At 41.3% G+C, this 230857-nt stretch overlaps 3 protein-coding genes across 9 annotated transcripts; 1 reads left to right on the top strand and 2 right to left on the bottom strand.

The window, feature by feature from the left end:
* Window positions 1-31771: 31771 nt before the first annotated feature.
* On the top strand, window positions 31772-66879 carry arhgap15 (Rho GTPase activating protein 15). The gene is made up of 14 exons (XM_083537375.1): window positions 31772-31930; window positions 39031-39187; window positions 40574-40630; window positions 41349-41410; window positions 41839-41926; window positions 42782-42871; window positions 49022-49120; window positions 50375-50513; window positions 50825-50947; window positions 52035-52133; window positions 52225-52302; window positions 52589-52723; window positions 59116-59221; window positions 65782-66879. The coding sequence occupies exons 1-14, from the start codon at window positions 31923-31925 to the stop codon at window positions 65963-65965; spliced, it is 1425 nt and encodes a 474-aa protein (XP_083393501.1). The 5' UTR covers window positions 31772-31922; the 3' UTR covers window positions 65966-66879.
* gtdc1 (glycosyltransferase-like domain containing 1) lies at window positions 66115-110552 on the bottom strand. 3 transcript variants are annotated; one of them, XM_083537386.1, is made up of 11 exons: window positions 110479-110552; window positions 101708-101917; window positions 94493-94660; window positions 93776-93949; window positions 85449-85538; window positions 83920-84036; window positions 78314-78423; window positions 76319-76463; window positions 74345-74415; window positions 73893-73984; window positions 66115-73487 (listed from the first exon to the last, which is right to left on the bottom strand). In XM_083537386.1, the coding sequence occupies exons 2-11, from the start codon at window positions 101884-101886 to the stop codon at window positions 73404-73406; spliced, it is 1230 nt and encodes a 409-aa protein (XP_083393512.1). In that variant the 5' UTR covers window positions 101887-101917; window positions 110479-110552; the 3' UTR covers window positions 66115-73403. The 3 variants fall into 3 exon arrangements, with proteins under 3 accessions (XP_083393512.1, XP_083393513.1, XP_083393514.1); XM_083537387.1 differs by lacking the exon at window positions 110479-110552 and adding an exon at window positions 110116-110460; XM_083537388.1 differs by lacking the exon at window positions 101708-101917 and having other exon boundaries at window positions 110479-110507.
* Window positions 110553-113524: 2972 nt separating this feature from the next.
* zeb2a (zinc finger E-box binding homeobox 2a) lies at window positions 113525-158941 on the bottom strand. Of its 5 annotated transcripts, none has more exons than XM_083537287.1 (10): window positions 158587-158941; window positions 156788-156893; window positions 125371-125544; window positions 122502-122567; window positions 120999-121193; window positions 120643-120857; window positions 119179-119287; window positions 116982-118945; window positions 116617-116719; window positions 113525-114602 (listed from the first exon to the last, which is right to left on the bottom strand). In XM_083537287.1, exons 2-10 carry the CDS (start codon window positions 156858-156860, stop codon window positions 114007-114009), a joined length of 3495 nt encoding a protein of 1164 aa, XP_083393413.1. In that variant the 5' UTR covers window positions 156861-156893; window positions 158587-158941; the 3' UTR covers window positions 113525-114006. The 5 variants fall into 5 exon arrangements, with proteins under 5 accessions (XP_083393413.1, XP_083393412.1, XP_083393410.1 ...); XM_083537286.1 differs by having other exon boundaries at window positions 116539-116719; window positions 158587-158897; XM_083537284.1 differs by having other exon boundaries at window positions 116539-116719; window positions 158432-158876.
* Between the last annotated feature and the right edge of the window lie 71916 nt (window positions 158942-230857).

The following is a 230857-nucleotide window of genomic DNA, read 5'->3' as shown; positions in this document are numbered from 1 at the left end:
AATTGTTTGTATATATTTAATATGTCTGGAAGTGCCACAAACTAATAAAAACCAAGACACGCTAAAATATACCTCCTCAGTGCGAGAGCTTTTAAAAGCCTTTGAGGTTAAAGGTAACGGATGGCTGGCGGAAAAGTCTACAGCAAAATCCACAGTGTTGAGTGACGTGACCTGATGTAGGCTTATCTTCCTATGCTAAGCTACCAACAAGTAGAACTTTAAAAGACGACCGGAATGCGCCATGAGTGACCCTCGGTTCGCGGGAGTTAGCACAAAACCCTTGCCTTTGAAGTCAGGAGGCTTGCAAGGCCCGAGCCACAAACCCGCATCGACGCAGCTGCCATTCCATTCGACTGCAGTCACAGGCGGTCCGCAGAGGCTTTGGGGTGGAGCCAAGCGGCTCAGTTAATCAAAAAGACACCTTAAAATTTGCCAGTCATTAGCTGTTCCTGGAAGGCTCTCGTCATTGTTCTGTCTCTGATTGAATTGCGCATTGCTGTTAAAACTGTGATATCCCCTTCCACTTCCAGAGACTCAAAGACTGAAAGCACTTTGGCCTTGTACCAGTTCCCATCCTTGCGCTAGCTCTTGTTGCCTTAATGTGCACCTTCTCACTGCTGAGAGCTTCACAAGTGATCCGTTTTGTTCTTGTGTTGCACAAGGGTGCTGTCGAGGAGCCGCAATGAGCCCTTGAGGTGCCCTTCCTGTCGCAATTAGACCACATAAAGCAGAGGGGTATCACCCATAAGCCCCCGCAAGGTTTGGATAAAATGACTGAGGAGTCAAGTTGTAATTTTATGAAGATGCAGAACAAATTAAATAGGAAATATTTTAGCATATTTAGAAGCCTTGCTTAATGTTGGGGGAGAGCTTTTATCTCAATAGGTATCTAGAAACTTGTTCAGATCATTTTTGGTACCCCACTGTATTCTGCAAATCGTTACAGTCATAGATATCATAGTCTCCTTCAGAGAAGGCGTGAAACGACCCTCGTTTTCACACATTCGATTGCGATTATGTTAGAGTTTCTGTATCAATTCTGAGGCGGCTGCACCCAGAAAAGTAAAACATCTCGACAGATGTCCCAGTATCGCCCAAAAAAATTGTCTGCCAAAGTCCATTTTTGAAGACAAAACTTTTATTTGGAACAAGGCCTCCAATCCTGCACCACTACCTGGCAACTCTAGCCCATGGGAACAGCTGAAATAAGGGTGTGTATCGCATGTGTGTGTCAGTAAATGGCTTGTGTGCATTAAGCCTTCCCTTCTTGGAGCGGTGTGTGGGAAGCGAGCCGCAAGCTTTTCCACGCTGTTTTCTCAGCGCGAGTCATTACCACTGCGGAAATGCTAATGGCTGTTTGGATAAGGCCCAGAACGAGGGGGCACCGGGGGGCTCGGAGGCTGTGTTTGACTTGCTGATCCCATCTGCCCGGCGGGTCCCGCGCACTGTTTTTTTTAAATTATGTGGGGGTATCGGCTCCGAGGCTAAGGTACACAAAAGCTTTCAAACGGAGAATCAGAAACGCTGAATGTTGCAAATTATCGCTCGGTGCTTTCGTCCCTGGCGGCGTATTGCGGCTTATGATACGCTCCCGCTTCGCGCTCACGTAGCTCAGAGCGAGATGACCGGAGAGGTTGCGGTTTAGCAAAACACAACCCACAAAGTCCCTGGTGTTGAATTAACACCTGAGGCAGTGGATTTTTTATTATTATTTTTTAGACTACGTTTTTAGTTAAATCAGATGTCTTCACTTTCTCGTGGATTGTTGTGACCCGGGACGCTAATAGGTTTCGAAAGGGTCATTCTTTCGGGGGAGGAAACCCCTCAGGCAGTCGCTCAACAGAAAAACACGTTAAACACCATGATGAAAGACTAGTCAGGGACGGACCGACAAAATCGGCTTTTTACCACATACAACATTTATTATTGTTAATAAGAGCAAAAGAATTCGAATTTTCACTCAAACTTAATGCTGCACAATTCAATTTATTATTTCAAAGTTAATTTAGAGGTGTAACGGTACACATATTGATACCAAACCTGCATTTGGTTCAAGGCTTTTGGTGCACATGTTTACTGGATGCAATCCTTTATAAGTGCGTATTAAGTTCTTTTATATTTTTATAATTATATAATTTTATTTAAAATTGTTTAAAAAACTTCGACTGCTGATGTTCACAAACGGAAATTTTACGCACAGAACCGTAAATTTTGTTTTACTGTTACACCAGAAAACAGTTTGTGGACACCTGACCATAAGTTTGCTATAATAAGCTCCACTCTTCTGGGAAAATGTTCTTCTAGATTTTTGTATTTTTGATGTAGGTGAGGTGAGGAGGCCTGGGGTGCAGTCTGCGTTTACATCTTTGTTTTCTTCAATAGGATTTAGAGCTCTATAGCAGGAGCTCTTCCACTCCAACCCATGTAAAACGTATCTTCATGGAGATGGCTTTGTGAACAACTTTGGATCTTCTAGTGCATCCAAAGACGTCCTATAAAAATGTGTACTTCCATCTTTGTGGTAACATTTTGGCAACATCCTGCTAGAAAAGCATTGAAAACTATTTGGTTGATGACTGGATGAATAATTTTAGAGAGATCAGTTGGCTATGACGGACCTTCAACACTTTTTTTGCTCTTGTTTTTTCTCGTGAGCTTGTTTCAAACCCAGGACTAAGACTAAGTAAGGATCCTAATAAAATCAGGATTAAGCAGTTTGTAAGTTCACAAAGACAGATGTGTTCTCACTTGCACTCAAGGCTCGGGCTAGAGTCAGCCCGTCGGTGGACCCGAACAGATGTTTATGCTTAACCGCCGCAAACATCAGGTTAGTAACGCTGGGGTAATGCGGAGAGAGGATCAAACGCTTCCTTCCAGCAAATTAAAGCCTCCCACTTCACATTTCCTTACAGATAATGATAATTACTTAATAGAATTAGCAAATTCTCCACAGCTCTATCTGTTCGGTGTGTGACGGCATGGACTTTAACATAGCTGCTTTGAAGGACAATCATGCCTCGTGGTTCGGTATACAGCTTTAGTGGACAGATACACTATACGGAAAAATCCCCAAACTGTTACCACAGAGTTTTGAGGCACACTATTGTGTAGAAGGTTTTTGGATGCGGTAGCACAAAATCTTCCCCTCGACTTTTCCCAAGGAGAACCAAACCTTTTCCAGCTGTTTGTTCACAAAGCCAGCATCATGAAGCTCCTTCTATAAACCCTAATGAACACCTTTAGGATGAACTGAAACACTGACTCCACCCCAAGCCCCCTCACTTCACCTTCATCAGTACCCGATTGAATCTCCACAAAATCTAGAGGAACATCTTCTCAGCAAATAGGGAATGTAAAATGGGACGTCCCCCCAAAAAAAATCCCACAGACGAATCTCATGCTCAGGTGTCCAAAAACTTTATGCAATACGCAGATATAATCACGGCGTAATCTATGACGTCTTCCTCTCGCTCGTTTCCTCGCAGGCTAATCGCCATCTGTTTTTGAGTAGATAAGTGAAAGGAGAGCTATTTCGAGCCATTTTTGTTGAGTTTCCCCTCACACACCCGTGTTAATGCGTTAAAGTAAATCCTAAAGTATTTTATCTTTACGTGTGTGTGTGTGAATGTGTGTGTAAGGCCCCGTAAACACAAGGCCCCGGGTCTTCTTGCTATTCAGGTGCAAATGGATTTGTTTTTACTGCAATGCTTTTACAGGCCTTCTCCCCCTCTCTGGGCCTCACTGGGTGGTACAGGAAAACATCTGGAGGCTACAATGGCCTCGGCTGATGCCCTCTGTCCTTTTCATGATGGACACATGCCGCTGATCAACACCCCAACACCCCCAAAATGATCCACATCCACAGATGCACCCGCACAGTGAAGCATGGCCTCTGGTGGTGCTGGTGGTGCTGACATCATCATCAGTCAGTGTCATCGGACAGGCTGAAAAGTGCAGCAGTGGTAGCTTTCAGCCTCAGCAGATCATCGATGTTTTGTCAGAAAATGCCGCAACGCAACTGAGACTTGTTCCTGCTTGCTGCGAGTTCATTTTGACAACCCTTGTTGATCCGAGAGGTCAGATTTGAGCAGAAAAGCATCACCAGCATCAAAACACCGTACAGGGATGAGTTAGAAGAGCAGGAAACCACATCAGGCTACACACAATGCTTTCCTATCAGTGTATCTGTGTCTTCAAGAAGTTTTTGGCTAATGCTAGAAAACTGATGAAGCCGTGAAGATGACGAAAACATCTCGTAGGTCTCTCGTTTCATTCAGAGCCTCTGAAAATACATTAAGTATTAAAATACTGCGTTTTGTACATGTAAAAGTTTTGCGTATAGATTACTGACCTGGCTAAGCAAGACGAATGATTCCACCCACTCACAGAGGAAGAACGGGAGTTCCCACATCGCCGGGGCGAGTTCCGGGGGCCATTTTTTTAAAAAGGATTGTCCCGAACAGGGCTACTTTTATGTTAGGATGGGGAACAGAGAGAGAGAAATAAAGAAAGGACGGGATTGATTTATTTGGTCTTTGAGTGGTAACAGTTCCATCCACAGGGGAAATTCTGAACACACACATGTTGCAAATACACACACACACACACACACACACTCACATGTGGAACACAGTTTTTCAGCATCTGCTTTGGAAAACATGACAGGGCAGCAGATAGTATCAGACTCCGGGGTGTTCGGGGCAGAAGAGAGGGCCCGATTCAGCCCTGAGTGTTTCCTACGTATTAAGCCTGTGTCATTCGATTAGGGAGGAAGAACTTTGTTGAAAAACCGAATCTCGGCAGAAAATTCTATTTCATGCCGGAGTGGAAGCGGAGCTCCACTAAAGCTATCCCTGTTCTCATCTTGCCGTCGCACACACTCAATCTTCTTTCCTTTATCTCGATTCAGTCCTTCAAGCCAGGCTCTTCTATCCACTGGACCGGCGGCCATATTGACTGTGACACAGAGGTCGGAATAATCTCTTTCTCCTGCTTGCTTTCTTTGAGTTCTTTAAATCGTTCTCTGCTATTGTTCACTGTCGTGATGATGTGATGCCGCAATTCTTTTTTGAATGACTCTTCCATAAGGTTTGCAGCAGCCTTAAGTTTGCACGTCTGCGATTTCAGCAAGTTAGAACAAAGAGCGAACGTGAAATGCTGGCTGAAACTGGGAAAATCTGCCCCGGAGACCTTTGACGTGATATATGTTTTACATACTGTACGTATATATGAGGTGTTTCGAGTGGCAGGCGCGCTTCAAAAGAACATCGCTGGAAGAACGAGCTCAGCCCCCCCCTTTCAGCAACTTGTGCATGATGATCGTCGGAGAACAATCCAAATGATCTCACTTCCGCCTCCACCCTACACGTCAGATTTGGCGAACTCCGGCCTTTTCTCCAAGATGAAAATGCAGCTCCAAGGTCATCGTTTTGACACCATCCTGGGGATCCAGCACGAATCGCAGAAGGTGCTTAATACGCTTCCAAAAGAACATAATCCAGAAGAGGCAGGAATGCTGGGAGCGCTGTATTGCTGTGCAAGGAGACTGTTTTGAAGGTGATCGTGTGTAAACATAGATTAATAAATACTTTCTTGTAAACAGATCGACCAGTATGGGCTTTTCTGAACATCCCATTCCACATGTTGTGTTAGTAAAGTCAGGTAGGAGATAGGAGAGAAGGGCTTGCTGTAAGCATTCCAGTTCATCCCAAGTGTGTCCAATTTGGCGTAAATTTCAACAGCGAGTGTTGAACGATTAACAAAATCAGGCTTCGAAACTCTTCCACTCTCTTGACCGGGATTTCAACGTTTATCCCTTCTTTTGGCAGCAGATCAGTAACATCAAATACGTACCATGATGTTCTAATGAAACTGACCCTTAAGGGCTTCCATAGTTGGTGCCGAATTTAGACGAAGCCATGTGACTTTTGTGACCATGTGATATTAAAGACTTTTAAAAACCCAAAGGCTCAAAGCATTTGATGAATGCAATTTGTGCTGCATCACACACACACACATACACACACACACACACACACACACACACACAAAATACTGAATCTAGATTTGTTGTTTTGTATAGGCACACATGTTTATATATTCCTGTGTTTCTCTCAGTCTCCCACTGAATCGAGTTTATTTTCCCCCAGCATGAAATTAAAAGCACATCTGGTTCTTCGCTTCTTCGCAAATCTGACATTCACTGTGTCACTCCGGGAATAAAGCCTCACACGCCGTTCTGGTGGAAAAACTCAGCATTAGTGCAATAGTTTCCTCTTTAAAACCCAACACTGCGAAATGCTTTCTCACAAGACTGATAAACCCCTGACCTGCTGACAGACAAAAAACATTTTAAGCTAAAACTGAAATTCCCAACATAAAGGACTTGCAGAATATGGAGAGGTTTGAGGTATGTGCATGTTTATGAACATCCCGTTCCACACTGAGTCTCCATTTCCTCTTGTAATAACCACCACTCTTCTGGGAAGATGTTTCATTAGATTTTGTGGGTGGGCTGAGGGGGCCTGGAGTGCCGTTTTAATTCATCCCAAAGGTGTTTAATAAGGCCAATAGCAGGAGATCTTCCACTCCAAATCATGTAAAGTAGAGATGTGCATCTCCATATTTAAGGCTGATTCAATTCTCATTTCAGTAAATATGATACATTAAAGATAAGACATCCTTTTCCTGTTGTGTCTGCAGGAAGATGCAGCTCTACCTCTGCCATGTTAATCTGTATTCTATGTGAACGCGCTCGAGAAACAGTTTAGCGAAGAGAAATCAAACTACATATCAAATATTGGTCACAAATTATTGATCCCCTTCTATATAAAAAAAGTAAAGCACATCTACTAATAATTATATGTAAATAAATAGTTTTTTACTAATGCAAATGTAAAAAAAATTGATGCATCGTCCGATTGCACACTTTTTTAAATCGTTAACTCGTATTTATATAATTATTTCAAATAAATAGAGAGAATAATAAAGAAGGAGTGAGAGAGAGAGAGAGAGAGAGAGAGAGAGAGAGAGAGAGAGAGAGAGAGAGAGAGAGAGAGAGAGATGGTTTGGATGCATGTAATAGAGAGGGAAGGTAAACAGATCCATCATTGATTTATTGATTAGTATTAAGGAGACCTCAGGGGGGTTTGATCATACACATCTCTAACATCTAATCCCATTACCCAGTAGACTCTATATGTGTGTGTGTGTGTGTGTGTGTGTGTGTGTGTTTTTACGATCCACTTTATCTTGACCATAGTACCAATACCAGTCGCAACATCATAAGAATTACTGCAAGCACTTAAAAAAAACCAAAAAGAAGAAGTAAACCTCTAGCATCCTTTCATTCCTGCCAGCTCTTTTCTCCTTTCAGCAGCCTCTCAACGCTCCATTCTTCGCTCCCCTCTGACCCAGAGCGGAGCAAACAGATTAAAAAGAGAGGCGAAAAGAAAGAAAGCAATAAGGAGAAAGAAAAACACGGACGGGCGTATCCCGTGCTCGGGGTCAATTAAATGCCCTTATAGCTCAGGATCGGGGTGAAAGGAAAGAGGGAGGGGCGCCGACTTGATTGACAGCTCCGAGTTAATCCCCTATCAATGAGTCCTGGAGAGGAACGATCATTAGCCTGGTTTCACATGAGGGACGCCGAACACCGTTGTGTTAACGATCTGGAATCCTTAGCAGGTTCATTATGCAGCATATTTCGCATGTCATCGGGTGCCACAATCAAAGGCCGCTTACAGAGTTCACAGCGTTCCCTGAAGAACTGCGTACGGAAGCGACGCTCCAATTTTGTACACATTGAACGCTTTGTACACTTTTTCCCATGTTAGGAATTATGTCATCTATAATTTTAATTCCCTCTGGAACTAAAACCGCCATCGCAGAACAAATCCAGCTCCGTGAAGATCTCCTGCTGTAGAGCTCCAACCGTATTGAACATGAATATGAACATGATGACATCACCCCAGGCAGGAGATCTTCTACTCCAACTCATGTAAAGCAGATCTTCATAGAGCTGGATTTGTGCACTCAGACTGCACCCCAGGCCTCCTCATCTCACCCACCTGACTTGTAGCTGAATGAGAACAAATCTCCACAAAATCTAGTGGAACATCTTCACAAGTGAATGGAGCTTATTATAAGAGGAAATGACGACTAAATGTGGAATGAGATGTTCAAAAAGATACCAATCTAATGCTCAGATGTCCATATAGTGTCCAAATATCAGATTTATTTTTTATTATTATTTTTCTGTACACATCACCATTCCTCCCTCTGTTCTCTCATTCCTCCCTCTGACTAATAAGTTCCTTCTAAATCCTTCCTGTCTTCATTAACGTCCTTGGATTGCCTGCTCACTCGTCTACACACTGTAGTTTCAAGTGTCGTGCCGTCTCCATTACGTTGTTAATGCATGAACATGTGGTGAAGTGGAACTCGCAATGCTCACAATTCATCGTCTTTATGCACTTAATGGTGAGGGATGCTGGGTAAAGGGCGCAGGAGCTCAGTGTGTGTGTGTGTGTGTGTGTGTGTGTGTGGGTGGGGGGGCCACACGTCCCATCGTCTCAGTGCTACTGCGGGGAGCAGAAGGGTCTTTATTGCTGCTGCAGACGGCACTAAGAGCTAATGAGGCACCGTCAGTTAATATTTTAGCACTCAGTGTTCTCCAGCGGACATATGGCAGCATGGGGGCCCATAAAAAGAACGAAGGAAAAAGATGGAGAGAAGAAAAGCAGGGAAGAGGGGTGATTGAGAAAGAAGGATGGATGAGGACGGCTGTCCGAGTCGATGACGTGCGGTTCGTCTCTTTGTCCTTAAATCACTCTGGACAGGCTTGGGAGAGAATTATGAACCACACATCAGAGACATTTAGGGAAATTGGATTTCATGCTAAAACCAGACCTCGGGGTTTATTTTTAGTTTGAGTAAAAGAATGTTCAACAAGTTCAACTAGAGCTGCTAAAGCAAAGTAAAATTAAATAAAGTACAATAAAATTTAATTAAATTATCAGCAGGTACAATAGGGAAGATTTAAATATAAAATTATATTAATTATAAAATTCAAAAGTGATGATTGTTATTATTAATAAGATATTTATATTAGTAATTAATACATTAATATAATTTTTTTATTAATTAATAAATATAAAAAAAGAAATTACATAAATAAATCAATATATTTTTCCCCCCCGAATATTTATTAATTCATATTTTAATTATTATTGTTATATATTCCTTTATTATATTCCTACGGGAAATATGATCAGAATCTACAGACTAATATTTTTTCCTTTTTTTTTTGCAAAAATTTAAATTAGCAAATTTTACTGAAAACCAAAAAAAAAAAAATCAATACGAATGTGTTGAATAAAAATGTCAAAAAATATATTTCATTGGGTCGTTTTTTTTTTTTTTATGTTGTGTGATTAACATGTAATTGAACACAGCCTGGTCGAGAGGTAGAACAAAAAGCCCACTTCAAAAAATCAGCGTGTAATTTCCTGATTTTTCATTATCGACACACAAACGAGACGGAGGTGAATATTCTGTTAAAATAAATAAATAAAATAAATAAGTTTAAAAAACAAAAAAAACAGGCAGTTTTGGAACACAATCAGAGAAAAGCCGGTGTAACGGCATTGTTCCTCTGGTGCTATTTTAACCCCAAACATTTCTTCAAAACAAACGGGGAAAAAGAATGACAGAAAGCAGCCCTAGGAGAAAGACCAAAGAATGAAAGACAGAATCTCTCAATTGCATCTGGAGAGGGATTAAGAGCAGGGCCTATCAGACGCAGAGCAGGCACCGTTACCCAGAAGTCCGTGCGGCGCAGAATGGACGTCCGTTGGTGTGGAACGGCGCTCGTGACGACGCTAACGCCCGAGGAAAGCCAAAGGAGGACACCTGGGGCTGAAAAACACAAGCCTATTCAGGTGCACTGACCAGCAGGAAGGAAGGAAGAAGAAGAAAAAAGAAAAAAAAAACACAGACTCACTTTTCTTAAGCTGCAAAACTACAACAATGTATTTAAAAGCCGTCATTTAGATGATTTTCACTCACGTTAATTAACGTCATTACTGGTGGTACCGAATGGAAAAAGGTCCTGTCGAAAGCTATTTCAGGGACACTGGATGGACACAAACTCGTCTCCTTTATCTCGAGATTGATTTATTCACTACGACATCTTATCTTCTAGATTAGTCCGGCTGGTGTAATTCCTTTAAAACTGTTTAAGTTCAGATTAAAATGCTTTCGAGCGACTTTAGCTACGCATTAGAGCTCAATAAGCTGGCTAAGATACAATAGGGAATAAAGTATTTGGACACCTGGCCCAAAACTGGTACCACAAAGGTTGTAACGTGTAACTGTGGATGCTTCAACATGGGGACTCAAACCTGTTCCACAGCACGTTACTGCTCCTCTGCACAAAGCCAGCTTCATGAAGATATGAGTTTGACTGGAAGATCTCCTGCTTTAGAGTTATTGAACATCATTGGGCTGAATGTGAAGGCACCCAGGGCGGATAAAAAAAATCGGATAAAAACTTAAGTGGACAAACACGCAGCAAGTCAGCAATCAGGGTATAATTCTAATAATAGAGTCACATTAGAGTCCAAACTGAGATGATTAAGTGAAGAGTCTTGTGATAAAAAATTCTAATTGATAATAGAAACATTACAGCCAGAATAAATCCTTAAGTACTTTTGAAGGTAAATATTTTTGTCCTTTGACTCAAGAGAAAGTTTAAAGGGACTTTTAGTTTAGTCATATTTTACTGAGTGGATCTACTTTAACTCAACTACATGCTGTGTGTACTTCATCCACTGCTGTGTCATTTCAAGAGTGTTTGAAGGAAACGGCTTTGGAGCTCCACACATGTCTCTGATCTGGTGATGAGGGACAGGGTTGAGACACAACGGCGAGTGTGTAAACTCTATAGGTTTGAATAGGAGTGTCCTGTGGGCTCTGTTTATTACCGTCTGATATTAACCGATTCAAATTCCTCTAGGAAAAGAAAGAAAGAACGAACGAACGAAAGAAAGAGAGAGGTTCAATTTCTAAATGGCTGCAATGTTTTTATAATAATTACACCGTATAGAATTTATTATATGCTATAGAACACGTGTGAAAGCTCATCCATGTCTATTCCGACTGATGTCATGATTCCTGGCGACCAATACGCTCTCAATTACTAAAATATTTCCCCGTCTCCTGTAATCCATCCCTCCGTTTGGCCTCGTCCTCCTGCTTACTGAAGGAGAGACGCTTCTTTTGTCTGCTGCTGTCACAACACTGTTAACCAGCGGTTCGGAGCGGCTCGGCCCCACGGGAGGGAGGGGGGGGGGGGTTCCTGTTACCTGCCTCCTGTTAAAAGCTTTCCCCTTCAGGTGTGTGTGTGTGTGTGTGTGTGTGTGTGTGTGTGTGTGTGTGTGTGTGTAAGTGAGTAAGTAGGCGAGTATGTGCCTGTGGAGGTGTGTGTTGACCTTTGACATCGCCTGGGTTCGGACGCATTAACACTTGCCAGCTTAGGGCGAGTGTTTGAAAACATGGGGAGAAAGAAAGAAAGGGAGAGAGAGAGAGAGAGAGAGAGAGAGAGAGAGAGAGAGAGAGAGAGAGAGGGGCCCTTGGGCAGAATATGTTTCTATTCCCTTTTGTGTAAAGCTTCACGAGGACCAAATTGAAACCTGAGACTGTGGTTTATAGGTAGAACACACATTACCTGGGATGTGTGTGTGTGTGTGTGTGTGTGTGTGTGTGTGTGTGTGTGTGTGTGTGTGTGTGTGTGTGTTCCGCTCCCATTGGGAAAACAAAGCTCTTAAAGCGCTATCATTCCTCAAGCCCTAATTCTTAACATCCCAAACCCTCATTATACAATGAATCACTCTGGTTTCTGATACGATTCAAATCTGATCATTTAAAAAAAATAATAATAATAAATCTGAATCAAAGATTGGACTGATTTCTTGATATATTTTTTTCATATACTGTATATAAATATAGACACCTGACTATAATTTGGGTATGTGCTTCTTTTTGAGCATCTCATTCCACATTAAGTCTTGGTTTGCTCTTATAATAAGCTCCACTCTCCTGGGAAGATGTTCCACTAGATTTTGTGGAGATTTGTAGAAGATACTTTTAACCACAAGGGTGTTTGTAAAGTCCGGTACTAATGGAGGTAAGGTCCTGGGTGAGTCCTGGGGTGCAATCAGCGTTAACATTCATCCCAAAGGTGTTCCGTAGGGTTGGGGCTCTGTAGCAGGTCATCTTCCACATTGTCTAACCCAAGATCAGCAGATCTTCACGGAGCCGGTTTTGCAGGACGGGTTCGGGTCTCCAAGTTCAAGCGAAGGAAAAAAAATTTCACACCCAAAGACGCCATGTGGCTGGAAAAGTCAGGTGTTCGAAAACTTTTGGCCACACCACGTATATATATATTGAAAGAACCCTTTCAGGAACATGGCGAGATCACAAGTCAAACATCTCTCTTTCTCTCGCTCAGCCGCTCGCTCTAATGATCGTGTTTCTCAGCTCTGTCGGATTAGCAGGAGAGAGAGAGTAAGGGGAGGAAAAGAAAATGAAAGAGAAAAGATCTGATTGAAAGGCCGAAGAAAAGGAGAAAAGGAGTGCGCGACGGAGAAAGAGAAAGGCGCTAGCCGTAGGGGGGAGCCCCCTGTCTTTGGTTCCCTCACTGCGGGACTTTCCTCTCTTTCTTCCCTCCCTTTCTGGTGAACAGGCTTTTGGGATTCAAATGTGCTCATTAGTTTTTATCAGACTGAAACCTTTGCCAGGGGTTCGTGCCGAATCTGCCCCGTTGCGGGTTTCTTTTTGCCCCCCCTCAACACCCGGATCTGGGGGTCGTGCCGGACTCGAAAAGAGAGTGCAAAACAACTTGTATCTTTCTTTTTCTCCTTTCTCGGATGTTCTTTCCCACACGGCCCTCTTTTAACCCTCAAATTGTTATATTGATTTTGCACTTACAAAAGCGAATGAACGGGTTTCATCTCTCTCGCTCTCTCTCTCTCGCTCTCTCTCTCTCGCTCTCTCTCTCTCGCTCTCTTTATCTCCTAGTTTTCCTCTCACATCATTCCAGATCTTGGCTTTGCTCCAGAGGATTTCAGTTGGGGGAAAAAAAACTTAATGCAGAGGAACAACACAGCTGTGGGTTTAAATCAGCGAACCATTTAGAGAAAAGTATGTACACTCGTCTGTCTGTCTGTCTGTCTGTCTGTCTGTCTGTCTGTCTGTCTGTCTGTCTGTCTGTCTGTCTGTCATCTGTCTATCATTGCGCTGATTCCTGCTCCGGCTCCTGTTATCAGGAAGGGATCGGCCTGTGGAACTCTGTACAGATGAGAATAAGAGCAAGGAGAATCCTACAGAAAGCAAGAAATGTGAATGAAGTGAGATAGCTAGATACCTAGATAGACAGACAGACAGACAGACAGACAGACAGACAGACAGACAGACAGACAGACAGACAGATAGATGTAAATAAGTAGATAAATATAAGAAACAGTTAGAAAGAAAGAAAGAAAGAAAGAAAGAAAGAAAGAAAGAAAGAAAGAAAGAAAGAAAGAAAGAAAGAAAGAAAGAAAGAAAGAAGTGAGTTCAGACGTCTCTAAACACACACACACACACACACATACGTACATTTGGGCTTATGGAATTCTACTTCTTTTCTAATTTCAAGTCCCCCTGTGTGTGTGTGTGTGTGTGTGTGTGTGTGTGTGTGTGTGTGTGTGTGTGTGTGTGTGTGTGTGTGTGTGTGTGTGTGATTGTGATATATGGGACTAAACACTGATTGTGTGTCATTCTGAAGTGTCCCTGATCGAAAAAAAGGTATTTTTGTCCAAAGATAAACAATGTTCCTTCCCCCACAGTGAAAGATAACACACCTCCTTCCCATGTTGCCCCTCGACCTCGCCTTCTACTCCCCAAATCTGCCCCATTGTGCCTCATTCCACCTATCTGGTCCTGTGTGTGTGTGTGTGTGTGTGTGTGTGTGGCGTGTGTTATCTGCTAGACTCATTATCTCAGAATAGGTCAGAACCTCAGTGTTGCTACTGTCAGCTTTCACTAGAACACACACATCATCTGGTCGAACACACACACACACACACACACACACACACACACACACACACACACACACACACACGAGTGCACTGGCGAGGATTACGTAATGCTCATGCCTTTTTCTTTTTTTTAACAAAACACCCGAATTTGTTAAGCCTCTGTGTCTTTCTGTCTTGTTCTCTAACTCCTAGATTAACCCCTAATCACTCTTTTCTTCTCTCCTCCACTTCTCTTTTCTCTTCATCTCTTCCTTCCACTAATGGGCGCGACATGGCCTAATCTCAGATCAGCTCCTGCCAAACGAGTCTGCAGCTCCATCCTGCTCTTTTTCCTCTCCACTGGATATACACACAGCTTCTCTTTTCTTCTCTTCTCTTCTCTTCTCTTCTCTTCTCTTCTCTTCTCTTCTCTTCTCCCATTTTTTCTCTTCTCTTCTCTTCTCTTCTCTTCTCTTCTCCCATTTTTTCTCTTCTCTTCTCTTCTCTTCTCTTCCTTCTAATTTTTCCTTTCTTCTCTTTTCTCCCTCCTTCTATCCTATTCACTTTTTTCTCCTCTCTTTTCTTCTTCTTTCTTATCTTCTCATCTTTTCTCTTCCCTCATTATTCTCTTGTTTTCTTCTCTTCTCTTCTCTTCTCTTCTCTCCTATTTATCTCTTTTCCCCTTTTTTTCTTGTTTTCCTTTTTTCTTCTCTTCTCGTCTTTTTTCATTTACTTTCTTGTATTCTCTTCTTCTCTTGTTGCTTTTCATCCCCCCCCCAAAAAGCCCCTCTACCAGGCACATTTACAATCGCTCCGGAATGTGCACTTCAACTCCTCCGAGTCCGACCCTTCCCCTCCCATCCTGTGCTCGTTCATCCTTTCATCATTCCTTTCGTTCCCCGTCCCCTCCCCCTCGGCTGCTCCTCATCACACAGGGCCTGCGGGAGAACGAAAACAAGCAACAGGAAATTGAAGAATAATAACAACAATAATCAATAATGCAATCAATAAAAACCGGAGCAAATGTTTTCCTTCTTTCCCTGTTAGGATCTGAAGCATTTTTTACCATCCCAAGAAAACTCATTCCACAATTAGGATTAGAGTTTTAATCCCTCTTACAAAGGTCTAAATTCTCTTTTAAGGGTTTAATTACACTTAGAATTCACAGAATCTGATTGGTCGAGAGACTTGTATTGGTTTTATTCGTGTTGATATTAATTCGCTCGTTCTAACATTTTATTATTGTCGCTTTTGCAGTGGATTGACAAAATGATCAGGGGTGTTTAGCTCATTAGTTCCATGTTTATTTTATTTAGGAGGCCTCCTGCTCCTGTTATTACACTCTTAGTCTTGTTATTGTTCTCACATACATCACTCTTTCTTTATCTCCATCCCTCCATCTCTCTGACAGAACCTCCCTAAACCTCCGTTGTTTAAAACAGAAAGAGAAAAACATCTAAATGACAATTCAGTTCTGAACAATTGAATTTACCAAAACGATTTACATTTATGATTTTGTATATCCAGTATTGAAAAAGAAAAGGGCCTTGCTCAGGGGCCCCACAGTGGCAGCTTGATGGTGCTGGGATTTAAACTTATGACCGATCGGAAATCAAACATCTTAACCGTTGAGCTCACACACAACCAAAGAACCAGCAGTGATTCGGGTCCAATCAGCAAAGATCCAACTAACAGAGCGTAAAATGAAAAGTTCCTCATCCTGTTAAGAGTGAAATAATATCGTTTAGTGCCGTCATACAGACACTTATTTTAATTAGAATCACTGCGCAGGAGGGTTTTGGATGTTGGAGATGTGATGAAGGTGTTTCGGGCGCTTGCTGGTTTTACGGCTGCAGTACAGTGAGACTGAAATGTTCTCCTGTGTGTGAACGCTGAGGTTGCATTAATAACAGCCAGACTCAAATTCAAAAGCAAAAGTCTAATCATAAAATACAAACTAATTCATTATATACCAAAACAGTGCATCTGTAAGTAATATAATGCGACATTGTGGACTAAAAAACACTTAGACGTAGATTTTATATAATATAAAGGACGATATAATGACGTCTCCAATTTCCAGGTTCTATATACCAGTCTATTGTGAGAGCGACTGTAAGAGAAAATGAGTGAACTCCTGACCTTTCAGATTCAAGACCTCAGTAAGAGATCGTCTCGGTGTCTGTTGTATTTTCTGGATCTCCATGAATTACAATATATAGATTTAAAAGATTGAGAGAAAGTGCCAGCAAAACAGTATCCTTCATTTTAGATAAACAAAAATAAAAAAAAATAATAAAGATTATAGCACTTTTCTTTATATGATAAAAATATCTGTTAAAACTTTTGCCAATTAAAAAATTTAAACAAAGTATAACATTTGCTTTGTAAAATTTACAATGATGTAAAAATAATTATTTTTTTTTATTTTAGGATGAGCATTAAGTAAACAAATGTTTTATTGTACTTTTATTTACATGAAAGTTGTCATTTGCAATGATTTAAAAAGGATATTTTGTGGAGATTTTGTAGAGATTTTGGGGAGATTCTGAGGAGATTTTCTAGAGATTTCTTTTAGAAATTTTGTAGAGATTTTTGGAGATTTTGAGGAGAATTAGGGCAAAATTTGTGGAGATTTTGTGGAGATTTGTTCAGCCACAAGGATATTAGTAAAGTCAGGTATGGATGTAGGTGAGATGAGCAGCCTGGGGTGCAGTCAGTGTTTACATTTATTACAAAGGTGTTCAATAGGGATGGAGTTCTAAAGCAGGAGATCCTCCACATTATCTAACCCATGGAAAGCAGATCTTCATGGCTTTTGTGCACTTTGTCTTTGGATGCAGTAACCTGAAAGCCATTTTTTACAACTAAATCTGAACCCCATGTGGTGATTTTTTTCAGTGCTTGGACCCTTAAATATAAAACTATGTAATTCATTATTTTTAAATGTGTGTTTGAATGATTTTGAAATAGGACGTGTGGTTGATGTGTGTGAACAGTTCCTCAGACAGTTCCTCTTGATTTAAAGTAAAGATTCAGAGTGTGAAAAGAGCGTGTGTTTGTCAGCTGTTAGACGGAGACGCCGAGACGCTCCCCCACCGTTTAAACAATTTCAGTAAAACTCGTGTTCTTGCTCATTTACGAGTCATTCCTCTCATTCCTGTGATTAGCGATGCTAGCCAGGGGTCTGGCACGTTTCTCACACTGAGACAAGCGGCCCGTGGTGTCCTCTCTTTTCTCCTTCCCTCGCTCATACCTTCACTGAAGCGCCGGGTGGGTGGGAGTAAAAGAAAAGGCAGAAAGACAGGAGTCCACATTTTTAGGGCTTCTTTTCTTCTCTCCTTCTCATTCCTCCCTAACGCACGCATTCCTGAACGCTCCTGCTGGCAAGGCGGCATTCCGGCATTCCTTTGTTTCGGGATGAGGCCCGTGCGGAAGAGGTGTAATGATGGGGGGGGCGGATAACGGCAACCGTTTCTTTTCTTTCGAAGAAGAGAGAGAGGAAAGGGCTGATGAGGATGACAGGGAGTGATTATCACCAGAGGCAATTGGGCTGGAAGGACACACACAAACACACACACACACACACACACACACACCCACCCACAACACCTAAGGAGATGTCATTATAGGTGATACTGTAGACACACACACACACACACACACACACACACACACACACACACACACACACACACACACACACACACACACATTCGCCAGAGGGATTCAGGTGTGAAAGCCAATACTGCTGTTTGAGATGAGGAGCTTCGAAAGTGGGCAGACACAAACCCCCATCCACCTCCCCACCTCCCCCTACTCTCTCTCTCACACACACACACACACACACACACACACACACACACACACACACACACACACACACACACACACTTCTCACTGCTTGCTCTCCGCCTAAATCATAATAAACAAGGACATTCTCATTTATAATCACTCTCTCACACACACACACACACACACACACACACACACACACACACACACACACACACACACACACACACACACACACACACTCGTTCGGCTGTTCCTGTTACATGCCGGAGTCTTGAGTGTTTGTTATAAAAGTCTTCGAGTCTGGTTCTCACGGCTGACCTTCATCATGCTCGTTCTCACACACACACACGCAAACGCACAGACACACACACACACACACACACACACACACACACACACACACACACACACAAACTTCACATGACCATACAGACGTAAACAATTAGATCATGCCAGTATGCCAGTCCCTTCCTTTGTAGCACACACACATTTGTATTTTGTGATAAGAAACTGGAATGTTGTTAATACAGGGTCTGCCGTGTGTGTGTGTGTGTGTGTGTGTGTGTGTGTGTGTGTGTGTGTGTGTGTGTGTGTGTGTTTCTGTCTGCACTGTAATTCCCATACTCATGTAATCATTTCACACAGTATCCGGTTTCCTGGTGAGGGGCTTTTAGCAGCTGGGCTGGTAGATGGCGACCACGATACCTACATCTGTCAAAAACAAGGTGTGTTTACTTCATACACCCTGAAGAACCTCTGAGGAACACTAAAGTAATACTGTAGGGGGGGGTCAGGTCCATGGATTCATCAAACCATGCTACTCTTTTCAGTGAAGTTCAGCATGGGTACTTGGTGATAAATTTAGTAGATACACAGCGAGTTTGTCCAGCAAAGCCACGTCTTCCAAGTCACATGATACATATATACAATATCAGCTGAGAACCTAAAGGTTTGGGGTTTTGCTCAAAGGCACAGCAGTGGCAGCTTGGTGGTGCTGGTATTTAAAACCATTACCTTTTGATCAGAATTGCAACATCTTGTCCACTGCGCTACCACTTCCCTACTCAGATACATCACAATCAAGCATATGAACAGATTTCAAAAGCCCTGAAGGAACCCACTCACTGGAGGACACAAGGAACGGCAAGAGCACTGAGAATTCATGTCTCATCCAGGAAGTCAAATGATTCCCAAAAGCCCCATCCAAGGCCAAAGGGCAAAAAAATAAAGGTTAGCGTTAGACATACATATATATAATCAATATATATATTTTTTCCCTAAATCAAAGCACCTAGATGATCCAGATAGAATCGTTTTGGTGTTTGGTAAATATGAATTTTAAAGTATGAAAGAAAAAGACCATGGTGAAAAAGAGAAGCTACCAGTTCGACAAATCAATGCAAATTTGGAGGCAAAAAGGGGGCAAATACATTCTCACACCAAGCTGTGGAAGCTTCTGGTCTCTGACACACACCTTACACACATCTGGTGACTTCATATTAACTATCTGTTTATTCACTGCGTGACTGCAGCTACACGCTCGGCTTCAACACATTCCTTTATTATCTAGCGCAGTTTGTCGATATTGTCTGTTGTGTGTTTGTGTGTGTGAGAGTGTGTGAGAGTGTGTAAGAGTGTGTGAGACTACAGGAGGAGAGTTGGTCTGAATTTTGGAGGAGGAGGAAGAAGAGCGATCAGTAGACGGTCGGCGGATTCTGAGGTTCAGTGGATAATATTTAACTTGAGCACTGATCGAGAAAACAATGCTATCTGTTGTTGTTTGTTAAAGACCTGAGAAAGGTGGACACTCCAAACACACACACACACACACACACACACACACACACACACACACACACACACACACACACACACACACACAGTATTTGGTATGAATAATGAACTGTTGACCCAGTTTGGTGTTATATATTTACCACATTATTCATCTGCTGTTGAGGTGGGGGGCCGGGGGGGTGGAGGGGGACGATGACAGTCAGACAGTCAGACAGACAGACAGACATACATATAGAGACAGACAGATATATAGATATACAGACAAGCTGTCATGTCTCTGCCTGTCTCTCTGTCAGCCTGTATTCGTTTCTGTCTCTCTCTAAATCTTTTTCTCTTTCTCTGTTCTCCCTCCATTTATGTCTGTCTTTCTTGCTGTCTGCCTCTCTCTGTTTCTCAAACGCTCTCTCTTTCTTTCTTTTTAAATCTCTATTTGCATATATTTTTTGCTATTAGTCTGTCTTTTTTTCTCCCCCCCCCCCTCTGTCTGCCTGTCTTTTAGCCTTTTAGTCTCTCTCTCTCTCTCTCTCTCTCCCTATCTCTGTCTGTCTTTCTCTCAAACTCTTTCTCTCTCTCTCACACACACACACACAAAACCACCTAAGGCCATTTGTACAAAAAGACCACAATACAGAGTACAGTCCTAAATCTCTCAATCTGCTGCATTTAACAGAACAAAGTGAATCCTAGTTATTTGAAGTGTACAACATTTATCACTCATCACTATCATCATCATCATCATCATCATCATCATCATAATATATATATATTATCTCGCATGGACAAAAGTTTGTGGAGATCATACGATTGGTGTGTGCATTTCTGATCTTCTCATTCCACATTTAGTAGCCATTTCCTGTTATAATAACCTTCACTGTTCTGAGATGATGTTCCACTAGATTTTGTGGAGATTTGTGGAGATTCATTTAGCCACAAGGGGGTCAGTAAAGTCAGTACTGATGGGGTGCAGTCTATAGGAATGAAGTCAAAGCTCTATTGCAGGAGATCTTCCACTCCAACCCATGTAAAGCAGATCTCCATTGAGCTGATTGTCATGCTGGAACAGGTTTGGGTCTCCTAGTCCAAGAGAAGGGAACATTTCATGCTACAAAATCCAAAGACGTCCTACACAATCGTGTGCCTCCAAGTTTGTGATAACAGTTTGAGAGAGAAGAACACATGGGTGGCAAAGTCAGGTGTCCCAATACTTTTGTCTATAAAAGTATGATAGTAGGATTTTGTAGTAAATAAAAAAATATATATATAAAAAAACAACTGATTTATGTTACAAAAATCAATAAATATTCATGAAATGTTTTTCAGTAAAAAGAATTTGTGACAAATATCCCATGTGGTGTTTTTTTTCCCTTGTGTGTTCTATGGTTTGTGTGCGTGTGTGTGTGTGTGTGTGTGTGTGTGTGTGTGTGTGTGTTGGTCGGGGAATGTAGCTCCTGGGTACAGGTGGAGAGGTGGTGGAGTGTAAGGTGATGTGCATTTGTGTAAGTGATACTGCTGTTTCTGCAGCCTGCATTTAAATGTGTTTGACCTGCTGAACATTAAAGGAAGAGAGACAACTGTCCACTGCCTCAGGTGGTCAAGAGAACGCAGGTGGGTTTCGTAAGGCTCTCCATCCCCCATATAAACACACACACACACACCTGGCCGGCCTGTTTGTGTCTCTGAACCTGAAGAACGTGCTGCTGCTGCCATCTCTGTCAGGACTTCAGGCATTTATCATCTTCAACAGTTCAAATCATTTAGCCTTTAAACTCAAGGCCTTCTGAAGCCCTCGAGCAAACCGTCTTTCACCGCACCATCATCAAAATATCATCAGGACCTCCACGTTTGGATTTCTACAAAAGCGGCTAATCATGTCGTCCGACTAAGTCTGAATGAAATCATAGGAAAAAACAACCCTACAATTTAAAAGCATTAGACACACAGTCTAATACAATGTGCTCTCAGGAGCCATCCAGGACCTTCAACAAGCAAAACAGAGATCAGAGAACAAAACACCACTAGGAAAGAATCATTCCTTCACTTGAACTACGAGACCTAAACCTGTTCCAGCATGCCAATGACCCTGTGATGATATGCTTTACATGGGTTGGATGGTGTGGAAGATCTCCTGCTTTAGAGTATAAACTTTACTGCTCATCTTCCTTTGGAATTAATGTGAATGCTGACTGCACCCCCAGGTCTCCTCACCTCACCTCACCTACATTAGTACATGACTTTACTAACAGTACCTTTTAGCTTCTAAAATCTAGTGGAACATCTTCCCAGAAGAATGGAGGTAATTATAACGTCAAGCGGGGACTACATATGGAACGGGGTCTTCAAAAAGCACTTGGTTAGTTCTCCATAAAACTTTTGCCCATATGGTGTAACACCTATAATTGGAGGCCTTGGTGTATTCAAAGCCTCAGTTAGGCTTATTAATGATATTTTAGGTGGAACATAATGCTTGCTGCCATCATCATCATCATCATCATGATTTAATATAGAGTCTGTAATAAATATTAAAAGCTTTTTCAAGTATTTTTTCAAGATCTATTCAAATCTATCCAAATCTATCAATCTCCACATATATTTATGTGCCTATAATTTTATTAATGCATATTTATCAATATTGACCATTGTTATTATTATTATTATTATTATTATTATTATTATTATTATTATTATTATTATTATTATTATAAAATAAATACAAAAATAAAATAAATAAATAAATAAATAAAACCTTCAACACAACATACTCAGATATAAAAATATCTCTCTTAAATCAGACACCAAAATCCGACCATGATGCACACGTCCGGCAATTAATACCGTCCGTGTGGAAACGTAGCAAAGGTTCCGTGTGGATTACTGACGAATTACGTCATTTAAAACGCCATATTTAGTTTCAAACATTTACAATAATATTTAGTCTTCATGCCCTATTTTGAGTTTGGTTTTACGAATAATAAACATACATTTTCATAAAGCATCAGTGTTTGTCCATGTTGATGTTAAAGTATTAAAAACAAAAATTTTTCTTTTTATTATTAAGTTGCGATTAATCACGAGTTAACTCATATCAACCATGCGATTAATCACAATTAAATATTGTAATCGGTTGACAGCCCTAATATATATATTATATACTGAAATATAAAATCATGTTTTTTTTTCTTTTTTACATATTTGCAAATTTCTTTTTCTTTGCTCATGTAACCAAGAAATTTCCCCACTGTGGGATGAATAAAGGTATATTTATTCACCAATACCATCCAGCATTCGCTCTGCTTGTGCTCGTCCCCAGGTCTGTCCTCTGGCATGGATTTGGCGTCTTGTTTATCAGTTAACCAGCTCACATTAACCCCTGAAACACACAGCAGCTTTGCTTCACTTCCTGCAGTCGAGCAGAATCATGTTCTCACTGCGCTTTTTCATGGACACATCGATTTATAAAGAAGGTCTCGATTTTTACACAATAGTCATTTTGTTTGATAAAGGAAAACACACACACACACACACACACACACACACACACACACACACACACACCAATTGTGTTCCAACCAATTACAATATATATAGAGGCAGTAACAAGATGACGATATAGTGTATTAAATATGTATGTGTCCATTTCAGGGCTGAGATCAGCACAATAAACCACAGCACTGTAATTAAACTGAACAGTGTGTGTCTTCTGCGTCTTCACAAGAAACTCAACAAGTAACAAAGAGAAAAAGAGTGATAGAGTGAGTGTGTGTGTTTTTTCTGAGGCGAGGGGTTGAAGGTGAAGCCTGAGGAGAAGGGTATGAGGGGGGTTGGGTTTGGAGGCAGGACGTTTGACCCGGTGACACACAGTCTTCCCCCATCTGAGGACCGCCGTCACACGGTGTCATATAGAGAAACTTTAATAGAGTCTCCAGCAGAAAGAGAAAGCAGGAGAGAAAGAGAGAGAGAGAGAGAGAGAGAGAGAGAGAGAGAGAGAGAGAGAGAGAGAGAGAGAGAGAGAGAATTACATATATAGAGATAGACAGACTGGGAAAAAAGAGAAGGAGTGAAACAGACAATAAAGATAGATAGACAGACAGAGCGATAGTCAGACAAACAGAAAACAGAGACAGACTGGAAAGATAGATAGATAAAGAGAGGCAGACTCAGAATTAAACACACAGAGAGAGATAGATAGAGAGGCAAACTCAGATTAAACACCCACAGAGAGAGAGAGAGAGAGAGAGAGAGAGAGAGAGAGAGAGAGAGAGAGAGAGAGAGAGAGGCAGACTCAGAATTAAACACACACACAGAGAGAGAGACAGAGAGAGAGACAGACAGAGAGAGAGAGCGAGAGGCAGACTCAGAATTAAACACACACACACAGAGAGAGCAGAGAGAGAGAGAGAGAGAGAGAGAGAGAGAGAGAGAGAGAGAGAGAGAGAGAGAGAGAGAGAGAGAGATTTAAGTTATCGTGTTTTTCTGTCCTCTAGTGGAGAAAATAAAACAGTTCACATTTAAACAATCACTCCTGCACTCATGTTACACACACACACACACACACACACACACACACACACACACACACACACACACACACACACACACACACACACACACACACACACATCACATCACATGTTTCATTACAATGCAAGTAGTACTTGTTATTTACAGACCTACAGACTGTTTCACTGTTTCATCAGAAACACATCTATAACCTCCTGACAACTTAACCATCAGCACCTGCCTGGGGTCTGAGGAGCACTGGGAGTCTCAGGCAATCTGAGAAGCTCTCTGAAGCTCTGAGACTCTGGAGAAGCTTAGATACCTGAGCGCAGACACTGCGAGAACTCAGACACAGATGAAGCTCTGAAAATCTGAGAAGCTCAGACCCTAAAGATCTCAGACACAGTAAACAAAACCCTGGAGAAGCTTGGACACTCAAAGAAGCTCTGACACATGGAGAACTCTTAGATCAGATACTCAAAGAAGCTTAGACACTGAAGTTCAGATACTCAGAAGGCTCAGGTTCTCTGAGAAGGTCACAGACTGTGAGAAGCTCAGAGACTTTTAGATTCTGTGCTCTTCGACAACTGTCTGATTAGAGAAGGGTCTGATTATTAACCATCTGCTGATTCACAAGTGCAGATCACTGTCCCACTTTCACAAAGTAAGAACAAGTAACTCTAGTGCACATGTAGATGTAGGTGTGTGTGTGTGTGTGTGTGTGTGTGTGTGTGTGTGTGTGTGTGTGTGTGTGTGTGTGTGTGTGTGTGTGTTGTATTGTGTTCCCTGTTTCTCACGCCGAACTCCACGCTCATGTCTCTGTTCACTGTGAGCTCAGTTTCCTGCTATTGAAACAACAATTTCTATCCCCCTCCCTATTACCTTATCTCCCCATCACACACACACACACACACACACACACACACACACACACACACACACACACACACACACACACACACACACATTATTATTCTCATTTGAGCCACAAACACAGTAAACATTTCTGCGCACGCGCGCACACACACACACACACACACACACACACACACACACACACACACACACACACACACACACACTTGTACTTAACTAGATTTTCATTTCCATTAAGTTTTGTCATAGCAGCTTATTTAAATAAATAAAAACTGCTAAATATATAATAATAATAACAATAATAATAATAATAATAATAATAATAATAATAATAATAATAAATATTAGTAATGCTAAAATAAATTGTAAAAAAGTATAAAATAATGAACTAAATAAAATAATATCAGTAATAATAATAAAATTATAATTTGATATAAATAATTAAAACATTCACATTTATAAACAACATCAAAAACTAAATCCAGAATTATACTTTTTTTGTAAATATCCTGGAAAGAAAAAAAAAGGCTGAAAGTTTTTTTGTTCTTATTTTTGGTCAATTTTTTCTAAATTAAAAGAATTAAACCTGCAGTTTTCAGCTTTTTGTTGGTAAAGAATCCTGTTAAATCGGAGTACCTGCTTTTATAATGATTTATTTTCTTACTTTATTATTATTATTATTATTATTTATAGATTTATAAATGTATTTATTCTTTTAATTTGACTGAAATGAGGAGAATTTTTTCCTGTTGATGCTGAGATTATGAAACAGGCTGCTGCTGCTGTGATAAAAACACAGAACACACTGACCAATATAAAGTAACTATAGATTTAATGTCCGGGGCGTCTGTCTGTCTGTCTGTCTGTCTGTCTGTCTGTCTGTCTGAAGCACAGTCGCTTTATTGAGTCGTTTTTGTCATTTGTGATTTTTGCCTTTAATTTATAGCTTTGTTTTATTATTCATATATATTTTTTATAAAGTGACTTTACAGCACTGAAAACCGGCTCAGAGTCTGATCTCAGAACCAGCAGATTCCTTTTCAGTTCAGAAAAATGTGTCATGATGATCTATACATAGGATTTATTAATAATAATAATAATAATAATAATAATAATAATAATAATAATAATAATAAAAAAACATGAATATACTGATAAATGGATAAAAGTGAAAAAACTGGAAAAAAAGAAGAAAAAGAAAGATGAACAGTGTAAATACACACAGCTTACCCACATCTCCACACACACACACACACACACACACACACACAGTGTTCCAGCATTTTTAACTGAACATGACAAGGCTGTCCTGAACTACCCTGACACACACACACACACACACACACACTTTGATCATCTCCGTGTGTCAGTACTGAGGTGCCGTTTGAGATTAACACACTTTGGGTTCAGAGTTGAACTCACACATGGGAACATGGGAACTAAAGCGAAGGGCCTGAGGACAAAAGTGAAGTAGACCTGAAGGCTGAAAGGGGTGTGTGTGTGTGTGTGTGTGTGTGTGTGTGTGTGTGTGTGTTTCTCCGGAAGCTTTCTCTCTCTCTCTATTTGCCAAAGTCTTTCTCTCTGTAGTAGATTGTTTGTCTTGCGACTCAGATCCTCTGCTTACCATCACTCCATCAGAGAGGATCAGAAACCCCCCTGCCTTCACCTCCTCTCTCTCTCTCTCTCTCTCTCTCTCTCTCTCTCTCTCTCTCCTTCCTCTCATCTTTTCATGCCGTTCGACCTCACTAAGGCGGAGTGACAGGCCGAGCATACATCACATGGTGTAGAGGTAGCAGCATTGGCAGGGCCGACTATTCACACTGTGTGTTTCATAAACATAGGATTAACCGCAGACACACACACACACACACACACACACACACACACACACACACACACACACACACACACACACACACACACACCACCCTGGGTGACACACTCAAGTGTAATAGAAACTGACACTGTTTGCAAAATGGTAGCATTCCTCTCTCTCTCTCTCTCTCTCTCTCTCTCTCTCACACACACACACACACACACACACACACACACTTCCTGCAGCCTGCTTTTGTCTCAAAAATACACAAAATATTGTACTATGTCTGCAATATACTTTAAAATATAAACCATATTGAAGCTGAAGGATATCTTCTGAAACTCTTGACTTGATGATCATCATCATCGTCATCATCTGTGAGACACTTTGCTTCTAAAAGCTCACAGCTGCTACTGAATATCTTTGATTACTTACACAGTATCATTTCCTCTAAACAATAATTCGGATGAACACTGATTAGAAGTTCAATATTACTTAGAAGACTGTATGGACGAAGGTACATGGACACCAGACTTTTCCAGCCACATGTGGTTCTTCCCCAAACCGTTCCCACAAACCTGGAGGCACACACTTGTATATGACGTCCATGGATGCGGGAACATGAAATTTTCCCTTTCCGTCAGATCCGAACCTGCTCCAGCATGACGATGCCCCTGTGCACAAAAACAGCTCCATGAAGATCTGCTTTCCATGGGTTGAGGTGGAAGATCTCCTGCTACAGAGCTCCAACAGTATTGGGATGAATGTGAACACTGACTGAACCTCAGGCCTCCTCACCTCATCTCCATCACTATTCTCCACAAAGCATACTATAACATCTTTCCAGAATTTTGGATGTTATTTTAAAAGCAAATGAGGATTAATTGTGGAATGGGATGTATAAAAAGAGGCACAAACAAACCTTAAACTCAGGTGTCTACACCAATACATCAGCTATTGACAGCAGATAAATTCCACCTGTTGATTCACTACATTTGAATCCAACCCACATAAGCCTAGTTTTCTGGAGAAGAAATCTTATCGCTCGTGGAGACATCTCCATCTCATCTAAAAGATCTGCTGACAGATTACTAGAATCAAGAAAAATCTAAATACAAACTGGAAAGTTATTTGTGTAAAATTGACAAGCACGCAATTACACGGGTTCAAATCTAATCTCAGACCCTACACGGTCTATTCAGGCCATGCTGTGACATCAAACCTTAAACATCGAGATTCTTCTGCACTGAGGTTTTTCTAAACAACGTTCAAACCCCCTTTTGTCTACTTTTTTCCCAGCTGGGAATCTATGCCTTGCTTTATCGAGGTCTTTGTCGCCACCTTGTGGATGCATGCGGTATTACTTATTCGAGCAAGCGCGCTGGAAATAATGACTCGTCTTTGTCTCCATCTGCTGGTCTGATAATGAAATGCATTTCCAAATGCAATTCTGTGCAGCAGCTGTTTCCCAAAACTCTGACCTCATTAAACAAATGAGTTGGTAATATCAAGCATGATAAACTGCTGGTGCTGCTGCTAAGTGCTCAATGGACAGTTCATCAGTCATCCCATATATCATACATCTTACAGGAAAAAAACAAACCACCATGAGATAGATACATTAAATGTTCTTGAACCTAGAAGACCCAAACCTGCTCCAGCTGTTTCTGAACAAAGCCACCTCCATGAAGTTCTGCTTTACATACGTTAGAGTGGAAGATCTCCTACTATAGAGCTCCAAACCCTAAATTTTTCACACTGACTGCACCCCAGGCCTCCTCACCTCACCTTCATCAGTACCTGAGTTTACAGTAGTTACACCCTTGAGGCTGAGGAACTTCTCCCCAGAAGAGTAGAGGTTATTTATAAGGGCAAATAGAGACTAAATGTATTGAATTGGATGTTCAACACACCTTTAATAATCTTTTGCTGATTTTATCCCAGTCTTCCGTGCAAAGAAAATGTTCCTGATCTATCAAAAGTACAAGAACATCTCATAACTGTTCAAGATGTTCCACAGAGTTGGGCTCAGACTCTTCTGCTCCAACATGCCGATCTTCCTCTTCTGAAGTCAAACTTGTTATTGTGCTATAAAGTCAGGTTTTTCTTCATCTTTAGCTTTTCAATGACATGATTTGTGCAAAAATAATGAGCATTTGGATGCCAGGTCTAATTTCACCTCAAGAACATCAGACATCAGAAGAATCCCATCCTAGTGCTTCATTGCAGGTCTGATGTTCTTTCAGTAAAAACGTGATCTCTTGCTTCTGCACCAGAAATCTCTTATATTCAACTTCTAACTTCATTCTCATCAGACCACAACACACGCGGCTTCTGCGGTTTTACAGGTCGATGTATTGCAGGAAGTCTGCAGTACTTCACTGATCTTCATGCAGCTGAAATTCCTTTAATATTTCAGGGCAGCCCCCCGATAAGTTTTCATCTTCTCCTGGTCTTGTTTGGTAGAACATCGTAGTAATGTCACACACCATGGAGCTTCATGAAGTTCTACTCTGAACCTCTCTTCTGCAACCAGGTTACTGGAGATTGATCTTGATTTAGTTTCCCCATGTTCTCAGCGGTGTGCAGATTTTTATAGTTGCTGTATATGTACATAAAAATAGCTGAAAAAACCCAGATGTTTTTGAGAGGAAGAGGTGATGAAGAGGTCATTTGGGTTAAAAATATAACGAAAACAAAAACAAAAAAAAACAAGAGAAAGGAACTGGAAATTTCTATTGTCTATTTACAGCACCGGTATGCAAACGGTCCAGGCAGAAGTTTACATTATGCAAAACACTTCCACAAACCATCTGTTGCTTTCAGCACATTTGATGGTAAGAAGTAAAACAACTCCCCCAGAACAAAGTGGAAGTGAGGTCATATCTAATCATGGCAATTCCACCACTGTTTCCTGTATCAACACAAGGTGAGGCGCTGGAACGCACACGTCTCAGTATTTTTAACCCTGCGCATGTCAGCGTCTAATAATAAAGATTCGATTGTCTCAGTTTTCCGCACGGTGCAGGATGCAGAGTCTGAACAACAAAATAAAAGTAATAAATAGCTTTCGAGGGGTCGTTGTTTATCATCGTTTTATTTTGATTGTGTTCCTCGTTCACAGCTTACAGGAAGTGAAAAACGCATAAGAACAACTCTGTTGTGCAAGATCACTTTCATGGTGAAGAACCGCCAGAGAGCATTAAAATGGTGTAAGGTCTCACATCTAGCTGTGGATTATCACCTTGTACTTTAAAGCATTAAAGAGTTCAAACTGTTGTTGACTGAATGGATTAAAATAACAGAACTGGATGTTACTATGGTTAAGCAGCACATTCCTTCAGAACACTGATTCACCTTATAAACATGAACTTCCTGTGTGAATTCACTGCTCTGAACTCACAGGTGGACTTCCAGCCAATCACAATCCAGTATCCACACCTGAACTCCTTCCAGCCAATCACAATCCAGTATCCACACCTGAACTCCTTCCAGCCAATCACAATCCACTATTTCCCCCTGAACTCCTTTCAGCCAAACACAATCCACTATTCACACAAACTCCTTCCAGCCAATCACAATCGACTATTCACACCTGAACTCCTTTCAGCCAATCACAATCCACTATTCACACAAACTCCTTCCAGCCAATCACAATCGACTATTCACACCTGAACTCCTTTCAGCCAATCACAATCCACTATTCACACAAACTCCTTCCAGCCAATCACAATCGACTATTCACACCTGAACACCTTTCAGCCAATCACAATCCACTATTTACACCTGAACTCCTTTCAGCCAATCACAATCCACTATTTACACCTGAACCCCTTTCAGCCAATCACAATCCACTATTTACACCTGAACTCCTTCCAGCTAATCACAATCCAGTATTCACACTAACCAGGGGATATAAATCGTGGTAGTTCTTGATAATACAAACATGACACCACAATATATTACCTCTTTTACTAAACATCTATAACATGATACAGGGTTCATCAGGTCACGTGACACGCGACACTTCCACACTTCCACCAGCACGTCGGTTCAGAACGTTTCTCAGCAGCATCGCACCACTTCGCTACGACACGTTTAAGTGTTATTTACAAGCGTCAAACTTCATCATCCTGTCAGTGTGCTGATGTGTACGTGTCATAAATTACGACCGCTCTCACGTGATGGAAACATAACGCACGTGACCGTGCAGGTCTTACAACGCGGAATCCAAGGCTACAGATCCAACAGTAAGTCCTTGGTGTAACTGACTGGTCAGTGTAAGCTTAGCGCTGTGTTGTCGTAGCAACAGTATTGGTATGAAGAATGACCATTTTTTTAACATTCCATTCCACATTAAATCCTCATCTGCTGTTACGATAATTTGCAATCTTCTAGATATTCCACTAGATATTTTGAAGATTTGTGATCATCCAGACAGGTAGTGATGGAGGTGAGGTGAGGAGGCCTGGGGTGCGGTCATGTGTTCACATTCATCCCAAAGGTGTGAAACCCAAACCTCTAAAGCAAAAACGATGTAAAGTAGATCTTTATGGAGCTGGCTTCATGGAGGCATCATCATGCTGGAACAGGTTTGAGTCTCCTATTTCAAGTAAAGGGAAAATTTCATGTTAAAGCATCCAAAGGCATTTTTCAATTGTGTGCAATATCAGTTTGAGCAAGAACTAAAAATGTCTGGAAAATTTCAGGTGTCCCAATACTTTTGCCAATTCTCATTGTTCAGCAATTCAACCAACTCGAATTGAATCTGCATCTACGAACCAGGGTGTTGAAGGTAAAACATGACCCTGTTGCTGGATTTCCACATGCAGCCATCTTGAGAGAAGTAAAAAAAAAAAAAATGATAAACAATAAGCTGGCGCAGGCCTACAGGAAGTGGTGAAGCATCATGTCTGCACTGAGACTTGCAGGCAGTGAAAAGTCTGCATCTACCACGTGAGCCAATTACACTTCCTCTAAATAATACTCACTCTCCAACACACATTCTTCTCTTTTACTCTCCCACCATCTCTTAACCGTGGGATTGTCTGAAGACGGAACCGTAGACGTACCGTCAGATGAGCAGGTATGGACGGGTTTTTTTATTCCAACCAGAGTGAAGTCGTGGTGAAAAAAGTGGAAAATGGAGAAATCTTTCATGCGATACAGCAACTTTCTCACCTTTCCGATTTCAGATTGAATGTTTTTTTTTTCTTTTGCAAAACTTCGAGTGTTTTCATTGTTAGTTTAATGAGAAACCTACATATATATTACTTAAATTTACATTAACATACTAATACATATGTATATTTATGTATGTGTATATATATATATATATATATATAAATATTTCTGCTTGATATTCCAATAGATATTGTTTTCCAGGGTTTGTACTTCACTGTAGCCTTAAAGAAAAGTGAAAGTGTTAAACAGTGCAATAATTGTGCACGGCATCTTTTCTGCTTCTGAAACACTTTTATTTAAATAGACATAAGATTCTGCACTCGGCTGGCATTCGGCTTCCGTTACCCTTTTTTTCAAGTGATTTATTTATTTCCTGTTGTGTCAAATGCTGAACTGTTACTATGTAGAGACAGGCCAGGAGTCGTGTGTGCACTCAGTGGGTGTAAAGATGTTTCCTCACATTTCAAACTGAAAATTTTCCATCACTTGGAGCTCGATATTGCATGAAAACTAAACATTTAGAATTTTGGTTTATTCACTGATCATTGACTGATTAGTTGTTTCTGAATAATATTGATGATATGGCTTTGTGATCTTGGTATGTAATGATATAAATACTTACTGCTTGATGCTTGTCTTACACAATACTATGTTGTGATAATCAGTAACTACAATAGAACTAATGACTACGACTAGGAAAAGTCAAATGTTCACGATGTGTAAAGATCATCTACTAATATAGGAGACTTAATGAAATCTGCAAATGGCACCCCAGTTAAAGGGTTAATTTTTCAAACATAATTTCTATTTAAATAAACGTCTGACCAACCATCAGCGTATAATTCATCATCATCCAACAAGCTTCGCTCTGAAAAGTTCAACAAGAAGGTGACAGGAAGTAGGAGTCCACACATGTCCCATTCTTACAATATCATACCATAAACAAAACAATCCCACACTCACTGCAAAAACGACATGTTAGATATAATATATATAGAAAACATCAAACATTAACACTGAAGACATCAAACTATGAAAGAACGTTACCTTCAGCTTTGATGGCAGCTTTCCACACTCGCTATTCTCTCAGGTTGTTCTCTGAAATGGTTTTCTAACAATCTTCAAGGAATTCTCACAGGTGAGAGTTGAGTTCTTTTTGTTGCTTTTCCTCAAACACAATTGGATCTAGATCGAGTGATTGTGGAGGCCTGGTCATCTGATGCAGCATCCCAACACTTTCCTTCTTTGTTCAATTTAGCTCTTACATAACCCAAATGTTTGGGGTCTTTTTTTTATTGTGAATATAACTGTGCAAACCAGATTAGATGGTAAAATGCTGTGGTAGCCTCAGTTTTGACTGGGTCACCAACAGTGTTACCAGCAAAGCAAACCCAACACCATTACACCTCCATCTCCATGTTTCACGGTGGGAACCACACATTCAGGAACCACTGGTACATTTGAAAATGGACATGGTTGTTAGAAGCAAAAATCTTAAATTTGGACTTAAATATGGCCAGTTTTCCACTAATGTCCATTTTTTGTGTTTCTTGTTACAAGCAAGTCTTTTCTGCTTGTTGTTCTTCCAAAGTAATGGTTTCTTTGACGCAATTTGACCAGGACGGTCTGACTCATACAGTCTCCTCAGTGCATGATGAAAAACATAAAAAAAATTATATATATATTATTATATGTATGCTCCAATTGAATTACTAGCTTTTATTTCATCTCTAATCTGAGGTGCTGTAAATCGGTGGTTTCTGAGGCTGCTGATTCCAATAAACGTATCTTCTGCAGCAGAGGTACAGTGAGGAAAATAAGTATTTGAACACTCTGCTATTTAGCAAGTTCTCCCACTTAGAAATCATGGAGGGGTCTGAAATTGTCATCGTAGGTGCATGTCCACTGTGAGAGACATAATCTAAAAAAAAAAATCCAGAAATCACAATGTATGATTTTTTAACTATTTATTTGGATGATACAGCTGCAAATAAGTATTTAAACACCTGAGAAAGTCAATGTTAATATTTGGTACAGTAGCCTTTGTTTGCAATTACAGAGGTCAAACGTTTCCTGTAGTTTTTCACCAGGTTTGCACACACTGCAGGAGGGATTTTGGCCCACTCCTCCACACAGATCTTCTCTAGATCAGTCAGGTTTCTGGCCTATCGCTGAGAAACACGGAGTTTGAGCTCCCTCCAAAGATTCTCTATTGGGTTTAGGTCTGGAGACTGGCTAGGCCACGCCAGAACCTTCATATGCTTCTTACAGAGCCACTCCTTGGTTATCCTGGCTGTGTGCTTCAGGTCATTGTCATGTTGGAAGACCCAGCCTCGACCCATCTTCAATGCTCTAACTGAGGGAAGGAGGTTGTTCCCCAAAATTTTGCAATACATGGCCCCGGTCATCCTCTCCTTAATACAGTGCAGTCGCCCTGTCCCATGTGCAGAGAAACACCCCCAAAGCATGATGCTACCACCCCCATGCTTCACAGTAGGGATGGTGTTCTTGGGATGGTACTCATCATTCTTCTTCCTCCAAACACGTTTAGTGGAATTATGACCCAAAAGTTCTATTTTGGTCTCATCTGACCAAATGACTTTCTCCCATGACTCCTCTGGATCATCTAAATGGTCATTGGCAAACTTAAGATGTTCCTGGACATGTGCTGGTTTAAGCAGGGGAACCTTCCGTGCCATGCATGATTTCAAACCATGACGTCTTAGTGTATTACCAACAGTAACCTTGGAAACGGTGGTCCCAGCTCTTTTCAGGTCATTGACCAGCTCCTCCCGTGTAGTTCTGGGCTGATTTCTCACCTTCCTTAGGATCATTGAGACCCCACGAGGTGAGATCTTGCATGGAGCCCCAGTCTGAGGGAGATTGACAGTCATGTTTAGCTTCTTCCATTTCCTAATGATTGCTCCAACAGTGGACCTTTTTTCACCGAGCTGCTTGGCAATTTCCCCGTAGCCCTTTCCAGCCTTGTGGAGGTGTACAATTTTGTCTCTAGTGTCTTTGAACATCTCTTTGGTCTTGGCCATGTTAGTAGTTGGATTCTTACTGATTGTATGGGGTGGACAGGTGTCTTTATGCAGCTAACGACCTCAAACAGGTGCATCTAATTTAGGATAATAAATGTAGTGGAGGTGGACATTTTAAAGGCAGACTAACAGGTCTTTGAGGGTCAGAATTCTAGCTGATAGACAGGTGTTCAAATACTTATTTGCAGCTGTATCATACAAATAAATAGTTTAAAAATCATACACTGTGATTTCTGGATTTTTTTTTTAAGATTATGTCTCTCACAGTGGACATGCACCTACGATGACAATTTCAGACCCCGACATGATTTCTAAGTGGGAGAACTTGCAAAATAGCAGCGTGTTCAAATACTTATTTTCCTCACTGTAGCTCTTGGTCCTTCTTCCCTGTCTCGAACCCGTTTCTTCATAGCGTTTGGTGATTTTGGTGACTGCATAATTTCTTGCGATAATATGGATTTGTACAGTAGTCGTAGTAGCACTAATAGGGGCAGTTGACTCTGTACTTACATTCAGAAGGCAAGAAATGTCATGAATGAACCCTTGACAAGGTACACCTGTGACCTGAAACCCGTTCCAGGTGACTAGCCTGTGCATCTGATGTGAGAATGCGTTTGCCAAGCTAGCATCAAAGCTACTTTGTACAATCGAAAATATAAAACAGATTCTGTGCTATTTAAGATGTTTTTGCTGACTACACAATTCCAGATCTGTTCTTTCATAGATTGGACGTCTCCAGTATTAATGTGCAATGTTAAAAAATAATAAAAAATGAAGAAGAAAAAACAGAAGCAGAAGATTTGTCCAAACTTTTGTCTGGTACTAATATATATATATATATATATGAAAATAACATGTAAATAAATAAACATTTGTATATGACCAAGTCCAAAATGATCCTAACTCCAATATCCAAACCCAATGATCTGTCAAAATTGGTCTTCATTACGTGTGTAACAATGAAGTCTGTTATTATGAATTTTTTTTTATTTTATTTGATAACTATATAAGTCATAATAACACCTGTAACAGACTTCATAGTTACACACGTTCATAGTTACACAACTATGAAGTCTGTTACAGGCGTTATTATGACTTATAGTTATATATGTATTTCACATCAAAACATGATTACACTGAATTTAAACAAACTTCTAATTATGTTTTAATTATGCACAGAAAAAGTGATTAAGAAGCGACTGTCATATTAACACAATCCGATTACAAAATCTCATAGCAAAATCTATTATACTGAAGCGATTCTAAGGTAACTATATTTATGTAATATAATAAAAAGTGTGCTATAATAACAATTAGATTTTTCCCCAACATAGTAATATAGTAGATCATTTTAATTACAGTAAGTGATAGAAAAGAGCAATGATGTCACTTTCAAGCTTGAAACACCACGTTTGAGTCCCATAAACAGGCAAAAAATGTGGCGTAGCCTCTGAGCTCCTGTACCTGGATATTGTATAATTCTGACTGAAAACAAAAACCAAAAGCATCAACAAAGACTCCATTCATCCAAGCCACCTGAAGAGATGTACAGGACCATCAGGGTTAGGGTTAGGGTTAGGAGGTCATACAAAAGCAGACTGAATGCCAAAGCTGTACAGTAGCTGCCATTACTCTTTTGATCTTGATCTGCAGGTCAAGTACGGTTTCATCTCTATAGGCAGGTCAGCTTATTTTTGTCATATGTAAAGATCAGTGGTGGATAAAGTACACAATCCATGTAGTTGAGTAAAAGTAGATCCACTCAGTAAAATGTGACTCCAGTAAAAGTGTCCCTTTAAACTTTCACTTGAGTTAAAGTCCAAAAGTTTTTGCCTTCAAATGTACTCGGGTATCATGATTTATTACGGCTATAATGTTCCTGCAGCACTTCTTTACTGTTAGAAGATACATCATCTAATAAGTCAACAAAGCACTCAAATTTGCGTTGGCATCTTCAAAAGTAAGCAGCAAGAAAAAAAAGAAAGTTTTTCTGATCTGCACTGCACAATGTTTATATGACAAGCCAGGACTTTAATCCTTTAAAGCACTGGTTCATTTGGCTATTTGGCTGTTTCTTTGGCCTGTTCGATCTGTATTTTGTTGTTCATCTTAGGTTTCTGGAATAAAATCTCTGGATGTTCTGCTCAGTGCATAAAGGCCCAGTGGGAGTAGAATGGTAGTTTTCTGGGGCCGGGTCTGACACATGTAACCACAATTTGATCGTTTTCTTTCAAATTTCATCTAAAAGACGGAATCTACTGAGCTCCATGCTACAAGAAAAGATTAGGGAACGTTTCTGCGTTCCCAAGGTTTTTATTTTTATTTTTATTGAATGTAAAGAAGAAAAAATTCCAGGAATCATAATTGAAGCTCTAGATGTTTATGAATGGTCGCTGGCAAATATTTTAAGCCACAGTTCAACCCTAGAAAACCTTTTTCAAACAACACCTGACCTTTCTAGCAATATACACATTTGTACAGGACGTCTTAGGATGTGTGTAGGACGGATGCTGTAGTATGAAATTTTCCCTTCACTTGAACCAGGAGACCCAAACTGGTTCCATTGCTCCTGAGCACATAACCAGCTCTATGAACATATGCTTTACATGGGTTGGAGAAGATTGTGAAAAATGCTCCTCTGCATTCTCATCTCTGATACACTTTGGCGTATTCCTATTACTCAGTAAACACTTATAGCCGATTTCACAGTCACCTAAAAGGAGTGAGCAATAAAAAAAAATAGTTTTCATGGTTTGATGTTGCAATGATGCAAACCTTCGTTTCAGGAAGCTGACTTGACAAACACATGACACCGGGAAGTGAGTCAAGACCTACTACTCTACATTTCTCTCCACATTGCAAAAGTACACACAGAAACCATGGCACAATGCTGACAAAGCCTTAGAACAAATGGTTTACTGTGCTTTAAATACTGTATGGTGCAGAAATACAGAATTTCTGGCAACCCTTTTATGATACCCTATATAAATGAGCAGGAAATGTCTATATAAAGGAGAACACTAATATATATATATATATACGGGGATGATGTACAGATTTTTTTTTTAAACATCTACAATTAATACTGAGTCACTTCCTGTAACGTCTACCATAGTTGGAGTAACGCAGTTTGGATGTTCTGCTATACCAGAAGTCGTTTTATTCGCTTATATTTTCATGACTTGGTTTTATGTCGAATCCTAGGAAGGTTTTTGGCACAAAAAAAGAAAAAATCATCAGCCAACCAGCATCAATGATCCACCTCCTTGTTTTTCGTTTCTGCTCCTGATATTCCTTGCTGTCTAATTTTCCATAAAAAAAAGAAGTGATATGAGTAATGCACTCCCTCAAAAAAAGAGAAACAAATAAGCAAGTGGGAGTTTGGGAGACATCCATGATCCCACCACACCAAATGGACACAGATGATTGTGTTTTCACTACAAGACGATTCAGCAGTGTCTTTCACAGCAGATATAATAAGCACACAGTGCATCAGGTCTAATAGAAAACACAGAGACTGTGAAAATTAGCATGCTTCACACACTTCTCAGCAGAGGAAACGTCTTCGAGAAACTCGACTGTAATCGCAAGGTTCTGGCCACACAATTGTACAGGATGACTTTAGAAACGCTAGCATCGCTACACAAGGAAATGCCCCTGAAGATAAAACCAGCTCCATATGCTTTAAATGGGTAGGAGTGGAAGATCTCCTGCTATAGAGCTCTGGAACAAATCTCCACAAAATCTAGTGGAACGTCTTCTCAGAAGAGTGGAGGTTATTATAGCAGGAAATGGGGACTACATGTGGAATAGGATGTTCAGAAAGAAGCTAACGTTGTCCACAATCTTTTTTTTTTCTAAATAGCGTATGATTATTTGACCTTGAGATCATTATTTAGCTTTTACTACTATTAGTGCCATCTAATGAAACCTGATCAGTGCTTGTCCACTCTTTCAGCGTTAGCACCATGCAGAATGTGTCGAAAACGCCTCCTACTCTGGTGCTGCCTCAAGGAGCCGTCGCCATGAGGATCAAAAGCTCCGCAAACAGCGGCGAGCGATTGAGCCAAACCAAATCCATGGTCATACCGGACCTCGACACAGCCCCCAAACCAGTGAGAGAGATATACCCTTCTTTTTACACACACACACACACACACACACACACACACACACACACACACAGTTTAATCAAAAATAAATAAATAAATAAATAAATAAATAAATAAATAGCATATTTTACCAATTGTCTTATCGTCATTTGATTGTGATGAATGACCTTGTTCTAGCTATCCAGGTAAACAAACAAACAAACAAACAATAAATAAAATCAATGGAAATTTACTTCAAATATATTTTACTTAACGGTGTCACATATTTAATACAGAATTTACCATCCATCCATCCATCCATCCATGATATAGTCAGAAGTTAAAACAATGCAGATAGAAATGAACATGATGGTCATGTTGGAACAAAAAATTTAAATTATTATTTTTGTATTTGTTTGTGTTTATTTATTTAAATTAAATTAAATTGTGTACATCAAATTATCTATAAAATTTTTTATTTCTTTTTTAAAGAAGAATAAAACTCCATAAAAGTGTTATTCAAATTCTACGTTCATGTAAATCTATGCATAAAAATACATAGTGTGTGTGTGTGTGTGTGTGTGTGTGTGTGTGTGTGTGTGTGTGTGTGTGTGTGTGCGTGTGTAAAATCAATATAAAAAGAACACTGCACATATATTGACGTTGTACAGATTTTGTAGGACCTCCATTATTAATACTAATCCACTTCCTGTAACATCTACATGGTTGGAGTCACAGAGCAGCTTAGATGTTCCTCATGCAAGACACTTTTAAAACGTCTGATTCTCTAACTTGATGTTTTGTGAATTTCTTGTGTGGGGGAATTCAACACCAACACACTCTTTTGTGTTTTATGGTGGTAGTTTTAAAACAGGAGGATAAACTGTTGTACTGCGTAACAGTATTTGTGCAGGTCTACATGGGAATGATGATCAGTTCGATGCAGTACAGCAACGATATTCAGTATTTAAGTTTTGATCAAAATTTTAGTACTAATCAATACAACATTATGGCAGATATTTGGTTCAATGCTGCACTGATAATCCTGAGACTCAACAGTAGAGGGCAGACTCACACTGTGTTACAAACCCTGTACCATCTGCTGCTTTTACAAGACTAAACATTAAAACGTGATTTTACATTTTTTACAAATAAACCCAATACTACTACGCGTATTTCACGCATAATTCACATTTATTTAGTTTGTATGTTTTATGACCAGTACTGGAATTTGGAAACAGATCCATGCAACAACAATCAGACAATCAGTGTGTGATTCAGACGGTAAAGAACATTCATAATCTGCAGCAAGCAAAAACCTCGCAGCCTGTGTGTGATGGATTTCATTGGATTTCTTCACTACCTTATAAAATCACAGATAAAAGGTTCTTTTTTTTCCCCCCCCAACAGCTTAACCGACATCGCAGGAACCAGTCCCAGCACAATGCCAGTCAGGGTTTACAGCAGGTGTGTGTGTGTGTGTGTGTGTGTGTATACACTCATTTCATCACAAAATAAGAATTATCTACACTGAATTTGTTCTAAGGATCTAAAATGCTACAGATCACAATGGACTGTAGGGCCAAAAGTATTGGGACACCAGACTTCTCCAGCTATTTGTGGTGGTTCTGAAAAACTGTAGCACAAAGTTGGAGGATCACAAATGTACAGGACGTGTGTGGATGGTCTAGCATTTTAATCTTATGGTCAGGTGTCCAAACACTTTTGTCCATATATTAGGTATCTATATACAACATATATATATATATACATATATATAGACAGACAGACAAACAGATGGGGTTAACAGACAGAGACAGACAGACAGACAGACAGACAGACAGACAGACAGACAGACAGACAGACAGACAGATAGATAGATAGATAGATAGATAGATAGATAGATAGATAGATAGATAGATAGATAGATAGATAGATAGATAGATAGATAGATAGATAGATAGGGTAAACAGAGCCAGCCAGCCAACCAGCCAGATAGATAGATAGACAGACAGATATGGTGAATGGATGACCGGCAGACAGACAGACAGACAGACAGGGTGAATGGCAGACAGACAGACAGACAGACAGACAGACAGACAGACAGACAGACAGACAGACAGACAGACAGACAGACAGACAGACATTCTCTACTAACCCGTCATGAATTGTATCCCGACTCCAGCCAGGTTTGCATGGAGTTTATCTGAACAAAACCAAGATCTCTGATGGAGGAAAGAAACTCAAGTATGTATAAAATCATTTCTCTATGAATGTAATTTATATATATTTTATATACTTTATTCATGTATTTAAAGAGCCAATACTATAAGTGTATTACAAACACTGCCTTAAAATTTCTTTCCATAGTCAGAACTATGTACAGCCAAACACCTACATTTGAAGTCTGACATTTTGCAGATGCATGAAACTATTAGACACATTAGATGAATTCCCACAGCTCATGCGATTTGATATAACATGTTACCACACTGCTGGAGCTCATTTCTTTATTAACCCGAGATGCACATGAAATGTGCATTAAAGACATTTTGGTATTAAATCCTAAAGCCTAAATAAATCCTTTAAAGATCCCTGATGTAGCTGCAGTCTATGAAATGATCTGATCCTTCTGTTAAACAGCGAGCACTGATTATAGATCAATTTCTCTGCAGGAAAAACTGGACGCTGGCCTGGGTTGTTCTTTCATCAAACGAGCTGCATTTCTACAAGGAGAGCAAGCAAGAAGCAATGCTCAGTTTGGTAAAGTATCTGCATATTCACTAAACGCACCCGAAACTGAACTTCTAACAACCTCGATGAAACTGAAAGCTGTACGAGGAGGTTTTTTTTTTTTTTTTATGAGCATGTTCGCGTGCATGTTCTGCGTTTCTGTATTTGGATCTGGCGCTGTAAGTGTTACCAGAAAGCTTGTCTCTTCATATAGATCGAAAATGTTGACATGGATGTTGGATAAAAAAAGGGTGATTTAAAACAGAACCCATTCTGTTCTCTCACATGGAACCTCTCACCAACACTCACTGTTCTGTTCAGAAAACCTTATGGGCTCTGGGGCTTTCCTTTTTCTAGTGAGCTGTTGGCTCAAAAATAGCTTCTTCATGTTTAGGTTTTTAAAAGGATAATACTAAAATCATTGTATTTACACTTCATGGACAAAAGCACTGGAACACCAGACCTTTCCACCCATATGCAGGTCTTCCCCAGACCTTTAGCACAAATGTTGAGGCACACAATTGTGTAGGACGTCTTTGGAAGCTGTAGCATGAAATTTTCCCTTCATTTAAACTAGGAGACACAAATATGTTCCAGCATGACAATGCCCCACAAAGCCAGCTACTTGAAGATCTGCATCATGGTCAGGTTTCCACAAACTTGTGTCCATATAGTGTAAGGGACGTTACACTATAAGAGTCCATAATTGGAGATAAAAATCTGAAAAAGACCTTTAATCTTTGCCGTATGATGATAGTAAAATGTTCCTTCAATTCAGACTTCAGACCAGGTCAGTGGTGGGATTTGAGTTTCGGCACAGATGTGAATACTGAGCATTAATATATTTCTATATATATATCCTTTGTATTATTGTGGAATCCACAGAAACCAGGAATTAAAGCAGACGGCGTGAACCTCAGTGGCGCCGTTGTGGACTGGACGACGGAGAAGTCGAGTCGGAAGAACGTCTTTCAGGTTAGAAACCTTCCTGCTACTTACTTTTGGAAAACGAATGAGGAGATGGTAGGTCTTCAAACTCGTAGCAGCATTAGAATATATAAGTATAGATCTACATCATGGTCCTGCTGCCTTCTACCATCCCAAAGACCACACTCTGTTATCGAGCTCAAAACATTCAGATCGCTTGTTAAATTGAGATTTAATCAAGAAGTAGGAGTGGTTCAGACCACCATGCACTTAAAATCACCTGAAAAAATGTTACAAATGTTGGACTTTGAGGAATAATTTAATTAAGTATCAATATATATCTTGGTGAATTGCTTGCTATTTGCCCACAAAAAAAAAACAAAAAAGCGTATGCTCAGGTGTCCACAAACTTTTGCCTAAAGATATTGCATATGTACCATAACCACTCATACAAGTCCCATCTGAGCAGCTCTAATACTTAAATAAACGCTTGAGGAAAAAGAAAAAAAGTCAAATCGTTATCAATACACACTCGAGTTTATAATAAAGTGAAAAAGCAGGACTTCAGATCACATCTCATCTTATCATAAACCCACAATTCCTCACTGGCCAGAAATCTTTTTCTCCATGGGAAGATTAAAAAGACATTAAGCTAAACTAATCCTAAACTTGATATATATTTTCTTAAAAAAGTGCTTGTAGAGATATTAGCCTGCCATTTTGTGGTCTGATACGAGCGTCGATCAACTGGCGTGGATTAGTGAAGGGTGGGTGTGGAAACCGCTGGTCAGCTTAACAGGGAAATTAAGATTCCTGTCAGATGAAACACGGTTCAGATTTTGGATAAATTCCTTTTTTACATCATGGAGCCGTTTTTTTTAAGTTCGTTTGACTGTTTCGTTTTTTTCACTCCGCTTTCTTTTTTCAGGATTACGCTAATAGCATTCCTCGCTAAGCCTCGATCTCTGGTAGTTTTTGTCACTTGGTAAATGACACGTCGAAAAAATCAGGACAGCTTCAAACTTGCAACTTTATAATATGAACTTGTACACGTGACTAGAAGGCGAAATATGAGCCTGATGTTGAAACCGGCGGCCCCCCTTTACACGGTTAACGGATAAACCCGAGATCAGGGGGAAGGGAAGCACATTCAGGTGTCGCTTTCAAAGCCGAGTCCAAAACCGTTTCCGTGCCATCGGACATCGTTAACAGTAGAAGCTGGGACGAGAGCAGACTTTTCTTACAGGAAGGCATCCTGTACCACTGAAACAACACAGCCGCTGGCATTACAGTTCTAACGCCTGGATTTACACGGATCGTTTGACTCATCATTCCATTCTATCTGGATGACAGTAGTGAAAAACTCGGCAGGAAAGCGTGAATCATGTACCGTTAACATCATGATCTGGGAGCTCCCTTTGGGATTTCAAATTTGATCCATTTTCCAGTGAGAAATGTGAAAGTAGTGGGTTTAAATTCCAGCACCACTAATCTGCCACTGTGGGGCCCTTCAGCATGGCCCTTAAACCTCAATTGCTCAGCTGTAGAACTGAAATAATTAAGTTGCTCTGGATAATGGTGTCTGGTAGAAAATGTAACGCAAGATCACGTCGTTCACAAAGCCAGGTCCATGAAGATATGGCGTGGAGTGGAACATCTCCTGCTGTAGAGCTCCAAATGTGAATGCTGACTGCACCCCAGGGCTCCTCACCTCACCGACACCAGAACCTGACTTTACTAACACTATTGTAACTCATTAAGCACAAATCTCCACAACATCTAGTGGATCTAGATCATCTTCCCAGAAGAGTAAAGCACACACCAATTTAATCCACTGGTGTCCACAAACTTTCCTCCATATAGTGATGTAATTTATGTGCCCTCACAGATTGTCTTCTTTTTATCTGTCATAATTTTACCCGCGAGCAAGTCCTACTCCGTCTCAAATTAGCTCTCAGACACTGGAGGGTGTTAACCAGCTTTGAATTTTACTTCGAAGCCGTTGCATGTTTTCAAACTGTCACTCGTGCTGTGCAGCTTCGAGTTTCAGAGGGGAAACACTGCTGCTCGGATAAACAGGTTCTTAAACTCTTCGCCACCAATCAGTAAGAACTGGTAAAGAACCCAGTGTGTTCCGGTTCGTCTGCATGCTCCTGATGCCTACAAAACTCAAAAAAAGGTCACGAGCATGAAACAATTGACCAGGGTTTAAAACCAGAAAACAGCATAGACATGCTTATTAAGAGAGATTTATCTGAGCAGTTAAGGGTTAAGGGTCTTGTTTAAGGGCCCAGAAGTGGCAGGTTGGTGGTATTGAGTTTCAACCATCCGATCAGAAGTCTAACATCTTAACCACTGAGCTACCACTTCCCCCTAAAAATGTCTTTTGTCTCTTGAGAACACTTACATATCCGGCATTCGGTAGACGCCCATATCCAGAACTTTCTCATTTACACAACTGAGCATTTAATGGTTAAGGGCCTTGTTTAAGGACCCAGGGTGGTGGTGCTGGGATTAGAACTTGCAACCTTCTGATCGAGACACGACCACAGAGAGAGAAAATCCTTTACTTGTCACATGCACATTACAGCATATCCCAGTTTGTTAGGAAGAAGAGTGGAGGCTCTGCTTATCTACAGCACCCCTCGAACAGAGAGGGTTAAGGCCCTTGACATGAAGGTTCCTGAACCCAGTGTGCTCACAGAATGTTCTCTCACCCTGTTTTAGATCTGCCACCAAAATGAACACAATGCACAACTTGACTATGCTTCTCTATGCTTGACTTATCAACTCAAGCATGATGCATCATTGAATCCAATCCCTGACCCCACCCCCAAACACACACAAACGTATCCTTTGTTTTCCGCCTTATTAACGTTGATGGGCTTCTAAATCCCCTTCATTCCAAACAAGTTCGGTGCAAAAGTGGAGATAATTAATCCTGCCGTCTGCAGCGCTTCAAAGTTGTGTCTTTACAAAGCACTCAGACGAACGGTTGTTTAATAGAACAACACGAACGCGACACTACAAATGGCATTCTGCTCTTTGTACTGCTTCGCTTCGGCTTATTAAACATTAATGAACAGTCCAAGTGTGAGCTCGGATATTAAAAAATTACTCCTCATTAAACCCGGGCATGAAAAAAATGCGGCGTACTCTGCGTCATGCTCCTTTTTATTTCCTCTGCAGAAGTTTCTATGAGTTTGGTGGCGATTTATACGAAACCATTTTAAGACTTTATATTTTCCCATGTTTGACCTGTTCCTGTTACTATATTAGAAGTTTGTGGAGACCTGAGCATAAGATTTGAACATCACATTCTGCGTACTAGTCTCCATTTCCTGTTATAATAACCTCCACGCTTCTGGGTAGATGTTCCTCTAGATTTTGTGATCATTTAGCCTCAAGGGTGTTGGATCTGATGTGGGTAAGCTGATGAGGCCTGGGGTGCAGTCAAAGGTTTGAAGCTCTATAGCAGGAGATCTTCCACTCCAATTGTGGAAAAAGTCAGATGTTCCAATACTATAATGTATGTCCAAAATGTTTCTGGACACCTGACCATCACTCGTGTGAACATGTGTTCCATTTCCAATATGTTGGAAGCAAATATCTGCCACAACACTGTTCTAGCATGACGATGCTCCTATGCACAAAGACAGCTCCATAATGCACGGTTGTTGGTGTTAGGCTTGGAATGGAACATGACGAGTGTCCTGCATCGCCTCCTCAACTCCACTGAACACCTTTGGGATGAACTGGAACCTTGACTGTACCCCAACATAAGTGATCCTATTAGATGTTCTTGTACATGAAGGACCACGAATCCTCACAGAAATGTCCAAAAATCTGATGGAAAGCCTTCTCAGAAGCTTATCGGAGAACAGTGAAGGAGGACTGAATCAGGTCAGGTGTCCATATACTCTGGATGTACTGTAATAGTGTGTGTTCGTCCTGGACTGATCCACACAACAGTATTATTCCCAAGATTGGAGGTAAAAATGTAAAGTTTTCTTTAAAAAGAAAGTTCTAGAAAGTTCCAAACGGCGATACTCCGTTCTTTTCACCTCTTTCGGGAACCGAACGCTCAACTCAAACAACCTCGTCGTCACGTGTCGTCTCGCTTTTCTCCCCAGCTTCATGTTTCGGCCAAAACCAGAGACAAACTAAAAACGGACGTATGTGAAAGCATGAGGGAGGAGCATTACGAGCGTTTCGCCGAAGGATGAGATATGAATATGTATATAAATATTCAAGAGATTAAAAAAAAAAAAGCGCACTCCTTTTTGTAAGAAATGACTGCTTTATATTTCTCTGATTAATCTCCCTGAGGGTCAATACAAACTCAAATGCTTTGATGGGGGTTTTTTTCTGTCCTTTAAAGCTCAGAAGAAGGATTAGTGCCAGGAATCTGACTGGCTATTAAAGGGAAGTTAATAGAAGTTTCATTTGTTAAAGGAATCGTTTACACAACGTGCTAAAGACGAACGAAAGCTTGTGTCGGCAAAGTTGGTTTGCATAGTGTTCATTTTACACGATTCGGGTTTTTAGCAACAGATTTTTCTATCTTTTAGCTTTTTTACTGTAGAGATGATCGATCTCAGATGTGGACTGATTCAGCTGCAAATGGCTTTAAAAATAAAAACAGGAGAAACATAGAAATAAAGGAGGAGTCTATTTTGCTCTCTCTCGTCACAATCTGAGTTCCCTCACAAACGTATTAAGTGGCAAACAGCATGTTTGTTTGGTCTCCGCCTCGCACTAAGCGCCACTGTTTTAGTGTTTTTTATTATTAATAAACTTAAAAACATACACAAGAAGGGGGAGGGGGTATAAAAAAAGAAACTAGAGTTAGCGCAGTGTCACTGTGGCTACTCACTTCGTACCAGAAATACGATTTGTAGAGTGTTGCAAAACTTTTGTTTTGCGAATGCAGGAAACCGCTTCATGCCGTTTTATGTACAGCTTCAGAGATTTCTCATAAAAGGAGAAAATCCTGACAATTCCAAATATTGAGGGAGTGAAGAAAGGAAGGAAGACATTTGTTAAAGTATGTTGAAATAAGTAGAACAGTTAAGTATTAATTTATCCAAAATGGGATCTAACAAATGTAAACTATTTTGTTAAAATTTTCCATTTATTGAATTTAATTTGTGCCAATTTAATTAATATAATAAAATGTATTGCATTAATTAGATTAATTTAAATGTTAATAATATTAAACAGTTTTGATAAAAAGAACAATTTTATGTTTTGCATTTCTTCCTCTTTTACTTTTCCCGAAATCGGATCGGGTCGGAATTTTGTGTACTGTTGCAACATTGACCTCCGTAGACGGTCTCGAGATTTCGAACGAACGCTCTTGCTCATATGGAGCTCGAGCAAACCCGTTCAGACATTCTGCCCCGAATGTATGCCGGCTATCTCCGAAGAGACTGCTCCGGTCCCATCTGCCATTCCCGCTCGGAGTCAGAGAAGCCTCTTTCCGAAAGGCATGAAAACTTTGGACGTGTATGCAGAGTGACTGCGAGAGAACAAAATGCCCTGTGATACCATCTGGTATTTTTAGATACTAGCGATGTTAAAACAATTCTCGCTTTTGTACGAACGTGGTGTCAAACGGCAAGCATCAGGAAATTCCAAGGCTATGTGACAAGCCTGACCTTAGCAAGGGTGTTCGGTCGGATTTTTCTGTGAAAAGCAGTTTATACTGTGTGACGGTGCCATGTGCGGTTACGGCTCTCCAAGAAAACAAGGCCAGCATTTAGTAAGGTATCATGCGAAAGTGCGACGAGCTCGAGGGAGGACGTTCGTTTCTCACGTCCTGTTTTGCCTTCGCCGTGACGGCACAGAGCAGATGTCATGGTTGTTGATTTCAAACGTCTCGAATTTTTATTTACAATTTTATTTTCTGGGAAGATGTTCCACTAGATTTTGTGGAGATTTGTGGTCATTCAGGCACTTGGTAAAGTCAGGATCTGATGTAGGTGAGGTGAGGAGGCCTGGGGTGCCGTTGGCATCAGCAGGCCACTCGAAAATAATACTAATACAACAGGTGTCCGAAACTCTACAGAAGTCGGAAACTGTCATTTCTGTACAGCTTTAAGCTTATCAGCTCCTCACCATGATGTGCTACGTGCACTGGAGACAATTACTGAGCGTTCTTTTTTTTTAAAAGCATTTGTTCTTTATGATCCACAGATAACAACAAGGTCTGGTGAGGAGCTGCTTCTGCAATCAGATGACTATCCTACCATCAGCAAATGGCATGACGCCATCAAAAACACAGCGGACAGATCGGTGAGTCGTTTCAGGAAATTCGAGGGAAAATTGGTGTCTGTCACATAAACAGTTCCTTAATTCATTCAGCGAGTGAATAAACACTATAAACACGAATCTAAAAAAAGATACACAGAGTAAAGAATTTAGAAGTTTGGTCATGAATTCGTCGTGAATGAAAGAAGCTTTCTGGCTGGTTGTGAGATCGTTTCGAAACTGTTTAACTGGGATTTTTCTTGCACAACCCTCTGTAAGCAAAAAAACAAAAGACATCCAGAAAGCACCAATTCTGACGATGGACAATAGCTAATCTGGTCCGATCTCACAGGACAACCACGGTAACTCAAATAGCCACTCTTTACAACCGTGAGAAACAGAAAAGCATCCCAACACATCAAACCTTGAAAAGATACGAGGTGGTATCAAAAAGTTTCGAGACTAGCACTGTTTACAAGAAATGTTATCTATCTACGTTTACACCTTCAAAATAGTGTCCTGGAAGCCTTTCCGAATTCGTGCTGGATCTCCGCAGTGGTGTCAAAACGGCGACCTTTGAGCTGGATCTTCATCTTCAGGAAAAGGGGGAAAAGTCCTCAGGAGCTGAACCTGGTGAGTAGGGTGGGTGCAGAAGTGAGATCATGTGGATCGTTCTACGACGATCATCATTCACAAGTTGGCAAAAGGTCACGACATTCTCGAGCTCGTTGAAGGTCTTCATGATCTCATGTCGTCTTCCAGCGACGTTCTTCCACTCTTGAAGTGCGCTTGCCGCTTGAAACACCTCAAAAGACTTGTTTGTCAAATGTCTCTGTGGCAGATTCGCCCATTTTTAGGCAGAATTGTTGTAACTCGCTGTCCGTGATCACATCACAGATGTGGTCAGAATGGTACCAGTTAGCAGCATTATTCACAACACAATGATACCACCTTGTATATCTTCTCTCTCCAGCTTTGATGATCCTCTGCTCACTGTAGTATTTGAGTTGCTAGAGCCTTCGAATCAGTTCAGTCCAGTCTGGTCAAACTACTCTAACGCCTCTCACTGACGAGTCATTTCCCTCCACAGAACTGGGTGTTTTTTTGCACTATTTTGAGGACAAACTGTTGTCCCCAGAAATCAGCAGTTTTTGAAAGACCCAAATGAGTCATTTGATACCAACAATCAAAAGACAGTGAAGTTTCAGAAGTCGCTGAAAGTGGTGTGACGTTTGGCGAGAAGGTGGACCACACTGGTGATTCACTTCTGACCGATTCTGCCCTGTGTTCCCTTAACAGTCCAGTGCAGACGCAGGATCCGGAGAAGGAAAGGCCATGTTACAGAGGTCCAACAGCACAGAGTGTCTGCCCAGACGAGCCCATGAATCAACAAAATCCAAAGCCAAAGAGCCGAAATCAGAGAACAGACGCTCTCTCAGTGAGTAATATGTTGTCTGTGACAAAATAATGCAGGATCTCCTTAAAAACCTCACTTATTATTATCACTCTATCACTGCTTTTCATGCCCTCTTCATTTGACTTGTTCAATATAATATATAAACCCAGAATAGTATTAGTATAGGGCTAAATTTCTTTCCCCTGAAAAGAAAAAAAAGAATAATCAGTTCTAATTTGAGTTCCTGAGGAGTTCCTCATAACTCAAACATATTCCTTTGAATTTCCTAAAATGCTTTTATGATTCAAAGCTGACATGGTTAATCAAATGTTTCTTTGCTATGATGTGGGCAGTGTTCAAGCTGAACTACAGCGCCTCCGACAGTGCAGATAAGAACGGCGTGAAGAACCGTCTCAAGAAGTTCATCTCCAGACGGCCCTCCATGAAAACACTACAGGAGAAAGGCCTTATTAAAGGTGAAGCTCAAAACACCACCAATCATGTTTATATGCTTCAGCATTATAATTACAACCAGTCCTAGCATGACAATTCCCTGTACCCAAAGCAAGCTCCATGGAGACATGGTTGCAAGGTTAGTGTGGAAGAACTCAAGTCTCCTTCTCTGATACCGGACCCACTGTTCAGCTTTGGGATGAACTGGGACATTTCACAAAGGAGTCTCCAGTGTTTTACTAGCTAGTCCATTTCCTACCACACTATCCTGGTAGCAACCGCTAGCATGAAAGTCTATGTGAAAATCCGGGGTAATGTGAATGTGAACTGAATTTTCAGGGTATTTTTTTAGTATTTAGGACAAAATTGACCAACTCTTTAAAACATCACTGCACTCCGTCCAGAATTAACCGCCTTTAAAGGCATAGTTCTAATTCTTATCTAAGGCTATTGCCCTCTAAAATCTCCTCTACGGCCTTTTTTATTTTAATCATTGAAGAGGACAATGAAAACTAAAAAAGTGGTCTGGGATGAAGAAATAGCGCAGGTGGCCCTTGAACCGACAGCACTGGCGGAGCTCCAAGGCAAGCTAGTTAGGAGAAGATCCCTTCTCACATTACTCTTCTGCCCCCTTCGTTTTCACCGAGCGCACTATTAAAGGGTGATTTATTTAATTAAAGGGCCTCAGCACCATATTTTTCTCCAGTAAGTAGCGCAAATAGAAATGTATATGCAAAGGTGGCTTTCTTGCAGTCATTTATGCATTTAGCGCAGACTCCCCTCTTCTCCTCCTCCTCTCCAACCCTCCCTCCATTTTTGTTTTTTTTTTGGGCTCAAACGAGAGCAGGCCATCTTTGATGTTCCATAAGCCTCGGGGAGCGTTCGGCTGGCCGAGTATTAGTTCAAACGCCGGATGATGAGGAAGTTAATAGACTGTGAGTAACTCCATATTGACAGTCACAGTTTGATAGAACTGTGTCACAGGACTGAGGGTCGTGTCGGCCTGATGGCAGCTTCAGAAAAAAAAAAAAAGCGCTCAAACCATGTGGCGTTCCATGAAGTTTAAATATTTCACTTGCACGCCAAGTTAAAAGAAAAGTCTGCTTGCAGATCGCATCTTCGGATGTCACATCCTGACTTTGTGTCAGCGCGAAGGCACCACGGTTCCCAAATTTGTCCAGCTGTGCGTCAAGGAAGTGGAAAAGCGAGGTACGTAGAAACAATCGTTATAAAGGCGCAATTATTAATTGAACGCCATCATATAATAAATATCTTTTTTTTGGGGAAATAAAAAAAACAGGGCTTGACGTTGATGGGATATATAGAGTGAGTGGCAACCTGGCCACTGTCCAGAAACTACGCTTCCTGGTTGACCAAGGTACCCTTTAGTTTTGCTTTTCTTTATTCATGCAAATGTATGTCACAGCCTTTTCCGCATTTGATGATATTCAAAGGTATTTTTCGGTGCGTTTGTAAGACACTAAAGAGAACAATATCTCGGTTCTCAAGGGGCAAATTAACAGGTTCGTGCCCGACTCGAGGAACAAAAGGAACACTGACATGATGATTAGCATTTTCTAATTTGCTCATCAAAAGCCTGATGTTGTAATTGTTCCCCCGTCTTCTCCTTCTGTTTGGTTCTTTTTCTGTCCCCCACTTTTCAGAGGAGGAGCTGGATTTGGGCGACAGCCAATGGGAGGACGTTCATGTCATCACTGGTGCACTAAAGATGTTTTTCCGCGAGCTGCCAGAGCCTCTGTTTCCCTTTCGCTTTTTCGAAATGTTCGTGGAGGCCATAAGTAAGTGACACTGCATTCTATCACATTGCTCTCATTGGAAAACCAGGGCTGTTCTGTTCAATAACAATTCCTAGGAAATCTGGTCACCATGATGGAAGTTTTTTTTCTTTTTTGTGCATAATTACTTCCCTGGAAACTTTCCCTTTAAAACATATATTTCAATCCTCAATGTTGAAATTACAAACACATATTGAAACATTTAGGATGAATTCCTTGTGGCGCCTTATTCCATCCATGCAGCCATTAAAAATAAACTTTCAAGAGTAAACTTAAAGACAATGACCAGCGGTTGGGAGTTCCTGTAACCCGAGAACCATTTTGTCATTTCTAATAGCGTCTGATTCTGGAAATGGTTCACATAAATGCTTGGCTTAAAGCCACGTAAAAAAAAAAATTAGGATGTTTCGGATTGCCCATACTTCATGGCCATTCTGACGCACCTGCCGGCCAAAAGGGGGCACTCTTTGACAGGGAGGTAGGTTTAGTCAAACTGCATTGCTCCCTTGTTTGGGGAGCAGGGGAATTCCTTAGGCCAGAGGGCATAGCCAAAGCAGGCACTGCAGACTGAAACTGTCACCAGATCAGCTTTAATATCATATGGAACCCCCAAACACCACTGAAGGCCAAACTCTGGGCCTCATATTAGCAGGCCAACTGACGCCATGCCGGTTCTCATGGGCGTTCTACCTCATAAGATGGCATGTTCTTATTTCAGCATGCCTAGTTGACTGCTAAACGTTTACAATGGAATGTTTTTCTACTTTAAAAGAGCGGCCCAGTCAAAAGTGCCAACGCTGTTAACAGTAAATGAAACCGTATAGTCACCGCTTACGGCATAACCGGCGGCTGCAAATTTCCGTCCGAGTTGCAAGAGCTGTTCTTTCAGCAGGACATGTTCGCTTTTTAAAGGATTTTCGAGTGTGTAGATACACAATTTATTAGTGAAATTGCACAGGCATCAGATGCAACTCCAGATTCATTTACAAGACAAACGCAAGCTATGAATTTGAGTATGACGTTTAAAGAACAGTATTGAGTTTACAGCACTGTCCAAATACCGTATGATCACAGACGCTGCTCGTCTTCACGAACAAGTTTTAGCAAAGGATGAAGTTGTAAACGTCACTTAACATAAAGTGTTAAGTATGAGCCCTCGGACAGCTCGGTTCATCAAACCATGACCATGATTTCTTTACAGGAGAGTCCTCGCTGCAACAAAAATTAATAAATGCATGACAGATGACACTAATAATGAAATGGCAGCTGATACTTGGCATCGTCTGGCTTTTTTAAGTCAATAGACTCTGAAGGTTTTTTGATCTTACCATCTCATGGAGTTTTTCCCTGCTACAGTCACGACTGGCTCGCTCCTTATAGACAATGAAAACATATATTAGTGTGGACATGGCCTTGGATGCCCTGCCGTGGATGGCTGTAGCATCGTCATGAACAACAGCGCGAGCTTTGATTGCTTTCCTGTTGTGTGCGAGCATCCGGTCCACAATTTCTCTCGATATTTTTTTTCAAAAAGTCTACGTGCTGTTAAAAACACTTGACTATGAGTCTAAAATCATTCTCCACTATTTGTCTTCTAACTTGAGGCAAATGCTGCTTCAATATCATCTTTTCGAGTTCGTTCATCGCCGATAGAGCGTCAGCTTTCAAAAGACAAACTCCATCCAGAGCCATAGACTACACAATTCCCATTTCCTTTCGGCTGGAGAGCAAGCCTGAGGTGACGCGGTTCTTTGGCAGTAAATGTTTACTTGCGCTGCATGTAGTCCTTCATTCGCTTAATGAGCAGAGGCGCCTGATCACTTACAGATAATGTTTAGTCGACTAATTAATACGGTATAAGGCTCATCACAGCAGGGGGTATAATTAGCTCAACCTGAGACAAGGAGACGGAGAATAGAGAAAGGACGGTAGCAGCGAAAAAACAGGGAAAGTGGGAAAAGACAAATAAACAGCAAGAGACTGATGAGATCGTGTTTGCTTTCAACTTGCATTCCCTCTGATCCACAGATGCACAGTACACTTTTCCCCCCACTGGGCAGCTGATGATCATTGAACAGAACAAGGATATGTTTCTCATAGTGGCATTGGCCTGAGCGCATCATTAAACCGAGCTCACTCCTACTCATGACTGCCCTTTAAATGGGTGGCATTAGCTAAAGGTCTTTGGAAGAGCGCTTTGGATCGCAGTCGGTTCAATTAGGAGCGATGCCCGAAAAGCACATTGTGATCGGAACAGACTGCGGTTGAGCTCCTGCACCGCTGTAACTTTTGTCCATAACCGAACTACTCATTACATCTCGAAAGCTTTCCAGATACACAGTTCTGTAACGCCCATGTATAATGACCTACATACAGTTGCCCTCGATTGTTTACCGACGTACGGTGCCATCCCACTCATTCTGAAAAACATACGTGCGATTATTCCTACGCTTAGGTTCGACGACGGAGGACTTTCCTTTCCTCAGGTAGACAGCTAGTCGAATTTTTCCATTCCCTCATTCTGCGCATGGAGTGCAAAGGTTGGCAAGCGAGCAGTTCTTGGCTCCTGATGGGCTCAAATCTATTATTCATCTTGCCTGGTGTCTTAGCGACATTGTCCCACCACCTGTCTCGCACACAAGCCTGCCTTGTTGTTCCCAGTGAATGTGTGCTCGCTGACAAATTGAGGTTTTGTTCTTCGAGTTGACATGCACAGAATCCGACAAAAGTGTGTGTGTACTCCAAAGTTCCCTTTGTTAGCACAGAGATACTTCAAAAATACCGAAGCACCATCAGTTCATTCCTTCGAAGGTGTCTGATTAAAACGTCCGCGTATAACCGACGTCGTAGGTTTATTCCGATTTTCCTGCTTCTACGGAAGATGTCTAATTTCTCTGGTGCGAACTCATTGGCATGCGAAACAGGCGCGTGCAAAGCCTTTCAAACGCAGAAAATGCTTCTCTATATTTCATCAAGGAGTTTTTCATGTTTAATAAATTACAGCCGCCGATCCGCTGCCACTTTGTTATTCATAAAGCAAAGCATTCAATTGGGATACAAGTTAAAATCTTAATCATTACCTGCAGGACTATTTGCAGCGAGCTAATATTTGCTTTGACGGGGAATACGGAAGTCCGTCAACAAAAGCCCCGAGATGAACCACGGAGTCGAGCTTTATTTCAACAAAGCGGGTCTCGGTGTTTGGGCATGGATTTCTTTTAGAGTTGAACCGAATGTGACGTGTTCCGTCTCTACATCAAACAACCCGAGCATCATATAACACTGCAAATCTTTTATAGACGGTGAACTTATACGTTCAGAGGCACGTTTTAGACCATGCACGCTGATTTCTCATGAACTATAGCTACTAGGGGTGCAACGGATCGCAGATGATTCACGGTTGACTCATTATTGACTCACGGTTGATTCACTGTTGATTCAGGGTACATGCATGTGACCCATGGATTAATTGTTAATTTGCGAAATTAGCCTCCCATATCATTCAAATCGCATGTATGGGAGCGTTTCCTTGCTGTAACTTTTTTTCTAATAAACGTAAAGGGAATTATATTCGTCTCCTCCCCGTTTTTTTGCTGATCCGATCCGTGACTCAAAAACCGTATGTTTTTTGATCCGTTGCACCACTAACAGCTACGTATGCATTGTCAGCCAGGTGGGATTGTGGGTAAGGAGTGATGCTCGGCGTGATGTATAAGCGCACAGTGACTTCGATACGGGCCATTTTTACTCTGTTATATATTAATGACACTGTCCGCACCATCTGTCCAAAATGCAGAACGAGGGATCGTCTCCAATATGCTCACCACCAAAGGCAAAGTAATTAATGACAGCAATAATGCCAGCAATAATGACTAGATTAAATATTTCACAGGCCGACTGCCATGCAGTTGTCAAAGCCAAAAAAGTGTTGAGGCTTTCACAGATTGGGTACAGGCACAAAAAAATATAGTCTAAATGCTTTTTTTTTTTTTTTTTGGTGCTAAAGAATCCGAACATGTCTCATGGGAATCATGATGATAATCAGCCACTCCCGATTCTCTCAACTTTACTACGTTTTCTTTCTTCCTTCTAATCAAATCATCATTATATATCTGTACCTAAACACTGCACTATTGGCACTTCTAGCAGTGGGTCATAGCCACTCTGTCAGTCCTAAAACTTGTTCCCTGTCTGTGCTTAATTGGAAAACCTGGCATCTGACAAGGGCATCTGCTAGTCAGGGCCGTGCCAGCACGGTGAATACATGCAGACATCTGCTCCATTAGTGCCCAGGGGGCATCCCGGGCAGTACAGTAGACCCCCTGATGGTTACCGCCAGCTCTTTTTCATCGCACAAGCAGAAAGAATAAAAATGATTACATTTTATGTATACATAATGAAATGAATGATTGCTGTTAGTAGTTACAGCGTGTAAGAAATAAAGCGCGACGCTCAGAAATCTACGATGCACTCCTGCGAAGAAGCTCGGCAGTTCCTCTTATTCCTCTCATGATTCTTGATTCTGTTTTTTTTCTTTTTTGCAAAAACAGCATTTCTTGAAGTGCATGATATAGCAGAATAATTTGACAAATTAATTCAAGGAGGAAATATTTATCGACCTGTTGAAGAGCTCATTAGCGGTAATCACGTGTTCCTGTATTAGTCCACGTTTTTTTTTTTTTAAGTAAATAAAATGCAGATTATCATGCTACAGACAAATCTTCAGTATTGGAAAAAGTAATTCATTCGAAATTAATTTTATTTAGTTCTTGGTTGCATTTTTTCACAAAGCCACCAATGTTTCACCCAGTTATCACCAATGCACCATCAATTTACCACCAATGCACCATTTAAGCACAACTAAATAACCACTAATGCACAAAAGCACTAAATCACCACCAATGAAACATCAAAATGCCACCAAACTGCACAAACGTAATATCAAAATTGCATTGTCATTATGGATGCATGCATACGTGTGTGTGTATGTGTCTTGAACTAAGCTGGAAAACTGCAAATTTGGTGCCGGCATCTGACCTGCTCATAAGTGGCTCAGCATGTCCGTGTACACACACACACACACACACACAAAGACACAAATACACAGGTGGTGCTTCTCAGCAAGCAAAATCTGTTCCCGAACATCTGCTCAGGGATCAGATGGCCTGTTCTCGAAACGGATGCTGGAGTGATAGGAGATATTATTACATGCATGTACAGTTATTGATCCAAGTGTCCACCAGATCTCCTACGAGATTCTGCATTCACCTTTTTAAGATTTAAAACAAAAAAATGCGCTATTCCATTGTTTGATTGGTCTAAAAGTGAAAAGAAAAAAAAAAAAGAAAGAAAACACAGGTTGGCCTCTTGGTAGTGTTTTTACTCTGAGGTTTGCAGCCATCTGACATGCCTGGAGTAGGAGGGTCACAAGGTGAACATTTAAGGCTAATGTTACATGGCGAGGGCTTTTAAAAAAGGGCCGCAGGTCCATTAACCAAACCACCAAAGCATCAATAAAAAGATCTATGAGCAAAGAAAGAAATCGCTGTGAAAGAAAAAGACTTGAATAATCAGCGTTACATGCTGACGAATGCCGATATGAAAGAATTCGTTCTTTCGAAGCCGATACGTAGTTAATGCCTTCAATTTCAACAAATGACACGATCCCGTGGTTATGCATTATTCACATCTGAATTTGGGAGTGGACTGAGAAATGAGCGAGGTTCACAGATATTTCCAGAATTAATGTTCAGACGGATACTGCGGCAGTAATTCGGGCTGATCGGAGTTCTGGGTGCAAAACTGGCAGCAAAACAGTAGTGCTTTTATTTCAAATATATGTCATAAAGCAAATCATTCTAGTTGTGATAAGCGACATTATGGAACCCTGCCTAATATTGTGTTGGTCCCCTTTTGCTGCTAAAACAGTTGTGACCCATCGATCATCAACAGCATGAAGTTCTTCAGTAATTTGAGCTACAGGAGCTCGTCTGTTGGATCAGACCACACCAGCCTTCGCTCCTCACGTGCATTAACGAGCTCCGGCCGCCCACGACCCTGTCGCCGGTTCACCACTGTTCCTTTCTTGAAGCACTTTTGATAGACACTGACCACTGGAGACCAGGAACATCTCACAAGAGCTGCAGTTTTGGAGATGCTCTGACCCAGACGTCTAGACATCACAATTCATCAAACTCATTCAAATCCTTACGCTCGCCCATTTTACCTGCTAACATCAACTTAATAAATATATCAGGTGCCATGATGTAGAGATCATCAGTGTTCTTCACTTCACTGCTCATAATCATACCTGATCATTGTATAGATCAGTAATCATCATATCATCCAGCCTTTTTTTGCTCTATCATGATGTACTTTTCTTTTCTCCTTAACAGAAAACAGGGAGCACAAGCCGAAGGTGCAGGCGCTCAAAAAGCTGGTCAACCAACTCCCCAAACCCAACCATAACACCATGAAAGTGCTATTTCATCACCTCCAAAGGTTGGTCCAACACCAAAACCCTTTCATTTTCAAACACTACAATCCCTAAATTTTCATTAAAGCAACCCAATCGGTGTTGAGTGCGATTAGAAAACCAATCCATTTGGTTATGTACCCGAGGAAATAAGAAGCCCTGTGCACCAAAAAAAAAGAAGAGAGAGTGTGCTCAAGTCTCTGTCCGTGCTAATATAGCTGGCACAGTCACTAGGCCATATGGCTGGTCTCCATCTCCCAGAAGGGGTGTTCCATCCCACTTTACCCTTCTGCACATTTACCACCCTGCACAGGAGGGCTGGAGAACTCCGATCAGATTGACGAGCATCTCCCCACCCCCCTCGCCTCTAACCTCTCCCTACGGAACCTGCCCTTTTGGCTTATGCTATAAAGTTTGTTGGGTTGCATATGGCAGGTTGAGCAGGTGAAGGTTTTTTTTTTTCAATCTACACTCATAACCGGTTTATTCCACGTTAACAACGTGATAAAGAATTTGGGAAACGGACCACCTTTTATTATTATTGTTGTCTTCACCGAAAAAAATGCATATTAATGAGCATATTGTCTGATATGAAAATATATTTATCCTGTGATCTGTACGCTCGCGGCCAAGTTTCACATGTGTTAATGAACAGTCCAGAGAAGACTGTTAACTCAATGCAATTTACATTCCAATCTAGTGCAGTCACACACACACACACACACACACACACACACACACAGCACCATTACTTCTTTAAAAAAAAAAAAAAACAAGGCCATAAACCGTTGAACTTTTATTTCGCTGACTGACTTGTTACTGGACTTGTGGTGCTGAAAATCCCTGCAGTGCCTAAAGTCTAACCCTTTAGCTGTACACTACCAGGCGTCTCTCGGAGCATTAGCGACCATTCGGAACATCTGAGTACTGTGAGGCCACACCCAGAGCGACTGATGTGGTCTGTACACAAGTCTCACGTGGGATATTTGATTCTTCTACCCATTTTTCTCAGCTTGACGACGCACAAGGAATGTGTGGTTGAATGGCATAACGTGTGTTTCAACGTTGCGTTATCTCAGGACCTATAATCCCACAGCCATCAAATGCAGGAAAACATTGAACCCTAAGAGTGTGTGTTGATTCAAATACACCTTTATGGCGGCGGCCCCCAAATGACGGTCATCATTTAAAAAATTTTCACTAAAATGTCCCTTAGATATTAACAGAGATCAACAGCACCGATAGTCGACTGCTGGAACTGTCGGCTATCAGCCAAAATCCATACCAATAGTTTTTCCGGGCTTACGTTCCGCCGTCATTACAAGAGACTGCGCATCGCACGGAGCGCGCTATATTATATTTTATTATTCATAATTTACTAATTATATAACTATATTTTTCTTTTTTTATCCAGTATCCAGTTTAAAAACTATCGTTTGATTAATCGGGTATCGGTCGACCTCTAGTTATTAACGTAGCTTAATTATTTATTAAATACATCCACCAACCACACGCATAAGTAAATGTTTCGATTTCAATAGCAATGAATATGAAAAAACTATCAATGGTAGTAATAATTCTCTTAATAGGCAATAGATCTCTTGAAAAGTGACGCTGCAGAACAAATTAATAAACTAATCCAGCATTAGGAGGCAAAATAAATACATTTAAAATCATATCATCATCACCACAATAATACTCCAGCTCCTGTCATTTACTGTTACAGACTGACCCTTATTAAAGAAAGAAAAAAAATGATGTGTCCCTCACAGAAAAGAAGTTTGGGGACCCCCTGGGTTAGGGAATAAGTAGCGCTAATTGTATGATTCGTTTGAGTGAATCGGTACCATTTGAATCTCAACTTGTTTGGAAACTATTAGTAGTATAATAAAGTCCAAATGCATTTTTTTGTTGCAGTTATTATTCTAAGCACTGGCATGTCACCGTTCCAAGTCTAACTGTCAATAAAGACACCAAATTTCCCTTCATTTGTAAAGCCCTAAATGCTAAATTGTTTGGCCACAACTACACAAAACCAAAAAAACACAGCCTCCTCGATCTATAAATCGGGATGGTCCCATCAAATAGTAACATGTGCATGGTTTTAAATCTGCTGTAACCAAAAACCCTCTAATATCCATTTAAAGGCAACAGTAAAAAAAAAAAAAGTTGCTTCCAAACTGCTTCTCATCATCATCCCTTTGCTCCTTCGTTGTTTATCATATTGGACTTTGAAGAAAAAAATTCCTTTAAACAGCAAAACAGGTATGCAGCAGCTAAGTGTGACCCAGAATCGCTCGCAGCAATGCCTGTGTTGTGGGCTACATTTTCTCCTTGGCTCGGCTCGTTCGAGGAGTGGCGGAGAGCCTTGTGAAGTCGAGCGCCTTTGTTGTGGGTGCGTGGTATGCCCGTGTGGAACCAATGTTCCCGTTTTCCTCTGGCCCATTGGGGCCTGTGTTCAATAAAGCAGTTGTGTATTCGCATTGTGATGATGTGGTCAAGGCAACCGGCTCTCTCCAGCTCGCATTCGCTCAGCCATGCTATTTACGTCTCTTCTTGTGGGTGTTTTTGTCACCGCCGCTCATATTTCCCATTTGCCGCAAGTGATTTAAAAGATGGTAGGGTTTTTTTTTTTTCGGTTGGTAACTCAAGGTTTCTTTTTGTCCCAAACAAACCTGGATCGACCTCTGTGACCAGAACGAGCTGATCAGCACAAAAAAAAAAATCATCTGGGTTTGATGTTTCAAACGAAGAAGGAATGTTGTTAGGCAAATGAATAGCTCCGAAAAATAACAACATTTGTTCGAGGATACATGTGATGAGACATCCTTGTTTGGAACAAACTTCTCCAGAAGAGTCCATTACACAGCATTTTTAACTAAACAGAAGGAAATGTGCACTGAAACGATACTAAATAAAGCCAGAAAGAATATTAGATAAAAAAATATAATAAAATCACTAGGCCATATGGCTCGTCTCCATCTCCCAGAAGGGGTGTTCCATCTCACTTTACCCTTCTAAATACTTACCACCCCATACAGGAGGGTCTCATCAGCTCAGATTAATGAGCCTTCCCTGCCTTAAACCTCTCCCAAAGGAGCATGGCCTTTTTCGCACAAGTGATCGAGTTCACCAGGGTCGCATACGTCAAATCCACCAATCCAAAAGCTGAAATCATACAACAGGTCAGTGAATTCAGGACGCTTCTTGTTTTAGTGTTTAACTGAACCTCGTTACAGAAACCCATGCTTTCTATTGCAATAAAGGTCACATCTTGAAAAAAAAAAAAAGCGAATATACACACACTGGCCACTTTATTAGGAGCACCTGTACACCCTGCTGACAAAAGCGCTTCGGTTATTGTTCACAGCAACTTTGATCATGGCACGGTTGTTGCCTCCAGATGGGCCAGTTGCAGAATTTCAGAAACTCGAAAACATTCGGTTCTACGGAAAAAACCAATGCATCGTCAATGAAAGAGGTCAGAATACAACGGCCAGATTAGTTCATGCTTACAAGAAGGACGTGGTAACGTAAATAGCCACTCTTTAAAGCTGCGGCGTACTGAAAAGCATCTCGCGCTGATCCACACCGGATTCTGTTCTCATGACGCTACAAGGAGCTCCGCCAAATCGGACGGTTGAAGATTGGGAACACATGACCTGGTTTGATGAATGATGATTTTTGCTGAAGATCAGGAGAAACGAACTGACTGAAACAACAAGGTCAAACAGGTGCTGGTGCTGGAATAGTGTTGGGAATTTGTTCTTGGACCACACTGGGAACCTTAATACCACTCACGCTTTGTACCAATGTCATTTCAATGTCATGTCGTCGGTACTACTTGTACGTCGTACAAGTTCTTAGAATGCAGTACTATAGAGTATAAGGAGCAGTGGTGGACAGTAATGAAGGAAATGTACTACACTGATGTTTTTCCCGTTCAGGGAGACTAAATTTGGCAAAATCAGTCGTTCTTGTTTTTTATGCGTGGATAAAACAGTTCAGCATCAGTTAAACATCAAGCAGAACATTTAGAGAGGAATAAATGGTGAACAAACTCCAGACTCGAACTCACCACAACACACGTGGCCGCGATTTGTGTGCTTTTTTTTTTTTTTTTTTGCAGAAGGTTTTGGGCTCATGATCATTTGAATAAATATCAGTGTTTGATCTATTAATAGAATGATATTAATGAGTGAGTGTGTTAAGAGTTACAGAGTCTTTTGATTTGATTAAGCAAAAATGATAATAGGAACATTATAGTCATAATAAATCATCGTACTTAAGTACATTTGAAAACAAATAGTTTTCTAAGTTTAAAGGGACACTTTTACTGGAGTCATATTTTACTGATTTTATCTCCACTTCAACGCTACCATTAATAAGCAGTCAAGAAAAATGATTTGGTCTTAAAATGCACAGAATGCACATGGACACTATGGCACTGTTCTCCAGCTAACATGAGACTCTTCATGCATCCGTTTTACCACGTGCCTATGTTTTTTTTTTTTATACCGTGATGAGTATTGAGCTACTATATAAATACATATACATAAAGGCTACTTCAAGCATAATAACATGCCATAATCACAAGCCACCTCCACCCACAAATATAACTGAGCATTATTTCAATTTAGAATCCAGAGAAATTTGACTTTGGATTGGAAAGTCATGAGTTCAAATCCCAGCAACACCGAGTCACTCCGGAGCCCTTGATAAAAACTATTGAGCAAGAACATTTACCCTCAATTGCTCAGTTAATTATCAAATGAGATAATTAGTAGTTGCTCTGGAGATGGGCGTCAACAAGAAACTAAATCTCAAAGGAGTCTTTCTAACACCTTAAAGAATCAACGTCAAAGAATTGATTTTTTGGAACCAGAAATGATTACCCAACATTTGTACGGTTTGTAGTAAAGCGACAACAGGTTCTTAAAATCCCAGAGTAAAATTCGAGCGAATTTCTCATTAAACCAAAACAAAAACAAAAAAAAAATCATATGCCAGACGAGTCTACCCAGTGATACTGTCTGGTCTGTTTGCAGTTAAAGCCATATTCTACTAATGACATAATTTAAAGCTTGGAGTGATGCCTCCTCTCCTGCGCCTCATTCCGCCCCTAATTTATTATTTGTCTCGTCCTTAAGGACTGAACAAGGCTGACCCAATTAGCAAGAGCTTCCTAAGCGGGGGGGGAGGACAGGGGGCAATTGTGTGCCGTCCTCCATTTCATGTCAAGCACTGTTCACAAACAAGATGCTAATTAATAACCATTGGCATCTTGAGTAGTGCTTGTTGCCTTTCATGCCGGGTATCTATGATTTGTCTGATTCAATCGAGCGCAGTCACAAAAGCTCCCCCCATAAACCCCCAACCACCCGCCCGCCGGTCAACTGGTCCAAGCTTCACTCGATTGAAAGAGTCTAATTAGGGCAATCTGCTATAAGCTAATATATACCATGTAAACGACTCACTTGAAATCACATATTTAAATAGATTCATATAGTAGCGTACATTCATTATATACAACTTGCAGGTGTGGTTTTCCTCTTACAATAAACAATTACAGAGTAATTGAGAATAAAAACGTGGTCACTGCATTTAATTGAATTCAGTGACAATGAATGCAAATTGCGTAGAGAGACAATGATGGTACGGGGATAACATAATGAAGTAATTACAGAAATAAAATACTACAGGATTAGGAAGAGAGAAGGAAAGAAAAAAAAAATGCTACATATTAAACCTTTTAAAAAATCACTTCGGAAATGAAGTCTTTCCCTCTTTAAGATCATTAGCGAGCCATTAGCAATGGCAGCCAAGATCCTTACATCACACTGTGCTAATTAGGTTAAAATGCTGGTGGCAGGACGAGCGTCTGGCTATGATGTACAAGGGAAACGAAATGGCCGAGGTTAATTATACGCATTAAAAGAGGGGAATTATTGGAAGTGCTCAGGCTGCCCTTTTAGGTTGTGTTGCAACGGTTAAATGGGTCTCTATAGTGCAGGAATCAGGTCACGAACAGCCGTTTCATTACTCGTCTCTCTCATCATTTCAAGAGCGTCAACTGGATATAGAAGAGCGAACGTGTTCGAACAGGCATAACGTCTACAGACAGACCGTTTCTTAGGACCGCTCGCACGATCATCCTGAGCAAAACATTCGCCCCTGAAAGGCCGCAGGATGCATTTTCTTCCGAATGTTAAAGCCCCCGGTTTACCTCAGAGCTCCTAGTCATGATCTCATTGACAACTTGGAGCAAAGCCTTCAGCCACAGTCCCGCCCTCTTTTTCCAAACCCCATCCCGAAAGCTCCGTTCCGAATCATCCTGGTACCCCAGGAGCCATTGTTTGTGTGTTCCAGCCAAACCTCAGCTCAGGAATCATCCATAATACCACTGTTTATGCCTCCAAAAGACTAAACCTGAGTCCTCAGATAAACTTTGCCCTACAGCCATCTTAGATGCCCCAGATGAACCTTTTTGTTTAACGGGTCTATACTGTAAATGTATGGCTGGACAGCTCCATCAATACTAACACAGTGATTAAATGTCCCATTTTATTGATTTTTCTCTTGGCAGGGTTTTGACGAAGTCGAGGCAGAACCTCATGTCGAGTCAAGGAATCAGCATTGTTTTCGGTCCGACCCTCTTGTGGCCCGAGCTGGACGCGGGGAACATGACTGTCAACATGGTGTACCAGAACCAGATTGTGGAACTCATGCTCACTGAATGTGTAGAGATCTTCGGCCCAGAATCTAAGTAACAAGTGCTTAAATATAAAATGCACGTTCTTTTATTATTATTTTTTTTTACACATTAAAAGGAAGTGACAAAATAAAGATGGGGAAAAAAAAAAAAAAAAAAAACTTGCTGGACTGAGCAAACATCCTCGAGAATCCGCGTTTGCTTGCGTTCTTTTTTTTTTTTCCGCGTCTTTGAGGTTACACAGAAATCGCACAATGTAAATAAATTCTGCGGTTGTGAGTTCAGAACATTCTATATCATTGAACAGCTATCAAAAAAGGGAATTTCTTTTGTTTATTTGTTTTACCTCAAGGCCGTTCAGAGGTCATCGTCCTTTTTAAACTCTTTTTTTATTCTGTGTTTTCTCAAACACTGCTACTATTATTCATCAGGCTTATTTCTGTTCTATTTGTGCTCTTTTATTTTTTCAAACAAGAACATTATAATTTTCCCGAATCCAATTGGCAGCCGATCTTTATTGCAAAGTGTTTATTCCAAAGAGTAAAATTTGGCTTTCTGGGTAGAAGAGATGGAATACCATCTGCACCCAAACTGTGAACCACAAAAAAACGAGCCAATCGTATGCGACTGAATGTTGATGTATGTAGAAAAGGGTAAACAGCTCTTTTCCATGTGATGCAACAGGAGCAGCGGTTTGAAATGATTATTCAGATTGATATTTCTTGGAGGGAAGTGTTTTCCCAAACTTTACTGGTTTCGAGCTGGGTGGGAATTTACACGAAATTTATTGTCAGGGGGTCGATATGGTGGTATAGGCTAATATTATATAACAGCATCCTAAAATGGATTAATGTTCTTTTAGGAAGCTCAAAACTATTTGTGCTTTGGTCAGACAAAAGAAGTTCAGCCATTCCTCATCACAATTGTGTCATAACAACTTGTGGACTCTTGTAAATAAAACGTTTTCTTTTTTCCCCTGTGTCTTTTATGATCATTTTTTTCAGGTTCAAGGTAAACAATGCAAGCTAGGCGCAATTTATATATCCATAACACGCATTTATTCTTTTTTTTTTTTGGATGACATGGGTTTGCTGGAGGTTGGAAATCATATATTGGTCAGGCGAGTTAAAAACCCCACAAGCCGGCTATATACAGCCTCCGAGTCGGAACGCTGCGGTGAAAACAGTTCCAGCGATGTTTCGAACATGCGAACGCCGAAATCGCATCGGTTTCTAATCAAACTGCCAAAAGTCCTCTACAATTCCCCAACGGCTGCGTCTTTTTTATTCGCTCCCCGCAAGCCGGCGCCGATACGCTCTTCATGAATGCATTTTTTTTTTTTTATCCCATCCCAGAGATAAGACGGAGTCTGTAATTACGTGGAGAGCCAGTGCTCTAAATCAGACACTTCGTTTTTTGGCACCGAGTCGAGTAAAGATGAAGCAAAGGCGGTGAAATGGTGGTGGGGGGGCGGGGCAACTCAAAGCAGATATGTGAGCTTGCAAGTTTTGCAAAAAAAAAATTTTAAACAAAAAACATTCTGGAAATGAGAAGGAGAAATGATCTGAATGCATGAGGATACCTTCCTGGCATTGCCAGTTATCTCACGATCTGGAATGAGCATGGTCAGGCCATGAGGACGTCCGCTGTTCACCACAAGTCAAACGAAAACAAGGCTGGATGTGCTTCTACTGGATGTGTAACGATTTCGTGGTTCCAGTCAAAGAAAACGAATAAGTTTTAAAACATAATGGTGGCGCTCCTGCTGATCCCATTCACACACACTGTAGAATGTTCTGGTTTCTCACAAATTTGCATTTGTAATATTAGTACATACGTTACATTCGAATATGCAAATTCTTCCGTTTCCAAATGTAGTGTTAAGAGAAGGCTGTAAAAACCCATGCATACTGTTTAAACACTTATGTCTTATTGGCTGGACGAGTCTCATTTCTGTCCAAAAATAACACTGACCTGCGAACCAGCAGAAAAAAAAACGGATACACCATAAAGTTTTGCGAGCAGAGAACGGATCACGAATCGCGGTGTAAACGTCAGAGCCCCGTGTGAAAGCCCAGTCGACGCCATGCAGACTTTTCAGGACGAGATGGAGACTGCGGGCTTGCGTTTTTTTCCCAAAGCAAGCCAAGACGCGGAGCGTCTAACGATTTCATGTTCTAACCGGAGACCGCTGTGCTCTGGAGAACCCACCACCCCCACCCCCTCGCACTCAACACACACTTTTGTTTTCCCCATCCCTCTTGGCAGGGCTTCATGGAAATGGGTGTCTTTGTAAGACTGAAGAAAAAAAAAAAAAAAAAAAGAATGAGAAGAAAAAGACGCAAAAAAGTAAATGAAAGCATAACAATGCTGTGTCCTTGTGAACTGCTTGCCATGTTCTAACCACCAGGCCCTATTAAAAAGGGGGAGCATATTCCAAGAGAACATGGCAGCATATTGATAGCATATGACTGTGTCACACAAGGACAGCGCTCTGCCTCAACCTTGTTTTTACATTAGGAAACACTGGCATGGTTAGCATTCGGTTTTAACGACTTGCGAGTACAAATGTGCACTACAGGATTTGTGATCTGGTCCAACACGATCACTACGTTTCATACATCTGCAAGTCTTCTGATCAACACCTCATGCAGCCGATTGTGTCACGTTGCAGCACGTCGTACTTCAGGTCATTGTGCTGGAACAGGTTCGGGTCTCCGAGTGGCGTCAAACGTCCCAATACAAGGTTTTTGCAAGTCAAATTTAAGAATCATTAAGAATGAAATCTAAGATCTATATTACATCATCCAAAACACACGTTGTTAGCAAACGGCCTTCAACGAGGCCTAAATTATATATATTTTTTGTTTAAGCCAAGTATCTCCAAACTTGCACTTCCCCATCGCTGAAAACGAAAATCCCTTTTCCGTCTGTGGTAGGATCCGAGAGATTCGTCCAAAAAAAAAAAATAGCTCATTTGCTCATTGCTCTCATTTGCTCATTTGGACTAGCGAAAGAAAGAACTACGCCACCAAGAAAACTAGCAGACAAAACCATTTTAAAGTGCTGCGGGAGCATTTCAATAAGCATCACGAGTAGCGTTACATGGACGACGGAAAAATTACGAGCGGTTTAAAGTGATTTAAGAGCCAAAACAGTGAATTTCAGACTTTAGGCAAAAATGTTAATTTGGACTTTTAAAGTCCCTGCGGAAACCCTGCAGTGCTTCTGTGCGTATGGTCTGTTTATATTAAATATCCCACAGTACATAGCTGATCGATTAGAACGTGGTTCTAAGCAGCAGGTAATGTTCTTCTAAAAGCCCTACATGTAGATGAAGTGAAATGTATCGAGTAGAAGAGAACACGCAGCGTGTGTAAAGGTGCTTCTCCTCCTCACACCATACAAAAGGATTCATCAGTGGTTTATTTTTCTCTCCTGAATCGCTATGACTTTTCCACCTGGGCAGTTTTGGAGGCCGTTAACTCTTAACTGCTGAGTTGTACGTCGTTTTGGATAAAGAACGTCTGCCAAATGCCAGAAGTGTAAACGTGATCGCATCAGGAAGTCGTGATCTCGGTGACTTCAGCAGGGGTGTTACTCTCTGAGTATTTTACAAACTGCTGATCTCCTGGGATTTTCACAACCACACCAGTCTCTAGAGTTTTACACAGACATTGTGTGGAAAACAAAAAAAACAAGTGGGAGTAGCGTAGTGGGTGGAAAGGCCGTTGTCGCGGTCTTGAAATGTGTTTCTTCCTGCCACCTGTGTGTGAGACTGTCATCTCTATTTTTCCACATCAGAATGTTGTTGTGTTACTTAGCAGGTAATTACACTTAAATCGGACCTTAAACTCGTTAAATATCAGTGTAGAAACCTTTTTTTTTTTTTACCAAAGCGGCTACAGATTTCATTTCACTTCATATATAATTTATGTATATCTCTTGAAATCTTTATTTTACTTTAATCTTTAGTTTAAATGCGAGCAACTGCAAACCAACGGAATCAAAAAAGTATTCGGATTAACCTTTGTGAATCTTATTTTATACAGTTTACAATACAATTCATTTCACATTGGAAAAGCATCAGATTGGTGTAAACCAACACCTTGTCCACAAGAACAGTCGGTGCACCGTTGGATTGATGACCCAAATAGCACCTCTTTACGTCCATCGTGAGCAGAAACGCATTTAAAACCTTAAGGTGGATAAGAAACCAGCAGCGTAAGAACACATCAAGGTCCATTCCTGTCAGCCAAGTGGTGATGGAAATTACAGATCATTTTAGTAACTTGATTCTTTGAATCTGTAAACAAAACTAAAATTTCTTTTTTTGGGAGCTCATTCGGTTCCTCGAATCACCTTCATAGGGCATATGGGAGTCACGTGACAAAAGACCAGAGTCGTCATGAGATTAACTACTCAATCCTGTTTCCTATCTAATGCACTGCTTTGCTTTTATGGGAGTCACGTGACAAAAAATTGAACGAATCACTTGATTCAGTTTCCTGCTTTGCTCATGCGCATCCAGTAGAAAATTAACGGATTGTTCATGACGTCCCGTCACAAGCCCAAGTACCCGAATCTACAAAGCAAACCTCAGCTGGCGAGGGAAATCATTCGGTAACATTTATCAAGAGTTTTTTTTTTAAAAGTATCTCATTTATAAAGGAAGTGAGGTCATGCTCTTCCAATCAAAAGTTCAGCAATCATCTGGGGCTGGTGAACCCTGATTTCTCATGCAGCATACAGTTCAGATTGGTGTTTTCTGATTCAATTAACTGATTAGAATAATATGACATATGACTAAAATGGTCCTGATCAGAGCACCTTCAGGACAAGGTGGAACTGGAAAAATCACTGATCAATCTGCAGGAATTCATTAATGGACCAGAATCTCAAAGGCATCTTTTACCAAGTCACCAAAAATCTAAAAGCCTGAAAGCAAATAAAGTCAACTTTATACTTCTTAATAAAGTGACTGGAACATCTAACACCAAAACCAACATCCTGGCCTTTGGATTTGCAGAAAAAACAACAACAAAAAAAGATTACTGCTAATCAAAATTCCTATTTCATGCACAACCTAACCTCGATACTCTTTTCATTTCAGACAAACACGCACATACTCTAAAGGTATTCACCGATTTTGCTTTCTTTAATTTTTCTCCTCCAGGTTTAGAACAACAGCCAAACAGACGCAGGATCACTGCTGGGGCGTGAAATGAATGCCACTGTTTCTCGTTGATAATCCATTAAAAAACACACACACACACACACACACACCACCCCCAAAACCTCCTCCTACCAACAATCAACACCTTGCTGCGCAACTCAGGGGCAGCTTTCGCAGTACGTTTTTTTTTTTTTATACTGTAGTCAACATCATTAGAGACTGAGAGCATAAACCTCAGCTGGAGGAAGGTTCAAATTAAACCCCTTTATCCAAAAGGTGAAATGCAATGTAGGAGATAAACAAAACACATTTATTTTTTTAACCACAAGCCAGGAATTTTCTCTTAAGACGGAGAATCTGTGAGGTGGGTAACGGATTAAACTGGCAGAGTTTAAGGGGAGTGGGTGGAAAAGGGACTGGACGAGACGACTCTTTTGTTTCTGCCACCTGTGTGTTTGATCCTCCATCTAGTTTTGTTGCTGTAAAATTACTACACGAATCACACAATCTGCCCGAGTACCGAATTGTTTAATCAGATCATGAACGAGTGTGAAAGATTCCCTAGTATTTATAATAATTATGCATTTGTTTACGCAGCAACGACAAAAAAAATCAGTGGTCGTTTATTGAAAGCCTCCGTTTTCACCTTATCGATGTTTTCACGTTTCTCTAAGCGCCGTCTCGGTGTGGACGGATTGAAAGAGCGGAGAGAAAAATATGCATATTAGTGTGGACATGGGCTCAGATACAGTCAGCGCGAAGCAGGATCACAGATTTAAATAAATTAAAAAAAAAGGCTTACTGCATTTAAGCTTTTATATGTGGGGCGACATTTTGTAAGTGGCGAAACAGCAATAAGCTTTACGGCGTCATTAGGTCCTGACCTCGTGTTGGGCAGACTCGTCTGACGCTGCAGGAGAGGATCATCGAACGACAGCGGGTCGTCACGGCACTCGGGGGTCAAAACGATCCGTCTCCGAGCCTAACGCACCACGGCAAGACGTGGTGTCGGCTTTCGGCAAACAGAAACGTGAGAATTGGCAAAGCCGTTTCTCTCTTTTGTACTAGTATCCTACACGTTATGATACTTTGACTATTGTAGACGATTTCACGAGTGGAAACGTCCTTGAAATAACACATGCGGCACGCTGTTAACGTCTCCTCGTCTTTCCGATGAAGGAAAATCGACGTGGCACGTTAGAAATGTCGATAAAAGATATTAGGGAGCATTTTCCAGCCAGAGGTGAGTCAGTGAGCGTGCCAAAAACAAGAGCGTTGGGCTTCATTTTGCTCGCGGGAAATAAAGGTTATATCACAACCTGATTACATTTCTTTCCCTTAATTCCAATCGTACATCTGCTGCACCTGAATCAAATATATTGCAATCCTTCTGCACCGCAGATTAAAAAGCGCCGTTCCAAGGGTCCAAGCACTCGTCCTGGTGAAGCGCTGACACGCAAACAATCTTAGAGCGAAGTTTATTTCATCTTTCCCCTTTATATTCCTCGACCGCTTATAGATACCTCGTTCTTGAGGCCCCTTAATTACACGGCGGTACATTTCCGAACGCGAAACACCGCGGTATATTTAGACGCCACCGCAGCGCAGCGAAAGCCTCCCATTAACCTTTTCTGAGCCTCGAGGGACTCTGTCACAACCTGGCAACCCCCAGGTGGAGCCCACAAGAGCTTCAAGCCACAACTTTGGCCGCCACTCAGCCCGAGTGGGAAGCGAAGATTCCAGCAATGTTCCAGGAGAAAAAAACGGATAAAAATGGAGCTGAACCCGAAATGAGGTGGCACCGCCTAAGCGGAAAACACGGACGGCGGTCGCAGGTTTTCTAGGTTGTTTATTTTTTTACTTCTTTTTTTTTTTCCCCTTCTCCTCCTCTGCCTTAAAAGTATGCATATAAAAGCGTTCGGCGTCGAGGTCCGTGTTGTTTTAGTGGAGAGGTGGTGAGGCCGAGGCAGGTCTGTGGCTGTGGCAGCTATGAGACTCATGAGTAACACTTTATTTTAGCTGCCTGTAGGACATGAAGGTTCATGAAGGGTGTGTGCATAGTTTTGTGCTCCTTTTCTACTGTTTTTATTTGCCGTTTTTTTGCTACTTACCTGTGAAGTCTCGCAAAACAGACAGGATTGAATTTAACAACGTAGTAAAATGAAATCGGATGAAAACAGTTTTAGTGAAAATCTCGGTCGAACCCAAAGATCGTGTGTATAAAACGCACCTAAAATCGTCTTTTTCGTAGTTATTTCTTTTAAAACAAGAACCTCGTCCTGACTGATGTTCATATTGTACTTGAAAATGTGCACATCTGTCATGACGTGTTACTGAGGCCTGCTGTCAACAGAGATCTGTACTCCTGCCCCAAAGCTTCCCAGGAGAACCTTCTGGTGTTCACCTAAAACAGAGGACCAGGATATGATCAAAATTTCAAACAGAAATCCTTAATGTGATCAAACATACACACTATAGAGTCAAAAGTTTGTGGACACCTGAGCATAAGATCAGTATGTTTTTACGTTCCTCATTTAATCCACATTTTCCTGTTATGACAAGGAATCTTCTGGGAAGATGTTCTACTAGATTTTGTGGAGATTTTTGTCCACAAAATCTAGAAGAACATCTCCACTCCAACTCGTTTGAACTTTCTTCATGGAGCTGGCTTTGTGCACGGTTATGCTGTCATGAACAGGTTTTGGTTTCCTAGTTCACAATTGTGTGACCCTAAATTTGAGGAAGTAGCTGGGAAAGTCAGGTGTCCAAATACTTTTGGCATTACAGTGAACAGGACATTTGGACCTACCTGAATATCGTGCTGTCTCGCTAAATGTGGATGCTTACAGAAACTCTGGAGTTTCTTGAAAAGTTGCTCAGGTGTTGAGTAGAGATACGAACCTACATTTTTTAATTTAAAAAAAAAAAAAAAAAAAAAAAAAAAGAATTAAATTTTTTTATAATAAATTATTATTTTTTTTAAATCAAAGAATGAGTCAGAAAGCAGGCACGCTCCAGCATTAAAAATGCACTCGACTCCACACTGCGTTATGTTTTACATTATTCAACTTGTCTTTTTTTATTTATATAACGAACTCCAAAAAATGTCCGTTTCGGTTTTACAGATAGAATAATTTACAGCTTTTGTCGATGACGATTAGTATTTTTGTGGTGTAGGAAAGGCTACGTCATTCTGCTCCCATGTCAAATTCTTCAACTGGCACAGTAAAGAAACAGAAAAAGAAAGAAAGGAAATCCTACCAGGGAATATTTCCGGGTAGACGAGAGCCTTTGGACACAGCGGGTAGCAACCGCAATGCACCGCTTCCAACCTGGGGAAAAAAACGTTCATTTACTCCTTGATGTACTCATTAGATATAAATGTATTAAAAAATATGCTGAACACCATAAACAAGGAGTCGATTTGTACGGCAGGTCTGTTTTATTAAAATGGTCACTAATTTAAAAAAAAGGCTCTATGGAATTCCGAATTCTGACCCCTATTGAGCAAGAAGAGGTAGTGCATAAGGAGAGCTCCTCCCTCTTTCGTAGATGTGTTTGAGCGACGTTTTGAGCACGGCCTTTTAAAGGAATTCGTGCTGGTCCGTGTCAAAAAACGTGTCCGTGTCCTCAGTGAATAGTTAAATCTGGGGCGAACTCGGCTCCCGGCCGACTCGCCTCATCCGAACCCGTCCCCGATTAGCTGCCAGCCGGAAAATGACCGTCTGTTTAAATATTTTGTAGAATGGGCGTTAATATTTCACGAGTCCATGCATCACTCGGCTCGCCATCAGATCGCCGTCTCATTCCCCATGCTAAAGCCATGCATATTTTAATATCCGATTAGCTCGCTGACTGAGAGACAGGACGACTCTTGGCGAAAAACTTTTTTTTTTTATGTCGATCGTGACAAGCAGGGTGGAGGAGGAGTCACTTCTCCTCTAAGTCACCGGCGCAATATCGATCCATTAGTCTTTTTTTTTTTTTAACCTCATTAGAATCCACCCTATGCGGTGCGATCTCGATTCTACGATCTTTTTTCCGTCGAAACGTTTGACGGTAATCAGAGCAATAAACTAAATATAAACACCGAACGCGACAGACATGGTTTTCCTCTCCGGGTTGAGTGTGGAAACTCGTAGGCGCTCGACTCCAGTCTTACGAAGCTGATTAAGATCAAGCTCCATGTCAGTGCTGGTAATATGCGAGCGACACAAATGCTTATCGGGCTTTTCATCTCGAATATCATTAGCCGAACGCTCTGCTTAGCGGGCCTCGACTTTGTTTTTCCGCCGGGCATGGATGGGTGTCTGCTGACAATTAATTACATTAGGCTAATTTCCACAATAACAAGGCCAGAGCGCAGGGTAGAGAAAGTCCCTTGCACGTGGGCGTGGCGCTCAACAATAACAAACCCAATCAGGGCTGCCGAAATTTAGCCAATTGTAGGTTTAAATGTCTAAATAATAGATATTACCCTCATAGAACCGTCTTTGATAAAAAAAAGAAAAAAAAAAAAAATCACAGCTATAATTCACAGCCTCAAGTACATAAACTCTGTACAAATCCTCTATTCCTAATATTCTTCAAATCTGTAGCAGTGATGTACATCTGCTCAGGGCTGAGAACAAGTCAAGTGAGGAGCCATCAAATCCTCAACCATTCTCCATCAGATCTCTGGGATGTAACTCAGCCTGAGGCTACGTCTACACTAATACAGGAATATTTTTAAAATGGCGTTTTGGTCAGCAAACGAGCCGCGTCCACACTTTTGTTTTCAAACGTTGCTCAGACAGAACATTTCACATTGACATATATGGCACTGGGCCCTTATCCAAAGAGAATTCCAACTGAGCTGCTGAGGGATAAGGGCCTTGCTCAAGGGCCCAGCAGTGGCAGCTTGGTGGTGCTGGGATTTGAGAATGTGATCTTCCAATGTCTTAACCACTGAACTAACTCCTAGAACCAGTAAGTTTTAATGCATTATTTCAGGCATTTATGCCCCGAATTTTGGGGTCCAACCATGACATCATCACGCACCACTCAAGTAATTTTGCTTTGATTCTGACACATCTTATACCAGATACATTGTCGAATGGTCCTGCTAAAAAAAATAATACATTTGAAGCATAAAATGCTCAACAAAAACCCTTCATTAGCTGCTTATGGATGGTTCCTGGTTCTACAATGGGTCCACTTCATTTTTTAGTGAAAAAAAAAAAAAAAAAGACTTACATGGCCACGCCAAAGAACTCATGCTTGGCCGTGGAAACGACAACATCTGCTTGGCACAGCGTTCTGAGGTAGTCCTCCTTACTGGGCATGAAACCCCAGTGGCGGATGTGGCGAGCCAGCCGTTCCTTAGCCTCTGCGAAGATCCCTGTGAAGAAGTCCGAGACGTGGGCGTCAGATGCACGGGTAATTAACGCAGAGAGCCAAGTTTCTGCTCAGGCTACTAGATTATTTTCTCGAATGAAAAACGCACGACGCGAGTCATAACGTCGGGGGACGCGTATAAACCGGGAGGAAAGGGCAAAAATAATCAATAGTGATCCTATTAGCGAAATCAAAATGGATTAAGGGAGTTTTTAGCATGATTGCCTTCCGAGCAACCGTAAAACATCATTTGGAGATATGAGGAGCGTTTACGGTGGCTTTTCCACCCTGTTTATGCTTCTATAAAAGTTTCCAAATCTCGACCGAAGAGATTGCGATTCCTGTAAGAAGCTACTGTGTGTGTGTGTGTGTGTGTGTGTGTGTGTGTGTGTGTGTGTGTGTATAAATTACCTAAAATACCATAAATATCCAAGTCTGTCCAAAAGACATTAAAGCATAATCATCTGCTAATGGAAGCATGTTTTGCCAATGAAAATGGGATGAGTACAAGTCGTACAGGACTAATGGATGATCTCTGACCTTTAAAAAAGAAAAAGAAAAAATGGCGTATTTAACAAATTAGTCAGTGTTTTAGCTACAGTGCAGATGAAGCCTGAAGGGCGAAAGCACAAGGGAACATAAACACCATGTAGAAAATTAACTTTCACACAAAACACTTTTTTAAAGCAATGTTCTTGATTTAAGATTAAAGTAAAGTTCATGGATAAAGGTACTGGAAAATCTGACTTGTATGTGGTTCCTCCGTAAACTCTTACCACAAACATGGAGGCACACAATTGTTAAGGACAAACTCCTGATGTTGGAGCATTAAATCTTCCTTTAACTTGAACTAGGAGACCCGACCCTGAAAAGATTATATTATAATATATAATAAGACCCACAAAGCAACTCCATGAAGATACACGTTACATGGGATGGAAGCCGTGGACTTATGAGGACACAGAAGGTTGTGGGTTCAAGTCCCAGCACCACCAAACTGCCACTATTGGGCTTAGAGCAAAGCACTGAACCCTCAGTTTCACATAGATGTGTGTGTGTGTGTGTGTGTGTGTGTGTGTGTGTGTGTGTGTGTGTGTGTGTGTGTGAGTGTGAGTGTGAGTGTGAGAGAGAGAGAGAGAGAGAGAGAGAGAGAGAGAGAAATAAAAAGCTTGTCTTTCCTTCCTGTTTATTATTATTCATTCATAATTATTTCTTTCCTTCCCACCACTTTCTTTCATTCATTCCTACCTTTCTTTTATCCTCCTTTTTATCTTTCTTCCTTCCATTACCACCTTTCTTTCTTTCATTCATTAATTTATTCATTACCACCTTTTCATTATGTCTTTACTTCATTCCTTCCCACCTCTTTCTACTTCATTTAATTCTCACCTTTCCACTTCTTTCTTTCTTTCTTTCTTTCTTTCTTTCTTTTTTTTCCTCCTTTGTTTCATTCCCACCTTACTTTCTTATTTCTTTTCTACCTCTTTCTCCCTCATTAATTCTCACCCTTCATTCTTTCTTTTCTTCTTTCTTTCTCTTTCTTTCATTTTTTTCCTCTCTCTCTCTCTCTCTCTCTCTCTCTCTCTCTCCTTTCTTTCCTGCTCTCTTTCTCCAGCCAGATGCAGTTCCTTCATAAGCTGGGACTATAAAACTCGAGGCACACAATTCTCTCGAACGTCTTTGGATGTTGGAGCATTAAATTCTTCTTTCACTTGAACTTGGAGGCACAAATCTGTTCCAGCAGGACACTACCCCTGTGCCCAAAGCAGCTCCATGAAGATGTGCTTTACATGGGTTGGAATAGTGTGGAAGATCTCCTGCTAGGAACAGCCACATCATTTCTAGTTTATTTACCTGGTACATGGGTGAATGTTTCCCCGAGGACGGACACTTCGAAGCGCAGTTCTCGCTCCGTCAGCTTAAATAAGGTCTGGAAAAACAGCTCAGGGTCTTTGTCATGTTCCCTTCAAAAACAGAAAGCAAAAGAAACGAATATGAATATCGGTTCTGAATTGGAACAAGACGCGTCAACGTCCACGCCAGAAAGGACTGAAATCGAAATCTGCTTTTGCTGTAGATTGCAGAAACCCATGAATATTAATAGCAACACACACACAGTGTTCTACAAAAGGATCAGCGCATCATCTTTCTCTGTCCTTTAAAGAAATAACTCAAACCATCTCCTGCTAAGGCCACACGCCCAAAAATTTCAGTCGTAACACATGAGCTGGAAATCAATATCAAATGCTCCTTCCATCTCTGCCTGAAACACAGTCCAGAAGTGAGCCAAAGGGCCGGCACACGGGGTTCGACTCCACACTCGCACAAGAGTGCAGCCAAAGCCTTTTCATTTTGCAGCTCATTTCCTTCTTCTTTTAAACAAAAAAAAGGGCCTTTCTTTCCAAAAAAGTGACGTTCGTTGAAGGTCGAAGGCAGATTACTGAAGCGCTCGACAAAAGATGCCACCCCGCCTGGGCCGGAGCGCTTTAGATGAGGTATTAGCACAAAGCTTATTTATCCTCATTTCCGCTTCTTTTATGCCGCCGCGTCCCCCCGTGGCTCGGCGCTGATTCCCTCATTAATTTCGCATCTCTTTTGAATTGGACGTCTGAGCGTAACCCCGACTCCGGTCTAAGCGCGGTTTGACCCGTGCTGAGGTGACACGCCGCCAATTACCCGTCCTGTCAGCGGAGTAAATAAAAGCGTAATCTGGACGCGGCGTGACGCATTCTTCCCTACAGACACCGAAGCCCAGGGTTAATTAATATGTCAGCTTCGCTACTCCGGGAACGCGCCGGGGCGCCGTGTGGTGCTGGAGCTTTGCGAGGAGAAACCGTGTAGCGTGTCACCACCAGGCCTGAACATCAGGAGTTTTATTTGATTTATTTATTAGTCCTGACATTCAGATACTTGCAGCAGCATGTAAAGGCAGCGATTTCTCCAGACCATGGAAGCTCAGTGATTAGGACTCAGAGGGTTGGGGGTTCAAGCCCCAGCACCACCAAGCTGCTGTTACTGGGCTTAGAGCAAAACCCTGAACCCTCTGTGCTCCAGAGGTGCTGAATCATGTCATGAGCTCCCACTACAACTACTGTACATAACCAGCTGTGCAGAAAAAAGAATCAAAGAGGAGAGAGAACAGTTTCCTTTCTGTCTTTCTGCTTTTTCTCTTTCTTTTTGTCAATTTTTTTCTTTCATTCATACAGTACCTTTTTTCCCCTCAAACTTTCATTCAATCCCACCTTTCCTCCCTATTGTTTTTCTTTCCTTCTTACATTTTCCCCTCTTACTTTTTCTAAATTTTCCCTTTCTCTCTTTTTCTCTCCCTTCCTCACTCTCATTATTTTCCCTCTTTCTTTTGCTTGTTTTTTCTCCTCTTTCTTTTTCTTATTTTTCACTATTTCTTTCTTATGTTCTTTCTTCCCTCCCTTTCAGATTTTTCCCATCTTTCTTTCTTTCTTTCTTTCTTTCTTTCTTTCTTTCTTTCTTTCTTTCTTTCTTTCTTTTTCCTCCTTTCCACACAATTTTTTCCTACTCTTTTTCTTATCTTTTTTCCCTTCTTTTCCTCTTTTTCCCTTCTTTTCCTCTTTTTACCTTTTCTTTCTTTCTTTCTTTCTTTCTTTCTTTCTTTCTTTCTTTCTTTCTTTCTTTCTTTCTTTCTTTCCCCTCTTTCTTTTTCTTTTTTTTCCCTTTCTTTCTTTTTCTTTCTTTCTTTCTTTCTTTCTTTCTTTCTTTCTTTCTTTCTTTCTTTTGTTCGCATCTTTCTTTTTCTTTTTTTCCCTTTCTTTCTTTCTTTCTTTCTTTCTTTCTTTCTTTCTTTCTTTCTTTCTTTCTTTCTTTCTTTTTTTTTCCTCCTTTCCTCACTATTTTTTATTTTTTTTCTACTCTCTCTTTCTTTTCTTATCTTTTTTCTCTTATTTTTTCCTCATTATATTTCTCTCTTCTTTTCCTCTTTTCCCCCACTCTTATTGGCCCCCTTTTTTTCTTCCTTTGTTTCTCTGCTTCCAAACATGCTCCTGTAAACACACTTTATTCAAATGCAACTCAATTAGCTGGCCTTTTCTTCTTCTTCTATTCTTTCTCTCTTTCTTTCTCCTTTTTCTCTTTTCCCTTTCTACTCTTGCGTTTATTTTTTTATTTTTCGCTTCCTCTCTCCATCCAAACCCTCCTGTAAACACGCTTCACTCGACCGCGGCTCGTTTATCCGGCTCCTTCTCTTTGCGTTGACACGACGTGCGAAATAAAACAAATGAAGGAGCGTTGGTTCAGTGGAGACCCTCATTAGCAGCGTCCTTTATCACTTAAAAGACCATCAGCATCGTCTCGTTCAGACGGCCTCCATTAAATATTCCGCTTTAAGCCGCACCCGAGAGGTGCATTTTAAATAAAATAAAATCAGACTATATTACAGCCAACATTAAAATAAAGCTAAAATCAGGAGGAAATAAAAAGTGCTCCATTAACAGGAAGTCTGAAAGTCCAGTCACAGGCTACTGAGGGACTCATTATATGGAGAAAAACAGGGGAGTGGAGATGAATGTATGGAACATACGGTGCGTAAAAAATCAGAGGAAATGTACAATGTATTGCTTAGAAAGTTTTGGGATATTTCAGAAGGAATCTGTGCGACTCGATCCGGCTAAGTGCTCAGTGAAAACCCAGTACTGTGCAGTTCGGAACGCTGAAATGTTTTCTAATTGGGGTTTGGGAATGTGCTGTCTAAGCCGTTAGCCTGGCGTGTGTGCGTCACGCTCTTCGATGCGCAGTCACTCCGAAATGGCAGAGTTTTGGCTGCGAGTTCGAGGGTGGTGCCGGAGGAGTGTTCAGGGGCAGTGCCAATGTGGTGCGGCAATGCGTCAGTGCCCACGTCTCTTACACGTGCTGATTAGTGCCTGGAGAACTCACCGGGAGGTTGGGTGGGCGGGGTGGAGGGGCGTCAGGGGGGTGGTAATGAATGAAAAACACAAATATGTCTGGATTTGCTGAAGACATGACGTTTTTCTTTCCGACTTATTATTAGAGTTACAATAATATAATTACCGTAAAACTATGACACTATTAAACTACAAAAAAAGGAAACACGTGGACACGTTAAAACGTAAGTTAAAACGTAAGTTATGGTAGTAATGTAAAGTAACGGTAAGAGTATGAGTTTAGAGCCGCATGTGGAAAAGAACCGAAATCTTGTGGTGTTTTTGGGTTTTACTTCTGTTTCAGTTAAAAAAAAAATATATTTGTTTGTGTGACGCTTCCTAGCATGAACTTTGATTCGAGTCCTGGCTGCATCTAGAACAGTCTTAGTACTTGGGTTGACATTTTGGGGACTGGAAGGAACACGGGACAAAAGGCATGAATGACATTATTAATTATTATTATTTTTTATCCTCATATATTAAATAAGACATTTTTTATTATCAGTATTAATTTTCACCATCAATAGGTTTTGCATGATATAATCATTATGAGTTTTAAATGACCCATATAATTATGATTATAATTATTATTATTACTAGTAGTCTATCATTATTAGGTCTTCGATTGACTTCTATTTTCACTGCCACTTTTATTGGCATAATTATTATAATATATATAAATTTTCCATCATCACAATCCTGGGTTTTTGAATGACGCACATTTTTTCCATCATCAATAGACCTTAAATTGCATCGTAATAATCATCATAAAGTCTTAATTTAAATTTTATACAATTATTTCTATTTTTTTATCGTCATTATTAGGTCTTAAATGAGGCATTTCATTACCACCACTCTTATTATTATAATTATTTGTTTAAATCACCACCACCACAGGTCTACACAAACCTCACCATCACCCACAAACTTATCATTATTAGTAATAGTAATATTATTATATAATCATTATCAACATTATGTCATCATATCATTTTTACCACCACAACACATTTGAATTATTTATACCCTCTATACTATAAATCAGCCTCGTTCCTAAGCAGCTTGAAACGCAATCACTTGCATCGAGCTGTGAAAGAAGCACTGCGTATGTCTCTGTTACCCCGGACAGAGTGTGAAGGTTAAGCCTGACACGATGACGCCGTATCCCTCCCAGACGCTAGAATCGTTTTAGAGCTAGACACCTGCACGCGCAGATCTCCGTTCTGATTGGTCCCTGGGCGGCGCCTGCAATTAGACAGCGGCATAATCCTGAGCGCCGAACCAGGCCACAAACAGATTAACGATCTGTAAGCAGGCGGTGGTGAAAAGAGGGAGGGGGAAATAAAAAAGTGTTTAAAAACAGTAAACACAGATTATCCGACCCCCCCCCGGCCCCCTTGTTACCCCTGAACCGGTTGCTCTGGCCGTGTGTAAACCCTAATTTGACTCGGCTCGCCTTCAAGCGCGCATGTTTTAGGTCCGTAATCCAGCTGCGTGTTTTGCTCAGATTACAACGCGGCCTGCTTTCGTGACCGGGACGAGAGTTAGGTGAGACGTGGAGACCCAAAGCATACAAACATGGCCAAACCCTCTCACCAGCGTCGACCTTCTTCTGCACCAGTGGTCTTTCTGGTTTGTTTTTTTTCTTCGCCGTTAACCTGATTTATGAGCGTTTTTTTTGTGTGTGTTTTTTCTCAGGAAACGTACTGTCCCCGCCAAGAGATGAGAGCGGAGTCATGGGAAAAAAATGCAGCTCGAAAACCCCTTTTTCTCTCCCTACTCCGCAGATGAGGCCGAGATACGTGCCAAGAGAAGCCCTAAAATATGGGGAGTGGAAGACTTGTAAGCTCGGGTAGAAAGCCACACAGCGGGTCCTGCGGGCAGAGAAATATTTTCTCATCCCTGTGTGTGTTTATTTTTTGTTTTGTTTTTCGATCACGCAGCGCGTTTCCGGGCCGTCGTCGGGAGGACGGACGTGGCGTCGCAGTGGGATTCGACCCTTACGCTGTTATTAAGCGCTGGAGAGCTCAGGTTACAGTACAGTATCTCACCCATACTGGTCATTAGTGTTTTTTTTTTTTTTTATGGGAAATAAAACCGGCGTGCAAATAAAAGATCAGAGCAGAACGGATTTAAGATTATACGCCTAGAATGGACTCAATGGACCGTCATTGTTGCACAGAAATGATTTCTTCATGTTGCAGTGAAAAACATGTGGGTTGTTGGTGTTCCATGCCTCCGCCTCGCTGTCCAACATAACGCCGATCCAACCAGCTGAACGATTTCTGTTTGGAAACATCGCGGAGATGCCAAACTGCTAGATTTCAGAGGCCTTTTGTTCGAAGCTACAATGAGAGCCGTTTGGCATTTGCACTTTTGTACCACATGTCCCCTCGGAGGTTACGCAGGGTCCGGTGTGAAATCGGGAATCGCATTATATACAAAAACCTTGTTATAATTGGAAACGTAACAAATTTTTTATTTTCCTGGCAAACTGTGAAGCGAAGCAAATGTTCAGCTGGACATCAAGAATATCAAAACACGTACCAACGATGGGGCCAGACGATGTGCAGGGGCCCTTCACTTCCCAGACCTGGACGATGCTCTGGCTCTTCTGCATCGCACTCGAGTCTTTGCTCCTCCCCGCTTTGAGGTTCTCCGGAGCTAAATGCATTCAAAACCAAGAAGAAAAACCCGATGAGCAAAAGTCTGTGGACACCTGGATATAAAACTTTGTGCTTTCTACACATCCCATTCCACATGTAGTCCCCGTTTCTTGTTAGAATGACCTCCACTCCTCTGGAAAGATGGTCCACTAGATTCTATGGAGATTTGTTCTATTTTAGCTTGTAAAGTCAGGAACTGATGTAGGTGAGGTGAGGAAGCCTGGGGTGCAGTCAAGCATTCACATTCATCCCAATAGAGTTTGGAGATCATCTTCTGCATATCTTCAAGAGTGCAAGTGAAAGTAAAATTTCATGCTCCAGCATCCAAAGACGCCCTACACAAATGTGTGCCTTCAATTTTTGGGGAACAACATATGTTTCAAACTCCTCATCAAACTCCACAATTACAATTACACTGCTTTACAAGTACAGGACAGGAAGAGCTGTATGATGTTATTACCAAAGTCAAATAAACAACATGTCTGTTAGATGCCATTCCAACTAAACTACTGAAGAAGTGCTACATACAGCTGGTGAGCCTCTTCTCAATATTATTAACTCCTCACGATCTTTAGGTCACATCCCTAAACCCATTAAGTGGGCAGTTATTAAGCCCCTCATTAAGAAACCTCATTTGGATCCAAATCAATTATCAAATTACAGACCCATTTCAAATCTCCCATTTATGGATACAATTTATTTACATTTATGGATACAAATCTCCCATACAATTTTAGGATTGTGTCTGCCCAGTTCTGTTCCTTCTTACAAGAAAACAATTTCTTTGAAGAGTTTCAGTAAGGTTTCAGGCCCCATCATAGCACAGAAAGTGCTCTAGTTAAAATCTGCTCTAGTCTTAAAGACTTTCTCTTGGATTGCTTACAGAATTACATCGGTTTCAGGGACAGGCATTAAGCTGGTTTAAATCCTACCTGTCTGATCGTTACCATTTTGTAGATTTAAATAGAGAACTATCCAGGCTAATGCAAGTAAATTATGGGGTGCCACAAGGTTCAGTTCTAGGACCCCTGCTTTTCACAATATACATGCTTCCCTTGGGAAATATTGGGGAACATGGGATCTACTTAAACTGCTATGCTGATGATACCCAGATATATATTTCATCAAAACCAGACGATACAGCTTAATTGACCAGGATAACCGAGTGTGTTAAAAAATTATTAAAAGATTGGATGATGCATAACATTTTCTAATTTAATTCTGGTGACAGATTTTGCTTTTCGGCCCAAAAACCAGTACACAGAAGCTGCAGCATTTTGACCTGCATTTAGAATAAACTTGAATTGTGGGAAAAGTCAGGTGTCCCACATCTTTTGGTCACATAAGGTATAACAGGTACAGTGTTTTTCTTCAATATATACACATGCATTCATGAGATATGTAATTTACCTGGCTGCTGCTATTTCAGGATTTGTTTTGGAGCTGATGTTACACGGAGACTGGGTTTGTCTCAGCCGGAGCTTGTGTTCGGGCAGAAATCTGGGAAAGAAAGTGGGAGGGGAAAAAAAGAAGAAGAAAAAAAAAAAACGGTATAAATAGTTGCAGAAAACAAGAGAAACTTTTCCTAACATGCAGGACATTTCACAACTTCCTTGTGCATCCTTTTTATTCAGTAACGAAGGTACTTTTACAAATAAAGACACTTTTCTCAGAAATCTGTTCCCAAAACAAAACAAACAAAAAAAAAAAAAAAAACAGGTAGGAGTTCGGGTGCAAGTACAAGTTGGTTGTGTCTGTGTATTTATCACTGTGTGCCAAGAGACGTCTCTAAAACGCAGTACAGACCTTTTCCAGCTTTCCCTCAGTCCGCCTATACGCTGCTCGGTTGCATCGGGAGGCCTAATTGCAGGTTGTGCAATGGACTCCAGCCAATTAGCAACCCCAGAAGCAAAAAGATCCCCCCTCCCGTGGCGTCCTGTCGCTGTTATTTTTTGCGGAGAAGCAGAACTGAGGGAGCAGCCATGTGCCCGAGCCTTGGGTGGCTTGAAGGGCGCACAATGAAAGACATCGAGAGTTGTGTCCTCGTAGCGCAAAACAAATCGTAATAAATAACGATTACGCCTAGTCTTTTTTTTTTTTTTTTTGTGCTGGCTCGCACGCTTGGATTCGTACAGATGAGCGCAAGATTTTCTTCTGGCGCAAGTTTTTCTTTACTTCCAGAGCCTTTAATTCCTCTCTTGCCCACTAGCTGCAAATGAATACCACAGGAACCTTGGAGCATGGCAAGCAAAACACAGTCCTAAGTTTCTCAAATAATCTCTACTAGACAGTGCCATGCCTTCAGCAGTCATTTCCCCGAGGAAGAAAGTTCATTATTTTGGCCTGACTGAAATGGATCCTCTAAGTAGTGCCTTCGCAGCGCCAAAAACTTTGCGGCGGAGGGCGACGGCGCGAGATGACTAACTACTAACCGATTTAGCACAGCGGCCCGCAATATGTTTGCAATACACGGAGGAACGTTCCAGTCGCTGGAGATCTCATCTACTTCAAAACGGAATGAGCTATAAAGTTAGGAGTGTAAAAAAATAAAAAAATAAAAATCCTTCTCTTTGAGGAACATGCGAGGACTGACTTGTGGAGTGGAAGCCCTTTTTCGCTTTTGCGGGTCCCTGGTTAGCTCATCGGCTCGGCTGGATCTGTAAAAACTGCTCTTTTTCTAACTGATAATCTGGTGTCCCGGAGAATTCGTGCATCACCTTTTAAGGTTCCAACGTTCAGACATCGACATCAAGCATAGAAAAACGTGTTTATGCTAGGGGTAGGCTAATATGGACGTAACGTACGACTGAACAGACATATTTAGTCTTATAAAAGACCTCCACTCTTCTGCTAAGATGTTCCACTAGATTTTGTGGAGAAGTCCTCATTCAGACACAAGGTCAGGTACTGATGCAGGCAAAGTGACGAGGCCTGGGGTGGATCCCTATAGCAGGAGATCTTCCACTCATGACCCAATAACATACAGAGGCATTGTCATGCTGAAACAGGTTTGTGTGCCTCCAACTTTGTGGAGTTTAAGGAAGAACATCATATGGCTGGAAATTGCATGTGTCCCAATACTTTTGTTCATACAGTGTAGTATTCAGGATGGAGAACTGCTTGTGAATCATGATAAAGGAAGAAAGAGATGGCATAACAATAAAAATGAATCGTAAGAGGACGTAAGCGGCTTCACCCTGCACATCGGAGAATTCAAAACGTCGACACTAATCATTCCGGATTCATCTGATGTCCTGCTTTAGCCTGGTTTCATCAGGGACTTATCAAGTAGATAATCTGCGTTTGTTTAAATTTTTTTTAGCCCTTTCCTTGTTCTGGCTCACTTTTTGGTCCATTTCACTACTCAATCTAAAGCCTGTTTTCTCTCATCGTCTAGAAAAAAAAATAATAATAATGAAGTTGTTGCAGGTTAAAGCTTGGAAAAATTCGTCCTCTTTGAGAGAGCCTGGAGAATCAAAGGCTTTGGTCCGAATGCTTCAGTATAGGCAGAGGGGTCCAATATATCGTTACTGATCCTGAAAATCAAAAGCCACAGATCAGCTCAAGGTATTTGGCGCCACAATGTTTCCGACGGACAATTTTGCAAACGATAAAGACAGAACCGGCCTGGGTAACAGTACACCAAATAGATGAAAAGAACTCAGAGAGGGGCGTGAGCGATGGAGGTGCTTCACGAGCTCGGAGGAAAATTTCATTTCGAGAGCCATTTTGAAAATTACATGAAGCGGGTTTTGACTAGGCAATAAAAACAGGGCCGTGTCCATCGGAGGGAGGGGGTACTTAAAGAGAATGCCGCCAATTAGCTTATTTATAAATCAACGGCAATTTCGGTGATGACTTTACCTCGCGTCTGATTAAATGTAAAAGGATGGCAGGGCAAAAAAAGAGAGAGAAAGAGAGAGAGTGTGTGTGGGGAGGGGAAATCAAAGTAAAAAATCATTTGATCTAATTTCCTTTATTGGCAATAATCACAAGCGGTTCCTCTTTCCCAGGCTAATGAAAAATGCCATTGATCTTGAGGTTGGCCGATGCAATAGCTCAGAAACTGAAAGAGCTGGAAGCGAGTCAGGCTCCGTCCGGGCTCTACGTTTTTGGGCAGCGCTGCAAAAAAAAAAAAAAAACACGAACGAAATTGCTTAGGATGACTTAACGCTCCCTGTGCATTAAACAAAAGAGAATGATCGTGCGGAGGTTGAACACGGGCAAGGGCAGACTGCGACGGCATCGTTAATCTCATCATAACGGGCGTCCGGCACGGTGGCCTGACAGAGGTGGAACGTTACGGGCGCGGGAGACCTGAAGAGAGCTACGGATATGTGGTCCCGAGAAGGTCGTTATTGCACATTAATATCCACATTCATCACTTTGAACTGACCTCATGGGGCCAGGCAGGACTCCCACCCAGAAATCTGGCTCGTAGCCTTCAGTGCTGCTTGTTAAAAGGGGAGAGAGAGAGAGAGAGAGAGAGAGAGAGAGAGAGAGAGAGAGAGAGAGAGAGAGAGAGAGAGAGAACGGCACTACAAAAGTATTGATCAAGATCGATACGGTTCAGAATGAAAGGTCGGTTCGGAACCACGATTTCCAAATATATTACACCAGAAAATTTCCACACTCCCAAAATTCCCAAAACACTTCCTTTTCCCACACACAAAAAAGTTGGAGGCACACAATTGTACAGGATGTCTCAAGATGCCTCCTCACATCACCTACATCAGTAACTGACTTTCACCAGTGCAAGTGCACTCCAAAATCTAGTGAATCACCTTCCCAGAAGAGTGGAAATTGTACAGCCAATGGAATGTGCGGAATGTACTAAACGCATGAACGAGGTGACCGACTCGTCCGACTCTCGTGTATGTTTAATTTTCAGCAGCTGAATAAAAGGTCTTTACTAATTATTTATCTGGCGGTTAATATTATCGGAAGGTGAAATATCGCTCCTCGCTGGACGATTGGCAGCCTGATAGGATTAAAGTGGTGTTTCTGAGGAAGTCCAAACATCCAAGGGAATAAAAATGCCTGATACATTAACACATTGTTGCACCCAAGACTTTTATAGTGGTAGTAAAAATGAGTCAAACGTGAGCTTCAGAAGAAGAAAAAAAGCAAAACAACAAAACCCCCATGACTGTTAAAGCAGCAACGTGAGTGTTACCATGTACAAAGAGGGCAAGTGAGAAAAACTGGTGTTGAGACCAACAGCAGTCAGAAAAGTACAATCCCATAAATATATGCAACATTAGAATGGGAAGAATAAGTTCTGGAAGCTCCAGAGATTCCAGTGGCAATCCAGTGAATAAATGTAGACTCTATGGACAAACCTTTTCTAACCGCATGTGGTCCTTCACAACTGCTATCACAAAGCTGGAGGCACACAACTCTATAGGATGCAGAATTGCATCATCTTTGGATGCAGGAGCATGACATTTTCCCTTCATTTCAACCTGTTCCAGCATGAAGATATGCTTCACAAGGGTAGGAGAGGGAGATCTTCTTATTGAACACCTTCAGAATGAATGGAAATGCTGACTGCACCTCGGGCCTCCTCGGCTCACCTACTTTCTTTACTGAAACCCTTGTGGCTAAATGAAAACAAAATCTCCAGAAAATCTACTGAACCAATTTCCCAGAAGAGTGGAGGTTTTTCTAAATTGGGACTGAATGTGGAATGGGATGTTCTAAGAGAACATGTGTTACGTTCATATGCCCACCAATTCTTGTATTATTGTATATGTAATAGGAACAATGATACAGTACTGTGCATGTGGTGATCATGGAATAGGGAGAAAACCCCTGACGTGGAAAATGAATGAAAAATCTTAGTAACAAAATGATCTTCTGCACTATTGACAGATTTTGCATGCTCCTCCGGGGGTTTCCAGCGTGCTGGAGAAGGCGAAACATAAACAAGCTCAGCAGCATTTTTAGAAAAAAGAAAAAAAAAAAAAACACCACAAGTTCTACATTGATATATTTGTCAATTTCTTTAGGGGTGGGGAGGGGGAAGGGGGTGTGATATCCAAATTACGAGCTCAGATCAAGAGTTTCGGTTCCTACGTACGGGGAAACCCAGAGAAATGTCTTTCAGCGACGTTAAACATTTCACATTACTGAATAAAACAACTTGTCAGAAAATCGCCATAAACAATAAAACTTTTCGATATTTTTTTCACATTTTTTTTTTTTTTTCTCCCCCCAAACCCGTGGCAGGAATCGGACAGAAAAAGTTTTTTCCATCCTTGTTCCTATTCATCACGGTTTGCTCGGAGCACTTCAAAGCACCATATGGACTCGATTGTGGCTCTATCCTGGCATATGCGATCCGCAGATCCGAAGCGCGCTCTACCTTTGGGTTCATACCGGAGGATTATTTTCACAGGGGACATACCGAGGAGTCATCGTGACTCTGAGATTTTATTTTTATGACCGATCCTACAAGAAGGACGAGGTACAATCTAACTTTAACGAAACGAATGAGAAAAGGTGTCTGCCAGATGTTCCCCCGACAAGATTAAACGCTTGACGGTTTGATTAAGAAAGTCCCGGACTCTTCATTTCCTCGCTCCGACCGCATTACGGCTTCAGAGGAATTGAAAAAAGAAAGAAAAGACTGTTGCAAGGATGAGTGATGTGGCGTACGAGGATTTGGAGTTCCAAGATGATAAGTATTCCTGACCTCCATCAGGCCACTCTCTGGTCAGCGTGTTGGAATCCGTCACGGTCCGTGGTGCTCTGTAGACAAAACTGATCAAAGCTGGACCTGATTTTAATGGTGCGTCAAAATCCAAATCATCTTGTTAAACACAGAGATTAATCTGGATTTTTCTAGAGGTCTGATATTTGTGTTTAGATGCACGTCGTTACAACCTCCCGAACGTGCCGCTTGACGTCCGTTCAATCTTCGGCCCACCTTAAACCAGGAGAACTTTTTTCATTAGTGAAATGACACGGTCCAGAACAAGCCCCGTTGCTCCACGCGTCCAAGTGGCTTTGATCTAACTTTGTGAAACTTTGATATGGAGCAGTTTCCTTTTGAACCTCGTTGAAGGAATCTCTGCAGCAGGATATCCTGCCATCTGCTTCGGCAACACAATCGTTCCACGAGTCAGGCATTGGAGGCAGGCCACTCCTCGGAGAGTCACATCAATGGCTTTGGAGGCGCTTTTTTAAAAACCAGCCAAAGAACCCTCTCTTTTCCTCCTTTATGACTTTTTTTTTTATAGTAGCTTCAGTTATCTGCATCAAGTTAAATGGGATAATGAAAACCTTTCCTTGCAGACAATGGAATCCTGCTAAGAGATAATCAAGATACTGTTTCCTCCTGATGAGCCCTAATTTGCGGTGGGGTTTCGGCCGCATGGGAAATGGTGCCGCCGTTAAATCGTGGTCTTCGGGATCCATGGCGGTACGATGGCGGTATTATCCCTCAAAAGACAAATGGGACGGTCATTCCAGGAAACATTTTATGCCGCTTAAGTGGAAACGGCATTTGAAGGAGCAAATTTAATGGAGAATATTTTCCGAAGAAACACTCGGAAATGGAATAGTAACAATGTCCAGTGGGATCGATTAGACCGCTCGTATTCTATCACAGAATTCTGGATTTCTTGCGATTTAGAAGAAAAACGACCACTGGACTGAAATGACTGAAATACAAGCTCATATGCTTTCTAATGAATATTCAGAATCCCTCCATTCTGATTAGAAACATCTATCAAGCTTCTCTACTCCTCACTATTGAGTTTGTAGACCCCTGAACAATGTGTTCTTTTCGAACATCCACATTTGAATTATGCTGTTAAAATGACCTCCATTCTTCTGGCAAGATGCTCCTCTAGATTTTATGGATATTTGTGCTCATTCAGACACAAAGTCAGATATTGGTGTAGGATAAGGAGGCCTGGGGTGCAGTCAGCGTTCATCCTAAAGCTGTTCAATGGGTTGGAGTTCAGAGCTCTGTAGCAGATCTTCCACTCCAAACCCTATGTCATGCAGATCTTCACAGAGCTGGTGTTTTGTGCACAAAAAAAAAAATGCAGGAACAGGTTTGGGTGGAAAATTTTATTCTAATACATCCACAGGCACCTTTTCCTACCTATTGATCATCATGATGGAACAGGTTTGGATCTCATGGTTCCTGGATAATGTATTGCTAATGTATCCAAAGACGTATAAATTGTGTGCCTGCAAAAATCCCAATAGACTTTTGTACTTCGGACGATTGTTTATCGATGATTTAAAAAAACCCACTTCAAACCGAATCTTAAACAAAAGCACCTGCGAACAAAAGACGCATTTCAATTCAAGGCGTGTTTGTCCTTTTGTCCGTTGGCGTATTTTTATTTATATATATATATACGCTTTCCGGAAAATCCTTAAACCGCGTTGGTCGGGAATCCTCGAGGGAATGTTGACGGATGACCGGTCACGCGTATAATCACTTCCTTACACTTTGTGATTTTCCTGTGGATGGGGCAAATTAGCATCTGAAAATGAGCTGAGAAACACTGTAGGCGAGATCCTTGCGTCATCGCTGTCAGTTCACTTACAGTGCCTCATAGCTGTGACACACACACACACACACACACACTCACTCAGCTAGAGCTTCACTGGAAAAGTTTGGGCTTGAGCGTACACACTTTATAAACGAACCGAGAATCGGGTCCAAACTTAACATGGATGCTGATAAGAAAGACACATTTATTGGACTAATTGTGATGTGAACTGATAATCGACACCTAAAAAAGGTATTACAGCCTCAATAAATGTGCAAATGCATCCTGTATGTCCATTTCCCAAAAAAAATTTAAATCCCCAAAAGTATTGGGACACCTAACACACTTCGATAGTTCGGCCTAGTATCTGGTTTTTGCACGATTCTTAACTCTAAGAACTCTTAATACCATGGCACTCGGTACTATCGCATCTTACTTGCGTATCTTTGCGTATTTTTGCACACCTACACCTGTAAGACATACGTTCTACTTGCACACCTCCGTCTTCCATATCTTTATTTAAAAAAAAATTTAAATACCTCATGCAATATTAATATTAAACGGAAATATTCAAAAGATTCATTTAATATATACGCATACACTTTATTATCAAATTTTTTCCCCTTTTTTCTCTTCACTGTTTAATAGCGTTTAATGATATTGATGAAATTCTCCCTTCGCTTGAACTGCGAGACCCAAAGCTGTTCTTAGGTTAACTTTACACTATTGTGGCTGAATGAAATGTCTATATATCAAATCTCTATCAAATCTAGTGTCCACTGGAAGATCTTTCTAGAAGAGCGGGGACTATATAATGTAGGGCAGAGCGAACATTCCACACTGGAGGCTGGAAGAACGAGTGATTTGTCATCCGAGAAAATCCTGCTGCTTGTCAGGATGCTAAAAAAACACTGTATATATTTATTAATGAACTGGTGAAATTCACATAGAACACGAAAGAGGATGTGAGCCATGGCAGAGTGTGTGTGTGTGTGTGTGTGTGTGTGTGTGTGTGTGTGTGTGTGTGTGTGTGTGTGTGAAGCACATGATATTAAGGCAGTCTAATCACCTTCTTATACAACCTTGTCCACTTGCTATTAACCACAACATCAGCAGATGCTGATAAGAAAAAAGGGGATCGTTTTTAATCAGTGCAGCAGTGATAACTAGATGGATGGAGAGAAAGAGGAAGAAAGGATAGACAGGGATGAAAGAACAAACCTTGTGACGTCAGGGAAGCGGATGGGAAAGTAAAGGACCCTGCATTTGGGCCGGATGAGCTGCTCCAGGCCTTTGGGTCGGTGATCAGGCATCGTTTTCATGAAGCTGGAGATGGAGGACAGGAACGATTCCATGTTGAACGCCGAGTTGAACAGGACCACGTCCGCCACCAGGCTGGAGGTAGAGGAGGAAAGAGTCGTCTAAGAAAGCATGGACTGTAAATGCACTCGGTTTTTGGTCTAATCGGACCGAATAAAATCAACACGATGATACATTACAGTATGATACAGTTTATATAAATCTTCACAAAATTTCTAATGAATTCCCAGAAATTCTCATCAATTCCTATAAATTTCCTAAATTTCCATCTTGGAAAATTTCCTAAATTGCCCAGATGAAGTTCTCATGAAAATTTTCTGGAAATTTCTCGAAAATGTTTTTCCTATTTTTCTTCTTCCTGACTCGTGATTATATTTGAGATTAAAAACAAGTTTCAATGTAGAGAATGCTTTTAGCAACATACACGTCCTGTAGAATCGAGTCCATCTGACTGTTAGATTTTTCACTGGAAGCTCTACTTCACACACACACACACACACAATCTGAGGTTGCGGTTTACAGGAAATGCAGCACTTCAAAATAAAAAAGAAAGAAAAATCTATACAAGAACAATGAAGCTAAATTCCGCTGAAGCACATTTCACTCTAGATGAATTACCATGAAAGGATCTGGTTATATCCGTACTGGAAGTCTCTCTCTTGGTTTTTGCGGACGGGGTAAATCAACTGGTTCTCGTGAAAGTACAGGATCTTCTTCAGAGAGCCCAAGTCCGGCCTCAGGGCCACCAGTTCGGCGAGGTTGAGCACCGAGCTCGTTAATAAAATCCTGGAAAAAGGGGAACGTATTAGAAAGTCAGGGTTGCACATGGATAGATTAAATTGTTCTAAAGTCTGAAAACGCTCACGTCCTTGTATTCGACACGCGTCATTTCCGCCTGACGTTTATTTGCTCTCCGGCTCTTTTTCACTTTCTGACGATGTTGAGGAAAAGCAAAGTCGAGTGACTTAAAAACGCATCATCGTTCTCCACACTGCGGCGCGAAAACAACGTCCTCAAATTTATCCGCTTTGGAAACGCGTTTTTAAAATGCTACGTTTACGTTGACTGAAAAGCTGCGTCTCAGCGTGGACAACTTAAAAAAAAAAAGCATTAGCGTTAAACACGGCTTTAGTCGTTGCGACGCCGTTTCAAAGAGGCGGGAAAAGTACCTTAACGGCAGGCGGAAATGGCGGCGGTTAAAGCTCTTACGAACGTGAGCACACGGACGTGAGCGTTTTCAGACGTTTCAATGTGGACGAGCAACATTTGGGAAACGATTGAAAAATGGCCGCAGAGCGTTTTTCCAATTGTATTCGTTTTTTGAATCAATATTTTCAAAAACTAAAATGTTTCAATATAAAGGTTCCTTTTTCCCCTCCGTGCGAATCCTGACCTGGAAATCACTCACATCAAATTCCAGACTTTTTCATACTTTTCCAAAATGCGTAAAAACCCTAGAAAGTATTACAAATATATATATATATATATATATATGAAATATGCTGTTAATATCAAAATGTACTCAATTTCATCCTTGGTTAGAATATAAACCGCTCTAATAGTCACGTGTGAGAGCATAACGTCATTAAAGAAAGCGCTCGTCTCAAAGTGCTGTTAGGTACATTGGATTAATTGGTGACAATCAGTGTTTTGGGACACGAAGAGACGAGAAGAGACGAGAAGAGACGAGACGAGACGAGACGAGACGAGACGAGACGAGACGAGACGAGACGAGACGAGACGAGACGAGACGAGAAGAGAAGAGAAGAGAAGTGGAGAAAAGTGGAGAGAAGAAAAGTGGAGAGAAGAAAAGTGAAGAGGAGAGAAGAAAAGTGAAGAGAAGTGAAGAGAAGTGAAGACAAATGGAGAGAAGTGGAGAGAAGTGAAGAGAAGAAAGGTAAAGAGAAATGGAGAGAAGTGGAGAAAGGTAAAGAGAAGTGAAAAAAAGTGGAGAGGAGAGGAGAGGAGAGGAGAGGAGAGGAGAGGAGAGGAGAGGAGAGGAGAGAAGAGAAGTGGAGAGAAGTGGAGAGAAGAGAAGTGGAGAGAAGAGAAGAGAAGTGGAGAGAAGAAAAGTGAAGAGAAGTGAAGAGAAGTGAAGAAAGGTAAAGAGAAATGGAGAGAAGTGGAGAGAAGTGAAGAGAAGTGAAGAGAAGTGAAGGTTGCTACCCGAAACTGTGTCCCTGTCTGCAGTAAAAGCTTTGGGATAGCTAGAAAGAGGAAAAAGTGTGAGAGAGAGAAAAAAGGAAAGAAAGAAAGAGAGCGAGCTTTGAAGCTGCGTCATTCATCTCCCTAAATGAACCCAACCCCCTATTCGCTGTGCTCCAAGCTCGGCTTCTTTGATGTGGCGAGCCTGCGGCCTCGAGACCACGACGCGCTCTGGGTTTAACTCGTCCTTACGCTGATCTACAAACGCTTTCTCTCGCGCAAATCCTAACCCTCGATCGTTATACCACGAGGCCGCTCTCAAACGTTTTCCTGCAGCCCAACGCACGTCTTTCTGCACTCCAGAATAAAATACGAGGCGAAGACGGAGCCGCGTTTTCAGTTCGTATTCCTGTTGGAAAAGGTCCAGGACACACATTCGACTGTGGTACTAATAAAAACAGGGAAATGCTCTTGCTGACTTTGAACCTGAAACTTCAGTGAAATTCGATGCATCGTTGATGCAATTAGTTTCATATCATATGAGAGTTTTTTGCACCCAAATAGTACCAAGTAAAATAGTACAAAATAAAGTCAAATATGACTCCAGTTAAAAAAACGTCCAAGTGAGTAAAAGAACAAAAGTTTTTGCCTTCAAATGTACTTAAGTATCCAAAGTACTGATTTATTATAACTATAATGTTCCTGTTATCATTTTTATCACTTTTTACTTAATCAGCTCAGTTTAAAGGAAAGACTCGAATGTGACTCAGCACACTGATCTAGTAATAGAATGAAAATAATGACTCAAACACTGATTTCTATTATGTTCTATTTCTTTTCAACTACTTAAAAATAATCGTGTAAATGAGGTCACGTGTGTTGTGTCGAGTTCGAGTCCGGAGTTTCATCATCATTTATTCCTCTCTAAATGTTCTGCTTGATGTTAAACTGATGCTGAACTGTATGTTGGTGATCAGTAGATGCACCGAGCGTCGATCAGAACACGTGTAAAACAGAGCGTGCGCTCGACCCTTACGTTTTTATCCTCGTAAATAGAAAGAAACCAGAAAGCCGCGGAAGTTCACCTGTAAAGAGACAGTAAGCATCTCAAGTTAGCGTCAAGAGGCACAAAATCCATCTCCATCCAATCCAACAGACAAGAATGGCCGAATATTCTATATGGAATACGCTCAATTTTCCGTAATTAAATCATCATGGGAATCGCACTTGCTCCTTGAATCGAGAGAAAAAAAAAAAAAAGGTTATTGTAAGCGGACACTGTGACGAAACCAAAATTAGGCTGGGCGTTTAACATTCCGCAAACGTTTCACACCGCTCCACCCGTGAGTGTGGACTGCTCCGAAGAAATTCTGACTCGAGACAAAAACTAAATCCCACGAGAGAGCGAGAGAAACGCGAACATGCTTTCCCTCCCTCGAATTCCGCCGGCGACTCAACTCCCTGGAATCCCAGGCCTCCGGTCCGATGACCGTACGCCTGCGTCCATAGCCGTGTTGGGACACGCTCGATCGGGTCATGCCAGATCTTTAGGGCGTTTACTGTACATCATTAACACGATTACAGTCCATTCCATACACACATGATCTGTGAGTGCCGGGGGTGTGGCGGGGTCACGGTGCTCCCCTGCAGTCGCTGCTCACTAACAGCCTGCATTGGTAAACTTCTCGGTAAGGATTAGCGGAAAAACATTTTCCGGGACGTTCCGGTGTGCTTCTTGACACCGGCGCGTGTTTCCTTTCACTCCCACTCAAAACACGATCTTTTATAAAGTACTCAAGTTTGGTTTCTCGGTACACAATTCACTGACGCGACATTCGCCAGCGACAAACCTCGCGAGATGATCTGCTATTGGATGTTCTCTTTTGTCACAAGCCCATAAACCGTCGCCCACCATTTGTTTCCGAGCTGCTGACTGAAACCGAGGCAGATGTTTTAGATCCAAAAGGGACCTGTAGGACAGCAGACATGGTGGGTGGCTCTGGTGGAGTGTTTGCTTAGTCATACTCCTAATTGCATAAGAGTAGTTCGAGTGAAAAAGTGCTGTTTCAAGGGGGAAAAAAAATAAAGAAATAAATTAATTAATTAATTAAAGACCTGCTTTGCTCCTGGCTGCAGAAATTTCTCCTACTATATTTAACACGGGGAGCCAACAGTCATCTCGCGATTTATTCACTTTGGCATGTCGCTCAGCCGTGCGCTTTACACAACCAGAATATTGATACGAGACGTAATGTCTAGGGGTGGAACGGTACACGTATCCGTACCGAATCTTTTCGGTATAGGACTTCAGTTTGGTGCACGACCCCAAACCTTTTTACGTGCATAAAGGCACAATCTGAGTTCACTCACAAACGTGTTAAGTGGCAGAATGACAAAGAAATCCTGACAATTCTGCATACTGAGAACGGGAATGAATGAAGGACTGAATGAAGACATTTGTTGTTGAATTAAGCTGAAATAAGCAGAACAGTTAAGAAAAGTTGAAATCAATATTAAATGTAAAACAAACACCCAAATAGAGTCTAAAAAAAAAACTTTTTTCATTAATTGAATTTTCTTTAATCAATTTAATCGATTACTTAATTTCATCAATACAATAAAAAAAAGTGTATTGGATTAATTAGATTTATTCCATTTTCCAAAAGAATATTTAATATAATATTTTAACCAAACATTTTATTTAATTGTTTTAAAAAATTAGTTTAAAAAATGTAAACTGTCGATATTCACAAAATGTTAATAACAACATAACTGCGTTAATGAGGTTATGTTTCACATAACTTCCCCCAAACTGTACTGAAATTGAACCAAACAATGACTTAATTGACGTAATTCAATCAATCAAAAATAAAAAAAAAATAAAAAACACACCTTTGTTTAAGAAGCGCCGTGTTTCCCACGGACCATTATTACTGATGCACCACCTGCTAAACTCTGGATCGCTCTGGACCGGTAACACAGACGACATTGCACAATAAAAAAATGGAGGAATGGACGAGAAGATTCAGACCCAAGAAAAGTTTGGGATCATTTCAAACTGAAACATTAAAGAAAACCCTGTACAGTGCGGTTACTGTTTTTAAAGTAACAATATTGTTTTTTTTTTTAGATACTTTTTAAATGCACTATTTGTATTTACTGTATTTGTATTTATTGATGTAATATGGCTGTTAAATGCACTAAATGGGTCTGGTTTTTGCAAATATTCCCAAATAAAATTTCAGCAATAAAAGTCTTTTTTTTCTATAAAGGAAATATTTCTTGTTCACTTTAAAAACCCCGTCTCATTTTCTCTTTTCGTTTTTCTTAATGTTGCTCTTTAATAAAGAAAAAGTACCGATTACGCGATTACTAAAAGAATCAATAGCAGCAGCCCTTCTTGAAACCAGGTTCTTTGTGAATCGTTACACCGCTAATATTTCCTCGAACACACTCGCAATGTCGAGTCTCTCGACAGTAATGATCCTTTTCCCTTCTCCAGTATTAGACAAATTGACACAATGTTCTGAGGTTTTTCCAGAGAAGGAGGAAAAGGTCTCGCCAATGTTCAGATTATAGTAAATGCCTCCACAACCTTTTAGTGTCTCTGCAACAGATGAGAATCTCCGAAAGCTGAATCAGATTCAGTTCTTGGAAACTCGCTTGTCTACGCCGTTCTCTCGTTTTCCACGCCGTCTACTACCACAGCTTTTCAGGAAGATCACGGCTCGGAAAAAAGTTTGTCTTTATCGTGAACTGTTCGGTGGATAACGTGATAACCGAGGACCCGCTGGTAATCAGCGATCGCAACTGCCCCGAAGGCATTGATCCTTTCCAAATCATCCAGATGTTTGAGCAAAATCAAATGTCGAATCGTGGTAAAGTGCTTTCACTTGGCCATACAGATCAGACAAACATTTATAGTCTGTGTGTGTGTGTGTGTGTGTGTGTGTGTGTATGGTACTGTGAACAATGCAGACACTCCGCCCTGGAAAACGTGGTCAATAACTCGTTTGTTCAACTTCACAATTACCCAAAGAGTTAAACGCACGTTTTGGAGACCCGGGACGACGCTCTGAAACGACTGCGGGTCATGTGGTGGTGCTTCTTATTTGACTAAAACCAAAATAGACAGCGGATTTCCCCCTTGACACAACATGATCCTCTGAGTCGTTCCTGAAAATCTTTAGCATGATTCAAAACTCCGGAATGGATCCAACATGGCGTTCACGTAAGGAATTTTGGGCTGTTTTTAAAACGAGTTCCTTAATACGGTTCATGGGAAAACCTGGTTCTGATCGTTTAGTTTAGTCGAATGGGTGGAAATATGATTCTGCCGTTGACAACGCTTGGATTGTGTGTGTTTCGGCTTTAAGAATTTCTCTTAAAATAAAGAAAATCCTCACAATCCTGTATATTGAAAGAGGAATTGAATGAATGATAGAAGGAATGAAGACATTTGTTCATGACCAATATTAATTAATTATTTTATATAAATATTAAATGTAACACACACACTCCAAATGGGGTCTAACAAATATGAACTAATGCTTTTATGTAAATTATTAATGCAAATGTAATTCTGTAAAAAAAAAAAAAAAAAAAAAAAATGTTCTTGACTTCACGTGAACGGATCGCTGCGTTGTCCCTATTCAGGTTCAGGAATCTCTACTAAACCACCATGAGGTGGAACTCGTGTGTCACACACTCACGCCTGGTTTTTATCTATAACGAGCCTCATTACGCTATTACAATCCACCAGGTAGTCGGAGACATTCAGGCGTTCTGCTGAGATGATTCTGATCTAAAATCTCGCTCAGGTAGAAAGAGAGATTTCCATTATAAGCTTTTTTTTTTTTTTTTTATCATGCTCGTTTCCGGACACGTTTCCCCCGGCTTCTCGAATGACAGGGTGTGAATCACAGCAGCAACACAAAATAACTACCAGAAATATGACCAATACTGAGAACATGACCCTGATGCTGCAGGTGGAGAGCACACGCCCACGCACACGCAGCGAGTCCTGAGAAACGTTACCCTGCACCTCAGCTAATCTGCTACTGGTCTGAGTGGCAGTGATCAGCCACAGTCATGTCCACAGTGAGGGGTCAACGGTTCAAAGGCTGGTTCGAGGATGAAAACGGACCCCGGATTCATTGAGATTACGACTTTAAGACCCCCTTTAAGTAATTAAATAATTAAAACATAAAAAATAAAAAAAAAGTGTTTAAAATGAAATTTAAAAAAAAAAATTCAAATTATTTTGTTTGCTATTGATAATAAGTTTTGTTTTTTACAAGATTTTGTACACAAAAAATGAAATTACTATAAAAAAAATTTCCTTGTATTAATATTTGTATTTTTACATAATTCATTATTTTTATTTATTTTACAAGTGTATATATATATTTTTTATCTACATTTATAAATGTTGTTTTATTTAAAACAATTTAATTAAATTAATACTATTAGAAGTGTATACAAATATTTTTTATAGTTTGTTATTTTAATAATGTTAAATGCAAATTTTTTTTTAAATAATAATATTTATTCCTGTAAATAATTTGAACATGGTATAACCATGTTGTTAGTATGATGATTGTGTGATTGTGTCCTGTATGCCCTGTTTGGATGACTGACACACACACACACACACACACACACACACACACACACACACACACTCACCTGTACGCCTGGCTGCTCTGGATCGCCTGCATGAAATGCAGAGCAGCCGTTCTGGCCCTCCAGTGCCATTTCTTCGCAGGTAGCGTGTACAGCACACAGTCATCTACGGCCTCAACAAGAAGGTCCATCAGCTGCTTGTGAGAGCCGCCATAGAACGCCTCGACCAGCAGCACACTCATGGATGAAGCCAACAGCACGATGGAATTCGACCTGGAACGACCAATAATACGTCAACCTTAAAACACTTTTATATGTAGGACACCTGACTTCTGCGGTTCCTTCCCACAAACTTAAATTGAGCTAGAACGCATTAACCTGTTCCAGCATGACGATGCCCATGTGCACACAACCAGCTCCATGCTTTCCAGGGAAAGGAAGGAGTGGACTGCTGTAGAGCTCCAACCCTATTGAACACCTTGGGGGTGAAACTTAAAGGCGCCCCAGGCCTCCTCACCTACATCAGTACCTGACTTTAATAAGGCTCTTGAGCACCAATATCCACAGTGGAGGTTATTATGATGGATATTTAATAAGTCAATTTGGAATAGGATGTACAAGAAAAAAGTTCAGATGTACAAAAAGCTGTCCATATTGAACTATGCAGCATCAATACAGCAGATATACCTGAAGGGGGGGGGGGGCCTATTGAAACCCAAGCGAATAATTTTTATTATTTGATATTAATGGAAATACCACGATGAGTAATGAGACGTGACGAATAAGGTGAAGTGACGAGACGAGACGAGGGAATAATAAGTGGGATGTCATTAAAGGCTGTATATATATCGAATAGAGAAGAAAAAGAAAAATAATTCGCCTACGTGCAGGACTTTCCCGGCGATGGAGAAGCTCACAGTTGCTGTGTGTGAAATGAAGGGTTAAGTCATAAGTGGAAAGCAGAATGAGGTGTACAGTAAAAACATATCAACAGCTGGAAATGAAATGCTGACTTGGTGATATTTATCAGACAAACAGGCCTGTAGACTCTGCATCATGGAAAAGACATTTCTAAGTGGTTAGATGTCGATTATGCAGTCACTCGGCGGTATTATGGAAAAAACTGTCCGGGATTTGTTTGTGTAAACGCGATAAAATTTATAAATATATATAAACCTTTGTGCATGTATTTAAATATATAACGTGTATATATAAGTGGCTGGAGATTCATTTGTATTAACTCAATGATCACATTATTATATTATATACACTCATTCATATATATATATATATATATATATATATATATATATAAACTATGATTCAGTTTTGCTTAAATAATTTCAAATTTAAATTATTTAAATTCTAAAAACATTTAAATTTAATTCCACTTTGTTTGTTTGTTTGTCTTGTTTCGAAAGAAAAAAAAACGATCGCGATCTACAAAAAAAAACAAACACCAAAAACAATTTAAAAAAAGCCGTTCACAAAACACTTACACTTCTTGGACTGCTACAGCAACACCTTAAAAAAAAAAAAAAAAAGATGGCCGAAAAGATACAGGGGGAAAAAGTGGAAAAATATATATATTGTTTTTAAATGGGGGTTCTCCATATTCGCTGAGAGTGGGCTTTTCCCCCAACTTACACTACTGTACTTACCTTTCTCTCTCTCGAGCCCTCCATCTTACACAGGTAGGACCGAGTGAACATTTAGACCTCAAAATGGAGAGAGGAAAGTGAGGAGTTAACGTCAGAGATCGTACCCACACGCGCTGATGCGAGAGGGAAACCCCGCGGCACCAGATCTCAAGCGATCTGAAGCAGCAGCATCATCTCACCGTGGGTGCTGAATCATTTCTGAACTTCTCTGTAACGAATGCCTCAGCACAACCGCTTGAAAAAAGAAGACTCAAAAAGTTCGAGGGAGTGAGAGAGATGAAAACCTGAGAGTTTAGATGGCACTGATATACAAACAGTCACTGCTATAGTTTTTACATGTTCACTATACATCAGCTACTGTATGTGTATATTGAATATGGTACTGTATTTTAGAGTGAGTTACATGGAAACTTGTCATTTTGCGATTTTCATTGCAAAAATAAAGGCCTCAGAAGCAGTCTACTCAATCTCCATTTCATTCAGAGCTCCAGAACATCATGAATAAACTGTACACACCTGAGCATATGAGCTTTTAGAACATCCCATCCATTTAGTCCAAATTTGCTGTTATAATAACAGCCTCCACTCTTTTGGGAAGTTTAGATCTTGGAGTGTGCAGATTTGTGCAGAGAAATTTATCTAAAAGAATTGAGCTCAATTGAAGAAGCGTTTCCACTCCAACCCATGTAGAGCATATCTTCATGGAGCTAGAACAGGTTTGGGTCTCCGAACTCAAGTGAAGGAAAGACATTTCATTCTCCTACATCAGAAGTCTTCTTACACAGTCATGTGCCTCTAACTTTGTGCTAACTGGCGAAGAAGCACAGAGCTGAAACGGTCAGGTGTCCGAATACTTTTGCCGTACGGTATAACGTGACCTCGGTTCAGCCGATTTGTTAAAATCAGATTGTATGATCTCAATATCTAGTAGAACATCTTCCAAAGAGTCTCAATGTGGAATGCTCAGGTGTCCTCAAACCTGCTGCCCTCCTTCATGTCTCAAAGTTCTCGTTCATTAAAGATACTCACTAATGTAAGATGAGACTACATCTCGTTCCAAAAACGAGAGAATTACGAGGTGGTATTAAAAGGTTTCAAGATTAATAGTGTATCTGGTGCTGTTCTGTCTACGCGCGGTCCCGCGTCTGCGATTTCATCACGGAGCGCAAGTTAAAACAAACAACAAACGTGAAATTCTGCGTGGACGATTCTGCCAAAGAGACGTTTGAAATACGGCAGACATGCTTTAAGAGCATCACTGGAAGACAATAAGAGAGCAGGAAGACCTTGAACGAGCTCAACCCCTGAAAATGTCGAAACCATTCAGCAACTCGTGCGTGATGATCGTCGGAGAACGATCCACAAGTCTTATTTCTGTACCCACCCTGCTCGCCAGATGTGCGGACTCCGCCCTCTTCCCGAGGGTGAAGATGCAGCTCAAAGCTTGCCGGTTTAAAAGAAATCCGGCACAGGTGTTTGACACGCTTTGCACGTATTGCTGTGCAAGGGGACTATTTTGAAGGTGATCGTGCGGGAACATTGATAAATAAAGTACTTCCTTGCAAACAGAGCGAGTCTCCAAACGTTCTATATCACCAAGATACGATTTGGACAGTTGCAGCCTTAACGTTGGAAAAACTCCAAAAACACGTCTGGCAGAGGGGGGAAAAAGGGAACAGTGGAACATCACGTGATCTGTACTGATCGTCCCTGATTAAACCTTAAAGCAGGATCGAGTGTGTCGGTGCTCTATAAGCGGTACGGCGAGCGAGGCACTGCCCAGCGACAAGCATTTCAGAATTAAAAAAAATAAAAAGATGCAATGGAGCATGCCAGCTAGCACTCGACACCTCATTTTAACAGCCTCCAGCCATCCGTAGAAGCCTGTGTGTGTGTGTGTGTGTGTGTGTGTGTGTGTGTGTGTGTGTGTGTGTGTCTCATCATCACAATGGAGTGTGATAAGGAGGAGGCCAAAAATGATATGGTCTTTCTGGAGGAGTAATCCAGCTTGAACGATAGATCTGATTAAACACACCCCCGCCGTCAAGTCGAGCTGAGACTCATAACGCAAAATTACACTTGAAGAGTAAGGAGAAGGAGAACACACACACACACACACACACACACACACACACACACACACACACACACACACACACAAACACACACGCGCGCGCCTACAGCACCGTGTGTGCTGAATAATGCGTTTTCCAGCAGAATATTAAACACTAATAATACAAAAAGCAACACAAAAAGAAATCTTGTTGTATTCTCGATTCTGATTGGTCACATGGTGATGAATTTTACATTAGTGAAATTGCTCCAGTAAAAATTTCCAAAAACAAATTTTACTTGATTATATAAACACGTAGTCAGAGTTATGATGTTCTGACATTTTTAGGCCAAGACTCTACTTATGATGGAGATCTGTTCTGATGACCCCATCGTAACTTGAAAATATCCGATGTCGGGGGACTACCTGTATATATTATATATACCTGTATCATCATCTTTCGGCTTCTCTCATTAGGGGGCGCCACAGCGGATCATCCGTCTCCATACCCCCCTGTCCTCTACATCTGCCTCCTTCACACCAACTACCTGCATGTCTTCCTTCACCCCATCCATAAACCTCCTCCTTGGTCTTCCTCTTTTTCTCCTTCCTGGTGTCTCCACCCTCAGCATTCTCCTACTGACATACCCCATGTCCCTCCTCTGCACATGTCCAAACCATCTCAATCACACCTCATCTCCAAATCGTCCTACATGCGCCGTCCCTCTAATAAACTCATTGCTAATCCTGTCCATGGTCGTCACTCCCAATGAACATCTCAACATCTTCAGCTCTGCTACCTCCAGCTCCAGTATACTACCTGTATATATTATATATATATATTAGGGGTTTAACAAAAATTTTCGGTGAAAGGCTCCAAGTGCATTTTTTTATTATTATAAAACTTACCAGGGGTATAAAAAAAAATGAGTTAAAATGGTAAAGTTATTGAAGTATAAATGTTGATGTGGATCTAAAAATCAATAAAATAATCAACATTAGGTTGGTTACAAAGGCAGCACATCGGGTCGGGTAAACACACTGTAAAATGTTCAGGATCATGAACCCTTGCTTTCCTTCTCCACACTCTTCTATTGCAATAATTCTAGTACAAATAGATCTTAGTTTCATCAATAAATCTTGTTCCAAAACTGGGAGGACTTACAGAGGATTCTAGACTTAAAGGGATTTCATGCAACAAGGCAACCCAACCTACAATCATCACCAGACCTCCGCAATCTGTCAGGAGGAAACAGGTCACACCAGGCCAACTGCTTAGCAATCAAGCCTCATTATTTTATACCTGAGAAAAAAAGGACTGTAATAATAATAATCAAAAAATAAAAAAAAGTCTTATAGATAAATACTTATAAAATATAAGTTTTGGCAAAAAGGACCTGAAGAACATCAGTGTGTCAAATGAAAAGCGCTGCTTTATGAAATTCGGAGTCGTGTTTTGAGTGACCTTTGCATCATGATGTAAAACCGAGACCCTGTGACGTCAGTAATTTCAGCTATTACTTCGCCTGTACAAGTGAAACCCGGTACTCGCACACTTTTGACCCTGAAAAAAAGAAAAGCCTGCACGGGGAAAACACGGGTTCGCGCATTTACTCAGAACTGTAGCAGAGAATTTGCAAGGGGCGACTTTGTGGATCTTTGCTCCCCGGTCTAGATTCACCAAAAACTGGTGTTTCTGTACACTCTCGTGCTCGTGCTCGATACCAGACTTTGGTGTAAGCAGGATAAAAAATAGGTCAAGAAAAACTTTGCTGCGGTGACGTAATGTATTGAATGCCTTTATTGAATGCCGCTAAGACGTCGCGTCTTCAACCGCAAGCCATGATGAGTGGCATCTCAATCAGCTAGAACAGTGCCGTAAGCCTCGTTTGTTACAGAGAAAAAAAAGTGTTCCATTTGTTCCTGAAACCTTCTCATTCAGAGCGACGTTGACATTTCAGTCGGAGTTCAACAGGCAAACCGAGGGCGATTGGCGCGTTTACAAAAACGCTTGATCTCACGTTATAAAAAGCACGGAGAAGCTCATCTTTTCAGTGGATTAAGCGCTCCAAACGGAGCTGTGGGGATGAAGATGAGTCAGGCTGTAATTACGTGCCGACATGTACAACGTTAATCAGTACGCGCTCGCAAAGGTTATCCGATTTGGATTTCATGAGCAAAAGTTTGTGGACACCTGAGCTTAAGATGTGCTTTTGAACATCCGGGTTCCATTCGGAGTTCCTCGATCGCTCTTATAATAACCTGCACTCTTGTGAAATCTGAGAGCATGGAAAATTCCACCAATAACAGGCCTCCCATTCCAAACTCATATCTTCTGGCTTTGTGCTCAGGGGCATTGTCATGCTGGAAAAAAGTTTGGGTCACATAGTGTAATGCACATGTGGCTGGAAAAGTCTGGTGTCTGAATACTTTTGTCCTAAAAGTGTGTATTTTAAAGGAGCGTGATAATCCATCCCAGCACGTGTTATCAAACCGAATTCACTCAAACCGGCATTAACACTGACTGGAGCGCCCGCTCGCCTCGATTAGAGGAATCGCTCGAGACGTGCATCAGGCCATCAAGCGTCTGCACTGCAGCTTTTGTTGTCAGGCTTTGTTCATTTGCTGTTTAGTGTAAATGTCACAGGAAACAGAGTGAGCTCGTCTGTGACCTTCACAACAGCCTGCTGAAAATATGACACGTCGCATCGCCACAGCAGAGGCGGCAATCCACCAAAATTAAACCTGCTCGTCTATAAACATGTCGAACATCTTACACGATCCGCCGTCAGCGAGCTATTAATAGCAAGTGAAGACTTACGGCGAGGCTTCAGAAAACCAGACACATGCCGAAAGCCCTTTTCATCTCTCTATAAACAAAAGCGGTGATATACAGTACATGTTTCTGAGCGTATAAATTAATTTATTTAATAGTAGTTAATTAAACCCCTGTTTATTTATGGGGTTTTGAGAGACATTTGAGAGTTTCTACGCGACAAACTTGGCGATGTAACGGAGTAAAGATTTACATGGAATAAATTTATCAACATATCCAACTTTATTATAATTTTTAAAAAAAATCCTCCCTGAGCAACAAAAACAGCTTTACACACACTCTGTCCATCCCAGAGCAGTGCAGCAGGATTCAGGTGTGGTGACTGGGCAGGTCGTTCCATGATGGAGATCACTCCAGACGTCCGTTTGCTCTATAAATCGTCTCATCGCATCCAAAGTGTGGAATGGGATCCATGTTGGTTCAGGATTCCTCTCATTTTCCGGAACCTTCCCTGCTCCAAAAACAACCCCAAACCATTAAACTTCTACCTTCATGTGTGATTGTGGAGGGTGAGGGAGTCTGATCACATCTCTCCTGTTCTCCATCTCACACGAGTTCTTCTGTTAGAGACACAAATGTCAGGTGGAATTCACAGAAACCTGAACTTCTCATTTTCAGACGTTCTAAACAACCGTTTCCATGTTTTGTGGAAAGACTAACTTTTCGCCAAAAGTATTGAGACACTGTTTTTTCCAGCCGTATGTGGTTCTTCTTCAGACTGTCGCAACAAAGTTGAAGAAACACAACTGTATAATGCGGCATGAACTGATCTCAGGAGACCCGACCCTGCTCCAGCTCCGGATATGCTTTTTATGGGTTGTGGCGTGGAACATCTCCTGCTCTAGAGCCCAGATCTTGACCCTACTGGGATGTAATGTGAAGGCTGAGGAACATCTTCCCAAAAGAGTGGAGGTGTTTGTAGCAGGAATTGTGGAACGGGATTGTGGGTGGTGATTAAGACCATAATCTGTAATATTGCAAATTTATAACAGATTTAAACAATATTGTCACTTCAAAATAATTGTATTGAACTTTCAGAGAAATGGTAAACACATTGTTCTGTCCTCCGTCTCTAATCCTGAGGTTATTACATTTCATTTCCACGCCTGGATTCGACACTGAATTTCCGGAGCGTGCCAAGTCTATAACTGTTCAATTCTTTTTTTTTTTCCTTCCAACTTCAGGAAATTCAAAAGTGACATCAACGATCACTTTATGAGTCATAACGAGAAACACGTACACGTTCGTGCCCACTTTCAATTTGCATAATGCAAAACACCGTGCTCATTTCCATAAAGTATACAACACGATAACATCCAAAGATTGCTTTCAAATCAGGTGTTGAAGCTCTGGGTTGTTGAAGCTTACAGTCTGAAGACTCTTCAGACGTTTCAGGTGATTTCTGACTGAGCACCGAGGGTTTCTCGTAACTTCAATTTCAACGTATACAATTGTATAAGACGTCTTCCGCAAACACGAACCATACGCACAATCATTTCCTAATGTACCGTTATACGCTCCTCTCGTATGGGAAGATGTTCCACCAGATTTTGGAGGGTGTTAGTAAAGCCAGGTACTGAAAAGGTGAGGTGAGAAAACCTGGGGTCTGCATTTCCATTCATCTCAATATGGCTGAAGATGTGCATCGCATTCCTAATTTACTTAAAATAAACGCCACTCTTCTGGGAAGATGTTCCACCAGATTTTGTGGAGATTCATGCTCACTCAGATACATAAGCGTTCTGATGGAGGTCAGGTGAGGAGACCTGGGGTGCAGTCAGAGCTCCAAATCATCTCAGAAGGGTTAAAAGCTCTATCACAGAAGATCTTTCACTCCAACCCATGGAAAGTATATCTTTATGAAGCTGGATATGTGCACAAACAGCTGGAACAGGTATGGGAAAGAGAAAATGACATTTACCTGCACAGGTAAAGTCAAGGTGTAGGCTTCAACATAACATTATTGTCCTACTGGTGCTTATTTATAAAAGGTACTGTATGGGCTGTCCTGAAGTCACTATATGTGCACTTCTTTATAGTGCACATGGATTTGGAACACAGCCACACTTTGACGTTACTCACGGAATTGGCTAATCTTCAATGCTAGGACTCTTCACTACACCATGTTTCTCACACTAATGTTCACAAACACGAGACAATTCAGGTATTAAAGATGTCTAGGATCTGCGCGGACCGAAATAAATATATAAATATATAAATAAAGCGGTAAATAAATGGAAAAATGTCGCGCGCTAGCTACACACCGCTATGCGTTTGTATTTACCTCCTCTCCACAAGTCCCGTCGTCCTCTGGCGTGCGCGCGCGTGTGCTTGAGCGTGCTCACGTATGGCGTGCGCGTTGACGTCGCTCGTCGGTGGGTGGGGGGGGGGGGTAATCACGTGGCCATTTTCCTGCTCACAAACAGCTGTATAACAGAATCTTTTGTTATTATTTTTTTTTATTTTTTTTATTTATTTTTTTTAGAATATGAAGTCACATTCTTGAGGGAAAAACATTCATTTATTCTCCTTAAGAATGTGTTTATTTTGTATTATATATATTTATATAAAAAATATATATAATTTATATATTTATATATAAAAAACTAAAGTTAGTGAAAAGAGGTGTACTCACATATCTTCTCAAGGGACAATACTATATTCAATGTGCAGCTTGTATTACAGTACAGCCATTAATGTCTAAATAACTGCCACCAAAAGTAAGTACACCCTCAGTGAACATGTCAAAACTGTGTCGAAAGTGTGAATATTTTGTGTGAGCACCATCGTTATCCAGCACTGCTTTAATCCTCCTGAGTATGAACTTCACCAGAGCTGCACAGGTTGTTGCTGGGATCCTCTTCCACTCCTCCATAATGACATCACGGAGCTGCTAGATGTTAGACACCACCTTCTGCCTGAGGTTACTCAGAGGTGTTCAATAGGGTTCAGGTCTGGAGGCGTACTTGGCCACTCCATCACCTTCACCTTCAGTAAGGCAGTTGTCATCTTCGTGGTGTATTTGGGGTCGTTATTATGTTGGAAAACTGCCGTTCGGCCCAGTTTCTGAAGGGAGGGCATCATGTTCTGCTTCAGAATGCCACAGTACATCAATGAATGGCAGCATATTATTTTATTTATGCATATTAACTACTCTAAAATATATAAAATTGTAATTTATATATGGGTTTTGTCCTTTTTAAACATGACAAAATTGTAAGTACGTGAATGTAAAATTTATCAACAACTCAAATGATTTAGACCTATCAAAAATATATTTATATATCAAGACTTGTCAAGACTGAATCTAAAACTAATAATTAATATTTTATTAATATAATTATAATAAGTATATATATATATATATATATATATATATATATATATATATATATATATATATATATATATATATATATATAAAAATAAAACTGTGTAACCTCAGCTACATTTTACAATCCATGTAAAAATCTAAAAATGCTGTTAAATATGTATTTAAATTTTACAATTAGTCAAACGAGGTGAACTAGAATTCATATGTTTAAGATGTTAAAAAAACACATACCAAGCTTATGCTCAGGTGTCCACAAACCTACAAAGTCTTACTGTGTATGTTACATGCGAATAATGATCACGTCTAAGACATTGTACATCCTTGACGTACCGAAAGATTTCCGTATTGGTCTGTTCTTCATGATGATTCGACAATTATAACTTGCTGTTCTTCCTTTTTAATTGAGAACATTTTTATGTTAATTTGGCCAAAAACACACACACACACACACACACACACACACACACACACACACACACACACATATATATATATATATATAAACCAATATTATATTACAGATTTTCTAGATTATAAAAAAATTTTTTTATCTTGAATGTAAAATTTATCTTAAACTTTAAATTAATATAAAGTTGTAAAAAAATTAATACATACAAAATTTTATATATGCATACAGTATATATACTGTATATATACTGTATATATATATATATATATATATATATATATATATATATATATATATATATATATACACACACACACACACACACACACACACACACACACACACACACAACTGAAAATTCTACATTCGCACACTGCAAAAACACAACAAGAAAATTTGATCCTCAGTGAAGCATGACACAGGTGTTGAAAATTAAAATGGGCTACGTTTATTCGAGCAATTTCATTTCCAAGAGAAAATACAAATAAAAAAAAAAAAATTAAATTATAATTCAACAGACATTTCAAGAATCCCATTGACCACAGAAAACCTTCATCTCTTCAGCTAAAAAGAAAAACAGACGAATAAAGTGGAATTTTCTTTTTCTTCCTCCTCCTCTTCCTCCTCCTCCTCCTTCTTCTCAGTCAAAAATACAGTGTTTTCACAATATCGTATCAAAAGTTCCCAAATTGTAGAATCTCCTTTCATTAGGTACATTAAGTAAGTAGAACAATTAAGAGTAACTGTTCCAGATACAATAAATGCTCTCAATGTAAAATTTGCTCCGATATTCACTTGTCAGGATCCATTTTTACTAAAATATATCTATAACGAGGAACTATAATACTGTACACTACAGTATGAAATAAATATAATTAGGAAATATAAAATGAGTCACATAAATAAAATGGTAGTTTAAAATAAAAATAATTGGATTTTTTTTTTTTTTTTATATTGAACAAAACATACCATGGTAATACTGACAGATGGTCATGGGGAAAAAAAAAAAATAAAAAATACAGAAAATTGCACAAACAATATGTAAACTAGGAAGTTTAGCTATACTAATACTGATGAAGGTAATTCAAAATATGAAGGTGAATGTTGAAAATGTTTATTTTTTTCCACGTAATACTTAAGTAGCAGGTGTTCGTGGAGAGGACACGCAGTGACTCCACCTTCTACAATTTTACAAGGGTGGATGGCACTTGCAAAAAAAACACAGGTGAAAGGGTTTGCATATAAGGCTTTTTTTTTTCTCGAACGAAAAAAACGAAACACAGGGCTTCCCCGACAAAGTCTCGCGCAACGGAAACTTCGTCGTAACCGCTGTTAATTTATTTTAAGACTTTTCCTTTATTTTGAACCATACAGGCATTATTTAGATAAAGACGCTTCATAAAAAAGCCGTAATGTGATTCCAAAATAAACATGTGGCAGATCAGGTAAAGAAAAGGTAAAAACAAGGATATCACAGTAAGTGATAAAAAAAAAACAACAAAAAAAATGAACACTGACACGCTTACTGCGGCTTCAAGCGCAGTGTATGTACTGTACATATACGCAAATGCTTACTCTTTTCTACAATTTTTATTTTTTTACAATTATTATTCCATGTAGTAATTCATCAGAGTGCAATTCGAGGCTTGTGCTGTGATCACAATAAAAACACAGGGCGGTTATGGAAATAAGCACCACACAGCCTTCACGTTTCACTCTGTACACTTGTGAAACCTTTCCATCGGTTCATTTATTATAATGTACTGTAGATCATTATCACTTTTGCATAATGGAAACTCTCGAAATTTCACCCGGTTTGATGCTTGTTTTATTATTATTTTTTGTTCGTTCATATGTTTGTTTCGTTTGGACCATGGACAATGCCAGCCTGAGTTCCACTCTTTATGTCTCAGAATACAATACTGAATAACCAAGACATGGCAGTGTGGTCACGAAAGTGAATCTGGCTCAATGTCCCTCAATGCGAGGGAAAAGGAGCAAACAATACAAGCAAAAGAAAAACAAAACAAACAAAAACAACACTGGAAGCTTAATCCAAATCGCAGTAGTTAATCGGCATCCTCGTTCTCACCATCTGTCTTGCTCTCCGCCTTCCTCTCCTCCGAGCTCTCGTCTTCCGTTCCTCCTGATACATCATTCGCTTTCTCATCTTTTGCCATACCGTCCAGGCTTCGGCTTTCCAACCTATCCTCCTCCATTTCCTCCTCCTCCTCCCTGAACATTGCCTCTCGTCTGTCCGTCACTTCCGGGTAGACCTTCTCTGCATCCCTAGACCCGTCCTCTTTGCCGTCTCTCAAGATGGCGCTTCCTCGCATCATGTCCTCGCCCTGCTCTTCAGGATCAGAAAATCTCAGTGGTGCAAGTCCCTTTAGGTAAGCGTGGTGCATCAGCAGCTCCGTGGGCTCTAGGAGGCCACCGTTCTCATGGCTCTCCTGCTTGGCGGCCTCACGTTCCTCCGCCTCCCTCTTGCAGTAGGAGTAGCGATGGTTCATGTGCTGCGAGTACGAGCCCGAGTGCGAGAAGCGCTTGCCGCACTTGTCGCACTGATAGGGCTTCTCGCCCGAGTGCAGGCGCGAGTGTTCGATTAGATGGTGTTTGTGCTTGAAGGCCTTCTTGCAGATCTGGCACTGGTGAGGCCGCTTTCCTGCAGACACACAAGGAAAGAAAAAAGCCAACAGGTTAGTGTTGTCATTACAGCAAAACTACAGCACTATTGTTTTGTGGGTGAGAATAAAACCTGTGTCAGTGTGCTACACTTAAATACAAAAGAATAAATTGAATACAACAACCAGCATGAAATCATCCAAATGAAGAACTTTTGAACACACAAGCTTTAATGGACAAAAGTATTGCGGTGATTCTCGCCCAAAATGTTCCCACAAAGTTGGGGAGACAATTATTAATAACTTCCCCCTTCACTTGAACTAGGAGACCACAACCTGTTCCAGCATGACAAATGTCTCTGTGCACAAACCCAGCTTCATAAAGATATTCTTTACATGGCTTGGGGTGGAAGATCTCGTGCTATAGAGCTCCAAACCCTGTTGAACACCTTCGGAATGAATTGGACCGGCACCCCAGGGCACCTGACTTCACTTACATCAGTCCCTGACTTTATGGATGAATGAGCACAAATCTTCACAAGCACACTCCAAAATCTAGTGGAACATATTCCCAGTAAGAGTGGAGGTTATTATAAGACTAAATGTGGAATAGGGTGATCATAAAGCACATACCAAACTTTTGTTTAGGTGTCTGCAAACTTTTGTCCATATTGTGTGTTGTAAATTACTGATTATTATAATTATTATTATTATTATTATCATCATCATCATCATCAATCCCTCCTTAATGAGCTTCTCTGGTACGAGCGTGGAAAAATAACTGATTTTGTGGTGAATACACAACAGGGTTTATTTTTGATTTTATGCCATAAACAGGATAAGGAGTCAAGAGGGAAGCCATGACCCTGACAAGCTATTCTAAGGTTGTACGTGACCTCGCTGAATGCAGCCAAGGAGATCAGGTGATTATCACAGCATACCGCACAAGGTGAAATCGAGGCAGTCAGCATCCTTGATGGAGCATGCTTTTTATGACATCATGTCTCCAGATTATAAATGCTTAGGTCAGACAGCTCCCTCGTGATACTGTAATGGTGGGGGCGAGGGAGGTAGAAACTTCCCCTCCACTGTATTCATTCACTAAGACCTTTGGCAGGAGTTGCTTTGACTCTTGAACCCATGGAAATACAGTAAATCTAATCAATGGCAAAGCATTTGGCTTTTTCAGCTGTAACCCCGTTTTTACTTACGCATACACATCCCACGCACACATTCGCTATCATCTTTGAAAATGTAGCGTATTCTTGGCCACGATGAGCACTGAAATGCCTGCAGCACCTTCCATAGCTGCCATGCTTGAGATGACCCCCCCCCAACACACACACACACACACACACACACACACACACACACACACACACACACACACACACACACACATCCCACACCCACCTTCCCTCATCAAGTTCAAAAATAAACGAGAGAGCAGATTCCCCGCCCTGCATTCCTGGGGAGGAATGCGAATGAGATATGATGCAAGCCTGTGAAAGAGAGGAGTCCCCCAGGAGGAGAGGTTACGCCGTGGCATCAAAATGCCACACAACACTTGTATGCACCTGGCTTACCGTGAAACGCTAGCTTGGTTCATAAACTCTGTTCTCGACAGGCATCCATTTCAAACATTGATTAATATTTTGTGTTCGAGGTGATATGAAAGCGAACGACATTCCTAGAACGTCTGCCCCTGAACTACAGAACATGCAGTTGCCCCTACACTAATGCAAATCAAGCTTTAAATATCTGATCTACTAAAAGCCTGTCAAAAAGGAATCAGACATTTTATTGGTGGTCATGGTTTTAAATGGACAAATAAACAAACAGAAAACAAGATCAAATGGGGGTACAAAAGAGGGTAAATGACGTAAGGAAAGAGGGGGGAATTAAAAAAACAAAAAAACGAAAAGAGATAACTGGGGGTGAGGGTTAAAAAAAAAGAATTGTCTAAATGTGATATACCTGTGTGCTCATATTTGTGTCTTAGGAGGGAACTGGTCTTCTGGAATGTTTTGTCGCACAAGTCACACGCGTACATACCACTTTCGGTCTTCTTAATCTTCTTCCGGGCAAGCAGCAACTCACTGTCTGTCAGGTCCTCCAGCCCTGACAAATAGTCCCCTGTGCTGTCCAACAGCTCCCCCTGAAACAAAGACAAAGACAAATCTAAGACAGAGTCTCGTTTGAGCCCAGGTCTAGAAAGAGCTGATCTCTTGAAGCTGGGTAAAGCCGCCAAGAAAGCACCTCATAGGCTTTTTTAGTTAACCTGAAATGCTTCAGGGAGGTGATGTTTGACCAACAGATTAGCAGCAGAAAAAGGTTAAAAGGTAGAATTATTTCTTCTAGAGTCTGTGCATTTAATTAACCCCTAACTTACAGCAATATTCTCCCGAAGTCTAATTTACCTGGAAGCCTGGTTTCCGCTGGTATTTCCGTCGCTGCTGCATCTCAACAAAGGTGGCTGCTCCTGCCGCATAAGTGTAAGCCATGTGTGGAAGGAAGCCCATAGGATCAAGTCCTGGGTAAGGCCTTAGTCCTGGGATGCTGGCCTGTGCTGGGGACATGAACGTAGATGGAGGGAATGCACCATGTGGTGGTAGAGGGGTATAAATCGGAGCTCCGCTGAAGGGGTTGATGCCAAAGATTGGGCTTGAACTTTTGTCAAGCTGATTTTCGTTGCCGACGCTGTTTGAGCCGTTGAACTCCTTCTTGATGTGAGCCAAGTCCAGAGGTTCTGTTCCTTGTTCTCGCACAGCAACCTCACTATGCATGTTGAAACCATTTGGCTTTGGCTTCTTGTCAGATTTGTACAGATGTTTTGGCAATGACAGGTCTAGAGGTTCGCCATGGGTATCCTCAGAGGTGAGACTTGTAGGGGTGTAGGAGCTGCTATAAGAGTGTTTTGAAGATGTTGAAGAAAGATTCAGGGGTGATGGGGTCTCACCTCTCAAGTGGTCCACTGAGTCAACTTGTTTTTCATGTTTTATGCTTGATAGCTGGTGGTGTTTTGATAGCCGGGGCCCAGTTTCACCATTGGTAGTACCTTGGAGTTCTGCTGTTGAGTCACTATAATGGCCAATAGAAGCAGGCGATCTTGCAAGTGCTGATTCTCTAGCCAAGACATGGTTGCTTTCCCCACTGCCCCATTCGGGAGGTGGAGACCTTTTTCTGGACACACTGTGGAGAGATTGAGCTTTCCATTGAATAAACGATTCCTTGACAAACTCCTGAGGAAGACCAACTGCAATGGAGATTTTTCTCAGTTCTTCTGAACTGGGCTCTGTATTCATGGCAAAGTAAGCTTTCAATACCGACAAGTGATCTTTAAAAGGATTAATTGGGCTAGTAGTATTTCTGTCTGGCATAGAAGAGGACACTGTAATGCCCTGTTGCTCTATGCCGGACACGCCTCTGCGGCTGACAGGTAAACTTTCATTAGGTTTCAAGACTGCTTTTATCTCTTCGTTCATCTTGCAAAGGTAGCGCTCGTGCTGGTGCAATGGAATGGGGCCATTAAATGACTCCTTGCAGTATTGGCAGGAGAAAGATGTATACTGGCTGTCCCTATCCTGGGCCTTCTCATCTGAAATGCCACCAATTATATGACTTGGCCTCTCTTTCTTGATGTCAATAGCTCTTTTCTCTGCGTCTTCGGTTAGACTCTGCAGGGAAGTTTTGGCCTCGTTGACCTTCTCCAACGTGTAGTCAAAAATGCTCTTGCTAGGACTGTTGTGTCCAGCTGCATGAAATCCAGCCTGGGCTGCCAGCGCCAACTTGTGCTCTTCCATCTGGGAGCCCACATCCTTCATGTAAGCCCGCAACTTGGAGGTCTCCTCAGTGTTGCTGTCCAACTTCTGCCGGCACACAGTGTTGTCGACAATCTGGAGGACCCGCTGAACCTTAGTTAGGTTATTGGTCAAGCCTGTGTAGCCTAATGCATGTGAATCCAGTCTCATAGCCAAGTGCTGCAAGGGGTTCTGTGACGAATTGTGTATCCCTAGGGGGCTCCCCCCACGGCCAGTACCATTAAGAAAAGCCGCAGGTCCTCCGAATTCATGTGGTGAAGCCATCATAAGACGGCATTCATTGAAGTCCATGGGCTCAGCCTTTATATCAGGGTGGGCTAATGGGTCCTGGAGACCAGAGCACCTGCTGTTTTCCAGTTTGCTCCTTAGCTGAGCCAAGGCAGGGCTGCCTGGCGATGAAGCGGCAGAGTTTGGGGATGAGCCAGACTTGGTGCCAACCCCATGTCGTACCCGTCCATTTATAGAGATGAGGCCAATGCACTTCTTGCTACTAATGTGTGAACTGTAAGAGCCGGAGTGGGAAAAGCGCTTCTTACAGTTAGAGCATTCGTATGGCTTCTCACCTACGAAGAAAAACATATGAAATAATTAGATCAAACTCTGACCCAAACAAGTGCAAATCTAAAATAAGTAAAGTGTTACGTAGATCTGGTACTTTGTTATTTTCACTGACTTTGTATTAGTCATATTGACATGCAATACCTGATAACAGAAAGTAAGTTTCTTGCTTTGCCGATCATCAAATATCTATTACAAATCCTTACAAAATGCTGACCACTGACTCTTGGCTACTTACCACTGTGGATGCGGAGGTGCTCCTTCAGATGGTGCTTGTATTTGAATGCTTTCCCACATTCGGTGCATTTGAACTTGCGGTTTCCAGCCCCTTCGTTCAGAACCGGAGGCTACAGGGAAAGAGAACAATTGAGAGATAAGTACTCAAGGAAAGCAATTATTTTAAGGACAATTAGTGATATAATTATAATTCCCTTTCTTGATTTTTAGGTAGCAGAGTGTGAACTAAAACCACTTGATCCATGTTAAATGTCAGCACGTTCTCCTGAATTCGAAATTAAAAATGTGGGCGGGCCCTAGCTGCACGAGCAAAATAACTGTACTCACTATTGCACCCCACTCACAGAGACAAAGGTCTATGAAAAATATGTAGGAGTATAGGAGTGTTTATTCGATGGGCAAAATGTACACGGTGCTCAGAACACCTTTTCTCTACAAGTTCAATGTTAGTGGGAGAGCACAGCTCGAACGACTTTACTCTGGGAATTCTAGAGAATGTAAAACATGCGCAGAAGTGTACAGGCTACACACGACTTAAAGAAAACGATCATAATTCAAAAGTAATTTGAAGAAAATATCCCTAGAGAGTGAACAAACCGATTTTGTGTAATTTCAGGATTAGGGTAGATGAGATCTGTGGAAGGAAAGCTATCTGGACATGTTTAAGTTGGAACTCTGGAAAGGTGTGTGTGTGAGAGAACAAGATTAAGACGATAAGAATGAAACGTGGGTCGTTCACATAGTTTCTAGTGCAATGTGGTACAGCAAAGTTTGCTGCTCGAATGTAAAAGATCCAGTTGCAATCCAGTGAAATGATTTACAGATCTTTCTATCTAAAATAATCAAGGTGCTTTAACTGTCTTTTTTTTCCTTCTAAACCTGCTCATGTAACTGCGTTTACAACCACACATGCCTCTCTCCGCCTGAAACCGATTGAGAAAGACTGAAATGAATGTCAATGTTGGGCGCATGTTTGGAGTTTGATTCCACTCCAACAGCAGCTGAGGCAGAAAGTCTATAGAACTCAATGTGCTAGAACATCCCACACATGCCTTACCGTGGGCAGACGACCATGCACAGCTGTGACTCCGGTGTGAGAGATCTGCATTTTTAAGGAGGCGCCGGAGAAACATGTTTAGTACGTGAAGCCAACTACGATAGCAACCGGAGACGGCATATAGTGACGTGGAAACGTGAAATCTATCTGTTTTTTTTTTTTTAGATAGAGACAGCAGACCCTTTATACATGATCAAACCACGGTGATGATCATCCTATTGTCTATAAAAGAACATGCACTGGTTTAAAATCTAATCAAGATTTGTTTTGCGTTCATTGAGCCTACAACGTCTTTAATGTATGACATCAACATTGGTAGCACTTTCTTTTTCGTTCACACACGTTTTGCTGATGATAATAATAATAATACCAAAGTTCATTAATGCCAGTGATTAGCCCTGGACTCACCTGGTCCCTAGAAGGCCTGTGGGTGGCCATATGGCGATCCAGCTGTGTGCGGTAGGCAAAAGTGTCGCTGCAGAGCTGGCAGGGAAAGCTCTCCTCGTTCTTCTCGTGCCGGTACTTGATGTGTTCCTTGAGGGCGGTCAGCCGCTTGTAACCACGGTCGCAGTAGGGGCAGGTCAACAGTTGGGCAAAGTCATCTGGCGTCCTGAGTGTCAGATCTGAAAAAAACCCATTAAGAACTTAGAAACAATTCTACATTTTTGTATATTATAAATATGCAAAATCAAACTACTTATAAGAAGATGTTTTTGCCCGTGATAAAAAATATATATATATACATTGATTTTAAAAGCTCCTACCGTTCTCATTGTCTTCCTGCCCGTTGGCTTCTGGAGTGCTCAGCCTCGTGCTCTCCTCTGGGTCTTCTGGGTAAATGATAGCCGTGTCCCCTCGTTGCAGGTACTCAGCGATGCTGGCAGGACATCCCTCGTTGTCCTCCAGCTTCCTCTTGGTGAAGAAGCTCTCCAGCTCTGCAGTGGCATCAATACCCTTAACTGGAAGCACAGAAAGCATATGTGTGTGGGTGAAAAAAAAGAAATAATAAATGGACCCATTGGTTCAGGTTGCTTGTCACTGGAAAAGCCCCAGCTGGACATTAGGAAAAGCAGCTGGTCGAAATGTGATGTAGCAAAGAACAAACCATTAGGAAGCCTTTAAAGGTGGAAGTATTTATTTAAGTTACAGTGTAATGACCACTTCCAAGACGAATAGGAGCCAGCGTGATCATCATCGAGTACTCTTTCAGCGTCCTCTTGCATGTTGGAAAAGGCTTAAACATTTTGCAGCATTGTGGGTAATTGGTTTATGTGGCAATTAGGCTCACTTGGGTAACTGATCTCACTTTGCACGGCCCATTGTATACTTAAAATCAGGACTTCAAATCTAATAATAAGCCATGCGTTATGTTTCTTCTTACGATAAACAATCAGAAGTAGCGATGATTATCATCAGGAGATAAGACGGCATAAAAAAAAAAAAAAAAAAAAAGACACATATGTTCAATGTCCTAAAAATCAGGAAGATGGATGATATACATGGTCAATTGAGAAAGGAGAGACTAGACGAACAACATAAAGTTGTGCAAACTGTCCTAGCCCCATTATTTTCTGAGCTATGACACAGGGACCTAAGAGAAGGCAAATGAAAATTTTATTGTCTCATTGTAAACCAATTGGAAAGTACATGGACAGAACTAATCGGATTTCATCCCAAACTCAATTTTGTGGCAAAATGTGATTTGCGGTCGGTGCACTCTCGCTCAACTTACAAATGTTTACTTTCCGTCTCCTCTTGATTCGTGCACGTGAAGCGACGGTATTTCGAATGCCTCTGTTTGTGCGCCCTCTGCTTTGTAACATGTAGACATAGACGTTAGGTAATGAGAAGGTGTTGGATTAGTGTTTAAAACATTGGAATTTGGATCTGAAGGCTGCAAGTTCAAATTCCAGCCACACCTGGGGCCCCTGAACTAACCCATAACTGGTCAGTTGTATGGATGAGATACACGTGGATAAAGGCATCTTATAAATGGCCTAAATGTAAAGCTACGATCTCCTACTGAGCATGTGAATCAATATTTAACAAGATCGACTTGGATCTAAGGTTGGAAATGGTTTCGATTCCGTGATAAAAGAAAAAAGGGCAGATGAAAAATCTATTCTGCAAAAGAAAGTAATAAGGGTGGAAAAGAACCGTGTTCCAGGAATAAGCGGAAAAAAAAAAATTCTGGAATTAAAAATAACTCATAGCCACGACACACGGTGTGTTGCGAAAGGTGGGTGGGTTCAGCGATGTGGGCTCACCTGTACCATTTCCAGCTCCATGGAGGGACATGTCAGGGCTCAGAGGATTGTATTCATCTTTTCTCTCTGAAAATAATGAGATAGAGAACAAGAGGAAGGGAGAGAGAAAATGAGAGAGAGAGAGAAAGAGAGAGAGAATATATTAGCAAATGTTGGGCTAAAGACAAACCACAAAGTAGAGCAGCCAAAAAAGCATGACCACAGTGCATGAATCAACAGCATTAAATGTGCTCGCACCAGTCTGCTGGGCTCCTCCATAAACCCCTAAGATGCTCTTTCTTTTCTTCCTCCTTCTTTTTCTTCTCATACTGTGATGACAATTTAGGAACAAAAACGAGGACAAAGCAACACGTGTTTAGTGAAACGAACGTAGAGAACGACAGGCTTGTGGGTTCCTTCTTATCTTTTGGGGCTTCATTAGTGGCATGAATGCACAGCACACGGAAGTTCTCGGTTCAAAATCATTTCTTTTTTCTCGACCGTATGGAGCTGTGAAGAGATCGGGCTTGGATACTGCACTTATTGTATTTGTTACTCCTGGTAGAGGCTCATGTGACCTCTTACCGGCAGTCACAAGTATCACAAGCTTCCTTCTTCAAAAGGAGGATATAGAGCAACTCGACCACAATAAGGACAATGAGAAGACTCCATATTCCACACAAACACACACACACACACACACACACACACCTCTCTACTGTTTTATTTCTGAACTTCACAAGTTTCCTTCCTATTATCTGAAAATGACAACCGAAACTCCTTTTTTCATAATTATTATTATTATTATTGAGAATCGCACTTCTCTATTTGAAAGATGTCTGTTTTTTTTTTTTTTTTTTTTTACTGCAAAACCCGTGTACATTTCAGGACAAATCAAGCACCCCGGTTAATGAACCGTCCTAATAAATAAGGTAAAAGTGCTCCACCGTACACCGGATAGGATTCGACATGGCCCTTCCCCCCCCGAGCTCACTCAGAAGATAAGAAGTTTGCCGATGCCTAATGAATGCCTTTAGCTAGCACTTCAGCAAACACGATCAATGCCATCACCAGCTTATGTAATTTTATGTAAACAACATCGACAAATTCGAAAAGGTTATCGTTTCCTCGACAGATCAAATCACCACAATATTGGTGGCTCAGTTCTGCTTGTATTGGTTGCAGTTCTTTTTTATTATTTTTTTTACTGAACCATCAGGGTGATGCTGAAGTTTAGCTTCGTGGCTCTGCTTTCGTCTGGTGTGAGAAATGTGGCAGCCACATTTTTGCTGGTGTTTGTGTCAGTGAGCAATTCAGACCACCCGTTACACACGTGAATTAGCACGCTAAGTGAAGTAACAGCAAAAGTACACCAAAGCAGCTCTCATTGTGTATCTCCTGGGACAGCGTGTATGCTTCCTCTTATTTATAATTATTATTGCTAACTACTAATAGACCACTTTTGGATAAGGAAAACCCGGAGCACAAACGCTGAGCTGAGGTTTTACTGGCAGACCCATTGTGAAAAAGAGGAAGTTCTACAAAGAGTACGAGTGTGCATGATGATTCATGCAACACTCAAAGCTGTCACACTTACCAGCATGCACACCGCTAACCTACAGTTTTTTTTTTTTTTTACATCCCACTGCCAAGCTATTATCTAGCGCATTCTAAAAGGTTTCACCTAACTTAGCATTTTAGAGCTAATCCTAATAAGATGTCAGGGCTGTATTTTTTTCCCTGGACTTGCAGCTATATTGAGCTGCTAACTGGGATGCCGGAGTGTACATGACATTCGGTAATCCTGCATCCATTCACGTTCGTAGACCTAACAAAATGACACTCAACCAAGGAGATGGAGATTTATCCTTACGCTGCGCTTGTTTTGAGTTTAAAACAGACAAGCATATGAGGTAAATCATCAAGCATGATTGATCGCTAGGGGTTGGATGGCAAAAAAAAAAAAAAATAGAAAATCTGGTTGACCCGTTTAGGTTCTTCCTCCACTCCGTAAATGTCAGCACAAGCGAGGGAACTGTGGTGCCATTATCCATGGAAATGGATATCATCATATCATAATGCTAAAAATTTCATTTAAAGCTCTTAATGAGGCCTCGGCTGTGGCGGGCTCGTGCTTAATAATGTCTCTCAGATCCTAATTAAAGGAATTTGTCTTTTTGAGCCTTGCTAGCACGAAGGCTTGTCATTGAAGTCAATCGTGTTTGAAACAGAAAGAAAGGGGGATGGAAAGAGAGACACAAAAGGAGAGCTGTGTAGGAGTGGGATGATGCATAAGGTCAGGTAACTTCTGAAGCAGATGAATTAGAAATGAGGTTTGACTACACACTAGACAACTCTTAGCCATATGAGGCACGAGCAGTGCAAATTAGGTGACAAAATTCGATTTAATTCTTTAGGTGTCTTTAAATTGAACTTTTAAAATCAATTCTAGATCAATCAATTATATAGTACCTCAAAAACATGCTGTGTTTAACAAATAAATTCAGGAACTGAATATTGCTAATCATGGCATTTGGCCGACGCCCTTCTCCAGAGTGACTTACAGCTGTCTGTTATTTAACCAGCTGTATGACCTTCTAATCAGAAGTCTACTGAGGTGGTAACTTAGTGGTACCGGCTCTGGGTTACTGTTTGGAAGGTTGAGGGTTCAAGCCCCGGTATCTACACGCGGTCACTCTTTGTGCCATTGAGCAAGGCCCTTAACCCTCTGTGCTCCAGGGGTGCTGTAACATGGCTGACCTGCACTCTGACACCAGCTTCCGAACATCACTGGGATATATAAAGAAATACTTTCACTGTGCTGTAATGTACATGTGACAAGTATAAAAGCACCTTTCTTTCTTTTGCTAAGAAATGCTAAGCTTCGCACCTGCACCGTTGAGGTCTGTGTGTTGCCAGATGTCGTGACTCTCGTCCTCCTCGTCTCCCCGGCATGAAAGGAGGGCATGTGCCACTCGGGGCGATGGCTCCAGGCTGGGAACGCCAACCGGACTCCCCTCTCCCTCCGAACCCTGCAGTCTGTCGTCTTCATCGGAGCTCAGCACTGTGGAAAGACAGACAGGAAACCACTGACATTTATCACCAATCATTTATCATTTTTACAAAGAGTGTGCACAGTTTGGCTCTCGCCACCAGTTTAGTGCTCATGGCTCCCGTTCAGGAGTGACAACAAAGCCAGGTCGATACGGATGGAAATTCTTAGACATGCCACAACCGGGCTATGTTTGCATGATGGATATGACAATATGGCTGGTTAGGGAGTATAACTAAACATGAAGTAATGGACCCAAGTGGTCTGCGGAGTTATGACCATGTTTTACACGTTAGTCGCTTGGAACATATTGGATGACACTCCCCTAACACACACAAGTGAACATCATACTTAGTTTGTATCGTGTGAACCCCAAGGCATGGGCCAGTATCCAAAACAATACATAATACAATGTAGGGGGAAAAAAAGCAGTCGAGAATGAAATGAATGCAGTGAGGTGTTAGGGTACAAATGGACATGACTTCATGGAAAGCATGGTATGCCTGTTTTCTCTACTGAGATCTTTCTCTGTCCTCGGCAGCACCTTATCAGTCGGGCACCCTGCCAACCCCGGGGCCAGATTTGCTGGGAAATGGCTGTAATGGCCAAATCGGAGACCTAATTGCTGATGATTGTCTCGTACGAGATGCAGCTTCAAAAAAAAAAAAAAAACGCTCTCCTCCTCAGCCTGCTCGGCCTCATATTCATTTTCCCAGCTTCCCTTCATCCCGTCCGACCCCATCCCATCCCACCCCCTACCCCCTAATCTGTCGGCAGGAGCCCATTCATTTAACTAAACAGCAATGACCTGGGTTTCTTTTTACTCCCTCTCGCAGGTTCCCAGGCGGAAAAAAGACGGCCTGTACCTCTAAGGACTCGCTGGGGAAAGAGGGAAGATTAGCCAGCACGTAGCCGATCATAATATGATCTTTGTGTGATTGGCGGCGGACGCATTTGCCAGGGCCAGGACAACTGCGCAACAGGTGCACATTAAAAAGGGGAGCGAGGGATGGGCGCAAAAACGCGCCGACCGCTGGCTGAATACCAAAAGAGAGGGGAGAGGTGGAATAGAGAAAGAGAGAGAGAGAGAGAGAGAGAGAGAGAGAGAGAGAGAGAGAGAGAGAGAGAGAGAGAGAGAAAGAAAGAGAGGAAGAAATAGGGGGGCTTGAGGAGGGGGCGTGGGACAAAAAGATTTTTTAGTAAGAGGTGTGACCGGTGGGATTATTTAGGGGAGTGGGGGTGAAGACACCAAAGTCCTCTGTCTCGGCTCGAATGAAAGCTCGAATGGAATGGAAAGTAAGACATGAGTAGCTCTTTGTGTGGTCTGGATATATACCTTCAACATATTGCAACTTTATATTGCCCCCCTCTCTCTATATCTTCCAGAGACTCTTCTCATGTTCCATAATAACTCTCAGACTCCCCATTTGTCCAGGTACAACGGTTCACCCGGCCCGAAGTTCCAGAAAAGAACTTGATGGTGGGAGTAGAAAGTCCAAAGGGGAACGAAAGAGAGGGGGAGGGATGGGAAGGGAAGGCCGAAAGAATGAATCCAGAGGTCAGGGAGCTGCATATCAATAATAGGCAACCGCTGAGCTGTTTGAGTTGAAGAGGAACCGTGACACATGCCCACACACAAACTTTTTTTTTGCACCAACCATCAGCCTCTCCCTTTTACCGCTCTCATCCCACTGAATCTTCCTTTATTTGTATTTTTTTATGACATGATCTAGTTACAGAGACGGTGAATTCCAAATGTCAAAGCATGAATGCATGTGTACGAGGAGGGTGTATCCGTATCTCTTTTCTGCATTAGAAAGGAGGGAAAGTCTCGCCAGCTCTGACTATAGTGCTCTGGAGCTTTCTACCACCAAATAAGAATGAGGAAAATGTTCAGGTTTGAAGAACAGCGTTAAGAAGAGAAACATTTTGACTCGTGTCAAAATGCACTTCGCCTGGTGTGAGTGTGAGTGTGTGTGTGAGTGTGTGTGTGTGTGAAGCCATTATCACGTGCACAGGACACAAAAAGCTTGCAACACAAAAGCAATCCATCACACTGTTTACCTCGGAGGTCAAACCAGTCTGGTGGCACGACAGATGGGAATACGGGAGTGTGTGTGTGTGTGTGTGTGTGTGTGTGTGTGTGTGTGTGTGTGTGTGTGTGTGTGTGTGTGTGTGTGTGTTACAGACACGTTTTAATGAAGCAGTGAGTGAGAAAATTAACAGCTATACAAACAGCCAGAATGTCCGAAGACTTTTCTGTCTTCCAATATGACTAGAAGAATATATGAATATAACACGGAGAGCTCAGAGCTGCCAATCAGACAAGCCGTCCTAATGTATGCCCCACCCACGCAGCGATTCTATTGGCTGCCGTATCTATTCTGCTATCCTGCCAGCTGTCCTGCCTTGTAATGTCTGCAGTGAACGGCCCATTGTGCTCGCCCCAGAGACAAAGAGGCCACCTCTCTCTCTTTCTTGAACTCCCCTCTCCCTCTATCTTCTCTCAGTTCATTTTTTTTTAGCCCCAGCCCGACCTATCATCTTATCAGTCGTCACTCTCACCCGTTGCCATTCTTTTGAAACGTCTCCGAGGTCTCCGAAGTGAGCAACCCTGCCTCATTGGTTGTTTGAAAAAAAGCATATGAATTCAGCAAACTCAGATTCAAAGGCTTCACGTCTACCTCGGGTCGTTCCATCGGCCTATGGACTATGACTCACACATGTGTGATGTGTGCGCATTCCATACTTCCACAGCTGTTCACCCTTCCGACAGGTGTGTGTGTGTCCATGTGTGCGACCTATTACATTTTTTTCTCTCCGTGTTCCCGCACGTCTGTGCGTTTTTTCCCCGGAAAGAAAAAGATCCGTCCTCACCTGAGTTCCCTTTTCCACCACCAACGCATTCAATCCTATCCGAACATGGATGCGTTCTAGAAAAGCACGCAGAGGGTCAATCAAAATCCAACATCCAAAGATCAGGTTATATCTCCTTGTGTTCCACATCCGAAGGTCGTTCGGCCGTTATCCGTCTCGTTGTCACCTGGCTCTCCGTGTCTTTCCATCTTAATCTCTATCAAAGCTGATCTTCCTGCTCCGAACACTAAAGGACAAGGCGCTTATCCGTATCAAACGACGCCAGGTATTACTCCTCTTCTCCCCTCGTCCGCTACGGTAATGAAAGCAGCCTGCACAGGCGGTGGAAAATAACCGCTCTGTCTCTTTCTCTTTTTTTCCTCTCTCTCTCTCTCTCTCTCTCTCTCTCTCTCTCTCTCTCTCTCTCCTGTGCATCACCTGAGCAAGGAAGAGAAAGGAGGGGGGAAGGGAACCAACTAGGTGAGGCAGCGGTGCGTTTGAGGGGAAAAAAAAAAAGAGGTAGCAGAAAAAGAAAAAAGGTTGCTGCCTAGTGGCTACAGGCTGGAAACGATCCACATGAATCAAATAAAATCAGGCAGCAGAAAAACAAAGAAGAAAAACGATAGAGCAGAGCTCCACATGACACATTTAACCTGGAGAAGCAAGCATCCAGAGTGAGATCGATCAATGAGAAGTGACCCGAGTGCTTACAAATGTATGGAAGACGGGGAAGTGCTAAAGAGAATGAAACTGGACGGAATAGGTGATGTAGCCTGGAGGTCAAACATCACTTCCTGCCTGGAAGTACAGAATAGTTTTAGTGGAATGTTTCAGTCAGGTCCCTGAAAAGCTTCTCGTGGGAATAATTGAGACACTGGAGTGCCTTTATTGTTTGTGTATTAGTAAGACATGATCGGTCTGGTTTTTGAGTGCTCTCGATCAGCTCATATATCACGGAACAACCCATGTTCATATCCTAATACCGAAACTTTCCCTAAATACTGGAAAAAAACCTTAGACCCACATTTCTCGCTGCAAATTCCTGATTAAACCTCCGATTGATGCTCGGTCAGACCGGCCTCGAGAGATCTAGATAGTTCTTTCCGAAGAGGATCTGTGTGTATGAGGTGAGCGAGAGAGACGTTGTTTGTTTTGTTTGTTTTAAGGCCAGGCTGGCTGAGAGGTCATTGGCCCAAACGAGGGGACAAAAAGAGAGAGAGGGGGAATGAGGAAAAGAGAGACGGCTTTTGTGCGGTCCACAATCTTCAGTGCAAACTCAACTATGCGTGAACCATTACGGAGAACCTGGACAAGGGGATGGGGGGGTGGATGCATCAAGGACAGCGAGAAAGTGGGTAGTTGTGTATATGTGTGTGTGTGTGTGTGTGTGTGTGTGTGTGTGTGTGTGTGTGTGTGTGTGTGTGTGTTTGTGTGTATGTGTGTGAGTGTGTAAGAGTATATTTATATATATACACACACACACACATTTTTATTCTGACTCCAAACCATGTAAGCGGTTTATCTGTGTGTGTATGTGTGTGTGTGTGTGTGTCTGTGTGTGTGTGTGTGTGTGTGTGTGTGTGTGTGTGTGTGTGTGTGTGTGTGTAGTTGGTTGCCATGTTCCCCAGGCCCTGTAGTGAGGAGGCAACAGTAGCCTGCCCCTAATTGAATTAAACTCCCATTTGTCTACTGTAGGACCCCTATGCAACAGGCTGGGGGAATAAAGAAGGGGGAGAACACACAGACAGAAAGTGATAGAGAGAGTGCGAGAAAGAGAAAGAGGAAAAGAGAGCTAGGGGCTCCTAAATTCGCTCATGCCGCCAGACGGCCCACCTTACCCCCCTCTCCTCCCGCTTGCAGACCCACCATCTGTGCCCACCGCATGCACATGTTACCCCTCGCTCTCTCGACAACTGTTCTGGGCCCCCACCAGCCTCACTGTGTGTATCTGTATGTGTGTGTGTATATATGTGTGTGTGTGTGTGTGTGTGTGTGTGTGTTTGTGTGTGTGTTTTTTATGGCCTAGGGACAGATACACAATGTGAAAGAAGATGGGGGGAGAACACACACTACATGGAGGATAATGAAGAAATCGGGTTTCTCAGTGCGTTATTCGGATGAGAGAAGAGAAAACGACCACAATGAGAAAATGGATAGAAAAAGCTATAATTGTGTCTTTGATCTAAAGTGTGGATGCTGTAATATATTCTGCATTACTGCTCTTTCAGGAGTGTTTTTGGTCTATCGCTATGACAGTACATAGGCCTGTAGTACTGTGTGTATTAGGAGTCATACAGGTGATGATATAATATATATTCAACGTGCTCTTGTATCTGAATAAAACAGTCCAGATTTTTCAAGCCAATTAAAAAAAAAAAAAACCTGTCGGATTTCCTGATTCAACAGATTTTGACATATCTGACACAATAAACCAGGTGAGATCAGACCCAGGAAGGCAGACGAATCTAGGCAGACGAATTAGCCGGGTCTTTCTTTCCTTCTTTCTTTTTTTTTTTCCAAGGGGGAGTTAATATGGGTCAATTAATATGCAAATCTCTCGGCAGATGCTCGGTGGCTCTCAGCGTGCGATCGCCTTGTCGGTCACTGGCTGTTCAAACAGTTTCACCACTAAAGCAACACCAGGTTCTCTTCACCGAGAACCCTTCCTCTTTTTCTTCCCGCTTAACCAAAACTGCATCATCGTCCCGATGTAAAAATGTTTCTTCTTCTTCTTCTTTTTTTTTTTTTACTTTGGTCAAAAAATAGCTTCTGTTTGTTTTTTTACTTTTACTTTACATAGCATGTTTTTTTATTTTATTTAATCAAATAAAATGAAGTTGATTGCGAGAGAGAGAAAAGGCAGAAAGCTAAAAGGAAGCAGCTCAGGCTGGTTTGAGATTCGGGTTTCTCCCTCTGTGTCTCTGCCAGAGGTGCTTGTTGGGTATTTCTCTAGCAGCTAACAGCTACACGTGGGCCAAGTCGGGCACCTCAGAGTGGGATCTAAATGAAGGGTTTTTGCGAGCACAAGACAGGTTGCTCATGAAATATTCATGCTAGGAATAGTACTTTCCATCCGTGCATCTATCTATCCATCCGTCCATCCTTCCATCCTTCCAAGCCCTCAACAAACCACCCACACCTACACCTCTTCCCCTCCTCTAATCTTCCCCTCCTCTCCTTCTGCCCTAAGAGTAAACGAATGGCCGCCTGAACCTGGGTGCCGAGGTCGTGTGGGAATATGCCAAAAAAAATGGAAATAAAATCTAAAAGTTCAATCTGCGCCTCAGGGCGTCGTGTTGTGTAGCGGAAAAAATCTTCGCACTTTATTTAATTTTTTTTTTTTTAAGATCTCTCGAGGTTCCTCGGAAACAGTCATGTTTTTTAATAATACGATCGCCGAACGAGTGAAAAGAGTGAGCGAAAAAAGAGAGAGAGACACAGAAAGCTCTCAGCTATGTGATGAGAGGAAAATGATGTTCACTGGGTTTGGGATGGGCGGCGAACACGTCAATTATAGATATCCGACTCGGTACGTGACGCACAGGACAGAGGGGACGGGAAAAAGAGCGCGGTAGAACAGAAGGTAGAACCGGCCCTCATCTGCCTTTTATAAAGCATTAGGATTTGATCTGCCTCGAAGCTCTGCCTGAAAAAATATGAGAAATCCATCATGAATCCTATAACACACACACACACACACACACACACACACACACACACACACACACACACACACACACACACACACACACAGGCTAAAGACCGGGCAGTTACACACCTCTTTATTTTTCCATCATCTCTACAACATCAATAACACTTTGCTTTAAATGGCTCCCCACAGGATACATGTGTGTGTGTGTGTGTGTGTGTGTGTGTGTGTGTGTGTGTGTGTGTGTGTGTGTGTGTGTGTGTGTAGCATCACTATTAATGCATTTCCTTGCATACAAACACAGTAGCAATATTAATGCAAGTGTTTACGACTGTTTATGATCCATATTGTACTATATTAGCTCCTTTTAACCTGTGTATGTGTGTGTGTGTTTGTGTGTGTGTGTGTGTAGTATCATATTATAGAAGGAAGGAGGGGGGTGGGGGGGCTCAAGTGTTAAGCGCATGCAAATTCGAAGGCGTGTAATCAGGGCAAAATTAATTTTGCTGCCGCTGATTAGAAGCATTAATTAATCCGTTCGAGGTGCAGACCTAATCGGAGGTCGCATTACACCTCCTGTAAGATTAATTAGGACGTTACAATAACATACGCCGCTGCTGGTGCAGATTAGAGCAAAAGCCTCGCTTCTTTGGACGCCAACGAGGAGCCGAATCGTTTTAACGATTACACGAAGTCATCTGGCGGTCGCTCTGAAGGAGGGAGAAATGCGAGAAAGTGTTTCACACCTGAGCCGGTTTTTATTTTTTCAAAAGGTAATAATCTCTCGTTCGGATCGATTCCCGACGCACGTTTAAGCAGACGTTGGGAAAATAACAAACTCCTCCAGATACCAGCTGGCCGTGTAGGTGGAAGCCTTCTAAAGAGGTCAGTTTGTGTGTTGGGGTGGGGTGGGGGGACATCCCACCGAAGAGAAATAGAGCCCCCTTCAATCAGAGCAGCCCTTTGTGATGTTAATAAGGAAGTAAAACACATCTGTTCCGCACTCCCTCCCACGCACATCCTCGCGCGCACACTCGCGTCCAAAGCGACGTCACCTGAATAGCATCCCTGCCAGGTAGTGCACAGAGGGGAAAGCCCTCTGTTCTGGCCCTTTATGCCCCCCCTTCTGCCACCCTGATGACCTCAAGTCCAGCCCCTTTACCCATAAAACCACAGGGGGGAAATTATCTCGGGGGATCTCTACGGCGTCCTTTTCATACCGAAAGCCAGAAGGCAAATGGAGTACGTAAGTATTAGGCGAAAAAACGTCAATGAACACGCGTTTATTAATGAAACGAATTTTCGTTCGCTACATCTGGAATCGTGCATTCTATTTATTAATAGCTTTGTTATTAGCGAGAGACTCAAACATCTGGAGGAGATCTCTGCCTCACTGCAGGAGGGACGAGGATTAAAGGGAACGCCAGAAAGTGAGAAAGTGAGTGTGTGTATAAGTGAGTGTGTGTGTTACTGTTTACAGGAACACACCTGGGGTTAGGCAAGGTGATAATTACCTAAAGTGGATAATTAGAATGTAGATTACTGTAATCAAAAGGTACTTCAGTGCCTAATCTACCTCCCCCCCCACACCTAACACACACACACACACACACACACACATCCTCCTTTAGCAGTTTTTAGAACAGGAGTGTATTCACACACACACTCGTTTACTAAGATGCAATACCTTTATGAGGAAAATACAATTTTATGAATGTATTATGTCTACATGCTGCACTGACTCTGTTCTCAAAGCTTTTATTAGTCAGGTTTATTCACGCATCTTACACACACACACACACACACACACACACACACACACACACACACACACACACACACAACCATTACAAGAGCATCTTCTTGGCTCGGAATATTTATTCCAATATTTCAAGCCAGACTTCAAGAGGAGGTAGTAAATATTGAGGAGGCCATTGTTCCTCCACTTCCTCGCCTCGCCTCGCTCAGGAGATCTGGTCCCTTCATGGCCTCCTGGGAGCATGCGGCGCTCACGTTAACTTCTCGGGCGGAAGTCGTTGTCATGCGTTCGCAGCTAAACGTTTTTCCCAGAAGAGAAAACAAACCTGGGTTCGAAAGTAAAGCTTTCGGGGCTCGTGAATTATCTGCGAAACCACACGGACCACAACGGACAGATCTAACGGTCCATACGGCGAAGACAGAAAGTGCACCTTCTCTACAATCTTCTCAGAAATCACGTTCTTCGGACGCCAGTCTTTATAAGGTGGCCTCTATATAAAGTTTTAATGATTTCTTTTTTTGCTTATATTTCTTTTACTTCATCCAAAAATATCCAGCAGCTGCTCTATATTTTTTGGAGACACAGGACGAAAAATAACACTTTTCCCGAGCAGAGGTCATCTCCAGCTCTAGCCCGGCTCTGACCGTCTCTGAGAACGCCATGGAAAGAGAAACTCAGACCGATGCCAAAAAAATATGTTTTCTGTAAACACAAAAGGCCTGTGAAACTGTCTGTTTCAGGGAGCTCTGCCATCGGTGCAGGTGCCAAGAAAAACCTACTGTCTCGAAACATACTATTTAAACAATAGTGAAGGGCCTGTGGTTCATATCCTCCCTGAGGTCGCCTCTCCATTTTTCTTCTCCCTTGGCTGCAAGATTCTATACTTAACTCTATACCTTTTATAAAACCCTGATCTACATGCTAATTTTTTTTTAAAGATCAAGCCACATTATATATCCACTGCTTCAGACTAATACAGAAAAAAGAACACATTAAACTAGAACACCACAAGGGAGAACACGATACAGGGGAACACATTAAACTAGAACACCACAAGGGAGAACACGATACAGGGGAACACATTAAACTAGAACACTACAAGGGAGAACACGATACAGGGGAACACATTAAACTAGAACACCACAAGGGAGAACACGATACAGGGGAACACATTAAACTAGAACACCACAAGGGAGAACACGATACAGGGGAACACATTAAACTAGAACACCATAAGGGAGAACACGATACAGGGGAACACATTAAACTAGAACACCATAAGGGAGAACACGATACAGGGGAACACATTAAACTAGAACACCATATAAGAGAACACCATAAGGGGGGAACACGATACAGGGGAACACATTAAACTAGAACACTACAAGGGAGAACACGATACAGGGGAACACATTAAACTAGAACACCACAAGGGAGAACACGATACAGGGGAACACATTAAACTAAAACACCATAAGGGAGAACACGATACAGGGGAACACATTAAACTAGAACACCATAAGGGAGAACACGATACAGGGGAACACATTAAACTAGAACACCATAAGGGAGAACACGATACAGGGGAACACATTAAACTAGAACACCATAAGGGAGAACACGATACAGGGGAACACATTAAACTAGAACACCATATAAGAGAACACCATAAGGGGGGAACACGATACAGGGGAACACGTTAAGCTAGCACACAATAAAGGAGAACACAATACGAGGAACACCATTAGGAAGAACTCAATATAGGGAAACACATTAATCTAGAACACCACATAAGAGAACACTATAAGGGAGAAAACCATATAGGCAAACACATTAAACTAGAGCACTAGAGGAACACTAACCTAAAGGGTTAGGGAGAACATAAGGGAGAACACGATACAGGGAAATACTAACCTAAAACACCATATAGAGGAACACTAACCTAAAGAACCATATAGAAGGATTCACAATATAGTGGAACACATTAAACTAGAACACAATAAAAGAGAACATGATATAGAGGAACATATTAAGCTGGAACACCGTATAGGAGAATGCCATAAAGGGAAAACACAATATAGGAGAACGCATTAAGATAGAACACCATAAGGGTGAAAAACAGACACTAGGGCAGTTTACAAGTATTATTTTTCTTCCTGCTGTTATCAAGTTGTCTCTTATCAGCCCAGGAGGGGAGTAAGGTGTGACTGGCCAAGTTCCCCTTTCAGAAGTGTGAGCACTGTGACTTCGCCTTGGTGCTTTAGCAGTGGGTACGCAGGAGGAACTTAATCAGGCTTTAACACCTTGCCATTACTGCTTCACAGGCGTTAACCGTAATGTCAACTGCAACAGGCACACCTCTCACGTGGAGAAAAAATCTTGACCCGTCACTTATTTATTTATTTATTTATTTATTTATTTATTTTTTTTTTTACCGTTCAGAGAGTCCGTTATCTCTTTTTTAATCTGAACGTTATATTATTTGTATGAAATCTTCCATTTTCCTTTATTTTTCTCTCTAAAATGCCTCGTATATACACACAAGAAAACATACACACACCCACGCATGTTGCTCGGCAGATTTTTTTTCTGTCTTAATCATTTTTTTTTTTTTTTCCATCACCATTGAACACATTGAGAAAGAATTTTACCATCCGAGCGAGCGAGCCGCTGTGTCACCTGATTTGCACTTCCTTCGTACCAAAGGAGATGCAGAGGGGAAGTGGGCAGTTAATAGGGTTATTATTGTCTATTAACATAGAGCTGCTTTGATTTGAAATTACTCCCTTTAATGCTCCAAAACCACATCGTTAAAAGGCATTTGAAGGAGTTTGTTTGCCGCGTCGTAAATAGAAAAATCCGTACGTTAGGATTGGAAATATGTATTCATGGATCTAAAGCTTGAAGAAAAAGAATATGGGGTAAAAGGATTCAATTGCAGTGAACATTATGTCCATTTAGCTTTTCTTCTCTTCTTTATAATAATAATAATAATAATAATAATAATAATAATAATAATAATAATGTCTTCATTTAGTTATAGGATCTAATACAGGTTCATTACTAGAGGAGGTGGCAGCTTAGTGGACTTTGGATCTGTAGGTTTTGAGTTCAAATCCTAGCCTAACTAACCGTCTACCCCTGGGCCCCCGAGCAAGGCCCCTATCCCATATCTCCAAGATAAAATGTAAGTCGCTCTGCATAAGCTCGTCTGCCAAATGCCATAAATGTAATACAGATGCATCTGTTTTGTACTTCCATAATAGACTTTAGGATTTCAAAAGCGAGTGTCTACCAAGCCTAATTCCATCATTTTATTTCACAAACCTCGTTCACACTCATCATCACTCATCATCACTTCTCATTCATTTATTTTTTGACCTGAAATCTTTTTATTTACGAAGAAGCGGTTTGAACACATTTGAAGTTCTCGCTCAGTAACGCTCAGTAACCCTGCACATGAGAATGCAGTTCAGTTTAACAGACCTAAAACATGTTTAATCACTGCCACACTGACCTAAAAAAAGACTTCATAATTCACACTTACAGCGCTGACTCGATCACATGACACTGCATTTAATGCTTTTCCTGTATATGTTGCTGTGTTTTAACATGTTGGTGCAAAATAGAATCAGAACCATGATAAAAAAAAAGGAAATCAGTGAAGGAGAACGCTATGAGAGAGAAAACAAAATACTTAATATAGGTGAATGTGCTAAGAGAGAACTGGTTGTTGAGGAAAACTATAGAGAACATATGGAGGTAGAAGAACACCATAAAGGAGAACAATATACAGGAGAACACATTAAGCTAGAACACCATATAGGAGAACACCATATAGGTGAACACATTAAGCTAGAACACCAAATAGAGAAACACATTAAGCTAGAACACTATATAGGGAAACACATTAAACTAGAACACCATATTGGAGAACACATTAAGCTAGAACACCAAATAGAGGAACACATTAAGCTAGAACACTATATAGGGAAATGCATTAAGCTAGAACACCATATTGGAGAACACCATATAGGTGAACACATTAAGCTAGAACACCATATAGAGGAAGACATTACCATATAGGAGAACACAGTATGAGACACCCTATTGATAGAGAACACATTAAGGAAGAATAGGAAATAGGAGAACTCCATAAGAGAGAGCGAGAGAGCGAGAGCGAGAGAGAAATGCAATATATGAGAACAGCATAAAATAAAACCGAATACTTTGAAGGAGAACACGTTTTAAAACACCACATAAGAGAACATGGTAAAGAAATGAGTAGTGTGAAAGAATGCTGTGAGAGAAAAGACGAGGTGGGGGGATGTGGTGAAAGAATACAGTACGTATCTGAGAGAGAGAGAGAAAGAAAGAGAGCAAATGGAGAAGGAGAATACAGAGAATTCTTAGTATGCATCATATATTCTCGCCAATACATTTCCCAGGTCTGGCCTGATTCACCCTGAATTTTTGAAAGGCTTCGAAAAAGTCAATGAAAGCAGTGAAACATTTAAGCAAATCCATGAAGCCATGAAAAATAGCAAACTGGTCAAAGCACAGCAGGAGGGTTAAAAATAAAGCCAGTGCCGGTGTGTTCATTACGGTTATGTAAAGCGGGCGAACCTGCGCACTTCTTTAGAGAGGGAAATGCAAAACCCTCGAGCTGTTTGTCTCTGATAAGGCTCTCGCATGCACCGATATCACGTACTGTGTGTGTGTGTGGTGCAACAGATTGTGTGGGAGTTATGTGTTGTTGAGGTATTTCTTTTCTTTATCCTTTCTCCTTAACTGAAACGTATCCGCTTGCTAGTTACGCTCTTACACACCGACTTATTTGCGTGTATTGTGTTCCTTTCGTTTTCATTATGGATGTCGTCCCAGTCATCTGTTGTGGCTATTGCATTAATTCACAGCCACCTCATAGCGAGGGTGACACAGTCTAATAAAATGTACGCTCTCTCTCTCTCTCTCTCTCTCTCTCTCTCTCTCTCTCTGTAACAGCAAGCTGCTACACTGAAGACGAGCTGAACTCCAGTTTAATTGCATATGCATATACAGCACACTCGTGTAAATGTTGGCAACGGTAAAGCTATTTCAGCCGTAGCAGCCTGCTGGCTCCTCATGGGGACGCAAGGCCTACTTCCAAAAAGCATGAATTATTTATCGACCTAGGTGGGAGTGCGACCCCCTTTTTTCTCAACAAAAGAACGTAACATGTTTAATCTGTAATATTTCCTATTAAACTGAAAAAAATCCACCCGCTTCACACCACCTCTGCACACGATTTAATAATGACTTTGCTCTCACACTACGCACAATACACATTCTTTTCCAACTTGATCTTTGCCAGGTAGGTGAACATAGCTGTGGGCCCTCTGGTCCACACATCCCACTGTGCTCTATGGCAGATGCTGCCAGTTGATCTTTGACCCATAAAAGGCTGACTAAAGCACTTTTTTTTCCCCATACCACTACAGTACAAACTCAAACCTTACTGTAAAAGAAAAAAATGGCTAATCTCCCTCATTAGGCTCAAATCAGACTTTTCAGGATAAGACTTTCATCCTTAGCAAATATTTAAAGTTTTTTTGTTTGCGAAGGTATTTATTCACCTTGGAACAAAAAAAAAAAAAAAACATCCAGATTGTGGGTTTGCCGTCTAAGTTTTGCATTTTGCAGCCTTACGAAATCGAAGAATGGAGCGAAAACGTATTCGTAGCATCTCACTGTAATGTTTTTGAGAAAAGTGTTGTAGCATCAAAAGATTTGTCTTTATAGAAATGTAATTAGAATAAACAAGACAAAGAAAGACGTTCTGCTGATAAAAGCTCTGTGTGTTCTTTCACCAGAGCCTCTAACAAATAAAGCTGGATATTAAATAGTAAAAAAATGACTACGACTCACATAGTAATAAATAAGATCAGTAGAAACTCTACAGAAGGTAAAGAGCTCACGTACTGTACAAGTGAAAAAAAAAAGTGGCGGTTTTACACAAAATACAGGTTCCTCCTGTCTTGCCACGTTAAGTGCTTCTTGCATATGACGAAAGAGTGGTATTCTAGTCCACCTATTTGTACATTTCCTGAGCCAGACATTTGCAGTAGTGAAACTTTCGAAGTCAGCAGCCCACAAGCAAATGGTCAGAATTTGTCACTTCATCCAGGCATATCGCATTCTTTTTTAAGGACAATAAAAAAAAAAAAATCTGGAAAAATGTGCCATGTTCGGTTTCTTCACGCTGCAAACGTCTATGTCAGTGGTCATTAAAAGACCGTGACCATGTTTTCACAAGATAAGGTGAACTAGCAGTGTAGGTAACTATCCTGATAAGAGGTTTGCTTTGACCAACGAACCATAAATAGTGATATGGGTCTCTTGTCACCTATCCTTGAGCCTGACGAGTTAGATAAGTATGCATGGTCCTGCAAAACCTTCAGAGTGTTGATAAAAGGAAGGTATGTTATAACTTGATGCTGTATTTGTATCTAAATTTTGTGTACCAGGTTTCCACTCTTCAGCCGCTTGCCCATTGATACGACTGAAGCGTTACCAGGAATCACAAATAATTGTTGTAAGCCAATTTAAGGCAAATGTGTTAAACCACCACAATGTTTGCTTACACTTTTCAGCTACCTTCAGAGTGACAGATGTATGTCTCCTACATCTGACCTGTGAAAACGACCCCTGAAAACCACCTGCCCCCAAGGCACAGCGTGGGTAATTTGCCCCCCTTCCAAACTCCATCACCCTTCCATCCAATTTGTGACCATGGACGGCAACGGTTGTCTGAAGTAAGAGGAACTGACAGGCGTTCGATCCCCAGGGCAAAACTTTCCAGTTAAGTGAAGCTGGAGGTAGTGGAGGGAAAGAAAAAGAGAGAGAGAAAAATCAAATAAATGACTCCTGAGTAGTCATTTGGTCTTCATTACACCCCCCTTTATGGAAGCTTAAAACCAAGGTCTTGCTCATTCTCCTTTGCCCAGCCACCCATACACCTTTAACAGACCTCTTAAAATCGGTTACTTTATTGGCATGTAATATTATGAAAGCGGCATGTCTACTGTAAATCTCCTGCCTTCCCCTTTAAAGGGCTTCAAGGAAAACAGATCTGTAGACCATCAAAACCACTGAGGATATTTAAAAAGAAATCTAGTAAACAACAAACTGACCCAGTAGGGGGAAAAAAATGACGGGGCAAAAACACTGGCGATGTAAATCTCTATTAAGTGAATCAAACCCATGCCTCGTATTAAAAGGAACAAAGTTTCCATTTACAGCATTTGGCAGATGTCGTTATACAACGCGACTTACAGTTATCTAATTTTATACAACTCAACAGTTAAGGGCCTTGCTCAAGGGCCCAGCAGTGGCAGTTTGGTGTTAGACATTAAAGGTCACAAGTTTAAATCCCAGAACCACTAAGCTGGGCCTTTGAGCAGGTCCCTTAACCCTCAACTGCTCAAGGTTAATGGTGTCTGTCAAATGCATAAATGTAAATGTAAATACTGGGATCTGAACACACAACCTTTTGCTCGGAAATCAAAGACCTTAAGCACTGAGCTACCACTTCCCTGGCTAGATAACAGCTCATTATAAATGGATATCTCCTTCTGACAGGTATTAATTTCTCGAGTAATCACATTAATTTTTTATCATATTAAGATCAGTGAGTACTTAGTGGCCGTAAATGTTCTCTGACTATAAAAAAAGCTATAAATAATACATCAAATCATTAGAGTGCATAAAGAAACCCCTTGATGAAATTCTCTTCCTGCATCCACTGTAACCAACAATAGACAACAGTCTGAATCTGGCCGTCAAAATCTTTAGGGCCAGTTACATATCGGATTAGAAAGCAGCTGAGAAAGAAAAGTGCATGGTTCCATCATAGGTGTGGAATGTGATGGTTCATGCTTATAGCATTTTCCGCAAGGTCTATCGTTTGACTCAACAAATCGCCATAAACTTTTCCTGTCAGCGAAGTGCATTTTGGAGTGCACAAAGTCCCACTGGGGGGTGGAAACCATTCTTGCAACTTTTCACACTCGTATTTTATTTCCTTATAGTGTTTGGACTCTGGCCTACAACATCCAGGTGGAGATGATTTTAAGGACGAGTGCCAGAAATGTGCTATTGCAGCCAGAGATGGACAAGAGTAACTAAGCAAGTTTAACTCTTGGCGCTATACCGCTATTTTGCATCCAACTGGAAAACATTTCTTTCCTGTTTCAGGACCATGAGGTTATGTTCTTCTCTCCATTCAGACAATAGCAGGAGACAGAGTGACACGAAGTTCTCAAAGAACAAACAATAAACATAAATGTAATGCACTTGTCCACATAACAGGCTCCAGCTGATAAACTGAAGTAATTGGCCGTGACTGGCATTGGCAAGGTCATAAACAGCCATATTAGATATGTTGAATAACTTTGCTGCTGCTGAAACTCAATTTGTCACTTCCTGTTTTGTCAGATGAGTAAAAAAAGAGAAGTCAGATCAACTTTACTTGATGCTTTTAATAAAGATTTAAGTAACAAACTTTCAAATGTCATCAGATATACTTTCTAAATATATACGATAAAATCTTTTTTTTTTTTTTTTTTTACATTCGCATGACATCAAGGCTGGTCGTTAACTATTCCACAGATCTAGTCCGAAGGAGGACCATCAACCTGTAGCATTCTCTCCTGGGAAGAGGGCAGCTAGGTCCACCAGAAGAAAACAAACATTTAAATGTTCAAAAAGACACTTTTTTAAAAAGAGGAAGAACAATCTAAAATGGAGAACCTGCCAGATAAAACGCTGACACTGCTGATGGGTAGGCTATTTACATTTTTTCACAGTGCAGCACTTTCCTGCTGAGAACAAAGCCCCCAATGAAATATGGTTCTCTGGTCATGGCTATCTACCTGGCAATTGAATTGCTTGGTGGTAGAGAGTCCAGCCAGGATAAGGCCATCATCAGGAAAGGAGGGCTGGTCAGGGTTTCCTTTAACACAGCAGGGTCTGTTAATAAACGCTCGCCCTTCTGTTCCCAGCACAGTTGGCAGGAGGCAGGCCAACAATACAGAAGCATATAATGCCCTCTCTCAAGGGATGCTAGAGGCTAGCACTGATGATGTTGCATTCAGGCTTGGCTTAAAGAAGAGGGTCATGAACTACTTTTAACATCTCCTCTAAATCCATTGTTTTTTTTCTTTCTTTATCCAGTCCTTTAGACAAAAGTGTCTTTTGACTCTCATGTAGGTCAGATAGACAGAGGCAGGACCGTTTTTCAAGGATCTTGGAAATGTTTGCTACAGGCAACGGGTATCATTGGTGGGTACTGCATTCTTAACACGAGTCTTATTTTTAGGCATGTCTGAGTGACAGCTATCTTGGGACTGCAACAGAGAGAGGCTTGAAGATCAAAAGGACCACAGCTGCTTGTCCCACAACTCTGGCGATCACCCACTGCCAAGGCCTTAATTTGCTGATACAATCTGACCATTGACTCCAGTTCCCTGCTGTAGCCAGCGGCTCAAGCCACAGCAGACGCTGAAATGCGATTAAACTTATGCTACAACTTTAGTCTAGACTTCTTCCCCTCCCTTCAACCTATTATGACTGACACCGATGTTATATGGTTCCTGGTTGCCAAGGCACTCTAGCTGGCACTTGGCTCGCTGTCGTTCTCTCTTGCCATACTAAGGCAAAGTAAATGCCCCTGAGCAGGGGGAAGGGGGAGATAAGTGACTAGTCTCAGGTGTTGTTACAGCTGTCAGACACCTACCCCCACCAGCACCAACAATAAAAGAACTCCGTGGGCAGGCTGTGGTTTGGAGCACTAGGAAGTGACCTCTTGATCAAATCCAGATGACAGTGAAAGAAGCTCAGAGAACTCAAGACTACAACACCTACGGAAGGTGGGACTGAAGAGTCCCGCTGCTTTGTTTCCTCTTTTAGCAAATTCTAACCCGTTTCTACAGTTCGGTTTTCTCATCTATCCTCAGACCGTGCCTGTGGTCGAGGGAAAGGATTGTTACACAAGGGTATATCAGAAAAATGTAATCTGACTGGTGAAATCAACACGCTATTAAACGTTATAAAAATCTAAACAATCAAAACCAAAGAAAGAAGCTGACTGGGACTTGCGCCATGGCTGCATCTTTTGAATCTTGGTGTGACCATTCAAGGTGCCATCGAAAGCAAGTGTGTGTGAGGACCCTTCTCCTTCTCCCTCTCCCCCTTCACTCTTTTTCACTCCGTCTTTCCTCGCTCTATTAGACTTTTAGCTCCAATTAGCAATTAGATGGTGCCATTGTTGGAGAAACAATTTGTCACTTAAAACGTGACTCCTTAAGGCGCTTGTGGCCTTTTTGGGCCAAAAAAAAGTGCCATTCGTCTGTGAGAGGCTTATTAGAGGAACCAAAACAGGCGGGTAGCGAGAAGGGCATTTTTTTGTGTTACTATGAAGAGGTGGCATCGAGAGGCAGAGAAGAATTGTTTCTTCCATCTCCAGGGCACCTCATGCTCACTTGAGCCCTTTCAACACCACCACCCTGTGAACTGCATGCACGCACTTGCAAATACACTCACACATTTGCCGACAGCCACATCTTCACCGGACACCAAGCTGAGGCCAGTTTGTTTCTCTTGTTGATCAGCTCCTTGCATGCTTTCTTTCTTTCTTTGTGTGTGTGTGTGTGTGTGTGTGTGTGTGTGTGTGTGTGTATTAGCCTCTGTGGCAAAGGTGTGTAACTGTCAATGGAAGGGGCAGTAACAGTTTGCACAGACAAGCAGTTTTACAAGACTGCAGTCCTGTACTTAAAATGGGGGAAAAAACGTCCTTTGTGAAGGCATCAAACGAAAGTCGAACATGCAGATTTGAAGAACATTGATCATCGAGGAAAGGGGTGTAACAATTCGTCAATCATTTTACACAAATACTACAACCAGAAAAATATGATATGCCCAGACATTTATTTGCAAAGATGCCTTTCTTAAAAAAAAAAAGAAGGAAAAATAGAGGTATCCTTGATTTTACTAAGAAGAATACATGCCCACCCACGCAACAAGGCTTGGAGCTGTGTGCAACATACAAAAAAAAAAAAAAAAAGCAGATTTTGCACAGTAGGGAAAAGGGATTTATCCGTTTCCCCGTGTACGAGGAGATATTGTTGCCTTTGTTCACAGGGGCCCGTGAAGAGCACGTAGCTTTTATTAGAACGGTCAAATATTTGCTGGTCATGTGAGACGGGCAAAATTTATCTCTGTAAATGCTTGTATTTACACGTCCGTATGCTTCCACCTATTCGAAACTCGCCGAAAAATTCACAATCCAAAAAAACGCACATTTTTTTGTAATTGTGCAGAATGGATAATGCGGTGTGTGGCGTTATTTGGAACTTCCCTGTCCAGACAAACCGAAAGGACCTGTATAGGTTTTTTATCAGAGGCAATGTGCCAAACCGTAAGACTTACAGAGCACAAAATAAAACAGGGTTGCAACAATGACCAGAAGCTTCATTAGAAAAACTGTGGGTTTTCTTTTCTTTATCCAGGAAGCTATAATTTAAATATATAATTACATATAAGTAATTGCTTACCTGTGATGTTGAGAGAGACATCAGTCATCGGAGTCAAAACCGAGAGATAGAGAGAGAAAGAGAAGACAGAATAAAGGGGACTAGTGAGTGTTTCATTCAATCGATTGTAAAATACAACTGCAGGATTGGATATAGAAAAGAAACAGGCTAAATATGTTAGCGTCATGTTTTCATCTAGAAAATACATTAATATTTTGTAGCAACAATTATACTTAAAAGATTTTAATGCTTCAAATTAATTTTCAATCAGATCAAATTTATAAAAATTAGTCACAGAAAAACCTGTGTATGTGTGTGTGTGTGTGTGTGTGTGTGTGTGTGTGTGTGTGTGTGTTTTTATGGGAGATTGAGTGAAAATAATTACTTTTCCTTCAATTCACCTATCCATCGTTCCTAGATAAATTGTCTTCCGGTCTACTGCACATATTTACAGCAAACATGTCCTGCTCTTACATAAACTGATTTGCATTTCACACAGATATCCTTTCCAGAACAAACAAATACGGCGGTTGTAGCCAACTCGACGACTCGACCGCAATTGCAAGAATACACGAACGTATTTCCAAATCTGCGACTTAACACGTGATAACCTGTTTAACTATTTAAAAAAAAGTTTTTCCATGATAATAGGATCACAAAACAGAAAAAAAACACCAGAACACAAAGTTCCCTATAGATAATGCTAAAGATTTGGGATGGTATATAGAAACGTCAGTCACATCCTTTCCCTGCTTCATTATATATATTAAACGAGGCATATCCCTCCAGTCCGAGCTTTCATTCATTTTCCTGTCTGAGACGTGCAAACAAAAGGCCCTCTTAGACAAGAGGTACGACCCCAAGGCGGCCTACTGGGTCACCTATTGCTGCCACGCAGTCATCTTTCCCACGCTAACCTCGTGCACTCGTTAACGTTCAGTGCCCCCTGAGGGCATTCGTTTCAGGTGAACTGTTTAATACGGTGTCGTGATTTTGATATGACTTGATACACCCAGTGTAAACATTGTACAATGTGAGTCGAAAATGTGTGCTGTAGACATTACACCGATTTAGGTGCAAACCTTGCGGGTACCTTGTCCAGCTAGCGAGCAATTGTCATGCAAAACGGCCACTTCTGTCATTTTTGTTTGCTTTGAACTCTTTTAATATTTTGAGGTACTTGAGGTCAAAATCAATGTATCAGGAAGTTTCCCTGCGTGCATCAAAGTCTCATGTTAGCGTTTGGCTATTTTAGACCTCACGCTGTCTGTTCTGGTGCAGCTTACGCTCCTCCCTTCTCTCAAAGTGTTTCGGGCAGGACGTCAGCAGATCTTTTCATCCTTCGCAGTGAGGTGCAGTTATCACATAACCCCTGGAAAAGGGTGGGCACCGAGCCCAGCCTCTAATTAAAAGGGACAGTCTGTAAGCAAACGTATTCTCTTAAATGTTTACAGATGGCTCTGTGATCAGAGGTGACTGCTTGTTGTGTCTCAGACTTGGCTGGGTGGCACCGTCTATTGTGCATGATTGAAGAACTTTTTCATATGTCAGGGTTAAAACATCGACCAACAAAAAGTTACAGAAAGAAAAATCCCACAAATCTGGGTCCAAACAATTTCGAGAAATAATTTTCAAGTCGTTTGAAAGTGTTTATGCGCTTAAAATAAATCAACAATAATTTTTTTTGTGAGTGTTATAAGGGTCTTTCTCGCATTCCTTCATAACTCTGATTGAGGTCACAAAAACAAATTTATAGAGTCATGCTCAGTGAGGAAGTTGATTAAACCACTCTGACCAACCGCTTTTGTTGGTCATGTAAACTATTCTTCGATTCAGCTAAAACAAGTGATCGCTTGCCTCTTTCCCGGCTGCGGAGACGTCCTTTGGTGAAAATAACATGGACGACAGGAGCGTCTGAAGTCCGAAACCCTCTTGGCCGTATTAAAAATCATATTTCGCATTCTTGTTTTAAGTCTTGTTCTTGTTTTTTTCTGCTAATGCGAAACAAGACCGACCTGAAGAATTCATGAGGATGTCCCATTGACAAGCTCTCGGGTTTCGCAGAAATTTTAAGTAATCTCCGTCATCAATCTGGGATGCTTGAATACCACAACTAATGTAGCATTGCAATTATTTCCAAACATAATAGAAGAGAACAATTCGGCGGCCCCTCCTGCTCTGGCTCCTCGTGACCTTTTCTTGCATCTGCTCCCGTTTGCAAAAGGTACCCTGACAGAAGGGAAGGCTGAAATTCCTTGTCAGTTGTATCTGGCTTGGGATAATAAAGTTAGAATGAATTTTAGACCTGGTTGCCTTTTGTAGTCACGTCCAAATGCTGCTCTCTTTGGAAAACAAGTCAATCACTGGGCCAGAGTAATCTCGTTACCTGTGAAATGCATGCATGCCAGCTCCATTTGCAGGGCACTTGTGAATCAGAGACTTAACTCTGACAATAACAAGCTAGGTGACAAATACAGCTGCAAATACCTCATTAGATCATTCTGCTCAGCTGCTTCAGAGTTTCTTGACATCCTAAACAATTTTTTATGATCCACTAATTGCTCCAAGTACAAAAAAAGGGGCTTTGTGTTCAAATTCATTCAGAAGTTTCGATGACTGTCAGGATGCTGGTTGAGAAGCGAGTACGTAGGACACCTTATTAGAAAACTCTACATCTGCGTGGAGCAATCTGTCTCACGGGAGCCCACGACATTCTGAAGCACCTTGTCAGATGCCGCCTGACCCGCTTGCTCTGTGCGGCGCCCCCCGGGGAAGAGAAGAAAGAAGAACGAAACAATGACGGAAAAGGGTTGTGTGCAGCCAAGAGGAGAAATGAGGAGAAGGAGGGGTGTGTGTGGCAGAGACAGAGAAAAAGAATGGGAACGCTTCGACACTAAGCCTACCGTTCCACCGTTTCCTCCCCCTCCACACACACACACACACACACACACACACACACACACACACACACACACACACACACACACACACAGACCATTGTACACCCGGGGGCTTTGCAGATAAATGGCCGCATGTTAACCACATTTGACGTGCTGCACAAAAGGGGACACCGCGGGTCCCATGACGCAACCTGCAACAACTAAACCCCCCCCCAAACTTCCTTCACTTTTACCTCCTCCTGCCCTACCCATCCTGAACAAGAGAGAAAAAAAAAAGACATTAGGTACACAGATTGGCTGAAGCTAGGACGTCAAGTGCAAAAAGAGGCACAACAATTTGTCGCTTGGGCTGTATGGGTTCTTTAGCTTTATGCCTGGCTGGACTTTCTGACCTAACGCCGAGTTGACAGGTCCCAAAACAGATATAGTTTTGTAATGAATCACAGGATCTGTATGAGTTTGGCTTTTTTCCCCCCTTTCTTTCTTCCGTGTTTATACAGCTGGTTTCTCAGGACAAACCAACAATTAATAAACAAACTCACAAAAAAGAAAAACCTTTTCCAGTTGTAAAAACTAACAACAGATGATCCCTGACAAGCTTCATTGTAACTTTTACACAAATATAAATGTTCTGTCACTCTTGATCACATTTACTAAAAGAACATGGAGGAACAAAAATATCACTGCCCTGACTTAACTCACTATGTACCATAGAGCTACCTGCAAAAAAATGTTACATTCTGCAAGTGTTTTGGGGATATCAGTCAGCCTCTACAAGGCTAACCGTGTAGCCTTCTTCCATTGGAGCCCATTCAGGTACAAAACGTGACCTCTGTAACACCAGAGCATGGGAGCCAGGCACCACCCTCTCCCCTGCACCCACTTGCTTAGCCAGCGAGCCAAAAAAATAACAGTGGGACTTGCTTCACAGCGCCAGCACTAACCTTTTCAGCCCCATCACGTCTTTGATGCCTGACGGCCTGTACAAAAGCACCTGCTCTATCCCTGGAGAGCTCCTCTGGCCCCCCCCTGCTCCAACCCCTGCTGACCTCACTGGCATTCCATGCCTTTGGGGGGCCCTTCCCATGACTACCTCTCTCCCTCAGCTGCCTCCGAAGCCTCCCACGGCTCAGTCCTCCACGTACCCCCCCTCTTTGCCCCATAATCCCATAGTAAACACCTCGGCAGATCTGGGGCGGCATGAGGATGCACGAGACTTCTCAGCAAGCTCTGGAGAAAGGTGCTGAGCTGATAGGACCCTGATGCGTGGGAACAAGGGAGGAGGGCTACAGGCAGAACACCTCATTGAGATGCAAGGGGGTCACTGGCAGCCTGAAAACCTCATAAAGTGACAAAGGCCTCCACAGGTTGATGTGGAGTCGAAGGAAAAGTCTTGAGCTAGATCAAACGCTTTAGATAAATGCTTATATAAACTATATATATATATATATATATATATATATATATATATATATATATATATATATATATATATATATATATATATATATATATATATATATATATTATTATTAAGATCATGCAGTCTAATGGACAAAAATGAACTTCTTAACAGAAAAAGATAAATGCATGTTTTAAAGAAATAATAAAGTTTCTTTCCTTCTAAAATAAAACTGCATCATCATTCGACCAAACTTGTTTCTTAGTCGGTGTGGTTCTTATGTGCATGTTTGAATGTGAGAAGGAGTAAGGCCGAAAGAGAGCGAAAAAGAGAGGGAGAGAGCAAAAGAGAGAGGGTGAGAGAGAGAGAGAGAGAGAGAGAGAGAAAGAGTGTAAGAGTGAAAAAGATATATGCATGCAAGTGGGTGGACAGCTGTGTTCTTTTCAGATAAACTTACAATTAGAGACGGGTTTCCCCTCTCTCCTCTTTAAGCCACTACTGGCATAATATGACAAGAGGCATCTCCATTACAACACATATTCCATTCACGTCGAAGGCCACAATGTGATTAGTGCCTAATGCCCATGTGAAATGTGCAGATTAAAACCGCATGATACCCCTCGAATGCACATGCACCTGCACAAAATACAGAAGTCGCCCCGCTTAAATCCCAACACTCCCAGCAAATATAAGCATTAATACTTATTACCAAGTCAATACGATGTAGCTTTACACTTATTTTACATAAAAAGAGTTTGGTCAGTGGGTGGAATCCATAAGCAATGCCTATTATTAATCGCGCTGGCCTGAATCTACCCCTTCTTGCAGTTTTGGTTTAAGACACCTTTAGCCCTTCCTTATCCTGCCCTAATATCCTCACTACCCTCCTTCTGTTTCCTCCTTCTTCTCCTCCTCCTCACCGCTCAGTCTGCCCAGTCGCAACTGGAAGATAGCGCGCTAATTGCAGGCATGCCAGGCTAGCACCATAATAAAGCTGAGTGGGGTGGGTTGGTTGGTAGGATGGGTGGGGGAGACATTAAGCGTGGCTTGCTCATTTGTGGGGACGGCTGAGGAAGGTGCCACACATGAATATTTCATTAGCTTTAATTGCTGAGGAACACTTTCTTTATGGCAGTCTCGCCGAAGAGGCCGCCAGCGGTAATAACGAGGCTCGGCCTATTGTAAAACTTGAAAAGCTGATGGCATCAAGACCTGTGATTTTGCCTGCCTGAAAAGGTAGATTCACATATGCCATCTGGATCCATGGCACACATGGCAATTCCGCCCCACTCCTGCTTAGCAGTTAAAGGAGAATAAAGAGCGCCTAACATTTTCTGTGGCTGCAGTTTGCTCTGGGCTATTCTTCCACCTTAAAATAGGATTACACCTTTAGTTTGTTACAAAATGATCCCAGAACCTTGCATGACATTCACATCTCAGACAATCCATTGACCCTCCCGTGCCTTCGAGACGTTCCGCAACAGTGTCAAATTCCATATTAAAGCTCGGGTTTCAGTTGGGCTTAATTTAAGTGCGGCGGCAAACGTGAAGCTTTGCACAAGTTGAAGGAAACTCAGCCTGCACTCTCGTCTTCAACCGAGCTACTGTATTATAGCTTTGACATGGCTGTCAGATCCAATCCTCCTGAGCTGTAGTGCTTACACTAAGGAAGGGGATCATTTAGCTCAGGAATGTAAAGCACAGGACATCCTCCCTGATAAGAGTCAGGCATGCTTTGCCTGAGGTTGTGGGCCAAGAGTTATCGACTCAGAAGGCAGAGAGTCAGCACTACGCACAGGCCCTGGCTTCCTTGATCAGAGAACCTCCTCATTATTTTAATTGCTAGACCTATAACCCAAAAAAATAGTGCCCTGTAATCTCTTCATCTAAGCACCCTGTTGGTGGGCAATTTTCTGAAACTGCAAGGAGCAACATGAGCAGGGGGAAAAAAAACAAAGATGACACCCGAGCTTGGTAATGAATCAAAAATGTTTGTTAATCAGAAGGTTCGGTTGACTCTTCTGCAGGAGCAAAGCTTGATGGTAAGTTTGTCCATCAGAGAGCAGCCAGGAATTAATACTGTCTCTATGACTAATGTGGCTCCCTTGTGTGTAATGTCTGCCATTTGTCAGGTTTATACCAGAAGAGCCATGCCTATATTTTTTTCACACTCCTCATATCGTACAAGGAAAAGCCATCACAACCCACACGGCGTAACCTAAAAGATGGGCAAATCCAGTCCACGCTCTCTGTGTTTCTGGGGCTGAAGATGAAAGAGCCCGTTGCACTCTGTAATCTCCGCAAGCAGCGTGTTCCAATTACTTATCCACACTATCACAAGGCTGTATCTGCACATTTTCTGCAGCTGCATGAAGGAAAACATGGGAACACAGGTGACTGGCCAGCACGGGGACGCAACGGCAGGCTTCTAGGCCGTGATATAGATCTGGCACTAGATGGGGAGCGCTGTTATCAGTGCTGGCTTTAAGAGGCACTCACCCATGCATGAGAGGTCTGGACCCGCAGATGTCATGACACCTTAATCCACCGATCCGTTATTGATTGTTCCATGTGGCGGCAACCTTGCCGGAGGTGTTCCACTAATCAAACGGAAGTGCGCGCTGGGAAAGAACATCTGAGCGAGTAGACTAATATAAATCCATACCTTGGATAGTCATGAATTCTACTCAGAAAATAAGATCTAATAGTATAAAAGGCATAAAAATAACTCTTTGATTATTCCCTGGAAGGGGATCAGAAAGGCAGTGTTCCATTTTAAGAGCTTCATTTCTCCATCCAAGTTTTACTTTAACCCCCCCAAACACACACACACACACACATCACTTTATTCCTATTCATTATCACCAGGGCTGTTGTTTCTGCAGCCCATAGTGACATACCTCATTATTGACCTTGGTAAATCCTCGCTGTTTAGGCTAACGGCAGTGCGGCGCCACAAAATGTCACGCCGCTACACTGTACTCGCTCATGAAGAAAATGTGCACATGGTTACACACAGGGAGGGAGAGAGGGCAGAGAAAGCTCAAAACAAACCCCTGTCATTCACCTTGAACCACGCGTACCAACCATCAACAACAGAACACCTCAAACCAAACAGCTGATAACGGCAAAGCAGGCACCAAAAAAGCGATTTAAATATTACAGTCAGCATTGACTAGACACAGAGAGAGAAAGAGAAAGTGGGTGTTTAGGTCCAAGCGCATCACACCGAACACAGGAGCGGTCTTTGTCCACATAGAAACAAATGCTTCTCCATTTGCAGCTGTATCATCTCAAAGGGAGTGGGAGGGCAAGAGAGCCAGGGATTTGGGGTCAGATCACAACTGTAAATTGCTCATTCTGGTTAGTCACAAGTGACACAGGACTAACGGGGCCTTGGGTAGCGTTCTCCTGTCCCTCTTAGCTAGTGACAGATGTTATGAGGACAGAGTAGGATAAAGCTCTCTCCCTCTCTGTCTTTGCACCAACTCTAAGGGGGATGGGTTTGAAAAAGCTTAACTTAGAAACTACACATCCTATGTAAAGTGTTATGCACAGGTTTTCTCAATCCATTTCTAAGCACACTAATCTCTCAGGCCAGGAAGCAACTCCTGGGGTGTAAAAAAAATAAAAATAGGGCGCATCTCTTTTGCAAATATAGGTTCCCTTGCTGTTGAGAGATAGCCAGTTACTTTAGCTTTAACCAGGCTCCCTAGGCCACCGCGCTGCTTAATGCGATAATGCGGACTCCTGGTTCAGCTTTAGGCCTCCTGCACCCCAGCAAACAAAGGGCTCCCTCTTTCCAAACTGAGCCCCGTCCCCTCCCCAGTTGTCCATAGGTGTTTGCTGAAGTAAATCGGCCTAAATCCCGCACAGCTTGGCCCAGCTGAAAAGGGGAGGGAGGGGGGATCTGAATGAAGGTGTACAGATAATCTCCTTTTCTTTACAACAACAACAGAAAAAAAAGTTGAAGGGATCGAAGGGGGGGGCGAAACAGATAAAATTAGGAATTCATATTACATGGTTGATTTAAGTGCTCCCGCATCCTCGCATTTTTCTTTCCCTCTGTCGATTTGCATTTGTGATCCCTGACCTATTGAGGTGCAAGGGGGAAAGGCAAGTGAAAAGCTGGCACAATAAGCAATGTCTCGTCAGTCAGAGACAAGGCGCAGGCTTTTAGCCTCTGACAGGACATTCTGTCCTTTTCACTAAAAGAGATGTGGCTAAAGAAAGTCAGTCACTTGAGTGACATCTATCTGGCAGACTCTTAGACATGCAGAAATGTTCAAGGAGGCAGCTGGTATTGAATACTCCTGAACATACACCTTAAACCTAACAGAGGCAGCGTGGAACAAGCAGGACCTGGAAGTAGGAAAATGAAATCGGGATACCTGTGAAAAATCCATCAAGCAATCTGTTGCTTTCTTTACGTCTTTCTATGATGTAAAATTTCTTGTTCTGTCTCTCTTAATAGCTCAGGCGTACAGTAACACTATCTGCGGCATTAGTAAAACAGCCCCGTCTCCAGGGTTGAGGCGACGGTCTATTGTGAGCCGTGTAACCAGGGGAAGTTTAACAATCGTGTAAAGACACCAAAGTTATGTCACTCTCTACCTCTCCACCTCCTGCTCTTCTCTTTGCCAGGCATAATTTCTACTTTTCTGCCTCTTTCCTCTCGCTTTCTCTACTCTCTCTCTCTCATGCGCTGTCTTTTCATCTCAGGCTTTGGGATGCTGAAAGCAAGAGAGTGGCCTAGCAGCAGTGAAAGGGCTGAATTGTGATTAAGAAGGAGGAGAGGAGCTCCTTTTCTTTGTTCTACCCTCGGGGGTGTTTACTGAGGGGGAGTGTGGCGGAGGAGGGAGAGTGGGAGCGAGGGAAAGGGAGAAAAAGGGATAGAGACTTGGTTGGGGGGTGGCTGAAACATGGCAGAGCAGATATGAAAGGCATTCAGGTCAGGGCGGATGGGAGCAGAAGTGGTGACAGTAACGGTGACGACATGCATGTGTGTGTGAGTGTGGGTGGGTTGGTGTGTGTGTGTATGGGTAAATATGAGTGGGGGATGACTCGGGTAAAAGTTGTGTTATCGAAAATGTTGTCTCGATTTCCAAGCTTTTGTCCACACTATGCCACTAAGAGAAAGCGTTCATTTCAGGGACCGAGTGAAAGGTGTCTCACGCAGCTGCCAGCACAATGGCCTGGTTGTGCGAAGGGACGGTACACTGGGCACCCTGGCACTGCCGATTATAAAAGCATGCCAATGAGATGCCCAGATGACAAGCCATTGTCTTTGCTCTTTGTCTTTGTGAACCTGCTAACCTTGAAACGGTCTCAAATCAAACACCGGACAGTGTTTCCTTTCAAACTATTTAATCTGAACAGTGCGACTCAATTAGAGAGCAAAGGGATAAAACAATAAAACAGCCAAATTGTTTTACAATTTCTTAATCAAAGAAAATGTTTAAAAAAGCATTTCTTAGAGACGACGGAGAAAAATCCGTTCGAATAAATTTCAGTTTCGAATAAATTTGTTAAAGCAGGGATAAGCATGTATTGCTGACAGTTTTGTCCGAAACAGCTGAACGCTATGCCTTTACATGCACATGGATTAAGTTACACACTCGGGCACTAAACTGCCCTCCCATTGGGCACCACAAAACAAGGAGGTGTGTCCAGAATTGCAGACACACGTCGGAGAGCAAAGTCCGAAACCATAATAATTATACTGCAATTATAATATTATAAATAGTACAACGTATCGTATTACAGTATCATAACGGTACACAAAACAGTATAATAATCATCAAATTTATATACACATTTATTTATATATTTATATATTTACATATATATGACTATTTTTACAGTTTCTTGTACTACTTTATAATTGTATGTTTAACAAAGACCTATTCAAAAACTTGAAATAGACTTATTATTATTATGATGATGATGATGATTATAAAAATTATTATTAAAAAAAATACAAAAAAACACCATCAGCACTCAGGAACTTCTCACTGAGATGCATCACAATTCAACACGATTTTTGTCATGCACGATCACATCAGTAGGACACATCACCGAGCCAAAACAAGCACATGGCTGATTACTCCTGTCGTCTCCGAGCCCTTCATCACCCTCTACGTTGAGCCCAGTTACACTATTTCACACCACTGACTTGGTCACAAAAAAGAAACAAGCCTGAAGCTGTATTTACGTTTGGCATTGATTTTTTTTATTTCCCTTCTTCTTTTCCTACCAAGTAATCAATGCACTGCGTTTAATAACTGGATCGTAAACGTGTTCAGAAATGGTTCAGGTGACACACTTTCAGTCTTTTCTTCCTCTCTTTTTTTTCTCTTTAATGTTGGTTAATGATTGCAGTGTTAAACACTAACAAACACCCAGGCCCATGTGCACACTGAACTGCTCTGAAAGTAACGGGTATTGATGTAATGTTGAAATCACATGATTCTTATTTTTATTTTGGTTTCACTGTGAGTCTGTATCGTTTTTTCGTTTTACTTCACACACACACACACACACACACACACACACACACACACACACACACACACACACACACACACACACACACACACACACACACACTTCTTCATTCATAATCGGTTAGAGAACTAAGAAGAGAATGCATGAAAACTTTTCTCCAAAATATGTTCCTACAAGTATTTAACATCACCCGAAAAATAAGACGAATTATTAAAAATAATAACACAATAATATTAAACTCGTGATCCAGTGCGCACGCTCGTCCCTGTCTCTCGGGAGCGCGCACTCAGATAACGGTTTTGTGCTCATGGGATAAGCAGGACCGCTACTCAGCTTCCCTGTTTCACGGACTAAACTTCTCAACTTCCACACACACACACACACACACACACACGAACGCGCTCGGCGTGTGTCAGTAAACCATCATATCCATGAGCTCTCCACAAGTCCATCATCACCTTTCTAAACACTTTTTTTAATTGATAACTCAGGTACGATCTAGGCTCACACACTCTCACACACCCTCAAACACACTCCAACTTGTCCCCCCCATCGCAAGCACGGGTCCCTGAAGTTCTCACACTGGGGTGTAAAAGCGGTTCGGTTCCTTACCGTTCTTCCTCCTTGGGTTGGCTTGTTTTCGCCTCTTGCAGCGCGGCCCCTCCGCCATGATCTCCGGCTTCATTGATAAGAGACTCTCAGGAACTCCATCCAGGATCTAAACCACACCAAGAAAACACAACGACGCCAACAGTTTGGATTCACTTGCTTTGTTCTTCTGATTGTTCTTCTGAATTTGTTTTGTCTTTCTTCTAGTTTACAGGACTGGTTATATCTAATGTCCGCGACGCGCAGAGACAGAAGATATGGATGTCCAAAAAAAGGACCTAATACATTTTTTTTTGTTTTGGTGGAAAGTCCCAAAATGAAGTTTCGCTGCGCGCGGAGAGAAGCGCCGTCCGTCGCCTGATCTTTTTTTGAAGTGTCTGATCGGACAGCAGAAGGAGAGAGAGAGAGAGAGAGAGAGAGAGAGAGAGAGAGGAGGCGGAGAAGTGGGGGACAGGCACAAAAAAAGGGGAGACACATACACACATACATAACACACCTTCTTTACAAGTTTTCACCCAACACACATCCACCACTTCTTGATGAAAAAGAAAAAGTTTAGATGGTCAGAATAGTGACAGAGATGACAACAAATAAAGGGGAAGACACTGAAAGAAAAAGAAAGAAAGAAAGAATTGCGCATCAGGTTTGATGTTTTATGCGGAAAGAATGTGAACACGAGCGCTGTGCGTTTCTCTTCAATTTAAGGGAATTTAAGTTTTTTGTTGCTTTTAGGAGTAAATATAAATAGTTGGATGGACAGATTATATAAATAGTAAAAAAAAAAAAAGACTGAGACTGAAGAGAAGCGTATTTCTTTTTTGTTGTTTTTGTTTCATCAAAACGCAGCAATTTGTTTTTCAGGAATGATGGAGGAGATAAAGATAATAAGCTTTTTGACTTCATAGCTTTTGGACCTGTTGTTAGTTTTACAGCTCAAAGTCTCACACACACACACACATACACACACACACACACACACACACACACACACACACACACACGCACACACACACACAACTGCGCATTGACGCCCAGTAGAGAGAGTCTAGTTACAATAATAATAATAATAATAATAATAATAATAATAATAATAATAATAATAATAATAATAATAATAAAGTATTAAAAGTATTAATAGTCTGATAAAATATGAACCATTTTCGTTTCCTTTTCGTTACAAATAATCAACTGGTATTTTTGCATATATCACACACTACACTCACATGTACTTGCGCGCACGCACACACGTACATACACCCCCCCCAAACACACACACACACACACACACACACACACACGGGGAAAAATTAAGAATAGTCAGTTTTGGGGGAAAATGCACAATACAATTACATTAAAATGATAATAGTAATAATTACTGTTATTATTATAGGATTTATTATAATATTAATATTAATAATAATTTTTATTATTATTAATATATCAATTATAATAAAACTAATATAAATTCAGCGGAACCCGGGTGAAGTCCACTATATGGACCGATGTCCCGGGGAAGACAAGCGCGTTCCCGAGCGCGCCGGTGTCCAGAGTTCGCAGCCGCGCAGACTCTCATTACGCGCTCCTGTTCCCCCCCTCCTTCTCCTCTCTCCCTTTCTCTCTATCGCTCTTTCTCTCTCTCTCTCTCACCTGAGCAGGTGAGTGGACGATGCCAAGGTCTCTCATCCCCGGGGAGGGTGAGGGAGGAAAAAAGAGCAACCACAACAAACCCAAACTCAACCGGGGCGCACATGCGCCATCTACAAGGGCCTGATTAGATACCAAAGAAGCAAACCCAAACCTACCGGAATGTCTTACGGAATCCTCCTGAACCGGGCTGGATGGGAGGAAGGAAGGAAGGAAGGAAGGAATGAAGGAAGGAAGGAAAGAAAGTAAAAAAAACGTTTGGAGAATGAAGACGAGGGTCGGACGCAGCCAGAAGCGCATGTAGCGTTCCACTTCACGGGAGGGACCGTTATTCCAGATGGACAGGTTAGGAGTTAAGATCTGGAGGAGTTGACGTGATGTTACGCCTCTTCTTGATATTTCTCCTTTCTCTCTCTCTCTCTCTCTCTCTCTCTCTGACACTCTTTTTTTTTTTTTGCACTTTATTTGCGCTACACCGAGGCGCGCCACACGCCACCTATCTTTACGCGGAGGAATGTAATAAAGAGAAGAAGGGAGTGATGGAGGTCGTTTTTTTCCAGGAATAAGTTTGGGAATGGGGTGGGTTGTGGGGGGGGGGGGAATACTTTCCAAAGCTTTCACCTGGCCTTGGCGTTGACAGGTAGTGTACCTGTAGTGGCGCATGCGCAGTTGAAACCTCCGCTCCTGTATATTATTATTATTATTATTATTATTATTATTATTATTATTATTATTATGACATGTTTTTTTTATTTGGGTAGAAACCTGATCGAATACACGAGCTGTTTCATTAAGAGTCCTTACTGTACAGTTTTCTTGTATTTAATCCACTGTGCCATCCTGCTATTTTTATCTTTACTTCCAACACACACACACACACACACACACACACACACACGCGTTACTCCCTCCTCCGTTATTATAAACGCGTCTCTGGTTGGGAGAAAAGCCTGTTTCTTCTCTTGGGAGTTCGGATACTAATTGACCAATAAAATGCCAGAATGGTTTTATGTTCTTGTTGCAGACAAATAAGAGTTTTCCCAGTCATGCTGCAAACAGATATTAATTATTCATGAGCATACAGGACAAACAAAAAACAAACAAACAAAAAAAAAGAATAGGTATATAATAGCATTATTATTATTATTATTATTATTATTATTATTATTATTATTATTATATACATATTATTATTATTATTATTATTATTATTATTATTATTATATACATATATATGTGTGTGTGTGTGTGTGTATTTATTACACACATGTATATATAATATAATAATAATTATAATATATATATTTTTTTTATTCCCTCATGAGATCAGTGTTCATTTAAATCTCTCTCTCTCTCTCTCTGTCTCTCTCTCTCTCTCTCTCTCTCTCTCTCTCTCTCTCTCTCTCTACGAGCTTCTCGAGTATTGAGTATGGCATGAAATTGGATTACAGTGGAGAGTGAATAAAAACCCCTCACCTAGGAATTTATTTGTACTGATTTATTTATTTTTTCCTCCCTCGTTGCCAGACTATGACCCATTTATTTATGCACTTTTTTTCTTTCTCCTCCTGTAAAAGTAACGCTGCACCAGAGTTATCGTGCACTACAACACTTACACAAGTTCAACTTAAGAAAGGAATTAAAACCCCTTCGGCACATATTCATTTCTCTCTCAAACCAAAAAAAAAAATGGGACTGCACGACGCTTCCCTGTCGCGCATGCGTAGTAGCCGTGGCGCATTTCGCCCCAGCAGAGTTCCCACCGATTTTATTGACTCAGGTATTCCAAGAAATATACTTATGCATTGACTGTTATGAGAAATAATTGGTGTTGTTGTGTTTTTTTTTTTTTTTTCTCTTTCGTGATTTTTAGGTCTTACAAATTCACACTGAAACCTCCTTCTGTGCAACATCCTGGAAGACATAATTGGAAAGAAATGACATCTAACCATTGATGTGGGCGAATATATACAAGATCTCATTTCTTGATTAAGATAATATTGTCATTTTTTTTTACTGTGCAAAAATAAATTACTCAAAAGGAAACTTTTAAATGAGCGCGCCTGTGAAAAGTGTGGAAACACCTCGTCTTTTATAGTTTCTGAGACACTTGCAGGTTCCTTTTTTTCTATGTGACAAATTGGTTGAAATGCACATGAATTGGTTTCAAATGGGACATTTTTGTCTCTAACAGCAGAGCTTGGAGAATGTTAGCAGACTGCCTCACCCCTGAATGGTTTTTAGGCTGTTTTGGAGCAGGAAAGGTTGGAGACTTATTCTGAAAAGTGTAAGGAATCCTGAACCAACATGGCTCCCATTCCATACTTCAACACCATGCAATTCCTTCAGGACTGTGAATGATCTCCATCATGAAACGGCTTGCCCAGTCACCGCACCTAAATCCTATTGAACTGCTCTGGGATGAACTGGATCATGCTGAAGAGCACCTTTGGAAGGTTTTACAAGAGGCATTTTTCAATGAAAACGAGTTTGTTGCAGAGAAACAAAAGGAACATGCATGTGTGTCTCGAGAAAAGCTTCGCAGGCGCAGTAGGTAGTCGAGTTCAGATTTGTAAAGAGTTATTTTGCAACAAAAATGATCGTTTGTTAACCTTGTTTGGGAAAAGGGAGTTAAATGTCCTAAGTCAATGGAAGTCAGCAAGTTATTGGAAAGGAGAAGTGAGAGAGCTAGTCATCAAGAACCTGGGGAAAGGTTGACCACAATGCAACCATGTGAGTTCTTACACTCACATACACCCGTATGTGCATGCTCAAACACACACTTGTTGCGTGATCGCGCTTGTTGCGACATTGCTAGAAACACAGTTGTGTATATAAACCGCCGGAGAAGGTGAGGGAAGGACAAGCAGTGCTGCAGCAACCAGCACAGTTCCTCTCTTTACCTGTTCATCAGACACAAAAACACAGCACTGTTTAAGACTGTGTTTGAGCTCGCTTCAAGCTGACGCAAAAGTACTACAAATGAAGACTCCGAAAGCAAAAAAAATAGGACTAATTATAAAACCAAAATAATCAATAAAAGGGGAAACTATTTGGACTCGTGTTCATGCTAAGCACACATTTTTATCACGACACCTGAAATAAAATCCAGACACGTTACGGGAAAGTCACTTAGATGTCAATCAAACGAGGTGGAAATTGGTTTACACTAATGCCCCAAATGTCCTCCAAAAAGCACATTACACAGAAAAACTCCTGTATTAATGCGCAATTAATTTCTTCTTATGCCTACATGGCCTTCGACCTAGCATGGGTGATGTATGACGTGATCCCTGATGAAAAGCAGAGCAATGGATGTGTGTCATGAGGAACAGTCAGTGTTGGCACACAGCATTAGAGGGAGTCCACGGCATGTTGATGATTGAGACAGATCAGCCACTTATCAGGCACTTAATCCTGGCTGTGATGTAGTGGCAAAAGGAACTGCCTTACACAATACCTGAGCCACTGAGTGTTTTTCTTGTGAAATGGGGGTCGTTTCATTTCAAAAGGTCGTTTCATTTCAAAAGGTTTCATTTCTTGAATACCATACGCCCAAACGTGCCTCAAAACATGACCCAGTTTATACTCCTGGAACAATCAATGAAGGGCAAACGCACTAATGGTGCATATAATGAGGTAGTAGTTCAGTTGTTAATGCATTGGACTCTGGATCGGAAGGTCACAAGTTCAAATCCCAGCACCACCAAGCAAGCTGGTCTTTTGAGCAAGTCCCTTAACCCTTCAATGTTATTGGCTCTGGACTCGCCACATGCCGTAAATGTAAATATAATTGGTTCAACCAATCATTGGTGCATTTCAACTTTCATCTATTTAATAGGGTAAAGTAACACACACACACACACACACACACACACACACACACACACACACATTATTCTCATTTTCATTTTCTAAGCTGCTTTCATGGACAGGAGTGTTAATATAGTGAAACAAACCACAGCCCACTAGTGACGGGTCGTCCATAAACGATTCGTTCATTGTGAACTAGTCTTCAATGTGACTCAAAGGAATGAGTCGTCTCAAAAAATGATTCGTTCATTTGCTACTGGACGCGCATGAGCAAAGCATTGCAAAATCTCCGTAGGTTATGGACAGGAAACAGAATTCAGAAGTTCATCTCTCGACTCTTCTAGTCCTCGTCTAGTCCTCGTTGTTTGCTCTTTTATCATGTAACTCCCATAGATAGATCGATAGATAGATAGATCGTGCAAATAGTGCAGATAAATAAGTAGTATATTTACAGCATGTGATATATATGTAAACATATGTACAGTGAATAAATATAAAGGCTATAACAGTGCAGAGACGTGTGGACATTGTTGAGAAGTACAGGTTAAATGCTACACGATGCACTAGATCAGCTTTTTGTTGGTCCTTGACAATGTTACAATAATTATGGCCGTCACGTGACAGTCAAAGTGCGTGGATGTAGACGTGTTGGGGATCTTTTTATTGGAAATGTAAATAAAACATTTGATATTATTTCTGAGTCACTAAAATGATCCAGCCCTCTCATCACTACAGCCTACACATACCAGCAAAACTTTAGATATTTATATATAATGGTCCTTTTCAGAGTGAATAAGGGGCAAAGGACCAGACAAAAGTCTCCATAAGCTGAAAACTGTCCTGTATTTCTATCTTAATAAGGATTTGACTTTCAGAGAAAAAAACAAGAAACTTACATGCACTGGTACAACTGTGCCTCATCTAATCCAGCATCAGGACAGCAGCTGTCAACACAAACACATCACTAATCTACTAAAATAATACCGTGGTGAGGTGAAACGAGACCAAGCAAGAGACAGTGGGAGAGCAGGGATGAGATGGACTTGGGTCACACTTTCCACTAATCCTTAGGGAAATGCACAGCTTAATACCAAGCCCTTGGAAATAGAACACCATTTTGGGGAGGGGAAGCCAAGACCAAGTTCCACCCTGAAAACTAAATGAGTAATATTTTGCAGCATATGGTTACTGTATCGGCTTACAACGTACAGGAGGATTTGTGCTTTGGGATGAGGATCCATGGGGGTGATTACATCGGTGTCTGGGGAAAGACTGCGTTTCAGGGCGACCTGATGGTGAACCAGCTGATGTAGTGTTTTATATGTTAGTGTTTGCTTCAGTTGGAAAAATGTGGGTGCATGTAAGCCATGCGTCAAAGGAAGCATTATATATATTATGAATTTTATATTCGGATATTTTTCCACTAATCGAAAAAAGAATATGAATGAATCTAAGTGGGGGATGACCTGCTGACCTGAACTTGTCCAGCCCAGTGTGGACCCAGTGTTAGGCCCTGGCAGTGTAGACACGCTGCAAACTTCCAGCTCAAAGTCAGGGCAAATGTCTGACTACCATGGGAGGATCAAGACAAGAGGCTACAGTGGAGTTTCCTTCTTTTTTAACCCTCATTCCATCATCCCATCATAGGTCCTTCTTGAAAGCAAGATGTAGGAACTTGTGCAAAGTTTTACTGCAGGCATTGATTTATTTGGACATCTGATTAACTGGAAGGATTTCAGCTCACACTTAGTAGAAAATGCATAACCAATACACCTACTGACACTAGTGAAGAGGTCAAAAAATAATATAGAACCCTGAAACCACCATAAAATCACCTGAGAAAAATATGCTCACCACAGAAATTAGGAACCAAGCAACCACCTTGGAGCTGTATTTCTTTCCACCATACATGTATGGCATTTGGCAGATGCTCTTATCCAGAGTGACATTGTTATCAATCTTACATTTAAGCAGCAATGGGGTTAGAAGCCTTTCTCAGGGGTCCAGAGGTGGCAGCTTGGTGTGGCTGCGATTTGAACTCACAAATTTCAGATCTAAAGCCCAATGTTTCATCCACTAAGCTACCACCTCTCTTGAGGGTTAGGGGCCTTGTTTAAAGGCCCAACAATGGCAGATTTGTGGTGCTGGGATTTAAACTCACAACCTTTTCAAAAAGAAGTCGAACATTACCATCAGGCCATGCTAATGCTAATGTTTCCACACTAATACTTTTTCATTTGGAAAAAGAACATTTTCCCTACGTTTTGGCCTTCCGTCCACAACGAGATCGCGTTTTTAGTCGGAAAACAAAATGTATCTTTCTGAAAAATGTGCATTTAGTGTCACTGTAAAAATGGAGGCATTCGAAAACATTTTTTACGTGACGGTGTCTTCCCTCGTTTTCAGACGTGACAATTGGGAAACAAAAACGAGTGTGTGGATGCAGAGTGTTTTAGACGAAAACGCAAAATCAAATTCATCCAATGAGTGCAGACGTAACCTTAACCACTAAGATACCGACCCCATCTTCAGGAAGCAGTGGATACGGTAATTTTCCCAGGATCACCAGGTACGAGGTAGGAATACATCCACTGTGGGTGGAATATCTGGAACTTCTGAGGCCCTAGAATTGGACTCCAGTGACAACCAGAAATACGTCCTTGCCCACATCATGGCTGACCGGTGCTTATAGTTGGAATCTGCCCACTCTGATGTAAGTCATTCTGCCTGTCCCTAATCAGCAGCTCTAAAACCTTTACGGATCACATGTCAGCGCTGCAGATTGCCTTACCTTGCAGGTACCATAAATATTTTGAGCATGGTTTGGAGATTAGTATATAGCTTTTACTGTCGAGAAGCTTCATGATTCATTCCAGTGTCATGTGCTCCCAAGGTCTAACTGGCCAGAAACTGAAACTCCAGCACCTGTTAGAAAGTCTAGGGTGTTTGCCGTACTCCCACACACCGATTGTGATCCCATCACAGAGCGATTCACACCAGGTGGTGACACTGCAACTTGGACGCTCTCTCTCACACACACACACACACACACACACACACACACACACACACACACACACACACACACACATTCCTTGCCACCACACTACCTTGGCTTGATTTCGTGAGGGTCCACATGCACAGCACACTGAAGGTATCAAGGCAGGGCTAGACACAATGTTGAACCCGGTCCAAAAAAGATCATTTAAAAGAACCTAAAAACCAAAGAGAATTGGTTTGATTTGTGTCTATTTAGCTACGCTGCCTGCTATTATGGGACCTCATCATGGTCAATACTGGCATCGCATTCTCATGCACTATTGTAAAAATAGCTTATTGAAGTTTTTTGATGGTTTTTGTGCAGCGCTGCCTCGAAGCTTTTAGATAGGGTGGAGTTTTTGTTCACCCTCAACGAGTTCTAAGGCTTCACTCAAGGTTCTTTGTAGTTTGAAGAGTCGTGCTTGTAATGATAGTAATGAAATCCTGAAGTGGCTTATATCCATAACCACAAGGCAACAACTCGAGATTCCCAGATGGTGCCTTTACAAAGTCTAGTAGAAAAACCCGATGTCTTGGTGTTACCTGAGCTGGATTTCATTTTAAGTAAAAAAAAAAAGTACCACTGGTAGTTTTATATAAGGGATCCTCAAAACATCTCGACCACTGAGGTTGTTTTTTTATTTCTGTGAATCTCTCGTTAAAATGTTTACGAAGCCCACCAATAAATATTCTTTGGAAGTTGTTGACAAAACCTCTAAAATGCAGTGGGTTGTAATCAACAGTGCCTGTTTTGGCTAGTGACTAATCTTCCCCCAGCTCTCCAAGCCGACTATAAAACAACAAAGGACACTCCGTCGACCGCAGAAATGAACCGAGCTCTAGACAAGGGTGGAAAAACAAGCAACTAACGCAGCCCACGAATGCAATGGTACGTTCCGCCACCTCGGTGCTTCTTAGGAGCCCCAAAGAAGCCTCACGCTTAGTCATTCCACCACGAGCACTTTACCTGAAGTGTAGCGGCAAATTGGCACTTGACTCAGTAGCAAGGCGGCTTTCGTACGCCTAGCATTCAGCTCCAGCAAGGCCTGGGGGATTCTTAAAAGCAAAACAAGCCCTCTTTTTTGCACCATCAGCACCTTACTCAGTTGTCATGCAACGGTGGAATGAAAAAAAGATAAACGTTTATCCTTTCATACCTTTATACACCGTAGTGTACATAACACTTGAATTTCTTTTAAACACCAGCACTATTTTTAATTGAATACCATTAAAACAAAACAAAAAAGTCATGTTGAAATGTGTGCGATTCGATATAAAATGCATCAGAGTTTTCTAGTGCATGGCATGGCACCTTGTGTAAATGTGCAAACTACTGCAGAAGTACGCTTTCAGATTTCGTGGGAAACTTCCTAAAAGTCATAAGTGGAAACTAACCTGTTTCCAACCACAAGTAAAAAAAAAAAAAAAAAAAATGCTAACATTTAGGCACTTTAATTCTTGTATTCGCAGAGGGTTTTTGAAGGTCGGTAAGTTTGCAGATTGAAGGTGCTCGGGGGAAAAAAAACAGACAACAATTAGACCTTAATCAATCGGGTCCAGAGCAATGAGTCAAGCTGCCATCATGCTGACGGAGAGACAGGCTGTCAGCTGAAAAGGGAAATTTACTGATATGGTGGTCTTGGGTGCTTCCTCAGGCTTGTCAAAGCTGCCCTAAGGTTTACCGATAAAGCAGGCCGGATGTGCGAGTGTCATGACAAGCCTGAAGGCAAGGAACTCGGTATTGAAGTGTGTGTGTGTGTGTGTGTGTGTGTGCGTATGTTGTCCCTAAGCACCAGCAGAAAGTGCCACAGGAAATCCGCTCCCCCCAGATGTACACTGAAGTTCATCAGGCTTGTTGTCCTGCACCAGAAGGTAATTATAAGGGAAAAATAACAGGAATTAGATTATAGACATTACATAATACTTCTGTTCAGGTACCTAAGTTGTTTCTGATCCCTTTTTCTTATATTAACAATATTATCTAAACAAAAGCCGCAGCCCATTTTGACGTTCGGAGCAAATCGATGAGTGTTGAACAGTCGAGCTCCACTGCCTCGCTGTGTCCTCTTAATCGCTCCTCAGGAAACAGGACAGCTAATCTAGAGAAGGAAACCGAGAGGTGAGGCCTGATGGGCCTGAGAGGGAAGTCAGCAGGATGTGACTGGCCTCTGATTACTGTACACTCTCCTGTCAGAGCCGTCAGCACCTCCCACGCTCCCCTGTATGTGTGTGTGGAGACGCTGTATATGGCGAGGTATGAAGGTCATTATCAGAGAAACTTGCTCACGACGGAAGCACGTTCAAGGCACGATAGCCAAATGCAGTGGGTCGTATCAGCAGAGGCCGAGCGCAAAGGAATGTGACAGTCAGTTTGACCACAGAGGTTATGAATTGCATTTTCAAGAATACGGTAAATATAGCAGTTAAAAATACGTGATAGTGTGGGTATAACGTTATGACCACCTGCCTAATATTATGTTGGACTCCTTTTGCTGCTAAAACAGTCGTGACCCATCGAACATTAACAGCATGAAGTTCTTCAGCACTTTGAGATACAGGAGCTTGTCTGTTGGATCGGACCACACGGACCAGCCTTTCGTCCCCCACGACCCTGTCGCCGGTTCACCACTGTTCCTTCCTTGGAGCACTTTTGATAGATACTGACCACTGCAGACCAGGAACATCCCACATGAGCTGCAGTTTTGGAGATGCTCTGACCCAGACGTCTAGACGCCACAACAATGTCAAATGCTTACGCACGCCCATTTTTCCTGCTTCTAACACGTCAAATTTGAGGACAAACTGTTCACTTGCTGCCTAATAAATAAATCCACCCACTAAAAGGTGCCATGATGAAGATCATCAGTGTTCTTTACTTCACCACTCAATGTTATAATGTTTTATCTGATTCGTGTACACGTTTTTATATGTTTTTATGACTTTTTTCACTTGTCAGACTGATGCTTTGTTTTTATGTTATATTGCCAGAGACATTGCCATGTTGATTACCTGCTAAGGTACTTAGTGTTATGCAGGGCAAAAACACACACACAAATATATATATATACACACACTGGTCTGTTTTACTCCTACACACACTCAGGCCTGCTGTGTGAAACAAGCCAGCCTGCTGCACCGAGCAGAAGATGTGCAGATGATCCCACAGTACGACACACACGGTGCAGCCAGACAGCGCTAGAGAGATAGAGCGGGAGATGGCCGGAGGGGAGGATTAGACGTACCTGTAAAAGGCCTGTCAGGTAGATTTAGCAGCAGAGATGATAAGTGAGGGAGTGAGTAGGAGGAGGAGAACAGCAATGAATGGGCTTTTCACAGCGCTTTCGGGCAGCTGGAGGAATAAGGTGCTATTTCTAACAACATCAGGTAGCCAGTCACCGAGAAGTGCAGCTGAGTTTAACAGCATGTCGCATTAGGAAGGATGAGAGAGAGAGAGAGAGAGAGAGAGAGAGAGAGAGAGAGAGAGAGAGAGAGAGGAAGAGAGATGGAGAGCTGGAGAGAAGGTGGGGGTAAAGAAAAACGTCTTTAGAACCAACACATATAAAGTCAATATAAAACTCAAATATCTTGCTTATTTTTTCGAATTATATAAATCGGATGTTATTTATACCACTGCTCTAGCGATCCCTCCATTCTTTATCACTTCTCCAATCATCCCTCCATCCTTTATTACTTCTCCAAGCATCCCTTCATCCTTTACCACTTCTCCAATTACCCTTACATCTTTTACCACTGCTCTAATCATTCTGCCATCCTTTACTACTTCTCCAATCATCCCTCCATCCTTTACCACTTCTTCAATCATTCCTCCATCCTTTACCACTTCACCAGTCATCCTTCCATTATCTACCACTGCTCTAACCATCTCTCCATCCGGTACCACTGCACCAATTATCTCTTCTTTCTCCTCATCATCACTAATCATACATTTATCTTCTCCCACTGCACCAATCATCTCTCCATCCTCCTCCACTGCTAAAACCATCTCTCCATCCTCTAGTACTGTTCTAACCATCTCTCCATCCTCTAGTACTGTTCTAACCACCTTTTCATCCTCTACTGATGTTGCAATAATCTTTTCTGGCACCTAGACACTGGATGGTATGTTGCACCACTCATCCCAAGGCTCAAAAGCGAATTTATTTCATGTGTATTTTAATGCGTATACTAACGGAATATTTTTTCCTCCCTAATTTGTTCATAGCCAATACCCACCTATCCAGTCAACATAACGCCTCTCCCATTTCATATGGCAATTACCGATTAGGGTAAAAGCTACACAGCCTCGGAAACCACAAACTTAGCCAAGTCAGTTCATGTTGCATCACAAGACATCAACTATACTTAATACAGGATACTATATTAAATAAATTAACAACACTTACAGTATGCTGCTAACATTTACAAAAGCTAGACCGGAAAATCTTTTTTAGAAAGCTTCTCAGCTCGCACATTTTTGTTTTTCCTCACATTAGCACACACTATGTCAGGAAAAAAAAAGGGGGGGGGGGGGGGAACCCACCTAGAAAACTTATGCATGACCAATGAGCTATGAAATGAGTATCCCTGGCCTGCTGGTGGGTTGTCCCAGTGAGAGTTCCATTACAGACTATCCCAGGTCAGGTGTCCCATTTTAACTTCAGATCCCCACTGACGGAGCCAAAATAAACCAGAGTTGAAAGGGGCAACAGCCAGGATAGCTACGGTGGGAGGCGGAGAACGGTCAACTTTATAGCTGTTTAGACATGTATTTCTAACTTTTTATTATTTACCCTTTAAGAATGTACCTTTCCACAGGAGAGCTGTTCGGCCCGAGCCCAAGTATAACCCTATTTTGTTCGTAATTGCATTTTTCCACCAAAATCCTGCATATTTTTTGCACATACTGAAGAGCGGTCGATCAAAACTACAACTGAAATTCCTGTTTTTATAGTGGAGATCATACACTCATGTAGAGCATCAAGACACTGTTGAGTTTCATCTCCAGTTGTAACTTTTTTACAGTTTAGGTTACACAACCAAACCATTTCCTATAGCATCCTATAGAATTCCTTTTAAACGCCTTCCTTCACGCATTTTGTTTAGCCAGAAATGGGAGCTGGGATAAACCATGTTATCAGGGTCATATTCTCAGTGCTTTGTTGTTCTTGGATGGATTCCTGTAGAGGCCTCTCTTTATAGCTCCCTGCCTTGTGTCCTTTCCATGTAAGAGTGCCACATGCTTTAAAGCAAAGACTTCGCCAAGTAATGCCAGGTGTAAATTCATAAAATCCCCCCGATGGATTGCTAATAAACGGCACAGACTGACAGAAGCACTTTTAACACTGTTTTTGTTTTTCTTTGAAACTCACCTTTCATTCTTTGTCGTGAAAACCAGCAGTGTCGGCATTCTCCAGGATCTTCTCGGTAGTGAAAAAGAGGGAAGTCGCTCAGTTCAATTAAGTTCATCAGTTCATTTAACTGTAAGTCATGAACAGTGATGAAGGTGGGGGGTGAAGGGAGTGGCGGCTGCATTCTGCGTTTATCGAGAGCACTGAACTTGTTTTGTTCTTCTGTTAGACTTGTGGGAGTAACGGTATCTATTTTTTTGTCCGAGTCACAGTGTTTTTTGTTTCTTCAGATTTCTATAGAGACAGTATTCTTGGTACATTGATTCATCCAAAAGCAGAAGTACAAAAGGAAGCTTTGCTTCCAGAGAGATGGTATATGAGAAGCAGGGTTGGTGAAAAGAGGTTTGTGGGGTGCACCAGTTTGTTGAAGCATTAAGGTTTTTCTTGGCTCAAGGGAAAAAGTAGGATTGCAGGATTGGAAAAAAGGGGTTGGAGTGGACGTGCCATTCTGCTGGAACAATAGACAAACAAAAGGAAGCTGGCTATATCTGCTCCATTCCTCAACAGCACAAGCCCTGATGGCTGTTGACTGAGGAGCCACTTTGAAATCCAGACTTTACTCTACATTTTATTTGTGGAGAAAGGTACAGGCTTCTGAGTTATGACTGAATGTGTTTAACTTGGGCGTGAGCCTCTTTGGTACGGTGGATTTAGTGTCCGATGTGTGATAGTGGGAAAAAGGTCCTTTTGTTGTTGTTCTCCATTGTAAGAGACACCATCACCATCGGTGGTTAATGGAGTCAGGCTCAGTGTGTGTGTGAATAATTCTGGATCGTATTTATTTTTAAAGATCGAAAGATCCTGGAATGGGAATGAAACATGAGAGGTTCTGAGAGGTAGCTGTTATTTTGGCAGCATTTATTATGGTCAAGAAAGACCCATGCTTAGCCGTTGTTTTGGCAGTGAAAGCTGCCACAATCCCTGGCTGTACAGTAAAACCAGAACTTCCACGGTCACCAATTTGGAGTAGCGCAGTAAGCAGCTCGGCGTTCCGAGGAAGGTAACCCATAATGTCGTTCACCCATGACAAGGCAACTCTTCTCATCTATTTGAGTTCCTTTTGAAACAACCAGGAACGGAATGTCTAACTGGTCCCAGATCTACAGCAACCAATCACATCAAACGCAACCCCCTGACAGTAATGATCTAACTATTTCCCTTCACTTGAAGAGGGCACATTTTAGGCAACAATTACGGCTGTGAAAACTTGCCACTCACAGAGGCGCCTTGACTTAGTGCCAGGGCAAATCCTTTCTATACGGAACGTCTACACTGGGCCAGGAGCCCACACGAATGGTAGCCAAGCGGTCGAAGAAGAAAAAAAATAAATTCACTGTTTTCTTTTCGCCGAGATGAAAGCGATCAAGACGTCATAAATTCTTTGTTTCATAGGTGTTTCATGGGTACAGAGGCCCAAAAAATCCCTTTAATCTCCGTTTTTTTTTATACATCTACAGAAAAAAAAAAAAACACAACAAAGCGCTTGCACTGGTTTAGAATAACAGGAAATAAAATGGACGGTGCACTGTGCAAATTTCTTACCCTATGACTAAGACTGTTCTAATTCTCTTCTAATTTAGCAATAAGATCGGGGACAAAGGAAACAAACTCACAACAAAGTGGGCGTCCTAGGTTCCTATGGTTGCAATATTATACTGTTGTAATACATCAGCATTAATGGACCTGGATTTATTTTCTATACACACACAATAAAAATGGACAAAAAAACTAAAAGAATACAGTCCAATTGCTCATTTAGGTAATTTATTTCTCAGTGCTATGAGTCAGATGTAAGCCACTAGACAGGAAGTCATCGTCAAAACTTTGCCCTTTGATGCAAAATACTCCACAATGATGCATTTGTGCACAATAGGTCATAGATTGATAGATAGACTCGCCGTGGCTCTCAACCAAACACTTTCTCTGATTATGTAGACGAAACGATTGGAAATAAGAAAGTATGACTCATGTTTCAGTTGCACGTTCAGCCATTTTGATACCTCTAAATCAAAGGTCAATGGTATTGAAAAATACAAGGTTCTCCGATCAGGAAACACTATGTTTCAAAATCAAACCTTGAAGGAACTTTAGCCTTTTTTATTTCTACAAAGATGCCAGAACAATTCGAAACGCCAGTGCTAATGGAGTTTTATGTGTCGACAAGAATGTAGAGGTGTGTTTTAGCCTCATTGATCAGATGTTGAAGGTCTTTATTATTTGATTGTTAACTCTCTGTACAGAAGCTAGATCTCCACAAAGATCTTATTATTCAAGTACCCAAACCTTTTAACTCACTTTAATTCCTGATGCCCTGACGTTCTCATCAATTGGAAACCACTTGCCGATGCTAAGCATGGTTCTACACTACATAAACAGCCTGAAGATTCATGAGACTACTGTGGATGGTCCCACTCCAGAACCATAAACACAGCTTTGGACTGTTATCACAATGAACAGCTCTGATACTATGGTTTAGAGGATGGGTTTGGATTTTTGAACATCTCACTTCATATTTAGTCCTCATTTGCCTCCTTTATAACCTCCATATTTCTAAAAAGGTGTTCCACTAGATTTTGTGGAGGATTTTAATCCCATGCAGGTACAAGGGTGTTTCTCAAAGTCATTAAGAAAGCCTGGGGTGAGGTTAGAGTTCACATTCATCCAAAAGGTAATCAATAGGGTTGGAGATCGATAGCAGGAGATCTTCCACATTGTCCAACCAATGGAAAGCAAATCTTTATGATCTGGCTTTGTGCACAGAGGCATCGTCATTGCCGGAAACAGTTTTGGATCTGCTAGTTAAAGTGAAAGGAAGAGTTAATGCCAGCAGATCCAAAGGCATCCTGTAATACTGTATTAATTTAACATTGTGGTAACAGTTTGGAGAACCACATATGGTTAGAAGAATCAGGAGTCACACAAGTTTCGTTGCACATTATATATATATATATATATATATATATATATATATATATATATATATATATATATATATATATATATATATATATATATATATATTTTTTTTTTTTTTTTTTTCAAATACATTTCAAATACATTTCTTTGTATATCCGCCATGTTACATCGCCCGTGAGCCCCTGACCTGAGCCCTAACCACTAAGCAACCCCACTCCCAAAACGATTAGCATGATTGGACCTGCTGATTAGCATGCTAGTCATGCTAACTTTATGGGCAGCAATCCAACCATGAAATATGTGCTTGCCGAATCATTTTATATCATTTTTATTATTATTATTTGTCATTTTATATCATGAATCATTTTCTATCATGATAAATATAGTGTTAAAAAAAAGAAGGTAAAATGGATTTGTTTCTCAGGCTGAGCGTAATGTACACTTCCTTCAAGGACTGCAGAAAGATTTCAACTCTTGAGACCCAACTAAAGTAGGCGAACATTTTGATGTCCACTGGGATTCACATAAAGACCTGCATTAAGTGTAAAGTCACCTATATGAAAGCGTGTACAGCCTGATGGTCAGCTCTTACGCTTTCATTTCATTTCACAACGTGGAGACCAGCGTGAGTGAGAGCGCACAGCTAAATACATATTGGCCAAGATGTGTGCTTGTCTACCTACAGTGTCAAATGAAAGCTTGTTGTTTTAAAACGAGACACAGCTCTGCAGGAGCTCTTAACTCAACAGGACGTTGCCCCATAGGTGACCGCATGTAAAAGTGGGCGACAGCAGGTTGTGTGTTCCCAGGTGTGGTTTGTTCAAAACAGGAACTTCTCAGAGTAAATAACTGCGACGAAACACACAGCAAGTTTCTGAAAAGCTAGCAAGCTGTTGAACATCGATCCGCACGTCTCATACACGCCATTCGCAGGAGAAAAACAAACATCTAAACCAAAATTATCGATAAAACATGATCACGCTAACAATAGGATTGGGTTTAGCTACACAGGATTTACATAGCAGCTACATTTAGAAGCTACATAGCATTTAACAAAAAAATCAAATCAGGCTTGGTTTATATTTATACATCAACATGATCAGTTCCAAAGTATATACAGAAAGAAAAGATGAAAGCAGTTTTGGAGACAGTGTAAAGAAAAGGACTGGACATTCTATTAAAAGATTATTTGTAGAAACATCTCTTCTTCTTCTTTCTGCTTCTCTCATTAGGGGGCGCCACAGCGGATCATCCGTCTCCAAACCCCCCTGTCCTCTACATCTGCCTCTTTCACCCCAACTACCTGCATGTCTTCTCTCACCACATCCATAAACCTCCTCCTTGGCCTTCCTCTCTTCCTCCTTCCTGGTGTCTCCATCCTCAGCATTCTCCTACTGATATACCCCATGTCCCTCCTCTGCACATGTCCAAACCATCTCAATCTCACCTCCCTCACCTTGTAGAAACATTTCTTCTATTGTGTCGTATTTCATTGAAGCATTCTTTTGTTTTCCTAAATAAATTTGAATGAAGAGAAATTATGCGAGTTTCCGTTTCTCAAATTCTTCCTTCATCCTCGAGTTAATTGGATTTTTACCCTAAAGCAAATATTATTCACATTGTTCACTGAGTTTTAATTGTGTAAAAAAAAGAAAACATCTTTAAAAATAATGTATTTAAAATAATACATTTTAAGTTTGAGGTGATTTTTACTTACCATGATACAGCACCCCTGGAGCACAGAGGGTTAAGGGCCTTGCTCAAGGGGCCCAAGAGTGAAAGCTTGAACCCCCGACATTCTGATCTATCTATCTATCTATCTATCTATCTATCTATCTATCTATCTATCTATCTATCTATCTATCTATCTATCTCTGATAGATATAATGTATATATTAAATTAAATTCTATATATTAATATATTACATTTGAAATATATGTATTGTAAATACTGCCCAAAAAAAGATCTTCTCAGATGTAGTTAGACATTCAGAAAGCAACTGACATATTTAGTATGGAAGCATTCAAACCACTGCTTTGTATTTTACACGATACAAGTCAACCCGTCCACAAACCTCCGAACTTCTGGGGAATTATTTAGCGCTAATTAAAAAAAAACCTCCACGCACACTTACCCCGAGCCAATTAATCGCCCCGCTATGATGCAGCGATGCTTAAAAAAAAAAGTCCCTTTGCTTAAACTCTGTCAGAAAAATGAGGATGAAAAACTATTCCCTTTAGTGCTTAGAGATGCGGATTAAAATGAAATAAATAAATAAACGGATAAACGTGTCATGCTTATTATCAGTTGGCAAAAAAAACCTCAGTATTTTGTAAATAAACACTAACAACTGAAAAATGTCTCGATTTCTTTTTATTTTTTATTATAATAACTTACTCGGTTAATGATTCCCTTATTACTGTAAACAACTTCGAAACATCATGAAAGTTTGGAAAGATTGAGAACATTTTTTTCATCTGCCATTGGGTCGCCGGAGGAGATTAAAGGGTTAATGAGTTGGTTATTATAATCAATCATGTGTTTGGTCAAATCATGTGATTGACTGGTATAAAATGTAAATTCCTCCCGACTTTATAGCCACCCAGTTGTTGTGTCAAGCAGCTGAGTGAGACAGAGGAAATTTTCTGACTTCAACTGTGGCAAAGGTGACCTGGGCTACATGTGCACTGACAGCTTTATGGGCTGCAGGCCCTGGCTGAACTCCCAGGCTCTCACAGGTACTCAGAGAAAACATGTGCCATGGATCAACCCTACAGAACTTCAGCCCTTCTGAGATGCTGTTTTTTTCCCCACACTGCCAACTACTACGTGGCTATTAAACAAAAGCAAATACACTGGATTGGATACGGATGACATCACAGTTGAACTGATCAAACAAGTACAATTGTATTCTAGCCAGCGGTAGTCAGATTCAAGCGCCAAGATCTTCGGATTAGGGTTTTTCTTAGGGTCTTTCTTCCTTAAAAAGGTCAGGACATTGATCCTGAAGGATCCAAATGTCTAAGCAAGGGAACCTCTAGAGAACAAGGATTGAGGGAAATTTACATTTATGGCATCACCTTTATCCAGAGCATTTGACCTTATTTTATCTCATTTATACATTTGAACATTTGAGGGATTTGTTGAAAGCCCAGCAGAACTTCAAACCGGAAGTGCTCTGGTTTGAATTTACAATCTTCAGAAATCCAACCCCATAGCTGCCATTTTTACATTGAAATAAAAAATGATCTACAATCTGATCTCTGCAGGGGGTTGAGATCAGACTAGAATAGTCAGTGTTGACAGGAAGGCCAGACACAACAAACAATACAACTGCAAAACTCTACATTGGGTTGTACAGGGTCACCAAAACAAGTGCAGGTCCTCATCTAATCTTCAGCTGCTCAATTATCCGTGTGATGTTGCTTCATCAGTGCCATTAAGAGCTCAAAAAATCTCATGATTTGAACTCTTCAGGATCCACCACAGTACATATGCTTTATGCACCTTAGATTTGCCAAACCTTATAACCAGCTTCATCGTTCCCAAATAATGGACTTACCACTGCCTTCTCCCCGTTTCTCACAGTAGTTTGTTTTCTCTGTCAGGCTCCATGCACTGGCATGTTCCCAGCCTGTGGGTTTTGTCCCCTGGCAGTGAGACGAGCTGGCTGCAGCGAAACCTCACCCTCTTAGAGTTTCATCATCGGCGTCTTACTTTTGGGACGCTCCGTGGCATGAGGTAAGAGGGCTGGCCACAGCTGTGAGCAGTTCCACCTTTAGCTAATGGAAACCCGGGAAAGCGAACTTGGCCTGGAAACGTTATGAGTGGGGTCATCTTAATCGTATTCTTCAGGGGGGGAAAGAAAGAGAAATATTTCCCATTGCCATGGAGTAGCGGTTTGACAGAATTATTTAATGTAGGGAAAGAAGAAAACCGCCGAGATAAATATACTCCGAGACTCCGGACTTTCCATCAAAATGTGATGAACAGAAAAAAAGCAGTATTAGCGAATACTTCATTAGCTAAGGAACGAGTGATGATATTTCCAAAGGTACGCGTGAACGTATCTTTAGTCTTATTTTAAGTGACAGACAGAACCGTGGTCAAAATAAGTGGTAGCTTAGTGGTTAAAAATTTGGACTTCTGATCAGAAGTTCATGAGTTCTTTTTTTTTTTTTTTTTTTGGCGGCACATGTACGAAGTGAACTTTGACATACGGCGCCAAGGCTTTCATCATTTGGAATAGTATTTCTCCTCACATCTTATGAAGGTGCCTTTTTATGCTACTTTGCAGGAGATTGATAATTGACCCCCCGTGTCAGAAGTACACGATGTGATGTTGGCATTTAACGGGTTTCAGTGAATGGAGAAGTGTGTTTCGTGTGCAGGACATGCCCCGGAGCCAAGTGAGCTAATTAGAAATAAGTATTAATGATAACCCTGGCTTACATCATTCCAGTTCTCAGCATACCGCAAACAAGGGCATCTTTGTTCACGCAGATCGCCAGACCGAAGTCCAGACAATGTCTGCGTAAGATTTTGCATCAGCTGCACACTTCACAACGTCTCCTCTTATATGGGCAGCAGGTACGTTTTACGGAGGTGGTGCTTAATACTAATTATGAATGAGTGATTCTAGTTATTAAAATGTCTGATAAAGTTATTTAATGTTAGGAAATATATTTTATGCTCTTTAGGATAACACCAGAAGACGAAACTAATTACTGAAGAAGAAAAAAATTGTCCTTTTTTGATTTATGTGCTTTGTCCAGACAGACAGAGGTCTCCTTTAAGCATGTGTGGCCAATATTTTACTATTTTATGAATGATGAAGAGAAAAGAAATCAGGGTGCACATAATGTCTTTTCCTTTCCTCCCCTTTGCACCATGTTTATGGTTTATTCCACAGGAGAGACAGATGCCTGAAATCCTATTACAAGACAGTCTCCATAGCACAATGCACTGTTGTGTAAGACTGCCTTCATCTCCAGAACGAACCTGCGCGTCGCACAAGTCTCCGATGACCGTTGCTCATTTCAAAGAATGAAAATCAATATCAACTGTAACGCCGCTATAAATTCTTGGTGAATCGGTTACAGGCATGAGGTTTCCTGCCAGTAACTGCCGGTTTTACGTCTCGCACGTGCTTAAAATCCCTTCTCGATTGGGTGCGTATATTACCAGAAGCGTCTGAGCACGTCGAACGGTATTGAAAGTAAAATAAAAAATGTAAACTCTTGTGCACTCGTAACAGTTCTTGCGCCTTATTTGCTGGATTGAAATATTTATGACCGGCCCAAATTTTGCTAAGCACTGTATCTATATCTATGTCGGATTAGGATCATAAATCAAATCCTGAACTTCCCTCTTGGGAATATGATTCGGGTTCTGAAGTCATGGCAACACTTTAAAGTTGCTGCAAGCGTTGCTGACGCCAGAGAGGAAAAGCTCAAATAAAATCCTCCTGTTGGATTTATTTTTTTTTATATTTTGCAAGGCCACGCTAAGAGACACTGGGTGATACGATATGGATTAAAGTTTGTGGACTCCTGACCAAAGGAACTTTGCGGAGATCCGGCACGAATCCAGAAGGTGCTTAACACCCCTTGAATGAAGACTTCCATGACACGTTCCAGAAGAAGCAGGAACGCTGGGAGCGCTGTATCGCTGTGCAAGGGGACCATTTTAAAGGTGATAGTGTGTAAACGTAGATAAATAAAGTACTGTCTTGTAAACAGAGCGAGTAACTTTTTGATACCACTTCACTCTAATCATCAAGGTATGAACAATGGACCTGAAGTTTGTTCAGAGCAGAGCTGGAGCACGAACAAGGAATATGGGATCCAGTGTGCATCCAGAAACATTCTATAATGATACTTACACTTCTACATACATTACTGCATTAGGTTCTTGAGTATGTGCATTTTGGTAACGAGTGGTAGGTGTTATTAGCTTTTAAACTTTCTAACCACATGTATTTGTATATTTCTCCATTCAATGATAAATCGGTTCCTCAAAAATCCCAGACGAAGACCCCCAAAAGTGTAGTACTTATTTGTTTAGGGTGGAAAGAAAATTTCTAATTGAACCAAATCAGAAGATTTTAAACCAAAATTTTATGGTCGATACCTTTAGGACTCCATGAAGAACCATACACACAATTCTTTCCATTAGAAAGCCAGGAATCCTCAACTAGAGCAAAGACACATTTTAAGGTGTATCTAGTGTGAACAATGTCCTCAAATTAAAAGTATGTGCAGTATGAGGCAATGACAGGAAATGTTCCTAACGCCCTGTCTGACATGAAATGACTCCTTAACCTGGTCAAATGGTTCTTCTTCTTTTTTCTTTTGTTTAAAGTTCTTCAGGGTAAATATCTAGTTAGCATGTCCTTAGACATACTACAGAGACGTGCGTTCCAATGGGGTCACGTATTCAACTGGATTCCAAAATGTAAAGCACCTAAATGGTAAGAATGTCACAAAGAGTAAAAGGTCTATACTTGTTCATTCAGTCACCCAAACACACACACACATATATAGGGCAGTAATTCTTGGGGAATTTCTACGCTACCTCGCAGGCAAATAAAATTAGCGGATGGTGACAGAGTGTCCATTGTGGTAATCACACAATGTGGCGCTTCATGTGTTTCTCAGCGAGTCTGGTGGAAAAGTCTTTGTGCTGGAGCCTGGATTCAGTTGCCTGAAGGGACATGTTCGTCCTTCTTCCCCTTTCCCCTCAAGACACAATAAAATGGTGGCAAGGAGCGACGATGAACTGTGTACGATGAATGGCGCGGTTATTCCTTCTCTACAAATACAAGATTTCCACTTGTAGTCACTTGATGCTCACCACCATGTTCTTTGTGTCTCGATTTGAGCATAGAACAGATCAGGACAGTAGGAGACGTTGGAACGTGTTTGACCTCGCATGCAAATTGCCTGAATACATATTTTTTTTTAATCCAAGATTCTGGTATTGGGGGCTGTATTGAGAAAAAACATTGCCCACATCGCTGCATCAGACCTGCCATTTTAAGCCGTCCATATCCTGCCACGTTTCCGAAGAGCGTCAGTTTTGTCGAGTTTCGGAAAACAAAGCCATGCTCGCATTTTGCGTCGTAGCAACCCGTGGGCAGATGAATTCTCATTGTGAGGACAGTATTCTATAAATATGTGCTTCACTGTCACCCGTTAGATGAGCTCTTTGTGGATGACGGTCTGTCATACATTCCTCAGCACAATTACACGTCGCCTCATGCTCCATGAACAGAGGTGGCTTTATGAGCGCCGAAAAAACACACAACATGGGTTTAAACTATAAAGCGAGATATCGAAGAAATGATGGACGACTCGGTGCTGGAATAAAACGACAACGAGTTGAGATAAGTCCATGCGCTGAAATAAGAATATGTAATATGTTATCATTATCGGTTAGAGAATTCCCCTTGGCGCTCAGCCGCCGAGTTGTTTTGGGTGCGAAGAAACGCGCTCTTTGTCTTTGAGTCCGGCATTCTGTTGCCTGAGGGGTCAATTTGCCTCCTGTTTCTGCTCTTTATTGAGGTCTGTACAGACATCTGAGCAATCTGAACAGATCTCCTTGTACCAGTGTTCCTCTTTGCACCAGGATCCTTCGGACAGTAACCTCTTTAGAAACATGTCCTGATGAATCTCTCATTAAATGCACAAGGCATGACTATTAGAGACGCCTGTTGTGTGCATTCTTGGTATAACAAAATGAAGGAATCTTTGTTCCATTAATGATCACGTTGCGACCATGATCAAGTTCTGCCCAGGGTTTGTCAAGGGAAGCTTTTCAATAAGTAGAACTGTGAATACAGAACATAATAAGATCGTTTCAGACCTATAAACAGCTAAAACAGCACTACCCACCTTTTGTTCACCCTTGTGACAGATCTGATGCCAATCCCATGGACAACTACATATAGCGTGGAAATAAAGTATGGATAAGATGGCAGTCAAACACAGACATTTACACCTAAGAGCAATTTAGAGGAACTAGCAAACATACTGGACTGTATACAAGAGAGAAACAAACTGGAGAACCAAAACAAAACTGTGAGTGACTGCAATGAATATGCTCGTCAGCCATTTCGATCTAAATAATGTTTCAGTTTCTGATCCATTTAAAGATTCGCTTGAGAATTTCCTCATTCCCAGAAAAATCCGATTCTAACCTTGCTGAACATGCTTCTGACCTTCTTCATTAGGTACGTATACACCAGAGGTGGAAAGTAACTGGCATTTACTCATGTTAACTGTAATTGAAAATCTGTCGTTTTACTTTCACTTGAGTATGTTTCCTTCGACGTATTGTACTCAACTACATTTCAAACAGTAATAATAATAATGCGAGGGAGGAATAAATCGCGCCTCTCAAACTACTGCATCACTGATCGATTGATGGAGAACAAAGACGCTAAACTCGTGTGGAAGAATGATGGAGACGGTCAATACAGACGCCAGTGGTGCAGACGCAGCTGAAAGCAAAATACCGTCAAAGTTGTTCGATGCGTGCGCGTGTTCACCGTCTGCTTTTGCGATTATCATAATTGACAATATAACAGGAGATTTGTTGTGTTGTTGTTGCCAAAATGCATCTCTCACATTTTCAGACCCGTAACTTGTATTTAAGTGCAATTTCATTAAAGCAACAGTAGCAACAATTTCAGTAAAGCAGCTATTACTTGAGTATAATATTTTATTACTCTTTCCATCATGGGTATAAACATAAATCAAGCTCAAGTTCCCGATTTTTCCTTCTAATACAGTTACAATTAAATGTGACAGGATGTCATACAGTAAGTTCTCTCACATTTAAAGCATTGAAAAATCTTCTAATCTGATTTTATTGGGCTGCGGCTTGCTTACCGCTAGGCTTCACTTTTGCTAATCGATTCCAAGTCGGCGCAGGTTACACCATGAACGCAATCGCCTCGTTTCCTCCTGCCAAAATAACCAGCAGTTCACTTTCCAAGATTCATCCAGAACTTAATTATAATCTTCAATTAAGGTTACTGGTTACTTGCTTTTCACCGGGTAATAAGCTGAACCTCAACACTAATTCATACACAATCAGGTAAATCTTTTTGCCTAATTTTGTGTATTATACTTCCTCGTCTTTAATGCAGGCTGAAGATCAGATGCCTGCAAGAACCTACCGAACCTCTTTAAGGATCAGCCCTCTTTGTTTGTTTGAGAGCCAATTCGTTACCTAATCAGATGTGGGCGTGTCCTCATGCGGAGCTTAAATAGTAATAACAAGCACGGTAGGGTTTATAAGCAAAACAGAAAACTTTATTGTGTGCAGTAGAATCATATAAAGTTCTCCAAGGCCTACTGCAAAATGCTGTGGGAAGGAAAAGACCACGTAGGACAAAATCTTGGACAAAAAAGAGAAAGTGTCCATTAGTGATGGAAAGATCTGATTATTTTGGAAACTTTGTTCTTTGGATTTCATTCATCAAAATGAATGAGTCTTTTGTTGAGTCATTTATTTTATTTAGTTCTTTGAATCACCTTTACAGCATTTATAAGGGTCTTGTGATAAAAGAACGAACGACTCGGACTAGAAGAGTCGAAGGGTTTGAACTGAGCAATTCTGTTTCCTGTACGTAAACTACAGAGATTTTGCGATGCTTTGGTCATGTGCTTCCAGTAGAAAATGAACAAATGGCTCTTTGAGACGAATCGTTCTACTGAGTCACATGAAAGACTCGTTCAAAAATAAGGAATCGTTCATTTTGTCTGACTGGATCCACTAGAGAGAGAGAGAGAGAGAGAGAGAGAGAGAGAGAGAGATGCAAATAAAAAGACAGACAGACAGACAGACAGACAGACAGACAGACAGACAGACAGACAGACAGACAGACAGACAGACAGACAGACAGACAGACAGACGCAGATAAAAAGACAGACAGACAGACAGACAGACAGACAGACAGACAGACAGATGCAGATGAAAAGATAGACAGACATGGGCAGACAGACAGACAGACAGACAGACAGACAGACAGACAGACAGATCTCGAAAAATTTCCAACCAGTGGTGAGGAGATGGTTTTATGTAGAGATAGACAAGAGGAAATTCCACAGTGGTCCTGGTGGGCCAGGCTGTGAGAGTGCAACAGTGTCCATAGTGCTAATAACTTGTTGCTAGGTGCTAGTAAAATGTCTCAGAGCAGTTATAAAGGTACATAATATTTTTTCCCTATAATACCATCTACATACTTCTCCACTCATAAAGATACCTTCAGTGGTTTAGACTGTTGTCATAGCAATACCATATCCATATAAATATACAGCCAGCCTTTAGTCATGCAGCGTTTTAGATCACATTTACAAGCCTATCGAGTGCGTCTGAGCCTCGCTTCGTCTTCTTCGCTGCCCTACACGTCTTTTTTCTCTTGATGAAGTCTCCACATCCTCATATGGGTTCCTGTCACGTTCCCATATTGTTCATCTGTATTCTCTTTTTTTTTCTGCCCACCCACAGAACTGCAGAGCTGATTGTAGATTAAATGAACACATTCCTGAGTTCAGTCCAGATGAAAGGCACTGCTCCGATTCCACTGATGAGCAGATCTTTAACTAGAGGCAGTCTCCCATCTGGGTTCAATATGGCCTCTTGTCACATCTTTACCCAAAGCTCTTTTTGATTTTGATGTATCAAAGGCGCTGCTAAGCTATCTCTCAGTTCTACCTAAATTAGTTGTGTTAGAGGTATTTCAGATTTTTTTTTTTCTCTCTACGCTCTTTCATTTTGCCAACCGCATGACTACATAAAGTGGTTTTTAAAAGGATAACCGTGGAAAGAGATGTTTGTCTTCGAATCAGATGCCGGAAAACGGTGCCTCAGGCTTCTGGGTTTAGAAACAAAACTATATCTGTTTAACTGTTAAGTAATTTCAATTAGCATCTCTTTTTTATTTTTTAATATCAGTTAAAAGGAGCATTTCTACTGCCTTTTAATCAGGCGTATAATTTAAAGTCTTTAATGTTTTTAAAATATCCTAATTGCATTTTTAATATTAATATTAATATTACTAATAATGGAAGTTAATTTACTGAATATATATATATGTGTGTGTGTGTGTGTGTGTGTGTATATATATATATATATACTTTTTTTATTGTTATTATTATTTAATTATTTATTTATTTTTAAGACTTATTTACATTTATGGCATTTATCGTTTTTACTCACTTATCAGGAATTTAAATGTTTTAATTATGTTACTTTTTTTATATAATTTTGAAGCACCTGTGAGACCAACCAAAAAAAAATTGCTCGGTTGAAATAGATTGTCCTAAGGGTGTGTAAACTTTTGCACTCAACCGAAGAATATTCCTTTAACTACTGCCAAATTTACTCTTTTTCTAAACTCTAGACGTGTGTGTGTGTGTGTGTGTGTGTGTGTGTGTGTGTGTGTGTGTATCCATGATTATCATACATATACTTGACATCAATATAGATAAAGCATATCTTACACGGTGTGCTCAAAAGTATCGGGACACACGCCGTCTGCGGTTCCTCCCCAAATAAAATTGGAGACAACTGTAAGGGATGTGTTTGAATGCAGTGGCGTGAAATTTTCCCGTCGATTGAACTAGAAAACCCAAACATGTTCCAGCATGACAATGTGCAAAAGCCAACTCCATGAAGATATGGAGTGGAAGATCTCCTACTACAGAGCTCCAAAACCTTTGGGATGAATGTGATCGCTGGCTGCACCCCAGGCCTCCTCACCTCACCTACATAAGTACCTGAATTTACTAACACCCTTGAAGTTAAATGAATCTCCACAAATCTCAAAAAAAGTCTAGTGGTACATCTTAACAGAAGAAAGTAGGAGACGAGGAAAGAAGGACTAGGAGAACAGGAAGTGAAGACTAAATGTGTAATGTGATGTTCAAAAAGAAGCACAGCAGCTTTTTTATGCTTTCTATACAGTCAGCATGTCTGTTTATCTACACACACTTCTTTTATTCTTCTCATTCTTTGTATGTGTATAAAAATGTGTCATTTTGCTGCCCCCAGTGGTAAAATAGCAGTCCTACCACTTCCAAATCAGTTTGTAAACGAACAGCATTAAAATGTCATCCAGGTCTGAACTATCTCGTATCTCTGCTCTGTCCCTGCTCCACAGGAGGACATATGGATAAATGTAACATAAGCCCAGAATCCCAGAGTCAAGGATCCACACAAGCTGTGCACCTACAGTCACTGGGTTAATGGAAAAGGTTTCAGATGCCCGTCTACATTTCAGATTGGATTTGGTGTAGTAAAGGAGGGGGGTCGAGTGGGCATCAGCAGCTGTTCATCCCCCCCAGGTGAACGACACCCCCTATGGCTTAATGCTGTCTGAGATGGCCTTTGTCGGCTATAAAGACACAGCCTGGCCTACTTCTCCTCCCATTGTCTCCATGTCCTACCAGGAAGGGGTCAATGATTAATCTCAGAACCTGGGCTAAGGACAATGCAGGGCTTTTATTCACGTTTCTGCCCCTTTTTTTTCGCGGCGTTGTAAATTTTGGACGCTTTAATACATGGCTGGCAAATGTTTCCAAACCCTCAGGCTTCAATTCTACAAAAGACCTCCAGACCGTAAACGCAGAAAGAAGCACATGGTCACTATCTGTGTCCAGCTGAAAGGAGAATATTACGGCAGCTCACCTGCGGAGATATGGATTGCGCTGTTAAATAGTTAAAAACCTTAATAGTAAAGGTCAAAGTTCATCTACGTTGTGAAAAGTACACTCAGTCAATACTCCACAATATAGTTAGAATAAAAGAAGTGTGTACATAAACAAAAATCACCAAACATGTAAAACTCAAAAATCAATAAGCTCTATTTCGATCTCAAATCTGCAAACCTGTAAAATATCTGCTCATAACGAGGCTATGCATGTTCACTGTAGAGTAATTACAGCTATTTAACTCAAAAATACACGTAACACAGGTGATGCTGGTTAAGTAGCTCGCTAACCTGGTTAGAGTTCAACACGTTTCCCTGAACTGTACAAACATGTATGAAGCCACGTTTATAATGCAGCTGTGGATTCTTATTGGTTTATAGCTTCCTGAAAAAGATCTACTAAAAGAGAAACATAGCAAACAAACCCAACAAACTGCATTGTATCAGTGATCTGTGGAGAGGACATGATGGAGTAAGATCTACAGACCAGCAGGAACCATGCAGAACCAGAATCCACAGTTCTAATGGTGGAATAATTAATAATTATAATAATAAATAAGTGATAAAAGCGATCAATTTAGAAGAATTTTTTACTCACTGAACTCTAACGAAAAACCTTTAATTGTGTTATTGTTGATCAAAGCAACTATGTGACCTGGGAAAAAGAAAAGAATGAATAAACAATATAACAAGAATCAAATGATTAAATTAAAAAAGGAAAAATATGAAAAAATGATTTATTTAAGATTAATTCAAAAACAACCCAGTCATTAGGGTTGAAGAAGAAGAAGAATTAATTAAAATAAATAAAAGTAAATAAACAAAAATAAAGTGATGATTACTTCTTTATAAAAAAGGTGAAGATTCCACACACACACAATATAAATATAAATGATAGAGTTACAGAGCTTCAACAAAAAGGCCTCATTAATGTCCACAACTTCCTACTTTCATAAGTGTATAATAAGACCTTTCTTTTTTCTCCTATCTGGATTCCTATACAATTCTCTCTCTCTCTCTCTCTCTCTCTCTCTCTCTCTCTCTCTCTCTCTCTATTAACAATAAAACATTTATTTATGCCTCTGTATCTCTTTGTTGCTGTTCATATTTAGCTGTTGAATAATTGGTCACTAAGTTAGTTCTAGATTTCTGTAGCACATTTTTGGGTTCCACCAACTGGCATTTAAGTCTCAGGTATAAACACCAATTCAGCCGTAAAGCCAGAACTGACCTACTTTAACTTTTTAAACTGATTAAACTGCTCATAAAGCTGTAACTATATTACAATAGCTTTAAATCTTTTCACACGAGCGTTTCATTATGACCAGGTGTACCCTGGTTTAAAAAAAAAAGAAAAAAAAAAAAAAAAAGATTGTGTTGGGGGGCGGATGGGGTGGGGGTGGGGGGTCGATATGGAAATAAAGAGGCCCCGTCGAAAGCAGACGTCCATGGATACCTTTGTATTTGGAAACGATCTCTATCTTATTGACAAAGATGAGTGCAGGAACAGGTGACAGAGGCTCCTCGACGATGGCCGCCCCTTTGGGCTGAGCAGATGGCGAAAGGGCCGTTGCTAGGCGTGAGGCCTGAGGAATCCATTTTTTAATTCCTGATTATTTGCTTCAGAACCACAAGTAATATCCCGAGCGCTCCCAAGGCCAAGAAAAGGAGGAGGGAGACACTGAAAGAAGACACAGAAAGACATGGGGTTGTGTTAGTAGTTGACTCAATGGGGATGGGAGGAAAGGCGGCGGGGGGCGGGGTTTGGTTTTTGGGCTGACGGAGAAGTGTTGGTTTATGGCCACCGGTTTGAAAGGCCAAGCCAAAAAGATTATGTTCGTCTAATGTTCGGACGGCTTACAGAAGTCAAAGCAGACACTGGTTCCAGGAAAAGCGTCATATCTGAAATAGTATAAAAAACAAAAATGTGTGGAATAAAAAAAATTCTTAATTGGCAATTCAGGTAAACATGTTCTACTTTTATTTCTCTGGGGCTCGTAGTTGGAAAAAAAAAAAACAGATCTTTGGATACGCACACAAAAGCTGGACATTCAGGGACGGCAGCCAAGAAGCACATGGTGGTGGTCTCGCAACTCGTTAGATCGACGAGCTCTACGGCTGCTGCCGATGTTTGTTTTAATCTCAATAGTCTTTTTAAACGGCTGTCTGTGTAACAAAGAAGCGAATTTCTGAACAGTAAACATTTCATAGTTTTAAACCATGTCCCGGAGTGCTTTTTTTTAATATTGAAAACCCCCGAAACAGAAACAGAGCCAAGAGGAAACAAACTCGCTCCACTGTTTGGGTACCAATTTCTAAAACACTTTTTAAACACCAGCTACTTGGTGGAATAATCGCTATAATATACCGTAATATAAATATTTAAAACAGTAGGTCTTTTTGGAAAAAGCTTTTTTCTTATCCTCTAATTCTCTGGTTCCAATTTGTCAGGAATATGATATGCTTTAATAATTGTCTCTTCTAAAACAGAAACCTATTTAACGATCAGGTTTTCGGCCCGGAAAATATTTCTTTTGGATGTTACCCTCCGAGATGGTGCCAGTTTTGGTATTTTTACAATCGAAGCCTGAAAATCGGAAGGCGGCGAATCGTATTTCTGAATCCGTCCTCGTTCGATCGCGATGCCGAGGTCTGATTGGTGCATTGAACATCGACATCCAGACAGCGATCTCTTTATAAAAGTGGGTGTTGGATACAACTAAATGATTATGTACGTGTGTGTGTGTGTGTGTGTGTGTGTGTGTGAACAATAGAATTAGAGCCGGATTATGTAGGAAAGACGAGAAATGACCCGTAACTTCCCTGGTGAATCTGAACGCCGACTCCACCTGTTTTTCAGTGACATCATTTCTATCCCGTGCAGCCGTAGCAGTGGCCGTGAGAGGCGAATAAGTGCCAGGCAAACAGAGCTCAGCCAGAATATTCGTCCGAGGAGGCTCGGAGGCGTCGGGTAGTCTGCTGGAAGACCCTTTCGTCATGTTACATTTCCTCCCTCGCTCTGTTTCTTCCTCTATCTGTGTTCTCCATTCAACATCCCCACCTTTTTTTTTTTTACCACCTCGTTCCTGGTCTCTTTCACATCCTGATTACGAAGCGATTATCTCATTAAAAGCTTTATTGATGGGGGAAAATACGGGATACGAGGTTTTCCCTTACACACCCAGTTTCACTGAATTTCTTTCTCTTTTTTTTTGTTTTTTATTAGATCGCTTTTCGCACTCGGAACTGCAGGCGAAATGTCCACGCCAGGCTAATGCAGTAAAAGTGGCCGTCTGGGATTTGTCTCTTTGACTCGTTCCGTACAATATCTTCCTGTCATCAAAGTCTTTGCATTGCCGTTTCAGGGTTTTATTGCCTCTCCCATTGAGGACTAGAACGATGCCAGTATTATTTATTGCACGACTTTTCAAGCACAAACGTGGCCTCAGGAAAACAAGAAAACTGTGTTCAGACTTACAACTTTTCCACCTGCTTTTAGGAAGCAACGTTTTCAGCAATGTGTTAGCGATGTAGTTTCACTAGAACCGTATTAAGCCACGTTACTTCAGGTTGAAATAACATTCGTCGTAAGATATTAGCGACAGCAAATTCCCAACTACCAATAAAATCTGAAATATGCTCTCAATTAGGCGCAGGACACGGAGAACTAGTTCTCGATGCTTTTGTAATACATAAACTAACAGTAATGAGACTTAAATCTGGGCTAAAAATATTATAGAACTATTTAAAACCAGAGATCGGTTTATTTTTTCCGGTCGATGCCACAATTCTTTGGGCCATTTGTGTCCATATAATACAGTACATGTTTAAATACAATATATTGGAATGTGCTTTTTTCTAGAGCAGAATATCTTCCATGCCAAACCAGGTAAAGCAAATCTTCATGGTGCTGGCTTTGTAACAGGTTTGGGTCTCCTAGTTCAAGTAAAGCTCATGCTGCCGAAATACAAAGATGCTGACATTTGTGTTCCTCTGATTTTTTTGTTGGCAACAGTTTGAGGAAGAACCACATGTGTGGAAAAAGTCAGATATCTCAATACTTTTCTCCATATAGAGTATGTACAGTGTAGATAAAAAAAGAGAGAGAGAAGTGGTCAGATAGAGTGAATGGGTGGGAAGGTAAGGAGACAGACAGACAGACAGACAGACAGACAGACAGACAGACAGACAGACAGACAGACAGATAGATAGATACTTTAATTATACCAGAGGGAAAATTCCTATATTACAGCATAATGTTAGAAATATATGAAAATAAATTTTGCATTACAAATGTCATTTTTTCAACACAATTAAACTGAATTCATGGTATAGTTCAAATGTGTAAAGCCGATGCCAAACCAGTAAAGATGTTCTCACAGCTCATCATGGCCCTGTACCTTATTAATACACTTGTCTATGTGACTATAAAACTGCAAGCATTTAATGAAGTTCTTCTTTCATATATACACCATTTGATATGCTACCAGGCAGCAATTAAATGTGTGCTGTAACACAGTTTGTGGTTTTCAGAGAACCTTAAAAGTCAATCAACAGAAATCAAACTCAGGCTTCATACAAATTAGTTCCAATTCTGGTCTGAATCAGGTTTTTCTGACATCACACCAGGAGGAAATCTCAATTTAGCGTATCTCTTTGGTTTGGTGACTCACCAGGAGAAATAGAGCACCCCCCCCCCCCCTTTGTTAACGTGGCCCCCCCCTTTTTTTTTCCTGAAATGGACCTAAATGTTGTGTCCTGGAGCAGCCTGCTGTGGAGAAACCCCTGGACTTCAAACCCTGGACCCTAACACATTCCATTCTCTGACTTCCCAGAGTCCAGAACGCAACCCTGTTCTAAAAGAAACTGGACTACTAAATACACTTCACAGGCATATTAAGAAGTCGGCTGGGAGTGTGAGAAACTATGTCTGGTATTAGGAAGTGTATTTGTTGTCATTGCTTTGCTGCGCGGCTAACGAAGGTATCGCATAGTGTGTGTGTGGTGAGAATGTTCAGATCTGGTTTGCGGAGATGAATAAAGCAGGCAGTGGACATGATGGTTTGTGTGATAACTGTGTGAAAATGAGTCAAATATTTGAAAAGACGCATTAAATATATTGATGCGTAATAATCCTCGTCAACGAGGTTCATCTTCGCTTCAAAGCTTTAGCAAAACACGACCTCACTCGGGAAACACTCTGGGGAGCAAATCGAGTGTGTGGAGCTTCTTCCGTCAGAGTTTGGAGGAGATCCATGCCGCGTGATTGTGGCCTCCTAATTGGCCAGGCTTTACACAAATCAATGCCATGTGCTGCGAAAGAACGCCCGAGCGAGCGGAACGTTCTTTGAGGTGGCGCCGCGACGCCTCTGGCTCAAACCGAACCGGGCCAATGTGCGGCCAAGAGCAGCATAGCGAGGCTCCAAGGTCTGTGAAGACACCTCCTTTTCTTTCTTCCTTTTCTCTTCACTCACTTCACTTCTCTTCTTTCCCTTCTTTTAGTCTGATTGTCTTTCTCTCACACTCTCTCCTTTTCCTGGTTTGCTTTCTTCCCTGCCCTCATGTTTGAATAACATTCACGGGATGTTACCATCTCCTGGCAGGGCGTCTCTTTCTCTCCTTCTTCCTACTCTAATTCCTCTGCGTTTCTTTGCTCCTCGTTTCTACTCGTTCTTCTCGCTTGTTCTTTCCTCTGTACCCATGTTTGAATAACAGTCACGGGACATTACCATTCATTACCGTGCCTCCTTTTAAACGAATGCCCGATTGTGCCAGCTCATCTGGACCGGGCGACAAACCAGGCGTCGTCCATTGATATTATTCAAGTTTGGAATGGCAAGGCTTACCATGAAACAGAATCGCGCATCCTCACGTTAAACATTTATTACCAACCAAACACCAACCCAACGTTTTTCTCACTGTCATAACCAAAATATCCAGAAATAGCAAAGTTGGTGTACATCTTTTTTGTCCTTTGGGGCGTGAAATCATTTGAAAATCACATTAATTCTTTGTATGCGATGTCAGAAAGCTGGGGTCAGAGCACAGGGTCAGCCATAATACAGCACCCCTGGAGCACAGAGCCTTAAGGGCCTTGCTGAAGGGCCCCAAGAGTGTCAGCTTAGCGATACCAGGGCTTTTACCCCAACATCCTTCACCCGAAGCCTAAACCACTAATCTATCACCTCCCTAATTTAAATATGTTCCATTTCTGCACAGACTTCAAAATTCTGGATATTCTAATGAAAACTGAAAACCAGATCACGTAAAAAAAATTTACTCTACACTATATATATTCTTTCAACCATATGTGGTTCTTCTGCATACTGTTCCCCCAAGCTGGAGGCACCCAATTAAATCTTTGAAATTTTGCCTTCACCTGTTCCAGCATGACAATGCCCCTGTGCACAAAGCCAGCTCCATGAAGATCTGGGATGGAGTGGAAGATCTCCTAATATAAAGCTCCAAACCTAATGAACACACTTGGGCTTTTGGATGAACCCTTGTGGCTGAAGGACAATCTACAAGAACATCTTCCAAACCTGCTCCAGCTGTTTGTGCACAAAACCAAAACACCAACTTTTCATGGGTTGGAGTGGAAGATCTCCTGCTACAGAGCTCCTTTGGAATGAATGTGAACGCTGACTGAACCCCAGGCCTCCTCACCTACATCAGTATCTGACTTTACCAACACCCTTGTGGCTCAGAAAGCGCAAATCTCCACGAGAACATCATCTCAGAAGAGTGGAGGTTCTTATAACAGGAAATGGAGACTAAATGTGGAATGGGATGTTCAAAAAGAAGCACATAACGATCTGATGCTCAGGTGTCTGGGACTAAATATAAATATATATATCCAATAAAACTTACACCGTATTGAAAAGCCTGAGAAAACAAACCGGACCGACAAGAAGCCCTCGTGAACCACATGCCATGAAAGAACGAAAGAACGGATTCTTGTGTGACTTTGTTTTGCCGAATTTCAGGCAAATCCGAATTGTTTCCCAAAAAAACCTTCACAAGTCGAGGTGCATTTTTTCCCAGGCTAAAGCAGCATGTCCTCTGGGACATTTTTCTTTCTCTCTCAGCCTCTTTTACCACACACACACACACACACACACACACACACAAACAACACAGTGAGAAGAGACAGGAAATGGCTAAAAATAGCCCCAGATTAAAGGTATGTTATGGCACAGGAACATGAGAAGGATGGACATGAGTAAGACCAAAAACCTCCTCCTGAGCATTTTTTCTCAGACGAGGTCTTGGGAACGGGACGAAGCAGCTGAGAAGTGGTCTGTTTATTTTCCTTTCAGGTTCAACATTCTCCGTGTCATGGTTCAGAAGTCGAGTAGTTTAGTGCGTGTGTGTGTGTGTGTGTGTGTGTGTGTGTGTGTGTGTGTGTGTGTGTGTGGGGACATCCTGTTGAAAGGAATGAGTATGAGATTATTTTTATCACAATTCTCATTATTTATCTGCTAATCAAATGATAAGTTATCCTGGGTCTGATTGTGTACCTGGAACAAGGTGAGATTAGACCCATGGACAATCATAAAATATGTAAGAAACATTAATGATGTCATTACATACGCTATAGTGCCAAAAGTTTGCGGACACCTGGTCGTAAGGATGGTATGCGCTTTTTGAGCATCGCATTCCACATAAAGTGGAATTTTGCTCTTATAATTCAATCCACTCTTTTGGGAAGATGTTCCCCTAGATGTTGGTGTGTTCATTTGTATTAATCAGCCACAAGGGTGTAAGGAAAGTCATGTAGTGATGTAGGTGAGGATTTGAGGAGGCCTGGGGTGCAGTCAGTGTTCATCCAAAAGGTATTCAGTGGGGTTGAGATCAGAGCTCTATAGCAGGAGATCTTCCTCTGATGTAAATCTGATCTTCATGGACTTACGTTGTGCACAGGAGGCATTGCCATGGTTTGTGTGCCTTCAGGTGTCCCAATACTTTTCTTCATGTAGTGTATGTTAACGATCAATGTGTGTGTGTGTGTGTGTGTGTGTGTGTGTGTGTGTGTGTGTGTGTGTGTGTGTGTGTGAGTGTGTGTGTGTGTGAGTTAGCGTTCCAACACATGCGCCTCCTATCTGTGCTGCACCTGAACAGCATTTAATGAACGGAAACCCTGTAAAATTGACTTCGTTACAGGGCCCTCAAATAAAAAGCTCGTCTGAAACGCGTCCCGGCGTAGCAATTTCGTCTGCCGCATGCACCGTTTTCATCATTGTTAAATTAAACCCTGAGACACGCCTCCTCCAGAGAGCACAAACACACGAAACGTAGATCGGAATCGTTTTTTTTTTTTTTTTTGAGATGCTCTTCGCACAGCACCGCAACACACAAGAGGAGGTGGAAAAAGTCGAGCACGCATTTTTCTGCGCGTAATCATTCGGGCCGATTACAAACACATGAGCGCGAGCAAGTTATTGCGACGTAGATGAACGTGGATGTAGATGTGATTGAGGGTGGTGTGTGTGTGTGTGTGTGTGTGTGTGTTTATCTGAAGAGCACTGGTGGTGTTTGTAGGTTTAACAGTCACTGGACTACTTAATACAGTGTTTGCCTGAAGTTTATTTTCACCGGCGCTGCATTGTGTATTTACATCCATCACATCCGGAGCTAAAGTATACAAACCGCGAAGCGTTCCCTGAAAGGTTCCCAAATTCGACGTTTCTCGTGCGTTTTTTGGAGGTTCGGAAAAGTGACGCCACATCTGGTCCACTCCGCTCGTGAAAACGGTTCAAAGGCTTTTGTGGCTCCTTGATTATTTAAACGTTTTGTTGGATCCATTCGGAGGAGCCAGGTTTTTTTTTTTTTTTTTTTTCTGAGGCTGAATAAAAGAATACAGCACACACATCAACACTCCTGTAATGGCAGTCAGAGAAGGAGGGGGAGGAAGAGTGAAAAAGTAAAGAGTTTTCAGGAAGAAAAGAAGCTTCAGGAAGCCTTTGGACATAATCCTTTTTTTTTTTCACAGCACTGTCAAAACTTTGTGGACACCTAATCATAAGATTGATTTGTGATTGATTTCTGAACTTCCAGTTCCACATTTAGTGCTCATTTGCACTTATAATAACCTCCATTCTTCTGGGAAGATGTTCCACCAGACTTTCAAGTGTGCTTGAGAAGATTTGTGGTCATTCAGACTGGGAATGATGTGAGGTGATAAGGTGAGGAGGCCTGGGGTTCAGTCAGCTTGGAAAATTCATCCCTAATGTGTTCAGTAGGGTTTGAGCTCTATTCATGGTGTCTTAAAGCGAGTTGTGAAATACGGAACAGGGGACAAAGTTGTCCTGAATGTAGCTATTTTTAATTTTTAGGGTTAAACGGCCTGTCATGGGTCTGATGTGGGAAAAAGTCTGTCCTCTTCGCTATCCCTGTCGCCTGATGCATTCCAGCCTGAGCAGAGGGAGAAAATGAGGCTGGGGCTACAACGTGTGTTAAGCATGTGCTGAGGGAGGTAGCCAAAAGAAAGAAAGAGAGAGAGAGAGAGAGAGAGAGAGAGAGAGAGAGAGAGAGAGAGAGAGAGAGAGAGAGTAGCAATTATTGACCCAAGGGATTTGGAAATACAACAGTTGGGCAATCACTATTCAAACATTTATATGTCACTATTCAAACATTTATATAAATTTATATTTAGTGTCACTATTTCTCATGTGCTTTCCCTGTCTCCCATATACACACCCACATCCACACGTACACGTACACACACCCGCCTGCGCGCACACACACACACACACACACACACACAGAAGGATGACTTCCTCCAAGACCCTTTTGCCGTGCTCTCGTATCAGAGAAATGGCATTCCTGAGCCGTTTCGTTGCCGAACAGGAAGCACCCGAGCAGCCAAAAATGATTAGAACCTGGGGAAAGGATAACATCCCCAGTGCCGAGTACTTTCACTGGGAGTTTTCTGCCCTGACAAACACTGTCAAGCTCATAGAAGATAGCACTCATTTACTCTTAATGGGTCATGGGTTATAGAGAGACCAGATCCAGGACTTTGTGGACGTTCTGGATGCACACTTTTCCCAATTGTCCACGTTTGCTCAAAGGTAGAATGACGGATGACACGGGAACTAAAAGCAGGATAAACTACAGGATGAAGTGCCACAATATTATACAACACATGGATATAAACTGGCAGACAAGCACTTTTGTTTCATTCTTAGGGCTGAATATGGGTTTTTTAAAGAATTCTTTGGGAATACAATTTTCAACAAATTCACACACACACACACACAAATCAGCCATAACAGGCCATGTTACAGCACCTCTGGAGCACAAAGGGTTAAGGGCTTTGCTTAAGGACCCCAAAAATGTGCAGCATGGCGATATCAGGGCTTGAACCCCCGACCGTCCAAAAGCCTTAAGCACTGAGCCACCTTTTCTATGTCATAGCACCTGTCAAGGGGCAGGAAGAAATCAGGCAGTCCATAAAGGTGATGTATTAGATGCAGGACAAATTGGCAAGCACGAGGATCTGTGGCCCAAAAGACTACATCAACAGTAATCTGGATCAATATCTGAAAATGTTTACATCCCTGTACAGTGCCTGAGCAAAACTTAAGACGCTTCGACCCGCATCATTTCTGCCTGCCGTTTATTTACTTTCCAGTCTTCGAGAAGTCGCGGCAACGTCTAAAAATAGGTCAGCGTTTTCGTAGGGAATTTGGAAATCGCTGACTGAAAACGCCGTCTCCGTGTGGACGGAAGGCAACATTACAACCAGAGAGAAAAAAATCTTGAGGGATCCAAATGCAGATTTACTTAAACGAGTGAAACAAATATAAAAAAATGATGTAGGAAACTTTAGAGCTGAATGTGGCAGTTATGGATGTTGGAGTAATTAAGATGGTTTGGTCATGTGAGGTAAGAGGAGAGACATGGCGTATATGGGTAGAAGAATGCTGAAGATGGAGGAAAAGATGAAGACCAAGGAGGAGGTTTATGAATGTGTTGAGGGAAGACATGCAGGGGGTTGGTTTAAAAGAGGCAGATGTACAGGAATGGTATGGAGACGGATGATCCGCTGTGGCGACCCCTAATGGTGCAGCCGAAAGAAGAAGAAGAACAAGATTATCATTCCATGAATAGTTCCTTCTTTTCTATTATAACAAGCTCCATGTTTCTGGAAGAGCATTAATGAGATCAGAAGTGCTGATGTTCGGTGTTCCGGCTCATCCCAATAGTGTTCAGTGAGGTCAAGGAGGTCAGTGCAAGATCTTTTACTCAAACAGCAACAAGCATGTCTTCACAGAGTTTGAGAGCATTTCACAAGAGCACAAACATGCAGGAACAGATTTAAGCCTCTCTGCTGTTACTATGGTAATAATAGCAGTATGATGTAAGATGGTTTTTTCAGGATTTATTTCAAATCGCAAGAAATCCAAACCCCCCCCCCATTTTTTGGGGGTCTAACAAAGTTTTTATACAGTCTAGAATCCTAAAAATGATTTAGGAAACCAAGTAAAACCTTTTTAAAAAAAATCTAAACGCTCGTTATCGGATTCGTTACCCGTTACACTTCAGGATTTCTTTCAGTGTCACGTACAATACTGCTTTCTGGATCAGCTGATTCATCTGTGCACAATAGTAATGGGAAGATCGGATCATTTTAGTGACTTGGTTCTTTGAGTCATTTAGTTAATTTCGTTTCGTTTCCATTTAGAAATGAAATAAAATGTTATATTTTCAAAAAAGCAGATCCCCAACACGTCTACATATACCAAGCTATGACTATAGTTCCAATAATTCATATATGTATACGTATATAACTGCAAAGCGTATAAAAGAACGAACGACTCGGACTAGAAGAGTCGAGAGGTAAATTATTCAATTCGTTTCCTGTGCATACTCTACAGAGATGTTGTGACGTTTTGCTCATGGGCATCCGGTGGAAAATAAATGAATCGATCTTTACGATGACTCGTTCTTCAGAGTCACATTAAAGACTTGTTTAAATTGAACGAATCACTCGAAGACGACTCGTTCTTCTGAGTCACATTAAAGACTCGTTCAAATTGAACGAATCACTCTAAGACGACTCGTTCTTCTGAGTCACATTAAAGACTCATTCACAATGAACGAATCGTTCATGAACGACCCGTCACTAGTAGGCTGAGGTTTGTTTTACTAGTCGTACTTCTACTAAATTGAACGAATCAGTCTTTGGGGCGACTCGTTCTTCTGAGTTGCGTTAAAAACTTGTTCAAAAATGTACAAATCATTCATTAACTACCCGTCACTAGAGCACAAATATGTCATTCTCTCCAGTTACAACTGGTGATAAGTTTATTAGCCTAATTCAAGATGTTTATATGGACTTAATAAAAAAAAAATAAAAAAAGGTCCTGTAATTTCTATTGGGCACTAAATTTCTGTCTGGGGGGAATTGTGGACTTTTGCCCCTTTTTGAGATGCTTCTTGGCAGGATCTGCTCCTCAGTGATTAATATTCCACCAGAGCACAGAGAAATAAACTCTCCATCGGAACATGTTGCCATGGCATCTGCGGCCCAACACGGCCCGTCAAAACTTAGCTTGGCAGCGCCAAAATGGCTCGACGTGCTACATTGTTCCTCTTCCCCTCCATTTTGCAGCGAGGCCTCCTCTCTTTCATAAGGATGTCAAATTTCTGTTTATTTGCTCTCTACATTAATCACCACGTTTAGGGCCGGCACAGAAGAATGTTTTCTCTTCCTTCTCGCTCCTGTCCGGTCGAAGATGAAGTTTCTCGCCGAGCGCCAGACAAAAAAGAACCGAGCTATTAACATTCTCTTTTCGAGGGGTTAACCTCGCTTTGTATCATGTCAACGATTTATGCCGTTGCTCGCACACGCCCCATCGGTCTGTCAGTCTTCCTGTCGACTCCTAGGTTGTTGTTTTATATATTCGTTCCCAGCCAGACTCTTCCTGTAGCCTTGATTAACTCTTAATAGTGCCGCACACTCATTATCAAAGAAGTACCAAGGGAGTCTGCCTGAAGTAGACCTAAAAGTGCTGAAACGTCTAAAAGTGATTGCGCGTCATTAGCGTTTCATTAAGTCGACTGGCCTGCAATTGTCCGGGTCACACTGCACTTTAAAACAAAAATCTGGTCATCATGATGAAGAGCCTACCTTAAAACCATGAACTTTACACCGTAAACTTAATCAGTCATTTGCTTGTTAACAGGGAAAGAAAAACCAGGAGAAAGGCAAGGGTCGCCTTATTGTTCACAGATACGCTACTGCACCACCATTCCTGCATCGAGGAGGAGATTAGAGCTCGATTTTATATTATTACCCCAATTAGTCCTGAATATAAATCGAGGCTAATGTTTACTCAAGTTCCTAAGAGGCGTGATGCAATGTTTTATAATTACAGATAATATACAGCCTGGATTTAAAAAACAGCCTTAAAATTGAGAAGGGTTCAAACAAGCAACATTCCTCAGACGCTGAGAAAAAAAATAAAAAAACGCATAGTCTGAACGAAGGATTTAAGTGACCAATTCACATTCACGTAGTACGAATATGTATTATTTGCACTTTTGAGACTTTTCCACCAATTGTAAAGCATGTATTGGGACGTGTTCGCTTTCCTTCACTCCAACTAGGAGACCCTAAACGTGTGCACAGAGCCAGCTTCATAAAGATAGGCTTGGAATGGGTTGGACAATGTGGAAGATCTAAAGCCATAGAGCTCCATCCCTAGTGACTTAACTGAACTCAGGCCTCCTCCCCTGAACTACAGCGGTACCTGACCTTATTACAATCTAGTGGAACATCTTCCCAGAAGAGTGGACATTATTATAACAAGAAATGGAGACTAAATTTCGAATGAGATGTTAAAGAGAAACATACTATTCTTGTGTGTGTGTGTGTGTGTGTGTGTGTGTTCCCAGTATATCCAACTATCCTAGGCAGACCTGACATATTGTTCTTGCCCTGGAGAAAACGCGAGCCAAGTAATACACTTTATAGACACAAATACTCGTAAATTGCGAACGTCACCTTAAACTCCAACGCTTTTGTTTTTGTTAGCCGCGCTACTGAGCGCGCTCCAGCCCATTTCTACTCTGGGAATCTGCCACCTTTCAAGTCAACCTGCTCGTCGCTGCCATGCCTCAGAGGTTTTTGGTTTTTGGAGCCAGAAACTCCTGTTACCATAAGCTGGTTCTTCTCCTTTTTCCGTCTGACAGGAACGCTGCGATTTCAGAAAGAAAGAAAATTACGGGTGAACTAATCGCTCTTATTAACATCCTGAACGAGGAATGTACAAATAATTAACGTGAAAGAAAGAAGCAGATATCTTTCAAACACGACGCCATTTCTTTTTAATACGCTGGAAAATAAACAGCACGAGGAACGTGAGCTTCCCTTCTGAGTACTTTGGGGTTTTGGGGTAATTCGGTTTATCGTCAGATCCAGGTTTTGGATGAAATATACGATGTAGAATCTGTGAGAACGTGCCGAGTTTATACAATCGATGGCGAGTTTTTTTTTTTTTTTTTTACGTCGAACGCACATTTGTATTCCAATATTTGCTTGTAGAATCTCTCAGCTACAATTAATTTGAAAGCCAACACAGCAGAAAACACCAACATATGCACCACACACACACACACACACACACACACAAAATGCTTTTCATCAGGTTTTACCCTTCACACTGTAACCAGGGAAATTCAGTATCAAGCTGATTCCTGCTCATTGCCAAGTGGGCTAGGAGCAACACACAAAGGGAACATTCATATATTCCAATTAGATTTGCTACACTTGACTGAGTCTAATGTGAGCAGGAGTCGGAGGGCCCACTGAATGTCTGTTTTCCATTTTTGTTGGTGTGCGCAAATTAAGTCGGAGTAAGCAAACTGCACTCGTTCTTTTTTTCTTCTTTTTTTCTTTTTTCACGCATGTGTGTGTTTTATTTCTTTTAATTACCGGATGCGTCTCTGAGACCTTCCCTGGCATTCGTGTTTTGAGACGCACTGGAGTGAGGAAGCGGATTTCTAAAGACGGCCTGCAGATCAGATCATGAGTGCAAACAGTACAGAGTGTAAATGCTTTTTGTTTTGTTTCTATTTAACACACAAAGACGTAGCTATATAAAAAAAAAAAAAAATCACGCATATGCAGTGGTGAAGGAAATACGCAATCCGTGTACTTTTATTAATTCTACTATTAAGTATACATGGCATCATGGACCTCATCGAATGTCAATTGACTGTAAATAAACACCTGACTACCTCTGTCAAATACATACATCAACATGGGTCCGGTCAGTGGTTAAGGTTCTGGGCTAGTGATCAAAAGGTGGAGGGTTTAAGTACCACTGAGCTGCCATTTTTTGCCTTAACCCTTTGTGCTCCAGGGGTGCTGTATCATGTCTGACCTCAGCTTCCTAACATCAATGGGATATGCAAAGGCACATATGACCCCCATAGAGAACCTGTGGAGAGAACTTTAGATGACAGTCCACTAGTGTGGACCTTAAAATCTAAAAGAACTTCAGACTTTTGAATATAAAGGATCTGGAGAGATTTTGCTACGTAGGAACGAATCCAAGGGCGATTTTTTTTTGCAGAGAATTCCGTACGAAAATTTGGAACAAAAGAAATCTTGCAAAGGCGCCAATATTATTGGAGTGCGCTGTAAAGTACTAATGCTTTCCGATCATCCCGAATCGAAGTGCTGTTCTTACATCCCGTTCTGTTTATAAACCAAGTGCTCATCAACGCAGTCCAGGGTTTGGATTCTTATTCGAGAAGGAGCCACAGAGAGACGGATCCCACACTGCAAAACTCGTGAAGCTTCTCTTGCACGTCAAATCTCAGTAGCCACATCTCCACCTACACCAAGCACCACATGGGAAAAGCAAACCGAAGTAAGAATTCTATCTCGTTTTCCCTGCAGGAGCCTCGGTGTTCACGTGGCGATGTTTCTCCCAAAACACAAAAGCCAAATTCGTCTTTCTTTCTTTCATTTCATTATTTTTTTTTATGCACAGTGTGAGCAGGCTGGCTTCAAATAAGGTAGACCACAGACCAGCGGCGTCAACTCCACACAGGTTTGTCAAATGTCAGCCAAGCCGCCAAACGGCTCTCAAAAGGACCACAGCTGAAATTATATGTCAGCTGAGAAGATTTTAACCTTCTGGAAAAAAAAAAAAAAGAGACTTATTTGGTCAGGGCTGAAAATCCATACAGTTTTAAATGTTTCTCCCCCCAAGTTCCAACATTGGGACATTCCCTTTAAAATACCTGTGGAGACGTGGGGTTGGGAAGGACGCAGGAACGGGGGGCTGAGCAGACTTTCGGCAATCAACCGTATTTTATGTCAAGAGATAAAGATTTCGGAGCCGCAACTTCGTCTCAACGTGTTATTAAGTGGTAAAGACCACTCAGCTTCTTTCCATCATACTTTTTTCCCCTTTTTGAAAACTTGGAAGACGCAAATATCGTTCTAATGTAATTTCTCGATACATGGATTTCAATTTCTGTCGTCTGCTCAGGTTACTTGGAACAGGTATCAATATAAACCGTATGGAGATTATCTATCAGTACTGTATGTTTCTGATGTCCGGTGTAAAAAAGCGTCGGCTTTCTAGCAGGATCAGGACAGCTGAGCTTCAGCAACATGATAGCGCTCGAGTCTGCCAGGCCGCAGGAGAAAGATTATACATTAGTGACCGTTTTGTATTCCTGGACATGGACCACGCTCAAATATGCAGCACGCCGTGTAAACCCATAGGTGTCCATCGCAGCCAACCAAAAGTGTGGTGAGATGTGTCGGCGCTACCGCAGGCTCGATTCAAACCCCAACGCTTTCTGCGCTCGTCCATCATCCGCCGCCTCCCCGCTGCGTAAACATAGCGATACCGAGCGTACACTCCGGGCCTCACGAAGCCACGGAATTACAAAAATAAGTATCGACTACCGGAGGCCCATTCTGCACAAAAATAAAAAGACCTGAAGATCTTTTTCTTGGAGCCACTCGGACGAAGCGTTTTGCAACGAAGAGAGCTAGCATGAAGACAGGTCACGGGGGTCGTGTGCGATGAGTGGGACTGCTAGGAGGCATTCTATGCTAGCGTGTTCCCCAGGAGAGTTTTCTCACGTTCCAGAGCAGAAGCTGAGGTCTGGCACATCAGCGTTCAGTTAATTTTACTCGCCTGGATTATATGGTTTGGCAGGCGCTCTGAAGAGCTCGGTGAAGACTGCCCAGCCGCAACGGTTAGCGTCCCCCAACCACTGTCTTCGAGTCGGTTTGAAAACCTTCGATCACCAGTCAGGGGGAATGTTGAAGAGGCTTTAAGTAGTAATAGCCTAATAAATTCGTTCTTTCTCTCTCGTTCTCTCTCTCTCCCGATCGCTCACAAATAGTTTTTCTCAATCAAAAGTTTGTGGACACCTGGCCTTTCTGAACAGCCCATTCCACATTTAGTGCCCATTTGCTGTTGTAATAAACTTGTGTTCAATCAGGGACAAGGGTGTCTCTAAAGTCAAGGTGAGGTGAGGAGGTCTGGGGTTCAGTTAGAGCTTGGGAGAGGTTAGAGCAGGAGATCTTCCACTCCAGCTTGGGGGAAATGATATCTTCTTGGACCCAAACCTGTTCCAGCATGACAATGCCCATGGGCACAAAGCCAGCTCCATGAAGATACGCTTTAAGTGGATTGGGGCTGAAGATCTCCTCTAATAGAGCTCTGACCTCGTTGCTGATTGCACCCCAGGCCTCCTCACCTCACCTACATCAGTATTTGACTTGACTAACACCAGTGTGTCTAAATGAGCACAAATCTCCACAAAATCTTGTGGAACATCATCTTCAAAGAGAGGAGGTTATTATAAAAGCAAATGGAGACTAAATGTAAAATTGAACATCCAAAATGATGATGTATCCTCTTCGGTCTACAGTGTATTTTATCTCGACATTGTGTGAAACCTTCAGACTTTTTTTTTTTTAGATTTAAGTTTTATTATGCAAAGCAGTGAAGGTCACTAATGAAACCATACTGCCTGTGATCTCGACAGCGAACTTTCTGCTCAATCCTGACCTCTGTACAGCTGTTGTCGGGAGTTTGGACCCACCGCTGCGGCGCTGGATCAGGCCACTGTGCATCTCTGAACAGATGCCTTTCCCCTGGCCTGATGCTACGAGTGCAAATATTTGTTGTTGCAATATTTTTGAGGTGCAAAAAGGTTAAAAACAAGCTGTAAAGTCCGTGTCATGCTGCCAGATGTTATGCCACACATCTGGGAGCTCAAGTCTGTAAGGCAGATACCATACAAACGAAAGAAAAACGCTTTTTTAACTATTGTTTATATTTATTATTTATTATTATATATTTATATTGTTTATTTTTTAATTTTTTTTAATTATCACTTTTTTATTGATTAAAAAAAAACATTATATTACTACAGGAGACAATTTATTTTTTGCCTTTTGATATTTATTTCAATGTCTGGTTATTTTAAATTTTTTTCTGGAGAAGTGCGCCCTCTACAGGACAGGTGTAGGCTAAACAGGATAGGTGTGAATTTTTTTTTCAGTATTTTCTAAAAAACGCCCATAAAACATCATAGACGATGGATTTCTTACACAAAGCAAGTGTCTAACCGCTCAGCAAACCCTGTAGACAACATAACACTAGCATACACTGATCCATCGGCGAAAGGAAAGGAAACTGAATGAGCTTTAAGGTTATAAAACTCATCAAATTACTGCAAGAAATACTTCAATTGACAACGTATAATTTGAAATTTGCCAAGATCAGGAATCCAGTGCCAAACCGTGTGGGTTTCTCTCATTAGTCTTCCACAAGACTGGTTCCTATTCAGTTCAAGGAAAACGCCGTTGAGCAATCAATCAAAGTCTGTTTTCTTTCATTCAGGTCAGGATTCTTTAATAATCGCTCGCTACTGGAAATGCGAATGAATGATAAATTCCCAATGGTGTCCTGCTTTATTATAATCGCATCATATTATGTCATAGAACGTTTACTCGCAGGGTTTATTTACACTTTCTTCAGCATGGTGCGCAACATTGAACCAATACACTCTATATCGACAAAAGTATTGAAACACCTGACTCTTTTTCACCCATATGTGGTTCTTCTTCAAACCACTCAACTCAGAGACCCAAACCTGTTCCAGCATTACACAAAGTTCACAAATCCAGCTCCATGAAGATATGCTTTAAATGGGTTGGAGTGGAAGATCTTCTGCTATAGTCAAGTCAAGTCAAGCGCTTTTCACAACAGACATTGTCTCAAAGCAGCTGTACACAAATCAGCAGTGAAGGTGAATGGTGTGTGTTTATCCCTGATGAGCACCATGGAGACTGTGGTGAAGGAAAAACTCCCTTAGATGTAATAAAGAAACCTTGAGAGGAACCAGACTCAAAAGGGGAACCCATCCTCATTTGGGTGACATCAAGAGTTTGATCATAAATCTTTCAACAATACAGAACACTGGAGAGTGAGAACTAACATGAGTACTGGAGTATAAGATTATAAGTGATGTTCTTTTTACAGTCTTACACAGTCTAGGGTCTATAGAGCTCCAACCCTATTGAACACCTTTGGGTTCTTTACTAACACACTTGTGGATGAATTAATCTCCAAAAAATCTAGTGGAACATCATCTCAGATGAGAACGAAGTGTGGAATGGGACCTAATGTCAGGTGTCAACAAACTTTTGAGCATATAGTGCATGTATATAACAAACAGCAGACTTCATTTATCAGTCCTTATTGAAGTGTGTATAGATGCTTGCCAACCCACAAAGAAGAACGTGCACGAAACGAATGATTGAGGTGAAGGCTGGAAGACAAAAGAGGAAACGATTTTGACTCACTTCCATGCGAGTAACAGTATTTAATAATATATTATTGTATATCTTAATATTTATGATTCACATCGGTGCTTCGGCATAAAAGTTAACGATGTGATGCATCGGTGCAAGCATTTGTATCATGATGCATGTTTTTTTTTTTACATATTTGTAGCAGGAAAAAACTTTTATAATTTCTATATAATTATTAGCAGATGCACTTTACTTCTATTGTAAAAAAAAAAAAAAAAAAAAAAAAAAAAAAAAAAGATAAAAAAATTTGTGGCCGAAATTTGATATGTAGATCGTTTTCTCGTCGCTAAACATTTTCTCGAGGGCGTTCTCTGAATACGACGAATCACAACACTATGGGCGTGTCCTGGGAGTCACATAGAATACATGGCAGAGGTAGAGCTGTACCTTCATGCAGACACAACAGGAAAAGAACGTCTGGTTTTTATTAAATTTCTTTTTTTTTTTTTTGCACTACAAAAGCTTGTTTGTAAAAAAAAAAGCCACGCAGAAATCAGAAAGCACTTAATGATTTTCTGTCTGTCTGAACTGAAAAAATTAAAGTGAACTATTTAATACTATTTAATTGTTAATAAACAATATTTATTTATTTATTTATTTATTTCCCCCCCCCCCCAGACTACAACACTTATTCATCCAAATATAGCATTTTACTGTATATAGCACTACAAACAGAGTTTTTATGCCTAATGAAGTACATCAGCTGCACACTAGTCCTGGTCCAGGTCACTCTGAACTTGGATTAAGCGAAGAAAAATCCCTCCTGTTCAATCCCGACACTACAGGTCAGTCCACCGTACACACAGGCAGCAATCTGGTCAGTAGATTTATTTCTTAGAGCATCCTGAACTCTTTTTTGTATACAAACCAGATTATTTTCGATGTTCTCTGTCGACACAGGTGGCATTCGTGATCTCAATCCCATGCTAAAAGGGCTTTATAGCTGCCAGATCAGAGCAAGGGAAAAAAACAGAAGAGGAAAAAAAAAAAAAAAAAACATCTGTTAGTTTTTTTTTTTTTTTATCAAATAGTGATTTGCAGTTTTTTTTTTCAATAAAGATAAAGCCTCTTTTTCCCGAGTAAATCCGCTACCTCTCCTACTAAATATTCCCAGAAGCTTTTGTCAAACGTCCAAGCGATAAAAATAAATAAATATGAGGAGAAAAAATCTGTTAAGCAGGTTAAATCCTGAGTGGTGTGGTGTAATAGGTCTGATACAGTAATGTGGATTAGAGGTCAAGTGCGTACGTTTGCGTGTCTTTGTGCTTTAAGCCTGGAAGTGTTTTCAGCTACACGTCTCTTAAAAGGTGATGAGACCTTCGCGCTAATCTGGTGCTTCACCAAAATGTATTGCTAGCAGAGAAGGCAAAAGTCCACACATCCTCCACTCAGTAGAAGTGCAGATACTCAGATAGTTCTGACTGCACGTTTTCACTCATGTTGAGGTAAAGAAGTTTGGGTTTTGATGTACTTCAGTAAAAGGTAGTGATTATTACTACCTGTTTTAGTGTCACGCAGGCAAATGAGCATAATATATTCATATAAAAGAATTTCACATTTTGTTTCCTAATGAAGGTATCAGCTCTGAACGCCCACCATGTAGAACACAAGCAGAGAAAAGATGATGATCATGTGATCAGGAAACAGGTTAATGGGCTGAAAAAATATCGATCACGTCCACAAATAGATTAAAACGGATGTAACAAGTCTGGTTTGAAAATGCAAGAAGTAGTAGATATTTGTGTAAAAAATTTACTGTATTTTCCGGACTGTAAGCCGCTAGGTTTTCCCCCATGCTTTGAACTCTGCGGCATAAACAACGAAGCGGCTAATTTATGGATTTTTCCTGGGTTTTTCCCGGTTTCACAAGCAAAAAACTGAACCCCATAACATTAGACCAATGAAATTGCGGAACGGGTTCAGGTGAACCAATGAAACTCTTTATATTAAATCAGATGCGCTCCCACTGAATCGGGCCGCAGCACATCATAAATATGGATGATGTTCCTCTGAGGTTTGACCTGCCGCTCACTCAGACTGTCTACAGGAAATGAGAATCATTCGTCACGCTGAAAACAACCGGGCATGAAAACACACTTCACCTGTGTTCTGAGCTGCACGGCATCGGGAGAAAAGATTCACCGATGGTGATTTTTAAACGCACGACGATGCTGAAAGATAAACTCTCGAGAGAAATAGTTGTGAAAGGAAGGAGGAAGACAGTGAACAATGACTTTCTTGGTAGGCTACTGTTTAGATACAAGCCGTGTAACAGACACTGTCTTTCATTAAAGCCCGTGTAAAGCTCATTAGTTTCAGTGTAGGAACCTGCGGCTTATAGACAGGTGCGGCTTATTTCTGTTCAAAATAAACATCTTTGTCAAATTCAGTAGGTGCGGCTTATATTTGGGTGCGTTTAATAGTCCGGAAATTACGGTAATGAGTGAAAGTAAAAAGTAAAAAACTGATACCAGAAAAATCTACTAAAATACAGTAACAAAGTATCTGCTAGTACAAGAGCTCACTTTATACTTCCAGGCCAAACTAATTGTTTTGTGATGCTTTTTTTCCTCCAAACACAAACCAAGAGAATGGTGGGATTTGAAAATCTATGAAAGACTTCCTGTCAGAAGGTGAGTCAAGGACCTTTAAAGGCAGTGAGCCAACAAAAAAAAAAAAAAAAAACAATAAAGAAAAACGGCCATGTACAATCATCAGGGGTGAGAGGTTCTCAGCCTTTACAAACCAGCTGTTTTCTCTCAGGTCCTGTCCATTAGGAAGCCAGCAGGTTGCTCTCCAAGTCTGAACTATTCATTATTGAGTCTCTGGAGAATTTCTTAATGTTTCCAATTTCCCCAGTGGAGAACATGTTGGACTTTCGCACTCCACAGGTGGGAAATGAATTAGAGGAAGCCGAGTCCATTCTTCGGTGTGCATGCTTATAATTCCAGCTGAGTGCTCTTCCTATAGAGCCCCAGCAGGCCGGGAAGTTGTGCTCACTTCTTAGAGGTGTTGAAATAAAGGCCGCTACAGGTCTACAGCTCACACACACACACACACACACACACACACACACACACACACACACACACACACACACACACCTGTTATAAGATTTTTACACCCTCCTAGTATAGTTACAATATACTATGATTATGTGATTACAAAACAATTTATGTAGAAGGAAATGAATCAGAACCCCAAGACTTTTTTTTTTACTCCGCCAGGAAACGCAAATGTTTTACGGAAAAGGAAAAAAAATACTTATTTGTACATAATTTACTGCATAAATTTGGGAAATGTACGTATATAAAAGTACATAGAAAAATAACTGTAATCGAATTGCAATGAATGGACATTTGTGGATGAGGAGGGGTTTCCTGTTGAGTTTTGAATCTTCTCAAAGTTTCTTCCTCATGCTATCTCAGGGATCACCACCGTCACCACTGCTTTGCTAATTAGAGACTTTGCAATTATAAGGAACAAACTTATACACTCTATTATGACTGCTTTATCGCTGTAAAGCTGCTTTGAGACGACTTTCATTATTAAAAATGCTCTAAAAATAAAAATAAATTGAAACGAAACGAAACGCTTGTGTGGAAAACTGAGTCTTATGTTTATGAAAGAAAGAAAGAAAGAAAGAAAGAAAGAAAGAAAGAAAGAAAGAAAGAAAGAAAGAAAGAAAGAAAGAAAGAAAGAAAGAAAGAAAGAAAGAAAGAAAGAAAGAAAGAAAGATAGATACCCTAAGCCTACTGACTGAGGAAACATCATCTATCCCTCGTCCTCTAAGTAAATATTTAGAGATATTTCTCATCTCCAGAATAATCTTCTGCTGAACATCTCATTCCTTCATAATTTCTTTAATGCTCAGGGTAAATGTGCTGAGCTGTCAGAGCCGGTAACTCCAGCAGACGCTAACACGGGCTAATTATTTCCAATTCGTCACTATTTGTTTGATCGCTGATGGCACGGGGTGTCACGGGCGGCATTTCTTCATGACGTGTCTGCTCTCTCATCCAAGTAAGCCATCTTTGATTTTAGCCTGCAGAACATTTCTCTAATTGACTTGCCAGCCCCTGGGTGTCTCTCATTTGCTCATCATCATCATCTATATGCTGGAATTTAATGTGCAGAAATGGAGCAGGATCCTGTTAGCATTTTTATTATTTTTTTCTTTGAGATACAAAATATGCGTCAATTGAAACACGGTATTGAAAGAACGTTTATAGTGTATTGCTATTCTTCCTTGGTCATCTCCAACTTCGACCACTTGCTCCAGTACTTCTGTATAACTGAGTAAAAATGACTCCCGTTCCTGGTGCACGTAGCTTAGCTTGAATTGTCCAAATAAAAAACGGAAATGTAAATGTTCTGCCCTGTTTAGAGTAACTAAGGCATACGCTCTGGGAAAAGCTTGCGCTTTTCCTAATTTTAATACCTACCTCAGAGAGAGAGCGTAACCAATCCCAGATGTGCTCCAGCAAAAAAATACATTTTCACCCTCTTAAAATGTTTTTCTCCCCACTTTTTTTCCTTCCTCCGTAAGACAGCCCCCAGGTCAACGACTTCCAGTTACAGTGGAGGCTAAATATAGATTTATAGAGTGACAGAGCTGCATGTTTTTAGACCATCAGTTAATGGGGTCCTTAAAAGAGCAAATATTTATGACTTTTTAAAAAGGAATATGTCAATGCTAGTGGCATCACTTTTCTTGAAGTTGACAAAAGGGGGGTATAAAAGCTATAAATAATGACTCAGGTTGCACTTAATCACAATAATACGCGTGTGAAGAACAACATGCCCGAGGTCCTGTAAATCTTCACTCGGGGCCGGCAAACTCCCACCGAAATAACGTGAGAAAACGTTTTAAAAAGTGGGAAAACTTTTCTCCGGACAAACCTCCTTCGTCACTAGGCCAGATCTTTCGGAGGAAGTCAGGAACGTGTGAACTTTGCCAGTGTTATGACAGAGCAGCATGAAGGCCCCCAGGCAACTTCCTCCCCATGTTCTCCCGATCACCTTGGGGTCTTCACATCCTGTTCTCCTCCAGCGAATAGAGAGGGAGAGAGGGAGAGAGAGAGAGAGAGAGAGAGAGAGAGAGAGAGAGAGAGGTGGGAAAGGCAGGAAGTGGGGTGGTGTATTAGACACAGATCGTGGGGACTTTGAGAAAGTGAGGGGTGGTTGGTTTGACCCATGCTTTCCCAGGAAGAAGAGCCTTCGGAATATCTCACGAGCTGGGGGTTTGGGAGCTTGTTTCCTTTTTCTCATATACTCCATACGTTAAATGATTTTTTCATGCAGAGCTTTGGGACTCCTAAAGCTTTCACTACATGTACAGTATAAACACATGAGCAAGGATGAATAGATCCAGTGAAGCAAACATTATAGTGCCGTGGATAAATATTGAATTCATTATGTTTTGGTGACTTGTTGCGAGGAAATTTATTCCAATGGGGGTGAATACTTATGCATCACTGTCATCTGTTATAATATATCTGCTAATAATATTGGCGGGTTGGGGAAAGGGTGGGGGGCTTACCAGGTACCACAGTATGTGTATCCAACAAGGTCCAGTAGTATTTCAATTACCAAGTCTGGAAGTACCCCCATAACCAGAACCTGATAGTTCCACCATTACCAAGGTCTGGAAGTATCTACATCACCCAGGCCTGGAAGTGATTTATTTAACAATGCCTGGAAGTATCTTCATCACCAACGCCTAAAAGTACCTACATCCCCAATATCCATGGCCTGGAGACAATTACTTCATCATGGTCTGGTAGTATTACCAAGGGCTGGTAGAACCTCCCTAACCAGAACGTGTTAGTACCTCCATTACCAAGCATGGTAATACCTGCATCATCAAGGACTAGAGGTACCTATATCACCAAAGTCTGGAAGTACCTACATCACCAAGGCCTATAGGTAATTACTTCAGCAACGCCTTGTAGTTCCTACATCACCAAGGTCTGATATAATCTACACCATCAAGGCCTGGGGGTACCTCCATAAAAGGAACCTTGTAGTACCGCCATTACCAGGCCTGGAAGTACCTCCATCACCAAGGTCTGGAAATAGCTACCTCATCAAGGCCTGAAAAATAATTACTTCATAATGGCCTGGAAGTTCCTACAGCACCACAGTCTGAAAATCTCTCCACTAAGTATCACTGAGACTTAAATAGACAAAGTCACCAGCAGCTTTCAGACAATTTGTTCTTTGGTCAAATTAAACACAATTTTAAATGCTTTTTCCATAATATTTATAATGTAAGAAGAAAAAAAGAGAGAAAGATCAGAGAACACCATCCCAACTGTGAAACTTGGGGGTGGCAGCATCATGTTGCGGGGGTGTTTTGCTGGAAAGTTGTGCAGAAAACTGGTGACATCATAGTGTAGGAGGTTTATGTCTTCAGAAAAAACTAACCTATCAGCCAGAATGTTCAAACTTATCATCTCTTCTGTCAGGGCAATGATCCTGAGAATATCTCCATAATTGTAATAAAGGTTACAGGCTGCTTCCAGGCAGGAGGAATGAGAAAACAAATCTGGCACAGAATTGTGAGAAGTTTGCAGATGGCTGATTCGCATTCAAAGATTAAACAGGACAATGACATTAATACTAACGGCATGTGAGAGAAGTAAATACCGTGTCTCTAAGCTAGAGTTTCTAATATATAATAGAAAAATTCTGCAATAAATCTGCCTCTTAGCTCTTTTTCAAACTCCCTCCAATTGTGGGAAAATATAACATGCCTGGAAATTTGAGGGTGAATGTCTTTTGCTTAGGTGTAAGCAAACGTTTGGGGTCAGCTGTAAACAAACAAGAAGAAGTGTGGAACTGTTTCTCCTCGACATCTATTTTTTACTTTCCCACTGAGTTTCAGTTCCACGTTTTCCACCCGAGCTGCGATGAATCAGCACCACGCTGAACATGTGCAATACCGAGAAGTTATTTAGTACAAAAACATTTCATGTTCGACTGCATGCACGAGCGATTCGTTGAAGGTGTTGTCTTGTCAAACGGATCGGAGCAAACTGTTGTAAATATCCCGTGGAACAAGACGTTAATGAGGGGATCATCCAGAGGACTTTAGCAGCAGATAGGTCAAGTTGCTTCACAATTATCCAGAGGGCACTGCACGTGGTGTTAGCGTTGTTTTGAAAGGAGGGTGAATGCCCATGGGGATCAGGCTAATGGCACTGGGGAAGAGTGTATATATGTGTGTGCAGGAGTGTTCTGTTGTCCCCCTTTCCTCTCACTCAGGTCACTGGTAATGCACTTGCACTCCGCCCTGGACTCTGCACAAGGAGGCAGGGGGGAGGAAAAATAAATAGTAGCTAAAAAAGCGCGTCTGGGATCTGAAGGAGGAATGCAGTGGGGCATGGGAATCGCAATCGCCCACGAGGATGTTTCAGCCAGCCTTGAAACACCACCTCGGCGTTATTACGCCACTTTTCTTGTATCTGCACACCCGTGTTATCGCTCAGACCATCGGCGCAAACAGGGGGCTTGAGAAAGGACGAGTGGGGGCAGATTTTTTGTGGGTTCAAGGGGAAAAAAATCAGAAAGTCGCTGCATGACACCTCCTCTAGCAAAAAAATAAATACACCCCCCTCGTGTTCCTTGCAGTCTCCGGGGACTTTCCTCTTCCCCCTGGAGACAGAAAGGCCTGTCCTCCAAGCCCCAACCGTCCGCTCCTGTACTCCGGACCATTTATTTGAAGCGTGGGAATTAGGAAAGAGGAGGGATGCAGGGTGTCATTTGAAGGTTTAAGGATGACAAAGTCCTGGGTCCAGCAGCGGGGAAAAAGATGGACCGAGCACATCTTTCCCACGATATGCGAAAGCCAGAGGGGCTTTAAAATGCTGCAAATGTGCAGGGATTGATGCTTGCAGGGGGATGACAAGACCTCAGTGTCAAGAAAGGGGGAAGATAAGGCTCAGGCAAATTTTCTTTTTTCTGGGTAACGTTAACAAAGAAGATAGCGAAAAAGATGACGATAGGTCAGAGCGAGTGAGTCGTAGAATCGAATATGTTTTGCCGAAGCCAAGCAAAACAACTTGAAGTTGACTTATTTTGGGAAAAGCAGATGATGCTATGCTACTCTGCTGCTAGGAGGAATTTAGCAAACACTCCGAGAATGAACATATCGGGCGCGTACGTTGCAATTTTCCTATTCCGAGCGTTTGGAAAATATAGAGATTATTGTACTTTATAATTGACTAACTTCTTGTCAAACCAAATGATGGTGCATTCAGTCTGTGTGTGTGTGTGTGTGTGTGTGTGTGTGTGTGTGTGTGTGTGTGTGTGTGTGTGCACAAGAGAAAAAAAAAAGAAGGTCAATGAACATTCTGGAAGCAACTCAAAAACACAAATGAGAACGTTGTCAAATTGAAGGATGGATATTTATGAAAGTGTAACGAGAACGATAAAAGGACGTTGGAAAAGCATCTTGTTTGTTTCACCATTCCGAATTGTCCCTTCACGTCCTATTCCCTCTGTGGCCATCTACATTCTTTCTACCCAGATGGAAAGAGAAAACAGTTATGCCTTCTACAGAGAAGCGTCTAAGATCATTGGACTGCGTTACGTGCAACTCAAATAACTCGAATACGACACGAGTGTCGATTATATGATGAATTGTAGGTTATGACAAGTCGGTATAAAGGAGTAAAACGTCATCGGTGTGCGCTATTTATAAAGAATGTCATCAGTGGTACGCAAATAAAACAAGACGAATCATGCTTTAGCAATTGTGGTTTTCATATGTACTAAAAGAGAAGACGGCTGAAGAGAAGAAATTGACTCTGGATCCATGGCTGGGAAAAAGAAGCCACCGGTATTCCTTTAAGCTCATTTTGCCTTCAGGGTATTTCAGTTTTAGCGCCATGTCATGTTGATCAATAACTCATTTCATCTGCGTTTTTATTGGCTAGTCAGTATCTAGCTAAGTAGTTTAAAAAAAAAAAGATTGTAGGTTTTAAGCAATTACTGGTGTTCATGGACAGGTATCGCCAAGCTGCCACTCTCTAGGCCCCTGAGCAAGGCCCTTAACCTTTAGTGTTCCAAGTGCGCTGTATCATGACTGCGCTCCGCCCCAATTTCGGACAATTTTCTTTGGTCGCAAGAGCGTCATATGCGCAGTCTTCATCAATTCCTTTTGAAACCTTTCTCAGAGTATGATGTGGGACCACCATTTAGGAGCCACAACCAAAGAAATCACCACGATGTTTCGAATCAGTTCAATCAAATGACAAGTGAGATTTCTTGTAAGCAGCTTCACAGAAATGAACTGTGAATGTAAATTTTTTTCACTGAGTGAAACCTTGGAAGAAACGTCGAGAGGAACCAGACACAAAATGAAACCCATCTCATCTAGGTGACACCGAAAGGTCCATTTGGTACAGTTCAATCGTTGTTGAGATTATCAACTGTTCACTGACCGACACTTAAATACAAAACTGTTCATGGCAGCTGTGGTCCTAAGCCACAGTAGCAAACTGTATATATTCCTGAGTTCCTGGTTCCTGAGTTTTACATTCCACAGTGACGACATGGTTTTTCATGATGGTTATGTGGAGAACATTCTCAGCTGCAGCAAGCGGTCTCTGGTTGAAGATAACTTCACGTTGGACATCTTTGTTTGGAACAGCCCCAAATTCACACAGTGTATACCCGATATTAGGATGGATCTTACAAAGCAATCAGGAAGTTTTAAACAAAAGAAAAAAAAAGCCTGCATCAAAACTGAGAAAGCAACTAAACAAATTCCCTGATTATATGTAAACTACAAGTTAATTAACGACTTTCTAATTGAACACAAGGTACATAATTGTCTAATAAGGACGCAAACATCTTTTTTCCACCCCTCATTTAATTTCTTTTAATCTCTAGATGCTCAAGCAGTCGGTTTTTGCAGTCAGTTTTGTCTGCAGGTTGGTTTAATTATGCAAACGAGCTCGCGTCTTTGCCCGTCCTACGCTTTGATGTTCTCTAATTGTTGAGACCATCAAAAGACCTAACAGGCGCTCGCTGAGAAATAAACTCGGCACTTGTTTTCATTAAGCGCGCGCCAAGTTAATGAAGGTGGAAGTCATTAAAAATGGATGAATCCCAACGTGTTTAACTGGAAGATTTATTTCAACATTTGGCTCGAAAATACGAACCGGAGGAACTCAAACACAAGGAGATCTGAGAGAGTCTCCAGCTTCAGAGTTTTAGCCTGGATTTTTTTTTTTCTCGATTTGAAAGTTTTACAGAAGTGACGATCAAAGCCGACAGCTTTGTTCTGTTTGTGATGAACACCATCTTTTTGGACGTCTTCACTTATCAAGCAGTTATAATGAGAACAATAAACACTAATGGGGGTGTGATGATTTTTTTGCTGTTCCGGTTTTATTACATTCTTTAGGTCCACAGACAGACAGACAGACAGACAGAGGTGTGTGTATAGTGACTGTATAACAGACAGACAGACAGACAGACGTGTGTATAGTGACTGTATAACAGACAGACAGACACTGTATATTATGTATATATTAATGTATTTTTAGAAGGAGTCTCGTATGTTTTGTGAGAGTCGGAGTTAAAGCTATAACCACATTTTTCCAGATGCTATTCTTTTCTCCCCAGAACAGAGCGCTTTATGGAATCTATGTAACATAAGCTGCAATTTGCTTTTTTTTGTTGTTTCTTTTTATCTTCCAGAAAGTGGAAAAACAGAGGCTTGTAAAAGACAGTATTCGAGCTCTTATAACGTGATAAGCGATACGTGACGGCGGAGCAGGACTTGTATTTAGCTACTGCGTGACTTTAAACATAACAATGCACAAACAAAACGTGTGTCGTGTTTTTTTCAAAAAGAGAAACAAACAAATAAATAATGAGCAGACAATCGAAAAGAGAAAGAGAGAGAGAGAGAAACAGATGAGAGATAGAAAGACAAAAGAGAGAGAGAGAGAGAGAGAGAGAGAGAGAGAGAGAGAGAGAGAGAGAGAGAGAGAGATCAAAAGGATAGATAGAGAGATCGTTTGAGAGAAAAAGTTTACATTTCTTTTATATTATATATAAACAGACAAAAAAAAGAGACAGACAGACAGACAGACAGACAGACAGACAGACAGACAGACAGACAGAAAAAAAAACTAATACAGTAGAGGGATATAGAAAGACAGACAGTCAGAGCAGATCTATCTATTTATATATATATATATATATATATATATATATATATATATATATATATATATATATATATATATATATATTTATATATATATATATATATTTATATTGTGTGTGTGTGTGTGTGTGTGTGTGTGTGTGTGTGTGTGTGTGTGTTGTATCTATAATAAAAGGTCATGAACTATAGTTATATACATTTGCCCATAATACACACATGCACACAGTACTGTTCCATTAACACACCTGAACCTCGTCCATCAGCTGGTATAATTCTTGACAGAGGAGAACAACAGAAACCGGTCACACTGCCTGTAGAAGTGAAACCTATCACTATTATTCCAACACAATTCACCAGTCCGTAAGCCTCACGCAAATCACTGTGTGTCCTACTGAAGCCTAAACAAACACGGCTTTAAAAAAAGGTACCGCATTAAGTGTACATGTAAAGTGCCCTTTAATACGCTTGACCTGGGAAGGGCCCAGATGTGGACAGATGTGTTGGGGGGGGGGGGGGGGGGGTTACTAATGCTTCCTAAAACAGGTTTTTATTATTTCACCCTGTAGGATTTATACACATATCTGTCAAGTCACACACACACGTAGCAACTGCGTCACTGCTGAAAACACGTCTTCCCACTTGGCTCATATGGCTTTGTTTACTGTGGGCTACCAGAGATCTGAGGTTCCCACAAATCTTCAGCACAAATGTTTTAGTTTAGCTTAATTTTCGTGTTTTGTTTGTTTATCTGACATGTTCGTATTATCTATGGGAATCCCAAATGGGAAAAAAAGAGGATTTCCCACTATCACTTCATTAAAAACAGAACTGTGTGTAATAAAACCAGTCCATTTTTGTGTCTTATTTCTATAGAAACAAGAACATACACGATGTGGATAAAACTTTTGGGACACCAGATATTTCCAGGCATAACAGTTTTTGGGGAAAAACCACATATCATGTTAGACCGCCTTTGGATGCTCAAACTTCACTTGTACTAGGAGACCCAAACCTGTTCCAACATGACAATGCTCCTGTGCACAAAGCTAGCTCCATGAAGATCTGCTTTACATGGGATGGAGTGAAAGATCTCCTGCTATAGAGCAAGCACTTTTGGGAAGAATTGGAACCCTGACTGCACCCCCCCAGGCCTCCTCACCTCACCTACCCTTGTTCCTGAATTAGCACAGATCTCTACAAAATCTAGTAGAATTTATACCTATACAGAGTAAAAATTCTCCAAACTTGTGCTGTAAAGTGAAGATAAGATCGTCCTACTCCCCAAAATCCACTTTGTTAGAGGTCTGGATATGATCTCCTGGATTTTAGAGATCAGATAAGGCTTGTAGCTCTCACTCCTGCTTTTTCTCATGTATAATATAAGCAGTACCTGTGTCAGAGCGCCGAAACACGCAAACACCATCATGACTAATGTGTTGCGAAAAGAAATCCTCGATAACGTGTGTCATATTCCGGCAGAAATTCGGCCCAACTTTCACTATTCGCTTCCAAAACATGCTTTAATCGTTTTAATGTAATGCTGTTAGCACCTCATCAACTGTTGTATTTCTTTTTACGCTGGACTTCGACACCGTACATTAACACCTTATCGCTTAAAGACCGTGAGAATAAATCTTGAGAGCGTCTCAAAAGAAAACACGTTTTCAATAAATAGACTGTATGAGAAATAGTTCCAGCAGACACCTGAGATTCATTGATGTCATGTAAAGTCGCCGTTTGCTCTTATAATAAGCTCCACTCTTCTGAGAAAAGTGTTCCATTAGGATTTGTGGAGATATGTGCTGATTCTGCAAAAGACCACTCAAGATCTTTTACTCCAACCCATATTTACGAGGTGGTATCAAAAGGTTTCGAGACTAATAGTGTACCAGGTGCTTTTCTGATGACCGCACACCTCAACAACAATGAACTTTAACCAATGGGTTTTTGGTGCCACCCAGACGAGGTTCCTCTAAAGGTTTCATCCTCATAACATCTCGGGGAATTTTTCCTTCACCACAGTCACCATCGAACTGGAATCAGGTGCAGAAATACCAAGACTGGAGCAGTGACTTATAGGAAACAGGTACAATAATGACAATATCCTGAGAAAAATTGTTCACAGAGAGGCAAAGAGGCTGTAGGGCATCTCGTTTGTCTACTAACAACAATTTGGGATTATAGAAAACAGCACTATGATTAAAAAAATAAATAAAAATAGACGAAGCTCCTGTTTGCATTCAACAAACAAGACAAGGTCTACTAACTAAACCTCAACAACAACAAAAAGCGCACACTGTTCCAATTCCGGCTTGGCACAGGAACCCTGAGAATTCCTCAGACCCTAGGTCACCCACCGCGCCGAGAGCCGTGTACACCGCCCGTCTCGTCTTCTCTCCTGTCCTCAGAATCCTGGTCTCAGATCTGTGAGTCAATCTCTGGGGATCGCTTAAGGTGGGAGGGAAGGTACAGGAAATGGTTGTGTGTGTTTATGTGGCCGACCCAATCTCCACACCAAATTCGCAGGAAGTCCTGTTTCTCATTTGCGCTCGAATCGCTTGTAAGTCCTCGCACCAAATTGGTGCGGATATACTTACGTGGAATAACCATTTTTAAACTTGACCTCTTGTCCATGTCTTCGCTAAACCCGACCTGAAATTAAGCACAGGAAACGACTTCCTTTTTTTAACTAGTTCAGGTTCTCGAAATGATGTTCTCACCCGACGACCTGACGCTTACCATCTTAAGGTGTTTTAAAGCTTTCTGGATGACTTCCCAGAGGACGGGGGGGGAAACCAGACACAGCCGGGTGACATGAAACATGCTAAATTGCTCGGGCCTTTCCTATCTCAAGGGAGAATTGCTGATCTCTGCTTATTTAGCTTGTGGAACGGGAAGCTTTTTTTTGTTTTTTTTCAACTTGAACTTCAGGATAAGAAGATAACAGAGGCACCAAGGCCCAGCATTCATCAGTTTTAAGGTAGAAGGGCCATTTTTTTGAAGGGGAGGGGTCAGAGGAGCACTGTTTGTGTTTTCTCATCGTATCGTACTCATACAACAGCTGCACGAACTCTTTTCTGAAGAGGCCTCCGGGAGACACGGTATGTACACACCATCACAGCAACCCTGTGAAATCAGGACAAAATATTCCCAAAGCACCTACAAGAGTTTAATCCCTTTAGATTTTTTTTATTCAAGTCTCCATATCCGATATGCAAAAACATCTTGGTGTTCCTACCACCTGTTGTAGAAATGGAAGTGACTAATAGGACAATACGAGCTGCGAGAACTATCTTAGAGATCCGGGTCCATCAATGAGTTCGTCATATTTCAATGCACGGGGGACCAAAAAAAAAATCCCTGAAATTGTTTCAAAAAACTTTTTTCCCAGCACATTGGACGAGGCCTCGCTTCATGTAACTCTGGATACAAACCTTAAACCAAACAATACACAAGAAAGCATGGATGAGCTCATCATGATATTCGTTTCAACCAAACAAAATGCCACCTTATATGGCTGTTGTAACAGGATTGCAAGGAGAAAACAAGAAATTTAAAGGGACCAAAGTGAAAACGTGGTTACGTCACCAGGATCATGAGCCACTCTGTGGGTCAGAAGGTTACCAGTAATAGGGTGTGTTAAAAGGCAGGGGAATGCCAAATGAAAATATAAAGACACACACTAACACACACACACACACACACACACACACACCTCTGTCACTTGGCTTTCTCTATATTTTTACCTCATGAGTCCTTCACAACTGGAAATTTGAGGAAAAAAAAAAAAAAAAAAGGACAGAAATAACAAATACTAGTTGGAAGTTTGGGAAACGTTGTGCTTTCTGAATGTGTGGGTTTTAATAATAATCACATACACTGAGCATAAGATTGGTATGGGTTTTCTTAACATGTCGCTCCACATTTAGTCCCTATTTGCCCCTATAATGACTTCCAATATTTTGGGAAGATGTTCTACTAGATTTTGTACAGATTTGTAGAGATTCATTCGTCCACAAGGGCATTACAGCTCTATAGAAGGAGATCTTCATGCTGGAGCAGGTTTGGGTCTCCTAGTTCAAGTGAAGGGAGATTTTCATGCTAACAAATATCCAAAGACATCTCATACAAATGTGTGCTTCCAGTTTTGAGGAACAGTTTGCTTAAAAAGTGGCTGGAAAAGATTAATATTTTAATGGTGTGTGTGTGTGTGTGTGTGTGTGTTAACTAAATATAGCTTCACACTTACAAATTAGAATCAAGGAATTTGGTAATCTAAATAGTTTAGCCCTCCAGTCCTGTGCATCTGTTTGTGGTGAGATAAATTAGCCCTTCACAGTCGAATGGAGTCAGTCAGGAGTTTCACGTTTACGTGAAAACACAAAAACAGGATATAAAGGTTTCTAACTACTGATTTGAAAAGAAAAATAATTCATACCCTCTAAATCAAAACCTTCTCTTGGCTCCGTTCATACACTTTCAACTCATTTTTATCCAGAGTGCGCCGTTCTGATGAGAACCTGGTTCACATGAGGAAAGGTGGAGCAGATCGTCCGCCGATTCGTTATCGTGTTTTCCGCTTATTAAGTCATGCAGCCAGCATGAGAGACTCTCTTTGCCAGGGGTAGAATCAAAGCTTAACTCACTCTAATCAGGTAATTAGGGTTATTTCATGTAATTGTTTTCAGCTCCACACACACCAAATCGCTTCTTCTTTCGTTATTATTATTTTATAGTTATTATTTGATCATTCGCTTGTCTTCAGTAAACGGTTTATCCTGGATACAGAGCCTATCCGAGGAACATATGTGGTACAGACTGGTCCATCTCTTGGACACTCAAAAGGAAAGTCTCTGGATTGTTGTTCAGAAGGTCGAGGGTCCCTGGTATTGCCAAGCTGGGGCCCTTAACCCTCAGTTTCTTAACAACGCTGGAATATTCAAAGAAAGAATATTTGCTGTGTTGGAAAAGTACATTAATTCCCATTCATGTGCATTATAACAGCCTTTTATAGCAAGCACCTACACTACATACAGTAATTAGCTCTCCATCACCAGAAGGTATATGTACAGATTCCCTAGTGTCTTAACACTGGTCTTGCATTAGAGGGAGTAGACAAAATTGGTGCCGATATATTATAGTTGCAAAGTCAAGCCCCCACACACCCCCTCACACCACTTCCTGGGAGTAAATCTCTAAATCCACTTTCTCCTACTGACCTTGATCACTGGAATCTGCTTGCTTTTGCAGTAGCCCCCTTTTTTTTCTTCTTTTAAGCCCATGATAGTTCATTTCCCTCTCTCTGTAAGTCATCAAGGCACGTTTGTGCGCAAGCCAGAAAACCTTCTAGTCATTGACAGTGCCCATTCTTCCCTTCCTTCGCAGAAATGGATAAGCTCCAGCAATTCAGGATGAGAAAAAAAATACAGAGGAATAAATCCATTTTTAAGGAAGCTGGCGCATTAAACAAAAGCAAAGGGAAAAAAAAAAAAAAAAAAAACGCTCCACGCTACGAGCTGCAAGCTGTTGTTTGAATAGATGGCACCACTTACGCTCTCTTTTCCTCCTCCTCAGTTGAAACAAAGTCGCTCGCTGAATTCAGTTACCTTGCTTAGATACGCATTTGTTCCAACGCAAACACAATTAGTAAATATTCAATAATAAGATTGTTATTCACCTGAACAATATCTTCAAAGCATTGGACAGATTTCTGGGTCAAATAAGGAACTCCTACACTCAACCATAATAAATAGTTTTCTGCCAGAGGAACCCTAATCTATTTTAACTTGTGTTTGTAGTGGACCGACTCCTACATGCGTCCTAATCCTGCCAGGAGAAGTGTAGGAAGCTCCGCAGTTCCCCATTTTATTTTCATCACGAGACAGTCAAGTGGTACGAAAGTGTGTCGTGGAGTTGGTGCCTCACAAAACCCCAAGGCGTACAACTTCATTTTTGGCATGGGTCGAAGAGATTTCATCCTAAACTCTGCCCTGAAGGTTTTGCTCGGCTTTGTATGGGTGGGCTCGGCTCAGAGATCGAAGCCGGTAGTGCTTTATGAGTCACTTGGCGGCATCGGATATTTCTTAAATACCTGGCATTGCGGGGACGTGCGACGCTCACGGCGACATTGTGCAACGTGCCCGGTTAGCGTGGCAGGTGCTCTCGCATTAGTGCCTATTACGGAGAGATTACGGAGGCTGAGATAGCGATCTTGGCTTCAGTAAAGAGACGAGGGGAGGAGAAGTAAAGAGGCAATTTTTTTCCTTAATCCAGGAAGCTAGGGTACCCACAAGGTATCAAGCTAGGTAGACATCAAAGCCTCGACAGCCCACTCGGTGACAAACACGCTTTTTGAATATGAAAAGCGCATGTCGCCAGAGGCTGCTAGCTCAATTTCTCAATTCCGTGGAAGAGGACAGATGCAAGTGAGCTTTTTTCGTTCTGTTTGCTCAGTACATGGCACAGTTTAACACCTTTCAGTTCTCATTTTTGAAGGCCGATCGATTCGTTTAGATTGACACTAAAATACCTATATTAGACTGTTTGAAGGTTGCGAGTTCAAATTTCAGCACCACCAAGCTGCCACTGCCGGGCCCTTGAGCAAGACCCTTAATCCAAATGTTGTATAAATTACAACTTGTACTGGATAAATGCCATAAACATTTAATCATATTATCTAGACCAGGAATCGTCTACTGGTGAAACATGATCTAGATACATATCCGGGCAAATATTTTAGCAAAGACAAAACATACAGAGAAAAAAACTGAGTCTGTGGCTCCGTTTCTTTTTTTGTTGTTTTAAACGACGAAAAAACAAACAAACAAATTAGCTCTAAAACAAACAAGCCAAAACACGTAAACAGTGTTTAAAGGTTTGGACAGGGAAGGTTGTGTTTATTCTCCACTTTAAAACACGTCTCGTCTGGTTAAAGCGCTAGTCAAATGCGTTAACCTGAACATTCGAAGCAAGAAAGAAAACAACGGCACTTCAAATTGAAACGTTTTCAACTTAGAGCCATTAACGAATTAATTTGCTATAAATGTAGCAAACGTTTAAGAGCTAAGCTGCAGCGATGGTAATCATTAAGTCGGATAAACCGGTGCTTTAAAACTCCGCCGACAACTTTATGCTAACTTTGAGTGAGTTTTCCTTTACAAAACGCGTATGAATATTGATTCGCTTGACGTAGTCTACAGCACAACGTCTCGGTCTGTTCACATGACCGATGGTCTCACGCTCATCAACAACAATCGTTTGTGACGGCGCTCAGGTTGTTATCACAAAAATGCCATTCCGCTTTTTGTCTGCGTTGCAGAAAAACTGCCTCGGAGAAGCCCAATGAATGGCTCCCTGTGTTAACTTACACACAGACATGGTCTGTAGTGTCCCTCCTACATTATATAGATGGTAAAATTACCCCCCCACACACACACCAACCCCCCCACACACACCCTCTTACTATAACCCACCCCTTTTGCCCAGTTTGCCTAAAGGCCTTCCATGAACGGTCATTACTCACTCTGAGACTAGTCTCGTACTGTACCTCTGGGACGAATGCCACTGTATAATGACTAGCAGGACTCAGAGATGATTACTGTCATGATAATCTGCCTAAAATGCTTCACTGTAGTTAATTACCGACAGGTCATATGGAGGTTAAACACTCCTGATTCCAAAAGAAACAAATTACCTGCATTATATCAGCAAAAGTTTGTAGACACCTGACCATAGGACTGGTGTATGCTTTTTCCATCCCATTCCAACATCCATTTGATGTTATAAGAACCTTCAGTCATCTGGGAAGATGTTCCACTGGAATTTGTGGAGATTTTTCTGCTCGTTCAGCCACAAAGGTGTTAGTAAGCTCAGTGGATAAGATGTTAGACTTCTGATTGAAAAGTTCATGGGTTTAAATTCAAGCACCACCAAGCTACCACTGCTGAGCAATTGAAGGTTGATCATGGGCCCAGCACTGGCAGCTTGGTGGTGCTGGGATTTGAACCCATGAACTTTCAATCAGAAGTCCAACATCCTATACACAGCAACAGCAAATGTGGATTAAATGTGGGATGGGATGCTAAAAAAGAAGCAAAAGCCAATCTTGTACTCAGATGACTTAAATTCTTCTCCATATTGTGTGCATATGGTGTTGTTATACAAAGTTTTATTTCAGGACTATTCATGTACTGTTATTGTAACTGTATGCTAAGATCACTAATATCCGCCCAACATCGTGGCGTTTTGTATTCCGAGTCACTACATTGCACACCTCTCAGGCCATAATGAGGTATGTGAAAACAATGGTATTATTAGTGGATTAAAAAAAACAACAACACCACATTCTGTTTTGCAGTTGTTTGAATGGAGTGGGGGGGGGGGTGTTATTATTAACCGGCTACAGGCTCATGCTGCTTCTTCAACTCTGAAATCAGACCACACCGTCGAAAAAGATTTGCGATCTGACCACGGCTAACCCGTGCCACAGCCTATCAGCAGCGCCGGGACGTGGGAATGTGTCAGCTTCCACCAATGTGTTTGTCTAGTTTGCAGTTTCACTTTAAGTTATCCCAAAGGAGTATATTTCCGAAGAACTTTGGGGAATTTTCGTCTCCGTTGTGAAAGCCGATAGCAAATCATTTCTGCTAGGCTGCTCAAACCTCTTTGGGTTTTTTTTGTAGATGAATGCCTTGTTTGGATATAACATACCACAAGGAGGTTAACGCCATTACTGAATATCGTAGCCGTGTCAGAGGTTTTACAAGGGCCTCATTTATCTTAATCAAGTTCGAGTGCAACGTAGAGCAGATTGTTGCTATTGAACTGATGTTTGACGTTGTTATATTCCAATTACAGGAGGTCGTTTTGTATGTCACGGTCACAAGAGCCTTAAATAAGCCATTAACAGAGGTGAAAAATTACTTGAATACCATCATTAGATCATTTATTCTTATGCACTTCATGGAGAAAATGATTCAGGCACCTCATTTGTTCAGCTGTATGTGGTTCTTCATGACAATGACTTGTGCACAAAACCTGCTCCATGAAGATGTAGGTTTTGCATCTGTTGGAGTCAAAGATCACCTGCTATAGAGCTCAAACACCATTGGGATGAATGTAACCTCACCCCAGGCCTCCTCACTTTACCTTAATCAGTACCTGACTACTGTAACCTCTACCAACACCCTTGTGGCTGAATGAATCTCCACAAAATCTAGATCATCATCTTCACAGGAATTACTGCTTTGGGCTGGAAAAATTCACACCTGGTCCTGGATGTTCGTCGAGTTCCTCAGAGGTGAACATTTCGCCACTGGTGACTGTATTAGGATGGTTCAGGCATGCTGACAAATCTTTCTGTGCCGAATCTTTCCGGGTGTTAGTTAACTCTGGGATAAGTCTATAAATGTGGCAGGAGAGGACATCTAAAAATAAATGCACTTGAAATTCGTTCTTTTATTTTATAACCTCAAAAATCCATGTAGTGGAAGATCTCATGCTATAGAGCTCCAACTCTATTGGATATCTTTGGGGTGAATTAGACTGCTGACTTCACCCCCAGGCCTCCCCATTCTATACCAGTGCCTGATTTTACTAATTGCCTTGTAGCTGAACGAGCACAAATCTCTGCAAGACCATTCCTTTATACAGAATCCCTCCAGATCCTTTAAAAGTCCAACCTGGAGAACTCTTATTATACGGATATAAGTATACATTTGCCAAGCGAAAGCTAGGATTTGTCAAATTATTTAAAAAAAAAGTAATTAAATACAATAAATAAAAGAGCTTTTTTTTCGCAACATCTATTCTCATCATACAGCATCTGATCCTAGGCATGTCGAAAGTATCCATAATGCATACGGAGGAGATTCATAATGCATGAACTCCCTTACTTCGTCCTGACATGAGCGCATGGAGGAATGGAGCAGTGGGATTGCTTCTCTCTCTCTCTGCCACAAAAAAGGGCTACATTTATCGACGAGACAAACATTAAAGCTACAGCAGGTGTCCTCTGGCACTGTGACAAACGAATCACTTTGAATGCTCCTCAATCGATCCATCCGTCAAATAGGCCCCTCGTTGACCATCAATATCAGATGGAATCCTTTTTTTTTCCCTCTCCTGGGTCACATGGCAGAAAACGAGAAGAGGCAGAAGAGGTTTGTTCTCTGGTGACGTCGGAGTGAGGTGTTTTGATGGTGGTTCAGGGATGTATGTTATACGGTGGGTTGATGCTCGAGATGATCTGAAAGCGATGAGAATTCCCCAGTGTAAGCAAAAAGACAGACAAGTGCAGTCTATAAAGAGCTGAAACACACATCGGAGCTCAAGTATATGGGAAGCAGAAATGTGTGTGTGGTCACGCCAGGCTAGGTGAAATAATATAAGTGAGGTAAGAGCTTGCCACGTCGATATCCTCTTTCTGTCAGCATCGATCGAGATTTGTATAACGAGCAGCAGGAGATGCCCTGTATGAATCTTTGACTCTGTGGTCCAGGAAGAGCTCAGGGAAGGTGCACGAAAAAAAAAAAAACGAGCAGCAGAAACGACACAAAGGCATCTTTAACACCTGGAGGGCTCCTGTCGTTACATCTCGAATAGACAGGACCCTGGTCAATGATTATAAGCGTCCATGGGGGGAAAAAAAACCTCCCCTACTGATGTAAATGACTATTGACAGTGTGCTGTTTCAAGTGGTTTTGTAAGGCTTTGTGAGGTGTAGTGCAGTGAATTCTGTGTGTCGAGAGAGCAAGAGATCAAGAAAAGCCCATTTCTCTATTTAGCTTGTCTAAGTGTCTCAGTAGGATGACTTGAATGAAGGGGAGAACTTTTCTTCTCACCTTGAATAAATACGATCTACTTTTCAAGCCAGATGTGGTTCAAACTATTATGACTGACCTGTTCCAGCATGACAATGGCCTTGTGAACAAAGCCAGCTTTATGAAGATGTGCTTTACATGGGTTGGAGTGCTTTACAAGATCTCCTGCTAAAGATCTAAAACCTAAAATTGACTTTAATAACACCCTTGTGGCTGAATGAGCAAATTTTCATAAAACTAGTGGAACATCTTCCCAGAAGAGTGGATGATATCTGACGTGTTGGAGTTCTCATTTAAAAACCACTGGCTGATAAGGATGGTTCCGCACAAACAGCCAAAAAGATTAATAAGATCATGGTGGATGGTTACCTTCAAGAACCGTGAAGATGGATTTGGATTGTAATTAATATAAGCAGTTCTACTACGATGGGTTTAGACTTCAATTGAGACGAACACTTTTGCACTGAAGCGTTGATCAGTGAATGGCTGAAACCATCAACAATGAAATGAACCATAATAAATGAATACCAGGGGTTGAGGATAAGGTTTCCTTTTGGTTCAGACAGATGAAGTCTCAGGAAGTTTTTCCTTCACTAACGTCATCTCTGGTTTGTTCATTAAAGGTAAACTTTCATTTACATCATTTACATTTATGACATTTGGCAAATTCTCTTATTACAGAGTGACTTACAACTGAACAGTTAAGGGTTAAGGGCCTTGCTCAAGGGCCCAGCAGTGGAGGCTTGGTGGTGCTGGGACTTGAACTTGTGGCCTTCCGATCCAAAGTCCAACCACTGAGCTACATTTATATTTCTGGCTTTTGGCAGACGCCTTTATCGACTGCTGTTTTATTTGTACACCTGAGGAACTATGGGGTTAAGGGTCTTGCCCAAGGGCCCAGCAGGGGCAGCTCGGTGGTGCTGGGATTTGAACTCATGAACTCCTGGATCTCAAGTCCATCTTACAGGAACTAATTCCACGAATTTAAAATAAATATTTGCAATCTATTCATTTCTAGATAATGTCAAATGGTTGGCAGTTTGAACACTGTGTGTACCTTTAAAAATGTCCACAGTATCGGTCTGGTTTTAATGGCTAATTCAATACCAGTATGCATATGAATAGCCACTTAATAAATATATAACACACACACACACACACACACACACACACACACACACACATTACAGAGCAAAGCCACATATCCTCTATGAATAGGACGACTGAACGAATGTTGTCTGCTCTCTCCTTCTCTGCCTGGTACTGAGTTGATTCAACTCCTGAAGAGTGTGTTATGTGTGTGCGTGTGTGTATAAGTGTGTGTGTGTGTGTGTGTGTGTGTGTGTGTGTGTGTGTCCAGGGGGCGAGGTGAGGATAGGGCCCCTCACTGTCTTCTTAGACAAGGCTGCTCCCCAGCAGGGCTAACAGGGCGTCTTTGCGCACCGCACATCTGGACGCCGCCACAACAAGTGACCCACTGTGCGCTGCCGTATGAAATCAAACGCACATTCATAACCAGTTCTCTGATTCTCCTCTGTCCCCCCGACAAACTCCCCCTTTCCATCCAAGGGCCAAAATCGCATCCTCGGGGGGTAAGAGAGGATCACGCTATTATCTACTCAGAGTGAAAACACACACACACTCACATGCACGCTGGTGCAAGTCCAGTTGTTTTTTGTGCACATGCCTACTTAAAAAACCGTTTCACAACGATGAGGCTGTTTAAGCGACTCGCACCGAGCTCCGAGTACAATCCCATTTCCTGTTGATGAGATTTCCAGGGCTCCAGTGGTGCGCAGAATCAAGTTCCTTGACCTGAATGTCAAAGACAAAATTAGTCTCCCAAATTAGTTGAAGACATCAGTGGACAGTGAGGAAGTTAATGTCCTTTATTACTGTACTTAAGCAGCTCTTTCACATATCTGTACTTTATTGAAGAGTTTCCATTCGGGGAGACTTTAACTTCTACATTTCAAAGTCAAATTTCTTACTGTTTACTCAACTACATTTTGCGAAATCAGTCGTTGCTTTTTATTTTTGAGTGGATAAAAACTCAGCAAGACACTAATCAGGGCAGAGTGCACTCTTTGTCTCGAACTTGTTTTGATTGGCGCTCGGTGCATCTACTGATCACCAACATACAGTTCAGCATCAGTTTAACAGCAAGCAGAACATTTAGAGAGAAACAAATGATAAAGAAACTCCAGACTTGAACTCGCCACAACACACGTGACCTCGTTTACATGATTTTTTTTTAAGTAGTTGATAAGTAGGGTTTGGGCTCATGATCATTTAATAGAAATCAATCAGTGTTTAAATCATTAATATCATTCTATTAATAGATCAGTGTGCTGAGAGTCACATTCGAATCTTTTCACGTAACCTGAGGTGATTAAGTAAAGAGTCTTGTGATAAAAATGATAACAGGAACATTATAGTTATAATAAATCAGTACTTTAAATACTTAAGTACATTTGAATGTAAACACTTGTGTACTTTAACTCAAGTGAAAGGTAAAAGGGAAACTTTTACTGGAGTCACATTTCACTAAGTGGATCTACTTTAACTCAAATACATGGATTGTGTACGTCATCAATCTTAATTAGTGTGAAACCTGGGCATGAGTCAACACATCACATGTACTTTACAGCAGACT

This window comes from Silurus aristotelis (assembly GCF_946808225.1).
Source record: "Silurus aristotelis genome assembly, chromosome: 3".
Lineage (NCBI taxonomy): Eukaryota > Metazoa > Chordata > Actinopteri > Siluriformes > Siluridae > Silurus > Silurus aristotelis.
This window is presented reverse-complemented; position numbering and strand designations above follow the sequence as displayed.

What these genes read in the sequence shown, in the direction of transcription:
- zeb2a (XM_083537284.1), bottom strand. Translation starts at nt 158,728, where the DNA reads ATGCGCTTCTGGCTGCGTCCGACCCTCGTCTTCATTCTCCAAACGTTT. An exon ending in CACAGACCTCAACGGTGCAG is followed by an intron (nt 122,568 to 125,370) that starts GTGCGAAGCTTA and finishes CATTATTTTCAG; the next exon opens with AGAGAAAAGATGAATACAAT. An exon ending in GCACCTCCGCATCCACAGTG is followed by an intron (nt 118,946 to 119,178) that starts GTAAGTAGCCAA and finishes TTTTCTTCGTAG; the next exon opens with GTGAGAAGCCATACGAATGC.
- arhgap15 (XM_083537375.1), top strand. An exon ending in GATGGAGGAAAGAAACTCAA is followed by an intron (nt 41,411 to 41,838) that starts GTATGTATAAAA and finishes ATTTCTCTGCAG; the next exon opens with GAAAAACTGGACGCTGGCCT. An exon ending in AGAGAACAGACGCTCTCTCA is followed by an intron (nt 50,514 to 50,824) that starts GTGAGTAATATG and finishes TGATGTGGGCAG; the next exon opens with TGTTCAAGCTGAACTACAGC.
- gtdc1 (XM_083537386.1), bottom strand. Translation starts at nt 101,886, where the DNA reads ATGAGTGTGCTGCTGGTCGAGGCGTTCTATGGCGGCTCTCACAAGCAG. An exon ending in CGCTTCCCTGACGTCACAAG is followed by an intron (nt 85,539 to 93,775) that starts GTTTGTTCTTTC and finishes TTTCTTTCCCAG; the next exon opens with ATTTCTGCCCGAACACAAGC. An exon ending in CGAGACAGCACGATATTCAG is followed by an intron (nt 73,488 to 73,892) that starts GTAGGTCCAAAT and finishes CCTCTGTTTTAG; the next exon opens with GTGAACACCAGAAGGTTCTC.